The 235116-nt window shown below is 41.2% G+C and overlaps 7 protein-coding genes, 1 non-coding gene and 2 pseudogenes across 16 annotated transcripts; 5 read left to right on the top strand and 5 right to left on the bottom strand.

Annotated features, from left to right (window-relative positions):
- Nucleotides 1–2637: 2637 nt before the first annotated feature.
- On the bottom strand, nt 2638–17238 carry LOC145355382 (uncharacterized). Of its 2 annotated transcripts, none has more exons than XM_080207397.1 (2): nt 17100–17238; nt 2638–4887 (listed from the first exon to the last, which is right to left on the bottom strand). In XM_080207397.1, the coding sequence occupies exons 1-2, from the start codon at nt 17112–17114 to the stop codon at nt 3673–3675; spliced, it is 1230 nt and encodes a 409-aa protein (XP_080063523.1). In that variant the 5' UTR covers nt 17115–17238; the 3' UTR covers nt 2638–3672. The 2 variants fall into 2 exon arrangements, with proteins under 2 accessions (XP_080063523.1, XP_080063522.1); XM_080207396.1 differs by lacking the exon at nt 17100–17238 and adding an exon at nt 8674–8774.
- A 128-nt stretch (nt 17239–17366) lies between these two features.
- On the top strand, nt 17367–24892 carry szl (sizzled). Its single transcript, XM_080207399.1, has 4 exons — nt 17367–17933; nt 19961–20130; nt 20282–20374; nt 20831–24892. The coding sequence occupies exons 1-4, from the start codon at nt 17641–17643 to the stop codon at nt 21151–21153; spliced, it is 879 nt and encodes a 292-aa protein (XP_080063525.1). The 5' UTR covers nt 17367–17640; the 3' UTR covers nt 21154–24892.
- Nucleotides 24893–24975: 83 nt separating this feature from the next.
- LOC145355381 (polyamine deacetylase HDAC10-like) lies at nt 24976–65800 on the bottom strand. 3 transcript variants are annotated; one of them, XM_080207393.1, is made up of 22 exons: nt 65713–65800; nt 64562–64646; nt 60366–60432; nt 54868–55002; nt 53812–53908; nt 49719–49816; nt 49522–49626; nt 49377–49445; nt 48973–49099; nt 46833–46898; nt 46681–46740; nt 46138–46227; nt 43019–43125; nt 40832–40899; nt 38200–38497; nt 36747–36834; nt 34704–34786; nt 33685–33741; nt 32108–32189; nt 29586–29774; nt 28242–28392; nt 24976–25423 (listed from the first exon to the last, which is right to left on the bottom strand). In XM_080207393.1, exons 3-21 carry the CDS (start codon nt 60428–60430, stop codon nt 28249–28251), a joined length of 2028 nt encoding a protein of 675 aa, XP_080063519.1. In that variant the 5' UTR covers nt 60431–60432; nt 64562–64646; nt 65713–65800; the 3' UTR covers nt 24976–25423; nt 28242–28248. The 3 variants fall into 3 exon arrangements, with proteins under 3 accessions (XP_080063519.1, XP_080063520.1, XP_080063521.1); XM_080207394.1 differs by having other exon boundaries at nt 38206–38497; XM_080207395.1 differs by lacking the exons at nt 53812–53908; nt 54868–55002; nt 60366–60432; nt 64562–64646; nt 65713–65800 and adding an exon at nt 51837–53770.
- A 249-nt stretch (nt 65801–66049) lies between these two features.
- Nucleotides 66050–114010, top strand: tubgcp6 (tubulin gamma complex component 6). The gene is made up of 26 exons (XM_080207392.1): nt 66050–66396; nt 69290–70132; nt 72754–72917; nt 76820–77030; nt 78956–79129; nt 80234–80355; nt 83203–83278; nt 86089–86198; nt 86306–86397; nt 87465–87604; nt 88086–88235; nt 88923–89004; nt 93082–93170; nt 93935–94050; nt 95654–95792; nt 95910–96032; nt 96298–97741; nt 98009–98082; nt 99828–100014; nt 101276–101444; nt 102731–102872; nt 103929–104123; nt 108142–108274; nt 111994–112207; nt 112739–112938; nt 113576–114010. Exons 2-26 carry the CDS (start codon nt 69383–69385, stop codon nt 113665–113667), a joined length of 5388 nt encoding a protein of 1795 aa, XP_080063518.1. The 5' UTR covers nt 66050–66396; nt 69290–69382; the 3' UTR covers nt 113668–114010.
- A 2278-nt stretch (nt 114011–116288) lies between these two features.
- LOC145355637 (angiopoietin-related protein 5-like) lies at nt 116289–130790 on the bottom strand. 2 transcript variants are annotated; one of them, XM_080207879.1, is made up of 7 exons: nt 130609–130790; nt 127586–127667; nt 124107–124173; nt 122959–123050; nt 121794–121914; nt 118446–118661; nt 116289–117052 (listed from the first exon to the last, which is right to left on the bottom strand). In XM_080207879.1, the coding sequence occupies exons 2-7, from the start codon at nt 127661–127663 to the stop codon at nt 116754–116756; spliced, it is 873 nt and encodes a 290-aa protein (XP_080064005.1). In that variant the 5' UTR covers nt 127664–127667; nt 130609–130790; the 3' UTR covers nt 116289–116753. The 2 variants fall into 2 exon arrangements, with proteins under 2 accessions (XP_080064005.1, XP_080064007.1); XM_080207881.1 differs by having other exon boundaries at nt 118446–118631.
- On the top strand, nt 126268–126466 carry LOC145355674 (U2 spliceosomal RNA). Its single transcript, XR_013889026.1, has one exon. It is a non-coding gene; the product is annotated as a U2 spliceosomal RNA (small nuclear RNA).
- A 9808-nt stretch (nt 130791–140598) lies between the features above and the next one.
- On the bottom strand, nt 140599–156555 carry selenoo1 (selenoprotein O1). Its single transcript, XM_080207391.1, has 9 exons — nt 156044–156555; nt 154027–154230; nt 153731–153911; nt 150621–150751; nt 148513–148793; nt 146366–146522; nt 145279–145464; nt 143427–143583; nt 140599–142408 (listed from the first exon to the last, which is right to left on the bottom strand). Exons 1-9 carry the CDS (start codon nt 156547–156549, stop codon nt 142223–142225), a joined length of 1989 nt encoding a protein of 662 aa, XP_080063517.1. The 5' UTR covers nt 156550–156555; the 3' UTR covers nt 140599–142222.
- Nucleotides 156556–163452: 6897 nt separating this feature from the next.
- trabd (TraB domain containing) lies at nt 163453–197091 on the bottom strand. Of its 5 annotated transcripts, none has more exons than XM_080207387.1 (11): nt 196982–197091; nt 192386–192502; nt 187485–187542; nt 184001–184076; nt 181440–181603; nt 178791–178931; nt 174084–174194; nt 172888–173027; nt 170546–170718; nt 168969–169080; nt 163453–167364 (listed from the first exon to the last, which is right to left on the bottom strand). In XM_080207387.1, exons 3-11 carry the CDS (start codon nt 187503–187505, stop codon nt 167193–167195), a joined length of 1110 nt encoding a protein of 369 aa, XP_080063513.1. In that variant the 5' UTR covers nt 187506–187542; nt 192386–192502; nt 196982–197091; the 3' UTR covers nt 163453–167192. The 5 variants fall into 5 exon arrangements, with proteins under 5 accessions (XP_080063513.1, XP_080063516.1, XP_080063511.1 ...); XM_080207385.1 differs by having other exon boundaries at nt 163454–167364; nt 181440–181606; XM_080207386.1 differs by having other exon boundaries at nt 163454–167364; nt 181440–181606; nt 192386–192496; nt 196982–197079.
- On the top strand, nt 191712–204727 carry LOC145355609 (small ribosomal subunit protein eS27-like pseudogene; annotated as a pseudogene).
- A 9697-nt stretch (nt 204728–214424) lies between these two features.
- Nucleotides 214425–215722, top strand: LOC145355608 (tetraspanin-7 pseudogene; annotated as a pseudogene).
- Nucleotides 215723–235116: the final 19394 nt, after the last annotated feature.

Here is a 235116-nt window from a genome sequence, read left to right as displayed (position 1 = left end):
ATAGGAACTGAATTCATTACCTTTGGTGCAAAGTTGTGGTTGATTTTAATCTGTCTCACTGCTGAAAATAAACACACCTTTAATGCTAATCAGTCTCACCTTTTCTGACCACTGAAGTTTCCTGATTGTGACAACTATGTATAAATTCCAGCAGTCACACAATTTGGGGTTGAATAATATTACTATGACACCAATCACATCTGGTATTAAAATATGTTTGGAACAGCTGAAGCTGCAGACTGTAGCATATGCCACAGCATCCACTTCGTCTACTGTTTAATATGGGAGATTTCCAACTGTTCTGAGAGCAGCAGAAGTCTCACTTGTAGAACAAATCTTGAACAGACACTTCACCGAGATAAAATGCGAACCTTAAAGCCAAGATAAAACAAGACCTATGAGCCATACTAGGAGAAAATGTTCAAAACAAGGGTTTGAGTCTAACGAAGTGTATTTGCTTTCAGCTATTAATATGAAAAAGATAAGCCAACTGCTTGTCGACTACTATTTAAGAGCACCATCTTGTGGTCAATCCATAGCACAAGCCAGAGAGTCTGAGCTACATCCTATTAGTGGTTCTGCTATGTTTATTTGGGGAAAGAAATATTATTTTAATTGTCCAATATAATTCTCCTACAATCTGGAAAAAAAAAACATACTTTCTAGCCATGGAAATGAGTGCAATTATTTTTCTCCCCATATCAAAAAAATCGTCACAGGATTGTCTAGAAACACAAAACAACCAGGCAGTATTCTTACCTAGCTGAATCAGATGAAGAATTCATTGCTCAATGTGGCTGACTGAAATGTGTGCAGTAGCATTCCTTCTCTAGACTATTTCAAAATGCTAAAGGCTCCTCTAGATTTATAGTAATTAAATAAACGGCTAATGTTACGCCGTTGTTTAAGAAGGGTGCCAGGCAAAAGGCAGAGAATTATAGGCCGGTTAGTTTAACGTCTGTTGTAGGTAAAACGTTAGAATCCGTCATCAAGGAGGAAATAGCGAGGCATCTTGAGGGGAATTGCTTGATAGAGCAGACACAGCACGGTTTCATTAAGGAGAAGTCGTGTCTGACAAATTTACTGGAGTTCTATGAGGATGTGTCTAGGGCGGTGGATAGAGGAGAGCCGGTGGATGTGGTCTTTCTTGATTTTCAGAAGGCGTTTGACAAGGTACCTCACAAGAGGTTATTGCAGACATGGACATGGAGTTGGGGGTAGGGTGTTAGCGTGGATAGAGGACTGGTTGTCAAATAGGAGGCAGAGAGTGGGGGTCAATGGGTGCTATTCGGATTGGCGGTTGGTGACTAGTGGAGTGCCCCAGGGGTCGGTGTTGGGGCCTCAGCTATTTACCATTTATATAGATGATCTGGAGGAGGGAACCGAGTGTAGGGTGTCGAAATTTGCTGATGACACCAAGATTGGGGGAACGGCAAATTGTGCGGAGGGTGTGGAGAGTCTGCAGAAGGATCTAGATAGGCTGGGCAAATGGGCCAGGAAATGGCAAATGGAATTTAATGTTGGCAAGTGCAAGGTGGTCCACTTTGGTAGGAATAATGGTAGGAAGGATTATTACTTACGTGGCGAAAAACTGCAGCAGGCAACGGTGCAGAGGGACCTCGGGGTCCTTGTGCATGAGTCGCAAAAACCCAGCTTGCAGGTGGTTAGGAAGGCGAATGGGACGCTGGCCTTCATAGCGAGGGGGATTGAATATAAAAGTAGGGAGGTCTTGCTGCAGCTGTATAGGGCATTGGTGAGGCCGCAGCTGGAGCACTGTGTGCAGTTTTGGGCGCCGTACTTACACAAGGATATTTTGGCCTTGGAGGGAGTGCAGAGGAGGTTTACTAGGCTGATGCCGGAGTTGAGGGGGTTAAGCTATGAGGAGAGGCTGAATAAACTAGGCTTGTACTCGTTAGAGTTTAGAAGAATGAGGGGAGATCTCATTGATGAATGGGATGATGAATGGGAAGGATAGGATAGAGGTGGAGAGACTATTCCCGCTCAGAATTGACAGTAGGACTAGGGGGCATAGCCTCAAGATAAAGGGGGGGTGGTTTAGAACAGAGTTGAGGAAGAATTTCTTCACTCAAAGGGTGGTGAATTTCTGGAATTCTCTGCCCGTTGAAGTGGTGGAGGCTACCTCGCTAAATATTTTTAAGAAGCGGGTTGATGGGTTTTTGATAAGACAGGGGATTAAGGGTTATGGGGAGAGGGCGGGAATGTGGAACTGAGCCACGACAGATCAGCCATGATCTTATTGAATGGCGGGGCAGGCTCGAAGGGCTGGATGGCCTACTCCTGCTCCTATTTCTTATGTTCTTATGTTCTTATATAACACATCTTGTCTACAGCTGTCCTGATCTTCAAATGGGTTACTTCATTATCTGCAAGTACCTAGACATTTACAAGGCTTCACTATCTCTTGTTACCTTTAAAATTTTATTTTATGCTATTAATTCAGTACAAGCCTTTCCACTATAAAGTTAGGCATTCTTCTTTAAAATAGTTCTAAGTCCTTAAGCTCCGAAACGCAGATTTGATATTTTCTGAGCATAGAACAAGTGAAGAAGGCACTCAGTGGAGTGCACAGAATCACAGAATCCCTATTTAACACGAGTTAAGCTTTCAATGAAAATAACGTCAATTACTCTGTATTTTAAAGTCCAGGTCACCTTTTGGTGAGATTTTAATTTAATTGTAAAATAAGAGATCTCCTTTCTGAGAAATGAATATAATTGACAGCAAAACAGCTTCTAGATCAGCATAATCAATAAAACAAAAGTCACCAACCTTTCTCATTTAAGATCAGGTGCTAAATAACACAATCAAATTAAATAAGTTAATCAGATTCAATATAACACGTCACTTTGTTGGTACATTATAAATGAATGAGAGAATATCAAACTAAAACGCATTTCTTCTCAAAGGCAAAACACTCTACAATTCCATGCATCCATCTTGAATTATTTTTCTACCAACTTTAGCAAAGTACAGTCAATCTCAGATTAATTTGGAAGCAAAGTGTTCAATGTTTCAAATTGACAAAGTGAAGATTCTATTCACTTGTCAGGAACTGAATTTCCGCTACTTTATTCAGTTTCTTTTACCGGGTATAAAATGGCTGTAATTCTCTGACTCAAGGTTTGTATTTCTGTGTTTGATTACTCTCTGGCGAAGCACTCTGGGACACTTTCTTACTGTAAAGGTACTATATATAACTTATTGTAAGAAATAATGGGGCAATTCAGAAATTATAAAGCATTTCTCCAATTCTCACATTTTGTCCAGGTGAGTATCGCTGAGCTTTTAAACAACTCGGGTAGATCCAGATTATAATAGCATCAGTAGGCTTGGAAATGGAATTTGCTAAAAATGACTAGAAATGGGAACAACTGAGTCCATAAGAGTGCACAACAGCATCAAAATGGTGAGAGTAATTTCTTTATGGTCCTTAAGTAGAATTGTAGTGTTTAAGAGGGAAACAGCCGACTGTTTTATTCAGGCAACTGATGATGATATCTTAAGTGTTCCACTGTAGCCCATTGGCTTTTTAAAATAAATATTGATGCCCCCCCCATTAAAAATGGTCTCATACAACTCCAGAAAAGCATTTGGCTGCAATGTGAACGTTATTCATAAATAACCAATAAACTACTGGGAGGGAGGAAAAAGTTAGTCTTTGGGTCGATTTCTTCTGGGATGTTTCTTGGAATCTGGTATTTGCTCATCGATGGTAACCCACTGGCCCTGCTCATTTTTAACAAGAACGCCCAAGCATCGAACACCATCTCCTCTCCTGCGCTTTGGAATGGTTTGACCCATAATGCTTTCCAGCATCTTGCTGTTCGACAGGCTTATACAGTACAGTTGAAAGTCATTTATCACGTCGTCGGTGTAGTATTTAAGGATTTCCTCCTTTGGAATCAGTGGAACACATTCCTCCTTGTGACCATGTTTCCAATGGTACTTCTGGCAGACTTTACTGCAATAATACGTCAGCCGGCAGCGTTCACAAGAGCGAAAGTGACAGTCCGCATCTTCCAGTTCGTTACACATAGGTGAAGAGCATATAATTGGGAATGTTTCTGGTGGCTTGGTTTCTATGTCAGAAATCGTGGACACATATCTCGCTTTATGTTGGTAATGCACATAAGGGTTTTTCCTGTATTCTTCGGGATTCTCCACAGCCATCATGGCTTTTCTGGCCACATGAACGCCAGCCATTTCATATTCATCTTCCTGTGACAGGTACCAAATTATTTGGGGAAAGGAGGATCTATCCCAAGTTTGCTTACAAATTGGAATGTGATAATGCTCCGCCAAGACCAGCCATGCCTTAACAAGCAACCCAAGGTTCAATCTTTGATCAGACATTTTCCAGGCTACTTCTAGGCAGTTAAAGATCTGTAACTGGCAAAGATACTTTATGTCATCTTCAGTACACAAGACAAGGCAATTGTAGAGAATCTTCAAGCATTCCTGCCAGATGAAATGGCGCAAGTGTGTAATTTCACCATCAAAAACGAGCATGATGCCAATGTTTGTAACAATTCTGTATCGCTTATCCCACATGCGTCTAACACAAGGCATGTAACAAGATATTCGACGCAAAAAGCCTAAAGCCTGAAAAAACGTAGAATGTGAGTGAATCAACTTCATGCTACCTTCAGCAAAGCACTCATCCACCAGTTCAGACCACGCAATTTCGGCGAAACGCTGCAAAAAGACATGTGCTTCTGGGCGACAGTCCTCAGCTCCGTTAATAGAAATTTTCTCAAACAAATTCAGCATGATAGTGTGTAGTTCTGATTGGGCCTCATAAGTGTCTTGTAGAATGAGTCTCATAATGCGTTTAATCAAATTGTCAGTGGAGTCTCCAGTCAGCATCTAAACAATATCACAAAGAAATAGCTTTCAAAATACATGAAAAATTAAATTTGTGAACATCAGCAAGGTAAAGGGGAAAAAAATATTTCACTAGGACAGTAAAGTTCATTGGAAACAAGACATTTCCATATGTCATTTTAACAGCCGGTTAACACAGAACTTCACGCGTGGACAGATCTTTTTGTTGTGTATATGTGTCCTCTTGTCACATAACAGCATCAGGGCAACAACTGAGTTGCATTTTTTTCATCATACTTAAAAGAACGTCTACAAAATACAAAGAGAAAGTGGACTGTCTAAACCAGTGCTTTGTTAACCATACTATAACTATTAGGAACAACTGAATAGGCTGGATTTTCTCTAGGAAAAAGATTGAGAGGAGTTCCAATAGCGATCTACCAAGTCATGAAAGGATTCAATATGGTACACATAAAGATGTTTCCATTTATGGATAAGATCAAAACAGGGGACTATAAGTGCAAGATGCAGGATTCCCAGACATCTAGACATCTGCAGAAACTTTCCTGGAGATCTGCAAAATAGTTATCTAAGCAAATTAGCAGCAGCTTAACGCAGGTGTACCGCATGTGAGGAGGCAAGAGAGGAGTGCGGCCATCATGTGAACAACACTTTGGAGGGGAATTCATACGGAGGTGTGATGAAAAGGCATAAAATCACCAAGCAGATTCACAGTTACTGAAGTTGATAGTGGGTGGTAGGTAAATTCAGTAATGTTTAAGGAGTTTTTTAAAAAAATAAGTAATACTCAAGACTCAAAGAAAAGATGCCAAATTACCAGTTCGCCCAGGCATCATGATTATTGCATGGGGTTCAGGTTTGATTTGAAAATGAACAAACAAGCCATAAAAATATGAAAAGCAGAAAGGTTAACCTTGAATATGGTCCACAATTCTGGTTCTCCATCTTACAAAAAGGATATAGAGACACTGAAGAAGGTACTAGAAAGTTTGCATTTGCACCAGAACTGAGAAACTATAACTATCAGCAACAACTGAGTAAGCTGGATTTTCTCTAGAAAATAAATTGAGGGGGAAGTTTTAATAGAGATCTACCAAATTATGAAGGATTTAATAGGGTGGACATAAAAATGTTTTCCATTTATGAATGAGATCAAAACAGGGGACTATAAGTGCAAGATGGTCACTAATAAACCCGATAAGAAATTCAAGAGAAACTTCTTAATCCAGAGAAATAAAAGCCAAATACTGTGGTTGCTGGAAATACGAAATAAAAACAGACAATGCTAGGAAAACTCAGCAGCTCTGGCAGCATCTGTAGAAAGAACTGAAGAAGAGTCATTTGAACTTGAAACACTAACAGTTTCTCTCTCCACAGATACCACAAGACCAGCTGAGTTTTCCCAGCAATTTCTATTTTTCTCTCTTTATCCAGTGTGTGGAATTTAGAACGAAAAATAGATTAGGAAAATTGTACCTTCAAGCGGAAAATAGAAATGGACAGAGGGAGAAAGGAATAAATGGATATGGTGACAGAATGAGATGAAATTAGATGGAACAGGCATGTGGGGGTATAAACACTGGCACAGATGAGTTCCATTGAATGATGAGAGGAGGTCTGATTGAAAAGTATAAAATTCTAACAGGGCTGGACAGACTAGATGCAGGGAGAATGTTTTCCCTGGTGGGGGAAATCTAGAACAGGGAGATAGTGTCAGGATACAGAATAGACCATTTAGAATTAAGATGAGGAAAAATTTATTCAAAGGATAGTGAACCTGTTGACTTCTCTACCATAGAAGACCATGGAGCCAAGTCACAATGTATTCAAGAATGAGACAGATCATTTGTAGATTTTAACGGTATCAAGAGGTATGGGGAGAATGAGGGAGTAAGGCATTAAGATGGGGGATCAGCTAGGATCACGTAGGGAGCTGCCAGGCTGGAGGGGGGGTTGGGGTGGAGGGGGCGGAAAGGGGGCGGTTGGGGGCGGGAGGTGGGTGGGGTTGGGCGGGTGGGGGCGGGAGGTGGGTGGGGTTGGGCGGGTGGGGGCGGGAGGTTGGTGGGGTTGGGCGGGTGGGGGCGGGAGGTTGGTGGGGTTGGGCGGGTTGGGTTGGGTGGGGTTGGGCGGGTTGGGCGGGTGGTTGGTGGGGTTGGGCGGGAGGGGGCGGGAGGTTGGTGGGGTGGGGCGGGTGGGGGCGGGAGGTTGGTGGGGTGGGGCGGGTGGGGGCGGGAGGTTGGTGGGGTGGGGCGGGAGGTTGGTGGGGTGGGGCGGGAGGTTGGTGGGGTGGGGCGGGTGGGGGGCGGGAGGTTGGTGGGGTGGGGCGGGTGGTTGGTGGGGTGGGGCGGGGCGGGGAGGTGGGGTGGGGCGGGGCGGGGAGGTGGGTGGGGGGGCGGTGGGGTGGGTGGGGTGGGGGGGCGGTGGGGTGGGTGGGGTGGGGGGGCGGTGGGGTGGGTGGGGTGGGGGGGCGGTGGGGTGGGTGGGGTGGGGGGGCGGTGGGGTGGGTGGGGTGGGGGGGCGGTGGGGTGGGTGGGGTGGGGGGGCGGTGGGGTGGGTGGGGTGGGGGGGGCGGGTGGGGGGGGGAGGTTGGTGGGGGGGGGAGGTTGGTGGGGGGGGGCGGTTGGTGGGGTGGGGCGGGTGGGGGGGGGCGGTTGGTGGGGTGGGGCGGGTGGGGGGGGGAGGTTGGTGGGGTGGGGCGGGTGGGGGGGGGGAGGTTGGTGGGGTGGGGCGGGTGGGGGGGGGGAGGTTGGTGGGGTGGGGCGGGTGGGGGGGAGGTTGGTGGGGTGGGGCGGGTGGGGGGGAGGTTGGTGGGGTGGGGCGGGTGGGGGGGGAGGTTGGTGGGGTGGGGCGGGTGGGGGGGGGAGGTTGGTGGGGTGGGGGGGGGAGGTTGGTGGGGGGGGGCGGGTTGGTGGGGGGGGGCGGGTTGGTGGGGGGGGCGGGTGGGGGGGGGAGGTTGGTGGGGTGGGGCGGGTGGGGGGGGGAGGTTGGTGGGGTGGGGCGGGTGGGGGGGGGAGGTTGGTGGGGTGGGGCGGGTGGGGGGGGGAGGTTGGTGGGGTGGGGCGGGTGGGGGGGGGGAGGTTGGTGGGGTGGGGCGGGTGGGGGGGGGGAGGTTGGTGGGGTGGGGCGGGTGGGGGGGGGGAGGTTGGTGGGGTGGGGCGGGTGGGGGGGGGAGGTTGGTGGGGTGGGGCGGGTGGGGGGGGGGAGGTTGGTGGGGGGGGCAGGGAGGTTGGTGGGGTGGGGCAGGGGGGGGGGGGGAGGTTGGTGGGGTTGGGCGGGTGGGGGGGGGGGGGGGAGGTTGGTGGGGTTGGGCGGGTGGGGGGGGGGGAGGTTGGTGGGGGGGGGGGTTGGGCGGGGGGGGAGGTTGGGCAGTTGGTTGGGGGGGGGGGGAGGTTGGGCAGTTGGTTGGGGGGGGGGGGGGCGGGCGGTGGGAGGGGAGCTGCCCGGCTGGGGGGGGGCGTGGGGGGAGGGGAGCTGCCTGGCCCGGGGGGGGGGGGGGGAGGGGAGCTGCCTGGCCCGGGGGGGGGGGGGGAGGGGAGCTGCCTGGCCCGGGGGGGGGGGGGGGGAAGCTGCCTGGCCGGGGGGGGGGGGGGGCTGCCTGGCCGGGGGGGGGGGGGAGCTGCCCGGCTGGGGGGGGGAGCTGCCCGGCTGGGGGGAGCTGCCGGGGTCGGGGTGGAGACTGCCGCGTGATTGGAGGGAGTGTCGGGAGGTCTAGTGCCTGGAGTCACTCACAGACGGCGACTGATATCGGACTGGACGGGAATCTCAGCGGCCCCCAAGGGAATCTCTCCCATGACCTCCCGCACTCACCTCCAGCCGCTGTTTGTACGGGATACTGCTCCCTTCCCGCAGCGACCCCGACTTCTCCGACGCTGCCGCCATCTTTCGCCCCTTTGCCGGGCCGAGGAGACAGAGAGCGGCCGAAAGAGAGACCCTCTTCCCGGCAGCTCAACCACAGCCTCGGGCGCTGCTGCCACCTACAGGACCGGCAGAACTGTTACACCGCAGCCCACTCTGCCAAAAAAACCCAATTGCCAGCCAAGTTAATATTTCTTTTGTTTATTAGTGTCACAGGTAGGCTTACATTAACACTGCAATGAAGTTACTGTGAAAATCCCCTAGCTACCACACTCTGGCACCTGTTTGGGTGCACTGAAGGAGAATGTAGTATGGCCAAAGCACCTAACCAGCACATCATTCACTCTGTGGGAGGAAGCCAGAGCACCCAGAGAAAACCGCACAGACACGGGGAGAACATGCAGACTCAGCACAGACAGTGACCCAAGCCAGGAATTGAACCCGGGTCCCTGGCAGCAGTGCTAACCATGATGTGGAGATGCTGGCGTTGGACTGGGTAATAATAACATAATAAGAAGTCTCACAACACCAGATTAAAGTCCAACAGGTTTATTTGATAGCACAAGCCATAAGCTTTCTTCATCAGGTGAGTGGGAGTTGTGTTCACAAACAGGGCATATAAAGACACAAACTCAATTTACAAAATAATGGTTGGAATGCAACAATGTGTCTGTATCTTTAAGACTTGATCACCTGTAAAGACTTTCATTCCAACCATTATTGCTGGACTTTAACTTGGTGTTGTGAGACTTCTAGCAGTGCTAAGCACAGTGCCATCGTTGACTCCCACCGATAAAATCAAAATATTGCAGATTCTGGAATTTGAAACAAGAACTGGAAAAGCTTAGATCTGCTGAGTTTTTCCTATAGACACTATGGGTGCTGGAAATCTGAAATAAATCTGAAAGAAAATGCTGGAATTAATCATGAGGAAAGATTAACTTGCTGAGTACTTCCAGTATTTTATAGAATCTTAGAATTCCTACAGTGCAGAAGATGCCATTTGACCCATCTGCACTGACTCTCTGAGCATCTTACCCAGGCCCTTTCTCCCAGCCTATTTCCCACAAATTTCCCATGGCAATCCATCTAACCTACACACCTTAGGTAACTAAGGGGCAATTTAGCATGGCCCATCCACCTAACCCGCACTTTGTTGGACTCTGAGTGGAAACCAGAGCACCAAGAGGAAATCCACGCAGATATGAGGCGAGCATGCAAATCTACACAGTCACCCAAGGCTGGAATCGAACTTGGGCCCCTGGAGCTGTGAGGCAGCAGCGCAAACCACTGTGCCACCGTGCCACTCTCACATTTACTATTATACATTATACCAACACCAAGTTGGGCACATGCAGCCCAGACTGACTGGTAACAAAGGATATTTTTTATTTTGTATTTCTTTTAATGTGTAATTATTTGATACTGCAATGTGAGATACTGGTTCCTATTTGGTTTTCAGGGATATATTTTCAGAATCTTTTTTGCACTAAAGAATATTAATAGTCAACAGTGAAATTTAATTGATTGACCAGATTCACCATTCAAAGTGTCCAGCACTTGGAGTCAAAGTGGCTGATCACTTGATTGTTTTGCTGAGAGTGTGACAGCTTGTTTTAAAAACATCTTTAATGCTAGACAAGATCGTAGAGTTCTGATGCCCACATGTCTTATCATTGGTAATCAGCAGCCGACTACAAGCAGTAGACAAAAAGAGCACCAGGAGCAGACAAGATTATCACACATACTTCCCTGATTCTACACAAATAATTCTTAACTACCTCTTACTTACTTTGAATCAAGTTGGGCTGCAGTGTTTTAGTGCTGGGAAATCTGAGGAAACCATTCTTACTTCATGCCAGCAATAAATGTCAATGCTGTAAGTTCTATCTACCAAGCTGCTTTAGGACCTGTTTTCAGCAATTAAATCCAGCAAAAATTGTTCATATAACTATTTTAACAGCTATTCCTATATGTATTTTTGGAAATCTTGTTGCAAAGTGCAGTTGGTTGAGTTAGTGTTTAACTTTTAATGCTTAGGATATATTAAAATGGCAGGATTATGACCAAGCAATTTCACTGTAAGTGTGCTAGATTTTTTTTTCCAAAAATATACTTTATTCATAAAAATCTCAAATAAACTATTGCAAATCTACATGGCTTTGAATTGCAAACAGTGCAGCATCACGTGCTAGTTTTTTTATTCATTCAAGGGATGTGAGTATTGCTGGCTAGGCCAGCATTTATTGCCCATCCCTGAGGGCATTTAAGAGTCAACCACATTGCTGTGGGTCTGGAGTCACATATAGATCAGACTAGGTATGATGACAGAGTTCATTCTCTAAAGAACATTAGGAAACCAGATTTTTTTTATGACAAGCAATAACAGTTTCATGGTCATCATTAGACTTTTAAGTCGAGAGATTTTATTGTATTCAAATTTCACCATCTGCTGTGGTGGGATTTGAACCCAGATCACCAATACTTTACTGTGGGTCTCTGGATTACTAGTCTAGTGACAATCCCACTGCACCTCTCTCATTAAAGCTACTTTTTTAATGGTAATACGGCATTTTATATTCTCAGAAAATGATGTCTGTGACTGTAATTGCTAACTCGAGCTCTGCCACTCAGGCAGCAGATTCACGGCTCCATGAAAAGCTAGGCCTATGAGTCTGCCACTGGGATACTTAGGATCGTAGACAGTGAAAGCTAGGGTGTCCAGCTCTCCAGGACACAGCTGTATGCAACCCTTGAGAAATATCACCAGGACATGAGTCTGAGGCTGCACCAGAACTTTAGCATGTGTCAAAACAGTAAAGAGGAAGGGAAGCAAATGTAAAATATTACAGTATGGTATTAAGCATTCCTTGCCTCTACACATCCACAAATTGTTGTGCTGAATTGTTTAAGAACTATATTGAGACACTGTACCAGCTAGAATTCAATCAGTCCAACAATTCTTTGTAATTGTGTAACAAACTAGCTGCAATACTTTTTGTTATCTTTTTGTAAGGTCTGAAAGCAAACTAGCAAATAAAATCAAAGAACAAATTGACTTTAGTTAATCCTGGATTACTTTGATCTACATACCTAAGCACTTCAACCTAGTTTTGGCACTTGCAACCAAGATTGTATCATCTGTGTCAATTGTGTATAATGTCTGCTTAATTCAAATGACAAAAATACTCTCAGTTATCCTCGTGTCATCAAACAACACTGCCCTGTTTTAAAGGAATGCATCTTACAGAAAGCTACATCAAAAATACAAAGGAAACTGATCAAGTTGAATAATAATATCCTACCAAACACTCCAGTAGTGTCCTCTAGCTATTTACCATTTATATAGATGATCTGGAGGAGGGAACCGAGTGCAGGGTGTCGAAATTTGCTGATGACACCAAGATTGGGGGAACGGCAAATTGTGCGGAGGGTGTGGAGAGTCTGCAGAAGGATCTAGATAGGCTGGGCGAATGGGCCAGGAAATGGCAAATGGAATTTAATGTTGGCAAGTGTGAGGTGGTCCACTTTGGTAGGAAGAATGGTAGGAAGGACTATTACTTACGTGGCGAAAAACTGCAGCAGGCGACGGTGCAGAGGGACCTCGGGGTCCTTGTGCATGAATCGCAAAAACCCAGCTTGCAGGTGCAGCAGGTGGTCAGGAAGGCGAATGGGATGCTGGCCTTCATAGCGAGGGGGATTGAATATAAAAGTAGGGAGGTCTTGCTGCAGCTGTATAGGGCATTGGTGAGGCTGCAGCTGGAGTACTGTGTGCAGTTTTGGGCGCCGCACCTGCGCAAGGATATTTTGGCCCTGGAGGGAGTGCAGAGGAGGTTTACTAGGCTGATACCGGAGTTGAGGGGATTGAGCTATGAGGAGAGGCTGAATAAACTAGGCTTGTACTCGTTAGAGTTTAGAAGAATGAGGGGAGATCTCATTGAGACGTATAAGATGATGAATGGGATGGATAGGATAGAGGTGGAGAGACTCTTCCCGCTCAAAAAAGACACTAGGACTAGGGGGCACAGCCTCAAGATAAAGGGGAGGCGGTTTAGAACGGAGTTGAGGAGGAACTTCTTCACTCAAAGGGTTGTGAATCTCTGGAATTCTCTGCCCGTTGAAGTGGTGGAGGCTGCCTCGCTAAATATTTTTAAGAAGCGGGTTGATGGGTTTTTGATAAGAGAAGGGATTAAGGGTTATGGGGAGAGGGCGGGAAAGTGGAACTGAGCCACGACAGATCAGCCATGATCTTATTGAATGGCGGGGCAGGCTCGAAGGGCTAGATGGCCTACTCCTGCTCCTATTTCTTATGTTCTTATGGTCAGGAAAGGATTCAAGCATGTGGGCAGACGCAGTGAATTCATTTTGAGGGCTACTTAGGCAGGGGATATGATCAGATAGAGAGGGAGGCAGCCAGAGTGACTATCTGCCCAGACCATGTCCAGCCTGGACTTGTGGACACCCCCATCTTGGCCAGCAACAGGGGTAGATTCACAAGGAAATTCTCTAACACGTCCTCTGTCCTCTGCATCGGGTGTCCAGGGATCAAGAGCCTGAAGTTGGGGACAGCCTCATCAAATAATGACACGGGGGCTATAAACTCTTACACTTTGTAAAAACATGAAGCATGTTTTAAGTACGGAATTCTTTAAACTTTAGATATTTTGGAATAGAAATAGAGAATACTCAATGGATCTGGCAGTACCTGTGGTGGGAGAAGCAGAGTGAACTTTAACAATAAATCTGCAGTTCTCTCTTCACAGATGCTCTCTGACATGCTGTGTATTTCCAACAGCTTCTACTTTAACCCAAGACTTTGCTCAGAGATTTTTGTGTTGTTTTCTCCCTATAAACTATAGAGCCTATAAATATTTCCTCACTGTTTCAAAAGAGAAACACTCTCTTCTACAAACTTCCTGTGCATTCTCAAGCTAAACACCGATTTTGCAAAAACTGTCAGATTGATTTTATTTTGAATGAAGATAGGTTCATTGCTCAAATCTGGACTGTTACCTATGCATTTGCCACAGATCCGAAGATAGAAATTATTTTATCAATTTATCTTTGAAACTCAAAACTATGTCAAAATAGAATTTATAGAATTGACTTGAACCCAATGATCATAATATTCTGACAATTCTCATTGAACATTTGTTTTATTGTCTAAATTTCCAAGTAAATTGACTGGGAATCTCAAGCTTTCAATATGTAACACCAAACATGACTTATAAAACTTTAGGAATGTCTTTGCAACTCATCCCACTCTCACAGATTTGTTGGCAGTGGGTACATAAGTAGCTCTCTCAGTGGCTCAGTGGTAATGCATTGAATTTCAAATGAACTTGAAACACCAGATTGCTGGTTCAGCAAACAGTCTGTGTTGAGTTATAACCTGATCCCCTCCACCTCTCCATTGCTTCCTTTAAAACCGTCCTTAAAATCCACATGATTTATATGGTCAACTCTCCTAAACCTTCCAATAGCTCAGATGCCATTTGTTTAATACCATAGGGCATTTTTAGTATTAAAAACACTGCACAAGTGTATGTTGTTGTTAGAACAACATTAATAATTTCATACAATATCTGGAAGAATTGTAACTGTACAATATAGTCAACTTCCAACCTAGCCACATTATGCATGGAACACAAAACAGCCATACATCAGAACATAGGAACTAGGAGCAGGAGTAGGCAATTCAGCTCCTCGAACCCGCTCCACCATTTAATACGATCATTGCTGATCTCATCTTAGCCTCAATTCCACTTGCTTGCCCATTCAGCATCGCTGTTTAAGCCTTTACCAATTAAAAATCTGTCCACTTCTTCCTTAAATTTATTCAAAGTCCTGGCATCCACTGCACTCTGGAGCAATGAATTCCACAGACTCATAACCCTTTGAGAGAAGTAATTCTCTTCTCTGTTATAATTCTGCCTCCCTTTATGCTAAAATTATGATATAATTGACTCACTGCTCTTGCTTCTTATCCAGCATGGCATAGATGTCCCTAACTGGATTAAGAATACATTATCATTTTTAAAAAAGTATTTAAAAGTGGAGACCATTTCAATTTTCAGCTAGCAAAAAATTTTAAGAAAATGACAATGGTAAAAATACAAATACCCTGAATTAGATGGGTGGGGTAGGGAGCTACAATTGTGATACCTGAATGTGAAGAATCTTCATGACAGATAAGAAAGGAATGGGTTTGACTCCTGCTTAATGCACTTTGCAATGAAGTGTGAATACCTGAGATGCCTATAAATGTTTAATCAGTTTACCTCTGTATTGCCTCATCTTTTCAATGGTGAGGGAGCCATGCATGTCTTTGGGTCAGGCGTCTGCCTGCCAGTCCAGGCACAAGATGGTTTGATTCTAATTTTTTTTATTGAATTGGGAATATGTACAACAACCATCAATTATAATTTAAGAATGAAGATATTAAGATTTTATCTTTCACTGTTACTTTCCCTGAACAACTTTAAACACAGGAAATGTGACAATATAGCTGTCTAAAGAACACATTGAGTATTGCAGTTTTACATTCTAATTGCAAATGATTTGTATTACCTTTGCTCAGTTAGCAAACCTCTGGGTCAGAAGATTCTGAACTCGAGCTCCATACAGAGAGGGTGTGTTAAATAGCCAGAATTGCTCTCCTTCCAATGAAATACTAAAAGGCTCAAATTATGGATTTCATTGGTATAGGTGGGCATTTAAGGTCATATGGTAGAATTTAAAGAAGAATGGAGATTTGTTCCGACATCCTTGGCAACAATGCATTCAAAATGTCAAATTATTTATTCACTCTACATATGCTAGATGACCTGGAACGCACTTCTAGCGTTTCCATTTATTGGACCTAAATTCAATTCTTTGTCAGTGTTGAGTTAGCTCATCTCTGATAAGACAGTGCTTGAGGTGTAAGAAAAGTATTTTTCAGTTTCAAGACAGAATTCCAGCAGTGGAATTGAATACCCATTTTGCACAACTGTGTCATTCTGCCACTGGAACAAGGGAGCTGGATTGAACAGTACAAAGACTTTCATCAGGCACATATATGCCAGACTTCTGAAATCTGTATTATACAAGTAATAGTATAAAAATGTTTCACTTGGCTTCAGTGCTCCTGAATGATCAACCTGAGATTCTTTTGGAAGGTATATGCGGTATATTTAGAAATTAAATGGGAAAGACTTGAGATAAATTGCAATGCATCCAAATAGTTGGTTTGCATTAACTATTTAGATTGTGAAGACTGGTCACATGGACAAAATTCATCATTCTTGTCTTAGAATCCCCACAGTGCAGAGACTATTCGGTCCATTGAGTCTGCACCAACTGTCTGACAGAATATTTTACCCAGGCCTTATCCCCATGCCCCCACATATTAACCATGCTAATCCCTATAATCTACAACTCTTGGGACACTTGGAACAATTTAGCATAGCCAATCCACTGTGGAAGGAGCCCAGAGCACCTGGAGGAAACCCACACAGACACGGGAAGAATGTGCAAACCCCACAAGGTCACCCAAGGCTGGAATTGAATCCAGGTCCCTGGTACTTTGAGGCAGAGGTGCTAACCCCACATGTGAAAGCAATATCACAGCCAGGGTCAGAGCCTTATAGGGTGGAGAGGAAATTAGCAAATAAAATTCTGATCATTTAAATTTTAATATTGAGTCAAAGTATCTTATATATGTGTGTTTGAATATTACAAAAGTAACAGCTATCTCTTCATTAACTTTACAGGTTTCATGTTGCCTTGTATTGGGACTTGTAAAATAAAAAGTTGAGAATCACAATTCCTTGCTTGGATTGGAAATAGACTTAATCCAGATGAAACAATGAAAACTGTCCTGCAGTAAACCATTGTTCCATACTCAAGTTAATGTACCCTTGAATAAGAGCATCAAACATGTGAGAATTAAAATTACCTTTCAGTCGGTAATTAGAGTAACAATTGAACGTTTAAATTATTTAAACACTTAAAAATATGCTAAATTAAAACGTGAAACGTTATTTCCAGTGATAAAACATCATTGCGACGTGCCAAAAGTGGTTTCTTTTTCATTCCTACCGGACATTACAATGAAGCTTCCTGACACCAGAAGTGTACTACTTCTCAACAATGTATGTAACTTTGAAAGGTTTAACTCCGGTGTCAGTCCCGAGTACAAAGGTGCATGTAACAGGCTCTTTTTGAAGAAACTACAAATAAATTATTGTTCCAATAATATTTAATCTATAATTACTGTATAACAGTCTTGTTACACCACGCATCATTTATTTCTATATTGAAATACTGCGCTCATTTGGCAAGAAATTCAAATACAACGAGTTTATCTTTCGGCTTACTCCAAACTATTTCCATACCTGCTGCCGGAGCATCAGACATTACATTCTTGAAGAGCCAGAAACATGTCTCCAGGGTAATACTTGTACTCAAGACGAGACGCGAGACAATTAGCCCCGGCAGAAGTTTCTTCGCCCGGTTAATTCATTCTTTTGTTTGATTTCTCACAGTTTTATCAAAACACGGAGGAGACAAATTGCCTTCTGGAGTCTGTCTGTCTGTCTACTGAAGATTGATGCACAGGATTCCTCAAATCGAACCTGCAAGTGTGTTGATTTGAGATTTTGTTTTAATATTGAGCCCCGTCCAGGGACGCCTTGCAATTAAGACAAAGAAAGTGTACTAAGTGCCAGGGTACTGAGCCGGCACATTTGAATCAGTCTGAAGAGGTATTCTTGTTTATAATCTCCACAATGATCATTTGAATGAAGATTAGAGTCAAGGTTTATCTGAAGTGCACTGATAATTGACAAGGCAGATCACCGCTGATATAAATACAGCAGCAAGCAAGGGAGCAAAAATAAAGAGAATCTTAACTTTGTTGGTTGACTCCTCAGAGAGATGCCTGGTCTTAAGGGGAGATGTCTCCTACTGCTGCTGGGTGCCCTGTCTTTCGCGTTGGTAGATTGCTTCGACATTGGATTATCCACAAAGTGCGTGGCCGTGCCAAAGGAAATGAGATTGTGTCAGGACGTGGGCTACTCGGAGATGAGGCTTCCTAACCTCTTGGGCCACACCACATTCGAGGAGGCCGTCCCGAAATCTGCGGAGTGGGAGTCGCTTCTTCGCACCGGCTGTCACTCGCAAGCCGCCACTTTCCTCTGCTCGCTGTTTGCTCCAGTCTGCCTAGACACGTAAGCATTTCCCATTCGGTGTCCTATTCCAGGTCTGGATACCTCGATTAACGTTATTGTAGGAGAGAAAATGCTGGAAAATCTCAGCAGGTCTGACAGCATCTGTAAGGAGAGAAAAGAGCTGATGTTTCGAGTCCAGATGACCCTGTGTCAAAGCTAAAAGACATTGAAAGTGGGAGATATTTATACTGTAGGTTTCCTGTCCTGATGGAAGTGAGGCATGTGTCTTTCCCATATGGGTTCCCTCACCCCACAGTATAAATATCTCCCACTTTCTATGCCTTTTAGCTTTGACAAAGGGTCATCTGGACTCGAAACATCAGCTCTTTTTTCTCCTTACAGATGCTGCCAGACCTGCTGAGACTTTCCAGCATTTTCTCTTTTGCTTTCAGATTCCAGCTTTGGCAGTAATTTGCTTTTATTTCAACGTTACTCTAGATTGTGGTCCACCAAAAGCAGAAAATACTGGAAAATCCCAGCAGGTCTGACAGCAGCTGTGAAGAGAGAATAGAATGTTGGCTTTATTCTCTCTTCACAGATGCTGGGATTTTCCAACATTTTCTGTTTCTGTTTCAGATTCCAGCATCCACAGTATTTTGCTTTTATTTAGATTGTGTTCCCTTGAACACTCTTGAGCACTGTGTGCAGTTCTGGTCAGTTCAGTCCAGCAAGGTTGTAGTTGCACTAGAAAGAGTATGGAGGAAATTTATTCAGAATATTTACAGGACTGGACCATTGCAGCAATAGTAAAAGATGGGATAGGCTGGGGTGATTATTTTTTTTAAATATGTACTTTATTTCTAAATCTGTGAGAACATCATTCCAAAATAACCATCACACAAAAAGCAATAATACTCGGGACTCTTTATGTACATCAAGTAACGTTCTGCTTCATTACAGCAAAGGAAAATTTCAGATATTTTACCATGGCCTCAAAATGTTGCAAAGTTATTTTAATGGTTATCCACATAGAAAAAACTGGCACTTCCAGGTATTATTCTCTTGTGAACAGAGGAGATTGAGGGGAGATTTGATTGAGATGTCAGAAAGTGTGAGGGGTCTGGATTGCGTGGATGGGAAGAGTCTATTTACTATTTACCCTAGCAGAGAGGTCAGTGGCATAGTGGTGGTGGGGGATGGGGGAGGAAGCAGATCTGAAGTGATCTGCAGAAAGATTAAAGAGACAGCTGCTTCACCACATACCTGGGTTCGATTCTGCCTTGGGTCACTGCCTGTGTGGAGATTGCACATTCTCTTTATGTCTGCAAGGGTTTCCTCCGGGTACTCTGGTTCACTCCCACAGTCCAAAGATGTGGGTTATGTTGATTGGCCATGCCAAAAAAATGTCCCTTAGTGTCCTGAGATGCGTAGGTTAGAGGGATTAGCAGGTAAATGTGTAGGAATATGGGGATAGTGCCTGGGTGGAATTGTAGTCGGTGCAGATTCGATGGCCAGATGGCCTTTTTCTGCACTGTAGGGTTTCTATGATTCTATGGAGATGAAGAATTTCTTCATCCAGACAGTGGGGAAGGTCTGGAACTCACTGTCTGAAAGGATAAGAGAGACAGAAATCCTCAACTCACTGAAAAGAGTCTGAATTTGCACCTGCAGATTACAATCCAAATGCTAGAAGATGGGGTTACGCTGCAGAGGGCGGTGGGGGGGGGGGGGGGGGCGCGCGGCAGGGGAGGTTGTTTATAGATGCAGATGGGTCAAGTGGGCTTATTCTGTGCTGTAAACTTTCCACAGATCTGTGAACATCAGCCTCACAGGATACACACTGATTTAAAATAAAAGTAAAATACTGTGGATGCTGGAACCTGAAACAGAGCTCAGACCAAGGATCATACAGATTCCAAACTTTGGCTCCACTCTCTCTCCAGAGATGCTGTCAGACCTGCTGAGATTTTCCAGCATTTTCTGTTTTCGTTGCACATTGTTTTGTTACTCCTGAGTGGTTGCTGAGCATTGGGGAAGATTGACATTACTAGGATGTACATTAATGATGTCCCACTGCATGGTTGCAGGTTTATCCAGCCTTGCAAGAGTATGTGTGTGGCTGTGAGAGACAGCTGTAGCCAAGTCCTTGCCTGCCATGGACAATCCTGGCCTGCTGCCTTTAACTGCGATCAATTTCCATCTGATGAAGACACATGCCTCGCATCCATCAGCACAGAATCTACAACATATCGAAAATGTGAGCCATCTCAATGTTATATCGCCTTCTTTACCGTGCTTACACAACCATTCGATTCTAATTTGAAAAAAAGTTTTAAAAATGGCTGTTCCATTGAAAAATAAATACACTTACCAACTGTTTTAATTATCTTTATCTCTGTCACTTCCAGTTTTTCCAAAGCCAACTTGCCAGGGCTGTCCTGCTACTGAAGAACCAGGTGCACACAAAAGAGTTTTGCAAACATTTTGTCAGAACAATTTTGGTAAGGCTCCTGGGGGAACTTGCATTTGACTTGATTTGATTTATTATTGTCACATGTATTAGTATACAGTAAAAAATATTTTCTTGCACTATACAAAGCATACCATTCATAGAGAAGGAATGGAGAGGGTGCAAAATGTAGCGTAATTTAAACCTTGGAATAAATCACACATAAAACCGGGTAACTAACCACTTATAATTAAATAAAAGCAAAATACTGCAGATGCTGGACGCTGAAACATGAACAAAAATGCTGCAAAATGTCAGGAGCTCTGACGACTTCTGTGGAGTGAGTAGAGCTAACCTGACTATTCTCTCCATAGCTGCTGTCAGAGCTGCAGAGATTTTACAGCATTTTCTGTTGTTGTTGCATTCATAAATAAAGTCTTTTGACCTGAATAACATTTGAGTATGTTCTGTCACAATCAGTGATGAACCCTTGTTGTTCTGACCACAGCTGTGAAAGTGACACTAGCGAAGAGGAGGGGCGCCTCAGGCGATTCTGAGTTCGATGTGGAAGGGCAAGTGGAGATGATCGCTCCTGGCTCCCTCTTTTCCTTTGGAACACGCACCATTATTCGGCAGTGGCTCCTTATCAATTCAAACTGCGCCCACAAGATGATACGGAGCAGTAACCGAGGCGTGCAGTATGTCCTCATTGGCAATGTCCAGGATGCCAATATAATCGTCAACAAAATCTACTTGTGGCACAAAAGGGACACTCAGCTGACACTCGCCACTCGTAAGTGGAAACAACACAAATGCTCAAAGGATGTTTGATCTGTAATATTGTTCGGATACATTAATGCACTCCTTTTTAGATACTCTGGATAGTGTAAATATATATTTTTTAATATTGTAAATTAATGTACATCTGTCATGGCCTGTAAACATGGAGGTTGGAATTATATTATTGGTCTGTCAAAGATATAACTTTATTAGAAGCTGTAGAGTATGTTGTGTATATAATTGTGGAAATATATTGCTGTATATAAATAGTTCTAAATGTGATGCTTCAGCATTTTCTTTACTTTCAGTGATGGGGCTAAGTGACCAGCTGTCAAAATAGCGGGAAGACTTCTGTTAGTAATGTAAAACTTCAGGCGAGGAGAGTGTACAGTTAAACAAAGCAATTCAGTGGATGCTGTTCCAGTTGTGTAGCTGTCATTAATTCTGTGAAAATGATGCCTCATCATTGAAATCAATAAGCATCATTCACATGCATGTTCCATTTTAACAATGTGTTAAAGTGTTGATTTACTGCCAATCAAGCACACAAGATTTGGGCTGGCACGGTAGCACTGCTGCTTCACAGCTCCAGGGACGTGGGTTCGATTCCCAGTTCGGGTCACTGTGTGTGTGAAGTTTACATATTCTTCTCGAGTCTGTGTGGGTTTCCTCCCACAGTCCAAAAGATGTGCGGGTTAAGTTGATTGGCTATGCTAAAATTGCGCCTTAGCGTACTAGGATGCTTAGACTAGCAGTTAAAATATTTAGGGATATCGGAGTAGGGCCTGGGTGGGATTGTGGGCAGTGCAGACTCAATGGGCTGAAGGGCCTCTTTCTGCACTGCAGGGTTCTATGATTCTATGAAGATTAACTTACAGATGTGGAGTCTCATTAATTCCATGTTTTAATTGTTGCAGATTTTAAAGATGCAATTTTTTTAAAGAGACTTCTCCTTTCTGTCGCTCTCTTAATCCGATGTCCTTTCTTACTTTATTTTTCATTTAGTGCCTGATCTGAAAATGAACCTATCTACTCTGATTCACACTTCCTCCACAGTCCTTGTGCAGTTTATTTCACAATCCTTTTGTCTGTTGATTGAATAGAATTACGTGTGCTAGTCCTGATCCCTTTTGCTGTGCTCCCACTTTCAAAAGTCTGGATGCCATAGCCTACTCCGGCAACTTTCACAGCAACTTCATTGCAGCTTTGACATAAGCCTACTCGTGACAATAATAAATAAAAGTTAAACTTTTAATTTACATTATCCAGTGATGATTCCGTATGATCACAGGTCACAGCTATTGTTTACTGTCAGTTTAGCTCAGTTGGCTGGACAGCTGGTTTTTGATAAAGAGCCACGCCAGCAACACAGGCTCAATTCCAAAACTAGCTGAGGTTATTAAGAAGGCCATGTGTTCTCAACCGCATCCCTGACTAAATCACAACCAGTCAGCACACTCCCTCTCTCAAGGAACGGCAACCTATGGTCATCTGGCACTAAGGCAAATTTACCTCTACCTGTTTACTGTGAATCTTGTTCACATAATTTGAAGTAGAAACACAAGAAGAATCGTGATTCATTTTGGGTGCAATCAGGAAATTACACTCAAAATTCTGTTAAAATTGTGCTGGTGAGGTTAGGCTTCAGATTACTACCGAAGTTTCTGACAGCCGAGTGTAAACATAAGAAATAGGAGCAGGAGTAGGCCATCCAGCCCCTCGAGCCTGTCCCACCATTCAATAAGATCATGGTTGATCTGATAGTGGATCTGTTCCACTTACCCACCTGCTCCCCACAACTCTTAATTCCCTTACTGATCCAAAATCTATCTACCTGTGACTTAAACACACTAATGAGGTATCCTCCACTCCTTCAATGGGCAGAGAATTCCAAAGATTCACTACTGTCTGAGAGAAGAAGTTCCTCCTCAACTCTGTTCTAAATTGACTCCCTCTTATTTTGAGGCTGTGTCTTTTAGTTCTTGTTTCCTTTCTAAGTGGAAATAATCTCTCTGCCTCTACCCTGTCTAGCTCCTTCATTATCTTGTATGTCTCTATAAGATCCCCCCTCAGCCTTCTAACTCCGGAAGTTTAGATTGACTCTTTTTTTTCCAAACATTTCTTGATTTAAGTATTTAAGAGTAAACTCCTGGAGAAGTTTTATCTTTTAAGCTGATTAAGCCTCTTTAATGAGAGAATTCAGTCCTCTAATTGCAAGCAATTTAATTCGTAATCACTGATATATGAATTTTTTAAAAAAAGCCATTTTATTGTTTAATTGGTAGACAGTAAATGTTTTTGATAAATGGAAAAACTTCTACACTGGGCAAGAAATTACAGCCACGCTCATCCCCAAGACTGGAAAATCCTGCCCGAGGTCAGCTGACCTTTGCACGGTCCATCCCCACCTATGATTTCTGTGGCAGATGGGATGCGAAAATTCCACCCAATGTGTCAATTAAACTCAGTGCACCTGAGAAATTGAACTCAATTTGAACAGCCTATCATACCTGATGGGATTCCACAATTTGGCTTGAGGTTTGTCACCCAGTGCCTGATTGAGCAAATCAGTCTTCAACTGTTGTAAAAGATCACGCAAAATACAAAATGTAAATGGTTTTGAAAATTGCATTTAATATTCCACCATCATTTGCCCTGATTCAGCCAATTTCACGCATTTTGCCACAGTATTCCCAGCAATGGAGTCTTTACACAAACATTCTTGAGAGAGTAACCAGATTTAAATGACTGTGAATTATTACAGGGGGCAGGGTGGAGGATGTTTGGTAAATAATGTAATATTGTAACATGGAAGAACTTTTAAAACATGCTGACTAGTGCCTGTGTGCCTAAGCAATTTGAAGGGCCTCAACAGAACCAGCAACACCTCAATTTCAACTGGGGTCGCTGTCAGCTTCTTGGGTAGGGCCCAAATTGGGCAAAATAACTCTTGAATCAGAGTAAAATATGAACGAAAACATGAAGGTAAACGGTTTTGCGTGGAATTCGTGCTTAAAATTCCCCTGTCTTTTGTGCAGACATCGGAGCACAAAGCTAGCAGAGAGGACAAAAATCAAAGCTGATCCAAAAATTACTGATTCTGAATTTTTATTTAATGTAACTTTCTGCGGACTATTCAAACAACTATTCAAAGTCAAACTATTCTACTGGTGGGCTAGGTGCAAATCCTTTAAGTGTGCTAAAGTATCCATTCTGATATTCCAGAAGGCCTGTGAAATTATTAAGTGATGAAGGTTTCCAACTTGTGCCTTCTGGAGAAGGTGTGATGACATTTTAAGGCTTTCACAACAGCTAGCTGAATTGATAATTAATATAGAAATTTGGAGGGTATAAATCATAGATTTATTACCCAGGATTTAATCCCAGATTAACACTGCCAACCACATTAAAGAAGCATATAATCTTACACAGTTGGTAATGAACCTCAATTTCTATGATGTTAACATCCTTAAAATTTAACAGGAAATATGCATTGTTTCCAGTTGTAGCCTCATTTCGTATGCAATTAATTACTTGCTGCAACTAATCACTCAAGTGTGTAGGATCTCTTCCTCCATTTACAGATGCAAACCTTGAAACTGTGACATGCCAGGCCAATTTAAAGAAGTAAGCTGGAAATAACTTGTATTGATATCCATGGCTCTGGTATCATGAATTTTAAAGTGCTGAGTAGAAAAACACAACAGTCAATGAGCACAGAGCATGGTCCCACAAGCAGCAATGAGATGAATAACCAGTTCAGCTGTTATTGATCAAATATTTTAGGGGTACATGTTGACCAGGCTTGTTGAACCGACAAATAGGAATGATTTTTGACATGAATTCAGTCAGTGAACAAACTTTAAAAAGAGGTTTGAAACAAGACACTTTAATGCAGGTGAATTATTCATTTTTAATATAAAATTAGGCAATTTATTGGAGCAACGAAAAAACCTGTACATTCTAGTTGATCACCTGGGCTTCATAGTTATCAGTTTTCCGAGGTATATCATTGTATATCATGGCAAATGAGGATGACAACAGTATCAATTTTTAGTCTCAAAGACAATGTATTACAAATGGTATATTTTAAAACACTGTTATCAATGACAAACAAAAACTCCTGAAGGCCACTGGAACAATAATGTACATTCTTATGTCTGGGCATCTGATGAATGACACATCTGTATTTTCACCCTCAGCACCATCAGGATTCAATGCATTCTGTGCAATGTACATCTAAAACAGATGATTGGAAATGTTCTGTTGTCCATCGAAAGTCTGACTGTAAATTATGTTGTGTGTAGTAAACAAGTTGATACTGTGAACACCAGACGACAATCGTTCATTATTTTGCATATTATCAATTTCTATAATATCAGGACCAAAAATTATTAGCTTTTTAAGAATCTCTCAGAGAATATTTTAATTCAATTTAATAATAATTCTGACAACATATTTAACACCAATAATGTTTCCAAAATATGAATTCAAGTTCCAACTTCAAAAAGACCCAAATATCTAATTTCATGCATTTAGGAAAGAAGAAATAACATATTACACTTAAAAGTTCAACATAAAGTTTAAAGTTTGAGTCAGCACAGAACAAAAGCACAAAAGAAGTTCTGTACCAAAATTAGGCTTGCAGTTGTTGTACTCTGCCAATGGCTAAATGCATAATACATTACTCAATGATACATATACTGGCCAAGAAAGGTTCCATGTTCTATCTCTGGTCTATTCAGAGTTCAATAATCTTGGAGTGGATGGCAGCCTAAGTGCCTTGTGTCTCCGGGTTTAATAACAGAGAAAACGGTGAACGGTTCAATTTCTAATTATATCTAGTGAAGTCAGGAACTAAATCCGAGTGAAGCAGATGCAACATTGTCCCAGTTGAATAGTGCACCTACTTTCAGTGTCTGGTTATAACATGAAGAACATCAATAGATTGTTAGTGATTCCCTCAGGACTCATGATACCCAAGGAAGCACATTCCACCACAAGTTATTGAGGAGGAATAAACAGAGGTAAATTGAGGATTAACGGAAGTGGTAGTAAATCTTCATTGTTTTTGTAGTTTCATTTGTCATGCACTATCCCTGGCAGAAAAGGACATTCTGAAGATTCTGCCACAATCTTTTGTGCAAAGTTGCAAGAAGGGACCCAAGATTGGGATGACTCGATTTATGATTTTCCTAATGTTCCTGAAAAGAATTGTTTCATCACAGTCATCCCATTGTGGAATAGAATCAACAACTTAGAATAGAGCATCCTGCATCAGAAATACTTATCAGGTCTCTTCATTTACAAAGAGGGGTGAAGAAGGAATCATGGAGAGAGAATGGTAATTGAACACCAGATGGACTACCCATTATTTTATGAAGTTGTTTGAAAAGAAAAATGCCAGTTAGAATCCCATTCAGAAAGATAATAAAGGGATACAGACCCTGTATATTGTACTGGATAAAAAATTGGCTGGCAGACAGTGACCAGTGGCGTACTGCAGGGATCAGTGCTAGGACTCCAGCTACTCGGAATGTATGTTAATGATTTAGATGAGGGAAATAACTAATATCTCCAAATTTGCAGATGACACAAAGCTAGTTGGGAGGGTGAGCTGTGAGGCGGATGCAGACAGCTTCAGTGTGATTTGGACAAGCTGTGAGAGTGGCAAATCATGGCAGATGCATGGCAGTTGCAGTATAAAGTGGATAAATGTGTTAGCAAAAACAGAAAGGCAGATTATTGTATTATATGAATGGCTACAGGGAATGTGCAGTGAGACCTTGGTGTTCTTGTACAGTGCCGCTGAAAGCAAGGACGCAGGTGTAACAGGTGGTAAAGAAGTAAAATGGTATGTTGACTTTCATCGCAAAAGGATTTGAGTATGGGAGAAGAGGTGTTTTGCTGCAGTAATACAGGCCTTGATGAGACCACATCTGGAATACTGTGTACAGATTTGATCTTGTTATCTGAAATAGGATGTTCTTGCCATAGAGGGAGTGCAGGAAAGGTTTACCAGACTTATAGCAGGACTGACATATGGGCAGAGATTGAGTCAGTTAGGATTACATTCACTGGAGTTTAGAAGAATGAGCAGGGGATCGCATAGAAATCTAAAAAATTCTAATAGGACTAGACAGGATAGAAGCAGGATGGTGGGGAAGTCCAGAACAAATGATCACAGTCTGAGAATATGAGACTGAGATGAGGAGAAATTCCTTCACCCAGAAAGTGGTGATCCTGTGGAATTCTCTACCACAGAAAGCAGTTGAGGCCAAAACATTGTATGCTTTCAAAAAGGAGTTAGGTATAGCTCAAGGCTAAAGGAATCAAATGATATAGGGGAAAGTGAGAAAAGGTTACAGAGTTGGATGATAAGCTATCATAATAATGGCTTGAAGGGCTAAATGGCCTACTCCTGCCCTATTTTCTATGTTTCCACACAACAGGGCCATGAAATTTCTGGGCCTGAAACAAGATTAGAAATTAAAAGGATTTCATATAAACAGCAGTGGATATTTGGGATAAACTACATTTAAAAACAATACTTGCTGTCCTGATTAATCAATATAAAAAGTAGCTAGAGGAACATTAATTAACAGGATCAATGGTTGTTAGGGCAAGTACAGACAAAATTAATAATACCCTACTGAACCACAAAAGTTTCAATCACGTGGAGGTCATCATATCCTTTTATGGAACACAAGTGGGCAACACTGAATATCAAGGCCCTGCACTGCAATTTAATTTTTTCCCTGTAAATTTGGAGTTGTTAAAATTATATATTTCTGAGAAGCTTTGCCTGTAATCATGTAACCCCTTCAACCATTAGGTCTGCTGGAAAAGAAGGCATATTGGGCCTAATTTTCTGGTTTCATACCAACTTCTCTTTAACTGACTAGAATAGCTGAACGTGCATTTTGCTCTCTCTTTCTCTCGCTCCCCGCCGCCCCCACCACCACCACCCCAACTTGCCCCCATCCTTTGCACAGTAAGCCTCAGAGTCAGAATTTGCAGAATGGTATTTTGCAGGAGCAGTATGATGACTTACTGCCCAATGCTCCTATGCACTACACTGATGCTAATCTTTCTGAAGGAAAATTCAACTGTATTAATACATAACTTCTTTTCCTTACCTCCAGTCTAAAGCAATTTCCAGTGCTGTTTCAGTTCTTGTCTAAGTTTCATCAGTACCTGTGCGCTTTCTTGTTGCAGAATGAAAGAACTCGTTGCAGATACAGGATCACCAAGCAAAGAACTCACCAAAGTCTCCACAAGGTCAGAGGCCTGAACAAAAAATTGTGAAAATCTACTTTTGAACATTAGTCGCAATTTTTAAAAGTACATTGTTTCAGCAATTCTAAGACAAACCAGAGCAGTTCAGTCTGCTCTAGTATACATTCCTTTAAAATCTCAAAATTTCTCCCTTCATTCTCCTCCCAATCTTTTTATCCTACACTTCTGAACACACATGTTGGTTTTTGATTTATGAGCATAGTGAGCCTGTCCCACCTTGCCAAAATGCAGATTTGAGCTTAGTCAAAGCAAGGGCATTCCTATAGAATCCACATGTACGTTTTGTAGTTTGCAGCAAAGGTCACTGCAGTGATCAGCAATAGGAATTCAGACTACTTTTTTCCAACTTGCAAATGTTGCGGCTAATTGTAGCATGTCAGCTATGACTCACCAATTTTTACAGATGCACCATAGAAAGCATTCTTTCTGTTTGTATCAGCTTAGTATGGCTCCTGTCCAAGCCGCAAGAAACTACAAAAGGTCATGAACGTAGCCCAATCCATCATGCAAAGCAACCTCCCATCCATCTGTCTACACTTCCTGCTGCCTCGGCAAAGCGGTCAGCATAACTAAGGACCCAGGATATTCTCTCTTCCACCTTCTTCCATTAGGAAATAGTTATAAAATTCTGAGGTCACGTACCAACCGACTCGAGAACAGTTTCTTCTCTGCGGCCATCAGACTTTTGAATGGACCTACCTTGCATTGTTGATCTTTCTTGACGCCCTAACTCTGATTGTAACACTACATTCTGCGCTCTCTCCTTTCCTTCTCTATGAACAGTATACTTTGTCTGTGTAGCGCAAGAAACAATACTTTTCACTGTATATTAATATCTGTGACAATAATAAACCAAATCAAATCATCTTTCCTTCTATCATGGCTGACATTTGCTAACTCAGAATCAAACCACTGGACTTTCTTGGAATCAAATTAAGCACCCAATCTACAGAGTGGTTCAGAATGTAGATTGTGCTGTGTGTCTTTAACATTAACTTAGACAATAATACACATCGACAACATGTTTTGCAATCTTCCTTTCACAAAAACCAAATAATAATGTACAAGATCAGAAGTACAGTACAAACAGGATCAACAATTACATACTGACACTAATTTGCAAGAGTTAAACATGTATTCTAAAACTCTACAAAACAGAAATATAACCTGGATTTTTCCCATACCTGGCTTATCACAAGGATCCGGCCCTCAGCTAACACCTGGAGCAAATGTGTCAGGTGAGCTAGTGAAACTTCTTGAATTCTGATGTTAGATCCCACTGCCAAAATCACCAGCTCAGGCTTAAATCCATATGCCAAAGGTAGAATAACCTCAAAGAGCAAAAAAAGAAGATCCCCATCCCATTCATTATCCTGTGAAAAAAAAACAAAGTGTTCAAATTTAAAAGTGCAGTTCTCTGTCCCACTGTTAAGACTGTTAGTTCCTCTCTCTGGGAGTTGTTGCACATCTGCATCAGGAAGGAGAAAGCATCATATGGTCTGTGGTGTCTTCTCCCTTATTAGTTGCTGCAGTAGCTGGCAGCAGTTAGACTTCATTTAATTTTCCTAGCTTGTAGGGACTCTGTCTCACAAGTGTAGAGAGTAAAGCATGTTCTCTTTACCCAGAGGGTGGTGAGGGACTGGAATGCCCTGCCAGCTGCAGCTGTAAATGCGCCTAATTTGGGGGCGTTTAAGAGCTCTGTGGATAGGTTTATGGACGAAATGGGATTGGTTTAGATTAGTGGGTTAGTGTTGTTTTTTTTTAGAAAGCTGGTCGGCGCAACATCGTGGGCCGAAGGGCCTGTTCTGCGCTGTAATGTTCTATGTTCTGTTCTACGTTCTATGTTCTACGTCCATGAAGGATACAACTTTTATAAATTTTGGAAATTGTCTTCTAAAATGCAAGCACAGGCCTTTGTTGGATGGCAAAGTACAGATCAAGGGAAGATTGGGCTGATTCTGCACTGATTAAATGAAAGATTCCTGGTGCTCTTTCTGCAGTGGATAAATTAACAATTAATTTCTTAAACTCACACAATAGTACCAAAAATATTATTTATTTCACATGACATGTCAAAGACCATGAAAACATTTGCTGATGACAGCAGAAACTGAAATGGTACAATATTACTCCATTTTCACTTTGGGCAACTTGGATTATCTGACTGTTTAAGGAAGTTAAAGTAAGTTTATTCATTGTTTGTTTTTCACATCTGCAATGCATTATTCCAAAAGTCTGATTGATAAAGGGCAATTTAGTAAAGGCACAGTTTTCAATACAAAAGTAAAACTTTATTTTTTTCATGAAGTTAGATTGTCTGCCCATTAGGGCTTTCATTCCTTGGATAATCTGAAGATTTCTGTGTTTAGAGTCATGCATATGTGATTAAATGGAAATTGATTGACTGCAACAATCAAGCAACCTACCTGCCAAGCTTCATCACTGGAAAAATAATAGTATAGGAATTGTTAGTTATGAGATTTCTTTGGGTTCTGAGTGTAGCAAACCAATAGCTCAGTTCAAGTTTATTTATTGTGTCACAAGTAGGCTTACATTAACACTGCAATGAAATTACTCTGAAAATCCCCCAGCTGCCATACTTGGACGCCTATTCGGGTACACTGAAAGAAGATATAGCATGGCCAATGCATCTAATCAGCACATCTTCGGACTACGGGAGGAAACTGGAGCACCCAGAGGAAACCCACGCAGACACTGGGAGAATGTTCAGACTCCGCACAGACCAATGACCCACTGGAATCAAACCCAGGTCCCTGGCGCTATGAGGTAGCAGTGCTAAACACTGTGCCACCTTGCTGCACTCCACCAAATTTTACTGAAACTGCTTCACTTATCTTGCACAAGACATGATAACTTAGGAGGTATCTGAGCACACAAAGGAAACAATAAGCAAGATTTTACGGTATCGCTCGAGCGAAATCGGAAAATCCCACCCGAGGACAGCTGACATTTCCATTGTCCACCCCTCGCCCGCTCTGATTCCGTGGCAGGTGGGGTGGTAGAATTCCGGTGAATGTTCCAGTTCTGACTTACTTGGTAACAGGTAAAATGACAGGATATAATTTCTTGGTTCCTCTGTACAGTTTTGATCTAATCTGTCATCACCTTCCCACTTTTCTTCCCCCTGAAGTGACTCCCATCTCCAGTTCTCTGTAGATGTATGAGAACCTTGTACCGCTGTATCTCTGCTGATTATAGGATTCTAGTCTGCTCAATTATTGCCAAGATTATAGCTTTAACTAATTCACTGTTTCAACAAATGTCTAGTTTGGGACTTGAAACTTACAGGGTCTTCTGAGGACATTCATATCTCGCCAAGGAAACAAATCTAGATTTGCTTCCATTTTCCTGGATGTTTTTCAGGAGGAAGCCTACGAATCTCGAAGAAATGATCTCCCAGTGAGATCTTGGAGACGTTAGGCTTCAATGTATGTTGCACATACTACAATGGGTTGGTGACGCGAACACAAATACTTCAGTGCAAGAACCATGTAGTCTTCCTTGTATTAACATATTATTCTTAAATTCGTGAACAGTAATCTGATTAGGGTAAATGATTTTTCCAAATGCATTCGGCAATTCTAAACTATCCAGTAGTTAGTGAAGTATAAAACATATTTTTCAAATACAAGTTGGTGTACATATCCTAGATAAATTATTTTTAACAGCCATTTTTTACACACACCTCTTTCCAGCAAATTGGAATGTAGTACTTGCTTTGTTTTTTCTCATCCTGCTTGCCACTCATCTGTACCACAAGGATTTTTCTGGAAAATACATTTCAAATGATGTTGAAATATTGCGCTTCTTGAAAATGCAACAACTGACTTATTATAACTAGCTGAATTCTACCAGGTCGGATTTTTATTTTTACGACTTTTCAGTTCACAAGATTCATCATCTATCACTTTAAGAAGACTGGGCCTGGATCCATAATATCTCAGTCAGGTGTGCAGACATGTCAATTTCCAAACTAACCTCACAGAAACCACATGCATTCCCAAGTCTTCCCTTGATCTTTCTTTGCAACACTTTTTCCTTTGTTGGGAAATTGGAACAAAATATTTTAATGTGTCCTCTTGGATCATTGTTGAGAATAAAGATTGCCCATTATTAAAATGCTAATTTACACAAAGAACATGCGAGATGTGTTTAGGGCACAATTGGCCTTCATAGATAAGAGAAATATAAGCCACAATTCTTGATCCTGATTGTTACACAGTGCCTCCTGCTTGAAAGCACCTGTCTGTTGATTTCAGGCTTTAGCTTGTTCCATGTCTTCTACAATCAAATAGCCTGTCACAACTGAAGCACAGACATTGCAATTGGTAATTAGACTGAGCTACCAGAGGGCTTCAGCAAAGAGGGTATTTTGGAAATAAACAGTATAAAACTGCAATGAAAGAATGATTATTCAACTAAATGAATGTCACCTAGTGGTGCTCTTTTTAAAAATCAGATCACTTTCCCTTTATCTCTCTGCTCAAGGCAAGGATGTCTTGGTGGGAAATGCTTCCATTGACCAGAACTGGCTTTCCTTCAGTCCTCTCCTTCTGCCCATAATTCATACAAATCAACACGCTGTCTGATCATGACATCATTACAGCCAGTCCTGTCTTTATTTGATGACATTTCTATCCTGTGAAACCTGTCTAGAATCACAGAATCCCTCCAGTATAGAAATAGGCCATTCAGCCCATCAGGTAAGCAGCAGCTCTCTGAAACAGCATCTTACCCAGGATCCCACACTGCCCTATCCCTGTAATCCCTTGCATTTACTATGGTGAACCCACCTAACCTACACATCTTTGGACTGTGTGGGGAAAGTGTAGGAGACCCACGCAGACTCAGGGAGAATGTACAAACTCCACATAGACAGCCATCCAAGGTCGGAATCAAAGCTGGGTCCCTGGCACTGAGGTGCAGCAATGCTAATTCTGTGACACTGTGCTGTCCCTTGTCAGCATAAGTAGAATTCATCTATTTTCGCCTCTCCAAACTTGCACTAAAAGCTAATTCTACTACTGTTACTGTGATGCTGCTACCATTATCACCTTGACCGAAAACAGCCAATTCAACTACTGTGGATGAAACCTTCCTATCTGTATAACTTTGCTATTCAAGGGAGGAGCTCTAATAGGCTTTTGGAAATATTTCCAAGCCCTAAAGGAGCAAACATTTATTCTCAGACTGAGAATAAATCCTTAAACTAAATAAAAGTGTTAAAATAGTAATACTTTGGATATGATAATGAGAACTTACTCATCCTCTTTAATGTCAGCTGAAATAGCATCTTCACCAAGGAGCAGAAGTAAAACTCTTAAAGGGAAAATCAAATGTAAATTCAGAGCATTAATAGATAAGGCATTTTCAATGTTCTAACAATAAAGTAGATAGCATAAGTAATGTTATGATTACAATGAACAAGCCAGATCACATTTTGCATATGTTATTCACTTTTGTCACGATTAGACAACAATGATACATAGTTATTTGAAAGGGTATACGAAGAGCAAGAAGTCTGTGATCAAAGATAAATGAGATAAGTTAAAAAGAAAAGATCAGGAAATCTATTAGGGCATTAAATGATAGGTAGTCAAAGTTTATCATCTATTTAGTCAAGTTTAACAGAAAGACCATTGAAATTAAATGGAGGACAACTTCTTTATTCGAAGAATGAGAGTTTATCTCAATCCTCTTACCCGGAAGAATTTTCAAAAAAACATCGGGAGTATTCCAAATACAATTACATGCCATAATGGAGAGCTTTTACCTAAAAAGATGAGATTTCCCAGTGTTACCTTTCTCATGTTTCCTTTCATTCTGAACTCCAGTCAAAAAATCCGTGATTAGCAGACTACTAACTCTGGTCCATGCAGAAGCTCATAATCTCCTTTACCAATACCTATGACTTTGCAATGAACCAGGTTCGATCTGTAGGACAAGTTCATTTAGCACATCTCAGCAAGGGTGGTAAGACAGGGTTAGGGGTAGTACAGAGAACTGCAGTTAGCACATGGCACTACGTTAGGCAGGGGAGAATGACCATGGTAGTGCTCCCGATTGCTATTAAAAATTCCCTGTTGGAAGCACCTGTCTAAATGCCACAAAAGATATATTAGAAAGGATAGATATATTAGGCTCGGCATGCAAAAATTTACCACCGGGGTGAGATGCTAGAGACTAAGTGATACCTTGGAAATGTATACATTCATGAGAGCAGGCACCAAGAGATGAAAATTTACAACAAGAAAAGAAAAATCAGTTTAATATTTACATACCTGCTTGCTCCAACTGTTGTACCGTAACGTGCTGCAAAAGCAGCAGATGACAATATAGACGATACCGCAATACCATTTCTAACCTAATAGGAAACAAAGGTTAATAAATCATTTTAATAATTGCCACACTTTTGCAGTTAGATGTTCACTGGAACTTGCTTCGAGAAAGGAAGTGGTGAGCACACACACACACACACACACACACACACACACACACACAAAGTACTCACTAAAGTGTACCCATGCCAACTTGGCAGTGCAAACCTGTGCAGTGCCTGGCAGGTTCCCTCTCTCTTGGGGGATATACTTACCTTTGCACTCCTGGAAGGATTCCAACAACAGATTTATACCTGAGTTACTCCATGGCAACTTGACATCATGTCTGCCAGGTTTGAGAACACCTTTTTCCCCTGACATTATGGGAGGAGGTGCTATTAACATTTGGTCTTGAGGGTTTTAGAACCTGAGAGACTTGGATTGGTAATATATTGATTTGAATAATTACAGTGGGATGTATTACTGATGAGAAAACATAAGTGACCTACATCTGCAAGAATGTGTCATTTGCCCTCAGTGGAGTGTACCTCCCCAGTGCGAGACAATAGGACATCTGTCTTCAGTCAACATGACTCCAGTTATGGAATAGGGTGACATCAGGTGACCCCCACCCTTAGCCAATGAGAGGGGGTAATTGAACTATTTCCAACTAGAAGATGTGGAACAGTTAAAAGTAGGAATAAAAATTATAAAATCAGATTTGTTGGTGGTTTTAATTTTTTTTGGTATGAATCTTCTGAGAGACAATTCAAAGTAATGTTAATTTAGAGATAGATGTTGAAAAGCACCTATCACCACAATAAATTCTAGTAATTAGTAAATTCTATTTGATTCATTAATGCTAGTTAGGTCAAGCACAACTGAGGATCCCACTGTTAGGGATTAAGAATTTGGTACTTAAAGAGATTTTAATTAAAAGGGTTCTGTCCTTTGAAACTCATGAAATTTGCGTGACAATTCATTCCTCTGCTAGAATGGCACTTGGAAGTGAGATAGGGGGATTACTGGGAGACAGTCACTGATAGCCTCAGGAGGTCACTGCTATCTGTTTGGAAAGGCATTGGACAGAGCAACCAGAAATGAAAAGCTATCTGGTCAAGATGAAGATCCAGAGAAAACAGAGGCCAGCAACCAAAACAGAAAACGCTGGAAAATCTCAGTAGATCTGGCAGCACGCGCTGATGTTTCGAGTCCAGATGATCTTTTGTCAAAATAGGGGCCAGCAAATTTGTCTACCTTCTCAGCCCACAGTTGTCCTCTGCGGTAAATGAGGCAAGGACTGATAGTCAGATCCTTGACCCACACCTAGTAATTCTTAACTGTGATTGACCATCACAGTGCAATCCAACATCTACAAGATGGAAGGGAATAACATTCCATAATGTGACAATGACATTTTTTTGTAGCAATTGCTGCACAATGCAATTTTTTTTAAAAAAGGCATGCTAGAATGCTTCATTTCATAGTCAAGCTTAACATTTAAATACAAGCTTAATTAAATATTATGAAGACAGTATATGGGATAATGTCAAATCTTGAAGAAAGCCAGATAGTCCAAAACAATCCTTTTCTGATTCTGTACAGTCCCCTGTTGACACAAAATTAAGTTCAGTTTTGCTCTTTCACTAAAGGGTACAGAAAATAAGCAGTTCCCCTTTCCAACAGTTAGGCCTCAAGGATTGCAGAAACCTTTAGGGAAATTAGTGTTCCATCTCCCAATTTTCCCCCCATGATATCAATCCTTGCTTAGACTCCACACCTTCACTGCTTTCTTTAATCCATCCATGCATGCAAACAGTTAAAACAAAATTACATTCCCTAATTTGGAATTGGTGGTGTTAAACTCACCAATATTCAAAGCCTAAAGCATGGAATGAGAAATGATCATTTGTTCTCTCGTGAGATAATTTGCAATTGTTTATCTTGCCACAGTGTGACTGTACAGTCAGAAACATAGCTTCACAATAAAGCACAAATTTCACCTACCTCCCGATTCATGATTTTATCAATCAGTGGAAATATTTTTCCCAGGGACAGAAGATATTCATCCTTCAGATATGCACAGTCACTGCCACTGTGGAAAAATTAAGTAAATAATTCCAAGATGTCATTCAAGGTCAAACTCATGCTGATATAATGAAAGAAGTTTAAAGTAGCATCATCCCGTATATCATTGCGTGAGTTTTTTCCACCTACGATGCGTTTTTCAGACTTATTACTCCGCCAAGTTAGAATTTCTCTGCACAGGCAGCAATGTTTTAGATGTATTTGAAATTAGTAACATGTTATTCCCCCTAGTTTGAACATTCTCACATCATTTCCTTTACATAATTATCCATTTTCAACTAAAGATGCCAAGCTAAAGGTGTGCAATTCCTAGATTATACGATTGAGTTTGTGAAATGTTGTGGTTATCAGATAATGTTCAAACTTCACAGCCAACTCTGTTTAAATTGTTTTTGGATGCATTCCATCAATTTATGTTCATCCCAACTCCAATCAGCAGAAATAGTAAACAACAAGTTTCTATTTCATTGTGTTTTTAAAAAATTTCCACTTCTAAATTACATCAACTCAGTTGCTTTATTTTGCCTCCACTGAAATTCTTACCGGAACACCATTTCCTTTCCAATATCTGGCTCAAGTAGTCATTCTTAACTTGTGAATCAAAACAATGGGGACTCCATTCTATTTCCAGCAGGGATCAGTGCCAATCCTGGTTAAGTTTTTAAGTCCTTACTCCAGGAATGCAGAAAGTCAAGTGAAGCCCTTAACCTTCACACTAATGCCAGCAAACTTAGTACAAATCAGGCACTGAACCAAAGTACCTTCCTGGTTTGTATAGCTCAGCTATGGATTGTCTTAATTAGAAATCTGCTGGAATAAAATCCATAGAGAAAACCATTATCCCATACTCTCTCAGAAGGTACCTCCATTTCCAGATCTTATTCATGGTATGGTGGCACAGTGCTTAGAACTGCTGCCTCACAGTGCTAGGGATCCTGTTTCAATTCCCGGCTTGGGTCACTGTCTGTGTGGAGTTTGCAGGGGCAGCACAGTGGCTAGAATGCTGCCTCACAGGAGCCAGGTTCGATTCCTGGCTTGGGTTACTGTCTGTGTGGAGTTTGCACGTTTTCCCCGTGTCTGTGTGGGTTTCCTCTGGGTGCTCCTGTTTCCTTGCACACTCCAAAGGTGTGCAGGCTAGGTGGATTGGCCATGCTAAATTGCCCCTTAGTGTCAAAGAGGCTAGCTAGGGTAAATGCATGGTTTTACGGGGATAGGGCCTGGGTGGGATTGTGATCAGTGCAGACTTGATGGGTCGAATGGGCTACCTCTGCACTGTAGGATTCTACGATCTTCTATAATCATTTCTGTTTTCCCAGTTTCTCTAGGTTACCTATGAACTGTACCTCCACAAATGCAGTTTTATACAATTCACCCAAACCTGATGAGAATGCCAACTTCTTCTACGGTGATTTTCTTCTCTTCTACTTGGAGGCACTGATCCAACTTTGATAGCTTTTCTCCACATCCACCCAATGCAGTTCTTACACGGGGAGCTAACACTAGAACCTTCTTCATGTGGGAATTCATAAACTCATCAAAATCTTTGTTCACGTTAGATACTGTTGTCACTTCCTTCTCTTTTGCAGTTGTAACTGTGCTTGATTGAAAATCATCTTCTCCAATACCAGGGTTCAGTTTCTTGGCATTTGGGTCCTTAATAAACATGTTGTCTGAAGCGGTTGTGGAAAGTGAAATATTGGTTAATAGTACACATCTTGAAGTACTCCTCTTCTTGACCAAAAAAGTGTTACATTTGCTACCTTCTAATAGCAGTAAGGTAAGTCAGTAAATTAATTATTAGCTGATGCCAAGCCTGGTTTTAAAAAGCCTGGAGATTGCAGGCGAATAGTAGAAGGAATGAAAAACAGAACTCATGTGGAAGACTGGTGAATTTTAATACTGATAGTGAGAGTGCTTAAAGGGTGAATATGTAAGATGGCATATTTTCAGCTCAGGATGAACAAGAGGGGAACTTGGTAATGAGTGGTAGCACATTAGAATCATTAATAATACAGACATAGGAAATATTAAAGAAAGATCATTTCAAAATTAAATTCACAAAGTTTCATTGTCTTACAGAATCTCAGATTTATTACAGCACAGGAGGCTGCCCTTTGATTCATCAACCATCATGTCTGTGCAGACTCTCCAAATGAGCAATTCGTCTAGTGCCATACCCCTGCAACCCTGCACACACTCCCATTTCAGTTAACAGTCTAATTTCCTTTTGAATACTTTGATTGAACCTGCCTCCACCATACTCTCAGGCAGTCCATTCCAAACTCTAACCATCAATGCAAAAAAAATGTTGTATCCTTTTGCTTCTTTTGCCATTAATTTAAATGTGTCCTGTCATTCTCAATCCTTCCACGAATAGGAACAGTTTCTCCACATCCATTTTAGCCCAGATCCCACATGATTTTAAAAACCTCTGTCAAATCTCCTCCCAGCCTTCTCTTCTCCAAGGAAACCAGTCCTAACTTCTCCAATCTATCTTCATAACTGAAGTGCCTGACTCTGGAACTATTCTTGTGAATATTTTCTGAACTCTCTAACTCCTTCACATCATTCCTAGAGCATGGTTTACCGCAGGGGCTGGGGTGTGTTACAGACCCTTACAATCACATTTTGATTTAATGTTTTAAGTTTCCTTTGGACTTTGGTTTCTGTTCAGGCCATCCCCCCCTTCCTTTTGGGGGGCTGCCCCTCTTAATTTGTCCCTAAGTTAATTTGAGTTCGTTTACTTGTTGGGTTGTCAAAAGGACTACCTGATGAGTTCCCTTCCATGCCTGCTGGGCACCGCAGGGGCTGGGGTGCATTATCGACCCTGATAATCAACTTTTGATTTAACGTTTTAAGTTTCCTTTCGACTTTGGTTTTTGTTCGGGCCGTCTCCCCCTTCCTTTTGGGGGGCTGCCCCTTTTGATTTGTCCCTTAGTTAATTTGAGTTTGTTTACTTGTTAGGCATGCAAAAGAGGTACCCACAGCTGGAAGCAATACTCCAGCTGAGGCCGAACTAGTGTCTGATACATGACTTTGTTGTTCTCTGATGAGAGAAGTCATTAAGACCACACATTTATTTATTTGAATACATCAAGTACAGACAATGTAATGACTTCAACAAGGCACATAAGGCTAGCTGCTTGGAGTATGAACTCCCTGATTGAGGGCATAATTGCCTGCCTAATAAGGGAGTGTCGTGTATATAAAACTGGGAGTATCTGGTCTTCCGGTGCTCCAGATTCTGACTGTGTACCAGGAACTCTCTGTGAGTGGAATAAAGTTTGTAAGAAAGGGAAAAAGGGAGTCTGGTGAAGGAAAACGAACCTCTACGGAGTTATTTCAGACAGCTTTAGGTAATTAACATGATATAGAACTGCAAATTGGATAATTCAAGTGCCTTTCCGAATCAATGTGCCTTTATTCAATTAAACATTACAATTATAGCTATAATGCAAATGTGTATACAGATCATTTTACATGCCTAAACAAATTTTTCCAAAGTTTTACTTTCTTACAGTTCTTTTCTTTAGTTGGCAAATTCCATTTATAATAAAATGAAGATTTGAGTCCAATGCAAATTGAGGGAGGAAATCATCTTCTCTCAGTACGATACAAGGCCTCAACTTCAAAGAAACCCGGAGTCAACCCTGTTCCCAAAAACTGTGGGTCATGGCATGAAAGTACCAATAGCATAGAAGACAATGTATTCTCACTCAGAGGGTGGATTTTATAGCTATTTCTTTCCCAAACAGACAGGAAATTTAGCCTTCAGATTTTAAAGATTTCTAGAACTGGAAAAATTAAATACAATAATGGGTGCTATCCTTCAGTTGCAATTACTGCATGTTTACTGAAGCACAATAAGGACAGTTTTACTTCTGCATCTGTGATTCTCCTTGCCAGGAGAGTGACCAACAGTCATTGCATATTTGATTCAATACATTCCTAAATAAATCTACTTTTAAATCAAGAATTTTATGCAAGATTATGAAAAATATTACCTTGATTCTTTAAAAAGTTCCAGTATGGCTGTTGCACAGCTCTCACATTCTGAATAGATTCCATGGCACTGTTGGGACAAAACAAATTTAGTGTACAATTCAACATTTGATGTACAAAGTATAAAGGCTCTGGTGACTACAATTCACTGGAACACTAGGCTGTTAGACTGGAAGTCAATGGTCAGAATTCTCTGACCTGGCCTCCAAGTGAGATTCTCCAGTACTGCATTGAGATTTGGCTGAGTGCCAAATTCACCGTTCTCACTGACTGTGGTAGCAGGGTGTCAGAAACCGGAAAATTCCAACCAATGTAAATATAGTTAGATTTGCAACCACTTTTCAAATATTATTAAACCTCATAGGGACACTCAGTCTCTTTAAGAACATAAGAAATAGGAGCAGGAGTAGGCCATCTGGCCCTTCGAGCCTGCCCCGCCATTCAATAAGATCATGGCTGATCTGTCGTGGCACAGTTCCACTTTCTGGCCCTCTCCCCATAACCCTTAATCCCCTCTCTTATCAAAAACCCATCAACCCGCTTCTTGAAAACATTTAGCGAGGCAGCCTCCACCACTTCAACGGGTAGAGAATTCCAGAGATTCACCACCCTTTGAGTGAAGAAGTTCCTCCTCAACTCCGTTCTAAAACGCCCCCCCTTTATCTTGAGGCTGTGCCCCCTAGTCCTAGTGTCTTTTTTGAGCGGGAAGAGTCTCCCCACCTCTATCCTATCCATCCCATTCATCATCTTATACGTCTCAATGAGATCTCCCCTCATTCTTCTAAACTCCAACGAGTACAAGCCTAGTTTATTCAGCCTCTCCTCATAGCTCAACCCCCTCAACTCCGGTATCAGCCTAGTAAACCTCCTCTGCACTCCCTCCAAGGCCAAAATATCTTTGCGCAGGTGCGGCGCCCAAAACTGCACACAGTACTCCAGCTGCGGCCTCACCAATGCCCTATACAGCTGCAGCAAGACCTCCCTACTTTTATATTCAATCCCCTTCGCTATGAAGGCCAGCATCCCATTCGCCTTCCTGACCACCTGCTGCACTTGCAAGCTGGGTTTTTGCGACTCGTGCACAAGGACCCCGAGGTCCCTCCGCACCGTCGCCTGCTGCAGTTTCTTGCCACGTAAGTAATAGTCCTTCCTACCATTCTTCCTACCAAAGTGGACCACCTCACACTTGCCAACATTAAATTCCATTTGCCATTTCCTGGCCCATTCGCCCAGCCTATCTAGATCCTTCTGCAGACTCTCCACACCCTCCGCACAATTTGCCGTTCCCCCAATCTTGGTGTCATCCGCAAATTTCGACACCCTACACTCGGTTCCCTCCTCCAGATCATCTATATAAATGGTAAAAAGCTGAGGCCCCAGCACCGACCCCTGGGGCACTCCACTAGTCACCATCCGCCAATCCGAATAGCACCCGTTTACCCCCACTCTCTGCCTCCTATTTGACAACCAATCCTCTATCCACGCTAACACCCTACCCCCAACTCCAAGTCCCCTGACCTTCTGCAATAACCTCTTATGAGGTACTTTGTCAAACGCCTTCTGAAAATCCAGAAAGACCACATCCACCGGCTCTCCTCTATCGACCGCCCTAGACACATCCTCATAGAACTCCAGTAAATTTGTCAGACACGACTTCCCTTTAATGAAACCGTGCTGCATCTGCTCTATCAAGCAATTTTAGCTGGTTCTCTACCTCATTTTTCAAAACTCTCTCGGGTCATTCCTCATTTACTACTCAACTTTGAACCATATATGACATTTGTGACATTCGTTCCATCAGAATCACATATGCAGAAATAAAAATGCTCCATTTCATTAATACCAAATTATTAATGTACTTTGTACATCTTCATCACAAAATTGTTCAGAAACTGGAAGAAAACCTTAGGACAAAAACTAAAGCCTATTTGAATGAAGTGTGGAGTTTTCTCCATAGGCAATTTGGTTCCTTGTATTAAAATATTTTGTTGTATTTACAAGTCATAGTAGCCAAGGGCCAGATAGAATTAAGCGTACAAAAAAAAGTTGTTCATGTAAAATGATTACCTAAAATGAAAAGTTTACAATAATTCAATTAGCTTTCGATCATTTATCATTCTTTGCTGCATGCACAGCATGTGTTAAAATTGAACACAAATAGAAACAAAATAATATGACTGACTAAATACCTTATGCATGGTACCATTTCACCAACCAATGGAGGGACAGGATCTCCTAGCAATGCCCGAACAGTCATGCAGACAGATTCTGAGAGGGAACGTAAATTGTATCCTCCCTAAAAATAAATTCTTCAAAGTTATAAGGACTTGAGGAGAATGGATATGGACTTGACAAGCTATGTATGTAAAAGAAATTCTCTCAGAAGATCAATGACCTCTGCTTCAAGCCATTCAAGTAATCTCTATCGAATTTTCATCAATAGAAAAAGCTATATAAACTACTTTGAAAGTCAAGTCATATGTGTTTTATTTCCCTGTAGTCCTTCCCTATAGTTTAAAAAAGCCTCCGATATAAATTAAGGTCCTGTACTTAAATGGTTATTTGGTATACAGAACTTATAGTATAAAGTGTTGATTGGTTAGCAAGTGGACTTTGATTATTAGAGATGGTTGTCATGGAGAATGCATCAGTTGATGGTGGCTGAATGTTAACTGCCAAGCACTATTTGTCTGCATGAGGTTCACTAGGCTGATACCGGAGTTGAGGGGGTTGAGCTATGAGGAGAGGCTGAATAGACTGGGCTTGTACTCATTAGAATTTAGAAGGATGAGGGGAGATCTCATTGAGACGTATAAGATGATGAAAGGGATGGATAGGGTAGAGGTGGAGAGGTTCTTCCCGCTCAGAAAGGACAGCAGGACTAGAGGGCACAGCCTCAAGATAAGGGGGGGGCAGTTTAGAAAAGAGTTGAGGAGGAACTTCTTCACTCAAAGGGTGGTGAATCTCTGGAATTCTCTGCCCGTTGAAGTGGTGGAGGCTACCTCGCTAAATATATTTAAGACGCGGGTAGATAGGTTTTTGGTAGGCAAGGGGATTAAGGGTTATGGGGAGAAAGCGGGAAAGTGGAACTGAGCCACTTCAGATCAGCCATGATCTTGCTGAATGGCGGGGCAGGCTCGAAGGGCTAGATGGCCTACTCCTGCTCCTATTTCTTATGTTCTTATGTTCTTATTTCAATTTTAAACCAGCAGCTTAACCAGAATCCACTTGCCAATCAATCAACTATCTTCCCACACAATATAAAGCTGTTGTTCCCCATGACATTGGTATTCTTGCAATTGTCCTGATGAGTGCAAGACAAAAAGCTTTGACAAAATGTCTTCTTCAGCAATACTCAGTTACTGTGTTTAGTTTAATTTAGTATGGAAAAAGCCTTCATTGAATGAACAAAGAAAGTTCATAAAGAGTAATCAGATAGAGAGATTTCATAATGTAACGTGTGCAGATAATACTGTAAAATATAGATTTTAATAGAACAGCAAATTTTGTAACATCACATCCTTTTTAATCTCCAATTTAGAAGATATAAAAATATGCAGTAAAATGTGACTCAAATGCGAGACAAAAACATGGAATGGGATTTTCCAGCCTTGCACACCCTAAGACCGGAAATTCCCGCCCGAGTTCAATGGACCTTTGAATAGTCTGTTGAATAGTCTGTTGAATTTTCTGTCTCATCCACTACAGTTCCAGAAGCAGGCAAGACTGGCAAATTTCAGCCACGGGATTTGATGTCCAAGGAATTTCTGCATCAAAGTTTGCTACATTGGTTCCTTGCAAGCAGAATTCTTACTCTCTGTATTTTACACACAGATGATGGAAAAAAAAGAAAACACAATGCAACTTCCCACTGCTGATTATATAGAGCGGCATTGTTGAACAGCAAAAGGTGCTATTATGTTTGTTTTGGGAGATTTACAGATATTTAACTATAGTGTACCTCACTTCTTGTAACTGACCAGACAAAACTCATCAAGGTATTTATTTAGATATGGTAGGGAAGTCTGCCAGCCAATGGGGGCTCATAGACTCCCCAGACAAATAACTACAATGGCAGTTATACCATGTGGCTCAACTACAAGTAATTAATTAACATTTACAAATCAAATGTGTCACAGACGTTATCCATATCCATTCACAGCTAACAACTGGGATTACATAATCTATAACATAAGGGTATAGTTGTCCAATTACAACTTGTGCACGTCTACGTAATTATCACCAAGTATATATTTCTTTTGATTCATCAATTACCTTCCAGGCATGGTTATCATAAGTATATTTCTAACCAATGGTATATCAACCCTTCATGTCCTCCCATGTTCATTATTCCTTGTTAGAGCAGATATTAACAAGCTGCAGCTGTGCATAATTCAGTGGCGGCCTTGTGTACATGCTGTGTGACTGAGGCCTTCCTTGTAACTAGGAGTTTTACAGCCCTTGACTCTTAGCAGGGTCTGCTTTAATCATGACTTGTAGTTTTCTCATAGTTTTCTGTGTGACTGAGTTTAGCAGCTTATGCAATTTTAAAACTTGTGTGATTATTAACCCTTTCAATATATTATCCCAAACAAGTAATATTTCACAATACAGAGAACCACAGGAAAATGGGAACCCCACTTATTTTAAATGAATAGCAGTTTATTGCATTTAATAAACTATTTTTAATCCAATCAAAATTTAAAATGAGTTGTGTTCTGTAATAACAAAACTGATACTTCCTCGTATAGAAAGTGTTGACAACATAAAAAATGCACGATCAGTTGAATAATAGATCTCCAGCAATGTAGTTGATTTTGAAAAGGCCCAGCAAACCGTTCACTTCAAGGGCAGTTAGGGATGGGCAATACATTTATTGTGAAAACTAAATTGTAGTTTCACAGAATTGAGAAAAAAACTAAAAAAGTGGCACAAAACTTAACACACGTTTGTGCTTTTCTGAAATCTTTTTGTAATATCAGAAGGAAACCACATACTTTGAGCAGTTTAATACTAGTCATGAAACATTAGTCTCACCCATCACCAAGACAGAAAAATCCTTCCATTGCGTTCCAAACAACTGTGAAACATAATGCATAAATTGCACCTTTGCAATGTTCTTGTCTCATCTCGAAAAAGAGATGAGATAAAAACATACACTTGATTTTAACGTATGCCATACAATGAGTGAAAATTATCTAAATAAACACCAGTCAATTTTCACACAAAACGCTCCATTATAAGCCATTTGATGATGTCTGCGATAATAATGCGCATAACCTGAGAGAAAATTTAGTTACATACATACCTCCAAAACAACACAGAGCTTCCCATTAGCTAGTGGCATCAGTAATTGAGTCAAATGAGCAAAACACTCTGGTGTAGCACACATTTCACCCTAGAGGATGAGAGAGTAAATCATCAAATCATGCCAAAAATACTCCAAGGCCAGAGCGCTGGGACATTTTTAAAGAAAATTTCTAAATACATTTCTAGTTTTATTGTAGAGAAGTTATCTTTGAATTCTATTTCACCTATCATAAATTGTTTACATATAATTATGCAGTAATCTTAAACAAAAACTCCTACTGAATTGCATCCAACTTTGGAACTTTGGTAATAAATGAAAACAGTTGACTTCAATCAGGCTGTTTTCTTCACACAGGTAGCGCCCAGTGCTAGTAAGGAAGAACACCGACAATTGTTTATTACTTAGATTTATATATGAGTAACTAGTAATGCAAAAAAGAACATTAAAATTGATCAGTCTGGCCACATGCATAAAGCTTCATTGTGATCAAACTGCCTATCCATGATAGAGAATATAGAGTCTTGATTAAAAATAACCTACCTCAGGATCTCCAATTGCAGCATCAAATCCAGCAGACACCAGAATCAATTCAGGATTAAACTGTAATAACAACAGGTAAAGTAATTTATTAACAGTACATACAAACAAATAGATTTTTAAGTATTAACACTGTCAAGTGTATAACAAATTACCTCATAAGCCATAGGAAGCAAAATGTAGAAGAAGGCTGCTAGATAGTCAGCATTTTCCATTCCAATCTGTCAGAAACAAATAATTATTTAAAAATTAAATTGAGAAGTGCATGTAAAGATCCAAAGTCCTTGGAGCAGGACACCAATACAGCTGGAAAAAGGAAATCAAGAATAATTAGACGAAATTAGGTTTTAAAAATAAATAAATAAATTTGAAGAGACTTAAATTACAAAATGATCAGACATCAATATCTGAAAGACAACTTTTTTTTACAAAGATAAAGACCAGAGGAGAGGAATTTCTCATAATGAGATAGACTTACATTGAAGAACCAGCAGCTGATGATAGTACCTGCTCCAAGCTTTGCTGGTATAGGCACTATCTTCGTTATACTGTCAAGGGCACTAGGTCAAACTGTCCGGATGGTAGGAAAAGTGTAAGGAAGAATGCAGAGATAGGAAGAGATCACAAGGTAAGTTATAGGAATGTTCAATGCAGAGAAACGTGAACTAGTATGTTTTTGAAAGAGAATTATGAGAAGTACATACTTAATGGCAAGATTCTGAATAAAGAAGAGGAAGCAGATACAGCCAAATGTGCACATTCATTATTATGCTCTTGCAATGTGGATGATATGGGTAAGGAATTTATTGTCTACCCCTAAACTGTTTTGAGAGGACTGAACAACAGCTATGTAATACTTGAGTCACATGTTAGCTGAACCAGGCAGATACTTTTCCTTGAAAGATAGTGAACCAGTTGTGTTTTCGTAACAATCTTTTTTGTTAACAGCCTACAAATTGCCACACTCTGGTGGGATTAAACTAATGACCATGCTTTCCTTATCCAATTTCTTAACCATTAGATCAAGGAAATGATATTGAATTTGTATAAGATATTGGCCGGCCGCAATAGCAACGTTGCATAAAATTGTGTGCACCTCATTATAGGTAAGAACATCTGAAAAAGATCCACAATCAGTGGAAACAAGGGAATACAGAATCAGACTATTACCTGAAGAGTGAAAGGGGAGAGCTATGCAACAGAAGCAGAGATAACAATTTAAAAAGAAATATATCAACAACTTTAATTAATATGGCACCCTTAACATAGAAGGAAAAAACTCCATGGAACTGCACAGAAGTGCAACCATTCACAAAATGACACCATCCAAATGATGATCAAAATGAATGGCTATTAGAGGAGGAGAGGTTCAGAGAGGGATTCCAGATCTTAGGGTCAAGAGGTCTAGATGTGATTGTCAACGGTGGGTTGAAGGGAGTGGTGGTCGATGGGTTGTAGAAAAGACCATAGTTTTTGCTGAATTTTCAAAATGTGGTAGACCTGGTGAATATTACAGATAGGGAGGAGGTAAGCCATGTGGCGATTTGAACTGCAGGCATTTGGGGATTGTGCTCAGTGTACGTCAGAGAGTACCAAGGTGGTGGGTAATCAAGCTTTGAGGGTCAGAATATGGGCTGCAAGTTTTTAGATGAGATGGATTTCTGGAAACAAGTGAAGGACGGGAGAACACCCAGATGCACACTTGAATAGTCAAGTGACAAGGTCACAGCTTTGGGTCAAATAGGATGCCAAAGTTGAGAACAGTCAGTTTCAACACAAGACAGTGGTCAGACAGGTTATAAATATCAATGGTAGAGTTTCTATTAGAGATTGAATACAATATTATTAGTCTTCCAATGTATAAATAGAAGTTAGGATTTGGATGTCAAAGAAACAAGCTGGCAATAGAGACAGGACAGGGGTGGTGGGGAGGTAAAGCTGAGTATTGTCAGTATACGTATGGAACCGAATGGTTGGCCTTCAGATGATATCTATGAGGGACAGCACTTAGAGGAGAAATACCAGTGTTCCAAATTCAGGTCCTTGAGCAATCCCTACGGCAACAGTGCAGTGGGGAATGAAGGCATTGTTTAAGGTGCTCTGACTATAATTAGGCAAGACTGGAATTAATTTGAAACAATACAGAAAGAGAGGATAAGGAAGAAAACTTCAGTTACACCAGTGGAAACATGACAAGCAGAATGATCCCTTTCTGCACTGCTATTTGAATGAAATATCAAGCTGCCGAATGCTTACTTAAGAACACAAAAATTAAACTTTTATTTTTAAAAACACCTTGTTCCATGGAAGATTTACGTTGAATCCCAAACCTTTGCCTTTTCCAACAGCATAATAGTCAGAGTCCTTCAAATTTGGCCAAAACTGCTGGTATTCATAACGATGCCATGAGAAGTATAGAACACTAAAAGAAACCAAAGGCATTAAAATATAAAACCTCTTGTATTTTTTTTTAAAAAAAGCATTAATAATTTCCATTCTCCTGGAACACCTAGATAAATGCAACATGTCTACTGCATTCCAAGTGAAGTCAACTAACACACAGACCAGTGACTGAGCCAGTTTAGCACTTCTTACCAACACAGCTATCAAGAATGCGAAGTTGGTATGAAAATATAGATAACTTCTCCATGATAGGAATCCATTATATTTTCATAAAAGCACAAGTGTAAGGTACCAACCTGGGATCCTCCTCAAATACGTATTGAATTCCTTGACCATGATGCACATCCCAATCAACTATCAGAATCCTGGAAGAAAAGAGCAATATAAACTACAATCATCATTACAAAACAAACCTAGTTTTCTAATTTAAAAAAAAGTCACCTCTTTGTTCCATATGTTTTTTTTGCATACTGCGCTGCTACAGCTACATTATTGAAGATGCAAAATCCACAGGCTTCACTCTTCTGGCTATGGTGGCCTGGTGGTCTGAGAAAATGGGCAAAAATAAATAAACTGAATGTGTAAAAAGGTACATTGCATGGAATCAATGAACTGTACAGTATAAAATTATCCTGTACCTGACCAACGCCATCCCATTTTTTACTTTACCCAACATCACTGCATCAACAAGTTGTAGTGTCACTCCCAGGGCCACTTTGGCAACGTGATAGGAATTCTAAAACAAAAATTCTTTGATCAAATGAGCGATACAGTCAACACAGTACAGAACCAAATAATGAAAAATTCTGCTACCAATTAATGCACAAAGAACCTGACAATCAATTCACATGTTCTCCTGAACAGTTTATCGAGTCGATACATTTTCTAACAATCAAAAAACTCCCCCATTTTCTTGTCTATATTTACTTTCATGTACTGGGTTTTTCGGCACGTTTTATACACTGGCTAATTGCGTTAGTGAAATTAGTTTTGAATTGCTTGAGTAAAGAACCAGTCATAATGGATTGATTGGAAGCAAGATTTGTTCTATAGTTCACATAAAATTCTTCTTTTCTATTTTTAATGCAGTGATTTGTGCAATGGCACAAAGTCAACCACCCCTACACTGCCTTATACAAGTAGTTGTTCTTTTTGCATGGACGAAATGATCATCAACAAGTTACTTGACCACACTGGGAGAAAAAGGACATTGTTGGCATTCATTAACACTTTCTGAGAAGAGGGTCACAAGAAAATAGTCACAACTGGAACGTTAGATGACCGATACTTTCCTTAATCCAAGGATGTCCCTTAGACCAGAAATGCCAACCCAACAATTGCACTTCTGGTCTGAATAAGGTTAGCTCGGAACATGCAGACCAGAGCAACCTTTCTGTTGTTTCGTTTTTATTATTGCTAATACAAACTTTTTGCATTGATAATTCAGTGCCTACTTGAAACTCTGCAACATATTGATACAAGAATGATGTTGTATATATTATCCTGAACTGAATATTCCTATTTTCAAGATTGTTCACTGAGCTTAGAGCGAAGGTATAGAGTAAAAAGTAATTTTTACTTTCATGGCCTCTTTTCATGTCCACAGAGTATCCCAAGCACTTCACATCCAAGAAATTACTTACGATTCACTGTTAAAATACAGTCAATCTGCTACATTAAGATTCCATAAGAAACAGATGAAATGATGATGTAATTTACTTTTCATAGTGTGTTGAGTTTAGAGCAGAAAATCTTCCTATTCTGAACAATCAGGTTGGGTTTAACACAAATTAAGAGCAGCAGTAGGTCATTTATCCTCTCAAACCTATTCAATCATTCAATACGATTACAGCTGATCTGATTGAGGCCTCAACGCCACATCCCCAACTCCCTTATTAGTCAAGAATTTATCTACCTCTGCCTTAAAAATATTCAATGATCTGGCCCACAGTGCCTGGGGAAGAGTGTTCCAAAGACTCATGGCTCAGAAAAACTGTCCTCATCGCCATTTTAAAAGGAGACTCCTAATTTTTAAAACTGTGTCTCCCAATTCTAGTCTCTCCTACAAGCTGAAGCATCTTTGTCAAGTTCTCTCACAATCTTGCACAGTTCAATAAAATCACCTCTGATTCATCCGAATCATAGTGGATAAAGGCCCAGCCTGTTGAACCTTTCCTCATAAGATAACCACACCCTGACCCTGCCCATAACAGAGGTACCTCTTTTACCCCAAGTGTTCTACAATCTCTTCTCATTCAAATAATATGCTGCCTTTCTAGTGTTCCTGCCGAAGCAGACAAGTTTGCTTTTCTCCACATAATTCTCAATCAGCCAATTTTTTGCTCATCCATTTAACCCATCTTTATCCCTTTTTAGGATTCTTAGGTTGTCTTCACAACTTGCATTTCCACCTATCTTCGTGTCATCAGCAAATTTAACAACTGTACATTTGGTCTCTTCTCAGTCATGAATATAGATTGTAAATAATTGAGATTCCAGCACTAATCCTTGTGGCAATCCACTCAATACATTCAGCTAATCCAAAAATGACAATTATGCCTACTCTGTTTCCTGCTAGCAAAACAAATTCTCTATCCGAGCTAATGTGTTACCCCCATATCATGAGCTTGCACTTTGATGTGGCACCTTGTCAAATGGCTTCTAAAAATCAAAGTGCAACATATCCACAGGTTCCCCTTTGTGCACATTGCTTATTACTTCCTCAACTCCAATAAATTAGTCAAACATGATTTTACCTTTCACAAAACTATGGTGATTCTGTCTGATTTCACTGAGATTTTCCAAAGTGTGCCGCTATAACTTCATGATAATAGATTCCTGCATTTTCCCTATGACAGAAGTTAAGTAACTGGCCTGTAGTTTCTTGATTTCCTTTCTGGAACAGAGAAGTCATATTTGCTACTTTCCAACCCAATGGGATCGCTCCAGAATCTAGGAAATTTTGGAAAATTAGAATCAATTTCATCAGCCACTTCTTTAAAGACCCAAGGATGAAGTAAATCAGATTCCAAGGACTCATCAGCTTTTTAGTTCCAATAATTTTCTCAGTATCCTTTCTCTGGTGCTTTTAATTCATACTTATTTCTGGGATGCTATTTGTATCCTCCACAATTTTAAGTTTATTTATTAGTGTTATAAGTAGGTTTACATAAACAATGCAATGAGTTACTGCGAAAATCCCCTAGTGAACATAGATGCAAAATATCTGTTCATCTTATCTCCCATTGCTTTACTTCCCATTAGTAATTCCCCTGACACTGTCTAGAGGACCAACGCTCACTTTATTTACACTTTTCCTTTTAAATAACTGTAGAAATTTTACACTGAGATAAAAGCAAAATATTGCGAATTCTGGAATCTGAAACAAAAACACAAAAATGCTGGAAAAGGTCTGACAGCATCTGTGGAGAGAGAACAGAGCCAATGATTCAAGTCTGGATGACCTTGGCTCATCCTAACTCTGTTTTTGGTGTAGAAATATTACTACGTTTTTATATTACTAGCTAGTGTTCTCTCCTATTTTCCCACCTTACTAATTTTTAAGTCATGCTTTGCTGTTCTTCATATTGTGCAATCTGCTGACCTGCCAATCAACATTGCAAAATTATATGCTTTTTCCCCAACTCTAAATTTCTTGCTTGGCCATGGATGGTGCATCACTGTCTTAAGAGTCTTTCCTGCTAACCTGAATGTATCCTTTGAATATTATGAAATACCTTCTTAAATGTGCCACTGTTTCGCTATTTCTCAAGCTTTATCATCTTGTAGGCACGTCTCCATAACAGCTATCACATATTTATTTCTATTTGCACTGTCAATTTATTTGTTTTGTTATGAATGCTATGCACATTATCTTTAGTTCTATCATTTTACTATTCTTTGTAACCTCTGGCCTTATCTGCTAGTTCATTCTTTGGTTTTGTACACTCTGTCCCTTCCAGCTGTGCTCTGTCCTCATTTCCCTCATTGTCACCCTTCCTTCCTTGCCTTCTCTTCTCTATTCATCACATCTTTACGAACTTGATATTTTACCCCCCACTACTTAGTTTAAAGCTGTCTCTACTGCTCTAGTTGTACGACTCGTCAGAACACTACTCTCAACATGGTTCAGGTGAACAGTACAGCTCCAACTTTCCCCACTATTCTAAGAATCGAAAGCTGTTTCTCCCACAACAATTGTTGAGTCACCTCTCTAACTCTATTTACCCTACGCCATATTGCTCATGGTTCAGGTAATAATCTGTCTTTTAATTTAGCTCTTAGACATATAACATTTTATTTGCATAACAGCATCCTTGATAAAGCAGAACTTCTAATTAAATTCCTGAGCTAAGTTAACACATGTGAACTTTTTATCTTTGTAGCCTTTAAGATTTCTACCATTGAGAATATGGTGTGCTTTAATCAATCTGTTTCACATCCATCAGGAAGCAATTGCCATCAATCATTAAAAATCTAAAACTATGGCAACCAAAATTGTCTAGAGGAACAGAAGCTCTGGTTGATCAGCAAAGTTTGTGGCTCAGATCTAAACTGCAGGCAATAAGTTGAACACTTGGCTTAAATTATGTGACCAGCCCTAAAATGGAGTCTTGTACACGCCAAGTCCAACGTAAATGAAAGCTGACACAATGAAAGAAATAGAAACATGATTTTTACTGGATACTAATTAAGAAAAATATTTTTTGCTGCAAGCGGAATTTTACTTACGGGGTGAAAATAGACATCATTATACATGTATGAAAAAGTCTTCAGCTCTTCAACATTCATAGAAGCAGTAGATTTCACAGCTTCTATATAATCCAAACTAAAGAAAGAAAATACTTTAATTGATTGCGCTCAAACATTATGTTGACGAATTAAAAATTGACATACAGCAGTAAGTACAGTATATAGATTGCAGAATAGCCTCATTTGAATGGGAAGTTTCCAAATGCATCAAGACTTGGACAATATTCAGGCACAAGCTGACAAGGGACAAGTAATATTTGCGCCATACAATTACCATTTCCAACAAGAGATGATCTAACTATTGTTCCTTCACATTCAATGCATTATAATCACTGAATCCTCACTATCAACATCCTGGGAGTAGCATTGACCAGGAACTCATTGGACAAGCTGTATAAATTCGGTGCCTAGAAGAGCAGGTCAGAGAAAAGGAATCCCATGCAGAAGATAGGAAATATCGCCAAACTCCCCAAAGCCTGCCCATAACCTACAAGGTATAAGTTAGCAGTGTTATGGAATACTCTCCCCTTGCCTAGACAAGTGCAGCTCCAACAACACTCAAGAAGCTCAATACCATCTAGGACAAAGCAGCCACTTAATTGGCATCCCTTCCACAAACATTCATTCCCTCCACCACTAACGTACAGTGTGTACTATCTATAAGATTTTTAAAAAATTCATTCATAAGTAAGCACATCTTTCCAAGAATGTTGTATTGTTTTTAAAAAGACATCAAATGAGTGTCATGAAGATACAGAATGCAAGACCCAAATTGTAGAAATATATCAAATTTGTACAAGAGAAAGATGATCTTACTGAGATAGAAATGCAAATAAGTAACCAGTAGTTTATCCACAAAAACAGGGAGAAATAATTGACAAGCTAACTCAGGTACCCTTAGAAATGGTCGCAGAATTGACAGAGAGATGGGAGATTTATCTGCTCCCTTGCCTTTCACTAAAAGAACAGGCAGGTGGGGGGAGGGGAGAAATGCACACAATTAGAACAATATGTAAGCTTAAAAGTAGGTACGACCTGTGAACCAACACAATTTCCTCTTCGATGGCTTCTCGAAAAGATAATGGGATGCATCGTTCCACAAGACCGTAATATTTCAGTTTCTCATAGGAAGCAGACAGTCGTTCCGGCTTTTCAATATTGCACTCTGGGCTGTAATGTATCCAAAGTAGACTATTACTAAGATTATTGAAGTAGATCATAAGAAGGTCTCCATTTGCTCACCAAACCCCATAATTTGGGTTAAAAACTTAATTATCTTAATCAGAAGTGCAATGAGGGGTAGCTGGCCTGGAAACTGAAAATGTCATGGCATTTGCTAGCCAAAAACACAAGGTTAGTTATATTGACAAGGCAATATGGAAGTAAGGCAACTTTATCTTGTTTTGATAGATAAATGTAAAAGAGAGAAGTACTTAAAAAAATTCAGACTTATTGGTATAATTTTGATAATACTGTCTCTTCTTTCCTTAGTCAAAAAGAGAAAGGGAGCATTTGTCAAAGATAGGAGGCTGGGAACGCATGAAGCATGTGTGGAGTACAAAGAAAGTAGAAAGAAATTTAAGCAGGAGGCTTATAAGGGGTCGCGAAAAGTTTTTGGCCAGCAGGATTAAGGAAAATTCCAAGGCTTTTTATACATATATAAAAAGCAAGAGGATAGCTAGGGAGAGGGCTGGCCCACTCAAGGACAGGAGAGGGAATCAATGCGTGGAGCTGGAAGAAATTGATAAGGCATTAAATGAGTACTTTGAATCAGTGTTCACCAAAGAGAAGGACTTGGTGGATGATGAGTCTGGGAAAGAATGTGTAGATAGTTTGAGTCATGTTGAGGTCAAAAAGGTGACATTGGAAGTCTTGAAAAACATTAAAGTAGACAAGTCCCCAGGGCTTGATGGGATATACCCCAGAATACTGAGAGGGGCAAGGGAGGAAACTGCTGGGCCTTGAGATAAATCTTTGTATCCTCACTGGCCACAGGGGACGTACCAGAAGATTGGGAAATAGCCAACGTTGTTCCTTTGTTTAAGAAGGGTAGCAAGGATAATCCACATAATTACAGGCCGGTAAGCCTTACGTCAGTGTTAGGGAAATTATTCGAGATGATTCTTTGAGACAAGATTTACTCCCACTTGGAAATAAGTGGACATATTAGTAACAGGCAACATGGATTTGTGAAAGGGAGGGTCATGTCTCACTAACTTGACCGAGTTTTTCAAGGAAGTGACGAAGATGATTAATGAGGGTAGGCAGTGGTTGTTGTCTACATGAACTTTCCTTTGACAAGGTCCATCATGGCAGACTGGTACAGAAGGTGAAGTTGCATGGGTCAGAGGTGAGCTGGCAAGGTGGATACAGAACTAGCTTGGTCACAGAAAACAGAGGATGATGGGGGGTGGTATAGAATTCTTAGTTTGAGGCCCTTCATGTTAGTTTTACCATAATAAGTAGACTAGGTTAACGCAAATATAAAGTGCCTTATATACATAGAGTGAGTTCACAATGTGCCTGGAACAAAATATGTAAAGATATTAACTCCAAAGGTATTATAAACTGTACAACCACAAATTAACCAAGTATTATGTTATAAGCTTAAATTGTATTTTCAATACATATGTATTGTGTGCCTTGGCCAACTTCATTCTGAAGGCAGCATGATGGGAAATGCAGTGGTAGACAGACCAAATTATTTTAATACAATGGAGCACAGAAAGGCAGTTTCTCTTATCTGTTTTTGAATACACGAGAAGAAGTTTAAATCATAGGCCTGCTATTTAAGGGAGTAAATTCATTCATGGGTAGTGAGGCTGGAGCAGTCTCTCAAGCTGATAAAGGAGGCCTTTCACCAATTAAAAATCACAGATTTTGGCTATGGCCTTGGTTACTGGTAATGACATGGGTTAGGTTTCCTAGGTAAAGGAGAAGGAACCTACATGGGCAATAAGCTAATAATCTTCTATTCCTGTTGACAGGTGGAACATTATTGGCTAAGGCAATAATGTTGAATATTGTGATTGGCTTCTCGAACTGATAGACAAGACTGGGTGGGATATTGAAATGTTCAGAATAACATAATCATTTTACCTAGCAATAATAGCTCAGAGAAGACAGTTAAACCTCAATGACTGTGTCTCTGTCCTGATGCATGCAAACAAATTCCTTTTTGTCCTTTAACTATATGCTGTATTTTGCAATCTATATATTGGTTGAGTGAGGTTCAACAAATACAGAGCACCCTAGGGAAACACCTTCAGAAAATTCCTCTTAAGTGGAAGGGTCTGTTTCTGAATGAGGGCTATGGCTAGTGACATTCTTCAGGAATCAGTTCTGGGACCTTTGCTGTTTGTAATATATATAAATGATTTGGAGGAAAATGTAACTGGTTTGATTAGTAAACTTGTAGATGACACAAAGGTTGGTGAAATTGCGGATAGCGATGAGGACTGTCGGAGCATACAGCAGGATATAGATCGGTTGGAGACTTGGGCGGAGAGATGGCTGATGGAGTTTTGTCCAGAAAAACATGAGATAATGCATTTTGGAAGGTCTAATACAAATAGGAAATATACGGTAAAAGGCAGAACCCCTAAGAGTATTGGTAGACAGAGGGATCTGGATGTACAGGTACACAAGTCACAAAGTCACAATTCAGCTGGAGAAGGTAGTCAAGAAGGCATAAGGCATGCTTGCCTTTATCGGCCAGTGCATTGAGTTTAAAAATAGGCATGTCATGTTGCAGTTTTATAGAACCTTGGTTAGGCCGTACTTGCAATATAGTGTTCAATTCTGGTTGCCGCACTACCAGAAGGACGTGGAGGCTTTGGAGAGAGTACAGAAAAGATTTACCAGGATTTTGCCTAGTATGGAGGGCATTAGCTATGAAGAGAGATTGGAGAAACTTGGCTTGGTCTCACTGGAGCGACAGAGGTTGAGGGCGACCTAATAGAAGTCTACAAGATTATGAGAGGCATGGACAGAGTGGAGAGTCAGAAGCTTTTTCCCAGGGTGGAAGAGTCAATTGAGGGGGTAGGGGTAGGTTTCAGGTGTGAGGGGCAATGTTTAAAGGAAATGTATGAGGCAATTTTGTTTTACACAGAGGGTGGTGGGTGCCAGGAACTCGCTGCCAGGAGGTAGTGGAAGCAGATATAATAGTGACCTTTAAAGGACGCCGGGACAAATAGATGAATAGGATGGGAATAGAAGGGTAAGGTCCCCGGAAGAGTAAAGGGTTTTAGTTCAGATGGACAGCATGATTGGTGAAGGCTTTATGGGCCGAAGGGCCTGTTCCTGCGCTGTAATTTTCTTTGTCCTTTGTTTACTCGCTCAGTTGTCATTATGTTTAGTGGAATCAAATGATATTTATTGGGGAAAGGTCACAATTTCATTTTTCTTTCTTTCTCAAGAAGTTAATACATGAACATTAATGCTTATTAGATATACAAACAACTAGGGGGCTAGTCATCCAATTTTTTTTTCCCAGTTAGGGAAACCACTCAGCAATATTTGACATTCAGCTAAAAATTTACATGATTTTATCTTAAAAACAACTGGGAACAGCATGTTGGCACAATGGTTAGCACTGCTGCCTCACAGCACCAGGGTTCAATTCTGGCCTCAAGTGACTGGCTGTGTGGAGTTTGCACGTTCTCCCCGTGTCTGTATGGGTTTCCTCCGGGTGCTCTAGTTTCCTCCCACCGTCCAAAGATGTGTAGGTTAGGTTGATTGGCCATGCTAAATTGCCCTCTAGTGTTGGGGGCTAGCAGGGTAAATATGTGGGGTTATGGGGATAGTGCCTAGGGGAGATTATTGTCGGTGCAACCTCAATGGGCCAAATGGCCTCTTTCTACACTGAAGGAATCCCATGAACGCTATGAAAGTTCAGTGATGCAGATTTTTTTTGTCAATATTGAAAGAAACAGCATCCAAATATATGAACTGCTGATATAATCATGACATTTAGAAACATTGTTTTTGCCTGGATTTTTAACAACTTATATTTTAAAAAAATCTTTCAGGAATAAACCATCCCACTGCACTTCACAGGAGTATTATAAAACCAAATTAGACACTGAAAAATGTATCAGGGCGGAATAAAAGCTTGATGTGGGTCATAAGAGTGTCTTAAAGAATGAAAGAAAGGTAGAGAGGCAAAGAAGTTTCAGGGTGGAGCACTTGGAGGTATGACCAACATTAGAACAATTAAAATCAGGGATGGTCAAGGTGAACATAAATATCTCAGAGTTGAGAGACTGGATGAGATTACAAAGGTTGGGAGGGGACAAGGTCTTGGAGTGATTTGAAAACAAGGATGAGAATTTTTAAAATGTAGGCCTGGCATAACCGGATGTCAATGTAGGTCAGCAGGCAAAGTGAACAGAACAGGTGAACAGAACTTAGCCTGAGTAGGGATACAGCAAAGTTTTGGCTGACCTCAAATTTATCAAGGGCAGAATATGGGAGACTAGCCAAAAGTAAGCTGTTCCCTCTAGACACAAATGTTAGTTTGAGCAGATGAGCCAAAGCAGGGGCAAAGACAGGTAACAGAAAGGTGGAAACAGACTGTCTTAGCAATGGTATGGATGTGGTCAGACACTCATCTTAGGATCAAATATGCAACAATGGTTGCAAACAGTGGGGTGCAATCTCAGGCAGATGCAAGGGAACAGGATAAAGGTAACAGCTTGGGGATAGAATTTGGAACAGGAATGGAAGATATTGGCTTTTATTCATTCGTGGGACATGGGCGTTGCTAGTTGGCCAGCATTTATTGCTGATCCCTAGTTGCCCTTGGAGGACAGCTGAGAGTCAACCACATTGCTGTGGTTCTGGAGTCACATGAAGGCCACACCAGATAAGGATGGCAGATTTCCTTCCCAAAGCAACTTCAGTGAACCAGATGGGTTTTTCCAACAATTGATTCATGGTCATCAGTAGATTCTTAATTCCAGATATTTTTTATTGAACTCAAATTCCACCATCTGCTGTGGCAGGATTCAAACTCGGGTCCCCAGCACATCAGCTGAGTTTCTGGGTTAATAGTCTAGTGATAATACCACTAGGCCATTGCTGCCCCTTCAGAGCAAATTTCTGCTAATCCAGTTTTGAATGTTGGATAAGCAACCTGTTAATTTAGCAATAACGGACTAGTCAAGAGATGTGGTGGTGACTGTTGTCAAATGCTATACCAAGCAAAATCATGTCCATGAGAAATAGGAAGAGATCTTCAGGGGAAACCAGAGGGAACAGTGGGAGTGGGCAGAGAAGCCACTGCAAGTAATTCTCTGGCTACAATTATTTGCAGAAGACTGGAACCAGGCAAGTACTGTCCTACCTCGTCACGTGATGTTGAAGGCACATTGGATGAGAATGGTGCGGTCAACTGCTTAAAATGTAAAATTGCTTACATTCAAGTTCAAGAAGGACTAATTATATTTCAACATTTACATTTTACAGTTTTCCATCGGAAACAAAATAATCAATTGCTTTAGAATTATAACATAACCTATTACAGTACTTACTAATCCCACAGCAAGTTGTAGTCCATCATTTGTTCATCATAGATCAATCCTGTACCTAAAGCCATGACTGAAGAAACAAATAGTGTCACTTATCTCCGAAATAAATCAATTTTAACTTTGAAGAATATTTGAGAAAAGTTTGGACTTATTGGGAGTGGATTTTTTGGCATTCAACTGCTGCATTAACAACTTTGAAGGTTTTGTTTTCAAATTTATCAAGTGTGAAGGAAGGAACCATGCTTCAGTCTTAGAAGCAACAGTTTTGGACTGAGACAGCAAACAACTGCAATTTTGCATTTTATTGCATTCGTCGTGCCCAATTTTATATTCCTTCTCCCACCCCTTTTGCTTTGATGGTTCAACTCTGACCTAGATTGCAAACAAAATGCAGTGAGCTGCCACCTTAACAACTCGGAACTTTTAACAACATCTTCTGATCAAACATCTACAGAAAGCTCCGAACAAATGTCTCGCAATTCCCCCCTCATCCTGCCAAATCTTGTGCTGTCTCTGCAACCAACTTCCAGTAACTATATCACCAAACTAACCAAGCTTCGCTAGCTTGTCCTGTTTTCTCTCTCCTCTGGATGTCACACTGAAAACTTATTCCTCTGCACGACTGATCAAGGCTCACTAGCATATCCTTATAAAATAAAAGCAGGCGGAATACACGGCACAGTTGCTCAGAGATGCTTAATACCTATATGCGAATTTAACCCCCAGGTTTCTCAAAGTGGAATTAACCGTTAGTGGTGTCAGAATCGTTCCAACATAGAGGAAAACCATACGGCAATTTCCAATCCTTGCAACATCCTCGCAAACCTCCTCAAATTCAGGTGGTGGTGTTTGCTATCGTCTGACTATTGAAAGCTGCTTTATTGTGAAAACTGCTTATTAACATGATTGGCTCAAACACTCCTGAATAAATTGTTAACTGTTGAATTATTTTAATGTGTGTGAGATTAAATGGTAGCAACAAAATTAGGAAATTGAAATCAAGTTCCAATTCAATTTTATAACTTTAAGAGAAATATATTAGTGGTTTTCACCTGAGCTGCGCTCTCTGATCCAAAAAAGAAGCAGACCAATTAGGATGAGGCAGTTCAGCCCCTCAAGTCTGATATGATGGTGGCCTCAACTCATTTTTCTTGTGTATTCCATATCATTTCACTTCCTTGTTGATCAAGAATCTATTTAACTCAGCCTTAAAAATATGTCCAATCTTCCCTTGCAAGCTAACCCCTTCATCCCATAAGTCAGTTGAGTGAATCTTCTATAAACTGCTTCTAATACAATTAATGCAGTTTGTCAAATTGAATCTAAAATTGGCTTAGTGGCAGGAGGTAGAAGGTGATGGTCAAAAGTTGTTTTTGTGATGGAAGCCTGTGTACCACAGGGATTGGTGCTGGACCGCTTGTTTGTAGTGTACATTAATGATCTAGATCTAAACTGATCTAAATTGAAATGGGGGAATCCAACAAAGAAAGTCATGCAATGTTGCTCCGAGGAATCAGATGATCTCCTATGGGACTGCTTAGAGTTAGTAAACTGGTCAGTATTTAAAAACTCTGTGACCAGCCTGAATGATCATGCCACTACAGTAATTCATTTCATTAGTAAGTGCGTAGAAGACTATGTGCCAAAGAAGCAAATCCACGTGTTTCCCAACTGGAAACATGGGTGAACAGGGATCCACTACCTGTTGAAGTCCAGATCCAAGGCATTCAAGTTGGGCGACCCTGATCTCTACAAGAAAACCAGATATGATCTATGGCGATCCATCAAAGATGCCAAAAGACAGTACCAGACTAGCCACACAGACTTCCACTGACTATGGCAAGATCTGCAAGCCATAACAAGCTACAAGATAAAGGCAAGTAAAATTGCCAGGTCCAATGCACCCCTCCCCGGTGAGTTCAACACATTCTAAGCCCATTTTGAGCAAGAAGTCAGCGAGAGCACACCGTCCATCCCGGAAGCCTCAGACAAACCTATATTTGAGATCACCACTGCTGACATTAGAGCAGCCTTCTCAGAAGTCAACCCTTGGAAAGCAACCGGCCCGGATGGGGTTCTTGGATAAGTACTCAGGTCCTGTGCGGACCAGTTGGCGGGGGTATTCGCAGACATCTTCAACCTCTCTTTATATCAATCTGAGGTCCCTAACTGCATCAAGACAACGACCATCATCCCTATACCATAGAAAAGCCAGGCAGCATGCCTTAATGACTATCATCCAGTGGCTCTGACATCCATCATTATGAAGTGCTTCCAAAGGTTAGTCATGGCACAAATCAATTCCTGCCTCCCAGATCACCTGGATCCACTAGAGTTTGCCTATCACCGCAACAGGTCCACAACTGATGTCATCTTCCTAGTCCTACATTTAGCCCTGGAACACCTAGGTAACAAAGACACCTAAGTTAGATTCCTATTCGTAGACTACCGCTCAGCCTTGAACACCATTATTCCGACGAGACCCACTCCAAACTTCATGGCCTGGGGCTCAGCTCCTTCTTCTGCAACTGGATCCTAGACTTCCTAACACACTGACCGCAGTCAGTAAGGATAAGCAACAATATCCTCCATGATCATCCTCAACACCAGTGCTCCGCAAGGCAATTTCCTCAGCCCTTTACTATATTCCTTATACACCTATGACTGTGTGTGGCCAAATTCCCCTCCAAAGCGATTTTCAAGTTTGCTGATGACACCAGCATTGTGGGTCAACATCAAACAATGATGAGACACAGTACAGGAATGACTGGTGAACTGGAGCAGTAACAATAATCTCTCCCTCAATGTCAAAAAAATGAAGGAAAAAGTCATTGACTTCAGGAAGCGTAGTGGAGTAGATGCCCCTGTCTACATCAGTGGGGATGAAGTAGAAATGGTTGAGAGTTTCAAGTTTTTCGGTATCCAGAACATCAACAACCTGTCCTGGTCCCTCCTTGTGCATGCTATAATTAAGAAAGTCCACCAACGCCTCTAGTTTCTCAGGAGATTAAGGAAATTTGGCATGTCTGCTACAGCTCTCACCAACGTCTACAGATACACCACAGAAAGCATTCTTTCTGGTTGTATCACAGCTTGGAATGGCTCCTGTTGTGTCCAAGACCACAATAAACTACAAAGGGTTGTGAACGAAGCCCAGTCCATCATTCAAAGCAGCCCTCCATCGATTGACTCTGTCTACACTATCTGCTGCCTCGGAAAAGCAACCAGCATAATCAACGCACCCCGGAAAAAGGTGCAGAAGTCTGAGGGCACATACCAACTGCCTCAAAAACAGTTTCTTCCCTGCTGCCATCAGACTTTTGAATGGACCTATCTTACATTAAGTTGATCTTTCTCTACATCTTACCTATGATTGTTGCACAGAGGACCAGAGGGATCTTGGGGTGCATGTCCAAAGATCCCAAAAGGCAGCAGGACCAGGAGATAAGATAGGTAAGAAAGCATATAGGATACTTGTCTTTAGTAACTGAGGTATAGACTGTATGGCAGGTTATGACAGAGCTGTACGAAATGCTTCATAGATTGTTAGGCCACAACTAGAGTAGTGTGCAGTTCTGGTTGACATGCTGTAGGAAGGATATGACCAAATATGAAAGGGTGCAGTGGAGATTCACAAGGATGTTGCCTGGGCTGGAGTACATTAGCTATGAAGAGAGGTTGGGTTAGGCTGGGACTGTTCTCCTTAGAGCAGAGAAGGCTAATGGGGGACCTGAGTGAAGTGTACAAAATTATGCAGGGCATACAGATAGGGTTGATATGAGGAAATATTTCCCCTTAAAGGATTCAATAACCAGGGGATAGATATTTAAGGTCAGAGGCATAAAATTTAGAAGGATTTGAGGAAAAAAAAATTTCCAGAGAGTGGTAGGAATCAGGAATTCATTACCTGAAAGGGTGCTAGAGATGGGAAGCTTGAACATTTAAGAAGCATTTAAATGAGTATTTGAAACACTATGCGTACAAGGCCAAGGACCAAATGCTGGAAAATGGGATTAGAATAGATAGGTGCCTGATGGCTGGTGCTGGCATGATGGGCCAAAGGGCCTCTTTCTGTGTGGTAAAACTCTGACTATGGCTCTCTTAAATAAGAAGGCCAAAACTGTATGAAGATGTGGTCTTACAACTGCAGCAAAACTTCCTACTTTTACACTAGATTCCCCTTACAACATTTGCTGTACCTGTGTTCTAACGTTTTGTGATTCATGTACCAGGACATCCAGATCTTGCTGCACCACTGAGTTCTGCAAACTCTCACATCATTTTCTGGAAAACAGAAACATTAAAAAAAAATTAAATCACTCAACTTTCAAGAAAATTGCATTAAAAAAATGGTTGTGCAGTTATTAAAAAAAAACATTGGAGAAGAGTGGCAGACACAGTAGCACAGTGGTTAGCATAGCTGCCTCATAGCAATCAGGGACCCGGTTCAATTCCAGCCTCAGGTGACTGTATGGATTTTGCATGTTCTCCCCATTTCTGCGTGGGTTTCATCCCACACTCCAAAGATGTGCAGGTTAGGTGGATTGGCTGTGCTAAATCATCCCCTTAGTGTCCAAAGATGTGTAGACTAGGTTGATTAATCGTCCTTTAGTGTTAGGGAGAGTAGCAGGGTAAATACATGGAGTTACAGGGATAGGGCCTGGGTGGGATTGTTGTCAGTGCAGGCTCAACTGACCAAATGGCCACGTTCTACACTTTAGGGACTTTAGTGAGAGCTGGGGCAGGTCTGCTGAATGGGAATACAGACTGGGCAATTTCCATCATGGCTGCACATATATACGTTTCAGAGAGGGGTCTATGCCCACGCTGCAGATCGTGAATCTGGAACAATCAAATTCCAGCCAGGTCCTGCTTCAGCCTTTTTGCTTCAAGGAGAACAATCCCTGCCTAACCAGCCTCTCATGATGTGGAGATGCTGGCGTTGGACTGGGGTAAACACAGTAAGAAGTCTCACAACACCAGGTTAAAGTCCAACAGGTTTATTTGGTAGCAAACACCACTAGCTTTTGGAGCACTGCTCCTTCGTCAGGTGAGTGCCCTTTTCATGATCAGAACTCCCCACACCTGATGAAGGAGCAGCGCTCTGAATGCTCATGGCGTTTGCTACTAAATAAACCTGTTGGACTTTAAGCTGGTGTTGTGAGACTTCTTACTGTGTGTACCAGCCTCTCTTCATAGCCAAAACGCTCCAGCCCAGGCAGCATCCTAGTGAATCTCTTCTCCACCCTTTCCAGTGCAGGGTATATCCAATGTATCCTTCCTATAGTGTGATGACCAGACCCGCACAATCCTCTCGCTGATGAATTAATGAGTGCTTTAGACAGCTCACCACAACCTCCCTGCTCTTGTATTCCCTGCTTTTAAAGAAAAGGTCAAGTATCGGCAACCATTACTCGCCTCGGTGACGCCGCTTCACGACAGCGGGGGTCAACTTCGGGTCAGGGCGCGTGATTGACAGCTAGTTCAGCCAATCGGAGGGCGCGTCGGCGGCAGGCGTCCAATGGCGCGGCGGCTGTGGGCGGGCTGTGCCGAATGATTGGTCGATAGGGGCGGGAAGTGCCGGATGATTGGTCGATAGGGGCGGGAAGTGCCGGATGATTGGTCGCTAGGGGAGGTTGCGGAGCGACGGCGCGGGGAATGTGGGCGCGCGGAGCTGGAAACGGTCTCCGGCTGAGAGAGGTAGAGAGGCCCCGGGACTGAGAGAGCGGGCGATCGGTGCCAGCTTTCCGCTGCCTGCACGGTAGATAACACCGGCCGCTCTCAGTTTTTATTTAACGGTCAGGGAGAAAGCATCAGTCCCCACACTGGAGCTGAGTGGACTCTCTTTCTCTCTGCTGTTGAGTGACTGAATTCCGCCTTGAATGTCTCTCCCGGCCCTTTCCTGCTCTTTACTGTGGCCTCTGTCTGTGCTGCAGATTGTTAATGATGGAGTGAAGCTGCTTCCAGCTGCAGTGTCCTTGCCCGCCTGATGTGGATCTATACATAACATACAATTGTATCCATATTATATCAGGTAAGGGAGGTGAGATGTCCTGAATATGCGGGTGGCCAAGTCAGCAGCACTTGGAGATGTGTTGGGACTGGGGTCTAATTCTAATTTTGTTGTGTCTTTTGTTACTAGTATTGTGGTGAACACTAAAATAACAGAAACTTCTGTATGCATGTGATCCGAATGGAAACAATATTGAAATTTCTTCCATTGATCATTAGCAAGATGTATATAACTGAAGTAGCCCTCATTGATGAGTGTGTGCTGAGTGAGCTCTGACTGGACTGCAATGCTTTGCTTATAATGTTCATTTCCTCTAGGTCTATTTCTGATATTTATTTTTGCCTTGAGGGCAGTTAATTTTCTGGGGCATGGTTCTCTGTCACTTTGTCCAAAGCAATCATTCTTTATGTGAGCATACAACAGAAGAAGCACAGATTAGGCTGTTATTGCTCAGCTCCCTTGGTATTCTGTTTAATGATCAGGATCCCTTCTTGTGTTTATTTGTTTCTTCCATCCCCATCCTACCACGCAGCACCACCCCTGCTTCCCTTTCTCCTCGTCTGCAAATGAGAAATCAGCTGTACATTCCCCATCCCTGCCAATACTGTGGGTGAGCAATTGGCTCAGCACATTTTGGACAATTGATGCCTGGAATTAGCACTACCTGAGGAGGCAACCATGTGGTGTGAATGTACTGTAACCTCTCCAGTGGTAGAAAGCTTGGAACCATTTCTCACTTTTGGAATTTTCTGGATGATATTAGAATGCGAAAACACAAATGTCTGAACCTAAAAACACTGGATATAAACGTTTACCTGAAATGTAAAATAAAGTAATGCAACAGTATAAAGCAGTATCATAGAATCATAGAACCCATACAATGCAGAAGGATGCCATCTGGCCTGTCGAATCTGCACCAACCACAATCCCACCCAGGCCCCATTCTTGTAATCCCACATGTTTACCCTGCTAATCCCCCAACACTTGGTCAATTTAGTATGGCCAATCAACCTAACTCTCACGTCTTTGGACTGTGGGAAGAAACCAGAGCACCCAAAGGAAACTCACGCAGATACGGGGAGAATGTGCACACTCCACACAGACACTGACCCGAGGCCAGAATTGAACCCAAAATGAGGCCGGAATTGGACAGTAATATAAATTGTTTTACTTATCCGAATTCTGTACCTGCCATACTTGCACTGTTCTAAAATGAGGCAAGTTGCTTGGACCTGCTCAAATGCAGGTTAGCTGGTGTTTCTGAACAATAGATTTGCAGACTGGAGAGTTTCTGTGTACTTGATTCTAATGATATGAGTGCATAACTTTAGAAAATTATTAACAGCAAGATTAACTGCTGACACAAAGATGATTGAGTTAGAATGTTATTGCACAAATAAATATGGATGAGGATGATTATTTGGCTCATCTTTGTCAAACATCCAGAAAGATGACTCTCAATTTCAGCATTAAATTTCTTTTCTCTTTTTGGAAGCCTGTGAACCATGTTTATTGCTCATTCTGTGTCAAAATTCATCCTACATTCATAATTTAAACCTGTGTTTCCTTGTTCTACTCTTGCAATTTAGTATTATTCTAATTTACCTCTCCCAGGCTGTTCACTCTCCTGTCTCTCTCGAAGATTACATCTCAGCTGCTCTTTTCAAAGCTGAAGAATTTGAAGTTTCTTGAGTCTTTCCTCATAACTCTGACTTCAGATTCTACAGATCAAATTCCTAAATCTTTCCTGAACTGTATCTGGTGCTTGAACTTGGCTCTGATACTTTGGTGATCAGAACTGGACAAAGTACTCCAGGTGAGATTCAAGTAGTGCTCTATAAAATTTGAACCAGACTGATTCTGACTTGAAACCTATTATTTTGGCATCATAGTTCAGTGTCTTAGCTGATTTGTAATTGCTGAACTGGAGTTGTTGAAGAAAACTTATTTTAGAGCAGGTAGAGTTTGGTCAGTGTTTTAAAGTTCAGAAAATAACTGAAGGTAAAGTGAGGTGAAATAATCAATGTTATTAACTTTTCAAGATCCAACTTTCGCACAAACTCATTCTGCTTTGATTCAGTCATTCTATTGTAATGGCCATGTTTTTTGTAGTTGGGAGTAATAAAGTTTGTGATGTCAATCATGGCTCTTAGTTTTTACACTGGGTCATACACTGGCACTTCCCAATGGCTGGGTTGATAAAGTTCTTAGAGCTGACAAAGAAAGCTAAAATATATCCTCGTAGAAATTGGTGAAAATCCTGTTTGCACTTAAATATGTAACAATTCAGTTTAAATTATAATAACCTGGCAATGGGATACTTGAAGGAGTGTGCTTGCATGTTAATTTCGAGTAAGTTTTCAGATCCTGAGCCAGCCAAGCTGATTTTAAGAAATCAAAACCAGTGCCACCTATCTTGGTGAGGCAATCGCACAGTGTTATTGTCACTGGATTAGTAATCCAGGGACTCAGAGTAAGATCTGGTGAGCTAGGTTCAAGTCTTGCCATGGCAGATGGCAAAATTTAAAGTCTAATGATGACCATAAACCATTGTCGATTGTTATAAAAACCCATCTGTTCACTAATATCCTTTACGGAAGGAAATCTTCTGACTTTACCTGGTCTGGCCTACATGTGACTCTTGATCCACATCAATGTGGTTGACTCTCAAAAGTACTCTGAAATGGAGAACAGTTAGAGACAAGCAATAAGCTGGTTTTGCCAGTGATGTTCATACCCCATAAAATTAGTTTTAAAAAAGTATATTTTCTGCCCACTTTGGTGGAAAATAAGTAAATAAAAGCAAAGTATTCTTTGTCAATTGTGGAAAGAATTGTACCTGAATACCGTGATGTTTTAAAGTTAACGTTGCACTGTAGTCTTTAAGAATTTTTCTTTTCCTTTTTACCCCTAGACTCAAAGGAAAATTGGCTGTGTTGTTCTCTTGTGCCGGATCTGAGGGCGAGAGTTGTTCAACTTTGGCACGTCTGACATTTCTAAAACATCAATGGCAAGCATTACACAGCTATTTGGAGATCTTTGTGAAGCCCAGATGGCGGGTTTATCATGGAAATGTTATTTGGGAAAAAGAAGACTCAACCGAAAACAGTTCAAAGATAAATTAAAAAGGGTCGTTTACAATACCCTATTTATAAATCTTTTCAGAGAAGAAGCAACTCCAAAGCTTCAGTCTGATATTAGTAAGCTACCTGTGAAAAACAAGATCTTGATGTTGTCCTTCAATCTGAGGGTGGCTGGCTTGGATATGGAAGCTGATCGCTTGGAGGATCTTACAGAGCAATTAGAAAAATCAACATGTATGCCACAAACTGATTTGAACTCTGTTCTGAAACTTCTGATTGAGCTTGCAGGAACTGGACCATATCAACTTCAGCCACAGAAAAGGGATTATTTCTTAAACAATAAAAATGTTGGAAGAAATGTAAAACTTCAGGGCTATGACCACTATGATGTGAGCTTGTTTGAATCAGGTCTGTTGAACTTTATTTCCAATGAAGACTTGCAATTTCATGACAATGTACAGCACACCCTTCAGTTAATGGATGCAAAACCTGGGACTGGTTTACCTGGCATTGGACTATTCTCCCACAATTATTTAGCTGGTGATAAGTATGAGAAAGATACCCGAGTATCACTGTTTGGTGCACTAGTAGGCAGTCGTACTTGTGAAATGGAAATTAAGTTGGATTTGCCTGCAGTGCCAGATAATGTGGATATAACTGGACTTAAAATTCGGGTAAGTGAATCAAAGTATAACGTCACTGGTATAAGATAAAATTTCCTGTGGCAGTGTAATTTAGAAATTACCCTGGAAATCATTCCTATTTGTGCTCACGTTTTGTAGTTATTTGCTCATGAATTTCCTGCAAATCCCCTTTACATAGACTGCAATATGAAATCCTGCGTAAATAACCGAAAGTCAGCACATTCTTAATGAAATCATCTAACTCTCACTTATACACACTAGCATAATGTGTTTCAGTTCAAGAAATCATGGAAGGTGTTTAGATTTTTAATGTGACTTGTACTAAAGTCATAAAATACTTTTGACAAAACCCATTTTTTAAGAGCCATTTTTCTTTTTGGTTTTATTCATTTGCTGACAGCACGTTGAAACTCCACATGTCTGATCTGAAAACATAAAAAGGGCTACTCAGCCACAATAGTTGATAACAAATGACTCTTGTAGCAGTTCCTCTGTCTTGTCCTGGATGATGAACTCCTGGATGATGAATTGGAGATATCTGCAAAATCAAGTTTCAGTATTGGTTGAGTACCTGGCAGATTACAGTCAATCAATAATAGCAGCACAGTTCTTATTTTTCCAGATAGGCAACTTATTGAAGAAGCATGTTAATTTGTATTACCATACAGAAAATTGATTATAAAACTAATTCTTACTGCTTTGCAGACTGGCAGCACTAGGATGCATTGAACTCCGAATGTTCCTAACATGAAACCAATTCTTACCCAAGATAATCCTTTGTTAATATGTGTTAAGGAGTACAGAGTTTCTTGTGGAAAAAAAATTTGATGAAAATGCAATAGATTTCCGTTGATTACCTGGGACCTGCGCTAAAGTGTAGTTTTTGTGAATAGTTGAGAATATTCCATGTTAACTTACAATTCAACATTGTAATTTGGCAATGGAATCAGTCATACATTGACTTTTTATATACATCTATGTAATATATGGAGAGGGAAAGAGATGAAATATGTTTAGTGTACAAATGAAATGCAGGAATTAATTGTATTATGTTGATTGGGTCAGTTTCACAAATTATTGTGATCTTTTCTTGCTGTTACTGTTTTCTCTGAATTGTTAATATTTAGAAAATATCATTGTTTACTTTGGGGCTGTTTACACTTTTCTTCCATGAGATGTTTATTATCTCAAATTTGTAATTTTCTACTGATTGATAATTGTAACTGACGTAATAGCTTCTCGTTCAGTTTTTTTTACATCATGTTGATCATGTAACTACATAGCAAAACAATGGCTTTTTACAATATGTAATGGAAATTTTGGAAAGAAGTGAGTTTCATGGAGCTAGTTAAGAGTTTTGAGTTTGTGGTCTTTCAGACCAGTTTGTTACTGTGAGAAGCTGAACTTTGTCTTTAAGTATCGTTATGAAGGGAAATCATGCTTGACAAATCTACTGGAATTCTTTGCGGATTTAACTAGTAGAGTTGATGAGGGGGAAGCCAGTGGATGTGTTTTAATTGGGCTGTAAGAAAGGTTTTGACAAAGTCCCATATAAGAGATTAGTGTGTAAAATTCATGAGCATGAGATTGGGGATATTATGTTGAGTTGGATAGAAGACTGTTGGCAGACAAGAAACAAAGAGGAATACATGTGTCTTTTAATGAATGGCAGGTATGACTAGTGGGGTACCGCAGGGATCAGTGCTGGGATGCCAGCTATTTGATTATCTCCAAATTTGCAGATGACTCAAAGCTGAGTGGGAAGGTGAGTTGTGAGGAGGTTAGAGACAGAGATCCTTTAGTGTGATTTGGACAGAATGAGTGAGTGGATAATTGAAAGGCAGATGCAGTGTAATTTGGATAAGTGTGAGGTTATCCACTTTGGTAGCAGAAACGGGAAGGCAACTTACAATGTGAATGACCATGAATTAGGAGAGCGTGCAACAAAACCTGTGTGTCCTTGTACACCAGGGCATCCTTGTACACCAGTCCACTGAAGGTAAGCATGGGTGGTGCAGCAGGCAATAAAAAGCGAGAAGATTTGAGTACAGGATCAGGGATGTCTTGATGCAGTTATGCAGGGCATTGGTGAGGCCACACCTGGAATAGTTTGGGCAGTTTTGATCTCCTCATCTGAGGAAGGATGTTCTTGCTCTAGTGGGAGCGCAGAGAAGGTTATCCATACTGCTTCCTGGGATGGCAGTTCTGGCATATGAGGAGAGATTGTGTTGGTTAGGATTGTATTTGCTGGAATGCAGAAGAATGAGGAGAGACCTCATAGAAACCTATAAAAATTTTAACAGGACTGGACAAGGTAGCTGCTGTTCCGGAATTTGGGGGTGTCAGAACCAGAGGTCACTGCCTGGGGGTACAGGGTAGCCTGTTTAGGACAGAGGCGAAGATAAATTTCTTGACCCAGAGTGTGGTCAGCCTACGGAGTTGGCTACTTGAGAAAGCAGTTGACGCCAAAACATTGTATGCTTTCAAAAAGCAGTTAGATGTAGCACTTGAGGCAAAAGGGATCATAATGAATGGCACAATGGCCTCCTCCTGTTCCTTTTTTTTATGATTCTATGTAAAACAATAATTTTTCTAACATAGAGTGTGATATTTATTTGCAAGGTGAAGCTTAATACTGTATATTTCTACAGGTTCCTCAAAGCATTGACCAGTCAGAAGATGAAGGATTTCAGTCAGCATCTAATCTTACTCCTGATTCCCAGTCAGAGCCTAGTACATCTCCTGATATTGATCTGTGGAATGCAGTGCTTACTTATGAACCCAGCAAATATAGATGTTGGGAACTAATTGGCTGGTAAGTGAAAAATGGATTTTATTGCTAGTTTTCTGTATTTCAATTCTGCTGAATTAATAACATAAACATTTGGATCACAGAAGAGTGGCTTCAATTTCCTGGTTACTCAGAGAAGCATTGACTCCTTCCCCACTGATCACAAGGGAGACAGGTCAGGGATGGCCTGTAAGGTGGCAAGCAGGCCTCCCAATTTATTTTACAAGCATTCTCCACCTTAAGTAGGCTGACGGCTGGGTGGGGGTGAGGAGTGTATAATCCAGTGCTCTACCTGACCAATCTCTCGACTCTATTATTTAAATAGATATTAAAAATTGTTTTAAAATCAGTTAAGTTTATTTTTTATTCTCTTCCTCAGGTCCACATGACATGCATTACTCTTAAGTGGGTAAAAGGACAAACATTCTGTTATCAGCCTCACTTAAAGCTATCCTGTAACTGTTCATGAAGGCATCAAAGAATGACCTGCTTTTTCTCCTTTTCTTCTCTTACCATAGGGTTGTACAGTTTATCCTAACCTAAAGTCACTGAGATCAAGAGCTCTGTTGGAAGTAATGGTTGAACCTTTATATCTTAATGCTGTGGTGCACCATCATGATATACGTCACTTTTTCAAGAATTTTTTTTAATCTACTTTCTGTATCAAAATTTCATACTTCAACTGAGAAATTATAGGACGATATTGACCAGGATTCTCCCAAAAAAAAACTAAGTGCCCAAATGGACAGAAAACAGGAATCTTTCCCATCTGCTTTTTGGGCGTTCTTACCAGAGTGAATCTCCGACACTCTGAGCATTGCAGAGTGTCTCAGCATGATTCACTCTGGTAAGTAGTGGGTGTGGCTTACTCCGATCCGAGAGGCTGGCAGCGTAGCACTGAGCAGATCCCTGCGCGTGCGCTGATCTGTTAGAGCGGCGATAGGCGCTAGCACAGTGGCTCCCGCATTGCCGGCCCATCATTGGCCTACCAGACCTCCCTGGGCCAGTCCCTACTCCGACCCCAATGGCCAGCAGCAATAGCCCTCACTCCCTCCCTCCCCCACTTATCCTGATTGCAGAGTGGCAGCAGATCGCCTTCCGCTATGCCCTGCCCTGTGTCTAGTGGGTAGTAACAAGGTGCCTGATGGACAGTGCCACTTTGCCTTTTGGTTAGTGTCACGGTGCCAGGCTGACTGCAATGGTGGCACTGCCCAAGTGGCACCCCTCTTTATCCCCAACCTCCCTGGGGAGCCTCAATAGCCTTTGTTCCCTCCAGCGGGGTCAGGACACCTGTTCCCCATTAGTATTTCTAATTCTAATTTCAGTATGATAATCAGCTTCGCACTGCCGAAAGAAAGCGCTTGGGAGACTCGTGACCAGTATAACACTGGTTGTGAACCTTGCTGAAGGACCCCCGCTGGTGTCTCCTGGGGAGACTCGGAATTAAACCCGAGTCTGGGAAGATCGCAAGTTATTTATCTCTGATGGTCAGATACAGTTTTGTTATTGTACACAGGCAATTTTTCTTTCCATGTGCAACTCCTTTAAGTTTTTATGTGTGGCCACACACATACACACGTGCGTTAGTCAGCAACAGTACTTTCCAGACTGTTTTGTGGCCGCTCACCAATGTAGTTAACAGGATGTTGGTCTTGTGCTGTTTAACTTCATAGATAATGAATCTATACTGTTAGAAGTTTCTGCTTTATTAGTATCAGGATAAACTGTTTTTAAGATTCACAAAGCAAAGTATTGCTGTTCATGGCAGTTTACAAAGTATTTGCAGTGCAGCAGTAAACGATTTGACACAACTGGTCTATGCCAGTGTTAATACATTCTTTCCACTCTTCTTCAACTCACTCCATCAACATATTCTTCCTTGCCCTTATTTAGCTTTCCCTTAAATACGCCTATTTTATTATGAAACAAGAGCCCATAACTTCCTGGTTACCCTCATCACATTTAGTGGGGTACCCCAGTGATGCATTGGGGAATCCCTCTAGAAAGTTCCTACGTAAGGGTTTCCTCTAGACAAATGTGCTGAGCTGAGCTGAGAACCATCCAACAGAAGTGATTCAAATCGCTCTCATCCCTCCCGGTCTTTCCCTGATTGTCTCAACTACTTACCATTGAAGCTTAGCTGTTTCTTTTAAATTGTCCTTTTAAACATCCCCTGCTTCAGTGTGTCTCATTTTCGAGAAAACCAGACAAAGACTTGGAATTTCAGACAAGACTTCTATTATGAATCATAGTGTGGGCTGGTCCCTGTGCTCCAACTACTGGTACACTAGGTAGAGCCCTGATTCAAGAATTGTACAGGCAGTTATAGTTGAGATCCAGTTACAAGAAGTTAGCGTATACCAATCAGAGATGTACATTTGCATGGAAGTTACCCATATCCACTCAAATCTAACAATTGGGATTAGATTTGTTAGATTTGTCCAATTACAACTTGTGCATGTCTACCAAATTATGATATCACCAAGCATGGATTTCTTCCCTTTTTATCTATTACCTTCCAGACACAATTATAGTAGCTTTATTCTAACCAGTGGTAAATCAACCCGTCATGTCCTCCCATGTTCATTGTCTCTTGTTTGAACAGATACAGACAAGCTGCAGCTGTGCATAAATCAATAGCAGCCTTGTGTACATACAGTGTGACTGAGGTCTTCCTTGTAACTTGGAGTTTTATGGTCCTTGATTCTTATCTGGGTCTGCTTGAATTAAAACCTGTGGTTTTCTCGTAGTTTTCCCTGTGTGACTGAGTTTAGTAGCTTACAGGATTTTTAACCTTGTGTGATTATTAACCCTTCCAGCAGTAAGGGCAAGTTCATCCATAGTGGCAAACCAATGGAGATTGCCACTCTGAGGAAACCATTGCATTTCTACTTCATTAAATTTCCAATTAGATTAACTGCATTAACAGAGTTCCAGGATCCATTACAGTATTGGCTAAAGCACTTATCTTACCTCTTTGATTTTGCGTCAGAACTAAACATCTAGCACATGATATATTGCTTTATAGCCAAGAGCCCTTATTTAGAGTGGAGATAACGGTTTTAATTTGAACTTGTAGGAGAAAAGTGGCTATTTAGTGCTACATGAGTTTAAAATAAAATATTTCTTTTGCTTTCTGCTGTGTCTTTGTTCAAGGAATGTCATCATTATGTCCGGCATGAAACAAGGGTGAGCAGTATTATCAGTCACAGAACTACAGCATGCTGCAGTGACTTCATCTTTTATGACTGCAGCAAATGTTCATCTTGCCACTGTATTTTTTTCTATTCAACTATTTCGTCCTCAGGAAAAGATATAACCATGAAAAACTTGTTGTATTCCAATGTTGCATTGCTTGAGAAATGTTACTAAGTATTTTGTTGTTTTGTGGTTGGCAAGAAATGCATTCCAATTTGTTAATAGTTCCCACTGTGCCTGTCAAAGAAAGAGATGTGAAGCAAGTAGAAGGTGTCATATTGCAGTCTGCCAGCTCTGGGGAAACAAAGTCAATGCTGAGGGGATAGTGGATTGAGTTCAAAAATAAGTATTTTATTTCTTGTGCTTTTTATGTATCTTTAAGGTACTGCATTCACATCAGCTAATAAATGAGATAAAACTGAATATGTGGTTATTCTGTTCATTTTTGTATTAAAAGTGTCTGGATTAAATCTTTATATAGTAACATTTAATAGTGTTAAGTGACCAATGGTATTGAATGCAGGGATTAGTTTTCTATGTCATGTATAGCAAACACCCACGTGAACATTTGTATGCAAGATATTGCAAAAATGAATTACTTCATTCACACTTATTTGGAAACTTGAATGTTTATTTTAAAACAATACTGTTGACAAAGTTATGATTTTTTTTAAAAAATTTAATTAAAATAGTTAACTTCCAAAAAACCAAATGGTTTTCTTTTGTAGTCCTCCAGGTAAAAAAGAGGAACCATATCTCACGGAAGCAGGTCGAGAAGCTTTTGACAAGTTCTACCGGTTGCGCGAAAGTGAGCTACAGCTCATCAGTGGTACACTGTTGCAGCCAACACCAGCTATACTTCAGAAAGAATCTGAATTAGTCAAAGATGTCCTCAATGTCCTCATTGGTGTAGCATCAATGACCTTCTCTCTGAATCAGGTAGAGAATTTATATTGTATTTGTAGTTAGGATGCATTATACTAGTATTTAAAAACTTATCACCAGTCTTTTTTTAAATTTTCTATTTAATAAGCATTACATTTATCACTGTATGTTCATGATGTTACAACAGCGTATTACAACAATTGTAGAACTGAAGTTTTTGGTTGGACGTGATATAATAGATGCGTGGAATGCACTGCCGGGGTGGCGGTGCAGGCAGATACGATAAGGGACTTTTAGATAAACACATGAATATGCAAGAGTTAGAGAGATGTGAACCAAGGGCAGAAAGAAAGCATTAATTTAATTTGGCATATTGGTTGGCACAATATTGTGAGCTGAAGGGCCTGTTCCCATGCTGTACTGTTCTATGTTCTAAATCTAAAAAAAAATGAGTTGTGAGATGGTCGCATTGCAGTTACACTGCCTGGTGTAGCCTATAGGTCACCAACTAGTTGAAAAGAAAGAGAGGAACAAATTTGCAAGGAAACTAGAGGGGTGCTAAAATTATAGAATTGTTGTAATGGGAAAATTTAATTATCCAAATATAAACTTGGATAATAATCATGTAAAGGGCAGAGAGGGACAAGATTTCTTGTAATGTGTTCAGGAAAGTCTCTGCAACAGTGTGTTACCAGTTCAATAAGGGGGTATGTACTTTTCGATCTGGTTCTTTGGAATGTAGTAAGCCAAGTGGATCAAAGATCAGCAAAAGAACATTTAGGGGAGAGTGATTACTGATTTAAATTTGCCATGGAAAAGACAAATAACAGTATAGAGTAAGAATAATTAGCTAGGGAAAAGCCAACTTCAGCATGGTAAGAATGGATCTGGGCTGAATAAATTGGATTCAAAGGTTGGCGGGAAAAACATTAGCTGAACAATGGGCTACCTTCAAAGAAGAGATGATTAGGGCACAGGCAAAGTATGTTTTCTTGATAAGGAAACATAGAACAAACAAATCCAGAGCTCCCTGGATGATGAGAGAGATACAGATTAACATGAAGAAGGAAAGATGTACTTACAGCACATATCTGGTGCAAAATACAATTGAGAACCAGCTGCATATAGAAGGTTCAGAGGGGAAATGAAATTGCAAATAGAGAAGCAAAAGGGAAGAATCAAAAGAGATTGGCAATTAACATAAAAGGGAATCCCAAAGTCTTCTATAAGCACAAATGGTGAAAGGAGTAGAGCTGATTAGGGATCATAAGGGGAATTTTTGTATGGAGACGGGGAATAGCTGAGGTATTAAATTAATACTTTGCATCTGTCCTTGCCACAGAAGAAGATACTGCCCAGACCATGGGAAGGAGGAGAAAAATAATGCAGTAGTGGGATTTAAAATTGAAAATGAGTTAGTACTAGATAAACTGTCTATACTTAAAGTTGATAAAGAATCAGGACTGGATGAGATGCATCCAAGGAGATTGGAAATTGCAAAGACAGCATTCCTTAGACTCCGGGATGTTGCCGGAGGACTGGAGAGTTGCAAATGTTGCACTTCTGTTCAAATAAGGGTGTAAAGATAAGCCGCACAACTGCACACCAGTCAGTTTAACTTCAGTGGTGGAGGACTTAAAACAATAATTCAGAACAAAATTGAGAATTGGATGGACAAATGCTAGTTAATTAAGTAAAGCAAGCACTGATATGTGAAGGGAGATTCACGTTTAACTAACTTGCTTAAGTTTTTTGATGAAGTAACCAAGAGGGTTGATATATGAAAAATACAAAAATGCCATAGTAATTAAATGACTGGAATTTTTAAAAAAGGCTGGTGCTCTTTAATAACAAAGCATTGCTGTAATAACTGTAGAATGATATATCTATAAATACCAGCATAGGTTGAAACTGTAGAAACTAATTCATCTGTATGTTTACGTCAATATATAAATGATTTGTATTTTATTTCTTTTCAGTCTCTACAGGCATTCGTAGTCAAGCAAGGAGTGTACGTTTCAGGAACTTCCCCTGAGAGTATGTATAACCTCCTCTCTGAATTGGCTGAAAATGGAACATATTACACTCGTCTCAGTCACTTCTCTCTTCAGCCGATTCTTGACTCTACGTACAATAAAGGCCTTGTTTTCCAGGTTTCAATCAATTTTGTATTTGGACTTTATTTTTCATTTATGCTCAATAACAAATCAGTTCAGTGCTCTAAATTAAGTTATTGCCAGGAAAGCTGATCACAAAAATATCATCATAATTTTTTGTCACAGCCTTGACTAATGCATTAATTCCAGTGTCAAGTTTAGAGCCTCATTACAGCAATGACATGATTTTTGACAGTACCTTTAGTCACAAAGCTAGAATGTTCTCAATGCATGGCATTTCGAATTCTATGGGCAGAATTTTACCATTTTTCTGCCATGTGTAGCAGTGGGTGAACAAAGCTGCAATGAAGCTGCCGGCACCAATGGTGACCTTCTCTGCCACATTACTAGGAACTTGGTGCATAAAATTTAAAGGGGCAGGTCCTATGATTTTATGCTGGAGTCCACTCCATCAGCAACTTAGTTTTTTTAGAAAGAAGTGTGCCATCTTTAAAGGCTGCCCTGATGCACAAAAGAAGTGCCCAAGTACTGCCCAGTCATAACCTTCCACCACTCACACCTGAGCGATGCATTCACCTGAGCTCCTTCAGCATTTGGAGTGGTGGGGGGATGATGGGGGAGAAGAGGAAGGTTGATCAGGTGTAGAAATCTGAACTGGACATGTGCAAATTTATTATAGTAGAGATGGGGGCAATCGCAATGAGACTTCCCACTGACATAAAATGAAATTTGGACCTCTCGTGAAAAAAATCAAACCTGCCTGAAAAGAACTGGAGCAGAAAATGCCTGCCTATGTCTCTAAACAAGCTTTGCCATTTATAGGAGCAGGACTCCTGTTTGCTCAGTACAAGAGGAAGTAGAATACTTTAAAAGATTTGTCCATATCATGTTCGACAGAAATATTTATACCTCAGTTCCCATCTTCAGATATTAGACTTTGATATAAATTCCTAAGCTTTGCAACAGTGTTGAGCCATAATTGCTAATGAAATATTAGGTCCAGCAGTTTGACTGGGAGATATTATTTTCTGGTTTAGTTTTCAGAACACAATAGTTCATTTGCGTATTGTACCAAAGTTAATATGCTAGTGTAAGAATGAAAGTGTGAAACAAATTGAACAAGTTATATTTTTTTGTTAGGCTTTTACAAGTGGTTTGAGGAAATATCTGCAATATTATAGAGCTTGTGTGTTGTCAACACCTCCATCATTGAGTCTTTTACCAATCGTCTTTCTCTTCAGGAAACTGGGGCGCCAGCTAAGGTGAGTGTGATAATCTCTGAATAGTGTGTACATTGCAGTATATTTTGAATTATTGAAGTTTGTGTTTGTCTCATCTCGTTAGGCTCAAAGCAGGAATGTTTCATTTATTCATATCTGATTATTGATTTCAGTTTACAAGGATGATTTGGATTAAAATAATTTTCATTAAATTTGTTGAATTTATTGTGTAATTAACTTTTTTGTACAACAGATCTTGGCCATCAATTGCAAAGACCTAAAACATATTCCATATTAACTAGCGGCATTAGATATAATAGTAAATGTACAACTTGGTTAACAATGTGTTTGGGTGATACTTTAGCGTGAGAACAATGCTTAGTTTATGAAGCAATCTATACCTCTTCCATCTATAAACCTTCCAGGTGTATGGATATCTAAATGTGATTATTAATCTGCCTCAGTGGCGTGGCTGATATTGTAATTTCTGACCATGATGAGTTTTTAATTTCTCAAGATAAATGAAATACTTTGCAGAAGTAAAATGCCAGAATTAAAATAAGTTAGAAAGCAACACAAGTTGCATTGATGGGAGCAAGAGTTACAAAAGAACTCAGATTAAATGAGTGCACCAAACGGACAGAGTTAAATGCAAGAAAGTATACGATGCTGGAGTTACCTCATCTTGAATCGCACATGTTGTGAATAGCCAATTGGTCGACTGTTGGTACTGGGTTAATTTTATTTGCACGTATTTGGCCAGATTTTACCATTCGGAGGCTAAGTGCCAGATCCGGACGTAAAACAGATCCGAGCGCAGAATCCTCTTTGCAGTGCGCCCGTTTGCTTTTTGATGGCTGTGGTCCAGTCCACACTGTGGGGTGGAGCTTAGCGCTGCCGGAACGATCGGACCTCTGAACTGTGCGTGCGCAGTTTGAAAAACAACTGAAACAGCATGCCTGGGTGCGAAAGACAAAACAGAGAGAGCCGGATGGGTTGGGGGGAGGATGAGCCACGATCGGACCCCCTGGGAAGCAGGCCACCCCGGCAGACGCCCCCAATCAGACACCCCCATGGGAGCAGCCCCCCCCCCCCCCTCCCATCCCAGGGGAGGCAGGGTCCCCCCCTGAGCAGAGCACACCCCCAACCTAGCTGGATTGCTGCTGTCCCTCCACCGTACTTCTGACCTGCACTTGTTGATGTGGCGCTGCTGGCGTTCGACTGGGGTGAACACAGTAAGAAGTCTCACAACACCAGGTTAAAGTCCTGTTGGACTTTAACCTGGTGTTGTGAGACTTCTTACTGCATTCGTTGGCGAGCTTGCAGCACCTTGCTGGCGTCTGCCAGAAGGGAGGGCAGGCTCAGATGGATCTCTGGTTAGGGAGGGTGGGCAGGCTCAGATGGATCTCTGGTTAGGGAGGGGGGTGTGGGCTCAGATGGATCTCTGGTTGGGGGGGTGGGGGAGGATGGACTTGGGAGAATCTCCACCATCCCCCTCCCCCCAACCACAGATCCATATGGTAAAATCGGGCCCATTGTCTCAAGAAATGGAACGATGAGACTGTTCATAATGCTTTCTGTATCGAATCTTTACATTTGCCCATTCATTAGCTGCACTTGCTCCAGATGGCCAAGGACAAAATAGAAGTTCATGCTTGGTGGTGTCTGATTGCTCACTTTCCCACAGACAAAGTTTGTAGCAGTGCTTTAGAAATATTAATTTGCATAAGTTAATGTTTTTAAATTTCAAACATTAGGATATTATCCAGCCTTAGTTACAGCCTGGAGCTTAATTATTATTCAATGATAACTTAGTTGACATTCACTACTGTTTCTGGCTGCTTACTAATTATGCGATATTTCTTGGTTAGTCCATGTGAGTTTCTGTTTAACCAAGTAAATTACAAAATAGCTGATTTGGCTCAATGTCAGCACAAAATGAGGTCTTCATCTTGTTAGCTTACTGCAGTGTATATAATGTGAACACTTCTTAAAAGTTGTCAAGTTAAACTAAAATTGCCTAGACCTACTTGCAACTAAAATGCAAGGATGATAATGAAATAAATGATGCTTCAGTGTTAGAGAGCCTTTCAGAATTTATCTGAAGTACTGCATTTAGTTTAAGGTACTGAACCTCAGGAAGAGTAATTGGTGTTGCACTGTGAACAGTACAAATTTGTCAGCAATGTACAAGTTCTTAGAGTTAAGTTATGAAGGCAAGTTGTATAAACTTGATTTGTATTCCCTTGGATTTAAAAGATTGAAGGGCAACTTAATCGATGTTCTTGAAGATAATAGATTTGATCAGGCAAAACCAGCAACACTATATCCTCTGCTGGAGAATCCAAAACAAGCAGATATAATCTTAAAATGAGAACCAGGCCAATTAGGAATGTAAGCAAAAAATATTTCAGCCAAAGATGAATTGAAATCTGGAACTTTCTCCCCACAGACAGAGTTTTGGGTCAAGTGAAATATTCAAGACTAAGATTGACAGACTTTTGTTCAGCAAGGGTATCCAGGTATAACATTAAAAATGGCAAAGAGGAGTTGAGGTGCATATCAGCCATGATCTAAGTGAATGGTGGAGTAAACTTGAGAAGTGGAGTAACTACTGTGCCTATTATTATTTTCATTAGTGATACTCAGATAATCTTTGGGAAGACGGTAATTACGATGTGAGATCAGTAGAATGAGAAAAGCAGATCATAATAAATGGTTTCGCTACATTGGGTGTGTATAGTGTATTTTAAAACAATTATATGGCATTAGGGGTTTATGATATTTTCTGTGTATTAATTAATTTATTTTTGTTATTTTGACTTTCAAGTAGTAGTTACGGCACAATTGCTGGGAATAATAGTGAATAATAAATCTGCCCTTTTGCAGGTATTTGTCTGAATTATGTGGTATAGGATCGGTTGCACTAGGAGTAAACCGAGGAAGTTCATCACCTTTTCCCACTGTAAGTTTTGGGGTTTTTTTCTGCTGCTTTGAATCAGTGTTCTTTCTCATCCTGTTTTGTAAATGTTTCCTTCTTGGCTATGGTAATTTCCACAAGCAAAAGTTTCCTCCCAGTACTTTGTCCAAGTGTGTGTTCAACTCAGCCGTGCCCAAGGTTGTCCTCCTGCGAGTGTGCACATATACAGGCAGGCACAATTCCAGCAGGGATCACTTAAATAGTGAGCAGGAACTGTAGCTTGTTTTTATTTGTTTTCCTTTCGTAACCTGGGGATGCATAATAATTATAGCCATCCATTGCAAACTTGGCTGAGTTCATGAAATTTAGCACACACTGTCTGTCCCATGTCAACAGTCATAATCTGAGAAATATTACCTTGCTAAAATCTGGTGGGTATTGTGCTCTCAGCTCAGAATTAGAAAATTCATGTTATTAGATTCTGAAGTTGCAGCATCTTGTAAAGTTGCAGTGGCTGTTGGAAGAAAACAGAAAGAACTTTATTTACCAAGCATTCTTATTGAATGGCGGGGCGGGCTCGAAGGGCTCGATGGCCTACTCCTGCTCCTATTTCTTATGGTCTTATCATTTGACTAACGAAATACTTTCGAAATGCAGTTACTGTTTTAATAGAGATCGTCTGTTGTCAAGAAATCATTAAGCTGCCAAATTGGGAACAATGAAAGTCAGGCTGGAGTCAGATTGTTTTATTCTGGTTTAAGAGGTTAACTAGGAGTGCAATTTGATTTAATTTAGTTTATTATTTTGACATGTATTAGCTTACAGTGAAAAGTATTGTTTGTTTCACATTATACAGTCAGCATACTGTTCATAGAGAAGGAAAGGAGAGTGTGCAGTAAGTAGTGTTACAGTCATAGCTAGCGTTAGAGAAAGACCAACTTAATGCAAGGTAGGTCCATTCAGAAGTCTGATAGCAGTAGGGAAGAAGCTGTTCTTGAGTTGGCTGGTACGTGTTCTCAGACTTCTATATCTTTTTTCCAACGGAAGAAGGTGGAAGAGAGAATGTCCGGGATGCGTGGGGTCCTTAATTGTGCTGGCTGCTTTTCTGAGGCAGCAAGAAGTGTAGACAGAGTCACTGGATGGGAGGCTGGTTTGCGTGATGGGTTGGGCTACATTCACAACCTTTTATAGTTTCTTGCGGCCTTGGACAAAGCAGGAGCCATATCAAACTGTGATACACCATAGAAAGCATTCTTTCTGGTTGTATCTGTAAAGTTGGTGTGAGTTGTAGCTGACATGCCAAATTTCCTTAGTCTTCTGAGAAGGTAGAGGTGCTGGTGCGCTTTCTTAACTATAGTGTCGGCATGGGGCAACCAGGACAGGTTGTTAGTGATCTGGACAACTAAAAACTTGAAGTTCTCGACTCTTTCTACTTTGTCCCCATTGATGTTCTCCTCTTTACTTCCTGAAGTCGATGACAATCTCAAAAGCTCGGAGTTGGGCCCTCCAGGATCCTGAGACTAGTCGTGACTTTGGCAGTATGATTTTGAATTGGCATTCCTGTGTTTTGCTGTGGCTGATAGTGTTTAGGGCTAGACTCTACTGTTTAGCTGCTTTGCTCTCAAATATCCTTCAGGTTTTCTATTCCATTTTTGATCCTGGAGATAAAAATGGTGCATAGGACAGAAGCATGATACAGGAAGCTTTTAGAGTTTCCAGGAAATATCCCAAAAATATTGGTTCCTACTGAAACTTGTAAAGTATTGTAGGGTTCTGAAGGTAGTTCTTAGTCTAAAATTAGCAGCAGTAGTCATTACTGGCAAAGTAAGTTTGTCATCAGATTGGTGGAAGGGCATAGTTTTGTCTCCATGCTCTCATGCTAAGATCTGAATGCAGCTGGACCAAGTCCTCATGGATATCCTCCTCTACACCATCGTTAGATGTGAGAAGAGAGAGCCGATAAACCCAGGGTTATTTTTGAAGGAGATTCAGATTTAACTCCAGGTTACAATTGATGGTACAAAAAAAAGTGAATTGTTTTGGGAAAATTGGCAAACAGCTGCTGGCTTCCATTCCCATCTGCAGGTTTAAAACTTATTTATTAGTGATGAAAGTAGCACTAACATTGCAATGAAGCTACTACGAAAATCCCCTAGTCACCACGCTCCAGCACCTGTTCGGGTACACCGAGGGAGAATTTAGCATGGCCAATGCATCTAACCAGCATATCTTTTAGACTGCAGGACGAAACCAGAGCACCTGAAGGAACTAGGGAGAATATGCAAATTCCACAGTCAGTGACCCAAGCTGGGAATTGAACCTGGGTCCCTGATGCGGTGAGGCAGCAGTGCTGACCACTGTGCCAGCGTTATGGGGTGACTAAGAACCAAGCTGCAATCACTGACATCTGAGCTGTGTAATAGTGTCTGAAATTTGGGAGACTGTCCATCTTGCTTTGGCAGATGCAGAGGTATTCATACTGTTTCCCTTCCCAAAGGATCTTGGAGAAATGACTTTCTATATTATGAAATGCACAAGCTAGTATCTCAGCCAGGTGTGCAACAGGTATCCTAGGTAACGTTCATCTCTTTACCAACACAACCTTGGCCATTCATATTCCTATTTGTAGAATTTTATTATTGTGCCAGGTTGGAAAATTGCATTGACAATAAAGCATTTTGGGATGTCCTTAGGCTCTGATAGGTGCTATATAAATGTAATCAGCATGCCTGTCTTTCTAGCTGCAGCAATTTATTTATTAGACTGATAGCCATTTGTAATTCATTCTTCATCATTCCAAGAAATATTTTTCTAAAGCTTCGTCGTTAATTTCTTTACTTGTTTTCTTTAATCAGGGAGTAAAATTGTTGTCTTACTTGTACAAGGAAGCTCTGAATAACTGTAGCAATGAGCACTATCCAGTGCTGCTCTCTCTGCTGAAAAGCAGCTGTGAACCATATACAAGGTCTGTATTATAATTGAAGCTTCATTGTTTTACTTCGATTACCGCATGTTGTAGTGCAATTTCTTATTGCCTTGTCTCCAGGTATAAATATGGTCATTATTTTTTAGATTTGTCTATGACTGGGTTTACAGTGGTATTTGTAGAGATGCTTATGGAGAGTTCATGATCCAGGTGAATGAGGACTACCTTAACTTCAGAGGTATGACGGAAGAAATTAAAATATGCATGATATATAAGAAAATTATTTATATTGTAATTTAAATATGATGTGCAAGAGCATCTCAACTCTGTGTAATAGTTGACATCTGCTGTAGGACTCCAAAGGTTTTTGGCTTGGGAAAGCTGTTGTCATTTATGTTTTCACTTTTCTTTTACTGAGAATTGTAGAATGACGCCATTGCAAAGAGCACCATTTGGCCCATTGTGTCTCTATCAGCTCTTTGATAGAATCATATTGTGCATGATATAAAGAGGCCATTCACTCCATCAAGTCTGTGCTGGCTCTTTCAAAGAATCCTCCCCTGCTCTTTCCCTATAGCCCCACACCTCAAATATTTATCTGATTCCCTTTATAAACAAAAATTATTGAATTTGCTTCCAACATGCTTTTAGGTGGTGCATTCCATATCATACCAGTTGGATTGTGTATCTTTTTCCTTCATGTTATGTCTAGGTGCCTAACAACTCAGCAGTGATTGTTTTCTTATTTCTGGGTATTTTGGGATCATCTGCAATTGTAATTTTGAAGTGAGAAATATGATTATCTCCTTACCACCCTGTAGAAAACAAGGGCAAATATCTGGCATGGTGTCTGTAACTCTAAGAACTATTGTGCTAACTGCTTTTCTACTGTGGAGGCAGCAGGCAACAATAGAATCTGTTACAAAGTACAACCTCGGATTGCCTGATTCTAGGGATGACATTCCCTTGGGTTTCTTCCATATACCTTTAAAGTATAGAGTAGAGAAATTGTTCAGGTTCATTGGATCAATTTTCAAAAAGTGCCTAAATTAACAGTGTTCAATCTAACAGCTTTTGACTTTGTTGGGTTAGGTATGTCTAATGGTCAGGCGCATGAATGAGAAAGCCATTTCTTCTCTCACATTGATTGTGTGTGGTGGGATGCAGATATTTCAAGTTGATTTCCTAGCAGTTCCAAGTAATACTTGTGGAGCTATGGACAAAAACCTAACGAAATAAGTGAACACACTCATTGAGTGGATTAAATATCTATTTTCAATCATTGTTTTAAAATGTATCTTCCAGATAAGCACTACTGGACCAATGGATACGTTCTCGCTTCCAAAGAGGTTGAAGAGTGTGTCCCCCTTTTTCTTGCTCACGTGGCTTATGATATCTACATCTGTGGGAAGACTATTAACTTGTTGAAACTTTGCTGCCCAACGGTATGCTGCTGTTTTATTTTTAATCATATTCTACTAAATGGGCAAGTTATTGATCATATTACATATTCTGTGTTTTCAATAATGTCTTTGCTGGTTTAGGCATCTTGTGTTGTTTTGAGTCTTACACATGCCACTATTGGAGTAACATTGCAACTTGCCTCTCAGTTCTTCCTAATTGCAGTATCTCAGTTGGTGATCTGGTTAGGATCCATTAATTCAGCGTAGGTTAGAAATTAAAAACGGGACCTTTTGGCCTGTGTGGCTTAATGTTATACTGAATTGTGTTTTTACGCATGAAGCCATGGAGGGGGTCTTGTGTTAGTTGGTATATATTTAATTTTTTTGTGTTTTTCAAAAAATTATTGAATTACTGAATTATGATGAAACATAGGTTCCTGCTGTTCAGCTTTGTTGTTGTAGAGCAAGATTCTTCTGTGATTAATTTAATAATTATATTTGTTGATATTTCTCCTTTTTAAAGCATTACATCTGCTGGTCTGACATTCCTGTTCCCTGCATCTCCGTTACCTTTTCCCTGGAGGAACTGGAGGAGATTGAAAGGGATTCTGCTCTTTATGTCAGTCGAATGGAGAGAATAGCTCGTTACAACTCCATCAGCAGAGAGGCTGAGGTATTTTTTTATAAGTGATTCCCCATTAGGTTGTAAACCTTAGTCAACCGAAAGCATAGAATATTCCACCTTTGATTTTAAGATTAATTTTGCAATTCATATACTAGTTGTCAGTGTTCTTGCATATAAGCTCTAAAAGAGCATCTTACAGTCTCAGTTCTGATTTGACGTTGCTTTCCTAAAGTTTGCATTTTTGTAATACATTTAAAATGGAAATTATCATATTAAGTTTGGAACAAGAGCTCAGTAAATGATTTCTATTGTAAGAGAAGTTCATTGTGATGTTCTATAAGTTATCAAACAAATTTAGAAAAGTAATGTAATGCAAGGTTTTAGTTCCCTCTATCCTTATTTAAAATAACTATGTGGGAAAGGGGATTGTAAATTTGTTTATTATATATATATATATATCCTAAATTTATTACAATCAACTGAATTTTTCATTGGTGGTCTAGAATTTATTTTCATTATAGTTGTTTTGAAATTGTGTTGTGCTCTTTGTGCTATAATTTGCAGTGTGAGCCAGCTTTAGTTGTGCCTTTTTGCCCATTCCTCCTTGTGACGTCTGCTGCTCCTTTAGAATTGTTTCTTTAAAATTGTTAAAAGTTGGATTTTGATGCACTTCTTAGTAATATGTTATCCTTGGTTAGTGCATGTTACTGATAGAGCAATTATTTAATCTTTCAGAACTTGAGAAAGGAAATTGCTCAGCAGGAATTGATTGTCCAAGCTCAACAAACAGCTACAAGAGCCATGGCTACGTTTAGAAGTATGGTTTTATTTAGAGTAACACGAGACCTTTTCTCTAAACTGCAATGTCTGTTATATCTTGAAGCAATTTATCGAAAGTCATTACAAAATCTATTTGTCACAATTTTAGGATTATATTCACTGGAGTTCTGAACTGCACATGAACAGTTAGAAAAAAATTTGGAAAAGCACGCCTGTGTCACATTGCTCCCAGGCTGCAAAAAACGGATAAAGTGGCTCGAGAGCGATGGCCCCACAGACATTGCATCCATAACATAACTGTCCCCCTTATCCACCCACCCCCGTCTCCCCAACTAGAGAATGATCTAGCCCCCCAACCCCCCACCTTCCCCACCAGAGATACATCTTACCCCCTGCCTCCTCCAAGAATTATCTATCCCCCCTTTCCCCAGAGAATGATCTGGCCTCCCTGCCTCCCCACCCCCTCACCAGAGAATGGTCTGCCCCAGCCCCCTCTGTGGTAAATCTGACCCGCCTCCTCGTCCCTCCCCACCTTCTCTCTCTCCCCACTTCCTCCACTTCACCACTGATCTGAGTCAGAGAGCTGCTGGAAGTCTGAACTTACCTCTTCAGCAGCTGAAGTGGCAGAAACAGACATGCTCCACGAAAGGTCTGTTTCACGCCCAATTTGGATGCGCGAACGCGATGGCAAAGGGGAAATGCTGATAAAGTTGGGCAGGTAGTTCATAAATTCAATTGAAATACATGCAAATGTATTTAAATTGCTGTTGTGCCAGTTTCGGGCACGAATTGGATCGCAGCCATTCCCAAGCCTCGATGAAGTGGCAATCTGCACGGACATGAGTGCGGATTGTGTTAATGGCCTCATGCCCGACTTTACCACGTTTTCGTACCCAAAAACGGGTGCGATGCAATGGTAAAATCGGGCCCAGTGGTTGGTGAATGTGTGGAATTCATTACTACAAAAAGTAATTGAGACCAAAATGCCTGATTTTAAGAAGAAATTAGATCTAGCTTTTGAAGCTAAAGGGATCAAGGGATATGAGGGAAAAGGGGATCAGAATATTGAATTCAATGATCAGAATGAATGGCGGAGCAGGCTTGAAGGACTGAATGGCCTATATGTCATAAATTATGACATCTAGCTTTAATGTTTATATGTTATTCTCAAAATTGAATAATTCTTTCATAATTGGATGCAGTAATTGCCTTTAAGTCCAGGATTTGGAAATTAGACTACTGGTAATATAATACGCTGCCTATTTATTTCTAGATGCGGGAGTACCCTTCTGTTACCAGTATATCAATTCCTATTCAAAATTTACCATTTGTTGTTTCTCTTGAGCCATAATTTAATGTTCATGATAAAGCTACAGCAATTATTGTGACCTCAAAGAAAGCGGTGCTGAGATCTAGCATTTTCTGTGGAGAGACCTTTTGCCCTCTTTTGATGTGCAATGGGGCTGTCCAGTATCGAGTTGCAGCGATGAAACTGTCTAAGCAGCTAATCACGTTAAAGAATTTCTCAGACAGCAACCCAACAAGTGAGAGGCATGAATAATCAATCCACTTTTTTAAAAAATCATGGATGCAATAAATATTAGCCCAACGTTGGGGATAATTTAGAAGTTAGAATATCAAATAAAATTAAAATTTTAATTAGTTAAAAGCTGAGTTTAAAAACCTAGTAATTATTCTTAATGGGGAATTTTAATGACAGTACACTTTTTTGTTTTAGAGCCAGATCAGTTATTCAGCAGTATCATAGGGTTATAGAACCCCAAAAGCGCAGAACAAGGCCATTCAGCCCAATGAATGTGTACCGACAACAATCCCATACATGCCCTGTTCTTATAACCCCATGTATTTACTCTGCTAATCCTTGACACTAAGGAGCATTTTAGAATGGCTAATCCACCTAACCTGCACATTTTTGCACTAGATTGTTTAGATATTACTCTGCTAATAAACATCCAGTTTCAACTCCTAGAAATCCCATAAAATAATAAAGATTTCTGCAAACAGCAACATGAGAGGGAGTCTTTCAAGTCTGTTGGTTTCATCAAATGATAGCTTGGTGAGGTTTTGGAGAGGGTGGGTGTCTATGTTGGAGCCTGTGAAGGAGCAGTGAAGCACAGACCTCAACTTCAGGATTACCACGTTAATTTGCAGTTGTGCTAAATCCTTGAATTGTAGTCTGATTCAGAGGGGTAATGATGGTGAAAAGTGACAGTGTGCTATCAAAGCAGAGTACTATAGCGGGAAAAATTATCCCCACCAACCTCTTACCCTCTTGTAACCAACAAATTTTATTGGGTGTACAATTGCACCTTCACCTGGGCAGTAATCTGAAGTGGCTGACGCCAACTGATTTTCGTTTGATTGGTTTCAATAGGATGCAAATCGAGCAGTTTTTCAATGAATGTTTGTTCTACCAGATCACTGCCTAGGGAATACTGCCGTAGACTAGATTGTTGGAACAATGGAAGCTTACAGCCATTCATTGAGCTTGAGTGGCCTTGTGAAAGAGCAATCCAAAACTAACTCCATTGTCCCGCTTTCTCTTTATAGCATGTCTTTTTTGATTTAAATGTTTACCTGCTGCACCCTTAGACGATGCAATGATCCCTACCTATCTCGATAAAGCACTGTAGCAAATCATTCCTTGCTGTAACAAATCTTTGCCGAAAAAAAGTTGTAATCTCTCGTCCGTCTTGATAACTGCTTCATGTTGATGACACCTCATAGTTGACTTCTCAACTAGAGGAAATAACCATTCACTTATTTACTCTATCAAAAACATTTCATGATTTCAGAACCTCCATTAAGACATTCTGGATATTTCCTGCACGATCTTGAGATTTTCTTCAAAACTGTAATATTGAATGCTTTGTATGCATGATATATAGATTTAGGTAAGGTTGATTAGAGATCGTTTGAAGTTGGAGTTCAGAATCCAGAATTAAATCTTGAGTTTCTTTTTATTTTTAATGTTTATTTTGCAATATTACACATTGTTCATGCCATTTATATCAATGTTGAGTAAATATTTTAGCCTCCTACTTTAATTGACAAAATGTAACATATTAATGTAAATATTATTGACTGTTGTGTAACATACAGCCAGCTCCTGTTGATTGAGACACTGTCTATTGCAAACTTGTTTACCTATGTAAATCTGTCTGCATATCCAATCGTGGTTAATTTTGCCCAAAAGGTCACTTATCCATGACTTAACCTATACCAGTGCAGGAGACGTTACTTGATTTCAACTGCACGCAGAGGTGTAAATGCACCAATAACTCTCTCTTTACTAGACATATTAGAGAATTAGCAGAAAGCAAGTTAAACTTTCACTTTTCCCACATAGAAAGTGCGCATTGTGTGTCAGCCGTCTCTGCTTGCACATGTTTACCGTTTGCAATTTCACCCTTTGTGAAATTTTGTGGGAATGCACTCCCGCAAGTGATAGGAACTGACTGCAATTTCTACATTATAACTTACTATACTTCAACTTAATCGACCATAAAACACTTTCAGTGGTTGTGAAAAGAACAATATAAATACATGTTCTTTTAATATCATAAGTAAAAAATATAGTGGTCAGTTAGAAGTATAGACGCTGAAATATTTTGTTCAATGGACAAAAGAAAAAGTAGTTCATGTGTAAGGAGAATTTTATTTATTCTAATCTAACTATTTAGGCTGAATATTGAATCGAATAGAAGTAGGTATTTGCTGATTATTGTAACGCAATAACATGCTTCCTTTGTAAATACTGTGATATTTTTAGAAATATATCATGCAGAAATGAGAAACACACCCAAACATAGCTACAATAAATACAATATTTATAGCTGTTTAATGTCATTGAGTGCTTAACTTCAGAACTTTTGAACTAAATGCATATGTCAATGCTAATTATAGTAGTAACAGATGCCGGTATTTGATATCAGTCTGAATTAAAATTGCTATGGTGGTTTTATTGTCATATAAACATATTATAAATCCTTGAGCGCATTGCAGAATTGTCAGATACTATCCAATGTTGTTCACACTGATAACAATTTAAATGGTACATTTATTTTTCTATGTTTGTGCTTTTGATCTGCAGATAATCAAATAGCTGAAAGGAAGGCTTCTGATGTAAAGAAGCGGGAGCAATTCCTGGAGTTAAAAGAACAATTAGAGAAGGACAGAGAGGTGCTCATCTTCTATTGTAATGGGTTCAAATGCCTTTAGAGAATACAAAATAGAGTTAGGTTGTTTAATTTTCTGTGCGATTTTACTGCGTTTATAAATAATGTCTGGCTAGAACAAAATCTTCTCTATCCTGGAAGGTTTACCTTGTTTAAAAATAAAATATTGATGCTGGGAAATGAACAACTTCAAGTTAAAAACTGATTACAAGTTGAAATACAATGGAAAGCTTTGGATGAGTGTAGGGAATTATTTCACCTTGTATGTAATGCTGAGCAAAGATGCAGTTGCCTGTAAAGTGGTTAGCACTGCTGCCTCATAGCACCTAGAACTCAGGTTCAGTTCTGAACTTGGGTGACTGCCTGTATGGAGATTGCACATACTTACCATATTTGCATGGGTTTCCTCCAGGTACTCCAGTTTCCTCCCACAGTCCAAAGATGTGCAGGTTAGTTAGATTGGCTGTGCTAAATTGCCTCCAGTGTGTCGGTTAGGTGGATTAAACTATGATAGGTGTGCTGAGCTATGGGGAGGAGAGGGGGTGGGTTGGGCCTGGGAGGGATGCTCTTCAGAGGGTCGGTGCAGAGTCGATGGGCCAAATAGTCTCCTCTTACACTGTAGGGATTCTATGATGTATTGACACATTTTATAGAGCCACATCATTGTTTGGTTAAACATTCTGCATTCACATCTGTTATTGTAAAATTGACATTGCATTTCACATGAGCCTCATGTTTAGTCAAAGGTTTTATTTTTATTTTGCTTAGCGTCGAAATGCAGTTAAACAACAAGAGACTGAAAAAGATTTGATGCAGATTCAAGCACTTAGAGATTATGAAGAAAAATGTAAAGCACAAGAGGAAGAATTGGAGAGAAGGGCAAGGTAACTATTTTCATGCAGCATAACTATTTGAAGATGAGAGAGAGATGACTTGGTTTGAAATTATATTGGTTTTGTCCATTAGTGTTGTCACTACATAATTTTTCTTGCAATGTTATTTCCAACTGAAATAAAACTTCACAGTCCAGTTTACTCAGCATTTTCCTTGTAGTCAGTAGATTGTACCACAAGAACATTAAGTACTGAGAGCAGGAGTAGGCCATCTGGCCCCTCGAGCCTGCTCCAATATTCAATAAGATCATGACTAATCGTTTTGTGGATTCAGCTCCAGTTACCCACCCACTCACCATAACCCTTAATTCCTTTACTATTCAAAAATGTATCTATCCTTGCCTTAAACATTCAATGAGATAGCTTCCACTGCTTCATTGGGCAGGGAATTCCACAGATTCACAACCCTTTGTGTGAAGAAGTTCCTCTTCAACTCAGTACTAAATCTGCTTCCCCCATATTTTGAGGCCATGCACCCTACTTCTGGTTTCACCTGCCAGTGGAAACAACTTCCCTATTTCATCTTATCTATTCCCTTCAAAATCTTATGTTTTTCCCCTCATTCTTCTGAATTCCAGTGAGTATAGTCTCAGTCTCTCCTCATAAGCCAACCCTCTCAACTCCAGAATCAATCTAATGAATCTCCTCTGCACCCTCTCCAGTGCAAGTATATCCTTTCTCAAATAAGAAGAACAAAACTGTACACACTACTCCAGGTGTAGCTTCACCAGCACTTTATACAGCTGCAACATAATCTTGCTGTTTTTAAACTCCATCCCTCTAGCAACGAAGGACAAAATTCTATTTGCCTTCTTAATTATTGCAGATCAACTTTTTGTGATCCATGCACAAGGACTCCCAGGTCCCAGGTGGGCTTGTTTCTACTGGTGCCTTTCTAATGTACCTTGTCTGCCTCGTAATGATAAATTACATTTCCTCGCTAGTCTATCTAAAAATTCTGACAGAAACTCTATCTAATCGTGTGTATTTGTCTGTTTGTAACTAGTTCAGCTTGTCTATAACTTCCGTCTTATTTACGTCAGAATCTTGAATTATGCCTCGTGCAATTTTTTGGGGGAAGATGTGTTGATCATGCCATAACTAGTGACTAATTTGAGGTGATAATCATTCAGAACATGTGCTATCTTAAGATCTGAACGGCCAAGATAGCGTTCACACCTAGGTTTGCTGGTCAGAAAACTTGCATGAGTTTGTGCAGTTGTTTTTGAATGTATGCTGATGTGTTTCATGTGAATCTGCTCTGTTAAATTGTTGTTCAATACATGGAACAGTGTACATTACTCTGGCGGCGTCAATGATTTCATAGTTTCTGAAGTTTTTAATATGTTAATAAATGTCAAACCCAATATTTTATAAAGCAAAATAGTGCAGATGCTAAAAAATCGAAACAAATAAAAGAAATTTCAGAAAATACTCAGCAGGTCTGGCAGTTTCTGTAGAGAGAGAAAAAGCAGTTAACCGTTCATCAGAATTCAACATTTCCCCATGTCCTTGAATCTGATCTTGATTAAGACTTGGTAAGAAATCATTAGCGTATTGAAAGCAACTTTAAATTTGTTTTGCTAATTTTCAGGCAAGAGTTAATTGAACATTACAGCAACTTGTCAGAGGAAGCAGCAAGGCGAGAACAGAGAGCCCTGTGGAAAATTCAAAGGCATAAATTAGAAACTGCACGCATTGACTTTCTCCGTAATGATCAAAAAAAGCTCCAGGTAGTTGGGCAAGTACCGTCTAAGCGATTGTACCGTCAACTGTACGACTTGTCAGATGTGTTTTAAAAATTGTCTTTTGTTTGCTTGTCCTTTTGATTAACTTTTTTGATGTCTCAGGCATTGCTGGAGAAGTTACCATTGGGAGAACAAAAAGGGAAATCAGATGTTATTCCCAGATTGGATTTGCAGCATCAAGAGCCATTGAGTAAAGGTTTTGATTCTCAGGAGCCGAGCTTTGAGGTGCACTACTGCAAACTGTATTTCCTCTCTAAATATTTGCATTACCTTTTCCAACCCAAAAAGATTGATAGTTGTTGAAACACAGCAAACTATGAGAGCAAAATGTGTCTCTCTGTTTTTAAAAACAACATCTATGTTAAAAATTGCAATTCATCACTTTTATTTTTGTCTTGTTTAAAATTAGTGGAGGAAGGAATTTTGAACCCCTTATTGAATAATTATTTTGTCATTCACTTAAATATAATTGTATAACTTCTTGTTTCAGGTAACACCGGACAAACACACAATACTCAATAAGGAAGAAAACTTACTTGTACCAGTGAATGAAGCAGCTTCTTCCGTTGTTGCACAGCCTGATTTATTTTCACTTCAAGAAGGGCCCCAACAATCGAAGGCTCAAATTTATAAAGTAGAACCTGAACTTGAAGCTTCCCCTGATGTTAACTCAGAATTGCCCCACAGCAGTAATCCCGGCCCAAAAGAAGTATGCTTGCTTGATATAAGCTTTGAGGATTTTCTTCCGATCGAGCCACAGCAACCTGGAGCTGCCCTGGAAACAGTTAAACAAACCACTGTACTTGAAGTGGCGCTGAAAGAAATAGGTTCAGAACTATCAGATGAGAAGAAAAACATTGCTGTTGACAAAGATGAATGTAATTTAGCGACATCTGGGGGTTTTCATGATAAAATATCACAGGGCAAAAAGCTTTCACAAGTGGATTCAGGGGTGCCCCACTGGAATGCTCGTGGACATGATTCCAATTCACACATCAAAGTTGCAGGGTGTAGATCAGATAACAAGCCTTCAGGCCCATGTGTAAATATTCATGGTTCCATGCCTGATTCAAACCTAAATGTAAGCGAATACGTATCTAGTGGACCTGCTAGGCCACAATGGAATGTTCAAGGGCATGCTTCAGGATCCAACATACAGGTTGGTGATTATATGTCTAATGTTGAACCATCTAGGCCACGATGGAATATTCACGGGCATGTATCAAAAGGCAGCATTCAAGTTGGCGAGCATGTTTCAGATATAGAGCAGTTTTGGCCAGAGGCAAATATTCATGGGCATGTATCAAAAGGCAGCATTCAAGTTGGCGAGCATGTTTCAGATATAGAGCAGTCTTGGCCACAGGCAAATATTTATGGGCATCCGTCGCAAGCCAACATACAAGTTGGTGAGTATGTTTCTGACATAAAACCACACAGAGCTAGATGGAACATTCATGGCCATGTGTCACAAGCCAGCATTGAACTTGGCAAAAATGTATCCGAGAAAGAACCACATGGACAGCAATGGAATGTTCACAGCGAATCACCACTGCCTCTGATTAAATCTGGACAATCTGGATCTGATGTAGAATCTCCTGTACTTGGTTGGGCTTCTTATGGGCATCCTTCTCAGTCAAATATCAGGATAGGAGAATGGTCACCAGATGTGGAAGCAAACTTGATCCCAAGGCAGAAGCCTTGTGTTGGTCCTTCACACGGCTCTACCGTTCAAGACATATTATATAACAAAGAGACACAAGTAGAAAGAGTGGTGCTGGGTAAATCTGATGAAGAGCAAAATGCAAACATTGCATCCACTATCGTTCCAAAAGAAAAAATCAAAACCATCGAAAAATCCAGATGGGATACAGTTCTGCCAAGTCCTGAACTTGAAGTAAATGGAAATCAAAGCAAAGAAAAAGATGAATCACAAGGTAGGAAATACTAGGCTTTTACTGTGTTTTACTCCACCAACAACACAATCCTTTTTTTCAAAAGCACAGGTATTTTCTTCTATCCAGTTAACTGTACAGGTGGACAAAAGCATACAAAGATAATTCATTTTACAACTACTCTAATTATTCTTATTAAAAACTTGTAGTGATTTGTATGCAAAGTGAAAGTTGTTCTATCAGTGACATATGTGTTTGTTTGTTTAATTTTGTTAATTTAGTTTAATTTTGTTTAACTATCATTTGTAGATCCCTGTGAAAATGACATGAATGGTCAAAGTTCAGGAAATATACCTCTTCATACAACATGCTTTCAAGATGAGGTATTTTATTTTTGATGCAGATTCAATCAATGCTTTATAATCTATTGTGCTTCCCAATGAAGTGAACTAATGGATCAATAACAATTCTGAGGTAGGAGGAAAGTTGTGAAATGGGGTGGAATGCGCACGGGAGGTTTTGCAGACAGGAAGTATTTATTTCCTTGGGTCCTGTTGAATTTAGTGGAAGGGTATGTTTCAAATTTCTTCTCATCAGGCTTCCAGCAGTTAGCCAGATTAACCAGCTGACTCGCTGTCAGATGGTGTAGCGCACTGAGGGTAATCGGAATCTTTGTGGTTTGGATCACGGGAACAATAGGGTTTTGATTTTGGGATGGGATGATGTTGGGGTCAATAGATCATGACGACAGATGATGGGCCAGGGAAACAATCTTGTCTCTCCTGGTACGAAAGCAGTACAATAAATGAACTTACTTGATGGATCCGAACCTTCAGACCTTTCATGTCTCGGGTTTCCTAAGACTCAGGAAATCTGGCTTTGGGCTTTTTAAAAAAATAAAAGTGACGCTCAAATGTAGGCACCCAACACCTTGAAATATTTTAACCACTGCCACCTAAGAGCAGGTTTGTCTCCACTCTTGACTGTTTTGAAATGCTTTTGAGTTGGTGGGGGGGGGGGGTCCCTTTTTTAACTGTTTAATTACAAAGAGCCTAAAAAGAATGCACAAATATTGCATTGAATTCAACGTGTCCCCCTCCCAAGTGGCGAACCATTCTCACTTAACTATGTATTTAATCCTTTCAGCAACATGGCATGAACTTCCTACCTAACAGTGTGAAAGCACTTGGAATCATGAGGACTGTAGCTGTTCAGGAAAACCTACCAGCACCTTATGAGAGCAACTATAGATGGGCAATAAATGTGGCCTTGCCAGCATCAACCATGTCCAGAAGACGGATTTTTTTTTAATTACTAGTAAAACACCACAGTATTAGTTAAAGAAAAAAATCATTTTGAATGCTTTAGTATTTCTACTTTTCCTTTTGCAATTTATCCTTAGGAAATAGAAAGTGGGCAAGGCTGTCATTTTCTGCCCATTTTTATTGACCTAAGAAGGTGAAAGTTGTTCCACAGTGTGCTTATCAATTTTTGTAGTGGTTCAGTATAACTGGAGCATCCAGTTTAAGTGTCTTCATGGAGCTCCATCTTCCAGCCTCAACAGTGTTCCTAATGATCTACCTTCTTTCTTCAGGAAGTCCAGTTTCTTTCTTCAAATAGTGCTTGGGTGCCTTTCAAATGTGGCATCTGGATATGATGTTAGGATGCTTGTCATTGAGCCCGCCCTGCCATGGAATATGGTGCTAAACCCCCAGATACATAACTAATTACACCAGGAATGGAAACCATCACTCCCTGTCCCTGCCACAGGACTTATGCATGGGTGGGAGAATTCTGCCTACAACTGCTACACAATGTCCTTTTTTAATATGGTTAAGGTTGATTATGATAGGTATGTCCCAATACTTGATTTGCTATTCCAAAATGTTATCAACACATCCACAAGACCCCCCAAATCCAAAGGATTTCCAAATCAGTGCAAATGTTCATTTTACTTGGTAGTAGGCTTTCTGCACGAGATTGATGTTGAGTTTTCGTAATTAAATATTTCTTCAGACCTTTGGGAATTGGCACATAATTTCCAAAAAATACTGATTTCTGGAAGGGCATCAATGTTTTATCTTTGAGAATAAAGGTCGTTTAAGAACAATGAAAGGTTTGTTTTCAGGAAAGAAATGAGCACGATGTAGATTCTACTGTTCAGATCCAAACGGATCCAGCATCTGACTTTGCAGTGGAACCTATCCACGAAGCAACTACAGGAAATTCTACGTGGGAGAAGGAACAGGCCTACCTCAAAAGCTTGGCAGACCAGTACTGTGTGGAGCATTACCAGGATAACTATCCATTGATGTGTGAGTGTGCACTGTTTAAAGAATTTATTTGAACTGTTCTTTTTGGATACTTAGCACAGGAAGTATTTGTTATAAAATGTAATAATAGGACTGTATTTTTTAGTGGTTAATGGTAGTTTTTTTTAATTTTATCGCTGTTTTGGAGATGGGCAACCTTTGAAATATTTCTTGATTGTAGAAGTGGCATATAGGTCGGGTCACTGACTCCTCTGGTTGCTTTCATTGATGCACGCATTTGTCAACTGGCTCTTATGACTTGATAACTGCGAAGGGCAAATTTAATGGTCCATTAGTTCCCACTAAGTTATGAGCAATTATTGGATTCTCTTATCTACTCATGACCCGTATTTATGTGAAATAAGTTCTCTTTAGTGTACTCATCACTCGTAATAGGGAAATTAGCAATGACTTCACCTCAGTTTAAATACAAGTGAGGATTCACTGGAGCTGGAGGATAAAGGAGGAATCTTGCAGGAAATTGGAAAATAGATCAGCATCGCTAGTGTCAGCAACTTAAATATGTGCCTGAAGAGATCACTTTGCCTTGGTGTCTGTTGTGAATTGGTATATAAATTAACATGTCGCTCATTTAAAACCCTTTTGTCCAACATGAGGAATTTTGATTTGCATGATGTTTCTGACCTTCCTTCCTTCCTTGAGAATTCTAAGGTGTGTCATCCCTTGCTTGGGCGACTTGTAGAAATGTCTGGGTAAATTCACCAAATCCTTTTTTATTCATTTATGGGACATGGATATCGCTGGCTGGCCAGCATTTATTGCCCATCCCTAGTTGCCCGGGGCAATTGAGAATCAACCACATTGCTGTGGATCTGGAGTCACATATCGCCAGACCGAGTAAGGATGGCAGAATTCCTCTCCTAAAGGTCATTAGTGAACCAGATGGGCTTTTCCGACAATTGTTTCCTGGTCATTGGTAGATTCTTAATTCCAGATTTTATTTTTAATTGAATTTGAATTCAAACTCCACCATCAGCCTTAGCAGGATTCACACCTGAACATTAGCTGAGTATCTGGATTAATAGTCTCACGATAATACCACTAGGCTATCGCCGCCTCCTGCTGCAATGGGGAGTTGTTCAGTGCTCAACAGAGAAGATGGCATGGTAAAAGGAGCAGCAGGATTGTGCCACTGATTCTCTAACTTGTTTTCCCTTTGAGTAAGGTTTCAAATGATTGCTGCATTTATCTTTTAATTCTTTGGTCTTGGTTTTAACTTTACCTACATTATTTGTTGCCGCAGCTGAACCACCCATCACACACCTACTTCAGAATATAATAACCGAACCCAGTTTATTGCCCTTGGATCCTTCGGTTCGTAGAGCAACAGATGCAACAGCGGTACAAGCAAGCAGTCTTATCTCACTCCCGGTGCTGATGAAGCATTCCATTACAGCTCCTCTTATAGCTCAGTAAGTTGTTCTTGACTGAAACGAATAAGATTGTTATAACTGTGTTTTCTTTAAGTTAGCAAAACAGATCAGCAAGATTTTTTAAGGGCTCCTGACTTGTAGCCACTTTTTACAAACTGATTAAAACACACAAAAAAGCTGAGAACAATATTTCGATAAGGAAACGACCAATAAAAATTAAAGATATTACAAATGTTTAATTCTATTATTTCAGCACTTTAATTTATAGCGTTTGTCTTGGACTAAAGTTGAAAATCATAGGATGCTAAACTAAGTATCCTTACCGTGGTAGAGCAACCCTAGGCATGATGTGGAGATGCCGGCTTTGGACTGGGGTAGGTCCAGTAAAAAGTGTCTCAACACCAGGTTAAAGTCCAATAGGTTTGTTAGAAGTCATGAACTTTTGAAGTACTGCTCCTTAGCGCTCTGAAAGCTCTTGGTTCCTAATAAACCTGTTGGACTTTAACATGGTGTTGTGAGACTTCCTACTGGGTGCAGCCTAGGCACTTCACAGGAGCAGCAAAAAAAAACCACATAAGAGTTGTTAGAGCTGATGCTCAAAGAGGCATGTCTTAAAGATTCACATAAAGGGGGAAAGAAAGGTGGGGAGATTCAAGGGGAATTTCAGAGCTTTTAGGGTTTTGGCTGCCAATGGTTGCATGTTGCAATTGCGAAAGCTCAAAAGGCTCAAATTGGAAAAATGCTAGCAACCTTGGAGGAACTAGAAATTACATAGATAGGAAGGAGTGAGGCCATGGAGTGATTTATAAGCATTTTAATACTGGCTCCCAGTTAATTAATGCCTCAATGTAAGCCATTGGGTGCAGAATGATGAGTGAATGGGACTTGGAGTGAATTAGGATGTTGGCAGGTGAGTTTTCGATGAGGAAAGTTTATAGTGAGAGGCCACGGACTTGTTGGAATAGATAATTGATCAAATTACTAGACTTCGTATAGATTAAATAAAGTGACCGCTAATACGAATATTTGTGCTGAGAAAATTCTATACGTGGGCTGAAATTTTATGGCTGTTTCTGCCTACGGGATCTTCCAGTCCTACCAGAGGCGAACACCCGCTGTGGGTTTCCCAATGGCAGGAGGTCCATACAATGGGAAGCCCTGTTGACAACAGTGGAACCAGAAGATCTCACCACTAGTGGTGCCTCTGCTGCTGCAAACGCATCCTGGGAGGCCTGGAAAATCCCACCAGTATATTTTTCTGAGTTTTACTTATGATGTTGCCTCTTTTTAAATAACCTTTCTTTTCCTCCTTCCAAACTTTCTAGTGCTTCTCTGGTAAATAAAGCCATAATAGATTATTTGTTTGTGGAATTGAACATTGAACAGAACTTTGAGGCACTAAGGCATTTTCTGTTGATGGAAGATGGAGAGTTTGCCCAATCACTTAGTGATATGCTCTTTGAAAAGGTAAACTTGATTGGCATGAGCTAATCGTAACTTTTGATTATGTGATTTCTGATCACCAGTATGTGCTTATTCCTGATTATTGATCAAACACCTCTGTTTAGTACATGTTTTTTGTGACACAACATTGAAGAAAACAAGTCAGATTTCTTCCTAGTTATAAAATATTGGTACAAATGTTGACTATGCATAGTGAATCTAAGCTCTTTCACAATGTTAGGTCGGATATTCATGCCATATTGGTGAAGGAATACACGTGTAAAATACAGCCACCAGATTCAAGCCACAAGTGGATCGCATTTTTAGGCTCCTGGTTATGCTATTGCAGAAGTAGATGTTGGACCTGTGAGTCAACTCCCATAGATGTAAGATGGTCTGGCCACTTTGGCTGGTGCCACTGAATTCACAATGGGCAACTTCAGCAGTCCTAAATCTGAAATAATATTCACAAATCTCCAACTTTTGTCATACGAGTTTTATTTACTATCTGAGTGCCTAGCTTCATAACAAAAGGTTCTGAATTTTGTTTATTTCACTGGAACTATGAGAAAATGTGGGTTTAGTACAGCCAGATGCTTGCTCAATTCTGGGCCAACAATGTACCTGAGCCCAAGCCTCAGAAGAGTAACTAGAATGCACCATTTCCCACATTCATCAGTCCTGTTGCTTCTCTGGCAAAGAGTGCCGGTTTCATACCAAAGGTGCTGGCCCATAAACAGCTGGATTGAAACTGCCAAGCTCATTCCATGTGGTATTCATATAGCCAGCAGGCAAGGCAATTGGACTTGAAGGCCAATGCCTAACTCTCTGTCTCAGTATTACAGCCTTCATTAAGTGAAAGCTGTATCATTTTTGTTTCAATTGGACTCAAATAGACACCTATTGTTTTTTTAAAAAAACTTCTTGAACAGTTTCTTAAACCTCAGTGAGATTGACCTGTGCTGCACTGATTCAGCTGTGTAGCTTTAGTTTGTGTTTAATAAAAATCCCTAACTTAAGCCTGTGAGTTTTAAAACCCAATTGTGAAATGAACTGAAAAGGTCTATTTTCTTTCACTAGCTTGGATCTGGCCAGACACCTGGGGAACTTCTGAATCCTTTAGTCCTGAATTCGATCTTGAACAAAGCACTGCAATATAGTCTTCATGGAGACTCGAAGTTCGCATCTAATCTGACTTTTGCCCTTAAATATCTGCCAGAAATGTTCAAGCCCAATGCACCTGATGTCTTGAACTGCCTGGAGCTAAGATATAAGGTCAGAACCTTTTTTTGGAAATTTAAATATTTTACATTTCTCATATTTTGTCCTGGTATGTTTTCATTTTTGGACAATTTAATTGTGTTAATAAACCATTGCAAACACGATGAGGTTGGCAATTGCGTACTAAGTTGTCAACAGCAATAGTGCAAAAAGAAGTTCAAAGCAATTTAATTTGTCAACGCACTAACCTCTCTTGTCCGAAATGCTTAGGACCAAATCATTTGTGGATTTTGGATAAAACATTTTTATCTCTCTTCAGCCCCAGTGAAGAGTCATAGTGGACTCAAAATGTTAACTTTGTTTCTCTCCACCAATGCTGCCAGACCTGCCTTATCCAGCACTTTCTGTTTTTTATTTCAGATCTCCAGTATCTGCTGTGTTTTGCTTTTATACTAGATATAAATGTTACTTGAGCTTACAACAGTGATAAAGCATTGTAAAGCGATCAGGAGACTTGTTTTAGAGTACTCACTCAGCTTGTCCAAATCACGTTGAAACATCTCTGCATTCTCCTCACAGCTCACTGTCCCACCCAGCTTTGTTTCATTTGTAAATCTGGAGATATTACATTTAGTCCTGTCATGTAAATCATTAATAAATATTGTGAGTAGCTGGGGGTCCCAGCATCAATTCCTGCAGTACCGCACTAATCACTGCCTGCCTTTTGGAAAATTACCTGTTTATTCCTATTCTTTGTTTCCTGTCTGCCAACCAGTTTTCTATCCATCTCAATACATTACGCCCAATCCCATGCACTCTGATTTTATATGCTAATCTCTTGTGTGGGACTTGAAAGTCCAAATAAACTGCATTCACTGATTCCTCCTCATCGACTCTCCTAATTACAAACTCAAAGAATTCCCGTAGATTTGTCAAGCATGATTGCCCTTTCATTAATCCATGTTGACTCTGTTCGATTCTAGCACTGTTTACCAAGTGTTCTGCTATAAAATCATTGATAATGGACTCTAGAATTTCCCCACTACTGATGTCAGACTGAGTGGTTAATAGTTCCGTTTTCTCTCTATCTCCCTTTTTAAAAAGTGGGATTACATTAGTTACCCTCCACTCTGTAGGAACCTTTCCAGAGTCTATAGAATCGTGGAAGATAATACCAATGCATCCACTGTTTCTAGGGCCACTTCCTTAAGTACTCTGGGATGTTGATTAACAGGCCCTGGGGATTTATCAGCCTTCAATCCCATAAATTTCCCCAATACCATTTCTCGACTAATACTGATTTCCTTCAGTTCCTGCCACTCACTAAACTTTGTTCCCCACCATTCTGATACGTTATTTATGTCCTCCTTTGTGAAAACAGAACCAAAGTATGCATTTAATTGGTCAGCTATTGCTTTATTCCCCACTAAAGGACATACATTTATCTTCACTAGTCTTTTTCTCTTCACATACCTATAGAAACGTTTACAGTCAGTTTTTATGTTCCCCGCAAGCTTCTCTATTTTCCCTTCTTAATTCCTTTGTTCTCCTTTGTGAATTCAAAACTGCTCCAAATACTAAGGTCTTTTTTGACCAGTTTGTGTGCCCCTTCCTTGGATCTAATACTATCTCTAATTTCCCTTGTACGCCATGGTTTGGTCATATTCCCTATTTTACTTTTGCACCAGACAGTAATATACAATTGTTACAGTTTATCCTTGCACTCTTTGAATGTTTGGCATTGCCTACCAACTGTCATCCCTTTACGTAATGTTCCCCAAACCATCGTTGCCAGCTCTCTTATTCTATTTTCCCTTCTTCATCAATCTCTTTGCAAATGCTCCAAATACCAAGGTTCATTTACGCCTCGTATCATTGTAGTTTCGTTTATTTATGTTCTGGACCCCCATCTCAGAATCCACTATGTTACTCTCCATGTTGATGAAAACTTCTATGTATTATGATCATTCACCCCCAAGGGGTCTCACACAGCCAGATTGCCAGATATTTCTTTTGTCATTAGACGATCTCTAGTCTAATATGGCTTATTCTCTAGTTGGTTCCACAACGTATTGGCCCAGAAAACCATTCTGTGTACACTCCGGAATTCCTCCACTATGGTATTGTGACGAATTTGATTTGCCCAGTCAATAAGCAGATTAAAGCCACCCATAATTACTGATGATCCTTTAGTGTCTAGTTTCCTATTTAATGCCATCCCCAACATTAACACTATTGTTTGGAGGTCTATATACACTACCATTTTTTGCCCCTTAGTGTTTTAGCACTCTGTTCATACAGATTCCACATCATTGGAGCTGATATCTTTCCTCTCAGTTGTCTTTAGGCAAGTACTATGTAAGATGCCAAGGTGAAACCAAATTCTTGGAACCCAAGTTTATTGTGAGGAAAATGGAAGAATTTATGTATGTTTTTAAATTGAATACTTGTGTTTCCAAAATTACAAATAAGGTGAAGTTAATTCAAGCACATTAACTGTGCCGACAAATGTTTCAAACATGCAGGACCTACAAGCATTTTGATAGTTAGGAACACAGTAAGCCCCCACTTAACATGAACTCGCTCAATGTGGTTTCACTTTAACATCATCAGTAGTGTCGATGTATCAGTGTAACATTGCCAATTTTACTTTAACGTCTTTTGACACAGACTTCCTCTTCTGTGGCCTGTCTGCTCCTGCCAGGACAGGACAGAATAGGACTTTTCCCACAGTAATCCCACCCTCACCCTCAGTCCCCTGTCCTTGTAGACTCCCAGCCTATGTTTTTACCTTAATCCTTAGAGTTTTTCAACTCCCGACTTCGGGTTGTGCTCCTGGCTTTGCTTTTGAACTCACATTGAAGTCCTGGCCTCCATCTAGGACTTTAACCTGGTGTTGTGAGACTTCTTATTGTGCTTACCCAAGTCCAATGCCAGCATCTTCACGTCATGGCTCCACCTAGTGTCAGAGGTTGGTCAGTGCAGGTAGTTCTGGGACTTGCAGCTTCTAACTGCACTGACCAACATCCGCCACAAGATAGAGCCTGTTCAATCTAAAAGTATTTTACTGAAGTGAGTACTGTAATTTTTAAAAACCATTTAATTGTATTGTACATTGTATTTATTTTATATTTCATAATGTATTTTATTCCATAAGTTATTTCAGCCAGGAATGCACAGTTCTGCACGTTTACACTGCAGTATTTCAGCTTGTACGTTGTTCTTTTTCTGGGAAAGAAATATCTTAAGGAATTTAACTTAGCTTTCCAGAGGAAACCATGTTAAAACCTATGATTCACCTAATGCCATTTCTTTTAAAGTCATAATTTTCAGGAAAGTGACCACAACTTTAAGTGAGGACTTGCTGTAAGTAGGGAAATTTGACACAATCACTATTTCATCCAAAGAACAATATAAATGAAAAATATTTCTAACTTGGTCAGTTGAAGCGGTTAAATTTAGTGGTCAGTTAGGAATTGATTAACATGATGAAAAGGTAGGACAGTGAGATTGAGATCGAACAAAAATATTTTAGATCCATGATCTTTTTGTTGTTCCTAAAAGTTCTTACGAATATATTTAATAAATTTGACAAATCCTGTTAGACAAGTTTCTACTGAAGCAAAAATGAACTGTTGCGAACAAGATTGTAAATTTATGCCAGTGAAAAGTATTCAGAAATAATTAACATGAATTCTTTTAAAAGGGTAAGTCCAAGTCATTGTGGCAATGCATTCTTTTAATTATAAGACTTATTTAAATTTTGGTGGTATTCGAGAACGTTTGTAATTTGACATTTTTCTCCAATCAAAATGTAAACTGAGTTGTCAAAATAGAAATTCATAATGCTTAGTTTATAGGAGGGTGCGCACTGTTTTGTAGGTTCAAAAAAGTTGCTCAAAGACCCATGTGTTATGAGACACCACCAAATATTCACTTTAAAACTGGGGAAGAATTTAATGGAAATGCACATCATTTTTGAAATTTATACCAGAGTGGCATACCAAAGCTGCAGCCTTGCCTAGTCTCACTGATGAATATTGCATTTCTTCTCCTTGGTATGTTTATGTAGGTGAATTGGCCTCTCAACATTGTGATCACAGAAAGCTGCATGAGCAAGTACAACAAGATATTTTCTTTCCTGCTGCAGCTAAAGCATATGTTCTGGACACTGAAAGATGTTTGGTTCCATTTAAAGCGTACAGGTGAGAAAATTATTGGTCCATTGTTGTTGAACGAATGTTCATTGAATTATTGTCTGAGGTTATCTATAAGAATATTTTTATCAGGATTATTGTAATTTTATTTGGCTGCAATTAAAGACATGAACATGAACTAAGTATTTATTAACTGCAGTAGATTAGGACAATAGACTTGGGGGTTTAATGGGTAAATTATTATTATAGTTACTTCAATATTTACAGATCATAAAGAAAACTAGTAAAATATAGGTTGCATACCTAAGATATCTCGATCAAATGAGTGGATTTAGAGGTTGTGGCATGAACATATCTGGAATGCTGGTGTTTAGTATGAATATGGCATTACAAGAAAGATTTTTAATTATTGATGGTAGTCAGGAGGATTACAAGCATGTTTGCTGTGGTTGGAGGATTAAGGAAAGTGTGGCATGGTGGCACAGTGGTTAGCATTGCTGCCTCAGCGCCAGGGACTTAGGTCAAATTTCAGCCTTGGGTGATTGTCAGTCTGTGGAGTTTGCATGTTCTCCTCATGTCTGTGTGGGTTTCCTCTGAGTACTCTGGTTTCCTCCCCCAGTCTAAAGATATGCAGGATAAGTGGATTGACCTTAATGTCCCAAATTAGGTGGATTAGGAGTTTCGGTGGGGGAATACTATGGGACTGTGAAGGCCTGGGTAACATGTTGAATTGGTGCAGACTCCATGGGCTGAATGCCATCCTCCTGGACTGTGGGGATTTTATGACTGAGACTGGCATGGAGGGTGAAAGGAGGCTAAATTTAGATTTTTACAGGTGTGAAGAATATAGAACTGACTGAATAGAAAGACTTGACAGATTAATGTTAAGGAAGGACTGGATGAATTCCAATTGGGAAAGTGTTACTAGTTAAAGAATTACAGTAAACTGCTAACTATTTTTCAATTTCATGAGATGTGGGCATCACTAGCAAGGCCCGCATTCATTGCCCATCCCTGAATGCCCTGGAACTGAGTGGTTTGCTAGGCCATTTCAGAAGTCAGTTAAGAAGCAACCGTGTTGGTGAGTATTTGGAATCACATGTAGGTCAGACTGGATATGAATGGCAGATTTTCTTCCCTAAAGGACACTGGTGGACCAGATGGGATTTTACATCAGTGATAATCATCATGGTCATTATTACTGAGATTAGAACATAATTCCAGATTTTATTATTAGATTTAAGTCCCACCATGGCAACTGGTGGAATTTAAATCCAGTGTCCCCAGAGCATTAGTCTGGGTCTCTTGGATTACATAAGAACTAGGAGCAGAAGTAGGTCATCTAGCCCCTCGAGCCTGGTCTGCCATTCAATAAGATCATGGCTGATCTTTTTGTGGACTCAGCTGCACTTACCCACCTGCTCACCATAAACCTTAATTCCTTTACTGTTCAAAAATGTATCTATCCTTGCCTTAAAAACATTCAATGAGGTAGCCTCACCTGCTTCATTGGGCAGGGAATTCCACAGATTCACAACCCTTTGTGTGAAGAAGTTCCTCCTCAACTCAGTCCTAAATCTGCTTCCCCTTATTTTGAGGCTATGCCCCCTAGTTCTAGTTTCACCCACCAGTGGAAACAACTTCCCTGCTTCTATCTTATCTATTCCCTTCATAATTTTGTATGTTTCTATGAGATCTCCCCTCTTTCATCTAAATTCCAATGAGCATAGTCCCATTCTACTCAATCTCTCCTCATAAGCCAACCCTCTCAACTCTGGGATCAACCTAGTGAATCTCCTCTGCACCCCCTCCAGTGCTATTCTATCCTCTGTGAAGGAAGAAGACCAAAACTGTATACAGTACTCCAGGTGTGGCATTGCCTGCACCTTAGACAACTGCAACATAACGTTGCTGTTTTTAAACTCCATCCCTTTAGCAATGAAGGACAAAATTCTATTTACCTTCTTAATTACCTGCTGCACCTGCAAACCAACTCCTTGAGATTCCTGCACAAGGACACCTAGGCCCTTCTGCACAGCAGCATGCCACAATTTTTTTACCATTTAAATAATAGTCCATTTTATTGTTATTCCTACCAAAATGGATGACCTCACATTTATCAATATTGTACTCCATCTGCCAGACACTTGCCCACTCACTCAGACTGTCTATATCCCTTTGCAGACTTCCAGTGTGCTCTGCACACTTTGCTGTGCCACCCATTTTAGTGTCATCTGCAAATTTTGACACACTACACTTGGTGCCCAACTCCAAATCATCTATGTAAATTGTAAACAATTGTGATCCCAACACTAATCCCTAAAGCACACCACTAGTTACTAATCACCAACCAGAAAAACACCCATTTACCCCCCACTCTTTGCTTTCTGTTAGTTAACCAATCCTCTATCCATGCTATACTGTACCCGTAACACTGTGCACCTTTATCTTATGTAGCAGTCTTTGCTGCGGCACCTTGTCAAATGCCTTCTGAAAATCCAGATACACCACATCCACAGGTTCCCCATTGTCCACTGCACATGTAATGTTCTCAAAGAATTCCACCAAATTAGTCAAATATGACCTTCCCTTCATGAACCCATGCGGCGTCTTATCAATGGGACAATTTATATCTTGATGTCTCGCTATTTCTTCCTTGATTATAGATTCAAGCATTTTCCCTACGACAGAAGTTAAACCAATTGGCCTATAGTTTCCTGCCTTTTGTCTACCTCCTTTTTTAAATAATGGTGTCACATTTACTGTTTTCCAGTCTGCGAGAACCAGCCCAGAGTCCAGCGAATTTTGGTAAATTATCACTAGTGCATTTGCTATTTCTCCTGCCATCTCTTTCAGTACCCTGGGATGCATTCCATCAGGACAAGGAGACTTATCTACCTTTAGCCGCATTAACTTGCCCACACTACCTCTTTCGTGGTAATAGTTTCTAGGTTCTCACCTGCCATAGCCTTACTGTCATCAATTTTTGGTATGTTATTTGATACAAAATACCTGTTCAATGCCTCAGCCATTTTCTCATTTCCAGTTATTACATCCCCTTTCTCATCCTCTAAACATAAGAACATAAGAAATAGGAGCAGGAGTAGGCCATCTAGCCCTTCGAGCCTGCTCCGCCATTCAATAAGATCATGGCTGATCTGAAGTGAATCAGTGGATCTAAAGGACCAATGTTTAGCCACTCTTCTTTTGTTTTATATATTTGTAGAAATCTTTGCTACCTTTTTTTAAATTCTGAGCTATAAATCCAGTGACATTACAACTTCCCCCATAGATGAATCAATGGATCTTTACCACAGAACATTACTTCATTACTCTATCTCTGTAATTGGTGAAATACTTCACTTTAAGAATTTTTAATCACAATTAAAACATTGGTTTTTTTAAAAAAATTCCTCCTGTTGCACCTGATGATGATTGTGCCACCCTCTGTTGGTAGGGGATATAAATTTGGGATATGCACTGTATATCTAGTATTATTCTATCACATCCAAAAACTGGGAGCTATAACTGGCCATTCAGAGATACTTACTGAAAATATGACATTGTCAGGATTAGTTAGGGCCATCAAAGACCATTTAACATGAATAATCAATAATTATGGTATATTGACAGTATTTATTACCTCATGATTCTGACCAGATCTTGTGAAATGTTATGATCTACAAATGCGTGCCCACACCTATCTTTCCTCTTAATTTTCTAGAATTTTGAAATTGAATTTCTCTTTCGCTTTTTGTTTCTTTTAGCTTTAGTTAATCGCTCCTCAAATTCAGTTCAGCTTCATCAACTTCAACTCTATCGACATGAAATGCAGCATTTTGTTAAAGTCATCCAGGGTTATATTGCCAATCAGATCTTGCATGTGACCTGGTGTGAATTAGGGCACAAGTTGTCATCAGTTGGAAACCTGGATGAACTCCATCGAACACATGCCGAATACCTCAACAAAGGCATTTTCAGGCAAGAGTTGCTTATTCAGTTGTTTGCAGCATTTGTAAAGAATTGTGTAATGTGTTGTGTATTTTGGTAATTATTCGCTGCAAGTCTGGATTGCTGAACTATGTGGGTGTGGGGTGGGTGTGTGGTGCTGAACTGATGGGATTGTGATGAGTCTAAAATTCACGTAACAAGCAAAAAAAACTAATACAACATGAAATGCTTGGTTATGTATTTGCTTTCTTTAGGCAGAAAGGAAAAGAAGATTTAATGGTTGAACAGAAGTTGAAAATGTGAATGCAGAGTACCTGTAGTTTGAAGTGAAAAGGAAAAGTGGCTGAAAGTGTCCATTTCTAATTATTCTCTCTTATGGCAAAGCAAATACTTGTAATTTGGGATTCTAAACTGGACCAATGACTTTTTACATGCATTGTTATCTTCATACCTGAATTAGAAGCTATGTCTGTTAAAAGACAATGGCGAGGATAATGTTGCCTCATTGGAAAGGGTACACATTGCTTTATGAGGCAATTTTTTTTCCTTTTTATATTACAGGGGATTATTGACTGAGAAAGCTGCCCCTGTGATGAATATTATACACAATATTTTCAGTCTGATTCTGAAATTCCGCAGTCAGTTGATTTCTCAGGCCTGGCAGTATGATGCTGACAAACAAATGACAATGCATCCCAACTTTGCCGTGATGCAGCAATCCTACAAGACATTTAAGCACTATTCACACTTCCTTTTCAAAGGTAGAGTATACATATTCACCTTTGCCAATTCCAGATCTGTTTAAGTCAGAAACAAGGTATATTGGTGATGAAAAATATTTAAATAAACATGTAACTTAAAACTTTGGCTGTCAACGTAACAAATGGTCTCAAGTAAATTACACAATTGTATGTAAACAATTCTGTTTGTTTTGAATCATTGTATCTAAAGTTAGATAATATTACAAGTCAAACCCAAAACCAGTAGTGTTACCTCCAATGTTGTATATTTTTCTGTTCTTGTGGGTACATAACCATAAAACAAGAAGTTTATAAACTAAATTGTTCAACATTGTGTCAGGTCATGATATTTAGAGTAGGAACCATTGTTATAACAATTCGCGGTTCCATGATATAGTGGGTACAATAACGCAGTGACTGCAAATGTCAGACGTGTACAGAGAAGATTCTACATTATAAAATGTACAAATTGTAAGATGCAATAGCATAATTTTTTATTCTAATCTTCTATACATGGTAAATAACCATTTTGTGATAACACGAGTTGGAATATTTTCAAAGATATTCCTTTACTCTGGTTAGTTCTGTTCTACATTAGAAAGTATAATTCTCTTTATTGAGTTAAAAAAGTTTTTAAAAATTTTTTTCCCCTTCCTAGTGGTGACTAAACTTGTCAATCGAGGATACCAGCCACATCTTGAGGACTTCCTGTTGAGAATTAACTTCAACAATTATTATCTGGATGTTTAACTGTTACATTCTTTGTAAGAATTACATTTGGCATGTTATTGAAAGCCAAAATTAAATTAAATCAATCTAATTTGAAGTAAATTATTAGTGATTGGTAAATTTTAATGTTTAGTCATTTTTAAACAAATTATGCATCCGAGCATTTGTATTTTGTGTGTATATATAACTATATATTTATAAATTTGTACCATAGGAAAATCAGTGGTACAGGACAACTTTATGCTAACAATAAAATACTTGGTAATGCACAGTGCAGCATTTGTAATGTATTCTGCAGATTTGATTAGCACGATGCTCTCATTTAATAACCTGCCATGTTTACAATTAAAACCATGTTTCTGAAGCTGCTTCTCTTAATGTGAGCTTAAGTTTTTAACTCCATGTCTTATTGGAATTACTTTAAATAAACAGTACATAACAATCTGAACAGTGACGCATTCACTTCCCATTCAGTTTTGAATTCACCAGGTTCAAGGAAACCTCTTGTTTATGGAGGCAAAACAAGATGCCAAGCTTCACTGCAAACCGTGGCCTGATGATGGATTTTCCAACTATCTTAGCACAAGCGTTTAGCAAAAATAAAGATTAGTTTACAGGCTAGGTCAATGTTGGTTTCATGTGTGAATCTGGTTTTGAGTGACTGCAGAGTTTGTACATTCTCCTTGTGTCTGTGTGGGTTTCCTCTAGGTACTCCAGTTTCTTCCCACAGTCCAAAGATGTGTAGGTTAGGTGGATAGGCCATGCTAAATGCGCGGGGTTACGGGGGATAGGGCAAAGGGGAGGGCCTCGATGGGATGTTCTTTTGGAGAGTCAGTGCAGACTCGATGGGCCAAATGGCCTCTTTGTGCACTGTAAGGGTTCTACAGTTCTATGGTTTACATTTTGACCATGATAATTGGATAACTAGCCAGGAGTTGTGACCTGGCAGGTGCAGCGAGAGCTGTTCATTTTCTTCCCTTTTCTCGGATTGGGGAGAATAGCGTTGTTCCTGAAAAGATTGGCTCTATCAACTCAAAAGGACAAGAGTTCCACACCCACCCAACCTGTAGAGAGTGCCCATCAGCCCGAGACTGCCTAAATGTAGGACTATGAAGAAAGACTTGTCAATAGCACCCTCTGCTTATCCCTGTCATCACTTTCCCATCTAAATAGGGCTTGGTATGTCTGATATCTTGGTTGATAACTTGCTGAACAACCTGCATACTGACTGTATTTAAATGGGCGGAGGTTGTGCAGAACTTTATTTTGTCTAAGGTAGCAAATACTACACCGGTACAACACATGCCACGAATGTGGCAGCTGAAAGAAAGCAGGCTTGATTTTGGAGTTGCCCTTCTAGGTGAACTGCAGAACAGACTGAAGTGCCTCATCAACCCTTGAGATCAGTGTCCACTGGGCACTATTTGTGACCTGCACTGTCACCTGACATCTAACTCAATGGGGTTTTGAAATCGGTGATCTTCTCCAACGTTGATTGCCAATTAAGGCTGACGAGCATCACTTAATAGTTGAAAAAATAAGTTTAATCAGTGTGTGCAATCTATAGGCACCCATTATGCCTTTGCTTCACTTAAATAACTGACAACCAAATTCTACAGGGAATATTCAAATTTAGCATTGTTTTAATAAGCCCAGTTCTTGTTCTCATAAATGCTGAGTATTTCTTAGGGTTAGGGCTTGATTTGACATTTCCTACAGCTATATAATTCAGTCCTTTGTGTTTAAATGATCTCTTCTAAAAATAAATCGGGATCAGCCATGATAAGAACATAGTGAGCTCGGGCCCATTCAGTCTTCCCTGTTCCTTTCCTTGATTTTGCTTAGAGAATCATGCAGGTAAAACTGAATAAATAAATCTGTGATTTTATCATAACCTTATCAATTTGGAAAGTTTCCACTTTGGGAATGACAGTGATTGTAGCATTTACAATGTGTTTTCCTTGTGATTGTTTTGGCACATTTACTGTACCATCTCCTGACGTGTACCTGATAACACGAGTATTAGTGCAAATGAATATTTTAGATTACAGGCATCTAAAATAGGGCGAACTATCAGCCAGTATTGCAACATCTAGTCTGATTAAAAGCCATTGGTATGTGTTATGAAACTTGGTACTCCACTCACCTGGTGAAGGAGCAGCGCTCTGAAAGCTTGTGATTCCAAATAACCTGTTGGAATTTAACCTGGTATTGTGAGACTTCTTACTGTGCCCACCACAGTCCAATGCTGGCATCTCCACATCCATATTAAAAGCAGAAAGACTATTAAACTTTTTTTTAGAAAAAGTAAAGTAAGACTGAATGTGCAATCTTCTCTATTATAAATGTACTCTGAGAAGAACTCAATACTACAGTTCAGAGTAAATTGCAGTAGGCTAGTGTCAGAGGAGGATTGTTGGATGTGCGTGCAATAGCCCAAAAAAAAAGCAACAGATTTACTTCTACTCCTATATCTCTAATGTAATGTTACCAAATCAGGCCCAGCCTTGGGGCTACCAATCTCCATTTTGACAAATCTAAATCAGGTGGAAGAGAGTTGAGAATAATTTGTGTTCAAACAAAGAAAGGCACATTACGCTTGTTTTAATCATTTTATTTTTGAGAAGACTACTGTTGTCGACTACTACTCACCGAAGTTTATTTATTTGATCAAACAGGTTATGACTGTGAGTCTATGCCAACAAAGTAAAAAATATTGAAGCAAAATACTGGGAATCTGAAATAAAAACAGAAAATCCTGGACGTGCTCAGCAGGTGAAGCCACATCTGTGGAGGGAGAAACAGTTGGTGCTTCACATTGATGGCCCATCTTCAGACCTTCTGATGTGACATCATTACCTGAATTGTTAATACTGTTTCCCTCTCCACAGACGCTGTTGGAACTGTTGAGTATTTCCAGCAATCGCTGTTTTTATTTTCAAAAATACTTAAGTTTTATTAAACAAGCTAAATTATAATCATCAGTGGTTAACTACAAAATGTTTATCATTCTTTAAAACTGCTTAGATAATAATAGTTTTTTTTTGATAAAGATGTTTATTTTATTGTTTCAACACAGCTAGCAAGAGATTAATATAAGAAGGAATTTACACTGATGCAATTTTCAGCTGACTGACTTTCAGTGAATATGGTACCTGTTTCCAAGTTTTCCAGTGCACTCCAGACATCCAGCCTATGTTATTATCTTTTGAATGCCAGTCGCCATTCAAATCTGCCATTCCACATTGACTAAACCACCAACCACTGCCAAGCATGACACTGCAACTTTCAATTACAATGTCACCAAATATACAGGGGTTGCAATCATCGTTGTCGTTGTCATAAGTACTGAACTTATGACCGTTTTGGTCCTCTTCGGGTGGTTCTGGTCCTCTGAATGCATCACCTGAGCACAAAAGAAAAGTGAAAGTTGCTATCAACATTTATGCAGTCATAGTCAATGTTGAACTACATGAGTAGGGATTCTACCGTGAAGATTACGCTTGAATACTGATCATATTACTGGATCCCTAAAATTGTCCTTGCAGCAAAAATAAAGTATAACCACCTTGAACCTGTGTAAGCTATTACCAACAAAGATAGCTTTTAGGGACAATGGTCTTCGTTACTTGATTTATTGGAATATAAAACACAACTTCCTTTATAATTTTATGAATGACTAGACTGATTGCCAAGAACTGGGGCTTAATGAACCTAATAACAATAGACAAGAACGTTATGACATTGCTGATCGTAATGTGGAATATGCCTATATGAGGATTGCTGCTACTTAGACTGGATATACAATCCTTGCCAAACAAAGCCAACAAATTGGGAATTCTATGTGACAGTGTGGCACATTACACTATTTCATCTCATTTGAATCATTGCAAGATTTTTCTTTGATGTTAATGTAAGTTCTTTGCTCTTAATTTATGATAAATCTAAAATATTTTGCAAATGTGATGACAATTGAGCCAAAGCATCAGAAACGCGGCATGAAGAAAAATGAAAATTTATATAACATCCCATTACTTCCTCGTGATGTCCCAAAGTGTTTTAAAAACACAGTACGTTTTGAAATGTCACTTGTCACATAAGGAAGTGATCTGTATGTTTTTCCAAAGGTACAATGTGTTGTGATAATGAAAGATTTTGATGTTCGGTGCAGGAATTTTTTTTCTAAAGTTTATTTATTAGTGTCAAAAATAGGCTTATGTTAACACGGCAATGAAGTTACTGTGAAAATCCCTTTGTCATGACACTCTGACGCCTTTTCAGGTACACTGAGGGAGAATTTTACATGGCCAATACACCTAACTGGCATGTCATTCAGACTGTGGGAGGAAACTGGAGCACCCCAAGGAAACTCACGCAGACATAGGGAGAACATGCAGACTTTGCGCAGACAGTGACCCAAGCTAGGAATTGAACCCAGGTCCCTGGTGCTGAGGAGCAGTGCTGTACTGCTCAGCCATCCTGAAATTGCCATCTGCCATGGCAGGATTTATACCCATTTCCCCAAAACAGTAGCCGAGTTTCTGGATTAATAGTCTAGTGACAACACCACCAGGCCATTGCCTCCCAACAAGCATGCTGCCAAGAGCTCTAAATTGTGTGATTAGATTTTCTACATCCACATCAATGGCTACTTCAGTTTAATATGCCATGCAAGCAGCACTTCTAATCAGTAAAATTCAATAGACTATCGGCCTAGATCATGTACACAAGGGCATGAATCCACAGATGCCTGAGTTAGATTGAGCCAAACTGCTTTGTCATAATGAACACATCTCTACCTGCATTTCCTGAGTAATTTCCCAGATGAAGTCTATAAAACTCTGTTTCGTTGTCAATCCGGAATTCAGAATACTCTGCATGTGCACTGCCATCTTCAAAATCCTTTAAATCTACCCGGAGTTTAAATTTCTTGCCCGGCTGGTTTATCAGCGAGTAAATGTTCTCCAGTCCCAGCCAATGTTCACCTTTACGAATGAAGAAACTCCCAAGAGTTACTGAGAAAAGATCATTTCGGTGAGTTTTTGTAATAGGTTAGTACACTTTTTGACATAAATGTCATAGATACTGGGGGGAGTCTCCAGTTAAATGATCAACAGCAGAGGTGGGGTTGGCTTTGTATTTTCTCCTGTAAGTATTTCTCATAAAGCTATTTTACAACCTATTTAAGATATTTTTCTATGGATGGCAAAACTATTAAATCTTTCATCCATGGTTGTAACACCATCAATATAAGGACAATAGGAATCTCAAAATCTGAAATATATTTAGCCTCTGCTGCCAGAAAGCTCCAGTTAATTAATAAAACGTGGCCCCAGCTTCGTAGTTCTGAGCAGGGACTGCTGACACAGTCTGTTAGTCATTACCTCTCGCTCACTCTTCCCTTCCTCTCGCACCACTTTCATCAATCCCTCTACAATGTTGTGATTTGTGCTATCAGGGTGCTGGTTTTAAGACTCAGATTTATACAGTGCCTTTCACAATCACTCAACATCTCAGAGAAACTTACAGCCAATGAAATGCTTTATAGTCATTGGAGATTTGATAGAAGTATTCAAAATCATGAGGTGTCTGGCCAGAGCAGATAGGGGAAAAAATTGCTCCCACTCGTGAAAGGATCGAGAATAACTGTGCATGGATTTAAATTAGTTAAAAGAAGCAAAAGTGATATGAGGGGAAACATAGTTATACAGTGTGTGGTTAGAGTTTGGAATGCACTGCTTGTGAGTGATGTGGAGATGCTGGTGTTGGACTGGAGTAAGCACAGTAATAAGTCTCACAACACTAGGTTAAGGTCCAACAGGTTTTATTTGGTAGCACAAGCCAAAAGCTTTCAGAGGACTACCTTTGAGAGTGACAGGCTCAATTGAAGCATTCAAAAGGGAATGAGACTTACATTTGAAATGGAAGGATGTGCAGGGTGAGGGGCAGAAGACTGGGGGAATGGTATGAGGCAAGGTGCTGTTTTGGAGAGCCAGTGCAATAACAAAAGTTCAAATGGCCACCTCCTGGACAGTAATGACTCTCTGGTTCTGCAATGCAAGTACACAGCAGCCAATTTGTATTCAGCAAGCTCCTACAAACAGTAATTTGATAACGATTGCATAATTGTTTCTGTTGTGCAATGTTGAATGAGGGACAGATGCTGGCCTGGCCATTAGAAATAACTCTTCAGCTCTTCACTGGAATAACGCCATGGGATCTTTTGCATCCACCTGCTAGGGCAAACAAATACTTGCATGGTTTAATGTTGCATTGGAAATACAGCATTTCTACCAGTGCTGTACTCCCCCTCAATACTGCACTGGAGAATTGGAAAGACAACATTTCCATTCTCTTAATGCTAGACTTGAGTAATGAATTAACAGCATTTCTACCAGTGCCATACTCTCTATCAATGATACACTGGAGTGTCAAGTCTTGAAGTTGACTCCACAACCCTTGGAGGCAAGAGTGTTACCAACTGAGTCATGATTGATGTACAATCTTGAATAATCCACAATTTCCTCAAGGGAAAAAGAAAACCCTGAAGTATCCTCTTTGGCCTCAGCTGGAACTAACCTTTGTCACTAACTTGCCCTTTTCTTTGGAGACTGTCCCTTGCTCATCCAGTCTATCCATAGTTTTGGCTACCTATTGAAGTCTGAGCTGAGCTTCTGATCCCATTTCCTTCCATGTGAAGGCTGTCTGCTTGCAAATCTTTCAAACCTCTTCCTTCTCCCAATCCATCTTCTGCTGACAAGTTCTGATGACATTACTCCAGATTTCACAATCCTAAGGATCACTTGACTGTCTTCTCAACCTCTACCAGAAACTTCAGATCATTCAGATTTTGTCACCAATGTCTTATCCTACACTAAGTGCTCACTGATCACCCCAGCCCACACTGACCTATATTAGCTACCAATCCTTTGATTTAATCAATTATTGTCACATGTATTGGGATACAGTGAAAAGTATTGTTTCTTGCTTGCTATACAGACAAAGCATACCATTCTTAGAGTACAGAGGGGAGAAGGAAAGGAGAAAGTGCAGAATACAGCCATAGCTAGGGTGCAGAGAAAGATTAGCTTAATATATGGTAGGTCCATTCAAAAGTCTGATGGCAACAAGGAAGAAGCTTATTCTTGAGTCGGTTGATACATGGTCTCAGACTCGTGTATTTTTTTTCCAACAGAAAAAGGTGGAAGAGAGCATGTCTGTGTGCATGGGTCCTTGATTGTGCTGGCTGCTTTTCCAAGGCAGCGGGAAGCGTAGACAGAGTCAATGGATGGGAGGCTGGTTTGCGTGATGGACTGGGCTATGTTCTCAACCCTTTGTAGCTTCTCTGTAGTTTCAATTTCCTGGTATCTCTTTGTCATGATGTGGAGATGCTGACATTGGACTGGGGTAAGCATAATACGAAGTCTCACAACACCGGGTTAAAGTCCAACAGGTTTATTTGGCTGCCAAATAAACCTGTTGGACTTTAACCTGTGTGGTGAGGCTTTTTACTATCTCTTTGTCATCCTTCTAATTTGATCCCTCCATGTCCCTTGCCTCTCCCAATCTCCATAACCTTTAGCAACTCTTCGGTTTCCACCAACTGTCCAGGGGGGTTTTGATCAAATAATTTAAGTGGGAAAGAGATCACTGAGGTGTGCTCTTAAACTGCAAAACTGCTTCAGTCATCTTGGTAAAGAGGTTGAACTACACCTGTGGGTCAACCCACAGAACATGCACTGCAGCGATTCAAAAAGGCAGCTCACTACCACTTTCTCAAGAGCAACTAGGCATGGGCAATAAATGCTGGCCACAGGCGTGTCCATCCAGAAGAACACTAAAGGGCTAACAGACAATTAAATTGCTTGCTGGTATCCATTAAAGATGATGCATAGGTAATGCTTCATTTAATTCCTTCTCCTGAGAGCAAATAGCTGAACAGAGCTAAATAAATCTTTGTTGGGGATTTGGTTGATTTGGGTGTACATTATTTATTTTTATAATTTTAACAGATGGAAAAAAAAGTTAAATATAGAATTTTCAATGTTTCTTTTCAAAACTTGCTATTAACCAAATTGTTAACTTTGTGTCTCACTTATCTTTGGAGCTGAGGAGTACATATTGTTCCAGGAGTAGAGAATACTTACAGCTCGGATGTCCAAATCCCTCCTTGTACTCAGCCCAATTTTTGTGAAAATCCAGGGAATCTAGACCATTTCTAATTTGGAATACTGTCCAACCTCCATCATCCTCCATGTCACAGAATACCTATAATGTACAGTTCAGCAACATTAATTCTACAGTATGTTGTTGGGGAAATGCCCTGAGAATTCCTTTACATATATCCTCAAAACCGAGTCAGTAGTTACATTAATAAAAACTAGGTTAAAGCATCATCAACATAACACTACAAACTAAGTGGTAAACCTCAAATAGTTTGCGGATGAACAGTTAAGGTAAATGATTAAGGACTTGTCTGCTGGTCCTTGATGAGTATTAGGAATAATCTTGTCAACATTTAATCCCAGTGTCATCACAATGTTTACTATGAATTATATCTGGAAAAAACACTTGAAAAATTACCTTTGTAAAAACAAATCCAAATGTTACTTCATTACGGTTGTTGCAATTGTGATAGCCATGACATAAGGAACAGTTTGTGAAACACGAAATGAGAACGCTAAGTCTTTATATGATGTGTCTGGCTACAGAAAAAAATTAAGGGAGACTTTCATGGTTTAATTAGCTTAGACACCTAAAAACATTTCTTTTTCCACAAATCTGCAGTGGCGTAAATAATGTTTTCAGTTTCTTTCAGATCACTCATTACTAAAACAACACCTTTTTAAACAAATCATATTAATTGGAAAATCAGTGTCCAAAAATATATATAGAATTTAGTAGGCAAAGAACTGTAATTTGCTGGTACAGCAGATAATAAAGAAAGCAAATGGAATGTTGGCATTTATAGCTAAAGGAATAGAATATAAAGGTAAGGAATTATTGCTTCAATTATACAAGGCATTGGTGAGGCTGCATCTGAAATAATGTGCACAGTTTTGGTCCCCTTATTTGAGAAAAGGTATAATGGCATTGGAGGCAACTCAGAGGAGTTTCACAAGATTGATTCCAGAGATGAAGGGTTTGTCATATGAACAGAGATTGAACAGTATAGGCCTATAGTCTCTGGAATTTAGAAGAATGCGGGAAATCAAATCTGATATCTTATATCAGATATACCTCCAAACAATGAAACATGTTACTGAGTTTCCAGATCTATCATAAATAGAACAGATAATGATAATTAAATACCTTAAATGGTTTGGATTTTCCTATTGGCAGAATTGCATAGACACCACTTGAAGCATTGGGAAATAACGCCTTGATGTGTGTACAATCATTCCCTTCAAAGTAAGATTGAGATTTTGAAACCATAATCAGGCTTGTGAAGGATATATCAGCAATAAATGAACTGTATTAAAATACAATACAGATCATAAATGGGTAGCATACAAGTCACGGTTTAATTTGTCATAGCACAGTGTACTTAAACTACAAGATTAGTCAGCAAACTTGAAAATCGAGTTGGAGGGGAATTTGGCCACATTGTATGTAAGGATTAGAGTAAGAGGCTGAGGACACAGCCTTGTGGGGCACTGATGTTGAGGATGATCGTGCAAAAGGTGTTATTGCCTATCCTCACTGATTGTGGTCACTGGGTTTGCTCCTTAGTGTCCCAAGATGCATGGGATAGATGTGTTAATGGGGTAAGCGTATAGGGTTACAGGGATAGGATGGGGGAGCAGGGAGTTTAGGTCTGGATACCCTGTCAGGGAGTTGGTGCTGACTCAATGGACCGAATTGCCTTTTCTGATTTCTAGGAATTCTATGACTCTATTACGATTAGACTGCAAACTCCACACTGTCACACAAGGCCAGAGTCGAACGCATGTCCCTGTCACTGTGAGGTAGCAGTGTTAACCACTGTGACACCGTGCCACCCTTATCAGGGAAGGCAGAATCCATTCATTTTCTCCCCTCCAATCTTGCGCTGAAAGCTAATTTTAATACTGTTCCTGTGCTGTTGCTACTACCATCACCCTGGTCAAGGACAGCCAATTCAACCATTGTGGATGAAACCTTCCTTATCTGTAAAACTTTGCTACTTATTAATGATTACATGTGAGAACTGACCAAGAAAGGCATGGAAGCAATATCTAGATGTCTTTGTTCTTGTGTATTTATGTAGAACTAATAACCAGAAATTCAGAAAAATTATACATCGTAAAAAGAAATTGAAGCATGTGGCAGCATAGTTTGGGTGAGAGATGCCACTTTTACCCCTCTGCTATGAAATGGAAAGAATTTTTATAAACCTGCAGAGCACCAGGAAAGCTACAATTATGTAATGCGTTCTGAAAGTAAATTGGTTAGCATTTTAAGAAGTTTTGCTTAAGTACCTTTCACTTTGCATTCATCACCATCACAAGTTTTAGGAGCTGGACTTACATCCACCAGCTTTTTTTCCTAAGAGAAAATGAAATTATTAAAAAAAGAAACTGGAGCAATAACTTCTATTAAACATTCTGCATGCTGCTCAGATTGATTGTAATAGAAGATGCTAGGAATAGGCCCATCATTACCAGCACAATTGTTCAGAGGAAATGTTCAGACCTAAGAGCTTTAACCACTCTTTTTTGGATACTAATGGACCTGCTAAGGGAGGATTTATGGTCCAGTGGGTAATGTCACTGCCTCTGAGCCAGAAGATCTAGATTTGAGTCCCACCCCAGGACTTGATGCCCAAGGAAAGTGTATTCATAATGCGATCAAACAGATTGAATGTCAACCTACAAAATCCTTCCAAACATGCCAATGACTGGCGGCGTGTGGAAGAGACTCCTGATCAACCACACTGGATACGGAGTGGCATGCCTCAAGCTATAAGCCCCTGGCGACAGACTGGTGACCTGTTCCAGGAATTGCTAGCTATGGAAACAGACAAAAGTCTGCCTTAGTGCACCACTATGTGCGGGAAGAGAGTTGGAACAGGGCTTCCAACCTTTTGCTGACATTTATTTTCTTGTTATTTTAATGTTGAAGAAATGTGGCAATCGTTTGTAACAGAAGAATAGATTAGAGGCTGCCAGTAGGTCTATATTAATCAAACATGAAACATTGAATCTTAATTTGAAAGTGTAATGTGTTAATTTTTGGATGAATGTGAGTCTGAATGGGGTTTTATTATTTTTATTTTGTGTGTTACTTCAACAATTGCACTTGTAGAGTGTTGTAGCAAGGATATATGAGGCAGAGTTTTGACACTGCCACCTGGGTGTTGATCACAGGCTGGTAGAGCATAGAGGGGAGAACCTGCCAGCATAAAGTGCATAAAGGCAAAGTACTGTGGATGCTGGAAACTGCATGCCACATAGAAAAACCACTGGATTTTCTTTCCGACAATTTAAATGAAAGGAATATCAGCAAGTTCTGCTCCCCGTGTATGATCCTCCATGTCAGCTTTCCCGCTGCCTTGGCAGGCTGAACATCCACAACTATAACCTGAGTGCTCAGGTGCAGCAGGCATGGCTCTGGCTACTGCCCTAGTGTGAACACAGAGGTCTGACTTCATCACAAGCAATTACGGTGATAATGTTTAAGCCTCAATCTTGGAGTAAACAGAGAGCCTTCCTACATCTAATGCAGTAGCAGTGTGTCTTGCTTTGGAGTGGGCTGTGTCCATGAAATCTAAAAGCTGAATTTTCATTACACCCTGCTAAACAAGGCTCCAAGTGCAATCACTGGAATTTGTGAAACATTGAAATTGTTGACCATGATCAGTCGTTTAAGCGTTTAAAAAGACTCAACGTCTTTTGCAAGCTTTTCAGGCCATTTTCACATTTTCTTTCTCTTGTTCACCGAATATTATTGCCAAACCAAGGAGTTAACGCTGCATCGTAGATGGAATTGAGACAACAAGTCTTGCACAACTTTCTCACTAGGCAACCGCTCAAGAGTTTGCAGTGTTGTTGCACTCCAGAGTATTTGCATTCATTTTGCATATCTGGGCTGAGGTTTCATAAATCATATTTAAGCAAACACTTTGTATAATTCTGCAGAATTTGCTAAGGTTTCCTCTCATTTCCCTTATGTGTTTTTTGGACTGTGAGCAAAGAAAACTCCATGAGTAATGAAGCTCTTAATGTGGCGCAGACTATGTTTAGATACATGAATTTACATTACTTATAGTGTTTTTTTAGATACATAGATTTACAAAGCAAACTTTAAAAATTTTAGTATGGCTTCTCGGCCTTCTGGCGAAGATCGAGTGTAGTATCGACATGCTGTGCTTGGTTCAAGTCATTAGGTTACATTTTAGCTTCATTTGAAGCAATTTATAAAAGTGGCATCTCGGTCTTTTGGCTAAGATGCAAATGAGATCAAGCCTTGGAGGAGGAACTATACGTACTCCAATCAGCTTAGATCATGTAGATCAAGCCCAAGACAGGAGGTGAGAGTCCTGTCTTGTCAGCTTGGATCGGAAATGTCCCAAATTGTTGAGACTCTGAATTGGACTTGATTGGATTGGATTGGATTAAATTTTTTAAAAAAATTTATAGTACAACTTCTCAGCCATTTGGCTAAGATCAAGTGTAGTATTGATGTGCTGTACTTGTTTGAAGTCATGAAGTTACAATGAGGCTTCATTTGAAGCAATTTTTTAAAGCAGCATCTCGGCCTTTTGGCTAAGGTGCAAATGAGATCAAGCCTTGGAGGAGGAGCTATGCCTACTCCAATCAGCTTGGATCATGTAGATCAAACCCAAGGCAGGAGGTGAGAGCCCTGTCTTGTCAGCTTGGATCAGGAATGTCTCAACTTGTTGAAACTTTGAATTGGGCTTTGATTGGATTGAATTGGATATATAAACAAAAAAAAATTATAGGACAGCTTTTTTGATGGACTTTTTTGAGTATCTGAAGTAGATGTATATATATAACATACAAATAAATTTGGTAACCATTTTATTATTTGTTCCTCAAAGAAAGTTTGTTTCTAAAGTGCCTCACATATAGTATTTCAAACTTGAGGTTGAACAAGATGGAAGAAGACGTCAGGAAGATAGGCAAGTAGCAGATTGGCCTGCAAAGCTTCTAAGACTGTGGTCATGGATCAGTAGGATGTATGTTATAGAGCCTCACCACGTAGAACAAGGATACCTACAGCCCAGCTTCCCATCAGTTGTCTTGTGAGGAGGGTGCTATGGAATGCTAAACAGGGAAAAACTTCCACACCTATCTCCTGCTGTTGGATACCCACTCCAGCAAACATTAAACAGGTGATTGGAGAGTGTGCCATTCCACATTAACTCACAGATACTGGCCAGAATTCTCCAGCCGTTCACACCCCACCACCACCACTACTGCCAGAGAAAACAGAGAACTGGGCACTCAGCCAAATCTCCGTTTACTGTGGTGGGACCAGACAATCCCAGCTGCAGGCGAGGCTGGAGAAACCGGGGCACCATTTAGTTCCTCGACGCATTATTTTAAGTGTTCCTGATATCCCACACTCTTCATCAGTGCTTGGGTCAATCTTGATGATTGACCTGACTTTCCAAAGAGGTCAAGGATCAGGTTAGTTTAAAAGGAAAGATGCATTCTTATTGCTGTTATGCTGGGACTGTCATCCCAAATCTGTCAAGTTTTGGTCATTTCTGAACCATCCTTTCACTAGCCTTCCAATTTTCCTCCAGACTTTATGGACAATATTTGATGTGATTTTTTTAAGCGACATAGTTGCCTACAAACGAACTTTGAATGTAACTTTGATCAGTTTGATACTCTTTAAATGAAGTAATATTCACTTTCGCAAAGAAGCAACAGCATGTGTTAGCAATAAAGAATGCAATGAAATGATAGAAATCTTGGGGTATTCTTACCATGACGCAAATGGATAGGAAACTCAGGAATAATGCAATATTTAGCAAAATGGCTTCTGGCTTCATCAATGGGGACATAACTCTTTGTTGGTGCACAAAAAGAAAAGACACGACAATCAGTTGAGGCACAGTATTCAAGTAGTATTTATAAAAACGCTTGTGTTAGTCCAAAAGTAACTACACCATTTCTGAATAGGCTAAGAAAGGCCTCAACCATCAGATTATAAAAGCACCATCAGTGGTGTGGGTATCTCATTATTATACAAAATAGTTTTATAGTCATCAAAGAATAATATGAATTCCTGGTGCTGTTTTTTTTACAGAACACAATTCAAGGATTCATTTCCTTCCTGGCACTGCTGTCTCACAGCACCAGGCACCCGGCTTCAATTCTCGACTTGAGTCACTGTGTGGAGTTTGCATTTTCTCCCATGAGAGATTAGTGGGATAAATGCATGAGGTTAGTGGATGGAATTGGGAGGTGGGTCTGGGTGGGATGCTTTGTCGGAGAGTTGGTGCAGACTCGATGGGCTGAGTGGCCTTCTTCTGATCTGTAGGGATTCCCTGTCCATGAGTCTGCAACAGCTCGCTGAAGGAACTCTCTGCCTAATCCCATGTGTCTACATGGGTTTCCTCCAAGTGCTCCAGTTTCCACCTACAGTCCAAAGATGTGCAGGTTGGGCTGATTGGCCACGCTAAATTAATCTTAGTGTCAGGGTATTACCAGGGTAATATGTGGGGTTACAGGAATAGGGCCTGGGTGGGATTATGGTCGGTGCAGATCCGATGGGCCAAATGGCCTCCTTCTGCACTGTAGGGATTTTATGATTCCTTGACCTTCCATCACTTTCCACAGAATAATGAAAATCTGTCGTAAGCTGTTTAAAATGTAACTTCTACATTGCTATCTCAAAAAGTAGCTGATATGGAAATTCACTCTTCAAAAGCAACTTGGTTGCATACTATACAGAGAACATTACATTCTGTTCAAGAGCCTTAATTCAGCAGTAGCTCAATATCTCGAATCAGAAGATTTTAAGTACTATTCCACAGAAAGAGGAACATAGTCTAGGCCGGCAACTTTCAGCACAGCACAGAAAGAATGCTGCAATGTCAGAGGCCCTGTAACTTGAGTGAGTTGTTAACACAAGGCCTTTTGTATTCTCTGAGGTGGCCTTCTTACTAGATCACCTTTAGACATGTCCTGGTCAGGAGACAGAATGGAAGGTTATAGCCTAGATTAATGTACACAAGGGGAAGGAAGAGTTTTCAAATAAAAGGAAGGAAAGTGCTGTCAGTTACTTTGTTGTTGGAGGCAGATGGAACTGAGCCAGGCTAGACATTTTGTTTGTACACTTAAAGGGATGAACAATGTTTTTCAGGAACTTCACTCTTCCACCCATACATCAATCTTTCAAAACTTACACCAATGCAGAATTGCTACCATTATTAATCTGCAAGAATGTAATGTATTCAAGAGATGGCTAGATATAGCACTTGAGACAAATGGGATCAAAGGTTATGGGGAGAAAGCAAGATTAGGCTATTAAGTTGGCTCAAAGGGCCAAATGGCCTCCTCCTATCTTCTATGTTTCTATGTAAGAATTATGCAGGCTTTTATTCTCTCGAATTCAGAAGGTTGAGGGGTGAGTGATCTGATAGAAGTCTACAAAATATTTATAGGGGAAGGACAGGGTGGATAAGGCTAAACTGTTTTTATTAGTTGGAGGCTCTAGAACCAAGGGCCATAATCTAAAAATTAGTGCCAAGCCATTCAGGAGAGCTGCTAGGAAACACTTCTACAAGCAGAGAGTTGTGGATGTTTGGAACTCTCGTCCTCAAACAGTGGTGGATGCTGGTTCAATGATTAGATTCAAGTCTGAGATAGACGATTTTTTATTGAGCAGGGGTATCAAGTGATGCAGGCCTAGGGGAGGTACGTAGAGTTAGGCTGCAGACCAGCCATGATTTTACTGAATGATGGAGTGGGCTCAAGGGGCTGAATGGCCTACTTCTCCTCCTATGGTCCTATGAAGTGTGATTATGCATCAGTCAAAAATATAATCTAGCAAATTGGAAACTATACAGTTTCAGAGATCAGGATCAAGAGACAACCATGGATTTCATTTATACTAAAAACATTTGCATCAGGTTCCATTTATACTGGCTCTGTGGTTAAACGCTTAGAAGATTGAAAATGTAGGTAATAGTGTCAGCAGCGTGATCAGAACAGTTTGCTTTCTGAACTGGACTACACATTACTCACACTTAGACAGTGATTTCCCTGTAAACCGTCATAATAATATATTCTATGCCTTGCAAACCCTCATCTTGGGGCCAAAGATATCAGAAACAAAGTCTTGTGATCTTGAACTCCTTGACAGATCCTGGTACAAGTTTTTTTACCCAGAACATGTGTTGAATGATTATGGATTGTGGGATTAGTACAGCTAGTGGGGTGAGTTTGTAACCATAAATTGGATGAAATTAGATGGATGAAGCGAGATAAAAAGAGAGAGAGGGGGTAAGTTAAACCTGCTGTTAGATCCGTTCTTCTGTGGCAGCATCTTAAGTGGGCTGGTGCCTGTCTGTTCATTTGGCCTTTAACAAACCTGTGAGCATTTGACTCCACATTTAAACTCTTCCTTGTGGCATTTCTGTCTACAATATTTCAAAGGTTAGACTTCACAACAACATAATTAAGTGGCAATTTTCACTCTTGCAACAGGGAAGAGAATCAAAAATTATTTTTTAACCATAAAAAGGTCTTTATTATGGACATAAAAAATAAAGAAGGCTAAACATTTCTGCATGGCAAATTTTATTGAACATTATACTAACTTGACTAGTGATCTTGACTTCCATTTAAATTTTTCCTTACAGTTAAACTGGAGAAAATGAGAATATCAGCTGACCAGAGAAAGTACATTCAGGCCACCAGCCCTGATAGTTCACAGGATGTTTACTGTACTCAGTATTCTGCCTCAGACCCTTGAGAACATATTTATAAATTTCTCACTCACCTTTGTCTTGAGCAGAAAGCTTAAACCAGACGATGTGTGTTTATTTTGAACTGTCACCAATCTTCACTCTCTTCACTCCAGTTAAGCGTTGGGAAACTCCAGTCAATAGAAGTTATTAGTGCTCCCAAGAAAATGACTGAAGCTCCTACCCTCCAGAAACATACAAACCTCTCTTGTTCAGTGCCAAGCAGCAAGCTGACACAGTCGTCCCCTGGTACGTCTACAGCCTGTCATCAAAGTGTTGGCTGCAGTGAAAGGAGTACTGTGATCTCAAACCCAAGTGGGTGCAGCACTGGGACATCAATCAAATCCTGAGTTCCACAACACTGCACAGAATGGTGCGTTATTCCACAAGAAAGGAGCAATCACACCGTCATGCCTCATTTCTAATGAACATTCGTAATTCTGCTGAGATTTCTAATGTTCTTCATGTTGTGCCTGACAGATTTTATTAGTCACATACAAAGGATAATGTAGCTTTCTCCAGAAAGTAGAATGCATCACATACGTACATCAAGCAGTGTTAAATAAACACTTAGAAATTATTCAACCTTCCCATTTCCTATCCCTGTCGACCCAATGATTACAATGTGTCTGAACAGCTCCAAAATAACACTTAATTCAACAGCCATTAACCCCATCACTCCTGACCTTCTCTTTGCTTGCTGCAGCATATTCTACTCAGAGAGTAAGTCAAATAATTTCACTTGCTTAAGGCTTCTTTATTGCTGTCCTGAAACGTTCCACCCAATTGAACTTTCACCTTCAAATTTTCATAAAATTGCAGAGTTCCGTGTAAAATTAAACAGGAAAAAGAATATGCAATGGTTAAGTACAGAGCAAAGGGAGGCATTTGCAGAGGGAAACGATAACCTAGAGGTATTATCACTAAACTATTAATCCAGAAACTCAGCTAATGTTCTGGGAACTCGGTTTCGAGTCCCACATCGGCAGATGGTGGAATTTGAATTTAAACTGGAATTAAGAATCTACTGGTGACCATGAAACCATTGTCGATTGTTGGAAAAACCCATCTGGTTCATTAATGCCCTTTAGGGAAGGAAATCTGCTGTCCTTACCTGGTCTGGCCTACATGTGACCCCAGAGCCACAGCAATGTGATTGACTCCCAACTGCCTTCCAAGAGCAATTAAGGATGGACAATAATGCTGGCCAGCCAATGACACCCGTGTCCAACGAATGATTAAAAAAAGGAAATTGATAAACTCGAACATACATATAGAGAGTGTGAATGAATTGAATATACTATATATAAAATTTTAAGAAATAATGGTGGAATTTTCCCAGGAATTGTAGCGGATGAGACAAGACCATACAAAGGTCTGTTGACTTCAGGTGGGATTTTCCGGCCTTGGGGCAAGTGGGCTGGAAAATCCTGCCTATTGTCTTTTTTTAATTCTTTTATGGGATGTGGGCGTCTCTGGCTGAGCCAGCATTTTTTGTCCTTCCCTAATTGCCCTTGAACTGAGCAGCTTGCTAGGGCATTTCAGAGTGCATCTCAACCACATTGCTGTGGATCCTACGACGGCCAGGTCAAGATGGCAGATTTCCTTCTCAATTTGTATCAAAGTACTTTCCATTGAACTGATCGTAAATCCTATATAAATTGTCACCTTTTCCATGTTTTAAAATATAATAATTTATACTTGCATTGTTTCTAGTTTCTATCCTCATGTTCTTTTGATCATATCTTTTCTATGGCATCCACCCCTTCCTTCCTTGCAACCTTGTAAGGTTAAGGCTCATGGGATACAAGGACAGGTGTCTAGATGGATTGAGAACTGGCTTAGTAACAGGAGACAGAGAGTAGTAGTGGAAGGGTCCTTTTCTAGCTGGAGGTCTGTAACTAGTGGTGTGCCGCAGGGCTCCGTACTGGGACCTCTGCTATTTGTGATATACCTAAATGACTTGGGAGAGGGAGTAAGTGGTGTGATCAGTAAGTTTGCAGATGACGCGAAGATGGCTGGACTTGCTATTAGTGAGGAGCAGTGTCAGGCAATACAGCAGGATATAGATAGGCTGGTATATTGGGCAGAGAAATGGCGGATGGAATCTAATCCAGATAAATGTGAGGTGATGCATTTTGGAAGAAATAATGTAGGGGAGAGTTACATGATAAATGGTAGGCCTATTAAGAGTATAGAAATGCAGAGGGACCTGGGGGTGCAAGTACATAAGTCCTTGAAGGTGGCAGTACAGGTGGAAAAGATGGCAAAGAAGGCCTATGGTATGCTTGCCTTTATAGGGAGGGGTATAGAGTATAAAAGCTGGCGTCTACTGTTGCAGTTGTATAGAACGTTGGTTCGCCTGCATTTGGAGTACTGCGTCCAGTTCTGGTCGCCTTACTTTTGGAAGGACGTGGAGACCCTGGAGAGAGTGCAGAGGAGGGTTACCAGGAAGCTGCCTGGTATGGAAGGGCTGAGCTATGAGGAGAGATTGGGCAAATTGGGGCTGTTCTCCTTAGAAAGGCGGAGAATGAGGGGAGATCTAATAGAGGTGTATAAGATTATGAAGGGTATAGATAGAGTGAATAGTGGGAAGCTTTTTCCTAGGTTGGATACAAAAATTATGAGGGGCCACGGGCTTAGGGTGAGGGGGGGCGAGGTATAATTTGGATGTTAGAGGTATAATTTGGATGTCACACAGAGGGTGGTGGGGGTCTGAAATGCACTGCCAAGTAGGGTGGTGGAGGCAGTCACACTAGAGTTGTTTAAGGTTTACTTAGCTAGGCACATGAGCAGACTGGAGATGGAGGGATACAGTAGACTGTTCTAAATAAAGATCAAGAGCCTTGGGGCGTCCCTGGGAATCAATTGATTCCTATGGACCTTCCAACATATTTCATGGCTCACTTGTCTTACGTCTGAGCTTCTGGGGATTCCATAAATGTCTAAAGTTGTGCATGTTTATTGATGTCTTTTATTTCACAGGTGATTCGGTCTGCCTTGTTGTCCAACAAGGGGCATACACGCAATGGGTCGTGTGAGGGCTGCTCTTGGATATTGCTTCGAGAATTGCCTAGTGCTTCACGTCGTTAGTGTATGCTTAAACTGGACCATCTGACGGGCAACACGACAGCTCAGTGACTATCACTGTTTGCTGTGCAGATACATGGATTTGGGCCAGTGTCTGTGGGAGTTTGCACATTCTCCTCGTGATTGCATGGATTTTCTTCAGGTGCTCCAGTTTCCTTCCATACCCAAAAACGTGCTCTTAGGCTGATTGGTGTAACAAATTGTCCCTAAATTAGTCTTCCCTCAATCTTCCCCAATAGGCGTAGACAAAGGCCATAGGTAGAAGATGGCACTCACAATGTTAAAACGGCGGCACGGGCTCATTGGGCCAAAGAGCCTGTTTCCCGTGCTGTGTTGTTCTTTGTTCTTTGTTTGTTCTATTCCTATAAACTGCCGACTACACAGCTTCCTTTCACAGCCCATATGTTAGCTCATTGACTGTTAACAATCAGCTAACATATGGGCTGTGAAGGGAAGCTGTGTTGAAACATGGGGTTTCTGAACATTAAAGACAGTCCCAGGAACACAGACTGAGGTCACTTTAATAAGACTACGAAATGTCAAGATGCCCATATTGAGCACTTCTCAGTTTGAGCTCTTTCCTCCCATTTCAATTAAATGGAAGACAGTTCTCTGATTATTGATAGTAACCCTTTTCTCTGTTGTTGGTACTTGTTCGCCCCTCTTCACAGGTCCTCTTGTCCTGCTCCTGCCTTCATCAGCAGGTGCCCCCCTGCACCCCGCCCCACCCCCCCAACAATACTATCCATGCTCGATGTCACTGTCCTTGCAAATTACCACCACATCTCCACTTCTCTTTCTTCTCCAAAGTCCTTGAAAATGTTACAAAAGCAAAATATTGCTGATGCTGGAAATCCAAAGTAAAAACAGAAGTGCTGGAAATAATCAGTAGGTCTGGCAGCATCTGTGGAAAAAAGAACAGAGTTAATGGCCCATACCTTCTGTACAGAATCCTGGCGTACGAGATTGTGCGCCACACGTGCATGTCGGAACAATATTGGAAGTCCTGACACAGGGACATGTGCACTGGAAGCACGCCAAGTTCAATGCTCTAGTTGGATTTTTTATAATTGTCCAGATTGAAGCACTGCACTGAAGTGCCTCAGAGAAAAATGATGTGACAGCACTATTGTCACTTACTAGCTCTGATGATTGATCAGTATTTAAAACATAGAAATCCTACAGTGCAGAAAGAGGCCATTTGGCCCATCGAGTCTGCACCAACCACAGTCCCAACCCCATATCCCTACATATTTACCTGCTAATTCCCCTAACCTACACATCTCAGGACATTAAGGGGCAATTTTTAGCATAGTCAATCAACCTAACCCGCAAATCTTTAGACTGTGGGAGGAAACCGGAGCAGCTGGAGGAAACCCACACAGACACAAGGAGAATGTGCAAACTCCACACAGACAGTGACCCAAGCCAGGAATTGAACCCAGGTCCCTGGAGCTGTAAAGCAGCAGTGATAACCACTGTGCTACTGGGCCACCCCATTTATTTTTCTACATTAATGCAATGTGTAGAGGCAGCAGACATTCTTTAGGCAGATTATGCTTTTTATAAATATGCTTAAAAGATGTTTAAAATATATATAATGAACAGAAAGTGAAAGAAATTACAGCTTTGTCATGACATTCTATTAATTCCATTAAAATTACATTCATATATGACAAAGAGTATTTGAAGTATCTATAATAAGTTCCACTAAAGTTCATATGAATTTTGTTATGTATTTTAAGTAGTATTGCTTATCCCAATTTTGAAAGTTTTCCTGATGCTGTGTTGATTCTTAGATCCCCCTTAAGCTATAGGGTGAAATTAGTTTTACAACTACAGGGAGAACTATGCAACTTGGCTATTTCAAACGCTTTAAGGAAGTGTAATCCTTAAGATGACATAAATGGATGTGAACTATCTATCTGATAGGTATTGCAGAATCCAGTGCAGATTGAGAGTCTGGAGTCATGTTCCACCACTACTGGTACATTGTACTTTTAACTTTGCTTCTTAACACCACTGAAGCTCTTTTGAGGCTTTGAAGTAGGTACAGAGATCATGAAAGAGGAATCAGACTACACGTGAAATGTGAAATTAATATGTCCAAACCTTGCCCTCCTGCTCCCCACATCCTCCCCTCCTTTCTTCACCCTTCCCTTTCCCTCCCCTCCTCCTCCTGACTCCCTGTCCTCCTTTACTCTCTCTTTTCCCCTCCCCTTCCCTTCCTTCCATCCTCACCTCCTCCCTTCCTCTCTCCTTCTTTCCTTACCCCTTCCCCTTCCTCGTCTCCACCCCTCCCCCTTTTCCAACCTCCTTCTTCTCCCCCCACCTCCATCCCTCCCTTCCTCATTGTTTACAGAAAGACAACAGAACTGTTGCGTTAAAGTTTTTAAAAAATTATTGCAAGAAATTTGGTGAAGATGAGGCAATTAAATGAAATGTCACACTGCAGCTGCTGAAGTTAAATGTTTAGTTAAATGTTAACATGGTATCAAAGCTTGATAATGTTATATTTGTTAATGAATGTTAAAGTTTACAAAATTCTACAAATGTTTTATTGAAACATCAAATCACAGAATCTAAATGAGATAATTATAAATGAATAACATAATTTAAGTAAATAAGGCAGAAGAATACTAATGATAAACACATGATGGTTTAGATATTCCATGGCCCAAAATGTGAACTCCCCTTTGCTCAACCTCATGTAACAAAATATTCAATCACAGGCTGAGAGGTTCTGATCTCTCTTCTTCCCAATTACATTTTTGTTTCCATATTCTAAATTAAAACATACAAACATTTAAATATGAATATAATGCAGGTTTAAATGGCAGTTCCACAAATTTAAATAAATAACAAAGCCCATGTTCACTTATACATACTAAATATTACTCATCTTCAATCATAAAATTAAACTAAAAATTACACTTCAAATGAGTGAATAACATTAGGATTAACTGCTTAAAAGAAATAGCAACAAAAAAAAGACTTTAAAAAACTTCTACATACCCTAATGTTAGCAAGGAATCCTTCTGATCTCTCTCTGCCTTCACTTTCAAACTGATGTTTCAAAGCTAGACCTCTATGGGCATTCCCAGTCTGGCCCAGTCATAAGAGGACGTGGCTAGAGTTCTCCTGTACCATGCTGGGGCCTGTGGAGATTGTCCTGACACAGGCCGAAGGCTGCCACAGTTAGGTTACGACTTTTGAACGCAGGTAACTTATGTCTGGTGGCCCATGGCTTTCTGTCACTCGGTGCAGGTTATTGGACACATCTTAGGTCAATGGTCTTTCAACAGATCATCTTGTAAATGTTCTTGCTTCCCTGATCCATGCCCATCTTTCCCACAGATCTATGTTTTAAACTTCTTCAGTCAGCTATTTACCTGGCATTACGGCAGCACAGTGGTTAGCGCTGCTGCCTCACAGCACCTGGGTTTGATTCCCGGCTTGGTTCACTGTCTGTGCTGAGTTTGCACATTCTCCCTGTGTCTGCGTGGGTTTCTCCAGGTGCTCTGGTTTCCTCCCACAGTCTGAAAGATGAGCTGGTTAGGTGCATTGGCTATGCTAAATTCTCCCTCAGTGTACCCGAACAGACTCTGGAGCGTGCCAGCTAGGGGACTTTTACAGTGACTTCATTGCAATATTAACATAAGACTACTTGTGACACTAATAAATACACTTCATTCTACACTACACACACTCCTGCCACAATAGTCCAAAGAAAAACCTCAAATTACATCCAACTTGTTCGCAACTACCTATTTCTCCTTATTTTCCTCAATCTGTTCACAGTATTTAACACTGTCAACTGTGCAGTCACCCTCAAAAGGTCTCCTCTGTCGCCCAGCTGGGTAGGACTGCACTCACTTCTCAAGTCTCAACTACGTAGCCATAGCCAGAGGATCTTTTGCATTGACTTCTCTTCATGTTACCTCTGGACTTCTCCAAAGATCCATTCTTGCCACTATTTTTCATCCATATGCTGCACTGCCCCTCAGCAACATTGTGAAAAAATGTGTCACGATCCATATATATCCAGGTGATCACCATCACCTCTCTCAACCCTCCACTGCCCTGATTTGTCATGTAGTTTGTCTAACATAAAGGGCTGGATGAGTAGAAGTGTGGAGTTTTACATCCTCGCTCATCCCGAAACCATAAAATCCTGCCTGAGGTTAATGGACTTTACATTGTCCGTCCCTCGGCTGCTTTGACTCCTGAGGCTGGTGGGACAGTAAAATTCCGGCTCTAATTTTTTAGTCCTCACTATAAACTCCATTCCTCAGTCACTGACTCCATTCTTCTCTCCCTGGTTATTTCATAAGATTGATCCAGATTGTCAGTCAGTTTGGCATCCTACTTGAACTTCAGCCAGGCTTCCTACCCCCTACCCATTCCATCCCCAAGACAACCTGGTTCCAACTTTAGCCTTTCCCTTCTTCATTCACTCCTGCCTCAATCTATCTGCTGCTGAAACCTTGCTTCTTGTCTTTGTGACCTCTAGTTGGCTATTCCACAGGACTCTTGGCTGGCCTCACGTGTTGCAGACTCTATAAATATGAGCACATTCAAAACTCAGTTGCAGATATCGGCAGTCTCACTCATCCCCCCTCTCGTACTGACTGACGCATATTCGCTTCTGGTCTGGCAAAATTTCCATCCTGGAAATTCAAATATGACCTGATACCTCCTTAACACTGAAAACTCTCCCAGACTACAATCCTCCAAGTTTTCTGCTCCCTTCCATCTTTGGCCAATTACACATCCCAGGTTTTTATTGTACCACCATCAATGTCATGCGTTCAGCGCTGGAGTGGCCTCCCTAAGCCTCTCTACCTCACTTTCCTCTTTAAACCGACTTCTTTAACAAAGCTTTTGGTCACCTGCCCAAACATCTTACAAGACTTGACATCATACTTTGTTTGATTTTACTCCTGGAAATACCGACTGTGTTGAACATGCTTTATAAGTTTATTTATTAATGTCACAAGTCGGTTTACATTAACACTGTAATGAAGTTACTGTGAAAATCCCAGTTGCCACACTTCGGCACCTATTCGGGCACAGAGGGAGAATTTAGCTTGGCCAATGCACCTAACCAACATGTCTTTCGGACTGTGGGAGGAAACCGGATCACCCGCAGGGAACCTCTGCAGGCACAGGGAGAACATGCAGTCTCCGTACAATGACCTAAGCCAGGAATCAAGCCCGGGTCCCTGGCGCTGTGAGGCAGCAGTGCTAATCACTGTGCCCTTTAAAAATGCATGTTATTGAAAGAAAACACGTGAGTAGTTTCAATATTATGCATTTTCATTATTTCTTTACAATTCAGATACGCACGTGAAATCTTTTATCAAAGATTTCATTAATCACTACTATGTTATTGCTAATGCACTCAGGCTTCAATATCTATTTGAATATAATTATAACCTACTTGTATCTTGCCATAGGGTTAGCTTACTGTTCCAGAGTGTTTGAACCCCCACTCTGAGAACATCATGTAGGTTAACACTTCCGTGTAAAAGTGAGAGAATTCTGCATTGTCAGAGGTGCCGTAATTCACATGCAATGACCCCCTTATGCCTGTTCAGGTGGCAGGACACAGCGGACAGAGTACCCTTCATCGTCTAGTACTTCCCCGGAGCAGAAAAGATGAAACATCTCTTCCGGAGGCTTCAACATATTGATGAAAATGAACATCTTGTCAAGGCCATCCCCATACCCCCACTTCTTGCCTTCAAACAACTGCACAACCTCAAACAGACCATTGTCCGCAGCAAACTATCCAGCCTTCAGGAGAACAGTGACCACAACACCACACAACCCTGCCACAGTAACCTCTGCAAGATGTACCGAATCATTGACATGGATGCCATCATCTCACGTGAGAACAATATCCACTATCCAGGTACAGGGCACATACACTTGCAATTTGCCCAACATTGTCTACCTGATACGCTGCAGGAAAGGATGTCCCAAGGCATGGTACATTGGGGAGACCATGCAGATGCTATGACAATGGATCAATGAACACCGCTCGGCAATCACCAGGCAACACTGTTCTCTTCCTGTTGGGGAACACTTCAGGAGTCACAGGCTTTCGGCCTCTGATCTTCTGGTAAGCATTCTCCAAGGTGGCCTTCACGACATACAACGCAGAATCGCCGAGCAGAGACTGATAGCCAAGTTCTGCATACATGAGGACGGCCTCAACCGAGATCTTGGGTTCATGTCACACTATCTCTAACCCCCACAACTTGTCTGGGCTTGCAAAAATCTCACTAACTGTCCTGTCTGGAGACAATACACATCTCTTTAACCTGTGCTTAACCCTCTCTCCACTCATTGTCTGTACCTTTAAAGACTTGAGTACCTATAAAGACTTGCACTCCATTATTTTGTAAACTGAGTTTGTGTCTTTATATGTTCTGTTTGTGGATAGAACTCCCATTCACCTGATGCAGGAGCAGCACTCTGAAAGCTAGTGGCTTGTGCTACCAAATAAACCTGTTGGACTTTAACCCGGTGTTGTGAGACTTCTTATTGGGTTCAGGTGGATGCAGGAAAATCCATGGGAAACAGTCATCCCTCAAACAATACCACCAAAACACTATACTGGCTACAGTGTTTTTCCATTGAGTAAAGTTAAGGAAGGGGTGGACACATTTTTACTTAGTAAGGGTTTGGAGGGCTATGGTGAACTGGCAGGAGTAGAGTTAAGGCCTAAATGAGATCAGCTATGATCGTATTAAATATCAGAGCAGGCTCGAGGGGCTGAGTTGCCTTCTCCTACTCCTAGTTCTTATGTTCTATACAACAACAGTGACTACACTTCATAAGTAGTTAGGTAAGGAAGTGCTTTGGCATGTCCTGAGTATGTAAAAGATTACAGTACATAGATACACACACACATAATTCTATTATCATTTCTGTTAATGATTGTTTATTGTTTCATTCAGAGAGCAGAATACACAGGCAAATTGAATACATTTTAAAAGCCATCAGATTAGAGTTCAATCTTCTACCATTACGAAAATGCTTCCAAACGAAGGATGTGTATAAAAAGTCCTCAAGAAAGCATTGTACAAACAATCATTTGAGGAACATAAGCTACATTGTGCGTTAAGACTTACTAAAATGCTGAGAATTTTAAATGAGTGCAACAGTTTCCACATCATACAAAAATAGCCCAATACATTTGAGTTGATATTTCTGTATTCATGATAACAGATTTTGTCTGGAGATTTTGCCTTTCAAACTTCACAGAGAACCCTCAGTGTGGTAATCAACAGTCCTACAATCCCATTTAGACACGTATCCCTTTCTTCTATAGTGGGCCTACACTGAATTAAGAATTAACTTTTAAGAAACTAGAAGGACAGTACATTATGTGCCCTTCACTTTAATATGTTACCATCTGCCAATTAAACCTTTCAAAGTACATCTGAGTAGTTCAATGCCATTAACACTAGCTGCACTATCAAAGTGTGTCACTATTCAGTTTACCAGTACACAGCAGTCAACCATCTGTGATTACCTGCTTCTTTTCACTTACAAATGCCACCCATTACACATACTGACTTAATGTCAGGTACTTTGATACTCAGGAATTTAACCAGGTGGGGCAAAATTGCTGGTCTGCTTTCTGCCACGTGTACAAAAAGGATCATGAATGAAGTCCAATCCATCACACAAACTAGCCTCCCATCCACTGACTCTGTCTACACTTCCCCCTGCCTTGGAAAAGCAGTCAGCATAAACAAGGACCCCCCACACCTGAGACATACACTCTTCCATGTCAGGAAAAAGATACAAAAATCTGAGGTCACATAATAACCAACTCAAGAACAGCTTCTTGCCTGCTGCTGTCAGACTTCTAAATGGACCTACCTTAAATTAAGCTGATCCTTCTTCACAGCGTAGTTTTAACTGTAACATTACATTCTGCTCCCTCTCCTTTTCTTCTCTATATAACGTATGCATTGTCTGTATAGTGTGCAAGAAACAAATACTTTTCACTGTATACCAATACATGACAATAGTAAATCAATTTTTAAAATTTGATTTGATAATCAATTCAATTCAAAAAAAATGAAATCCTCATCTGTCATTTCCATGAAATTAAGCTTCTTTCTTTAGGTGATATAAATCAAGTCAGCTGTATTAGCATAGCTTGTAAATTGCTGCAATTCGTCACATTCCCAGAGATTCTTGCTGTTTTAGCTTCAGAAAAATTAGTTGTACGATAATTTGTATTGCCTACTCAACACCTCTCTCAAACAAACTTTTTAAGTGCAAAGAAAAGATAGCAAAAATATTTATTGCTTTTGTATTGATATGTTTGCATACTTTCTCTCTCTGCACTCTACTTCAGCTGGCTGGATTAGATTCATGAATCATAATTTCAATATATTACAATGGGCTGTAGAGACTTCAGTATCTCTGGTGCCACAAAGGTAGATCTCCACGTTACATCTGTTGTGAGGAAATGGTAGCACTCATCATTCACCTTGTTTTGGCTTCTTTTAACCTGAAACCAAAACAAGGTGTTTATGAGGATCAGGTGACTAAAAGTTTCCGAGCCCAGTCAGGTGGTTTACTGTGGTACGGCAGTCTCCTGCTGCTTGATGTATCACTAGAAGCTGCAGCCTCTACTGTGGCTTCCTGTGGCAGTTCCCTATCCACGCAGGCTTCTTCATTGTATGGATCCTCTAGAAGCTTTAAAACCCGCCTCACCTAAAACAAAACACAAGATATAGATCACTGAGCAATCCAAAATCAGCTCACGGCGAAAAGCATGTTTGCAACAGAACACATGAGGCAGTTTAAAAATGACCTTATTGAGGTATTGAAGATTATTGAAGGGAATAGATAAGCACACCCAGAGCTCGATTCAAGGTTAATCAAAATTCAAAAAATAGCAATCAGTTTATACGGAACTTCTTAAGCTTAGGTTGTTGTGGGATAGCTGATCACAAAAGTATTACTCCTATGAATATAAATGTTTGACGAATGTTGTTTCAGTGAAAAACTTGAATTTTTCTACTAATTTTCCAATCTCAAGAATATCCCAAGGTGCTTCACAATTAATTGAATAGTTCTGAAGTGTAATTATTGCTGTAACATAGCCAATAAGCTATGAGTGGGTGGCACAGTGGTTAGCACAATGCCAGGGACCTGGATTCGATTCCTGGCTTGGGTCACTGTGTGAAGTTTGCACGTTCTCCCCATGTCTGCATGGGTTTCCCCTGGGTGCTCCAGTTCCCTGCCACACTCCAAAAGATGTGCTGTTTAGGTGGACTGGCCATGCTAAATTGCCCCTTAGCATTAGGACGTCTTGCTAGGATAAATGCATGGGGTTCTGGGGATAGGGCCTGGGTGGGATTGTGTTTTGTGCAGACTCAATGGGCTGAATGGCCTCTTTCTGCACTGTTAGAAGTCCGTGCCCTTTGGGATTGGTCTGATCTACTGAAATTATCTTTTCTGCTCTTGCAAGGAAGAGTGATGATGAGGGGTGGTGGGTAATGAAAGAGAGGATAATTTAGATATATGTAATAATGAGTATTTGGAAACCAAGATATCGTGGAAGTTGCTCAATTGTTTTCCAATGACAAGGAAGAATTTCCTGAGCTGCAATACTTTGCTAGATATCTTAAAGTGTTGGATGTAATATGCAATTCTTCCTCAGCCATTCATTTGCAAAGGATTGTTTTGGCACATAATGCCCGAAACCAGTTCAGTGAAATTTACCCACCTCCGAGAAGTCACCATTCTCTGCATCAGTGATTGCATTCTGTGCAATGTAATTTCTCAGGATAAATTTGGGATTGTTTGAATTCATCACCTTCACACGTTCAGCGTTTAGTTCAGCAATATCATCAATGCCCTCTGCTTCATTCTCCAAACGAGACCTGAAACAAAACAAGATAACAAGTACATGACATCTTTTCAAAAATATCCACACACAAAGCCCAGAAGCTGAACATTCAGAAATAGAACCTTATACCATAAACTTTCAAAAACCGCAGGAAGGACACAACCCAAGAATGAAGATTTGATTTTGATTTGATTTATTATTGTCACATGTATGTATTAGTATACAGTGAAAAGTATTGTTTCTTGCACGCTAACAAAAAAGTATTCTGTTCATAAAGAAGGAAAGGAGAGGGTGCAGGATGTAGTGTTACAGTCATAGCTAGGGGCTAGAGAAAGATCAACTTAATGCAAGATAGGTCCATTCAAAAGTCTGATAGCAGCAGGGAAGAAGCTGTTCTTGAGTTGGTTGGTACGTGACCTCAGGCTTTTGTATCTTTTTCCTGATGGAAGAAGGTGGAAGAGAGAATGTCTTAGACGCGTGGGATCCTTAATTATGCTGGCTGCTTTGACAAGGCAGCAGGAAGTGTAGACAGTCAATGGATGTGAGGCTGGGAGGACCTTCTGTCACCAGTATAGGGGAATTAATTTGGAAATTATACCTTTAATGCTTAAACTTTATGCGAGTGAATTAGAAATTTTAAAAATATAAAAACCGCTGAAATTTCGGGAACTTATCTAAGGAAAAAAATATGTTGCAATTCATTACAAACTTAAAGTATACAGGTTTTAAATGTTACTTTTGAGCCTGTTAAACATTAAGCAAATCGTACCGTTATTCATAAAGACTGCACTACACAGAAACCACAGAAATAGGAGACGCAAACCATGACTTGCACATCACAGATCCCATAAGACTATAAGATATAGGAGCAGAATTAGGCCATTCGTCCTATCAAGTCTGCTCTGCCATTCAATCATGGCTGATATGATTCTCACCCCATTCTCCTGCCTTCTCCCCGTAACCCTTGAGCCCCTTATTGATCAAGAACCTATCTGTCGCTGTTTTAAAGACACCCAATGACCTGACCTTCACAGCATTGTGCGGTAAAGAGTTCCACAGATTCACCACTCTCTGGCTGAAGAAATTCCTCCTCATCTCTGTTTTAAAGACGCGTCCCTTCACTGAGCTTGTGCTCTTGAGTTCTAGTCTCCCCTCTTAGTGGAAACATGCTCCCCATGTCCACACTATCTAGGCCTCTCATTATTTGCAATTTACAAAACTTATGTGCATGAATAAACAAAGTCTTTTTTTCAGTTTTTAAAATGGATTTCCCTCCCAAGCCACCTGTGATTTTCTGCCTTTCTCCCAATGCTAACAGGATCTGGAGTTCAAGTCCACAGACACTGACAGACCTGGATACTTAGTCCAAGTGGTCCTTCTCTACGTCTGACCCAAAACAGTAATTGTCAGCAAACAGTTTGTCTATTCAATCCTGTTCTCATCCAATGTTCAAACAACTTACTGCCAGGAGACCTTAGATAGGAAACAGAAGCTGGGAACCAAGTTGATTCGCTCCCCCTGCAATGGTCAAAGCTTTCTGCCACTTGAGACTAACTGCGGCATCCTACCAACAACTCCAGTGAACACGTACAGAGACAGGAATCACCATTCTGATCTACCTGGCTTTGTGCAATTCTGGGAGGCATCTTCAAATGACTGACACTTGAGGGAAATCTAGAAATTATTATTAATTTTATTTTAGCGCACTGTTTTCCATAAAGTTCCTAACCTGTACTTTTGTAGCCAGTCTGTCCATGCTTTCTTCTGTTTGCTCAGTAGCTCTTCAACTGTCATCTCCTGTAACTCAGATAAGCGTTCTATGCGAGCCAACTCCTTAGCAATTCCTTCTTTGCTGCCAAGCAGATCAAAGAGCTGTGGATTGGAGTGCGACAGGGCCAGCAACATGGACAACTGCCTGTGTAGGATTGCCAGAACACAAGGTCAGAATCTGATTAAACAAAGTCTAAATCATAATCATACAGATTTTACAAAGTATAATATACATACATGTATATTTAATTTATGATTTAAATATATATTCGAATTACCAGGAATACAAGTCAAATAACAGAGGCGTAAGGGGCATGTCCCTAATATGCGAATCATACTGGAATGAAAGTGCAACACCAGAACATACTTTAACTGTTATTCAATTAACCATTATTCAACAGGCTGTAAAGGCTGGGTCATTAAGCATGTTCAGGGTGACATGGGCAGCATTATGGTTAGCACTGCTGCCTCACAGCACCAGGGACCTGGCTTCAATTCCTGGCTTGGGTCTCTGTCTGTGTGGGGTTTGCATGTCTGTGTGGATTTCCTCCCACAGTCCAAAGATCTGCGGGTTAGGTTGATTGGCCATGCTAAATTGCCCCTTAGTGTTAAGGGCACTAGCAGGGTAAATGGGGTTACGGGGTTAGGGCTGGATGGGATTGTGGTTGGTGCAGACTTGACGGGCCAAATGGTCTCCTTCTGCACTCCTGGGATTCTATAAAGACAGACAGGTTTTGAATCAGTAAGGGGATCGAGGTTTATGGGGATATGGTGGGAAAGTGGAGTTGAGGATTATCTCATCAAATCAGCAATGATCTCATTAAACGGCAAAACAGACGATGGGAAAATGATCTATTTCTACTGCTACACCTTAATGATTTAACAGCCTTATGAAGATAGCTGCACTACAAAGTAATTCTAATTTGCAAACTGCCAATGACAACAGCATAGCTCATTAGATATGGGTGTGTGTAAAATAATGACTTTACAAATAAAACCTTCTGTAAATCTCAAAGGTATTTCATTCCCTACGTGTACATTCTTACCGCGGATCCATAGTTGGTCTGGAGGCCAGTTTTAGCTCCTCCAATGTCGCACATTGCTGGATCAGCTTTTCAAGAAATTCCTCCAGTGTAAAATGGGTGGCAGTTCCAGGAACTGGAACTTCACTAAGCGAACGGAAGGTGTTTGTAAAATCTGCACCTGAGTAAAGAAAACAGAAGTTATTTACTATGTGCTTGAAGTTTAGATTCATGTAATTTTCATTCATTGTGCAAGTACTACACTAAACCTATCCTGGCCAGATGGATGATGGACTGAGCAATTAGACCCTTGGATACTTTTAATTAGTACGCAGCTAAACAGCTTCTGCAAGCCTGACAGTACTCAGACACGTCAAGGTTGCCACAGATCAAAAGCTATAGGAACCAATCCAGAGCTGCCTTGCATATTGAACAGAGGTGGCTGACCTTAACAATAGGTGGGGTCATTATGATTCGATACTAGAATCCTCTTACATATTGCATAGAGATGCTCGATCTTAACAATGGAAGTGACGTTACGGCCCGAAACCCATCAAGAGGTACTCAGCCAGAATAGGAAAAGGCTTTATGTTTGTGGATTCCCCAGTTTTGCCCAGATTCCCTGCTATTAACCATATCCTGAAAGCCATGATGTGAAGATACTGGCATTGAACTGGGGTGGGCACAGTCTCACAACACCAGGTTAAAGTCCAACAGGTTTAGTTGGAATTATGGGCTTCGGAGTGCTGCTCCTTCATCAGATGAGTATATTGTCACTCACCTGATGAAGGAGCAGCACTCTGAAATCTTGTAATTCCAAATAAACCTGTTGGACTTTAACCTGGTGTTGTGAGACTTCTTATTGTATCCTGAAAGGAGATATGTACAACTAGGATGACCTGGTCTAACCTCGATGGATGCAGTGCTCCCCGCCCTGTCACTCCACTGCCTGAAAGCCAGGGAACATTCCAGAAAGGGTGAAAGAGGGGGATAAAAATGTCTATCTTAAGCCAAACCCCAGCAAAGACTCAACCTGGGACGATGGAAGAGGGCATACGAGATCCACTCTTGTACCAAGAAAACCATAAGTTCATCTGTCACATGAGCTCAGTGAACTGGATCCAACAGCCTGGTTAACGTCACCAGAATGGGTGGCATACATGTGTGTTTTCAAGCAGTTAGCTGAGTTTGGGGAAAAACTAACTTAATTCATTGTGTAAGAATTTGTTTCTTTAAACTGCAAGTGTCTTTAATAAAGCTAAGTTTAGTTTAATAAAGCTAATCACAATTCTTTGTCTGTTTCAAATAAGAGCACTTGGATAAATGTGGTTTGAGTGATAAACTTGTCAGTGTATAGAGTATTTTACAGGCAACACTATGAAAAAATCCAGTTATTTAACCTGGTTAAACCTAGGAGGCTGTGCAATGCATATTTGATCATGTGCATTGTCATTTAGAATTTGAAAGGAAATCTGAATAGCACAAACAAGAATGTAACATTTCTGGCATCTATGGATGTATCTCACTCATCCTGTTTCTACAATCATGCATCCTCTCTCCTTTTCATTACTTCAGGACTTCCTTTCTGTATTTTCTTTTATAGTTAGTTCTCCTACAAGCTACCACACAGGATATAGTTACAGAAGAATAATGAGTTTGGAATTAGGGCAGGATAGCAAGCTGGATTCAGACTTAAAACTTATTTATTTGTGTCACAAGTAGACTTACATTAACACTGCAGTGAAGTTACTGTGAAAATCTCCTAATTGTTTATATTCAGAAAACACAATTAAGGGTCAACGGCAGTACTTTAATGAATGTCAGTGCTTTGGGATAGGGGCTGAAAGGGAATGCTATTGACTTCTGCAGATTATACAAGAAGAGAAATATAATTAACTCTTTAATATTCTAAAGGGCTTTTTCACCGGACGTCTCAAAGTACGTTGACAGAGTTTGGAAGGTGGCTTAACAATTTGTGAAGATGTCGTTCCAATTCGAATTGGCCTCAGGACCTGTTCCGGCCGACAATCATTGTCTATTAGGGGCTGAAAGGGAATGCTATTGACTTTTGCAGATTATACAAGAAGAGAAATATAATTAACTCTTTAGAAGATTAAGACTTAGAAGATTTAGAAGATTAACTCTTTACAAGATTAAACTTTCATACTAACCTGCTATTTGGAAAACATGCAACAACTCGGAAACTAATTCTTCATCCTCTGCCTTCTCATGTCGAAGAAGTCCTAATTTCTTTCTCATTTTTTGCAGGTAATGTCGCTGGAATTCAGCATTGTATTCCTCTTCGATGATGGGCTGACTCTCCTCCAGGGGCAATTCAGGAACCAAGGCCTCAGCCAATTTACTCAAATTCCACTTGCAGATTTCAGGCTGACGGTTGTATGCGTAGCGACCTCCATTATCAGAACCATTACATATGTAATCTGGATCAAACCTTGAATGGTTGGAAGGAGAACAGAAATAGGCATCAATTCAATCTTGCTGGAGTCTTTTCTGTTATACTTGTGGTATAGTGTATTACTAAATTCAAATGTCTATTCTCAAGCCTGGATTATTTTATACTGAAAAATATTGCTACATATATACGTGTTAACTACAACTTTCCACATTTGACCTAATTTGTATGTTAATTGTTTAATAATATAAAGGGGTTACAGATGGCACTGGGTATTGGGTGTGTGTGGAGTTGTAAAAGAAAATAAAGTGAGTTTGTGAAGAAGCTAGACTTGCTTCATTTATTACTGGACCGCAACTGGGAAGCTTAATAATATAAAAGCTTCAAATATATGCATGAATGCACATCCACTTCAGAAAATACAAATGTGTTATTTAAAATTCAGAGGAAGAAATGGTTCATCGAAAACAGAAATATTATAGCAATCCAATGAAATGCACAATATTTTTCATTCATTACTAAAAAAATGCAACTCAAAATATAGAAAGGAGAAGATATTAACTTGGTGATTTTTTTTCATTTGTTGAGCAGTTTTAATATTCTGTATACAAAACCTTGAGGGACTGCCAAAAAAGATTAATGTTAGACAATGAAATATGCTCTGCTTTGGTATTTAGTCTGATTGCCAAGCACTTTCAGGTCAGATAAAATATTATCAGGCTTAGGGTAAAATTTTCCCTCCTGTAACCTACAATATACATCAGTCCCATAGGAAATGCACAACTGTTTATGGAGGCTAACTTCTGTGTTGGGTGCAGGGACCAGATACCTAAATCCATCCTCCTATGGCACTGTACATTGATACTCCAATACAATGCACGCCGAGGAGTTATAACATACTGCAGTGAGTAACCTCAGAATTTTGTTTTAAATGAAGAGATTGAGGAGCCCTGTTGAATACAAGTTTTGAAAATCCAGTAAAGGTTAAAATCAGGTAAAATTCAATCAGCACCTTCATTTTTAGCAGATCTAAAACTGATAGTGCCTAACATTTTCATATTCAACAAGAACTCCACATTCAGTGAAACAAAGCCAATGATATTCAGCCTTTCTTCTTGCTCAATATAAAATCCTTAAAGTGATGAGTTAGTGCAGCAGAGCTTAATGGACCAGTTCTACCAACTTCCAGGATGTTGAAATTCACAAGGAAGAAAAAGGATTTTTCAGAGCAAAAAAGGACACATGAATTGTCCCCAAACCAACATCCCTGTCTGATAATCAACACAGAAAAAAATACAACTGCCTGGAAAAGCCAAGGCAGAAACTTCTGTCTCGGATGAAAGGGTAGCACAAATAATTAATTTTAGTGTCACAAGTCGGCTTACATTACCACTGCAATGAAGTTATTGTGAAAATCCCCTCGTCGTCACATTCTGGCACTTGTTTGGAAACACTAAGTGAGAATTTAGCATGGCCAATGCACCTAACCAGCATGTCTTTCAAACTGTGGGAGGAAACCAGAGCACTGAGGAAACCCATGCAGACATGGGGAGAATGTGCAGATTCTACAGACAGTGACCCAAGCCAGGAATAAAACCCGTGTCCCTGGTGCTGTGAGGCAGTAGTGCTAATCACTGTGCTGCGATGCCACCCTCAAAGGCAGGGAAAAAAAATTAAAATAGAAAAATTACTAAATGTCTTCTTGTGCAACACTTGATATCATTAGTAACATGACATGTTGTACAACACAGAAATGTTTGCGAGTTCCACTAATGTTGTCCATTGTGTGTTTCGCAACTGCATTTGAAACAGTTTTAACCCTGCACAATTATAAATAAGTCTGCACGGCATTCAAAATCTACATGCCTGTCCATGAATCCAAAAGGTCCATAGTCAATGGTGAGTCCTACGATGCTCATGTTGTCCGTATTTAGTACGCCATGACAAAATCCAACACACTGCCATTCAGCTACCAGCCTGGCTGTCCTCCTGGTTATCTGTAGATTTGTTAAAACAGGAGCTCTTTTAGATGCACAATAAAAGTCATTCTTTAATTTCAAGACAGAGCTTTGCAAAACAAAACATATTTTGAAATGTACTCAAGTTCTGTAAATTTGATTAACACAATTCCATTTTCAGTTTTCTGTTCAAGGTAGTCCTAGGGAAATAAAACATTTTTTGATTTGATTTATCAGTCATATATATTAGCATACAGTGAAAAGTATTGTTTCTTGCATGCTATACAGACAAAGCAAACCGTTCATAGAGAAGGAAACGGGAGTGCAGAATGTAGTGTTACAGCCATAGCTATGGTGTAGAAAAAGATCAACCTAATGCAAAATAAGTCCATTCAAAACTCTGACAGCAGCAGGGAAGAAACTGTTCTTCAGTTGGTTGGTATGTGATCTTAGACTTTTGCACCTTTTTCCCTACGGAAGAGAGAATGTCCAGAGTGCGTGGGATCTTTAATTATGCTGGCTGCTTTGCCGGAAGAGTCAATGGAAGGCTGGTTTGCGTGATGGTTTGGGCTACATTCACAACCTTTTGTAGTTCCTTGCTGTCTTGGGCAGAGCAAGAGCCACACCAAGCTGTGATACAACCAGAAAGAATGCTTTCTATGGTGCAACTGTAAAAGTTGGTGAGAGTCGTAGCTGACATGCCAAATTTTCTTTGTCTTCTGAGAAAGTAGAGGCATTGGTGGGCTTTCCAAACTATAGTCTCAGCATGGGGGACAAGGACAGGTTGTTGGTGATCTGGACACCTAAAAACTTGAAGCTCTCGACCCTTTCTACTTCGTCCCCGTTGATGTACACAGGGGCATGTTCTCCCTTTATGCTTCCTGAAGTCGATGACAATTGCCTTCATTTTGTTGACATTGAGAGAGAGATTATTTTTGCCGCACTAGTTCACCAGATTCTCTATCTCATTCCTGTACTCTGTCTCATCATTGTTTGAGATCTGACCCACTATGGTGGTGTCGTCAGCAAACTTGAAAATCGAATTGAAGGGGAATTTGGCCACACGGTCATAGATGTATCAGGGATACAGTTAGGGGCTAAGAACACAGCCTTATGGGGCACTGGTGTTGAGGATGATCATGGAGGAAGTGTTATCGCCTAGCCTTACTGATTGTGGTCTGAGTTAACCAGTTCGGGATCCAGTCGCAGAGGGAGGTGCTGAGGCCCAGGCCATGGAGTTTAGAGATGAGTTTCATCGGAATAATGGCATTGAAGGCTGAGCTGTAGTCAATAAATAGCAGTCTGACATCGGTGTCTTGTTATATACGTGTTCCAGGGTTCAGTGCAGTGCCGGGGAGATGGCGTCTCCTGCGGACCTGTTGCAGTGGTAGGTGAACTATAGTGGATCATTTTTCACTCTATCTCCACGAGTAATGCTTCACAGCTTTATTCAATAAATGTTTATCTAAATAATCACTTGCTGGTTTTATGTAAAATGGAGGGTGGAGATCTTCACAAAAAGTTTGAAATTATTGTCATTTTGCATTAGCACATTTAAAAAGGTTATACTGATACAAACTGTGAGCTCACAGTTAAACTCAAAACTTATTATCCGTTTGGAAATTCAGTGAGATACATCGCTCATCCATTTAAATAACCACACGCAAATATCACAATGAAAAATAATGACATCAGTAATGCAAAATCTCATGTTGCCACCATAAAACAAGGCAGAGACACAAACAGGCAGATACAGAAAGACTCAGAGAGATGCCTCATCATGGCATCCCAAACTTGAACTTACACTATTTTTTCTAAAAATGCCACATATCTTTTAAAAGGCCAAAATTATAGGACCAGGCGAAAGGGAGAATCAATTGTCATGCAAGGCAGGTGTGTACTAAGTATTGTGGACATGTGCGCTGGAGTTCTAGACATGTTAAAAGTTTGTCAATGATAGAAATAAAAGATTGCCAACGGAAGTTAATTGATCTACAGTGCAAAGGAGGCATTCATTTGGGTTTAACTAGATACATCAAGTATGAGCTCCTACTAGGAGACACTACAGTTTCTACATTTCCATTTGTCAAAACTAAGATTGGAAATAATAAAGTTAGTGATTTAATGCCCAGCTGTCACGACATGCAGCATTCTATCTCAATGGATCACTTTCACAAATAAACCATTCAAATTAAATCCTTTAAAAAAATGTTACGCACTTCCTCTTCTCCCTGGTACATCAACAAATCTTTGACCTCCATGTCACGTACATAGGCGGGAACTTGGATGCACTTTACCTTTTCAGGCAATCATAGAATCTACGGTGCAGATGAAGGCCACTTGGCCCATCGAGTCTGCACCAACAACAATCCCACCCAAACCCCATCCTAGTAACTCCACATATTTACCCTCTGAACCCCTGACGCTGAGGTGAAATTTATCATGGCCAATCAACCTAACCCGCACATCATTGGGACTGTGGGAGGAAACCAAAGCACCCGAGGAAACCCATGCAGACATGGGGAGAATGTGCAAACTCCATACAGGGACCAGAGGCCGGAATTGAATCCGGGTCCTCGGCACTGTCAGGCAGCAATGTTCACCACCGTGTCACACCTTTTAGAATGCAGAGATGCAGACACCTCCTACCCAGCAGAGATCAGCTAACTAACCAGACCATGAAACAAAACTTGGAGCCCTCCTGGCCTGTTTAATTCAGATTAGTGGGGTGGGATTTTCCAGTCCAGCCCACGATGGGAATTGTTGCAGGCAGGACAGAACATTTGATAGACCTACTTTGGGTAGGACTGGAAAATCCCACCCTACATAGTGTGCATGATAGTGCAGTCTTGTATAGTGAGTAGTAACAGAAGATAAAATGGTCAAAAAATGAATCAGATCTGCTCTGAATAGTGACAGCTTGCAATGAATGTTCAAGTTATGGTGTGCACAGAAGTTAAAAACATGTAAAGTAGCATAGTATTCCACTGCACAGTTACTTATTTCATGAAGTCTTACCTCTCTAAAGAAAGCAGCATTTCGCTGTATTGTGTTTTGGGGGTGTGCACTCTGAATTTCCGGATAGAATGTTCCAATAACGTAGTCAAGCATTTGAATCCGAATATCATTTCTACTGCAACTAGGCCCCTTTCGACCTGTAAATTCATCCATAGGTTTAAATATCTCAAAGGATCCAAATCTGATTTTAAAACACACAACAGGATATATTTACTTGTAGGTAATGAATTAAGATTAATATGTCATAAATTCTGAACATTTATGCAGGCTTACACCAAAAACAGAGATCTTAATACCGTAGAAATGTCGAAGCAATACGAAGAACAATAGTGCACTTTTCATATATTGGATGTCCATCATACAACACATCCCTCATGACTTTAGTATCTGATGTTACACAAGTTCCCGCTCGTGTTGTTGGAATTCCCAGATGGAACATGGCCTCACTACAGAGAAATTCCCTTATACTGGAACGAAGCACTTTTCGACCATCTGATGTTCTGTCAAAAATAATTGTGAACATGATTCACGTCATTACGAACAACACAAGATTCAATGGCAACTTCACTATGTAAAATATATGCAACTAGGAAACAACACTAAAACTTACAATAGGTTCCTATTGAAAACAAATGCAACAACAAAGTTCAGACAGCAGTTTTTAAGCCTTGGAATGTTTTCCTATGTTAATCTGAAATAAGTGGATGAAGAGCAGAGAAAGACGTTAGGAAAGCTGACCCAAGAACTCGGTCAACGATATGGTTCTTTTGGTTGGTGTGAGATGAGGAGAAAACAAATAGGCTGGGAATTTTAGAGTGTGCTGCCTAAGTGGTTGAAGGCACAACAGTCAGTAGCATCAAAGAAGGCATTGCCATCAACGATGCGGCAGGAGAGTGGGGTTGATGCAACTGCATGAAAATCTAGAGTTGAAACAATGGAAGGTTCAGAGGGCGGTTGTAGGCCTGTGTAGTGTGGTGTGTTACAGATCACTCAGGGAGTTCAAGTTCCTCTTACAACATGCAGTTTTATATGCATGTTGCCATCCAGAACTATAGATAGGGATGGTGGAAGATTGAACTTTTTTTCTAATGCATGACTGATCCTGAATCTCTCTTGCTCTGTCTTGCCATTGGCACATACTTGTTGGAAGGATTTACAGGTTGATGATTGGCGGGTTCGATTGCCAGCTTGGGTCACTGTTGATGTGGAGTTTGCACATTCTCCCTGTCTTTGCGTGAGTTTCCCCAGGTGCTCCTGTCCAAAGATGTGCAGGTTAGGTTGATTCGCCATGCTAAATTGCCTCTTAGTATCCCAGGAAGTGTAGGTTAGAGAGATTAGTGGGGTAGGGCCTGGGGTGGGATTTTTGTCTTGATGGGCTGAATAGCCCCCTCCTGCACTGTCAGGATTCTATCAACATAGTAACTTCATTGCAGTGTTAACATAAGCCTACCTGTGATACTAATAAATAATAAAAATAAACTTGTTTGACGATGTTATGAACGTGCCTTCCTTGACTCTTGAGACCAGGGTGGGACTCGACCCTAAGTTTCTGGCTTAGGAGCAGTGTCACCAACACTGCTACAGTCCCAGAAACCAGAGGTGAACAGGAAGCAAGGGATGAGTGCATGAGGATGCCCCTAAACTCTGTACTTATTCAAAACAGACAAACCTAGTTCCCAGGATAATAATTCAGCAGGATAATTATACTTTCACTACTCACGTCAATTATGTCCCATATATTTGCACACACTAAAAAGCAAATCTTACATTTATAAAGTGTTCAAGTTAAATAAGAGGGAAGAGTTAAAAAAAAGGATGGGGCAAGAAAAAAAGAGGAGGAATGTGAAGATTCCTCCACTGAAGGCAGGGAGGGGGAGGATAGATAGGAGCTTAAATTTAGCATTGGAATTAACAGGCCTTAGAGTCAAAATACAGGAGAAACACAACTGGATGCAAACAGGCTTTATCCTGCTTGTCCCAGGCCTTACACTAACTATTCCAAGCTTTACCCAGTCTGAGATTTTCCCCTGGCCCAGGCTCTACTCTCCCTGTCCCTGGCTTTACAGTCCTTTAAGACTTGTTCAACTGTAAAAACTAGTAACCATTATTTGTAAATTGAGTTTGTGTCTTTATATTTCCTGTTTGTGAAGAGAACTCCCAGTCACCTGACAAAAGGGCAGCACTCCAAAAGCTAGTGGCTTTTGCTACCAAATAAACCTGTTAGACTTTAACCTGGTGTTGTGAGACTTCTTTACTGTTTACACTCCCTGTCCCAAGAGCATTGCAGTTTGTAATGAGTGGGTTAGTATTGACCTGGAGTAAGGGGTCGGTCCTGCTCCTTTGATCTGCAGCTCCCACCTCTGCCCCTGGCCATTCAGCACCTCTCCCAGGTACATGGCCGCTCCGTCCCCCAGCTGCCCGGCGAAGCTGCCGAACTGATGTCCGCAGTAGCAGTGAGCGGCGGGCTCGGAGCCGGCCAGTTGCCGGTTCCCGCTGAAATACAGGGCCAGCTCCTTCTCCCAGGCCGGCTCGGGCTCGGGCTCCAGCCCCAGCAGGCGGAGAGCCGGCAGCGAGTAAGCCACCAGCCGGGGCTGCTCCACCGGCGCCGGCCGCACCCGGGAGAAACAGGCGGCCGGCACCTGGCGGGAGGTCGGCTCCTCGGACGGGTCGAGGGGCAGCGAGCGCAGCGCCAGGTTGTCGAAGCGGAGGCTCCGCAGGCTACCGCCCGAGCCCATAGTCCGCTGAGTGCCGCCGCCGCGGCGGGGCTGGTGTGGGGAACGGAGACAGCGGCAGGCACAGCGAACTGCACCTACTGCCATACACAGCCCGCTACACTGTAACCCCAATCACACTGATATACTCACTTCCGACTGACAACTTGTTCCTGTACCATCCCAATGTCACAATTCCTTCTATAACCTTCTGCACTTCCAAGTTTCTAAATTCACTGTTCACTTATTCCTTTGTTGTTAGCTTTACACAACTTCTTGTTATTGATTGAGTGGAGTTCGAATTTTATTTTTTTCTTTTTTCCCACCCAGAGTGTCTCTGTGTCCCAGGCGGAAATTTGCCACATCTAAACATTCCCCACCCCGCCCCCAGCAGCAGGTTCGCAACTCAGCTCCAGCCCAAGATGGATGGGCCTTATATTGTCAGCTTGGGTCTCGTTTGACTCTCTCGAATTGGAGTTTGGTTTTTGGAGCAAGCGAGGAATGGATTTGAGTCTACCTGATCCATTCTGAGTATTGGCTTTGTTTAAAGTTCAAAGTTTTATTTATTAGTGTCACAAGTAGGCTTACATTAACACTGCAATGAAGTTACTGTGAAAATCCCCCTAGTCGCTGTACTCCAGCGTCTGTTTGGGTACACTGAAGGAGAATTTAGCATGGCCGATGCACTGAACCAGCATGTCTTTCAGACTGTGGGAGGAAATTGGAGCACCTGGAGGAAACCCATGCAGACACAGGGAGAATGTGCAGACTCCACACAGACAGCCACCCAAACGGGACTTGAATCTGGGTCCCTGGCGCTGTGAGGCAGCAGTGTTAACAACCGTGCCGCCCTATATAACTTCAATGATGGAGTAAATGAAATTTTAAAAGCTTGGCTCAGCCTTTTAGCTAAGATTAAGTGTCATCAGATCAAGCCCAAGATTGGGTGCAAATCCTGATCTTGTCAATTGGATCTTGCTTGTCTCTCTAGAGGGGACCATGAATTGAATTGGATTTAAGCTTATCTGTGTATTTTAAACTTATTTAGAGAGAATACACCTTGCCAATACTGCTAGAATCCCTCTATACATGTTTGTGGATTATAAAGAATTAGCCAGACAGATTTTTTGAGTTTAAACAAAAAGCAAGATAAGTTTATTGAAACTATTTCCTGAATTAGAAAAACTAGGTAAATTACAATTACTATTCATATGTTACATTCATTCCAACCCTCTCCCCCCTCTCGCCTCCCACACACACATACATACACACACATTAGCTAAGATGGCAGAATAAAAGGATAGCTTAAAGATATATTTACAATTCATGAAAACATAAATTAAAGGCATATACACTGGTTCTATGGCTGGTCTTGATGCAGTGATTCACGTTACATCCATTTTTTTCAGTTGTCTTCCTGGGTTTACTTGTATGGAGCAGATTACCACATTTTATTCCCAAAGATCTTGGTTTGCAGTGGATTTTTTTTCCTCAGGATGATTACTTTTCAAATCAATTTACAATATTTCAGATAGAGAGAGGGACAACTTCTTCCCAGCCTTTCAGTACATCACTCTGTTCTCTGGTCTCAGATCATTCTAGTTTGGTGAACAGTTTATAACACTTTATAACTGTTCCTGCTGGCTGTATATGTCAGGGGAATTTTATTAATCCATACCACTGTAAGGATACAACCCTCATTCATTTTAGAGCATTTTGATGTCTCATTTCAGAAATTTTTGGAAAGTTTCAGGACAGTGCACAGCCTTAGGAGATGGGTTCTTTCATGCTTCCCAGGAAGTTTGAGTGTGAGTCCCTTTTAATCCAATTTGATGGCATGCAGCTTGTAACTGGCTGGCAGTCTTCCATTGTCTTAATAGGATTGCAGTTTATTGTTTTTGAAAATCTATACAGAAAAATAATTAGAAACTGTATCAAAAAATCTTTGCACCTATTGCCAAAATAGAAACTATAGAAACCATACAGTGCAGAAGGAGGCCATTTGGCCCATCGAGCCTGCACCGACCACAATTCTACCCACACCCTATCCCTCTAATCGTACGTATTTACCCTGTTAAGCCCCCTGAAAGTCTAACTATCCACTAAGGGACAATTTGTCATGGCCAATCCACATAACCTAACATCTTTGGACTGCGAGAGGAAACTGGAGCACACGGAGAAACCCCACATAGACTCGGGGAGAACGTGGAAACTCCACACAGACAGTGACCCGAGGCTGGAATTGAACCCGGGTCCCTGGCACTGTGAGGAAACAATGCTAACCACCGTGCCACCATGCTACCCATAAAATATTATTAGATAGGTTTAAGAAAGAATACATGGGGTTACGGTTTGGATACATTTGCATATTTTGGCTCCAGTGAGTCTAGCATTAACAGTAAATAGAAGTTAAAACTGGGATGCTAATTGGCTAGAAGTATGGCCTGAGGGCTGGAATTGTAAGTGAAGAGTTATTCTCCATTGCAGGAATCCAGAAGAACTCTTCCCATTGGTCAACAACCTTAAATATAGGGTACAGGCTAGGGTTAGATTGTTCTTGGGAAACACTTTCTCCATTGGTCAAGAAATGCAAAAGATTGGTTAGAATTTATTACAGGTACACAACTTGGGCTGAATGTTGCAACAGCTGGCTGCAAAAAGGGTATATAAAAGGACATTGCCAGGGGTCTTTGTCTTTGCTAGGGGATAGCATTTGTCAAAGGACGCTTGATCATCAGGGGAGAAAGTTAGGAATTAGCAGTAGAACACTTGCCAGGAAGTTAGCATTTGTATAAGGCATTGCCAGACAATTGGGGAATTGGCATTCATTAAGGATTGTCCTAAGAATCCAGAAGTGACTCATGTAATTGTCATTGGGTTTGGTGTTTGCCGTTTGCCGTGAGAAATCCAGGTCAGTATTTGAATCTAGTATTGGAGTTAAAAGTAATCACCTTAAGAAAAAATGAACAGTCTTCATCAGGAAGCTGCTTTTAGCTTGATAGAGGGAAAACAATCAGCAGGTCACTATGAAATGTGCAGCAACAGCAGTCAGGGTAGACAGGAAACTAGAATTGAGATCTTAAAACTGCAAAGAGGTTCTTGTATGTTAAAGTTGACTAAATTAGAATCATAAGAGACCAGGTTCAAGGAATCAAGAGAAGATCCCAGGACCTATGGGAAAGACACGCTGGAATTCTACCACCTTACCTGCCATGGAATTAAAGCAGGCAAAGGGTAGATGATGGAAATGTCTGTTGATCTCAGATGGGAATTTCTGGTCTTGCTCGAATGAGGCTGTAAAATCCCGCCCAGTGTATCATGCCATGCCTTCACTAGTGGAATATTAAGTATTAATCTTTGTTATCCGATAAAACTTGTTAGTTTGTACTCTAAATTAATGATGTCCTTTTTACCAATAAGATTATTCTCCAATAAGAATTTTAATAGAGTCTAAATCCCAACAAACAGTTGCAGTGTAGGAAATCCAGCACACTGTGAACTCCCATAAATAACAATGTAATAATGAATACATGGTCTGTTTTTATGATATTGAGGGGTAAATATTGGCCAGGAACACAGATAGGCGTTTCTGTGGCAGCAAATGAGACTCTAGGATGGTGTATTGCCTCCCTGGTGCCAGGCTCTTGAGTAGGCATGATGCGGAGATGCCGATGTTGGACTGGGGTAAACACAGTAAGAAGTCTCACAACACCAGGTTAAAGTCCAACAGGTTTATTTGATAACATCTTCTCTGATCTTTGGGTAAACGTTCTCCAAGGTGGCCTTCACGACGGAGCAGACTGATAGCTAAGTTCTGCACACATGAGGACGGCCTCAACTTGGGTTCATGCCACACTATTTGTAACCTCCACAACTTGCCTCGGCTTGCAAAAGCGGGATTTTACAGCCTCACTCAAGCAGGACCAGAAATTCCCATCTGAGATCAACAGACATTTCCATCATCCACCCTTTGCCTGCTTCAATTCCATGGCAGGTAAGGTGGTAGAATTCCAGCGTGTCTTTCCCATAGGTCCTGGGATCTTCTCTTGATTCCTTAAACCTGGTCTCTTATGATTCTAACTTAGTCAACTTTAACATACAAAAACTGTCCTGTCTGGAGACAATACACATCTCTTTAACCTATGTTTAACGCTATCTCCGCTCACATTGTCTGCACCTTTAAGACTTGATTAATTGTAAAGACTCGCATTCTAATCAGTATTCTGTAAACTGAGTGTGTGCCTTTATACGCCCTGTTTGTGATCAGAACTTTCCACTCTCCTGACGAAGGGGCAGAGCCCCGAAAGCTAGTGGCGTTTGCTATCAAATAAACCTGTTGGACTTTTAAATGGTGTTGTGAGACTTCTTACTGTTTCTCTAAGTAGGTACAGGACATCCTGAAACAGGAGGGTAAACAGACAGATGTCGTTGTCTATATTCGTACTAATGCAAATATAAGCAGGAAGAGAGAAGAGTCCTGCGAGGACAATTCAGGGAGTTAGGTCAGGACTTAAAAGCAGGACTTCTAGGATAGTAATCTTAGGATTACATCCTGCGCCATGTGCTAGTAAGGCTTGGAACAGTGGGATCGTACAGTTGGACATGTGGCTAAAGAGCTAGAGGGCTTTAGATATCTAAGCCCCCAGTTCATCTGCCTTACCCGTTATACTTCTTACATTGAAGCAAATACAGTGTAGACCTACAGAGCCACTGAGCCCTGCGGCTTCCCTTTGCCTCCTCTTACTCTGCGCTATGTTTATCTCAGTCTCACTTTTTTCCCCAGTCTCTACACTTACTAGCTTGCCTTTCCAGTTCCCACCTCCTGCCACACTAGGTTAAATCCTCCCGAACAACACTAGCAAATCTCCCACCCAGGATGTTGGTGTCCCTCCAGTTTCTCTCACCATTGTTGCTATCTAACCAGCTGGGCATTTCCAGCATTTTTTTTCTAATCTCAGATTTTCATGATTTGTGCTATTTTGCTTTTGAATATGCTTTGAACATTAGTCATAGGAACTGTGAATAAACTGGTGAACATTTAAGAACAATAAGTGGAACTGCCATTTAATAAATTAAGTTTTAAATTTAGTGAATGGGGTACATTTGGCAGGGTTTATGTTATGTGCAACTTACACATTGACAAAAAGTGCACCAGTGTAACAAAGTCAGTTAGAGTGCAAGTTTAAACAGCAGATGGCACTATGGAAATGCCAATAACTATCTGGTTTTATTTTCATAGAATCCCTACAATGCACAAGGAGGCTATTTGGCCCATGGAGTCTGCACCAACCACAATCCCAATCAGGCCCTATTCCCATTGTCCCACATATTCAGTCTGCTAACCACCCCCCCGCCTGACACTAGGGTCAATTTAGCATGGCCAATCAACCTCACCCACACATCTTTGGAAAGTGGGAGGAAACCGGAGCATCTGGGGAAAATCCACACAAACACATGGAGAATGTGCAAAGTCTGCACAGTGACCCGAGGCCAGAATTGAACCTGGGTTGCTGGCACTGTGAAACAGCAGTTCTAGCCACTGTGCCACCTGTTTTGCATGATCACCAATCTTTTCATTGTGAAATAAATTTTAAAATTTAAAAGGAATATTTGAACTTTTATTCTTTTCTCATAGCTGACAGCGATAGTGAATTTGTGGAACTTTAAAACAAGATATAGAAATCCCTTTTTTAGGAAACAGCAAAACAGCCAGTTATAACAGCCCAATGAAGAGTTTAAAGATTTAGAATACATAAAAATAAGCCAAAGTGCAATTTTGATTAATATCTGATCATTACTGTATGAATTCTATCATTTTATTGAAGATTATGGTGCTAAAATTGATAGATGCATTTGCTTAAACTTATTAATGCACTTAAACCTTCGTTGGGCAGAAGAGCCTGTTTCCCGGGCTGTTTTTGTTCTTTTTTTGTTAAAACCTTTCAGACTGTTTGGTCATTTAATAAAAATCAGCATGTTGAAGGGTTTCCAAACCAAGCTACGAGGAAAGAGGTACAGCTTCTCTTTGCATAGGACCAAATATGCATTTTCTCCCTGCAAAGGCATGCAGCATTTTGTTCCAGAAATTGGATTTAGGTATAAAGAACTTGTGGGGGCTTCCCAGGATTGCTGCTGGACTTCAAACTGTGTAAGTTTGCAAGATGGTCTTGTGAGTAATGCTGAGCTAGAGGTTCTTGGGTTCAAGCTCCAAACTGGGACTTGATAACCACAGAAGATGTGTTCAAGATGTGGCCAAGCAGGTTGATTGTCAAGTTGTAAATCCTTCCAATGCGTTTATGGCAGGCGCTAAGAGTGGAAGTCTCCTGGTCAGCAAAAACTGTATGTAGATTCAGCTGCAACAGCATACTGATGGTAAAAGATTCCACACGGAAGATCCGTTTCAACTTGTTTCTCACTCAAGAGGCCAATAAACGAATTTCAGAAGGATGAGGTTTGGCACGATATTAAATATGATTTTTTATTATAGCCGAAAAGAAACAAGTTGCTGAGTAAAAAGGTCAAAACAATAAACTGCTAATTTAAGAGTCATAAATAAAGATGACGATGAGAGTATATGCGTCCAGCTCACAGGCTCCTTTTCTGTCTGCCACTCCCTTCATCCCTACACCATTTTCTCTAGCCTCTGATGGGTCCAACTTTGTGCCCTGGGCCCCACTGACATTCCCAGCCAGATGAAGCGTGGTGTGCCACATTCAGTCCGTGGAATGCCTTATTGAACAAGCCTGGTTTAGGCAACCTAAATAAAATGAGTTAAGTGATATATGCACAGTATTTTTGCTTGAAAATCTGCCCTCTTTTGAGAGGGGGGGGGGGGGGGGGGGGGAATAAAAGAATTAGGAAGTACAACCAAACTGGCAAATCGAGTGTGTTAGTGTTGTGTGGCCAGATTATTTTGTGTACAAGGATACTTGAATTTCCAGGTGTGTTTTCTTGCCATTGAGTAAGGTGGGTTGTACACAGGAGAGTTGGAACAGATGTATTGCAAATCTGTCGTATTCAGTTAGATTGTGAACCTTTCCTTAAGTGATTTTAATACAAGGTACATCTGGTCAGATCTAGGATATTTAAGAGAAAATTAATAACAAACAGTTAAAATCTCTGTAAAACTTTATTTCTACACTTACGTTATCATTATGATCTGCAATATCCCAGAACATTTATTTAGCTGTTAAAAGGCACAATCCTACAGAAATTGAAGATGGATTTGATTTTTATAGTTACATCACAACGGAGAGATACACAGCACAAAAAACATACCCCATAGCTGGATGTCTGGAAAACATGGCTTTTTATATTTCAAGGCCCAACCAAGGACAAGTTGTAACCATTGATATTTTTAAAATCAAAGTACAGTACCTGAGAAGCAGAAATGAAGTCCAGCAAGGCATCACACAGTAGATAACACTCAATAAATATCATTTTTTGGTACAATTTTGAAAACAGCCAGGGAATGTAACTTCAAAAACAAAAAAACATTTCAGCAAACAAGTCTTAGGACCAGGAATGGCTAGAAATCACGATCTAAATAATATTTTGCTGTACTTCATATTGTCACATTTTCAATTATTTATAGGTAGTGTTAAACATTTTATGTTCTGGAAAGTGCAGGCCAAAATACTGTTAAAACTAAAGCCATCGACCAGCTCAACATTACTGCTAATTTCCATGGATTTATTGGTGTTTAATCTTCTCCAACTAGAATTTGGATTTCATTAGTTCTAATGTACAATACATACATGGGCTACATTCATTGATCTTTGTCAGAATCCAACATGGTCACAGGTAGTCTAAATAGGCCCATTTATTTTTACATTGCATTGCAATAAAATGCAGATTTATTTTTTAAAACTGGAAAACAAGGTTGTACAAGACTACTGACAGGTAACAAACAAATTTGAACATAATTAATAATGTGCCTTTTCAAACTTTCACACTTAACATGAATTGCATGTATACAAAAAAATGCTCAGTAGCAGTTTTATTTTTCGTTCTGTTTTCACATAAGGCAGAGTTAAGTTTTCAGGGTGAATCTGAATTGCAGAATACTGTAATAAAAACAGTGTGTATGCTTTGTGTAAAAAGGTTCAAAATAAGGAATCCCCATGCTGTTTCTTTAGAAAAAAAACTATCCTGGGAAATTTTCCTTGCAGTTACATTTAAAGCAGAAGGGTGTGATTATTTGTACATAGGCACTACTGAACACCCAATTTCATTTTCAGTTACTTCAGTTGTGAAGGGATTTAACATATGGCAACAGATATGTATTCTCTTTGTGAACAAAAACAATGATTGAAAATCACATTATGGTTATGTCCAGTCATTTTAAAATACAGTTTAGTATGAAGGGCCTACAGCTGGAATTGCAAGGCCCTTTATTGTGGGAGTGACCAGACATTTTAAATTGCTGCCCATTTCTCCACATAATTTAATCCTATTAAGAAAATTAAATAGTACCATAACAAAAGCAGATATGAAAGTATGTGTATTCAACTTGCTTCAAAATGCTATTAAAGCCTCCGAGAAAGTAGCTTCACTCCATCAGAATGACAAAATTGCAAAGGTGCCCCAAACAAAAAAACCGTCAAAAAATATTCAGAACTCCATCTCTAAATACCAGCTCAAACGCTTTTGTGATCCATAATTATACACTTGCAATCTGCTCCAACTTTCATTAACCATTGTTTTAGCATGCAATTTCTGCCTTCAGTAAAGATATTCACAGCTACAAAAGAGGGATGTGCAAGTCACATTCTGATTTTTATGTTAAAATAACTGACAACACATGTAATGCAGTCAGATTCCTGATGCAAACATGGATTTTCACAGAACCCTTTTCGCTCCCTCCCATTTCCATGCCAAATTAGTTTAAAAACTGTTAAAATCAGTCATACTAGAGATACAAACTGAGATGTTTTGTAGTACACATCACACCCATCTACAGAAGGCATCATGATGCATATTTTTATTTCCCAAACGCCCAAAAGCTAACAAAAAATTAATTGAGCCCTTTTCTTTTTAAGAGAACTGCATGGTTATATACAAATATATTACACACACAATTCTACTGTTCAAATGAAAAGGTGCAACACACATTCTGAAATTATAAATTACTGTTTTTTTAACAACACTTTCCTGCACATTCTGCATTACATAATATAACCTGAGGATAATGCTTCTTTGCTGAAGGTAACACTGGTCCTACAAATATAGAATATAAGTAGCCAAGCAAGCACTATCAAGGCAATGCAGATTCACAAAAAGTGCACATAGTTTATATTGTTTAGGTAACACTTGCTATATTCCTCGATGATTCGAAAATAGACATTTAACAGAGATACAAATTTTGAATAAAAGTAACCTATAAGATTCAGCAACTTTACAGACTGAGACAACCGCAAATTACTGTCTTCTATGTCAACAGTCTACAAATAGAAGTGACATACCGTGATAAGAGATCATAAAAGCCTACAAATTTATTATGTCCTCAGTTACAAGCTGGACAGAGATGCTGCTTTCAGTCTGAATTGATTTGCATTTATTGGTTATGAATCCTGTAGGACATTACTTTCATGTGACAAAGGTGGGGTAATGACAGTGGGCGGGGGGGAAATATGGAGGAGAAAGACAGATGTGGGGAAGAAGCTACAAAAACAGCTTTCACTTTCTTGCTGCTAAATACTTTTCCAATTTCAAATGCTCAGCAAGTGATTTTGGTGAAGGGTGAGCAAGGGGACAAGTTCCCATTACACTGGAAGCTTACATTTTTAACAAGGCTGTGGCATGATTGCAAAATCCCTTGTGAAATATCCTGTCAGGATGCACTATAACTCACATGAATCATGCAAAATCGACCATGGTACTGGGGGCACCTAGCACCTGTTCATCACCTCCAGCAAGATGTCAATAAATTCAGGAGATGGGAAAGGGAAAGTATTAGCAAGGGGGTGTTGTGGGGGAGGGGGGGGGGGTGGTGGTAAATAAAGGCCAGTTTTTAAACCTTCTTTGAAATACTTGCTTTTAAAATGGCAAATCCTGAATGCATGTTGGTTTTGAAAGAGTGAATCATAAATAATTTTATATATTCATTTGCTTTAATAGAATTCCTTCACCCACCAAAATAAACATTTATGAACCAATAGATTCTAAAGAAAAGTTAACCACTAGTTGCATCTCGAGTTGTAAACTGTACAGTTATTTGGATGTGGACATTATGTCAAAATCTTCATACTAATATCTGAAAAGTTACTACAACAATTTTGTGCAGGTTACTAGTTACGAACATCTGAGATAATCACATGATTTTCTCAGCAGCATTTGAACATGATTTTAAAGCAACAGTGGAACCATGTGTCTCTTAATGCTGCATTAAATGAAAATAGATAGTACTATTGCAGTATTTCAAAATACGAACATTTGTAAATTTAAGTTCCCCACCATCCCAAAATCGATGGGCTTAAAATACCGTAGCCTGATGACTTAAGCTCAAGCCATTCATATTACAGGTTTCCTCTCAGAGTTAAAAGAGAGATGTCTTTATGCAGAATGGCATTGGTAAATTTTCTGACTGCTTCCAAATGGTGCAGCTTTTAAGTAATGAGAATTTATCCATCATTTGCATTACTGAATTCGAAGTCTAATACAAACGCACTGAAATTGCAAGGTTTCCTGCACTTTTGCCGTCAGCACTTCTTTTAATCAAGTAAAAGGTCATCAAACTCTTTAGCTTTCAGTTAGAATATTTCATTTGTAAATTTGTGGAGGTATCTCTGTATAAGTGGTCTTGACAACACTAACTGAATGGTCCCTTTTCCCACACGGTAGCAGCCATAGCCCACGAGTCCCATAAGAGTTACTTTAATAGCAAACTTGAATACTTTAGTAGCCAATGATGGTGGAGGAACACTGTAAAAAAAAATCAAAATTAATCAGTCGAAGGAATCAACAAAAAAAAACCATATAAACTCAAACTGATAAGAATTATATTGCATCAAAAGTACAATTCAATAAACTGCATATTGCATAACAGTACAAACACTACAGGGAGGCTACTAGAATGGTCAATTATGATTCTAACACTGTCCTTGCACTTTGCCAACACTGGCATACCTCAGAAGGAGCTCCTGAATAGCTATGAGGCACAACAACTTATACCCTTTTCTCCTCTGCCTTACAAGATAACAAGGATAAAAGAGCTGCAGAATCATGCGACCTTGGCTAACTCAGCATCATTTTACTGGTCTTTATACCTCAGGTGCACACTAAATTACAAATTTCTTGACATTTTGTCTAACGATAGGATGCGCATACCCACTCAACTGAAAGTTGGCTTTTCACCACAACACTTTGTAATATCTTCATATCATTAATTATAGGGGGCCATTTATAGGTGAGCGCACCTTTATGTAATTCATATTTGCATAAGTTATTGAAACAGTGATGAATATCTTTACTTCATATCAATTCCTAAGTTTTATATGTATAAAATACATATTTTAATAAGTGACTGACTGGCATTGAGAGTTGCTGCCACACTCGAGTTTTTTTTGAAAGCAATTCAGGGAGGTTGTCCCCATTACCAGCAGTTAATGATAAAACCGCTGATTGGTATTAAGTATAGGACGTATTTTAACTCTAGAATGCCAAAGAAAAGTTGATTTAAACTCATACTACAACAAGCAGGGATAATATATAGTTGCTCTAGATCTGGGCTAAGCAAAACCTGTGTGTATTTTAGATGAAGCAAAACTAATCTCTCCAAAACCAATTTCAGTCATGCCCCTGGATCACTACTCCTACTGGACTGCTCAAAACTGCTTCAGAAAAATCTATTTTATAAAGGCCCCATTTCTTCTCTGACTGGACTTTCCAGCTTCACCTTAGCTTTTGGTCTAAATAACACCCATTTCCAAAATATTATCTTCCCTCTTTACAAATGCCAACCTGTAGCCAACCCTGCCAAATCCTTCTGGCCTAACTCCCACAACAGTTCAAACTTCTGGCAGTATGTCAGCAACATGGAAGCCCCGGTTCAAGTTTTCTAGGTTTGCTTTGATTATCCTCACCATGTGATGGCTTGCTGCATTTGAGTCTCAACTGGACTTTCCATAGACAAAAAACTATGGAAGACATGCAGCTTTAAATTTTCATTTTTTCTCACCACCAGTTTTTGTCCAATTCCAAAATGTGTTTTCCAAATTAATCATGCATTATATACAGAAGGAAGATGATAACGGGCTTGGTACAAGATGCTTTGCTTGTTGTTAACTCTTTCAAACTGAATTTTACACTTTCAGGCCTCAGAGCCAAGAACATAATTAGTATTTCTGGTTTGAGAAAAAGGTAATTTCATCGAGTCATCTGCTATATTTTGAATTAATAAGAGGAGCTATACATGAACACAGTAATTTATGTGTATTATATGTGAATCTCAATGTATTTGTTTCAATGCTACTCATCACAAAATCAAGACAAAATTTTTGCAGGTGAAGGATTATGGCAGATTTTACCTCATTAATTCTTGAATATTTAATAGATTATTCCAGTTCTTCTCAATGCCAGGTATGTGGCCCATTCCAACAACTCCTACCACAACAGATGGTATTTGCTGGCTAGACTCAGCTGTGGGGTGAATAGAAAAATAACTTATTAGATCCTATAATAATTGCAGTGTAACCCAATAATCAATCCTTTTAACTGGATAAAATGGAAAATTACACCAAATTGCACAATTGTCCTACTGTACACAATCTTGTCAATTAAAAATACTGACCATAACAAATATATTTACATATCCAGTGACTGCTTAGGCTACACAATGAAAAACAATTTTGATGCACGCACCCATAACTCAGTTCCAATCATTAGATCTGTTGCTTTTCACTGCAGTCATGTCAAACCGTAATAGCACGTATACTAATCTTTGGCAGAGCTGCATAAAACTTGTCAATAACTAGATTTCCTCTGTAAGAAGTCTCACAACACCAGCTTAAAGTCCAACAGGTTTATTTGGTAGCACGAGCTTTTGGTGCACAGGCTGTTCATCAGGTGAGTGATGAAGGGGCAGCGCTCCAAAAGCTCGTGCTACCAAATAAACCTATTAGACTTTAACCTGGTGTTGTGAGACTTCTACCCCTGTCCAACACCGACATCTCCACATCATAGATTACAATGCACACACTCATGATAGCTTAACCTGTCCTAAATTCTGGGACTTTCACACCTTTTAATCACTCATTGCCACAGAGTGGGAACAGGAATAGGCCATTCAGCCCCTCAAACCTGTTCAATGAAGTGGAAAACCTAAATAAAGTGACTCCAAACACTGCAATTGCTTGTGGAGAATTTTGGCCATAACCTGGGACCAATTATTCTTGTTGATTCCTATGTTCAAAACCTTCCCTGCATTCTGTATCACACCTGAAAAAGCATTCCAACAAAATTACTGAGATAGGATTTATGGAATGAATAGTTTATTTCCCCATTGACAATCCCACTTTACATGGTCTACATACTGGAGAAAAAGAGTACTAGATGACTGCAAGAGAAGCCAGCAACACCAGGTCTTTCCAGCCTTACTCTTTCAGCAGGATCTGGAGACTCCGGAACAATTTGAGAATTTTCCCAGGAACCTGAATATTCGTGGGTCCCTATTCATCTCTTATTTCCCTGAAGGCATGGATCTTAGCTGCAGTTTGGTTTCACACACAATAGCAATTGGTCACTGTCTCATCCAAATCCAAATAATCCTTCATGAGTTTTAACTGCTTATTGACAGACTAAGTGGAAACAAAAAAAATCACCATGAAGCCCCGTCATTCCACTAATGCACTTCCAGCAGAGGTCACGGAGTAGCATTCGATAGAAATAACCCTGGGTGAGGCAACGTATAGTATGCTGCTGTTGCCTTGGTCGAAATCAGCTAAATCAACAGGGTTTAGAGACCAAGCCTTGGAATGTGCTGGGTAGCAGCACAACCAGAGTTAGCCACCAGGGAGACTTGTATATTTGAGGGTTAAACACAATGCCAATGAGAATTCCAAGTACAGGCAACAATATCTTAATGTAGGCTGCTTTATATGCTTACGTCCTAAAGCCAGAGGTAGTTCTAATGGCTTTGCTGCCTGCTTCAGCATGTATGCTAGATAAACATCTCGTTCGGCAACAATTGTACGGTGAAGGTCAGGAAACTCTCCAATCATTTCAGACATCATCTGCTCCAGGAGATCTTTTTGTTTGCACTTTTCTACGTCATCTTTACTGAAACAGATAGATTAGTTAAAAATTTATGGACAAACATTTTCCTACCATTATTTTTCTCTTTTTGTCTAATTTCTTTTAATGCTTTCAAAAAAAACCCCCTTTCATATCCAATTCATTATTGCACGTCTATCATGCATTTAATCTATAGTTTTACAAAGCAGTCCTACACCCTCACTGTAGAAATGGAAGTAGGAGGTGAATAAGAGGGCAGGAAATATATGTTGGTTGGTTGGAATGAGCCTTGATGCTCTCTTCAAGGATCAGCCTTTCGTCATATATTTGGATAAAATAATAGTTATATATCCAAGTTTGCAGATGATTCTAAATTTGGAGTAGGTTGCATACACATGAGCAGAGTTACAACATAAATAGCCACACACTAAGAAGCGCTGAGGGATTTAAACATCCATGTATAAAAACTACTGAAAACTATTTACATAGCTACAGTAAACAATCAGAAAAGCTAATGATATAATGGTTTTCATTTTAAAGGGGTTAAATAAAAAGGAGACCAAGTTATCTTTCAGTTGCATAGATCCCTTGGCCAGAAACTTTTGGGGCACTATAACTTAAAGGACTTTAGCCTTAGAGAATGCCCCAGAATTATGACAGGTTGCATAAATTTAGTTTATTTTCCCATGAGTTTAGAATATTTAGACTGTTTGAATTGAAGTGATTAAATATGGCAGCATCAGAAATGATCTTCCAATTATTAGCTGAAAGAATAATGCAGCAAGAGTTCACATTTTCAAAATTTACTCTAACGAATGACTAAAAGCACCATGAACTAAACACTTTTCTTTTTGGACTTATACTTTAAGCTATAAAAAGGAAAGCACCCATTTTATAATCATCACCCATCGCACTGCTCAGGAATTAGTCCTTGTATCAAGCAGTCCACAGTTCCAGTGGGTTCCTTGTATTCCCATTTTGTCACGGAGTAATTTCAAGTGACCACTTTCAGATACTTCCTTTAGATTTCAGAGATTTTCTTAAATCCAAAACCAGCAATAAAGCCTGTTCTGAGTAGTCTTTTCCCCAATGGCCATACCAGGACCAATATCCCAGAATCTTGGATACGTCTGCATCTCTTCAAGTAGAGACTGTCTCCCTCCCACATCTGGCAGTGACAGATCACAAAGCAGGCTCGTCTCTCTGCTGATCCTAGAACTGCTGTTGCTTGTCTCTAACATTCACTGATTTGTAGGAGAGTCCTATGCCCCGATCTCAAAAATGACTTCCTCTGCTCTCTTCCTCATGGCAATGTGAAACACATTAACCTCACATTCAGGTGGAACTGTTAGTGATCTTGGGCTCCACTTTCCTCCACCTTCGAAGTAAACGGACAGTTTACAGCATAACTGTTTAAAACATGGCACCTTGAACACTTCTCTGGAACTTTGAGACTCTTAAACATAGAGACTGCTGCCATTGTCTCCAAGTGCAAGAAAAATAATCTAAGCCTTTTTTTGATGTCTAAAAATTAAAACACACAGATTTGCTGTCAGGCAGACTGCAAAACAGATCACATGTCCCTTAATTTACCCTAAATTTAATGCTTCAGCCCCAAAATGTAGTTTTATAATCCTCACAACTGTTACAAGATCATGACTGAGATTTTTATTACTAAGGGTATCACGTGTTATGGAGGTAATTCGAGTTGAGGAGTAGTACCAATCAGCCATAATCTAATGGAATGATAGAACAGGTTTAAAGAGCTGAATAGCCTACTCTGTCCCATTATAAACTGCAAGACGAAAGGTTAAATGATTTATCAAGATGATTTCAATCCTGAAAAATTACTAAATTAGCATACAATAGATGTATCTGTACAACAATAATGTAATCATATCAGATACAATGGCTCTATGTTTGCTAGAAGTCAGAAATTGTGATGGTCACTCATGGCATGAACAGTTATATTAGGACTTATTTAACAAGGAAAATATTTTTAGCTTAATCACAAAATAAAAGATTAACATGACCATGTCTAAGGAAGGCTCCACCCATTGATGTTGATGGAATGTTTTAAGTTTACTATTTTTTTCAGATCCTGATCTCATATTTCAAGAAAACACCACAGTGTTGTATAATTTAAATTGTTGAGTTATAAGTGGCAAGATTGAAGCATGCAAGTCCCAGAAATTATGAAGTATTTATTCATACCTGATAGGATCAGACAGGAAACAGAGGCCCCAGGCTAATTTGACCTTTTGCCAGATGGAAAGTGCAGCAATGGCCCTTTTAAAAGTGATGGGGATGGGCCTATCCCCAAGGTGAAACTTACAAAAAGGCACTTTTCCAGCCTGAAACACAGAAAATTTGAGAGATTTTTGAACTGCATGTTTCATAAAGGTTTGCATGTCAATACGCCATTTAGTATCCAGAAACCTTTATTCCAAAATAGGTGACCATTACATATATGATCAAAAGGACATCACTCCTTTTCTTGCAAGTCTTGACTCTATGGGAATACTCGCACTTCAAAGTGTTCAAGCTTCACTTAAACTTGAGCACAATCTAGACTGGCAGAGCAATACAGTATTAAGGGAGTACTGTTGAAGGTGTCGTCTTTTAGATGTGACGAGAGGATCGTTGCAGGAACATAATACCCTAATAGCTATGTTAATTGATAAGTAATCTACAATCATGAATTGATATTGCAAGCAATCTAAGTTCATAACTGATCATGACAGTTTGAGAATTGGAATTCTATTTAAAGATGGAAATAAAAAGCTGTTGCCAGAGAAAGTGGCCAAGAATCTGTTATAAAAAAAACTAATGACCTTTAGGGTATGAATTCTGATGTCCTTGTTCAAACTGTCCTACATTTGTGACTCCAGTTCCACACAACATGATTGATTCCACCCTCTGAAGTGCCAGCAAGTGATTCAGTTCTATTAAAATCACACTGGAGTAGTTCAAAAAGGCTGTGCATCACCACCATTCAAAGACAATTAAGGAGAAGCAGTGATATTGACCCTATCAGTCAGTGATGCTCATATTCAGAGAGTGAGTTAAAAATATCCAATGGTTGTATTCAAACAGCAGTATGGAAGTCTTGGCCAACATTCATTACTCATTAAACACCACTGAAACATAACATTAAGATGTTGCTTATAGAATAATTTATATTATAGCTATTCCACATACTCTTTTGAATAAATGAAACTCAAATTTGTAAGACCTTAATGTTCAATCCAAATACACATTCAATTTACCAATAAATCTTGCTGAAATACATTACTCAAAATAAATGTCAGTTTATTGCATTTTACTGTTGTTGTGGTCAGAATATATGAGCATGAGTAGAGGCTTCTCAATTTCGAGAGACACATTAGCTTATACAGCTGAATGCCTACCTCCTTGAAGGCCTCCCTGAATTCGCCTCCTGGGGCCATACCCAGCTGTTCAGTGATGTGAGCAGAGACCTTCAACAACAGCATCTGCATTAATCCAGACATTACTCCATTCTGTTAAAACATAAATGCAAAAATTCTTGTTAAGTAGCTAAAAGAAGCATTTTGGTACTCACCATTACATTTAGCTAAAGCATCTTGTTTTCATCAAAAAGTATCAAAAGGATATAACACTGACCACTACTTAAATTACCTATTAGTGTTTAAAACGCCAATTTTTACAGATAACTGGCACTGCATGAACAACCTGTAAAAATATTTCTTTAAAAAGAATACCCCCTTTATTCTTTACAAAGGTTGACTGAGAAATTTATCTAGACTTTTGTGGGAAAGAACTAGAACAACATAAGAACATAAGAAATAGGAGCAGGAGTAGGCCATCTAGCCCTACAATAAGATCATGGCTGATCAGAAGTGGCTCAGTTCCACTTTCCCGTTTTCTCCCCATAACCCTTAATTCCCTTGTCTGTCAAAAACCTATCTACCCGTGTCTTAAATATATTTAGCGAGGTAGCCTCCACCACATCAACGGGCAGAGAATTCCAGAGATTCACCACCCTTTGAGTGAAGAAGTTCCTCCTCAACTCCGTTCTAAACTGCTCCCCCCTCAACTTTATCTTGAGAAGTGTGTCCCGGGAAGGTAAACCTGTGCATCTGAAAGCAACCTCAGGTTGGTTTCAAAAGGGCTTTCATTTTGCTGACTGCCAAGTTTACCGTTTTCTTTTCCATTCAAAAAGCTAACTCTTAGAAGAGCATAGAAGCATTCTACAAATAAGAACGGGAATAAGATCAGGAGACCCAAAGTCAATTTTAATTTCTCTGTGCACTTCAAAATTAAACTGCACCATTGATATATGTAGACAAGTTCTATTCCTCCCTGAAAACAATCAAGGGATAAGGGAAACAAAGCCATTTAATAAAATTGGTGAATCTAGATGTACAAAATAAATTTAAAAAAAATTTAAACAGAATCTTGGATTCAAATTAATTTGCAAGAACCTAAATTGGGTGACAAAAATCTTTCTCATTCAATGTTACTGGAATTTTTTGAATAATATTTGAAATAAGGAAATTTGGCATGTCTGCTACAACTCTCACCAACTTCTACAAATGCACCACAGAAAACATTCTTTCCAGTTGTATCACAGCTTGCTGTGGCTCCTGCTCTGCCCAAGATCACAAAAAAAAACTACAAAGGGTCGCAAATGGAGCTCAGTCCATCACTCAAAACCAGCCTCCCATCCACTGACACTATCTACACTTCCCACTGGAAATAATCAAGGACCTCCATCGGGAAAAAGATATAAAAGCCTCAGATCACGTATCAGCTCAAAAACAGCTTCTTCCCCACTGCCAGACTTTTGAATAAACCTAATTCGCATTAAGTTGATCTTTTTCTACACTCTAGCTGTGACTGTAATGCTACAGTCTGCACTCTCTCCTTTCCTTCCCTATGTACAATATGCATTGTCTGCATAGTGTGCAAGAAACAAAACGTTTCACTGTATACTGATACGTGTGACAATAATAAATCAAATATCAAAAAGGAAAAAGCAGAGTATAATTAGCTTTATGGGGGAAGAGGGGGCAGAGAGAAAAGAAAGACAAAAGAGGAAAGATAAAGTAGAGGAAAAGACAGGCAAGGGAGAGAGAGAGAGAGAGAGAGAGACAGAGGCTATACAAAGGAGAAAGGCAGGAGAAGGACTAAACTTGTAGAGTGTCATTCACATTCCAAAATGCTCTGCAGGCAACAAATTACTTTTGAACTACAGTCAATGTATTTTTTTAGGCAAACACGAGAGTCTAAAAACAACAATATAATGAATAATATGTTAACCTGTGTTTGGTGGTGCAAGCTGACAGAAAAATTTTGGCCAGCAGTGAGATACCATGGTCTTAACAGTGCAATAAGATATTTTGAGAGGCTTGTTTCACCTGAAGGTCAGCATCTCAAATCATGCAATGCACCCAAGTGCTGCAGTGAAGTATCAGCCCAGATTTTTTATTTAGATGTTGAAGTGAGCCATAAATCCTGAAATTCTCTAACTAAAGAGCTTATAGTGCCATCACAGAGGCAAGTTTGACAATGAAGATTGATGGGACTGAACAAGTTGTCACAGCACATTTCTGGCATATGCATCTGGTACTTTGTCACTGAAGTGACAATTTAGAATGCATTGCGGCATTCTGTAAACATATTAAAAACACCATCGAGGAGGATAATAAAGTGCAATTTTCAAATTTAAACCTACTCAAGTAACATAACTATCTCTAAATGGAGTTTGAGTATAGGTACTACCTGCTTTCATCTTCAAAAGAAATTCAATTACCACATGATGAAATTCCAATAATATAATGTTATTGAAGTGAGGCCGAATTCATTTATTTTTAAATACATATGAATTAAACTTAACAATGCTTCCATGTATAAGATTCAATAAACACTACTTAAGCTATTTATTTAAAAAAAGTGAATTGCGAATTTGAAACTATTTTGATCTCACATTAAACATGTTAAAATACACCTGGAAAGTGGAACATATTCACCTCAAGATTAACTGACTTTCACTGCTGTATAGGACATGGAGATAGAAAATTGAGATTGTTAAAATGTCACGGAAAATGGAGAATATGGATGCTTAAGCACAAGGATTGGCAGCACATTTTAGGTAAGACTTGAGATCAGAAGTAACTATTTGTCCTCAAAAGAAAGATTCCTGGCAAATGGAACTGGTGCTATTCCGTTAAATTCTAAAAAAGGTCACCTTGTTTGGATTGAAAAACACGTTTAAAATAAGCAAAGATGATCAAATGTCAAACAAATATCACATGGATGGCAGCAAGGTGGTCAGTACTGCTGCCTCACAGTGCCAGGGTGCCAGATTCAATTCCCAGCTTGGGTGCCGAATCTGCACATTCTTCCTGTTGTCTGTGTGGATTTCCTCCAGGTGCTCTAGTTTCTTCCCACAAAACATGCTTGTTAGGTGCATTGGCGGTGCTAAGTTTTCTCTGAGTGTACCCAAACAGGTGCCAGAGTGTGGCAACTAGGGAATTTTCAGAGTAACTTCATTGCAGTGTTAGTATAAGCCTACTCGTGATACTAAAATAAACTTAATGGACAGCTAGGAGCATAGAAATATGTGGTCAGGGAAGGTATTGGTCAAGGATAAATTATGCAATATATATTTTAATAGATATTTTGGGAAACAAAATTCAATGCGAACAAGTACGAAGTAAGGAGATCAAAAACAAATTAATCGGTTCTGACAAAAAGTCATAGACTTGAAATGTTAACTCTGATTCTCTACAGATGCTGTCAAACCTGCTAAGTGATTCTCGCATTTTCTGTTATTATTTCAGATTTCCAGCATTCATAGTTTTTGCATTTGAGAAAGTCTTCTCTGGTGTAAACAAACTCAGTTTCTCTGAGCAAAGGTATTTTATGCCAGGTACTAGATGGATAATTCTTTGGTGCACTTTTGCTGGTGTCAATATGTACTTATTGTAATATTGTGACCAGAACTATAGCATTACTACAGATGGGGATGAAGTAATGAATGGGTCTGTGAGCTATTCAACCAAGAAACAATCCAAAGCAAGATCAAGAAAAAAAAATGAACATTAACACCACAAAGTTGAATGGGTTAGTGTGCAAGATACATCGATGGAAAACAACTGGGGATATTGATCGCCAGGTTGTTGAATCACCTGCAAATGCAACAGCAGCCAAGACAAATTGAATCTGTGATACAGCTCAACACCATTACTTCATCCACATCTGCAGTAATGTTACAGTTCTGGTCACAACATGAGCATAAACTGACATCAGTAAAAGTGCAGCAAAGGATTATCCATATACAGTCTGGTAGTTTCTTTTAGTTCAGATATTCAATTAGATTATTTTCACTTGGAGAAGACTGAAATATTCAAGATCCTGAAGGGTATAATCATAATCTGACATGAAACCAAGGAGACATGGGATAAAAATCAGATACAACGGGGCGGGAACACACACACACACACACACACACAAATGTTTTGAATGCAGTGCCAAAACTGAAAACAAGGCTTTATAACTTTAGTCTTAAAAGACCCAGTATTTGGCAAAGCAATGACTTGAGGGAAATGGGCAGCAAATGCCGTACTGCTTTTGAACTCAGGGATTGGTCCAATGAATTAAAAGTTTTTTCTAGTTGTCTATACTTACCTAACTTTCACATTTTTGCATGATTCATCTTTGAGAAAAACAGGGAAAAACTTTGCAGTACATTACTCTGGGAAGGAAATAGGTCAGAGTCCATGAGAGAGACTGTGGTCTGCACATAGAATAGCAACTTGCAGAAGAGGGGCATTCAACCCATTATTCCTCTTCTGGCTCTTTGAAGGAGCTGTCCAACATAGTCTCACAATCCAGTATCTCCCCCATAACTCTGCAACCAGCTCTCTTCAAATTGATTTTTGTTTTAAATCCCATATTTTCTTACACACACTAACTTACTTTTTCTGTACACTGGTTCTGCACGATTCCTCAGTTTACAATGTATTTTCTCACCTGTTCCAACCAGCATAAAATGCTGGAATTATTTCTGAATGCCTTATTGCTACCTTTCATTGGTATTGAAAATAGAAAGATCAGGCTAAAGAGAGTACCTGTTTTATAGCTTGTTGCAACTTGTCCAGATTGATTTCTCTGGCTTCCTTTAGTAATGTCTTTTCATCCATCTTGAGCATGGAGACTCTGTACTGACACAGTTCCACAACCACCACATCTGGCTGTACTTCTTGAATAGTCTAGAACAAAATACAAGGTGATGAACACCATGCTTACAGGAATGTGCTTGCAACAGGAAGAAGTTACTAATGTGGGTTCACAATCCTGAAGGAGAACCAACTGGAATCCATGAGCTGCTCCAAAGGAAATGTGTTAGCACTGAATACCTACTGAATGTCTTAATTCACAGTCGTGCTATTTTAAGTAGGTGTATAAAGTGCTCAGGTATTTTGATTTGAAAGGAATGGGTTGTTTTCGCTAGAAAGAAGGCGGCTAAGAGGGGATCTTATTGAAACATATAAGATGATTAGAGGTTTAGATAGGGTGGACAGTGATAGCCTTTTTCCTCGGATGGAGAAAGCTAGCACGAGGGGGCATGGCTTTAAATTAAGGGGGGGGTAGTTATAGGACGGATGTCAGGGGTAGGTTCTTTACCCAGAGGGTGGTGAGGGATTGGAATGCCCTGCCTGCTGCAGTTGTAAATGCGCCTAGTTTGGGGTCGTTTAAGAGATCCGTGGATAGGTTTATGGACGAAAAGGGATTGGTTTAGATTAGTGGGTCATTGTTTTTTAACTGGTCGGCGCAACATCGTGGGCCGAAGGGCCTGTTCTGCGCTGTAACGTTCTATGTTCTATGAATAAAAATTCATTGAAAGGAATAAAAATTCATGTATCTATTTGCAATGAGAATTTCACATCAGTGTGCAATTCCTGTCAACTTTTTTGACACCATTATAAATCCTCAGGTCCACAAATGTGATGTAAATTGCCACATTTGAACTTGTTACATGGCACTACCAGACCTACCAGTCACGGCACTTTATCATCTTAGTCTTACACACCCTGATGAACTAGGGAGTGTAAGACTAAGATGCCACACATAGTTCGGACATCAACAGTGTGCAATTAGTTTCTTTCATTACATATCCACAGAAGCCACAACTGTGGTAATACATATGTTCACAATTATTTCATTCACCCATTACTGGTACCCAGTATAAAAATCTGCTTTCCTACTTCGTGAAAAGGAAGATGCCCATCTTTGTGCCAATGCATACAGGATAGGTGCTTGTAGCTGCTACTGTTTAATATTTTCCAGTGGCCACACTTCATGCAACAGCTTGAATTTTTAGTGTTGGCAGATTATTCAACCACAATTTGCTGATCCCAAACCTGCACTCACTCAACAGGTATTGCTTAAATACAGTAAAGAGCAGGAAGCCAAAATGATTGTCCAACACTATTTTGAGTCAATTGCAACACTTCTCCCATTCAGGAGATCAGAACAAGGGCATTTTTAAAATCTGAAGCTATCTGGTGATATAAAACTCCATCAGCTATAACCAAATAATTCAACAGCTTTATTGCATTTTATGGCAGAATCAACTTGTACAGTGATAATACAAACAGCAGGTTGCCACTTATCCAAACAGGCCAGGAAACATAACTGTTTGGGTAACTGAATAATTCAGAGAAATTATCACAAGTTACTTATTATGTAATAGTGCAAAGTAAATAAATATTAACAGTATGAGAGAATGACATTATGAAACTAATAATAAACAAACATAATATGCAAGACACATTGTGAGAAATAACTGGTTCAATTACTCTGCATTCTGCTTAGTAAGATCAAAAATGACATGGGCTAATCTTCAAACAAATTGTACTCCCACCATCCCTCAGCATAACTAACTCCTTTTAAAACTAGTATGAGAAAGTACATTCCTAACAAGCTAAGGCAATACCCTACGACCATACTTTACCGCAAACAGTGCAGAAGGAGGCCATTCGGCCCATAAAGTCTGCACCGACCACAATTCCACCCTGGCCCTACCACTATATCCGTACATATTTACCCGCTGAACCCTCTAACCTACGCAACTCACAGCTCTAAGGGGCAATTTTTTTTTAGCATGGCCAATCAACCTAACCTGCACATCTCTGGGCTGTGGGAGGAAACTGGAGCACCCGGAGGAAACCTACGCAGATACGAGGAGAAGGTGCAAACTCCACACAGACAGTGACCCAAGCCAGGAATTGAACCCAGGTCCCTGGAGCTATGAAGCAGCAGTACTAAACAGTGTGCCACCATGCCGCCCACAGATGTACAGTGACAAACAGCATTTCTTGATTACAATAAATCTATTGAAATGAAAGTGCACTCCCCGCATTATTAACGCAGAACTCAAACACTGTGGCAAGTTTAATTTCAGGAATAAGTATCACCAAAGATTTTAATATATGGCCACGTTTCTGCCTCAAGTGTGGCTGTATATCACTGAATGAAAACAGGAACGGTGAAAGTGGGTACTGAATTAGGACTGCAATCCCCCTCCAGCCCACAACTAAAACACTAATCTCAAAACTGGTCAGAGGTTGTTTTGCAGTAAATTAGAACATTCACAATGCACGTTGCAATTGTACAAGAATCAAAATCTTATTGCTTCAGTATTATCCTTTGTTTAAATTCTTTGGATCAGCTCAGACAATTTTGTTCCCCCAAAACGTTACATTTTCCATTTTTACCTTTACAACATCTTTTCTGCTACTCTCACTGAAATGGGCTGTGCCAACTAGGTAGACTTTACAGCCATCTTCGGTGCCAAGTTCAGTGACAGTTTCTGGTAGATTTGGTTTCCCTTGTCTTTTTCGCATCTTCATCTCCCACAGAAGTTTAAAAGCATCTTCATCTGCTGTAAGTAAGTAAATATGTTCAGAAATGTGTCCATCACACTGGCATGTGATAGCAAAATTGTAACTCTGAGCTGCACTGAACCGTGCACCACACTGCAGCCTCCAACTGCTAATTGTAGGAGACTACACAAATTTCCTTAAATTCCCTTATCAGGTGACTGACATGTTATGATGACCGAACTCTTAAGACAACACAAGTTTCTGAGTAATTAATTTTTTTTCAGGTTAACATTTAAAGGTATTGCAAATTAACATCAAACTCCACAATAAAGTTACAGGGGGGACTTCATCCTGGGTCTACTGACTTCATGGGTAACAAAGCTGTGCGAATGTTTTTTGAGCGATAGCATGTCAATGGTTAATACAGCCAATCCAGTTTATTTTTGCATTTAAACTAAGGACTACAAGGATCGAAAGCTTCAAATTTTTAGGTGTTCAGATCACCAGCAACCTGTCCTGGTCCCCCCATGCTGACATGAAGAAAGCCCACCAACGCCTCTACTTTCTCAGAAGACGAAGGAAATTTGGCATGTCAGCTACGACTCTCACAAACTTTTACAGATGCACTATTGAAAGCATTCTTTCTGGTTGTATCACAGCTTAGAATGGCTCCTGCTCTGTCCAAGACTGCAACGAACTACAAAAGGTCATGAACGTAGCCCAATGTATCATGCAAACCAGCCTTCCATCCATTGACTCTGTCTACATTTACTGCTGCCTTGGCAAAGCAGCCAGCATAATTAAGGACCCTATGCTTTCCAGACATTCACTCTTTCACTATCTTCTGTTGGAAAAAAGATACAGCAGTCTGAAGTCACGTACCAACCGACTCAAAAGCTGCTTTTTCCCTGCTGCTGTCAGACTTTTGAATGGACTTATCTTGCATTAAGTTGATTTTTCTCTACACCCTAGTTATGACTGTAACATTACATTCTGCACTCTCTCGTTTCCTTCTCTATGAACAATATGCTTTGTCTGCAGAGCGCGCAAGAAACAATACTTTTCACTGTATGTTAATACATATGACAATAATAAATCAAATCAAATGCTTGGAAAATAGTGACTTAAGAGATATCAATAAATGATACACTAATAAAGCACTGACTTAGGTCTAAGTCTCAAAATCAAGTATATGAACCAACATCCAAAGGGGCCTAGAAATCCCAAATTTATTGCTTCAATCTCAGTTATTGAAACAAACTGCAGCAAAATTAACATTATTTTCATCAATTCGTTAATATAAACTTGGTAAAGGAAAGAGAGGAACAAGTAGTAAAACCTTGCTTTCTGTTTCAGTCTGAAAGGTTGATGTGTGAGAAAGCAACAAATACTTCATTTTCCTGCAACTATAAACTGTGATAAACACATCACAGCCACCACCAGCTGTGCCCTCTTCAGTCGTTTGATCTCGTTTTTGTTTTGCAAAGCAAAATATGGCCCGACTATGTTGAAGATTGTCAAAAAAAAATTTCTGAACGCAGCAATTTTGCCAGTGGAAAACAAATGTGAAATCCTGAAGCAACTGTAATATGCATGAGGTGCATTATTAACACAACAGAGGACAGTGGACTTCAATATGCTTTAATAAGGTATTTTTAAGGTTTAGTAGTAACTCAGTTTCCCTAATACTAATTAATTAGTAATTAATAATTAGTTCAAGAGTCTCGATTAAAATTCAAGGTTCAACTTGGAAGTGTTAAATAAAAAGAGTGAAATAATAGTTCGCCAATACTTCCTGGTTCAGATCATTCACGATGAGCATATTGAGACAAATAGAAATTTGATCCAGATTACAACTTATAAGGACCACTTGCTGATGGTTCCTTAGCTAAAGTTGGCTGAGCACTTTGCTCCCAAACCAGAATGACAGGTCTTTTTTGGTAGACAAAATAAAAATTTAAAGATCCCCAAATCAGTAATAGTGTTTTTTATAGATGTTATTTTAATTTAAAAGTATTAAATTACTTCAACCTCTTTTGGGTGGATAAAACAGGAGATAGTGGGAGAAAATTTCTTCCATGGTAGTTACTCCTTTCTACACAAGTGCAAAGAGCTAAATTGCTCTTGTAGAGAGGCACGATGGACTGAATGAGCACAGCAAAGGCGATGGTCATTCTGTGATTCTATCCTTGGATAAAATTGAGAATATTGGTGTGAAAGGGCTAAAAATCTAAGAAAATCATCAACATTGAAAAGATGAAAGGGGATGAAACATATGAGGAAATGGTAATTATAACACAAGCAAAGAAGATGTCAATCAAAAAAGACCATGATCTTAGACACTGGTATATCCTCATGGGATATGGTACTAGTTACAAGAAAACTAACACAAACACATGATATTACAGTAACTTTACCATCTTCCTTTTGGAAAGTAATTACAAAATGCTTACACAAGTTTTGCTGAATATCTGACATATTCTGTGGATCATCATCAGATACTGCTGGGGGTGTCAAGCTTGCCTCTGCCTAGGGGAAAAAAAAACAAAGCTAAGAGAGTTATTTTAAGCTCTTTAAGCTTCTGAAAGCAGTAGATAATTTTCAGTCCTGTTAAACCCCAGATGTTTTGCTTTCAGTGTCATACTAGCATCCAACAACATTAATTGATGCATCGTTTGCAATATTTGTTTCTGTTTCAATACTCATGGAAGTACTGGCCAACAATAATGTATCATTTCAAAGCAAGTAATAGTCATTTATTAAACACTTGCAGATCACTCATCTCAAATGTAAACTACTTTCATCACTTTCCATGTCTTCATTGATTATTAGCGAGCTATATACCGCCATACTATTATAGGGTAAACTTAGTGAGATTTGGTTCCTGATTCAGGGCCTCGTGAGACAGAAACAGTCATTAGAGAATCATTGCTAATTTCCTTGCATCCAACTCACAACACTCAACCTTCCAGTCATTGATTTTAATAGCAGAAAAATCAAGAGCGCTTTGAACCCAGAACATAAATTCTTCGAAGTGAAATCCTACACAGGAAGAACAGAGCAAAATTGATCTGTACATATCCTATGCTGCAGTGTTCTTTTAAATAATAATAATAATATATTTCTGAAGCAACTTGGGAACTTTATGTTAACATAATACAATGAGACAAGATTAATTAATGACCTCACAGTAAAGGATCCTCTAGAGAAGAGTGATCGTAACATGACACATTTTAGAAATATGGGTCTGAAACTGTTGTCATAAACTTAAATAAAGACAATTACAAGGGTGCAAGTCAGAGTTGGCTAACGTAGAATAGGAAAATAAGTTAAAAGGTAGGATGGTAGAGAAGTAATTCCAAATATTTCATAACTCTCAAAGATGTATCCCTTTGAGAAAGAAAAAAGCTATGAGAAGAGTATGCCATCTGTGACTAGTTAAGGAAGTTAAGGACGATACCAAACTGAAAGAAGTGACAAACAATGCTGCAAAGCCGAGTGGTGGGTCAGAAGATTGAGAAAGTTTTAGAAACCAGCAAAGGATGTCTAAAAAAAACAAAGACAAAAAATTGGAGTGTGAGAAAAATCTAGCAAAACATATAAAAACAGTGAAAACTTCTACATGTATATAAAAAGGAAGAATAGCTAAAGTAAGCTCTGGTCTCTTGGGAATTAAAAATGGGAAACAAGGAAATGGCAGAGACATTGAACAAGTATTTTATAAATGTCTTCACAGTATATGACACAGAAAGAATATTAGGAAATGAGAGATAAAAGAAAGATTTAAAATAACCATAAAAGTAATAGGAAAACTATGGGATGAAAGGCTGATAAGTCCCCTGCATCCGATGGCCTGTATCCTATGATCTTAAAAGAAGTGGGTATAGAGATGCTGGTTGCAACCACAGGATCTTAGACATGGGGACAAGCCCTTTGGCCCAAACTGGTTCAAACCAAAACGCCCATCTAAGCTAACCCCATTTGCCTGCATTTGGCCCATATCCCTCTAAACATTTCCTATCAATGTGTCTGTCCAAATGCCTTTTAAATGTTTTCAATGTTCCTGCCTCACTTCCAAAATTTCTTCGATTCTGGAAAGGTCCCAGGGGATTGGAAAACAGCAAATTTAACGCCATTATTCAAGAAAGGAGGGAGATGGAAAGCTGGAAACTTTAGGCTAATCTAAAATCTGTCATTGGGAAAATGCTCAAATCTATTACCAAAGGGGTAGTAGCAGGATATGTAGAAAATTGTAAGACAATCAGACGGAGAAATCATGTTCAACATATTAGGGTTCTTTAAGGATTTAAATATATAGAGTGGATAAAAGGATACCAGTATATGTATTTCAGGGATCAAACAAAAGTTTATTGGACAAGAGCTCTTGGAGTTGGAATGATACTTACTAACATGAATGAGATGCATGGGCTAAATGGATTATTTTCAGGTTGGCAAACTATAACTAGTGATGTGCTAGGCCCCAACTATTTATGATCTATATTAACAACTTGGATGAAATGACTTTATTGTAGCTAAATTTGCTGATGGCATAAAATGGACAGGAAAGCAAGCTGAGAAGAGTACAGAGTCTACAAAAGGATGTTAGATAAGTGGTGAGTGGACAAAAAAACTGGCAGATGGAGTGTAATGTGGGTAAATGTTCACTTTTGCAGTAAAAATAGAAGGCAGCCATTCAGCCCATTGTCTATGTGCTAGCCCTTAGATGGTGCAATTCACCCACTGTCACTCCTCTATCTTTTCCCCTAGGCCTGCAAATTTCTCCTTTTTATATAATTAATTTTTTTTCATATAACGATTTCTTTTGGAAAACTTCTATTGCCCTTCTCTCCATTATACTCTCAGGCAGTGCATTCCAGATAAAGGGGTTTTGTGAGGAAAACTTTAACAGATTGGGTTAGAACAGTCAGAAGAATCAGAAGTGATCTTACTGAAACATTCTGAGGATAGGTGCTGAGAGGATGTCCAGGGGACACGGTTCAGAAATAAATGGTCCCCCATTTAAGATGGGGATGAGGAGGAATTTTCTATGAGTGCTGTTGGCCTTTCAAATTCTCTTCCACAAGGATCAGTTGAGGTTGGGTCATTGAGAATACTTAAAGCTGAGTCATACAGATTTTTGACAAACAAGGGTGTCAAGTGGAGTTAAGGTCATAATCAGATCAGTCATGATCTTACTGAATGGCAGAGGCAGCTTGAGGGGCTGAATGACCTATTACTTGTTCTATTTCTTATTATCTTGCAACTAATTTTCTACTCCCTAACTCAGGGTCAAATATAATAATTCTGCTATTTACTTCACTGAGACCAACTAACAAAGACACAGGATAGACATCCTGGCTGTTGTGCACTGATAAACTAAAGCCATTAGGGACCTTACAAAATATAATAAAACTTTACATTCACCTATTCTTCATTATTTTGCCCACTGTTAAGCAAGGCAGTAATGCATTTTTTGTCTTGTGTGCCAATTTCCCAGCGTAAGTTCTCCTCATTATCAGAAGAAACTGGTGTTTAACTTGGTAGAAGGGAGGACAGAAAAGTACATGACCCAAGGCAGGTATCAACTGTATCTTAAGGATGCATACAAGAGTGAAATCAGTTTCCAGATTAACAGAAATAATTCACTTCATATAGGAACAGGCTAAGGGTTTTGACATATCTAGCACACAGGAATTTATCTCCCCATATTAGCTAAATTCAAAAGATAAAAGCTTCTTGCTATTGGGTTTTTCCACATGAATTAATATATCAATGGGAACATGAGGAATCCACCATCAGCCTTGCTCGGTTAGCCAAGACTGAAATTCAGAACTTTTGCATCTAAAATTATGTAAATAGTCCGCAAGAAACAGACATTCTTTTGAAACTGTAAGATATATGTATATATTTAACCACAAGTTAATGAAACCAGCCCACCTCCCTTTGGTCTTCCTCCATCCCCGAATTACTCTTCACAAAGGCAGTCAACGAGAATCTGTTGGTCAGGACACCAAAAGTTAAATTGTTATACCATGTTATAACATGAGAAATAGGAAGAGAAATGGGCCACATAACTGCTGGAGATTGTCCTGCTAATTTTGTGTCTGATCTGCATATTCCTTGATTGTCTTGGGATCCAAAAATTTATCGATCTCAGTCTTGAATACACAATTTCTGAGAATCCACAGCTCTTTGTGGTAGAGAATGCCAAAGATTCACAGCCTTCAAGTGAAAATACTTCTACTCATTTCGGTCTAAAAAAGCTGTGCCCTTATCTCAAGACCATGCTTATCAGTTCTAGATTCTCCAGTCAAGAGAAGTAACCTCTCAACTGAACATTGCAGCAGTCTGGAGTGAAACAATTCCGATTGATAACTGCTTAATTGCAGTATTTTAATTCCATTAATTAAAACACGGGCCTTCAAATATTGCGACTGAAAACACTAGAAAATGTTCAGTGTTAAGAAAGTGAAAACCATTATCTACTAATTCAATACAAAGAAAGTAATTGGTAGTTTTTGAAACATCATACAGCAACTCGACTTTAGTTGGATGCCAAATTATTAGGCACTTAATTTAAATAAGACACTTGATGACAATTTAACTAGAAGGGAATTGATGAAACAAACACAGAATTCATCACAATAAAGTACTGACTGGGTTTTAGAAACTTCAGGCATCTCTCATTTAAGTATACAACTTAGCATTCAGTGCAAGTCTGTTTAACGCAAGGTGTTGGAATATCATTTATTGACCTTTTTGAAATGTTAATATAGCCCAGATTAATGGAATGAAAATTCACTGTTTCCTATAATGAATATTTGGATTAAGTAGCTTCATTTATACATGTGATAGAGCATTGAATATGTTGCTTTCCAAATCCTATAAAAGATTTTGAAAAGCCAGGACAGGCAGTCAGAAGTCATTATCATGTATAAACCAGTTTTATAGGTCGTCGTAGATTTGAGTATACAAAGCAACTTCAAGAAGTTCAAAAGCAGACATAACCTTCAAGACTTATTTTGCATTACTCCCAATGATATGTGCTTAATAAGTCAGAGAAAGAGATTAGCATATTCAATGTGTGGTTACGATTATATTCATTGGAGTTTAGAAGTGAAAGAGGAGATCTTGTAGAAACGTATAAAATTCTAACAGGGTTAGACAGGGTAGATTGAGAAAGAATGTTCCCGATAGTAGGGGAGTCCAGAATGAGAGGCTCATAGTTTGGGCATAAGAGGTAAACTTTTTAGAACTGAGGCGAGGAGAAATTTCTTCACCCAGAGGGTGGTGAATTTGTGAAATTCACTACCACAGAAAGAAGCTGAGGCCAAAACATTGTCTGATTTCAAGAAGAAAGTAGATACAGGTCTTAGGGCTAAAGGGGTCAAGGGATATGAAAGGGAGGAAGGGGAGAAAAAAAAAATCAGGATATTGAATTTTGATGATCAGCCAAGATCATAATGAATGGTGAGCAGGCTTGAAGGGCCGAATGGCTTACTCCTGCTTCTAGTTTCTATGGAAGGAAGGCACATTGGTGATCCTACACCTAAATTGGAAAACCGCATGCACCTTTGTGAAACTGGTAAATATAGCAGTGGGGAAAATGTGTAGCAATTGAGACATCTGGTTCAAGCTTCTCATCATAGCTAAATTTGCCATAAGAAATAGGAATAGGCTATATGGCCTCTCAAATGTAATCTGCTATGCAACATGATCAGACTTTACTTTATCTGTACTCCACTTAGCTGCCAGTGTTAGTATCCTTTAATTTGATTCCCTCGGAGTCTCAACAAGAGAGAGAGAAGGAAGGTATTCCAAAGATCCTCAATCCTTTGAGTGAACACCTTTCTAAAGTCAGTGGGCCTCGTATCCCAAGGCTATGCTCCCTTTTTTAAGATTTCCAGCCAGGGGAGTCAATCTCTCAAGAGTATATCCTGTCAATTCCATTAGGAATCTTGGATATGTCAATGAAAGCATCTTTCATTCTTCTAAGCTGCAGAGTCTAGGTCTGATTTACTTAGCCTCTCTCTCATTCCAGAAACAAATATAGTGAACCTTTTCCTCCATGGCTAGTATATCCTTTCTTCAGTATGGAGATGTGGTGAAACAGCACACAGTACTTGAGTCGTTAGTCAGTGGAGGCAGTATCATTGAATTTATTCAAGGCTGAGTTAGACAGATTCTTGATAGACAAGAGATTCAAAGGTTATGGGGGAACAGACAGGAAACTGAAATTAGGACCACAACCAGATCAGCCATGATCTTATCAAATGGCACAGCAGGCCAGAAGGGCCAAATGGCCTTCTCCTGAGAACCACTTTCCTAATGGTTCTCTTGAACTCCTTTGTAGATAAGAAGTCTAATTCAGCTTTGAATATATTAAAAATCTGCCCCTGCAATTCCCTGGAGAAGAGAATTCTAAAGACTAACAAACCCCAAGAAGACACATTCTTCCTCACCTTAAGTCTTAAATGGGAGGAATGTATTTTTAAACCTTGCCCTTAGTTCTGGATTCCCCAAAAGAAGAAAACGTCTTCTCAGAAACTACCATTGCCATGTAGTCGTAGCAACACTTCCCCTCTTTCATACATCATTCCCCTTGCAATAAAAACCAACATTCCATTTGCCATACAAATTACTTGCTCTACCTGCAAGCTACATGGAAACCCAGATCCCTTCCATACCTCAGCACTCTCTCTCTATTTAAATATTATGCTTTTCTATTCCTCATACTAAAGTGGAAAACTTCATCCATTACTCCATCTGTCAGATTGTTGCCCACTCAATCTACCCATATCCCTTTGCAGACTCTGTATCCTCCCACAACTTGCTTTCCTATATATTGTCATATTGTCAGCAAATTTGGCTATAATAGTTTGTCCCTTCATTCAAGGCATTAATATAGATCATAAGTAATTGGGGCCTCAGCACTGATCCCTGCAGCAATCCAATAGTTGGTTTGTCAACCTGACAAAGCATAAACAGAACATAAACATGCCAAAGAATAGGTGTTGGAAATAATCATCAGAAGTTTCATGATTGGATTATTTTTCAAATTTAGTGACACCTTGTCACTCATGGTGAAGATTTCAATTTAAATTTGATTTTTGTTTTAAATCACTGCTTTGTAATCCAACAAATGCTCCATTTAACAGGTTTTATAATGGTACTTATAGGTAAAAATAGTGTCATGCAAATTGACATTACAGAAGGAAATTTTGACCAGTTGTCACAAAGTATTGCCAGGCTATTTAGGTAGATTACAAGAAAATTCACAATCTCAATTTGAAAGGCATTATGCACCACTGATCTATGTGAAGGCTTGACAGGCATTGTAAACAAGAGCAATGGCTGGAATTGACAACTGCCTGTAATTTGCTAGTTGTGTAGTGTTAATCACACTGAAATTTGTAATATCAAATTATGGTGTGCAAACTTTTCCAACACTGTCTTAGAATATGGAAAAATTCCCAAACATTGTTTGCTGAGTCCCACTTTATGGAATGCTGTCCATGATTAATTAATAAGTGTACAACTATTTTGGGTGGTGCTGACAACACCAACATTTGTTGCCCATCCCTAATTGTTCTTGAATAGACCTTACTGATTCATTTCAAAGTCAACCACATTGTTGTTGGTCTGAAATACATGACCAGGTAAGGACGGCACATTTCCTTCCTTAAAGGGCATCAGTGAGCGAGATGGGTTTTTACAACAATAGATGATAATTTCAAAGTCACCGTTACTAAGACTCATTTTATATTCCAGATTTATTAACTGAATTTGAGTTTCAGCTACCATGATGGGATGTGAATCCATGCGCCCAGATTATTAGCCTAGGTAGCTGGATTACTAGTCTAGTGACATTACCACTATGCCACTGTCTCCCCTGTTCACTACACCAGTCAAAGTTAACACCATATTTCAGCAGTTTTATCACTTTAGCTGTTTAATATCCGTTCCCTTACACTTCTGGGTCCTAATATCAAATTAAATCTTATCAGCAGGACTTAATGGTTGGGAGATTTCTTGCATCATCTTCTGTGTCCATGACATTATATTGTCCAAAATGAAATGCGAATCCTTCTTGCATGAGTAAATTGGGCTGCGCTTCTGGTGAAACAATAACAGCAAGGCTTGAGCAGACCCAAGGTTACTATAATGGTGCAAGCAGCTGCACTTAAAGGTAAATCTCTGGACCTCTCTTCGTTTCAGGTTGATGACGTGTGCAAAGTACAGAATGAACAATCTGCAGCAGGCACAACTGGAGTAGATTGTCGGGGGAGGGGAGGCCACATTTCATAAGAAACAATGAGTAATGAATGACTGCATTGTAGGAGGAGGGAGTATGTCAAATATCCATGCGCACAGATGTCATTTATTTCTCAATTTAAGGGGACACCAAATAAACAGCAATACAAAATCTAAGCATGGCAAACAACCTTTTCAGAAAGGTGCCACGCAATGAAGTAAAAGGAAAGGTGAAGATTCCTTTTTGCAAGAAAGCGGCTAGTTATTTACTCCCCTCTAAATGTAAGGGGGATCTAAGGGCTTCGATAATGCAGAAACAGGAACTGACATATCCTGCAGAACTCAAGTCAAAAAACTTTTTTTAAATGGAGTCTTGAAGCAGAATTTGGGGAGATGGATGAGGCTGCTTGCAGCTATCTATTTCTCTATGGCAGTGGGAACCCTGTAGCTCAAGAGCACTTCTAAGAACTTCAAAAAGGTACTTGACCCGACATATAGTTGATTATACTTTTTCACTTTTAATTTCAGCGGGAGTGGCATTTCATAGTAGGTAAAACAAAATTATATATGGAAAAGTCACTTACCACCCCGAGCACACACTGCACGTGCTGCACTGATGCCACAGGAACAAATACACAGCAATAGCAATAAGATGCTGAAGCCTCATCACCTTGGGAACCACCATCAGTGTTATTCTGTAACTAAAACAAGTTCAATAAAGTTCTAAACTGTAAAAATTAGATTATTTAAGTTCTCCGATCGCACCTCACAATAAAATGTAACCCAAGTATCCAACCAAAAATGTTTGAAATCTCCCACTACGTCATTTGAAGGACTGCAAATTCATGCATTTTATCTGGTTCTCTATCCTACAAAATAAAGGGAATGCTTTGGAGCAAGTTACTGTGGAGCAGAATAAACTCCATTTGTACTATGCCTTTTATAACATCAGGGCATTTGAAAGCACTTCAAAGCTAATAAAGTATTTTTGAAATAGTTACTGTTATAGGATAAATATGGCAACCAGTTTGTCCACAGCAACAATTCACAAATAAGATGGCAACAGGTTGTCTGTTTTGGTGATGTTACTTGAGAGATAATTGTTGACCGAGACACTGGAAGAACTCTGTTGCTCCCCTTTAAATGGTACCACATGCAGACAGGGTCTCAGTTTAACATCACATCTGAAATATGGCAGGTCAAACAGTATAGCATTTCCTCAGAGCTGCTCTAATGTCAACCTGGATAGTGAGCTCAAAGCTCCAGGATGGGACTTCACCTCACAATCTTCTGATCCATGTGGACACTTTCAGCACTAAAAGTGATTTCTAATTCTTCACAATTTTGAGTGCCCTAATGCTCAACAGTGCAGAGAAGAATTAAACTGTACAAAAGGTATCCGAATATCAACTTTTATGTGGCACTCTGTTGCTGACTCCTGCTCAAATTGCCAAGTCTGCTTGAAGCCACTGGAGAGGACAGATAAAAGTTATAAATGCCTGAGGAAATCTGAAATTCAACAAATATGAAATTACTTTCACGCCAGCGAGCAACAATTGTTTAGCAACAATTGCAAACTTTCTACATCTATGAAAACCCAATTACATCTCATTCAACAAGATTTGATTTTTTCAAAGGTTTTTTTTACAGCAAGACAGACAGCATAACAGTGGAAGAAGCTCTTATCAGTTCAATGATCTATAAGCAAGTGCATACGGTGGGGGAGGGGGCTTAATGTTGTTATTAATATAGGAAAAATGTGGAATCACTGACAGCAACTTCTGGGTTTACACATTAACATGCAGACTCCAAAATTTGCTGTCAGTTTCAGAGAAGTAATAAAAATGACTGCTAACTGTTTTGCTGTCATTACTACTGCAAAGTGAGATCTAGTATCTCTCTGAAATCTTGCCTTTGAAATACATGAAGCAGATCGATGTTGTTATACTTACCACGATGGATATGCGCTAAAAACTGGCCAGAAAAAGTTTGGGCTTGTCCATTCCAGTTAAGTTAAATTTTAACAATATGTTAAGAATCAATTACTGACAATCTATCTTTCTAGAACTGAACATACGTGTTACAAACAAGCGGTCACATTCTTTCATATTTTAAAAGTGTAAATAAATTGATAAACATCTGGAGGGTAGCAGACACCAGCAGAGGCTTCCTGTTGGGTGCCCAGGCCTCAGTATGTCTCCCAGCCCAAGATTTGTGATTTCAATATTTAAATTTGATTTTGCAGCCAATTAGCAGGCCTGGGATTGAATTCTCCAGGCCCTCTAGCGACTCCCTTCCTTGCCAGGAGTGGTTCCCCACTAATGAGGAGCAATCAGCTGTCCCCACTGGAGGGAAGAGAGGCCATTAAGGCCCCCGCGGGAAGGTAAGGGGGCTGCCCCTTGGGCAGTACCAGTCTGGCCCCTGGCACAGCACAAAGGGCAAATGCTTGACATCATGGGCCGTTCCCTATAGGGGACTGATTGGTTGGGGTGAGGTCCTGCAGCCACTCTCGGAGCTGGCCACGTGGCGGGGTCTGGGGGGAAATAGGCCCAACCCACAGATTTTCAAAATGAATGTGCTAGGCACTCTGCAGTGCTCAGAATCTCAGAGATTCAATCTGAAAATCATGCTTAAAAACCCAGCAGGAGTTACTCCTGTTTTTCCGCAAGTTGGGAACCTTTTTTTTGGGAGAATCCTGGGCTTTGTCTTTTGTCTTAATTCAATCTTTCTATCCCTCTCTATTTGCTTTCTGTACTTGATGGGCATTGAATTAACTATTCTAACTGACACTTTCTGAAGTAGTTATACAGTACTCACTAATAAATCTCCTAATATGATTGGTTAAGAAGAATCATAGTTGTTTGCTCTGCTCAGAGGTCACAGATCTCCTGTAGACCAGCACCACCACAAAATGGACTTTTGACCACTCCAAGTTCCAGCACAAAAGCCCACTTGGGCAAGTGCACATCAAAATCATTTTTATACTTGTGTTTAAATCCCCTCATGACAGAAAGATGACAGTACCAAACTAAATTCAAGAAAACTTGCAAAAAAACTGTCTCAGTGTTCCCAATCTTTATGTGGGCTTCATTAGCTCCTGTCAGGTTCTTTGCCCACCATACAAGTATATTTAGGTATACACAGAACATAGAAAACTAGAGCATAAACAGGCCCTTCGGCCCACAAGTCACGCTGATCATATCCCTACCTACTAGGCCTATCTATAACCCTCAATCCCATTAAATTCCATGTACTCATCCAGAAGTCTCTTAAAAGACCCCAACGGGTTTGCCTCCAACACCACCAACGGCAGCCGATTCCACTCACCCGCCAACCTCCGAGTGAAAAACTTACCCCTGACATCTCCAAAACTGGTACATTGACTTTCTACAGAATAAAGAGTGGCATGCTATGCAGATAGAATACATATGCAGATAGAATACATAAGGATATTTTGGCCTTGGAGGGAGTGCAGAGGAGGTTTACTAGGCTGATACCGGAGTTGAGGGGGTTGAGCTATGAGGAGAGGCTGAATAAACTAGGCTTGTACTCGTTAGAGTTTAGAAGAATGAGGGGAGATCTCATTGAGACGTATAAGATGATGAATGGGATGGATAGGATAGAGGTGGAAAGACTCTTCCCGCTCAAAAAAGACAGTAGGACTAGGGGGCACAGCCTCAAGATAAAGGGGGGGCGGTTCAGAACGGAGTTGAGGAGGAACTTCTTCACTCAAAGGGTGGTGAATCTCTGGAATTCTCTGCCCGTTGAAGTGGTGGAGGCTGCCTCGCTAAATATTTTTAAGAAGCGGGTTGATGGGTTTTTGATAAGAGAGGGGATTAAGGGTTATGGGGAGAGGGCGGGAAAGTGGAACTGAGCCACGACAGATCAGCCATGATCTTATTGAATGGCGGGGCAGGCTCGAAGGGCCAGATGGCCTACTCCTGCTCCTATTTCTTATGTTCTTATGTTCTTATGTTATGTTCTTATGCCTGTTTGAACATTTGTAACATAAATGGCATTAACACGTCAAGATCCTAGCTAGTCACTGACAATTACTGTTTTTTGTCTTAGACAGGACAGATGCAGTTACATTTCTAGAATACTATTTATTTGTCTTATAACGGAAGTAAATTAAGAAAACACTCCCATTGAAGTTGAGGCTGCCAGTGAGATCATGCCCTATTTACAGTGGTCAAAACACCACTAATTACTGAAATCAAACAATGAATGAACCAAGGAAGAAGATGCTATCAAAGTAATAGCCAACAACATAAGGTGTGGGGGAATTGCAAAGCAACAGGGAAAAGGCAGTGGAGTGCCAACTGATGAATTGCTCTTGCAGAGAGCCAGCACAGACATGGCAGGCTGAATGGCCTTCTGCTGCCCTGATACTATGCTTTGGTTATCAGGTTCTTGAGACTGCTGGTGTGCATAATCTTTAAATTTCAGTTAACAGTACAAGTCCTGAAAAAGAACGGATTCAAATTAAATATTAAATTGCACAATCTGTTGTGCAGTTACATGTTTGGGAGAAGTAAATGTTGTGCAAATCAACTATGGCGCAAGAATGGTACTGTAGAGAAAAATAGGATATATCATACAAGGAAACGTTAAGGTGATTATGTAAAAGGAACAATTTGTGTTTAAAGAATCATTAAAAACTGGCATTTCTACTTTGATTACGATAAGGAGCCAATGAAATTGTCTTACTGTGATCATTGTAAATGCGCGAATGAGTGAAAAATTACAGATCAGAGGTATTTCTTGCCGGATTATTTATCTTGCATTAACAGTACAGTTGAGATTTTCTCTTTTGCGCACATGTAATGTTACCGCAATCCGCCAAAAGTGTGCGAGACACTTCTCGCAATGTTCTTAGATGACAACAATCTTTGAAAAGTACTTTTGTCGCTTTTCATTTCTTTTTATGGACACTTTATAAAGACAATTAAAAAGTTTTACAGGTATGCCATCACCCTATGTTGCCTGCTAACTAACGTTTAAGCATCACTGCAAGTCAACAGAACAAACCTGAATCGTTGCAGTGGGGGAGACCCAAATCAACCATATGGCAAGTGATGTTTCTCCCCAAACTAAACCTGGAGAGGGGGCAGAGGAGGAACAGTGAACTTATTGATCGCACCCAGAGAAACAACGCACCAGTCCGATAGATAACTCACCTTCTCAGAGGTAAAGACTTAGACAGAGAGACTGCCAGCCGGTCACAAAGAGAAGTCCATCTGCAGCCCAGCCAGTAATGCTGGATGCCGATGCGGGGGGGCACGCCCACTGCACCCTGGGATATGGAGTTCCGTCCGCCTCCTCCCGCCCACCGCCAGCCAGGGCCGCCGAGAGGACGGAGAACAACATCACCCAGACTGCCCCGCGGTACCCCGCACATGCGCAAGGCCCGCGCCGCTTCAAGTCAATCTAGGCCTCGGGCCCCTGGCGCCTTGGTGCACGCGCTTACTCATCACTCACAACAGAGAGAGATAGATATTTCTCTTTATCTATACATACATAAAAGGTAGCTTTTTTAAACTTATTTGTATATAGGTAAAGAGAAAAGTAAAAAATAATCTTTTATATAATTGAGGATGAAGTTGAGCCGTCGGCAGGATGTGGGGATTTGAGTTGGCAGAGGCCATGGGCTGCGCTGACAGGGGGGACGGGAGGGAGGATTGAGGGGGACGGGGGGGGGGGGGGGTGAGGAGGAGGAGAGGGGGGGACGGGGGGGGTGTGGGGAGGAGGAGGGGGGTATGTGGGGTGGGGGGGGGAGGAGCGGGGGTGTGGGGAGGAGGGGGGGAGGATTTTGGCCCTGGAGGGAGTGCAGAGGAGGTTTACTAGGCTGATACCGGAGTTGAGGGGGTTGAGCTATGAGGAGAGGCTGAATAAATTAGGCCTGTACTCGTTAGAGTTTCGAAGAATGAGGGGAGATCTCATTGAGACGTATAAGATGATGAATGGGGTGGATAGGATAGAGGTGGAGAGACTCTTCCCACTCAAAAAAGACAGTAGGACTAGGGGGCACAGCCTCAAGATAAAAGGGGGACGGTTTAGAACAGAGTTGAGGAGGAACTTCTTCACTCAAAGGGTGGTGAATCTCTGGAATTCTCTGCCCGTTGAAGTGGTGGAGGCTGCCTCGCTAAATATTTTTAAGACGCGGGTTGATGGGTTTTTGATGAGAGAGGGGATTAAGGGTTATGGGGAGAGGGCGGGAATGTGGAACTGAGCCACGACAGATCAGCCATGATCTTATTGAATGGCGGGGCAGGCTCGAAGGGCTAGATGGCCTACTCCTGCTCCTATTTCTCATGTTCTTATGTTCTTGTGTGGGGGGGGGAGGTGTGTGGGGAGGAGGAGAGTGGGGGACGGGGGGGGGTGGTGTGTGGGGAGGAGGAGAGTGGGGGACGGGGGGGGGGGTGGTGTGTGGGGAGGAGGAGAGTGGGGGACGGGGGGGGTGGTGTGTGGGGAGGAGGAGAGTGGGGGACGGGGGGGTGGTGTGTGGGGAGGAGGAGAGTGGGGGACGGGGGGGTGGTGTGTGGGGAGGAGGAGAGTGGGGGACGGGGGGGGTGGTGTGTGGGGAGGAGGAGAGTGGGGGACGGGGGGGTGGTGTGTGGGGAGGAGGAGAGTGGGGGACGGGGGGGTGGTGTGTGGGGAGGAGGAGAGTGGGGGACGGGGGGGGTGGTGTGGGGAGGAGGAGAGTGGGGGACGGGGGGGTGGTGTGTGGGGAGGAGGAGAGTGGGGGACGGGGGGGTGGTGTGTGGGGAGGAGGAGAGTGGGGGACGGGGGGGTGGTGTGTGGGGAGGAGGAGAGTGGGGGACGGGGGGGTGGTGTGTGGGGAGGAGGAGAGTGGGGGACGGGGGGGTGGTGTGTGGGGAGGAGGAGAGTGGGGGACGGGGGGGTGGTGTGTGGGGAGGAGGAGAGTGGGGGACGGGGGGGGTGGTGTGTGGGAGGAGGAGAGTGGGGGACGGGGGGGTGGTGTGTGGGGAGGAGGAGAGTGGGGGACGGGGGGGGTGGTGTGTGGGGAGGAGGAGAGTGGGGGACGGGGGGGTGGTGTGTGGGGAGGAGGAGAGTGGGGGACGGGGAGGAGGAGGGGGTGTGGGGAGGAGAGTGGGGACGGGGAGGAGGAGGGGGGTGTGGGGAGGAGGAGGGGGGTGTGGGGAGGAGGAGGGGGGTGTGGGGAGGAGGAGGGGGGTGTGGGGAGGAGGGGGGTGTGGGGAGGAGAGGGGGTACGGGGGGTGTGGGGAGGAGAGGGGGTACGGGGGGTGTGGGGAGGAGGGGGGTACGGGGGGTGTGGGGAGGAGGGGGGGTACGGGGGGTGTGGGGAGGAGGAGGGGGGTTATGGGGGTGTGTGTGGGGAGGAGGGACGGGGGGTGTGGGGAGGAGGGACGGGGGGTGGGGGAGGAGGGACGGGGGGTGTGGGGAGGAGGGACGGGGGTGGGGGAGGGGGGGAGGTGTGGGGAGGGGGGGACGGGGGTGGGGGGTGTGGGGAGGGGGGGACGGGGTGTGGGGAGGGGGGGACGGGGTGGGGGGTGTGGGGAGGGGGGGAGGTGTGGGGTGGGGGGTGTGGGGAGGTGGGGACGGGGGTGGGGGGTGTGGGGAGGGGGGGACGGGGGTGGGAGGTGTGGGGAGGGGGGGACGGGGGTGGGAGGTGTGGGGAGGGGGGACGGGGGTGGGAGATGTGGGGAGGGGGGGACGGGGGTGGGAGGTGTGGGGAGGGGGGGACGGGGGTGGGGGGTGTGGGAGGGGGGACGGGGGTGTGGGGAGGAGGAGAGTGGGGGACGGGGGGGTGGTGTGTGGGGAGGGGGGGGACGGGGTGTGGGGAGGGGGGGACGGGGTGGGGGGTGTGGGGAGGGGGGGAGGTGTGGGGAGGTGGGGACGGGGGTGGGGGTGTGGGGAGGGGGGGACGGGGGTGGGAGGTGTGGGGAGGGGGGGACGGGGGTGGGAGGTGTGGGAGGGGGGGACGGGGGTGGGAGATGTGGGGAGGGGGGGACGGGGGTGGGAGGTGTGGGGAGGGGGGGACGGGGGTGGGAGGTGTGGGGAGGGGGGACGGGGGTGGGGGGTGTGGGAGGGGGGACGGGGGTGTGGGGAGGAGGAGAGTGGGGACGGGGGGTGGTGTGTGGGGAGGAGGAGAGTGGGGGACGGGGGGTGGTGTGTGGGGAGGAGGAGAGTGGGGGACGGGGAGGAGGAGAGTGGGGGACGGGGAGGAGGAGGGGGGGTACGGGAGGTGTGTGTGGGGAGGAGGAGGGGGGTGTGGGGAGGAGGAGGGGGGTGTGGGGAGGAGGAGGGGGGTGTGGGGAGGAGGAGGGGGGTGTGGGGAGGGAGGGGGGTGTGGGGAGGAGGAGGGGGGTGTGGGGAGGAGGAGGGGGGTGTGGGGAGGAGGAGGGGGTGTGGGGAGGAGGGGGGGTACGGGGGGTGTGGGGAGGAGGGGGGGTACGGGGGGTGTGGGGAGGGGAGGGGGTACGGGGGGTGTGGGGAGGAGGGGGGGTACGGGGGGTGTGGGGAGGAGGGGGGGTACGGGGGGTGTGGGGAGGAGGGGGGGGGGTTATGGGGGTGTGTGTGGGGAGGGGGGGTACTGGGGGGTGTGGGGAGGAGGGACGGGGGGTGTGGGAGGAGGGACGGGGGGTGTGGGGAGGAGGGACGGGGGTGTGGGGAGGAGGGACGGGGGGTGTGGGGAGGAGGGACGGGGGGTGTGGGGAGGGGAGGTGTGGGGGGGGGAGGGGGGGTGTGGGGAGGGGGGGAGGTGTGGGGAGGGGAGGTGTGGGGAGGGGGGGTGTGGGGAGGGGGTGTGGGGAGGGGGGGACGGGGTGTGGGGAGGGGGGGACGGGGTGGGGGGTGTGGGGAGGGGGGGAGGTGTGGGGAGGGGGGGACGGGGTGGGGGGTGTGGGGAGGGGGGGAGGTGTGGGGAGGGGGGGACGGGGTGGGGGGTGTGGGGAGGGGGGAGGTGTGGGGAGGGGGGGACGGGGGTGGGGAGGGGGGGGACGGGGGTGGGGGGGAGGTGTGGGGAGGGGGGGACGGGGGTGGGGGGGAGGTGTGGGGAGGGGGGGACGGGGGTGGGGGGTGTGGGGAGGTGGTGGGGAGGGGGGGACGGGGTGGGAGGTGTGGGGAGGGGGGGACGGGGGTGGGGGGTGTGGGGAGGTGTGGGGAGGGGGGACGGGGGTGGGAGGTGTGGGGAGGGGGGACGGGGGTGGGGGGTGTGGGGAGGGGGGACGGGGGTGGGAGGTGTGGGGAGGGGGGGACGGGGGTGTGGGGAGGGGGGACGGGGGTGTGGGGAGGGGGGGACGGGGGTGTGGGGAGGGAGGGACGGGGGTGGGGGGAGGGAGGGACGGGGGTGGGGGGTGTGGGGAGGGAGGGACGGGGGTGGGGGTGTGGGGAGGGAGGGACGGGGGTGGGGGGTGTGGGGAGGGGGGGACGGGGGTGGGGGGAGGGGGGGTGTGGGGAGGGGGGGACGGGGGTGGGGGAGTGGGGGGAGGGGGGGTGTGGGGAGGGGGGGACGGGGGTGGGGGTGTGGGGAGGGGGGGACGGGGGTGGGGGGGTGTGGGGAGGGGGGGACGGGGGTGGGGGGTGTGGGGAGGGGGGGACGGGGGTGGGGGGTGTGGGGAGGGGGGGACGGGGGTGCGGGGAGGGGGGAGGGGAGGGGGGGGCGAGGAGGAGGGGGGGCGGGGACGAGGAGGGGGGGAGGGGAGGAGGGGGGGTGAGGAGGGGGGGTCGAGGGGGGGAGGGGGGTCGAGGGGGGGAGGGGGGGAGGGGGGTCGAGGAGGGGGGAGGGGGGGTCGAAGGGGGGAGGGGGGGGGGAGGGGGGAGGGGGGAGGGGGAGGGGGGGTCGAGGAGGGGAGGGGGAGGCGGGAGGGGGAGGGGGGTCGAGGAGGGGAGGGGGGAGGGGGGGTCGAGGAGGGGAGGGGGGAGGGGGGGTCGAGGAGGGGAGGGGGGAGGGGAGGGGGAGGGGGGGTCGAGGAGGGGAGGGGGGAGGGGAGGGGGAGGGGGGGTCGAGGAGGGGAGGGGGGAGGGGAGGGGGAGGGGGGGTCGAGGAGGGGGGGGGGAGGCGGGAGGGGGAGGGGGGATCGAGGAGGGGAGGGGGGAGGGGAGGGGGGGTCGAGGAGGGGAGGGGGGAGGGGAGGGGGAGGGGGGGTCGAGGAGGGGGGAGGGGGAGGGGGGGTCGGGGAGGGGGGGTCGAGGAGGGGAGGGGAGGGGAGGGGGGGAGGGGAGGGGGAGGGGGGGTCGAGGAGGGGAGGGGGGAGGGGGAGGGGGGGTCGGGGAGGGGGGTCGAGGAGGGGAGGGGGAGGGGGGGTCGAGGGGGGAGGGGGGAGGGGAGGGGGGAGGGGGGGTCGGGGAGGGGGGAGGGGAGGGGGGAGGGGGGGTCGGGGAGGGGGGAGGGAGGGGGGAGGGGGGGTCGAGGAGGGGGGGGGAGGGGGAGAGGAGGGGGGGGAGGGGGAGGGGAGGGGGAGAGGAGGGGGGGAGGGGAGGGGAGGGGAGGGGAGGTGAGGGGGAGGGGAGGGGGGGTCGAGGAGGGGAGGGGGCAAGGGGAGGGGGAGGGGAGGGGGGCAAGGGGAGGGGGAGGGGAGGGGGGCGAGGAGGAGGGGGGAGGGGGGCGAGGAGGAGGGGGGAGGGGGGGCGAGGGGGAGGGGGGGGGCGAGGGGGGGCGAGGAGGAGGGGGAGGGGGGGCGAGGAGGAGGGGGGAGGAGGGGGGAGGGGGGGCGAGGAGGAGGGGGGAGGGGGGGCGAGGGGGAGGGGGGGGCGAGGAGGGGAGGGCAGGGAGGGGCGGGGGGAGGGGAGGGGAGGGGGGAGGGGACGGGGGGCAAGGAGCGAGGGGAGGGGGGAGGGGAGGGGGGGCGAGGAGCGAAGGGGAGGGGGGAGGGAGGGGGGCGAGGAGCGAAGGGGAGGGGGTCGGGGAGGGGGGAGGGGGGGTCGAGGGGAGGGGGGAGGGGAGGGGAGGGGGGGTCGGGGAGGGGGGAGGGGGGTCGGGGAGGGGGGGGGGGTCGGGGAGGGGGGAGGGGAGGGGGGGTCGAGGAGGGGGGCGGGGGGGGAGGGGAGGGGGGCGAGGAGGGGAGGGGGGAGGGCAGGGAGGAGGGGTGGGGGGCGAGGAGGGGAGTGGGGAGGGGACGGGGGGGCGAGGAGGGGAGTGGGGAGTGGGGAGGGGCGGGGGGGAGGGGCGGGGGGGCGAGGGGAGGGGGGGGCGAGGGGGAGGGGAGGGGGGGGCGAGGGGGGAGGGGGGGCGAGGGGGGAGGGGAGGGGGGGGCGAGGAGCGAAGGGGAGGGGAGGGGGGGGTGAGGGGGGAGGGGAGGGGGGCGAGGAGCGAAGGGGAGGGGAGGGGGGGGCGAGGGGGGAGGGGAGGGGGGGGCGAGGAGCGAAGGGGAGGGGAGGGGGGGCGAGGGGGGAGGGGAGGGGGGGGCGAGGAGCGAAGGGGAGGGGGGAGGGGAGGGGGGGGCGAGGGGGAGGGGAGGGGGGGGCGAGGAGCGAAGGGGAGGGGGGAGGGGAGGGGGGGCGAGGAGCGAAGGGGAGGGGGGAGGGGAGGGGGGGCGAGGAGCGAAGGGGAGGGGGGAGGGGAGGGGGGGGGCGAGGAGCGAAGGGGAGGGGGGGGCGAGGAGCGAAGGGGAGGGGGGAGGGGAGGGGGGGCGAGGAGCGAAGGGGAGGGGGGACGGGAGGGGGGGGCGAGGAGCGAAGGGGAGGGGGGAGGGGAGGGGGGCGAGGAGCGAAGGGGGGGGCGAGGAGCGAAGGGGAGGGGGGAGGGGAGGGGGGGCGAGGAGCGAAGGGGAGGGGGGGCGAGGAGCGAAGGGGAGGGGGGCGGGGAGGGGGGAGGGGAGCGAAGGGGAGGGGGGAGGGGGAGCGAAGGGGAGGGGGGTGGGGAGGGGGGTGAGGAGAGGAGGGGAGGGGGGTGGGGGGAGGAGGGGGTTGAGGGGAGGAGGGGGGTGAGGGGAGGAGGGGGGGAGGAGGGAGGGAGGGGATGGGGTGAGAAGGGGGGAGGAGGGGAGGGAGGGTGAGGAGGGACAGGGGGTGAGGAGGGGAGGGAGGGGCGACGGGGTGAGGGGGGACAGGGGGTGAGGAGGGGAGGGGGGAGGGTGCTATGGGAGGGGTATGGGGGTAGGGTGTGGGAGGAGGGGAAGGGAAGTGGAGGAGTAAAGGAGAGGATTAGAGGAAGAGCTTTCTGGAAACTGTGGCTCCTTATTGACTCAATCAAAACTCTTTATGATTCCTGTCAACCTTCTGCACTCCCAAGAGAACAAACCCAGATTCCCCTCATGACCAAAGTCTGGTAGCATTCAAGTAAATTGCTACTGCTCTCTTTCCGTCTCTCCCCAAGGCCTTAATTGGTATCTTTCCTAAAGTGTGGCATCTAGGACCAGACTGCTAGGACCTAAGCAGTCTTTCATAAGGATTTAGCATAGATTTCTTGCTAGTATACTCTCTTTCTCTATCAATAAAGCCAACAGTCCCAATTTGTTTTTTTTTAAATGGTATTCTCAATTTGTACTGTCACCTTCAAGGATTTGCATACATATATATTTGCAAGTTTTGTATAATCGGCAAGATTTGGAATTATGCCTTGTAAATTCAGATGCAATCATTAATTTATATCAATCAGAAAGAAGTCTCACAACACTAGGTTAAAGTTGGAATGACGAGCTTTCAGAATGCTGCTCCTTCATCAGTTGAATGACTTGCCAGGATTTGCAAAGTCTCACAAACTGTCCTGTCTGGAGACAATACACATATCTTTAACCTGTGATTAATGCTCTCTCCACTCACATTGTCTACCTTTAAGACTTGATTAGCTGTAATGTGCTGGTTGCTACAAAATCACAAAAGTTTTCAAGCACACACAGATGGTTGAGCTTTGTGTTGGTTGTTCCACTGTGCTTTGCCAGCCCACTGGAGGAAAAGCCAGGTTAACAGAAGGCTGTTCTTTCAGGAGAAAGCAGCACTAAGGATGACAGTTGGCCTTTGAGGGTGGATGAGATGCCACCCAGCCGGGCATCGTGAACCTGGCTGAGAGGCATGGATCCACTTCCTGGGGGTATGGATGGCAGAATGGAGCTGGGGAAGTGGAGGGTGCGTGCCCGTGTACTCGAGCCTCATCCACCTGCTTTCTAGAAACTTTTTTGGACCCTCTTGCTGGTATTGTTATTTGTTAGAATTGTCAAATAAAATGCCGTAACATAAAAAAAACAGAACTTGATGAAAACGTTCAGTAGGTCAGATCTTTCATCAAAACTAAAGGTTCATTTTTGTTCTTTACCTGTTACTATCTCTAATTTTTTCTAGTTTTGGTGCAAGTTTATTGACCTTGAAATGATAATTTCTCTTTTCATAGGCGGTGCCTAACCTGCTGAATATTTCCAGGATTTTTCTGCTTGTAGATATTAAGATTTAATATAACTTGGTCCAAACACGTTAGTGATCGGAAATCTAATGTCCCTTAGGGAAGGAAATCTTCCATCCTAACCTGGTCTGACCTACATGTGACTCCAGTCTATGTTACAACAATCTAAGAGCCAGGGATGTAATCAATGCTTTTACCACCTGCCTGTTGGATCCTAATATTCCCACTATAAAAGGTTTATGAATTTTGAACAGTCATCAGTTTTTGCTTCTTTTAAGCTATTTATTATTCCAAGCACGAGAAATAGTTTGATTAAAATACATTACCCTGGATTAATATTTCACACTTTTTTGATTAATTTCCTGACATACTTTGAAGTAATAATATGGGTTGACACATATGCAAATAATATACACATATAAAAAGTAATGTTTTAAAGTATCTGATAATATCCAATCACTTTTGTATAAGAAACTAAACGCTTCCATAGCATTACTTATGGTAAGTTGGACAATATACTGTTTTATGAGGGTGAAAGCTGTTCCTTTGCTATCCATGGCAACATCTGGACTATTATTCAATATTTTTGTGTTTTGTGTAACTTTGCCTGTCCCATTTGGGCCCCAAGATTTGGTTTCTGTTAATAAGCAAATCTTGAAGTCAATTACGGCTAATTTATATTAGGTGCATTCTGTGGTCAGCTAGGTGGTATTTGCTGAGAGAAAGTCTCTATAGAGTTGGCAGCTTTTAGTAAGCCTCAGTTGTTATCTTTTAAACACAGCCAGATTAGCAAAATCGGAAAATGTTTATGAAGTATAACAGCAGGATACTTCTACACATAGATGAATGATATGTAGTATTGTTAAAGAAAGTCAGATGATACTCTTGTTTTCTGAGCGCAGAAAAATTATATCCCATAATGTAAACTATTTTCTTCTGCCCATGATGAACATGTATTCACAGCCACAATGTCTAAATGCTATTAAATAAACATTCTATGAGATTGGTGTTCGTTTGTCATGCAAGCCACAATACTGGCTTTCATTTTGTTTATTTGTTGTAAGGCTTGCAGTGAGTGCATTTAGGGTTACATTCTGGATTTTGTATTGATTGATCTATTTTGACTGTTCAGTTGCAAAGGGAATTTGTACGTTTCAGATAACTGCCTTTGTTACACTTTTTAAAAAAGTGTGCCCCAGCAATTTGCAACGTGATGGACAGAAATTGTGAGTCAGGCACTTATCTGCTATCCTCCATTAAGTTGTTCATTGAAACACAAATAATTGAATACAGAAAATATATTTTTACAAATAGCCATTATTTGAGTTGAGTGGTTTAGTTTGTGCCAGTGCTCTGTACCTTGTTCCAAGATATGTCGCAGATCAGCTGGACATTTAGAAAATGGAATCGGTTATTGCTCATTTAAATCACAGCTTTATGGGCCAGTGCTCAGATGGATAACATGAATGCAATCAATTACCCCTGTACTTGTGGAAATCTGGTAGTATTTTGGAGTTGTGCAATTCTCCCCCATTAATACTGTTCGATAGTGAATGTTCTAATGATAATGACATTCCTATATTATAGTTTAGCCACACTCATGATTCATCAATAGGCAATACCGCAGATTTTTATCTGGGGAGGGAGTATGAAAAGCTGGGAATGGAATTAAAAAGTAGAACCGACAAGGTGGTCATCTCTGGGCTACTGCCTGAACCGAGTGCAGACGGGCGTAGGGTTGATAGGATTAAGGAAGTGAATGGGTGGCTCAGGGATTGGTATGGGAGGAATGGGTTTGAATTTATGGGGCATTGGCACCAGTACTGGGGTAGGTGGGACCTGTTCAGGTGGGATGGGGTTGGTCTGAACCGTGCTGGCTAATCGTGTAAAGAGGACTATAGACAGGGCTTTAAACTAATTGCGGGGGGGTGGGGAGGGTGTGAGGGTAGGTGACATTGCGGGGTCTAAAGTTAAGGAGACGGTACAGGTAAGGATAGAGGCCGAGGATGTCCCAATAATAGAGGGAGTAAGGGGCGTGAGTATGGTTGGTGGCGTTCCAGCAAATAAGGTCCAGGTGAAGGCTGGGATGAAGGTGCTTTATCTGAATGCGCGAAGCGTTAGGAATAAAGTGGATGAGTTGGTGGCGCAGATCGACACAAATGGATATGATCTGGTGGCCATTACAGAGATGTGGCTGCAAGGTGACAGGGACTGGGAGCTGAATGTCCAGGGGTATCAAGTGTTTAGGAAGGATAGGCAGGAGGGAAAAAGGGGGGGGGGGCGTAGCTCTGCTGATTAAGGAGAGCTTAATCTCTCCTGGTGGTAGCGAGGGATGATATTGGAGCCAAGGAGCAGAAGGTGGAATCGTTGTGGGTAGAGATTAGGAACAGCAAAGGGAGGAAGACGCTGGTGGGTGTCGTCTATAGGCCCCCCAATAATGATCTGGAGGTGGGGCGGGCTGTTAACGCACAAATAAGTGCGGCGTGCAGGAATGGGACGGCCGTGGTTATGGGGGATTTCAATCTGCATATTGATTGGTCGACCCATGTTGGAAGCGGTGGGCTCGAGGAGGAGTTCTTGGAATGCTGCCGGGATAGTTTCCTCGAACAGTGTGTGTTGGAGCCGACGAGGGAGCGAGCTATCTTGGATCTGGTGCTATGTAATGAGGCGGGTAGAATTAGGGAACTTGCGGTGAAGGATCCTCTTGGGGAGAGTGATCATTGTATGGTGGAGTTTCTGGTGCAGATGGAGGAGGAGAAAGTGGGTTCCCAGACACGTGTCCTTTGTTTGAACAGAGGGGAGTACGGTAGGATGAGAGAAGAATTGGCGAATGTGGACTGGGGGAGCGCGTTGGAAGGTAGGTCTGCTGAGGAACAGTGGAGGATCTTTAAGGAGATCTTTCTTGGTGCTCAGCGGAAATTTATTCCGATGGTCAAAAAGGACCGTAGGAGGAGAGGTAGTGTTTTTGATAAGAGAGGGGATTAAGGGTTATGGGGAGAGGGCGGGAAAGTGGAACTGAGCCACGACAGATCAGCCATGATCTTATTGAATGGCGGGGCAGGCTCGAAGGGCCAGATGGCCTACTCCTGCTCCTATTTCTTATGTTCTTATGTTTATGTAAGCCGTGGATAACGAAGGTGGTGAAGGAAAGTGTTAAATTAAAAGCGGAGGCGTTTAGAGTAGCTAAGAGTAGTGGGCGAGAAGAGGATTGGGAGAGGTTTAAATGTCAACAAAGATTGACAAAGAAATTGATAAAGGAGGGTAGGAGAAACTATGAAGCTGGGCTAGCGCTTAATATAAAAAAGGATAGCAAGAGTTTTTATAAATATATAAAAAGGAAGAGGCTGGCTAGGGTGAACATTGGTCCCTTAGAAGATGAGAAGGGGGACTTAGTGGTAGGGGATGGGGATATGGCAGAGGTCTTGAATAACTTTTTTGTTTCGGTCTTCACGGAGGAGGACATGAATAATTTGCCGGATGTTAGAGATGGAAAGGTGGTAGGACTGGAGGGTCTCGATGACATTACTGCTACTAGAGAGGTGGTGCTCGACAGACTGGAGGGACTGATTGTGGACAAATCCCCAGGACCGGATGGAATGCATCCGAGGGTCCTGAAAGAAATGGCGGAGGTGATAGTGGATGCCTTGGTGGTTATTTTCCAGACGTCGCTGGATTCTGGGGAAGTGCCGGAAGATTGGAAAACAGCTAATGTTACGCCGTTGTTTAAGAAGGGTGCCAGGCAAAAGGCGGGGAATTATAGGCCTGTTTGTTTAACGTCTGTTGTAGGTAAAATGTTAGAATCCGTCATCAAGGAGGAAATAGCGAGGCATCTTGAGGGGAACTGCTTGATAGAGCAGACACAGCACGGTTTCCTTAAAGGGAAGTCGTGTCTGACAAATTTACTGGAGTTCTATGAGGATGTGTCTAGGGCGGTGGATAGAGGAGAGACGGTGGATGTGGTCTTTCTGGATTTTCAGAAGGCGTTTGACAAGGTACCTCACAAGAGGTTATTACAGAAGGTCAGGGGGCATGGAGTTGGGGGTAGGGTGTTAGCGTGGATAGAGGACTGGTTGTCAAATAGGAGGCAGAGAGTGGGGGTCAACGGGTGCTATTCGGATTGGCGGATGGTGACTAGTGGAGTGCCCCAGGGGTCGGTGCTGGGGCCTCAGCTATTTACCATTTATATAGATGATCTGGAGGAGGGAACCGAGTGTAGGGTGTCGAAATTTGCTGATGACACCAAAATTGGTGGAAAGGCAAATTGTGCGGAGGGTGGGGAGAGTCTACAGAAGGATCTAGATAGGCTGGGCGAATGGGCCAGGAAATGGCAAATGGAATTTAATGTTGGCAAGTGCGAGGTGGTCCACTTTGGTAGGAATAATGTAGGAAGGATTATTACTTACGTGGAGAAAAACTGCAGCAGGCGACGGTGCAGAGGGACCTCGGGGTCCTTGTGCATGAGTCGCAAAAACCCAGCTTGCAGGTGCAGCAGGTGGTCAGGAAGGCGAATGGGATGCTTGCCTTCATCGCGAGGGGGATTGAATATAAAAGTAGGGAGGTCTTGCTGCGGCTGTATAGGGCATTGGTGAGGCCGCAGCTGGAGTACTGTGTGCAGTTTTGGGCGCCGTACTTACGCAAGGATATTTTAGCCTTGGAGGGAGTGCAGAGGAGGTTTACTAGGCTGATGCCGGAGTTGAGGGGGTTGAGCTATGAGGAGAGGCTGAATAGATCAGGCTTGTACTCGTTAGAGTTTAGAAGAATGAGGGGAGATCTCATTGAGATGTATAAGATGATGAATGGGATGGATAGGATAGAGGTGGAGAGACTCTTCCCGCTCAGAAAGGATAGTAGGACTAGGGGGCATAGCCTCAAGATAAAGGGGGGGCGGTGTAGAACAGAGTTGAGGAGCAACTTCTTCACTCAAAGGGTGGTGAATCTCTGGAATTCTCTGCCCGTTGAAGTGGTGGAGGCTGCCTCGCTAAATATTTTTAAGACGCGGGTTGATGGGTTTTTGATGAGAGAGGGGATTAAGGGTTATGGGGAGAGGGCGGGAATGTGGAACTGAGCCACGACAGATCAGCCATGATCTTATTGAATGGCGGGGCAGGCTCGAAGGGCTAGTTGGCCTACTCCTGCTCCTATTTCTTATGTTCTTATGAAAGGAGTGTAAAACATAAACTTAAGGGTTGTGATCATTTTGATGTTACTGGCAGGGCTGTCTAAATTTCCGATCTTGTCTGAAGCATTTCTGTGGGAGCTGGCACAGCAAGCATCCTCCTAAGCACTATTTTTTTTCTTTAAGCCCATGTTATTGTAGCTTGAATTGCACACCTGACTGGTAATAACTACTTGCATTTATTTAGGGCCTTAAATGCATGCTTCACAGTAGCATTATCAAACAAAATTTGACTGATCCACGTAAGCCAATATTAGGACAGATGATTAAAAGCTTGGTCAAAAATGTAGGTTTTAAGGAGCATATTAAAGGAAAAGAGAGAAATAGAGACTTGGAGAGGCCTAAGGGAGAAATTCCAGATCTTATGGTTGAGGCAGTTGAAAGCATGGTTGCCAATGACGTAGCTTAATTTATCAATCTGATAGGGTTGTTGGCCTGGACAGGGAGCTGGTCACAGAAATACACAATGGGCTGAGTGGCCTTTTTCTGCTTCTATGTCTTATGATCTTATAGCTCTGTGTGCAATGCAAGTATTCAGGAATCTGGTCAGTCTCTTGGGTAACTAACAACAATGCAGGGATATCAACTGGTTGTTATTTGTATTCAGATATCGGGTACTATTTGGGACTCTATGTCCAAGCTCATATGCAGCAAGATCTGGACAACATTAAGGCTTGGGCTGAATACTGACAGGTGATAAGGAAGAGGAAAGGCCAGATCAGAGGTGCATGTAACAAGGGTAATACAGTAATCATGGGGGACTTAAATCTGCAGAAAGGCTAAGATAAAGCCCAAGTTGAGGTGCAGTGCCTCATGTTGTCAGCTTGGATATTGTTTGTCTCCCCTGTGTGGACTTTGAATTTGATTCAGTTGGGATTTGTGTTTGCTCGGTCCATTCTGAGTATTGGCTTTATAATTTTAAGAGTGGAGTAAAACATATTTGAAAAAGGACTGGATAAACCTGATTAGAATTAATGCTGTTGAGGACAAATTGAATGTTACATACACTCCCCACATTCAAATCATTGATGCCAAATGTGAAAAGTTGGGGTCCAAGCACTGATATGTGCGGTATCTCTCTCATCATGGACTGCCAACTTGAGAATGGTCCTACTTTCTATTTTCTGCCCATCAACCAGTTCTCAGCCTATGCCAATGTATTACCTTAAATCCCACATGCTCTAATTTGCTTACTAAGCTCATGTGTGGGACCTTAATACCTTATCAAAAGCCTTTTGAAAATCCAACAGGTCTCTCTTATGTATTCTGTTAGTTACATCCTGAAAAACTCTAACAGGTTTGTCAAACATGCTTTCTGTTTTCTATCAGTCCAAATTGGCTTTGCCCAATCCTACCATTATTTCATGTGTCGAGTCAGCACATTCTTTATCATTGATTCTAGAATGTTGTCTACTGCTGATGTCGGGCGTTGTATAGAAAGTCGGAGTAAATGGATCATTCTCAGGTTGGCAGTCTGACTGGTTGGGTACCATAAGGATCCAAATTTAGTGGTGCCACAAAATTAGGTGTGAATGTCAGTTGTGTAGAGAATGTAAAGAGGCTCCAAGGGAATTTAGACAGACTGAGTGACTGCAAGAATATGGCAGGTGGAATATAATGCTGAAAATCTTGAAGTCTTTGGTTTCTTAACTGGGGAGAGATTGGAAAGTTTTGATGTTAAAAGGGACCTGAGTGTCCTTGTTCATAAGTCACTGAAAGCTGACATGTAGGTACAGCAAGCAATATGTCCGTATTTGCTGCAAGACAATTTGAGTAAAGGAGTAAAGAAGTTTTGCTGCAATTGAACCTTGCTGAGACCACATTTGGAGTATAGTGCACAGTTTTTGTCTCCTTACCTAAGGAAGAATATACTTGCCATAGAGGGAGTGCAGCGAAGATTCACCAGACTGATCCCTGGGAAGGTGGGATTGTTCTAATGAGGAGAGATTGAAGAGACTGGGCCACTATTCTCGAGAGTTTAGAAGAATGAGAGGCGATTTCATTGAAGCATACAACATTTTTCACAGGACTTGACAGGATGTAGGAAAGATATTTCCCCAGACTTGGGATGGAATGTGGTGGATGTTTAGAACTGAGGTTTACAATCTCAGAATAAGTGGAAACGATTTAGGGAGGAGATGAAGAATTTCTTCAAGGGTGGTGAACCTTTAGAGTTCTCTACTTCAGAGGACTGTAAATTCGAGACAGAGATAAATATATTTCCAGCTGTTAAAATATCAGTGGGGCTAGTGTGGGAGAAATGATCTTGAGGTAGAGGATGAACCATGATGTAGTTAAACGAAGCAGCAGGAGCTGAATGATCCCTTGCTCATATTTCCAATGTTCCACCCAACTGAACTTTATACTGGAAACCTCATGGTATTTGGTTTGTCTGAGAATCGACCAAATGGCATGGTGCCACAGTTCTTAGCACCCCTGCCTCTCAGCGCCAGGGATCCCGGTTCGATTCCTGGCTTGGGTTACTGTGTGTGCGGAGTCTGTACGTTCTCTATGTGTCTGCATGGGTTTCGTCCAGGTGCTCTGGTTTCCTCCCACAGTCCGAAAGACGCCACGCTGGTTGGGTGCACTGGCCATGCTAAATTCTCCCTCAGTGTACCCAATCAGGGTGCCGGAGTGTGGCGACTAGGGGATTTTCATAGTAATTTTATTGCTTTGTTAATGTAAACCCACTTGAGACAGTAATAATAAATAAACTTTAAAAAAATCAATAGCCTTCAAAAGTAAATAAAAGTAAACTTTATTTCCGGTATCAGGATATTAGTACATTTTGTCAACGGCGGCGTGATTAAGCTAACGAGGAAACATACAGTTCACTATGTAACATCCAAATTAAGGATTAAATGTGACAAATGTAACTCATCAGGAGTGCTAACCACTGTGGCACCATGTGAGAAATTACTGACCATTCAGTAAAATGGAATCTGTCCGATTTGCTCAGAACGAGCGAAGAGGAAAAGACACCGCAAGGATATGTCAGTTCAAAAGTTGTATTTGCAAATGAAAAGAAACAGCAGCGAGGTGTTGCACACCGTAAAAAAAAATTCAGTTTATGAGAAGGCAGTGTGGTGCTGAGAGGATTTTTTATTTAAATTAAAGGTCGCTCCCCGTGAATTGGCACTGTGATTTGTTTATCTTGTTCCTCCAGACGCATCTTTCTTTCTGGAATGCGGAACTCTCGGGAAGAAAGTATTAATCAATGTTCTGTGGTGTCCAATCAATTCAGAAACAAGTAAAAAAAAAGCGGTCTCTCTTCATTGTTCAGCTGGCATAGCCAATTCTTATGAGCTCCTAGCAAACACCAATAACTGCGCTAAAAATAGAAGTGTTTTGAGTTAGCCCTTCCGCTGCGTTGCTTGATTTAAATTTCCAGTTGTCATTTGTACCATGGGGGGAGCCTATGCTACGAAATCTTGCGCGTGTTTGTAAATCAACCGAAAATCCGTGGGACCAGATGCTTTTTTGCTTCTTTAAGTAATAGTTTCTGTTTGTATTAAAAAAAATACAGTGAAGGGTCAGTTTAAATACCCCATAACTTTTGTTCCGTTACGATGTTGGTGAAATCTCGAAAAGGCAGTCAGAGGTCGACATGAACAGCGTTCAGTGGTCCACCACCATCTCCCCAGGATAATCTCACCTGCATCCTTTTAATGTCACCAAGTCCTCGAATGTGAAACATCATCCGATTGCAAAGAGAAATACATAAATGAAACGACGCTGAACGAATTGCCCAGCGATGCCCTTCCCAGCATGAACTGATTGTCCAAGAAGGCAGGATTCGCTGGGAGTTGGTTGTGAGAGACAGGCTGGCCAGGAAGCTGATGGTCTGCAGAGAGGGGGGCGGGTGCGGGGGGGAGCCCGGTGAGGCAGTACTAACCCGGCTCAGTGTGTGTTCACAGGAGCTCCGGAGTCTGATCGAGTGAATGTGAGTGAGACTGATGCTATCAGCGCCTGCGAGGCTGTACAACGGGATGTTTACCGTGGCCACACTTGCCTAGAGCCACCCCACACCCTCCCAGAGGTGGCCCTCCAGATTTCCATTGCAAATTGCCACCACAGAAGTCTTGACTCTCTCTCTCTTGTCAGCCGCTGGGGAAGAGGGAGGCAAATGGCTTTGCTCAAACTCTCCTTGATGGGGTTCAGCTTCATCTTCTGGGCAGCTGGGCTCACCATGTTCACGATTGGCATTTGGGCCAAGATCTCCCTGGGTAGCTACCTGGAGCTGTCCACTAATGACTACCCCAACACTCCGGCCATCCTGCTGGCCACCGGCGCCGCGGTCATCGTCTGGGGCTTCCTGGGCTGCTTCAGCGCCGCCACGGAGCACAAGTGCCTCCTCAAGACCTACGGGGTGTTCCAGCTGGCGGTGCTGATCGGCGGCTTGTCCGCCGGCCTCTCGGGCTTGTTCTACCGCAAGGACATCGCCGAGGGCTTCCGCAACGGGCTGGCCGCCGCCATCCAGGTGTACGCGGAGGACGAGGAGAAAGCCAACGCCATGGACGACATCCAGCGCACCCTGGACTGCTGCGGGGTGGAGAGCTACAAGGACTGGGTGTCCTCGCCCTGGTCCCAGGAGCAGCTGCGGAACGGCTCGGTGCCCCTGAGCTGCTGCACCGTGCGGAGGGGCTGCCAGAACAACCCCCTGGCCCTGGGCGCCCAGGGCATCTACCAGGACGGCTGCTTCAAGAAGATTTACGATTTCGTCAACGACAACTTGTTCCACATCGCCACCGGGGCGCTGGGACTGGCGGTGATCCAAGTGATTGGCATCGTGTTGGCCTGTCTACTGGCTTCCAGGATTCCCAACCCTGAAGTGCAGGAGAACACAAGAAGTGCCCCTCTCTGATAAAGACACCCTCCCTGGGGTCTGGGCTGTGACCATCTCCCAACAAACCACCATAATAATATGCTCCAAGACCCTTTTATTGCTAAGGACATGTTTCTAATCTAAAATTTGAGGACGACTAAATTATTTTTTTTGGGAGGAGATTTACAACTTGAACGTGTGCACCCTGATTGAAATAGGAGAGTTTAAAACCGGACACTTTATTTTTAAATATGCTTCTTGGATTAAAAAAAAATGTTTGGCATAAGTGACCTGCTAGATTTGCTGCATGGCTACGAAAGGTTCTTTCTGGAAAATAGGAATGTTTTACAAGAAATCAGGAATGTTTTACAAGTATCTATCTTCGGGAGGGTGTGCATAACGAGCAATGATTAGGTTGACCCAGGCATGCAAACTATCCCAATAGTTCAACAGCGCAATTTTCAGATAAGTAATCGGTACACCACCACTAACGGAATGACTATAGATGGGAGTTAAGAAGTCAACAGTTTCTTTAAAAAAGTTATAACCGGATCTCTTTTCAGGAGGCATCATTTAAAGTAAGCTGTTAACACAGCAATTTCTAGCAGGGTGCTAAAACAGCATCATCATTAACTACAATTTGCGTTTGTCTAGCGCCTTTAATTTAATAAAACTCCCACAGGCGCACAAAGGTATAACAGAATTGTGAAGCTGTTAATTACCCAGATAACCGCAAGTTCAGTCAAGTCTATGTCACCAAACATCTTAATAATAATAACACGGTTATATTTTCACACATTTTACACTTTTCGATGCAAGTTGTTTTTGGCTGCTGCTTCGATTCAATCTGATTGCTCTTCCTGAGATTTTCAGAACAAAGATTTCAATACTCTCTCTTCAGTACCTTTCACCCCTATCAAAAGATAAATGAATGCAAGTAACATTGCTAAGAGTTCATTGGATCCTATTAAATATTGAATGTAGACAACGTATTTGCAGTAAATGATCATTCATAGTTTAGCCACATTTTTTCACAGATTAAGCAAAATCAAATCTGCGACATTGTATCATGGATATGATGTCGTAGGCGCAGGCTGCGTGAACGCCAAGAGTTTTTCTTTGTTAGTCCTTTAGGCGACTAATTGCAGAAGTTAAATAGTGTAAGGATGAACTATTGTGAAATCAGTTATTGCAGAAAGAAAATTCTACTTTTCTTTGCAGTTTCTTAGTGCCTGTCTTCAGGGAAGATGTAGAAAATCTCCCAGAAAGACTTGGTGACAAAAGGACTTGTGATACCAAGGAACTAAAATAAATTAGTATGAGTACAGAGGTAGTACTTGAAAAGTTAGCTGGGTTGAAGGTTGATAAATCCCCTGGGCCACATGAACTTCATCCCAGATTTTTCACAGGTGGATAAAGAGATAATGGTTAAATAGGTGGTTATCTTTCACAATTCTGTGAGAAAGATTCCTGCAGACTGGAAAGTAGAATATGTGACCCCATTATTTAAGAAAAGAGGAAGTGGAGAATGGAGAACTGCATAGCTGTTTGTCAATAATAGGGAAAGTGTTAGAATCTATTATAAAGGATGTAATAACTGGATTTTTAGAAAATAATGTCAATTCATAGAAACTCTACAGTGCAGAAAGAGGCAAATGGGCCCATTGCGCACTAACAACAATCCCACCCAGTCCCTTGCCCTGTAGCTCCATATATTTATCCTGCTAATTCCCCTGACACTAAGGGTCAATTTAGCATGGCCAATCCACCTAACCCGCATATCTTTGGATTGTGGGAGGAAACCAGAGCACCCAGAGGAAGCCCACAGACATGGGGAGAATGTGTTAAAAAACACACACAGACAGTTACCAGAGGCCAGAATTAAACTCAGGTTCCTAACATTGTGAGGCAGCCCACGTTGGCACAACCAACATGGACTTATGAAAGGGAAATCATTTTGACAGACTTGTTGGAGTTTTTGTTGAGGGTGTTTCCTGTAGAATAGATAAAAGAGAACTATTGGATATGGTGTATTTGGATTTTCAGAAGGCTTTTAGGTGGTTAGTAAATGTAATTAGAACACATGGGATAAAGGAAATATACTGGGACGGAACTGAGAATTGGTTAACAAATAGAAAGCAGAGAGTAACATTGCAGTTTGTTACTAGTGGAATACCACAAGGAACAGTGCAGAGCCCACAAGTGATCACAATCTATATAAATGATTTTGATGTGGGGACCATATTTCTAAATTTGCTGATGGCACAAACTGAGTGGGAATGCAATTTGTGAGGAAGATGCAAGGAGGCGTTAATAAAACTTGGACAAGAACATGACTGATGGAATGTAATGTGAATAAGTGGGAAGTTATTCACTTTGATAGAAAAAATAGATGGAATATTTCTTAAGTAGTGAGAAGTTGGAAGAAGCGGGTGCTCAAAGAGCTCTTGGTTCCTTGTTCATGAGTCACAAAGCTTGTCTGCGAGTGCAGCAAGCAATTAGGAAGGCAAATGGTATATTGATCTTCATCAAGAGGGAATTTGAGTACAGGAGTAAGGATGCCTTGCTGCAGTTATATAGAGCCTTGGTGAGACCTCACCTGGAGTATTGTGCACAGTTTGGCCACCTTATGCAAGGAAGATGATACTTGCCATAGAATGGGTGCCATGGATGTACACCAGATTAATTCCTGGGATGGTGGGATTGTTTTATGAGGACAGATTGATGAGACTGCATCTGTAGTTCCTTGAATTATGAAGAAGAAGGGGTGATCTCACTGAAACTTACAAAGTTCTTGCAGGACATCATATGGTGGATGTAGATGAGATGTTTCTATGTTCCTATTAGTGATTGTTTAAGTTCTCAAGTGGTTAGACATTCAACTGGAAGTCACTTGAAAACAAAAACATTCCTAATTTCACCTTTTCTAACATGCTATAGTGCAAATTATTACACTTGGTGAATGCTGGAAAACAATTATTTTATAATGTTTAATGAAACTAATAGGATAAATTATAAGTACCGATATCAGAAAACTTAAATGTTTCACAGACAATGATATAAAAAAATAAGTGAATGAATTTAATTGTATATATTTGAAAATGATGAGAACATAGTGCACAGGTTTCCTTATCAAATACGTTGAACTCTTACCAAGCTATTGGCAAGGTTATGATTGAGCACCTGAAGGTGTGCCCCTTCCCATTACTATAGTTAGTGTAGTGATTCATAACACTGACTGAAGAAACAAAATAGCAGATGTATACAATACAATTTTATCTGCCCCTCTCATTTCCTGAAGGTTTCTCTCATTTCCTGAAGGTTTGCACTCATGGGCAGTGGGTGTGGGGGCACAATTAGATGGACCAATTTCACAGCCTGGACACCCTCCAGTGCTACAGCAGGTAAGTATATAGCAAGTGTGTTTGTTAACCATCCTCTTGTATTGTAACTATTAAAGCGAGGAAATTCATCTAGTCTTATCCTCACCTAATGTTCAAATGTGCAGTTTCCTGGGTGCAATAGTTATCAGAAGAGGAAATCGTAACTAATTTTGATAGGACATGCATGGAGATGATGAATCTGCTTGTGTAGGAGTCCAAAACTAAGGATCACAATAAATCCTACAGCAAAATCAGATGAAAGATCTTTACTCAAAAGTGGTAAGAATAAGTGGAAATTTGCCACCACATGGAGTGGTTATGGTGAATAATATAGAGTCATTTAAGAGGAAACTTGGTAAGTACAAGAGAAAGAAAGGGGTAGAAATGTATGCTGGTGAGTTGAAATGCAATATAGTAGGAGGCACCTGGGGCATTAACACCAGTATAGACCAGTTGGTTTGAATGGAATGTTTCAGTGCAACTAAACATGAAATAGCAGCTGTTTACTTAAAAATATAATGGTTTTATATTTCTATTTACTATAAATTTTGTGTTAGTTCTAGTTTATGACAAAGATTTAGTTATGTATTAGATCTCCATGAGAAACATTGGAGCTGAATATAAAATTCTACATGATTCTGTTCCTAGTTTTGTTAGATCAGTCTTTAGAAATGGACTTGAGCCAAAATCTGAAGCTGCATTAATTTCTTTAGACCTAAAAATTTTCAGTTTTCAAAACTTTAATAGGCTTAATATTTACAATGTATTCCATTTACCTAAGTGTTAAGAATTGGGGAAAATAATGTAAAAAAATGGAAAACTGGGAATTGGTTAGAAGCAGACGGCTGGATAAATGATGAAATGTGAGTTAGCCTATCAATGGAAAACAGGTATTTTTATATATGTGACTGCAGAAGTCAGTGGGGTTATTGAAGTGGTAAATTCAAAGTGGAGAGCTAAGGAAATTGACACATACCTGCCCAAAGCTGACTCCACAGAGGATAAAATCAAAGGAAAAGAAATGGTATAACCATAGAAAACTAACAAGAAAAGAGTGGGAAACAGTTAACATCAGAACTGCAGCAAGTTGCAACTAATATCGCCCAAGAGAGGCAGCATTTCCCGCCTTTGCTGAACCAGAGGACTGTTTCCCAGGTGTCACCACCTTAGCCTAGTTGTAGTGGTTATTTGCTGGATTTAGCTCATAGGGTTACTTAATATTGGATGTTGTTTTGGAAAAGGGGAATCTCAGAGTTCACATAAAATATAGATAGTTTTGGGGACTAAGGGATAGTTTCATGTAACATTATGCGTATGTAGTCATCAATAAGCTTAAGTATTGTAGAGTATTAAAGTCTTTTTTGTTGTGTGTGTTTTTGTTTTAAAATAATAAACATTCTTTATTACAGTCCACAACCACTGGACTGTTTCCTCACTGGGTTGTACATCATTCCTCACATAATACCTCAAAAAAACACATTCACTACTACAAACCGCTATTCCAAGTTACCCTTCTGGGTTTTGGGATCCCCTTGCATTTAATAGCAACATGGTTCAAAACATAAATTGGGGGCTCCTGGCTGGGATTTTAAGAAGCATAATTCCTTGGATGTAGGGAATTTGTGGCTTTTAAACATAATGAGAGTGAGGAATGCATGGAACCAAGTGAGGAAGTGTGTGATTTGCATTAAGGTGACTGCAAGAATGGCTCTTGCTCTGGCCAAGACTTGTTTGGGAGTAGACAATATAATCTTGGAAAGGTTGAAAAGTGTATCTATAACAAAACTGATGGAATTGGCAAAGGTATTACAATTAAGATTATCTACACAGCTTAAAAAAACTGAGGTAATTGCAGAAATAGTGAAGCATTTAAATGTAAAGGAGTGGCCAGACAGACCAAGTATTTTGACAAGTGAGGAAATTGAATTAGCTAAAATTAAAATACAACTAGAAATGAAAATAAAAAATAGGAAAAATAAAAAAGGAGAAAGAAATAGAGATGTCAGAACTTGAAATGCAGAAGTTAGCAAAGGTGGAGAGGGAAAAGGAGAGAAAGAGAGAATTTCAACTTCAAATGCAGGCAGTGGAAAAGAGAGACCAGAGCAGCTAGAGAAAGCTAGCTGTTAACCTAATGAAAAGATGTTTAGATTTGTGCAGGCACTTTTTAAATTTGTCATAAAGAACATTGAGATTTTTGAACTCCTCTGAGAAGATAGCCAGACGAATGAAATGTTCGCAAGGTATTTCAACATTGCCCTTACAGGGTAAACTTGTAGGTGGGACTAGTGAAGTCTATGCATCTTTGTCAGAGGAAAGGCCTGGGGAGTACGGTACAGTGAAAAACTCTGTATTCAGTGTTTATGAGTTAGTACCAGAGGCTGACAGGCAAAATGTAAGATAATAGACAGACTTGTATTGAATTTTACATGGTTAAACAAACCCATTTTGAAAGCTGGGTGACAGCATTAAAATAGAAGAACTTATGAGGCCCTTAGAGAAGTTAATCTGTTGGAAGAACTTGTGTGGAGGAACAAAGATTTAAAACTGAAAGACAAACCACAGGACTTGCTGATAACTTTGAACTGGTTCACAGGTCAGTGCCTTTTTTTGACACACTTTTGAATCTGAAAAAGATAGAAAGTGGGAAGGTGAGAGAAATGACAGTCAAACAAGAAAGGGAGTGGTTGAAAATTCCATGGAGACTTCACCTCAAATTAAAAAAGATGGCACTGAGGGATTGAGAGCTAAGGGGCAAACAGATACTTTCACTATAATAAACTGGCCATATAAAATCATTATGCTGTAGGTTACATGGAAAGCTCTTTGGAGTTATAAATTTTAAAAAGGAAATATTAAATCTGGAGATCAAGAGAAACCAACTGGGTTTGTACACAAAGACCAAACTATAGAGGTGAAAGTGTATGCACCAATTGTACAGGGGCAAAGTGACCAGCAGGTGGCTGATGCATTGAAGAATTTTGTACACGAAGGAAAAGTCTCTCCATGTAGGAGAAATGGCATGCGGAAATATATTAAAATTTTAAGAGATACAAAAGCCAGTCAATCCCTAGCATTGTGGGAAAAGGATATTTGTTGTCCAGAAGGAATTTTGAAGAGTAATATCCATGGCAAAACAAGAAAAAAATACTTTGGTGAAAATAATCTTAAGGAGTAGATTGAAGACAGGAGAAGTAGATATAGGGATAATAAAAATGTTGCCCATTGTAGAGATTCAATTCGTTCTAGGAAATTATACAGCTGGATCACAGATAGTAATGATGCCTATGGTGGTCTAACAGCTGGTAGAAAATCCAGCTTTGGATCATCCCTGTGTGTTTCCTGATTGTGTAGGAATAAGGTCACAAGCTCATAAGGTAATGAAAAAATGCCCATACATGTTAGTGCAGATGACAAGTAGGCAGAAATACATCAAATTGTATTATCTTCTGAGTATAGGAAAGAAATTCTAAGGATAACTTATGAAATTCTAGTAAGGCGACATCTAGGAATAAAGAAAACATGAACGAAGTTACAGAAACAGTTTTATTGGCCAGGACTATATAAGAATGTAGCTAAATTTTGTCAAACCTGTCAGACATGTCAAGTAATAGGAAAACCAGAAGCTGTAATAAAACCAGCACCTTTGATCACTATTCCAGATTTCAAATAACTTTTTACAGGAGTCCACTGTGTAGAACTATTGTCGAAAGGGTGATGTGGAAATCAATGCTTGTTAACTTTTATGGAAATATCCATTAGATTTCCTGAAGTCATACCATTAACAACCATTACTTGCGAGATAACAATAGAATCATAGAATCCCTACAGTGCAGAAAGAAGCCATTCAGCCCATTGAGCCAGTGAGGAATAGAGGAATTAACCAAGTTCTTTACTAGATATGGTTTACCGAAAGAGGTACAATCAGATCATGGGTCAAATTTCATGTCAGGATTATTTAAAGAGGTTATGAATAGCCTGGAAATAAAACAGTAGAAATCACTGATATATCACCCAGTCACAGGGAGCATTAGAGAAATGGCATCAAACTCTGAAAAGAATGAGGAGTGCATAAAGTCAAGATTACTCTCATGATTGGGACAAAGGGATTCCATTTTTATTAGGGATGCAGCAAATTATTCTACCAGATTTAGTCCTTTTGAATTGGTCAAGGACATGAAGTTAGAGTACCACTGACAAGTTATCAAGTAAGTAGTCAGAGTCTACACTTTCAGAGAAAAACTGAATGGGACTTGTGAGGTGGTAAGGAAGCATTTAAAGATAGCACAGCAAGGAATGAAAGCAATGGCTGATAATAAAGCACAACTTTGTAGTTTTGAAGCAGGGAAGAAAGTGTTACCTGTGCTGGGCTAACCACTAAAAGCTAGATTTATGGGGCTGTATCAAATCAAAAGAAAACTGAGTGAAGTTAATTACTCAGTTAGAAAGTAACTTGAGAAAGACATAAATCCCATAGAGTGGGCTATATTAACTTGCTTAAGAGATATTGAGAAAGAAGAGATGAGGACAAGCAGGAGGTCTTGATAATAATGAAACAGGGAGAAAATGGGTTAAATTTTGATAGTGACTTCCCTCTAATTCACTTGGGTAAAGAGGAAGCACTGAAAAATTTAAACAACTGGTTAAGTTATCTTCCAGGTAAGAGCTGAGGTGAATTGGAAGAGTTACTGCAGTCTTATAAATGTATTTATGGGAATAAATTAGGTTAAAAGGAGATAGCGATGCATGATGTAAATGTGAGGACACAGTTCTAGTAAAGCAATATCTGTATAGGTTAAATCCAGCAAAGTTATCACAAGCATAGAAGGAAATTGAATATATGCTCCAATGTGACATTATTAAATTGAGGCATAGTGATCGGAGCATCCCTATTGTAATGGTGTCGGAGCCGAATGGAACTCAAATACTTTGTGTGGACTACAGAAAGTGAATGCGGACACCAGGGGGGATTTGCTTCCTATACCACAGTTATAGGATAGCATTGAAAAAGTTGGACAGTCTAAATTCATCACAAAAATAGACTTGCTAAAGGGCTATTGGCAAGCACCTTTGCCTGGGAAGCAATCCCTGCATACTTGATGCCAAATGGACTTTATCAATTCAAAATTATTCTGTTCGAAAAGAAAAATGCACCCACGATATTTCAGAGACTAATGGCCAAAGTTTTTCAGGGACTGTGCAACATACATTGATGACTTAGTGGTGTTTAGTTCAAGGTGGGATGCACATCTGCAGCATATGAAAGAACTGTTTGAATGCTTAAAATAGTCTAATCTTATTATGGTAAAAGGTGAATTTGCTAAAGCTCAAATTTCATATTTAGGACATATTGTGTGTGGGACTTGGCCAAATAGCCCCCACGCGATGTGAAAATACAGGCCATTTGGGATTTTCCAGAACTACAACAAAAAAAGAGACTTTGAGGTTTCTGGGAATGAGCAGATTTCATTGTAAGTTAGTGCTGGCCTTGAGCAGTGTGGTAGCACTGCTAACAGAACCCTTGAAGAAGAACAACTGGATGAAGAACTGCCAAACTGCATTCTGACAACAAAGCCAGTGTTAACCACACCAAATCATGACAAACAATTGAAATTGGTTGTGCATGCTACTGTCACTGGTGTGGGAACAGTGCTGTTACAAGAAGATGAACTTGGACTTAAGAAGCCTGTGGCATATTTCTCAAGGAAACTAAATTGTCACCAACAAAAGTATTCTAACCTTGAAAAAGAGACTTTAAGTTTGGTAATTGCTACATTTTGAGGTTTATGTTGTCAGCATTCCTTCAGAGACAATTGTATATGCAGACTATAATCACCTAAAGTTTCTGGAGAAATTTTGAGACAGGAAAACTTAGTTATTTCAATGGAGTTTGTTAGAACAACTAATTAATGTAGAAGTCATTCATATGGCCGGGAGAGAGAATATCACTGAGGATGCTTTATCACAAGTGTAAAAGAAACAATTGGGAACATTGGGTGTAAATACTCTGGGGGTATATTTTATGTTAGTACACGCTCTTAAATCTTTGTAACCGTTGATAAGGTAGAACCAATAAATGGTTGAGAAATGAAATAGTCTTTAAAATTAAGATGTTTAATTTTAAAAAGAGGGAATTGTTAAGAGTTAGGGAAAATTAAGATGAAAAAAACAAGAAAAATGAGGAGTTGGCTGGAGGCAGATGGCTGGAGAAATGATGAGATGCAATTCCCCAGCCATGGATGGAAAGTAAATATTTTTCATATGTGACTAGAGAAAACAATAGGGCTATAAAAGTGGGAACTTCAAAGTGGAGAGATAAGGAAATTGACAGGTACCTGCCAACACCCGACTCTGTAGGGGGACAAAATCAAAGGGAAAGAAATGGTATAACGGTAGAACACTAACAAGAAAAAAAGGAATAGATAGCCATCATCAGAACTGCAATAAGTTGCAGCAATATTCTCCTGAGAGAAGAAGCCATATCCCACCTTCACTGAATCGGAAGACTACTTTACTTGTGGCTACATTAACCTGGTTGTGGTAAATATTTGCTGGATTTAGCTCAAAAGGTTACTTAATATTGGATGTTGTTTTGGAAAAGGGATATCTTAGAGTTCAAGTAAAATGTAGGTAGTTTTGGGAACCAAGCGATAATGTCATGTAACATTGTGTGTGTATAGCCATTAGTATCCTTAAGTGTCGTAGGGTATTATAGTCTTCCTTGTTGTGTGCGCTTTTGTTTTACTTTTAAGTTAATAAATATTCTTCATGAATTGTTCACACAATGACTGGACTGTTTCCTCACTTGGATTGTACATCATTCCTCACATGATACCAAATAAAATACATACACCACCATGAACCAGTGTTTCAAGTGACCTTCTGGGTTTTAGGATGTTTTTGCATTTAATGTTAGTGTGGTTTGTAACACAAGTGATAGAGAAATATTATAAAATGGATGTAAAAATATGTTGTGCTTCATGACAGAACACTGATTTATAACTGGAAGATAATTAACAGTTGTTATCCCATGGTATTGGCCATGTTAAATGTGTCATTAATGTCGAAATCAACCTCACACTGTTACTGGATGGAGGCTGATTTTGCTGGCAAAATGGGGGCCAGTAAGATCATGAGAGGCGAGAAGTTGAATGCAAACTTGATTTTTACGCCTCTCAGACTATCTTACTGACTCTCCACACCGTTTGGTGTGGCAAACCGGTGAACCCACACCTAATGTCTGTGATGTGATTAGAACTGAGTTGAGGAGGAACTTCTTCACCCAAAGGGTTGTGAATCTGTGGAATTCCCTGCCAAGTGAAGCAGTTGAGGCTACCTCATTGAATGTTTTTAAGTCACCGCTGGGCTTATTCTGTCATTACCTCACATTCTGTTTATTCTCTTTGATGTTATGCGATCCATGAAATATGGATTTTTGCCCTTGATCTAGGTTTCTGCACAATTGTTTTATTGAAGGTGTTTCAAGTTGTGCAAGAATTGAAAGCATTGCTTTCCCTATATGAAGCTGATCAGAAACTCATTGTTCACAAATATGTGACATTTATCCTGGTTAAATTTGAAGAATTTTCTGTCTCGACTCCTTTGCTATTTTAAGATTACTACTTAAAAGAGCAAAATTCAGCTGCCATGTGTGAGTTAATAAACTTTTAAGGAGTAGCACTTCTAAAAGGTATTTTTTTTTGTAACTGAACTATTTATTACTTCGATCATCAAAATGATCACTTGGCCAATGGCATGCATTGAGTAATTGATATTAAGTTTATAAAATTCCCCTCAAATTGTGAGTATATTATGGGAAAAGGATGCCATTGTTCAGTTGGGGATTTCCTGAATAAACAAACCCTTATAAGAAGTTCTGTCTGGAAATCCCCATTCTGGGAAATAATCGAAAGCAAAATGAAAGAATAAAAGTTTACATTATTTGACTGCTTGGCTCACTCTCTTCCCAATCCTTCACATGCAATAAAAACCATGGGCTGATTTCTCAATGGTCTATGGGGGTGAGTCTGAGGGGCGGGTGCCCATAATGAGAGGGAAATCCTGGCAGGCTGATCCCATGACATCTTCCCACCTGCACAATGCAGGAGTAGGGTGATAGTGTGAATGGTTATCCATATGGCTGTGATGGGTAACTGATTAAGCCCTTTGACCTTACAGCAGCCAGTGCAAGGAAACCCTATCGCACCAGGAGGCCAGCTATGGAATGACGGCTGCCTCCTGCTAGCAGGCTGGACAGACACCAAAGCCAGTGACTCCATTCAATGTGGAAGGCACTGCTCCAAAGATTAGCTGCAACCGTTTCTTGCAGAGGGCATTCCTTCTCATGTCTGACAGCCTTGATCATTCTGGCCCTCTTATAGGGACTGGCAGGCAGGAACGATGGGCACTCTTAAGCCACCCTACAGACTTCAGGAGCAGCAACCTCTGGTGATGGAGTGGCTGATTGGACAGCCTCCTCCCCACCAGAGCATTGTTTCATGATGATATGACTGTAACTGTCTTGAGTGGGAGATCTGAAACAGATGCCTTCAAAATCTGACGGGTGTTAAGCTGTAACGTTATCCACTTCAGTAGCAAAAATAGGAAGACAGATTATTATTTGAATGTGTGTAAATTGAGAGAGGTGGATACTCAGTGAGATCCTTGTGCATCAATTGCTGAAAGCAAGCACGCAGGACAGCAGGCAATAAAGAAGACAAATGGTTTGTCGACCTTCGTTGCGAGAGGATTTGAGTACAAGAATAGGGATGTTTTACCTCAATTGTACAGGGCATTGGTAGGGCCATACCTGGAGTATTGTGGGCAGTTTTGTTGTCCTTCTCTGAGAAAGGATGTCCTTGCTGTAGAGGGAGTGCAGCAAAGATTTACCAGGCTGATTCCTGGGATGGCAGGTCTATCATATGAGAGACTAAATTGGGTAGCATTAATTGCATTAATTGGAGTTTAGAAAAATGAGATGGAATTTCAACAGAGTTAGACAGGATAGATTCAGAAAGAATGTTCCGGTGGTGGGGTAGTCCAGAACTCAGAGTCATATTTTGAGGATAAAGGATAAACTTTTTAGGACTGAGGTGAAGAGAAATTTCTTCAGCCAGAGAGTGGTGTGGAATTCACTACCACAGAAAGTAGTTGAGAGCAAAACATTGTGTGATTTCAAGAAGAAATTAAACACGGCTCTTGGAGCTAAACGAATCAAGGGATGTGGGGGGAGGTGGGATCAGGATATTGAATTTGGTGATCAGCCATGATCATAACGAATGGTGGAGCAGGCTGAAGGACTGAATGACCTACTCCTGCTTCTATTATCTATGTTTCTTTGTTTCAAGCACGGCCTCATATATTTACAAACTACCTGACAGAGTCCATTCATCTCAAAGATCAACAGGCCTCTTTTGTCAGTCTAGTTGAAAAACTCTCACCTCCATTGCCTCCATAAACTGACCACAACATACACGATCTACAGTTTAAAGATAAAACAATGAACAAAGAAGAAAAGTACAGCACAGGAACAGGTCCTTTGGCCCTCCAAGCCTGTGCCGATCATGATGCCCTAACTAAACTAAAAAAACTTATGCCCTTACTCAGTCCGTATCCCTCTATTCCCTCCCTATTTATGTACTCTTCTAGATGTCCCTTAAATGTTGCTAATGTATCTGCTTCCACCACCTCATTTAGCAGTGTGTTCCAGGCACTCATCACTCTCTGCGTGAAAAACATCCTCTGCACATCTCCCTTAAATTTTCCCCCTCTCACCTTGAACATGTGCCCCCTTGTAATTGACCCTTCCACGCATGGGAGAAAGCCTCTGACTATGCCTCTCATAATTTTGTAGACCTCTGTGAGGTTTCCCCTCAGCCTCTGTTTTTCCTGTGAAAACAATCCTAGTTTATTCAACCTCTCCTCATAGCCAACACCCTCGAGACAAGGCAACATCCTTGTGAACTTTCTTTGAATTCTCTCCAAAGCTTCCACATTCTTCTGGTAGGGTGGTAACCACAACTGCGCGCAATGCTCCAAATGCAGCATAACCCAGGTTTAATATAGTACTCAGTGCCCCAGCTGATGAAGGCAAGCTTGCCTAATGCCTTCTTAATCATCTTGGTCACCTGTGTTGCCAATTTTAGGGAACTGTGGATCTGCACTCCCAGATCCCTCTGTATAATAATGTTCCTAAGAGTTCTGCTATTAACAGTATCATTCACACCTAAATTTGATCCTCCAAAATGCATCTTGTCACATTTGTCTGGATTAAACTCCATCTATCATTTCTGCACCCAAATCTCCACTTTATCTACACTCTGTTGTATTCTCTGACAATCCTCGGCATTATCAGCTGCTCCGCTAATCTTTATGTCATCTGCAAACTTACTAATCAGAACCCCCACATTTTCCTTCAGATCATTTATATATACTACAAACAACAGAGATCCCAGCACTGATCCTTGTGGAACACCTGTAGGTACTGATCTCCATTCTGAGAAATACCCTTCCATTGCTACTCTTTGTCTTCTATAACCAAAACCAGTTCTGTATCCATCTAGCCAGTCCACCCCAAATCCCATGAGATTTTAGTTTTTATACCAGTCTGCCATGTGGAACCTGGTCAAATGCCTTACTAACGTCCATATAAACTACATCCGCAGCCCTTCCCTCATCAATTATTGTTGTTACCTCTTCAAAAAAAGTCAAGTTGGTGTGAGACATGACCTTCCCTATACAAAACCATGCTGCCTGGCACTAACTAGTCCATTTTCTTCCAAAAGAAACTGCAGTGTTATTGTCCAATCTGCACCAGACTCGCAAGCCATTCTCGATCTCTTCAAGCCTGTATACAAAAACATGGCCTGTCCTTGAATACTGCTGAAACAAAATCATTTCAAACCAAAAGATTGTACATTGACTCAGCTCCACCAGTACAGCACTTCTTCCAACTATGGTAGTGTCTGTTTGACAGCATTCTGCTGGTCAGTGAATGTCATAGTTTGCAGAGCAGTTGTTCTCACCTTAATCCCTCTCCCGCAGCGAGACTTAGACCGTGTCTCAGTGACACATTAGAGCACTAGTGAAATTCCATTATCAATGCCACATGCCCTGGACTCAATGGCTGGACCATCAAACAAATGACGTATCTGTCTCGTAGCCAACTCCACAAGCATTATAGTAAACCTCCTGCAAAATCAACTCTGATGGATTAGACACCCTGTTTGGCTGCCCTATCAGCCCTCCAATGGCCAGCATTCTGGGGAAGAGAAAGAAAAATGCTTAAAATACATTCTAAAGCTCTCCTGCCAACTATCTTTAATTTCTTAGGACTTTCTGAGGTGATCTTTAATTGCTTGTCTCTTTCACGTTGCTTTCTGGCCTCCGTTGTGGGAACTTGTGGGTAGCCCTGACATAAATGATTGGGAGAAGCTTGCTAGTAATCATTCAGAATGGTGGCACTTAGTCCATCAAGTTGGATCATGTTTTGAGTCCCAATGTCTTAATGGTGAGATAGAGCAGCAGCAGTGAAAGGAAGAAAAGGAAGCAAACCCTACAATCCAGATTTCTCCACCTCATGGGATGCCCTGGTCATGTACCCAAAGGTCTGTGGGTCAAGAACTGGTCACATGAATACCCATTGCAGAAACCCACTAACCTAATCAGCTTCCGTCACCTCTACAGGAGATTACAGTTCAGTTTTTGCAGTGCAAATATTCCTTCAATGGTGTGCCATTCCATTCTTTTTGGACATGTTTGTCCAGTGTAATACACATAGGAATTCGAGCAAGTGGTTACTTTATGTCTCAGCTAGGTTTGCTTATATGGGCATGATCTTACGACCTCATCCCGCCCACTATTGGGCAAAGTGATACGATCAGGTAAGAGGTGAAAAATCAGAAACTTGCCCGGCTTCTCACTTTCCCTAGTTGTACCGGCCCTGTTTTGTCAGTGAAATTGGCTTCACACACAGGAAGGCCCAATATGGTAAATTGCAGGAGCCAAGTTTGTGGCAGGGAAACAGTTTTCAGTTTCTTGTTAGGGTTGCTTAAAGACAGAAGTCTGCAAGCTGCTCTGAAAATCAAAATCTCTCTGAAAGCTTCAAAACTGTTAACATAATTTGTAGCAAGTTTGCCTGGGATTGCTAACTGTATTTAAAGTGTCATTTAAGTCTAAAGGAATGTTGCTAACTTGGAAATGAAATAGTGATAAGTTAGTAATTAGAGTTAACACATTTCATTTTTTAATTATTGCACAACTGTCAAAAGTTAACCTGTTTCATTTTGTTAAATTTACACTTAAACTGTGTTCAGAGATGATTTACTGGATTAACACTTGGAATGGGTGGGTTGTCTTATGAGGAAAGTTCAGAGAAGTTAGATTTGTAGCCACTAGAGTTTAGAAGAATAAGAGGTGACTTGACAAAGCCTTTAAGATCCTGAGAGGTATTGACAGGGTGAATGTGGAGAGTATGTTTCCTTTTGTTGAAGGGCTTAGAATGAAGCCACTGTTTAAAAATAAGGGACTGCTCATTTAAGATGGAGATGAAAGGAAATGTTTCCACTTGAGGGTTGTGAGTCTCTAGAACTCTCTTCCTCAAAAGGCAGTGGATGCAGAAGCTTTTAAGGCGGAGCTAGTTGGATTATTGATTAACAAGGTGGTGAAAGGTGTCAGGATATGTGGGGTTGTGTTTACATTCAGAACAGCCAGGGTCTTATTGAATGACACAGCAGGCTTGAGGAGCCTACTCCTGCAATAACAATTCATTCCTTGAAACTAATTTGACTATTTTACCTGAACATCTTCAGGTAAAACCCAAAGAAATACTTGTTAGGTGAATTGGCCATGCGAAATTGCCCCTTAGTGTCAGGGGAACTAGCAAGATAAATGCATGGGGTTGTGGGGATAGAGCCTGGGAGTGATTGTGGTTGGGGCAGACTTGATGGGCCAAATGGCCTCCTTCTGCACTATAGGATTCTATGAGTTTAGGAAAAGGTAGATATCTAAAAATCAGGAGCCTTGTTCATATAAAGAAACAAAATATTGCTAATTCAAAGAAAGTAGCTTGTTTTCAAAATCTATATAATATTAAAATGATCCTGTATAAACTATATTAGATTGCACAAATCCTGAATTGCCTTGTATGCTATCCTTTTTATCTTTCAGCTTTCTGGTAAAACTGTATTCTACACCAATGTAAATAAAAGCCACAGTGACATATAATTCTAGCTTAAAATGATAAGTATTGATTTTGAAAGTGCTTTATTTTCTGCATGTGATAAGATAAGCTGAGCTTCAGCAAATATTATGACAACCTTTCTATTAGCTGTTGACAGCTAATGTTTAAATAATGCAATCAGATATTCGGTGTGCCATTGAGAAAATGTCAAAGTGTGCATCACTGTTTCTATTATTACTTTACACTGACACTTTAGCATCACCCAGAATTCTCAAGATGGGACAAGTAACACACTATCAAATGCTACAAATACTTACACCCAGCAGTCAAGTGTTCAATATTATTGTTGGACTTGTAATCCAAAAACTCAGGTAATGTTCTTGGTTGGGGGGAGGGGATATGGTGGAATTTGAATTCCATTTAAAAAACTCTGGAATTAAGAGTCTAACAATGACCATGGAACCATTGTTGATTGTCAGAAAAATCCATCTGGTTCACTGTTGTCCTTTAGGGAAGGAAATTTGCCACCCTTGGTCTCACCTACATGTGAGTCCAGAGCAACAGCAGTATTGTTGCCTCTCATCTGCCCTCTGAAGAAGGGCAACTAAGGATGGGCAATAAATGCCAGCCAGCCAGCCAGTGGCTCCCAGATCCCACAAATTAATGAAAAAAAAACAGAAGATCCCATCATCAGAAAACATCAGAAGGAAAAGTCTCATATATGATAGGTCAGCTCCAGTGATATGTGAGTCAACCCCACAGTCATGGTAAACCAATGACCATTGGTGTCTCAATTTAAATCTTGGAGACATTGATTTTTGTCTTGAAGCTCTGAAACTCAGTAAAAGGTTTCCATTTTAGCCATTGTAAATATTAATGAGTTTTCTACACACTTGCGTGCCTATTTTATATTGAGTAGCCTTTAATCAAGATATTAATTATCAAGGAAAATGGCCAATAAAAAGAATTAAGAACTGGATTTTGATGCAAGTCCATTTTAGATCTAATAAAAAAATTAATTGCTTATCATTCTTGTAACCATGACACCATGAAGAAAAATTACGTTCCAGCCTGATATGTGGCATTACTTCTTTGAACATCTCATTACAAGCAAAGAAGAACGCAATAGTTCATTTATTCAGAAGCACCTCATTGCAGCATCTGATTAATTCTTAAATAATTCCAGGGCTTTCAATCTCATTATTCGCCCTATTTAATTTAATGTAATAGTTTGGATTTAACTTGAACCATTTACTATCTTATCCTTTAAAACAAAGATGAGGAGAAACTACTCTCAAAGGGTCATGATGTGGAGATGTCGGCATTGGACTGGGGTGGGCACGGTAAAAAGTCCCACAACACCAGGTTAAAGTCCAAGTTATTTGGTATCACGAGCTTTCGGAGTGCTGTTCCTTCATCAGGTGAGTAATCTGGTGTTGCGAGACTTCTTACTGTCTCTCAAAGGGTGGTGTATCTGTAGAATTCACTACCCCAGACTCTGGTGGATGCTGGGACATTGAGTAAATTTAAGGAGGAGACAAACAGATTTTTAATTAGTAGTGGGTTGAAGGGTAATGGAGAAAGGGCAGGAAAGTGGAGTTGAGGCCAAGATGAGATCATGTTGAATGGTGGATCAGGCTTGAAGGACTGAATTGCCTATCCTGTCCCTAATCCTTGTGTTCACTTAGGTTCAACTGAGAAATCCTAAACCTTTGGAAATTTGCAAGCCATTGTATACAATTCATTTTCAAAGTGTTTGATTTGTTAACTAATACATTACTGTCAGTGCAACATGTTAGATTTTCACACGCAAATGACATATTCACCGTTGTAATAGAGGCCTACCTCCAGGGATCAAAATAGTGTGGGGTTAACACTGACTTAACAATAGGTGGAACAATGGATTGGTTGCAAATGACAGAAGCGCAGAAACCGATCGAAGGAATAAATTATTTGTGATTTCTAAATGTCAATAGGGTAATGTGTAAGGTGTTTTTTGCTTTTGTTCTATCCAAATATTAAAACCTAAATGTGCAGTTCATGGGGTGGAATTGACTGTGGGGTTAAATATGGGGAAGGTGTGGGGTGGACAGCCTTCCTGACTCACCCCCTCCACCCCAGATAAAATTAGAGTGGGAAAAGTCAAGATGTTCATTTGCATCCTTTGGTCAGTTGAAGCTCTTCACAGTCCACTTAAAGGCCTCTTTCCTGCTGTTGCAGGGGTAGGGGGATGACGGGGAGAGGGTTGCTGCTGCTGCTGGTCTAAAGAGCTGGCGCCTTTCTGATTGGAGGCTGAATCTTTACTTCCAAAGGTTGGGAACCCCAGCAGCAGGCAGGTAAATGTCTGAATAGGATTTAACCATGTCAGGGTTCCAGAAAGTGGCCAAGGCAGGGTTGCCGCTGGCTCTCTGGAGTATGTTCATGAAATTCAGCCGTGTATTTCTATAGTTCTATTTTTTATTTGTTCTATGTTCTATTTGGTGTGACTTGTTTGCCTTGCTCTGAAGGCCATTATAAAAAGTAACATAATACCTAAAGTTTAGGGGATAAATATTTGCATATTTAATCAATTTGCTTACTATTTTATATGGAAAAAACTAGACTAATGTCGATCTAAATTCTGCAAACTTTGGGATTGCATACATTTAGCATAATGAAGCTATTTACAGCAAATGGTATAAAGTATTTATACTACCTTAATAAGCTGAACTAGTACAGATCTATAATGGGCAGCGCAGTGGTTAGCACTGCCGCCCCACAGCGTTAGGGAGCCCAGTTCAATTCCAGCCTTGAGTCACTGTGTGGAGTTTGCGCATTCTCCTCATGTCTGTGTGGGTTTCCTTTGGGTGCTCCATTTCCTCCCACAGTCCAAAGATGTGCAGTTCGGTTGATTGACCATGACAAATTGTCCTTAGTGTGTGTCAGGGGATTGGCAGGGTAAATATATGAGGTTACGGGGTAGGACCAGGACAGATTGTTGTTGGTGCAGGCTCAATGGGCCAAATGGCCTCCTCCCGAAATGTAGGGATTTTATGATATAATACAATCTGTAATAGTTGCATTATACCATGGGTAGAAGACAAAAGATAGAGTTCTAGGTGATGCAGTGAGTTTGCACAGGCCTATAGCTTGAGTTCAGATTAGGCTGATGGGAAAGTTGCATTATAAAATATGTTTGACTACAAACCTAGTTACTATTTGACATGCGCCCACAGTACAAAACTGCCAACATACTGACAGATTCATTCAGAGAGCCATAACAATAGATGGTGCAGGAAATTTTTGTGTTCAATTCCTTCCAAGCTGTGCAATCTAAGGTTGGGCTATACTATGATTAGAAATTTTGCTCACACAATATTTCTCCCTGATGTCAGCAGTGTGATTTTTATGAGTTGCAATTCAAAGATAAACCTACTCATATCATTCTTTACAG

Source organism: Carcharhinus amblyrhynchos, chromosome 19 (genome assembly GCF_965287045.1).
Source record: "Carcharhinus amblyrhynchos chromosome 19, sCarAmb.v2.hapA, whole genome shotgun sequence".
Taxonomy (NCBI): Eukaryota; Metazoa; Chordata; class Chondrichthyes; order Carcharhiniformes; family Carcharhinidae; genus Carcharhinus; species Carcharhinus amblyrhynchos.
This window is presented reverse-complemented; position numbering and strand designations above follow the sequence as displayed.

Coding starts and splice junctions, on each gene's coding strand:
- LOC145355382 (XM_080207396.1), bottom strand. CDS start 8,745: ATGGCGGCAGCGTCGGAGAAGTCGGGGTCGCTGCGGGAAGGGAGCAGT. Junction 4,888..8,673: donor CGTACAAACAGCGGCTGGAG/GTGAGTGCGGGA, acceptor GATATTGTTTAG/ATGCTGACTGGAGACTCCAC.
- szl (XM_080207399.1), top strand. CDS start 17,641: ATGCCTGGTCTTAAGGGGAGATGTCTCCTACTGCTGCTGGGTGCCCTG. Junction 17,934..19,960: donor GCTCCAGTCTGCCTAGACAC/GTAAGCATTTCC, acceptor GCATGGTTGCAG/GTTTATCCAGCCTTGCAAGA. Junction 20,131..20,281: donor ATCTACAACATATCGAAAAT/GTGAGCCATCTC, acceptor TGTCACTTCCAG/TTTTTCCAAAGCCAACTTGC.
- LOC145355381 (XM_080207393.1), bottom strand. CDS start 60,430: ATGGCTTTAGGTACAGGATTGATCTATGATGAACAAATGATGGACTAC. Junction 49,627..49,718: donor AATGGGATGGCGTTGGTCAG/GTACAGGATAAT, acceptor CCATTTTCTCAG/ACCACCAGGCCACCATAGCC. Junction 43,126..46,137: donor AGCTCTGTGTTGTTTTGGAG/GTATGTATGTAA, acceptor ATTTATTTTTAG/GGAGGATACAATTTACGTTC.
- tubgcp6 (XM_080207392.1), top strand. CDS start 69,383: ATGGCAAGCATTACACAGCTATTTGGAGATCTTTGTGAAGCCCAGATG. Junction 70,133..72,753: donor TAACTGGACTTAAAATTCGG/GTAAGTGAATCA, acceptor ATATTTCTACAG/GTTCCTCAAAGCATTGACCA. Junction 95,793..95,909: donor ATGATCAAAAAAAGCTCCAG/GTAGTTGGGCAA, acceptor TTGATGTCTCAG/GCATTGCTGGAGAAGTTACC.
- LOC145355637 (XM_080207879.1), bottom strand. CDS start 127,663: ATGTCCCCATTGATGAAGCCAGAAGCCATTTTGCTAAATATTGCATTA. Junction 124,174..127,585: donor TCCTATCCATTTGCGTCATG/GTAAGAATACCC, acceptor ATTTTCTCTTAG/GAAAAAAAGCTGGTGGATGT. Junction 117,053..118,445: donor AAATTACTCAGGAAATGCAG/GTAGAGATGTGT, acceptor TTTTGTGCTCAG/GTGATGCATTCAGAGGACCA.
- trabd (XM_080207385.1), bottom strand. CDS start 187,505: ATGGAGGAAGACCAAAGGGAG. Junction 181,607..184,000: donor AGATATTCAGCAAAACTTGT/GTAAGCATTTTG, acceptor ACTTACTTACAG/CAGATGAAGATGCTTTTAAA. Junction 173,028..174,083: donor TCAGGGAGGCCTTCAAGGAG/GTAGGCATTCAG, acceptor TCTGTGTTTCAG/GCTGGAAAAGTGCCTTTTTG.